Below are 262641 nucleotides of genomic sequence, written 5' to 3'. Positions count from 1 at the left end.
TAAAGATTTTGGCCAAAGAAAACAGATGGTTTGAAAGAGGAGTAAAGGAAGCTATTTTTGTCAAACAACAGAACCCATCATTGAATCGGAATGGTGGTTTGAGGTTTAATTTGGACCCTGTGTTCAGCAGGTTACTGAGACCAAAACCCACAGCTCTTAGTCTTGCAAATGAGGTGAAGGCAGGGCCGAGCCAGAACAATAGATGCTAACAAGCCAGTATCAGAGTCGTTCATACCCAATTCAGGGAGCGACACTTCCCTTTTATCGTAGGTGTGAATAACAGGATAGGATTATACCACTGCTCCGCCCAGGCTTAGTGTAACGAACCAATTCCGCCCACTCTTACTGTATTTAAGGCCTAAGCTACCAGCACTTATTAGTTTGCTGGCGAAGCTCTTCGGATGAGGAGCGAAACGTCCGACACCTTCTACACAGAAGTACAGATGACGTCTCAAGAAGCCTTTTCCTCGATGGACAACTCCTGTACGACTGAGAGCCTACACAGACTAATGGGTCACATGACACTGGGGAAAGAAAATGGCTAATTGGGCCCAATTTGGACATTTTCACTTTGGGGTATATTCACTTTTGTTGCCTGCAGTTTAGACATTAAGGTCTGTGTATTGAGTTATTTTGAGGGGACAGTAAATTTACACTGTTATACAAGCTGTACACTGACTACTTTACATTGTAGCAAAGTTTCATTTCTTCAGTGGTGTCCCATGAAAAGATATAATAAAATATTTGCAGAAATGTGAGGGGTGTACTCACTTTTGTGACATACTGTATATATACAGTATGTAGGGGTGTACTCACTTTTGTGACATACTGTATATATACAGTATATGCATGTGTATATATACGTATATATATATATGCGTATATATGCGTATATGCATATATATATGTATATATATGCATATATGTGTATATATGTACATATATATACACACACACATACAAGATTCAAGAGATTCAAGAGAGTTTTATTGTCATGTGCATGGTAAAACAGCAGTAATACCATGCAATGAAAGTCTTATTCTGTTCATTCTCCCAAGAAAAGAAAGAAAACACAAGAAAGAATAAGAACATAAGAAACATAAACATATATACAGTTACAATAAATGAAGCAGCAACAAAAAGAAGAGACATTCATACAAATAAATATACAAATAAATAACTAATAAATAAATAAAGTGCTATGAGTGTGTGTTGCGTGCGGCGTGTGCGAGTGCTTCGTTGAGAAGCCTGATGGCCTGTGGGTAAAAGTTGTTCGCCAGTCTTGTGGTCCTGGACTTCAAACTCCTGTAGCGTCTGCCTGACGGTAGGAGTGTGAATAATGAGTGTTGTGGATGTGTGCTGTCCTTGATGAGGTTGTGTGCTCTGCGTAGGACTCTGGTTTTATAAATGTCTTGCAGTGAGGGGAGGGCTGCCCCAACAATGTTCTGTGAGGTCTTGATCACCCGCTGGAGTGCCTTCCTATCACGTGTTGTACAGTTACCGTACCAAACAGTGATGGAGGCGGTAAGGACACTTTCGATAGTGCATCTGTAGAAGCAACTCAGGATTGCGGTGGGCATGCCAAATTTCCTCAGTCTTCTCAGGAAGTACAGTCTCCTTTGGGACTTCTTCAGAATTTGTTGGGTGTTGTGAGACCAGGTGAGGTCCTCGCTGATGTGTGTGCCAAGGAACTTGAAGGTTTTCACCCTCTCCACCTCTGTGTCATCAATAAACAGGGGTCTATGCGGCTCCTTTTCCCTTGTTCTTGGGTCGATGATCATCTCTTTAGTCTTATCTGTATTGAGAAGGAGATTGTTATCACGACACCAAGCTATGAGGTCCGCCACCTCTCTTCTGTATGATGTTTCAACACCACCAGTGATCAGTCCGATGACTGTAGTGTCATCCGCAAATTTAATGATGCTGGTGTTGTTCTGGGAGGCCACGCAATCGTAGGTGAAGAGCGTGTAGAGGAACGGACTCAGCACACACCCCTGTGGGGTCCCAGTGCTCACAATTCTTGAGCTGGATGTGCGGTTGTGGACTCTGACTGACTGGGGCCTGCCTGTTAGAAAGTTAAACACCCAGTTACAGAGGGAGGGAGACAGGCCAAGTGTGAGGAGCTTATCTGTGAGTTTGTGGGGGCTGACTGTATTAAAAGCAGAGCTATAGTCTATAAGTAGCATTCTGACATATGTGTCCTGGCCCTGTAGGTGAGAAAGGGCTGTGTGGATGGCAGTGTTGACTGCATCATCCGTGGACCGGTTCTGGCGATATGCAAACTGTAGAGGGTCCACAGTTGCCGCCGGGATGCTCTTTTTGATGTGGGTCATGACTATTCTTTCAAAGCACTTCATAACAATAGGAGTGAGTGCTATAGGGCGATAGTCATTCAAGCAGGTCACGTTGCTCTTCTTGGGTACGGGCACTATGGTGGTGGACTTAAAGCAGGTCGGTACATATGCTTGTGCAAGTGACAGGTTAAATATGTCAGCAAGCACATCAGCTAGCTCTGATGAGCAAACCCGAAGTGCACGTCCTGAGATGTTGTCTGGGCCTGCTGCTTTTCGTGGGTTTGTCTTGTTTAGAACCCTGCGCACATCAGCTGATGTCACCATGAGAAGTGCGTCCTGTGTGCTCCCCAGGTTCAGCCACCCTCTCTGCTCATCAGAAGTTTGGGTGTCAAAGCGGGCATAGAACTCGTTCAGCTCATCTGGAAGTGTGGTTTGGCTGGACGTGGCTACGCTACTCTGCTGTCGATAGTCTGTGATGTGCTGGAGCCCCGCCCACATGCGCCGAGGGTCTGAGGTGGAATAGTAGCCCTCCAGCTTCTGTCTGTACTGTCTTTTGGCCTCCCGTATGGACCTCCTCAGGTCATATCTGGCCTTTTTGTAGTCATCAGCGGTGCCCATGACAAATGCAGTCGAACGAGCACGTAGCTTAGCTATGTATGCAATGCAACTGCAGTATAAACGGTAAGGTAAGGTCGCATACATCCGACCAACACAATATCGAAAGGCACGTATTGCCGTGCTTACCGAGACTTTCAAGGTACTCACAGATGTAGGCAGTCATGGAAAGGCCTGGTTTATCATGCAAAACTTGGATAAAGGTAATCACCGATGGAGGCAAAAGTTTTTCTTCTTTCTTCATGACACATTAGGTGTATTTGCACATGGTATCGGATCGGTATCAGCGATACCAGCCTGAATTTTACCCAGTATCGGATCGGAAATTAACTCAATGGTACCGCACATCACTAGTGCACACACTGAGGAGTCTTAGTTCCGTAAACACATGGAAAGGCGAGTGTCGGGCTTTTGCACATGCACGCCACTTTCCAAACACTTTGCGTTCACATTATCAAGATGCATTTGTTTGGTAATGTGAACGACCACACAAAGAATCACATTTAAACAAAAAATCTGAATTGGGCATCAAACCCTGCAGTGTGAACATAGCCGAGGTCACGTGGTTGAAACCCGGCAATTAATACCAGGGTTCCTATGCAAAAAAAAGGGAATTTGATTTTTCAAGCAAATACCGAAAACCAATAACTTTTTATATATGTTATTTTCAAAATTTGGATTTAACAATAGTTTCTGCACACCTGGAGGTAAGAAGGACTCGAAAAAAGTTGGATGTGTCCAACTGTAGCTGTAGGTTTGTCCTTAACAAAATATAACATAGATTAATTGCACACACGATACAACAAAACTTGGTTCTCTAGCTCCACTTCCATTACTAAATATGATGACATCACTACAGTTTACAAAACATAAAAAACACCAGCGACCCAGAATTACAAACCTTGGCTGGGAGTGGTTTGCTGGCCGAAGCGGGTCGGTGTGTTCGGGAACGGTGCAAGACACCGCGGCACGTCTTTACAGGCTTTCAGGGAAACACAGTGGTGATGCAACACACGTTAACAGCACATAGGAGAAAAGGAGTGCTTGATTTGCTCACACTAACCCACCTACAGTACAGTCTTGCCTCATTGGAGCTTTTTGTTAATTATTGGAGCTCATTGTGAATATTATTGGATTTATCGGTATGATGTGATAATTCCTTATATTGGCCTGGTAATTATTGGCCTGATATTTATCATGCACCCCTAATGGAAAGTATGGAAAAATGTTTCCAATGCCCGAGCCATCACAAATTATTTTCTTAGTTGATTAATCTGGAGCGTGTTGTTTAGCTTAATCAAGTAATCAGTTAGGTCCTAGACCAGGGGTCACCAACCTGGTGCCCGCGGGCACGACCACATGAGGTACCCGCAAGCCTGCTTTTCATTCAGGTTTTCAGTTAATAATGAAAGAACAGTAGAAAGAAATGCATTTTGAAATACAAAATGTGAGTTGTGGACGCCAGCATTTTGTTAATGTTCTGGTAAAACAAGCATATTCGCTTTGTTTGGGTTTAAAATAAGCTCTGAAAATAAATGTTATCAAAATGAGTAGCTCTTGGCCATTTTCATTTTGTAAAAGTAGCTCTCACAAGGAAAAACGTTGGTGGCCCCTGTCCTAGACGGACCAAATCAATATGAACCGAACACAAAGACTTAGTGGTTTGGTCCGCAGCGTATCACAAAAGAGGCAAGAATGTCCATCACTGTTTTCCAAAGCTGATGTGTGTGACTATCTTGTTTTTAAACCTGGACTAGAATGATATGAGGGAACATTCATTTACAGCTGCTGGGCAGTGAATGAATGGTCAGGATTTGGGTGGATCGTTCATAGAGGTAGCAGAGATGAAGATGCTGAGGTTCTCTCTGGGAGTGACCAGGAAGGATAGGATCAGGAATGAGTACATCAGAGGGACAGCACATGTTGGAGGTTTTGGAGATAAAATCAGAGAGGCCAGACTGAGATGGTTTGGACATGTCCAGAGGAGAGAGAGGGAATATATAGGTAGAAGGATGCTGAGTTTTGAACTGCCAGGCAGGAGGCCTAGAGGAACACCAAAGAGGAGGTTTATGGATGTAGTGAAAGAGGACATGAAGGTAGTTGGTGTGAGAGAAGAGGATGCAGAAGACAGGGTTAGATGGAGGCAATTGATTCGCTGTGGCGACCCCTGAAGGGAAAAGCCGAAAGGAAAAGAAGAAGTTCATATTGGGATCTGAGAGTGCTTATTTTTTGTCACCTCAGTTGAGACTTGAGTGGGTATGTGTGGTTAAAAACATTGTGTGTTGTCTTTGAGCCACGGTTTCTGAGCATATGAACTGGTTTTCTCTTTCCTGAGGGAAGAATCAATGTTTCTGTCCGTTCTGGGTTGAAAGCTCTATTTTCGCCGTCCACTTTTCCCTTCTTAGAGGGAGCCATGCCTATTTATTTTTCTCTTGTTTTCGGCTCGTTCGTCTCTGTCCTCTTTTTGCGTATCTCCCACTCCATTCTCGCCTTTTTAGTGTTTTGCGCAGATTTGATTGGCTGAGTATCATGTGGGATGGCTTATAACTCGCATGCAATTCCTGATCAGAAAAACTTGTACCATTAAGTGTGTCAACACTTAAAATATTTCATTTCTTGACCATGGGTCCAGACTCGGACCTCGGTCTGCTAGTTAGCCCTGTGCTCTAGCCATTAGCCTGGTCATCAGGGCATTCTTCTGTCCGCTGTGGTGCCACCTCCATCTCCTTATGAAGTGGTGGTATGTGACTATGCTGCTCTCCAGGCCTCTGGGTCGTCCCGGCTGGCTGTCGGAGAAAACGTTTTTTCCAAACGCCATCTACGCTGCTTGCCTGTGGGGACTGCAGTAACGACTTACCATCATAAGTTAACTAACGTTAACTAAAGTTGACTGTAGAAGCTGGTGCTGTGGGAGCCACACAGGAATCAGGAAAATGCAGGGATCCACTGTAAAGTAGAAGAAATTGCTACGCAGTCTATTAGGTGGTAACTAACTACAATACTCCATAGTGTTGCTTTCTATGCAACACGTACAACAGCAAACCCTCTGCCAAGAAATTGTGCTTCTGCTTTACAACCAATGAAGTAGTTGAATGGGTTTTAGTATGATTACAAAGGACTCTACTGTAGGAACGTTTTGGATCCCAACCTGAAGTTTGGGAAACATGGTCTCTCATATAGTTACGTGTCTTTTTGAAAGAGTCACCACAAAAGCTATAGCTAACAAGCACTACTAGTCTTGTATGTCTATGTATTTTTTTGCGTCACTTATTGAATGCAGGGGGTTTTCCCCACAGTCAATGAGAACCTAAGAGCAGCGTGTTAGGGTTGCTCATCATCTCATCTCGTAATGACGATAGAGGTACTGCAGATGAGGTCACAGCTCTTAAATCTGTAAGCAACTTTCATGTTTCCATTCATTTAGAGTTAGTTTCACGTTTGGTCATCACCACTACGACCATTAGTCGGAAAGTCATTTAAGGGCATTTGGCATCCCACTGTGTAGGAAAAATCTCTTTTGGCCATCATTGATTTTAGGGCTGCAACCTACAGTTATTTTCTTAGTCGATTAACGTGAAGCTTGTTGTTTTGTTCAACCGAGTACCAACCCGCCCAAATCAGTATGAACCAAACATGTTCATACAAGTGTGCCGATATCTTTTTTTGCCTACAGCACAAAGATAGTAGGTCATGGACGACTAAGGAAATTAAAAAATATTCGCATTTGAGAGCCTGAAATTAGAGGATGTTTACATTTTTAAATACAAATAAAAAAGATGAATGAAATACCAAAACAGCTGTGGATTAATTGCTTAATCGATTATTGTTGCAGCTCTAATGGAAGTACTTATATGATAGACGTGGAAATCCAAACTTGTCCAATTGTTTTTATGTTAAGAATTGGGAAGACAAGACAAGTCCACCCACAGAGGCCGCATCCCCCGTCCAAATCCCAACTTCCTCAACCCCCAGCGATCACAGAGTTGATTTGACATTGATTTGGGCATGAAAACAAAAAACCCCAGTAATTTCTTTAATATAGTATGTAATGAACAATGACTTTATCAGTACAATCGTTCCTCGCAATATCGCGGTTTGAATATTGTTCCCTGGCTAAATGAAAACATACTGTATTGAAATACAAGTGATATATAGTATTCCGCTCGCTAGACAGCAGTAATGACACAAAACATTGATGAGACATTAGCTTACATTACATTACCTTAACACTGCATGAAGCCAGCCATGGCATGTCCCACATGATAGAATGGAAAAGTTCTCCCATTCAATGTGGGAGTGGTACGTAGTCAAGAAATAAATTCAAGGCTAAACTAGCTGTTAACTTGCTAGCTAGCGGCTGTCTTGAGTCCCTGCAGCATAAGAGTGTTGCACAGTGGCGTAAACAAGGAATAAATGGAGTGTAAAGGTGACTGTAGGGTGTTATTTCATGTCTACACGGCTCTAAAAATGTTAAACACCATATTTAGAAAGTCATAAGCAGGTTTTCTATGCTCTAACTATGAAAATATTCAATTTATTAACATTGAATCCTATATCCTATGCAGCAAATTAATAAGCTGTCAACGAGGGACGACTGTAATGACATGGCACATACCAGCAATCATTCGACAAGTGTTGGAAAAAAATCTATCAATTATGCAATCATAACAAAGATTACTGGTGTTAATTTTCTCGATAGCCGATGAAGAAAATGTAGTTAATTTAGTACTTTAAATCTGGTGTTTTTTCCAAACCCAGCACAGCCAAACTACAATGTACTAAGTTCAAGTGCACACTCTACAAAGAATAGTTAAAACACCCATTGGTCTTGTTCATTTTCTTTCTCCTGGTAAATGGTTTTGTTTCAAGAATTTGTGTTCCAGACAGTCTGGTTATGTAGAACACACTTCCAAGCTGCAGTCTGGGTCACGTACACCTGTCACGGTGTGGTTTCAGCGGTGACCATGGTATTTCCACCCCGTAAAGGTTTTTCTGAGGTCCTTTAACCTTCCCTCCCTTACATCTTCAACCTGCACGGACATTTCGGTCCTGGTTTGAATGTCAAACAAACCTCGGTAAAATATGGGGAGTGTTGTTGTAATCCCCCCCCCCCCCAACCCCCTTCCAGCTATGTAGACACGTGTGTGGTGGTGATAACACCTGCTTGGTAACATTTATGCAGCTGAACCATCTATGGGTTTTTATATGGTCTTGTTGGTATATTTTACTTTTTAAAGTGTTTTCTTTGTTTAATGGTCTGTGCACCTCTTATTTCATATATTTAATAGTTTATGACAGAGATATTTGCCTTAATTGTTGTCAGGGTCACATTTTCAGAAAGCTAAGGACCGGAGGGTTGGACTTCTCGCTTCAGTGTTCTTCTTAGTCATAAATTCTTAGTCCTTAATGAAACACTGTACAACAGGAACACTATGCGGTTTTTTAGGACCTGCCACTATAAGGCAAGTTAAACATCCTCTGCATGATAGGAGCACTCTGCTGGTTTTAAGAACCTACTGCAAAAGGCTAGTCGAACCCACATTTTCCAATGGCAGTTTCGTCACGACCCACTTATTTAAATCATTTTTCTTAGAATGGTTTTGGAAATTAAAGACAGTTCATGCTTGCCTCCAACCATGAACTCAGCTACAATCAGTCTCCTGCTGAAACCGGATAAGGACCCAACACTACCTTCCAGTTATCGTCCAATTTCACTGATTAATGCAGATCTTAAAATAATATGCAAAGCGTTAGCTATAAGGCTGGAAAAAGTTACCCCTCATATAATACACCCTGATCAATCAGGATTTATTAAGGGGAGAAACTCAACTAGCAATGTACGCCGTCTAATCAATCTGATTGATTACTCTATCATCCATAATTTAGAAACCACAATTGTCTCATTGGATGCTGAAAAAGCATTTGACAGAGTAAACTGGAAATTTCTCTTTGCAACACTACATAAATTTGGCTTTGGAGACTCATTCAGAACATGGATTAAAATACTATACAACACCCCGAAGGCCTCTGTTCGGACCAACAATCACATCTCTCCAGAATTTACTTTACAAAGAGGTACTAGGCAAGGGTGTCCACTCTCTCCCTCACTATTTGCTATCTTTATCGAACCTCTTGCAGCTGCAATTCGACAACATATAAATATTAAAGGGATCCACACCACAAATGTTCATCATAAGATAAGCCTTTATGCTGATGATGTATTACTCTTCCTGGATAATTCACATTCTTCACTTCACGAATCTATCTCACTCATTAACAATTATAGCACCTTCTCAGATTACTCCATTAACTGGTCTAAATCCACAGTACTGCCCATTAACTTTGGTTTCCAGAGCACCCCCTCTATACCACTGTGTTCAGGGAACATTAAGTATTTGGGTATTAACATTTCCTCCAACCTGTCAGACCTGATCCGCTTGAATTATACTCCACTATTGAAGTCAATAGAAGATGATCTTGCACGTTGGAGAACCTTGCCCATCTCACTTACAGGCAGAGTATCCACCGTGAAAATGATGATTTTACCCAAGGTTAATTATCTATTTTCCATGATCCCCACTAAACCATCTATAATTTGGTTCAAGTCATTAGACTCATATATAAATAAATTTCTTTGGAAAAATAAGCCAGCACGAATAAGTCTCAAAACATTACAAAAATCTAAAGAATATGGGGGCTTAGAACTCCCAAACTTCTCCAACTACTTCCTTGCAAACAGGTTACAGTATATCTTAAAATGGATCAACCCTAACCCATTGGATTATTTATGGCTAGACATAGAACAATCACTTAGCCACGAAATCCCAATTTGTAACCTGCCCTTCATTAGCCAAATCCTCCGAAAAAATAATTGTTTTAAAAGTATAAATATAAGCAACACTCTGACAGCTTGGTGGGAATTTTTAAAAATAACAAAATTCTCGCTCACTCCTTGCCAATACACTCCCGTTTGGAATAATCCTGACATCTTGCTTAAAAAGAAACCATTAAATTTCCCAACATGGCACGAAAAAGGAATAAGTTGTATGAAAAATATAATTATAGGAAACAACTTTATCTCATTTAACGACCTTGTTACACAGTATGGAATAAATCATAACAAATTTATTGAATACATACAAATTAAATCCATAATTAAAGCAAGTTTCAGGACCATATCATGGGAAAGCAATACCACTATTGACCAATTTTTAAAAATATCTGCCCCTAAAACATTATCTAAATTATATATTCTACTTTCAAAAAATGACAACACAATTGGAGTACCAATCTCCAAATGGAGCTCAGATTTATCTACAAGCTGTGACCCTGAATTTTGGAAGCAAATATGTCTTAATGCTTCCCGGTTAATCAATAATCCCAACCTACAGCTGATTCAGTTTAAAATCCTTCATAGAGTACACTACACAGGACATAGAATGTTTAGAATGGGCTTAACTGACTCTAACATCTGTACACACTGCTCAGACCATAGAATAGATGACTACTTACACTCCATGTGGACCTGTGCTCCCATTAAAAATTTTTGGCACGGAGTGTGTGAGTACCTATCTTTGGCACTTGGGTTCTCCATTCCTACCTCTCCTTTACTATGCCTGCTGGGCGATCTCTCCACAATTGATGTAGAAACAAATCAAACACAGCTTCTCATCACTGCATTAAGCATCGCCAAGAAAACCATTCTCATCAATTGGAAATCAAGGAAGAAACTGAACATAGCTCTTTACAAAAATCTTTTGTTAGATCATATAGCTATGGAGAGAATGTCTGCTGAATCTAAAGAACAAATGTCAGAATTTCAGTCTATATGGGCACCAATAATTAATTCCCTGACCTGACTCTCAGGGGGGTGAGGGCATCTGTCTCTGCCCCTGGGGGTCTCGTTCATCTGGCGTGGGGTGTGGTCCTGGTCGCTGGGTGGGCCTGGTACCTCGGGGGCGGGCGGTGGCGGGCTTGGTGTCCCGGGTCTTCTTTGCTGGGCTGCCTGCCTGGGGGGGCTGGTGGGTGGGGGTGGGGAGGGGTCCGGGTTGGGTGATGGGGCGGGGGCGGGGTCGGGGGGGTCGCCCAGGGGGCGGCGTTGGTTGGCCTCCGGGGTGGTGGGTGGATGGGGTGCTGCATCCTGCTGGTGCCGGGCGCCTACTGCTGCTGGGGGGGCCCGTGTGCGGCTGGTGGCGCTGGCTCTCCCTCGCCTCCTCTGCCTCTGGGGGTGGGGCGGGGACTGCCCTGGGCCCTCCTGCTCGGCTGCCGCGTGGGGCCGTCCGGTGTGGGGTGTGGGGGCCGGCCTCTCCCCCTGGTGGGGGCGCGGGTGCCTGAGCCCGGCTGCCCCCGCGGAGCCATCTCCCCTGGGTGGGAGGGTGGTTTGGGTTGCCCCTTTTTATTTATTTATTTTTATTTTATTTTTTTTTTAAATTATTTTATTTTATTTTATTTCGCTGATTTATGTGTGTGGTGTATGTGTGATAGGTGGGAGCTGCCTGTTATCCTCCGGCGCCTGTGGCTGTCCCCCGGGTGACGGGGGGCGCGGAGGTGGGGGTCGCGGATGTGCGGTTTGGGCTCGGGGTGGGGGGTGCGTGGTGCTGGGGTGGGGGGGATCCCTTGCTTTCTCCCCTCAGGGACGGGGCCGCTGTGGCTCGGTGGGTGGGGCGTGTGGGGGCCGTGGGCGGGTTGCGCGGTGGGGCGGGCGGCGTGGTGTCCATCTGCGTGGTGCTTCCCGGGATCGGCGGGAGGATGCTTGCTCCGGGGTGGGGCGGTCGGGGGGTGGCTTTGGCCGGGGGCTTGGGGGTCGGGCTGGCGGGGGGCTGGCGGGCGGTCCCTGCTGCCTGCTGGTGTCGGGCTGGTCCTTGCTTCCGGGCCGGCGGTTGTCTCCCTCCCTCCGGGGTTTCCCCCTTGGCGTGTTGGTGGATGGGCGGGGGGTGGGGCGGTGGCCGGTCTGTGGCGTGGCGGTGGGCGGGGCGGGCGGGGGCATCTGCTTGGGCGCCGGGCGGGGGCCGCTCCTCTCGCGGGCCCGGTCGTGCGGTGCTTGCTTCTCTGTCCCTCCCTGGCGCCTCTGGCCTGCGTGCTTCGTGGGTGCGGCCGTGCTCCGCTCTATGTGGGGTCCGGTGCTCTTGTGGTCGTCGTGGTGTTGCTCCCTTGCCGGCCGTGGTGGTATGCGGGGGGCGCGTGGGCGCGGCTCCCGCTGTCCTGGTGGCGGTCGGATCTGCCTTGGGGGCGTGTGGCTTGTCCGTGGTGTTTGGCGGTTTGGGGGTGGCGCTGTGAACGCTACCTCCGGTGGGGCTCCGGTGTTGGGGGGCACTGGGGGTATCGCCTCTGGGGGGTTGGGTGGGCCGGACTGGGCATCCTGGCGGGCCGGGTAGGGCCTGTGGTGTGTCCTGCGGCACGCCCGAGCCTGGGCTGTGGTGGGCGGCCGGTCGGTCATGTGTCCTTGGTCCCCCCCCTGCTCGGTTTGGGCGGCGTTGGGGTGTGGGGCCCCCGTCCTTCCTGTGCCACTGCACCACCTCACATATATATAGGACATTGGGGGGTGGCCTACGGTCGGGCGTGATTGGGGAGGGGAGCTGCCTTGCGGGGCTCCTTTGCTCCTGCTGTGCCACTGACCTGTTGCCCCCCAATTTTAATCGCAGAGTAGACACTTAGGGTTTGGGGGGGCTGGCCAGGTGAGGGGCCCTCCGAGCGGCAGCTGTCCCCCGATTTTAATTGCATCATTAGCTATCATCCACATACACTCCATATACATGCACACAGATACACCATCCTCTTTTATTTTATTTTATTTATTTATTTATTTTTTTTAATTGCATCATAGACACTATCACACCTTATCACATACACGGGTGGGGCGGGCTGGATTGGGGTGCCTCGTGCACCTCGGCGTCTGCCCGCCAGGGTCGGCGGTGTGGCCGGGGGCCTGGCCGTCGCGGTGGCTCGCCCGGGGCGGCCTGGCCTGTGGGGTGCCCTTGTCTGGTTCGCCTGCCCTTCCCTGGGGTGGCCCTCTGGGGCCTGTTGATGCCGGGGCTTGCGCCGGGGGGGGCGGCTTGCGGTGCCCCCCCTGGACTGACACGTGCCGCGGGCGCCTCTGCGCTCTTGGGGCGGGTTCGGCGGTCTCCGGGGGGCGGTGCTGGTGCTTCGGGTGGCCCGTGTGCTGTCGCGGCGGCCGGTGGTTGCTGCGCTGTGGCGGCTGCTGGGGCGCCGGGCCAGCTGGTGGGTTGGGGCTTGGTCATGCTTGCGGGTACTGTGGGCCTGGGTGGCGGGGTGGGGGTGGGGGGGCGGGTGCCCTGGGGCCGGGCTCGCTGGGGGGGGTCGTGCTCTGCCGGGCGCTTGGGCGTCTGTCGCCGTTGCGCTTTGTGCGCTGCCGGGCCGCTGTCTGTGTCCTCGCCTCCCCCGGTCTGTCTGTGGGCTTGTCGGGGGTGGGGCTCCGGTGCGCGGGTGGTGCGCTGTCGGCTCTGGTGGCATGTGGCTGGTCTGGCTTCTGGTGGTATGTGGGGGCCGTCGGCTGGTCGGCTGCTGGTCTCGCCTTCTCGGCGCTGGTGCTTGGCCTCCCTGCGGCTTGGGGTGTGGTGCTCCCGCTCTCTCTTCGGGGTTTGCTGGCCCGCGGGTCTCGGTTGGCGCTGTGTGGTGGTTCGCCTGGCTGCTCGCCCGTTTTCCCGCCTGCCTGCTCGGTTTCCCGCTCTCCTCCTCGCTGACTCCCCTGTCTGCCTCGCTGGCGGCGTCCTACCGCTGGGGGGGTGTGGCCGGGTGTCTTCCTGCTCCCCGGCAGTCTGCGCTCTCCGCTCCTGGGTTCTGAATCGTATGTCTGGGACCCCGGGGTCCCCGGCTCCGCTGCTCCTTGGGTTACCAACGGGGGATAGGGTGGGGCTTCCGGGTGTCGGGCAGTCGACCACTGTGTGTGTGTGTGTGTGTGTGTGTGTGTGTGTGTGTGTGTGTGTGTGTGCGCGCTTGAGTAAGTAAGAGTGTGTATGAGCGTGCGCATAGGGGTGTGTTTGTGCGTAGGAGCGTTTATGTGCGTGTGTGTGGGTGCGTAGGAGTGTGTATGTGCGTGCGTGTGTGTATTTTTATTTATTTATTTATTTTAGTTATTTATTTGGGGGGGGGCATACAGGGGTTTGCTCCGTGGGGTCAGGTGCTGGGCGATACATCTCTGCCGCCCGTGCCTCCGCCGGGTGGGTGGAGGGTGTGCCTCCTGCATCCCTTGGCGGGGCGGCCCTGTGTCGGGGGTCGGGCGGGGGTTGGCCCGGGGCGGGCCGGGCTCCGCTCCCTGGGGGTGGGGGTGGCGGTGGGGGAGAATTGGCGCTTCCGGCGCGGGCGGGCTTCTTTCCAGCTGTGGAGGCGTCTCTGGGCCTGCCGGTTTGTGGCCCCCGGTACCCGTCTGCCTTTGTGGGGTGTGATCTCTCGCTGGTCTCGGGGGTTGGCAGTCCTCCGGCCCGCTGGCGCCCTGTCCTTGGCTGGGATTACCTCTCTTCGGCCCCTTACTGGTCTTCCCGGGGGGGGGGGGGCTCTCTGGGCTGGCTCTTGGGGCACTGTTCTTTGTGCTGCCTGCCCCTATGGGCCTGGTGGCCTTCTGGCGGCCGGGGCCCGGCCTTGCTATTTGGGGCGGGGCTCTCTGGGAGGTGGAAGGCGGCCCCTTTCCTTTCATGCACTCTCAGTGACAATCACACGCCCACACATTCCTGCACCTTTATATATATATGAAGTCTTCCTTACATACAGAGATACCTGTACATATGCACACTCACAGTACATACGTACTTCCCCACATTACTCACTGAGTTATCCAGGGTGTTATTATGTTGTTGGTTTTATTACAGCGACGGTGATTTCAGCAGTATGACTATATATATATATGTGTGTATGTGCGGTATATATGTGTATATATATATATATATATATATATATATATATATGTATATATGTATTTATGTATGTGTATGTATGTATATATGTGTGTATATGTATTTTTTTTTTTTTACAATGATGTGCATTACAGTAACTTTGATTCTATTCACTATCATGGATAATCATTTCATTACTACAGTTATGTGTGACTGTTTCAATGCGGTATTATCATGGTGATCACTATCATAATTCATCATTTCATGACTGCTATTGTGTGCGACTGTTTCAATGCAGTATTGTCATTGTGATCACTGTCATAGGTCATCATTTCATGACTGCTATTATGTCTGATTGTCATTGACAGCTTTGTCATTGTGGTTGTTGATATTGATTTGTCCTTTATCCTTGTTCGTCTTTATAGTTGTCACGGACATTTATTTGCTGATGTCGTTCGGTATGTTTCTGTTGTTCTGTCACAATTGTTGTTGTTGCTGCTGTTGTCCTTGTCTCTTGTCTCTCTTTTTTTTGTTTTTGTCCCCTCTCGCCCCCCCCCCCCCCCCCCCCTCCCGTTTCCTTTTCTCTTCTTCTCTGTCCCCTCCTGCTCCGGTCCGGGCGCTCCAAATTTGCTTTATAACAAGCATCAAGGTCGAATAAATTTTGTATGACAGGGGAAGTGTATATCACACTTCTCTCTGGCAGAGTAAATCTGTTGAGCACTTGACGGCATTTAGGTATACAATTCTATCTGCTTTAAAGGCTGGACAGGACAGGGGGAAAAAAAAAAAAAAAAAAAAAAAAAAAAAAATAAATAAATAAATAAATCATTTTTATTTTTAATGATTTTTGACTAGGTCTGTCTATCCATTAAAATATTTAATCGTGATTAATCACATTTGTCAATACTTAACTGTATCACACCTAACCGCAGATAGAAATAAATTTTTTTGATCTATAATAAGTAGGGATGTAAATCTCTATGTAGTAAACGATTCCACACGCAATTACGACGCTAACTACATCAAATTTTATGAAAAGGGATATATGTACGATTATGGAAATATGGACCATTATTTCATTAAAAAAATATACAGTTAATCCCACAGTTTTTGCATGTTAAATGCGAGCGACATTTTGTCCCACTTTGACTGCCCTTGAAAGCCCGTTCTGACTTAGTCCCACGCTGCACAGATAGACAACTATACTACATGGTATGCTGGAACCTATCCCAGCTGACTTTGGGCGAGAGGCAGGGTTTTATGTAAGTCCTTCTTGTTTATATGTATTTTTTTTTACACTTTGAAGCAGTTTTTATTTAATTATTTTTACACCTGTATTCAAGTCACTTTTAAAAAATTATTTTTTAGTTATTTTGATTTCTTAATTATTTTGTACACTTTTATTTTGGTCGTTTTAATTTTTTTTCTTTTATGTCTTTATTTATACATTTATTTAAGTCAAACCAAGCAAGTTTTTAAAAAATTGCCAATGTTATCTTTTGAAACATTAATACACATAATTGCATGTCCAAAGTGCATTGTAGAGGAATTTATTAAGGCAGTTTGGCAAGAAAAAGAGGAAGACCATAACTGCATGCATACTAATAATGCATGAATTAAATTCAATATAAAAATTGCACTAAATAAGACCACAAAATCACATATTTCACTTATAACTTGAATATTTACTATACAGGGAGATGACTATAAAATATTGCTCAGAGGTCAGACATCTCAAACATTGGTTGTACATTACATATTTTAATGTCATTTTTGACTCTGTCTGTGCCCCATTTTTGGGTCCCGACCCACCAGTTGAGAACCTGTCTTATATTGTGTTTTTAAGTTTATATTTCACTTGTTTAAGGAGTGTCACACACACAAATAGCACTATCTATCCATCCATCCATTTTCTATGCCGCTTCTCCTTATTAGGGTCGCGGGGGTGTGCTCAAGGGACTCTACTGGAGCCTATAACAAAATCCTGTTCAAAGTAGGCAAACTTGCCATTCTCATGGAAATGGATGTTATTTAGATTATAGTGACATCTACAGGCCAAATTGTTGATAGCCCCAAACTCTCCTGAGTTTTTTTTTTTTTTGCTGTCTTTTTAGTTTCCTGAAATTTCTCAAAAAGGAATCCATCCATGCTTGTCCTCATTTGGGTCAAAAGTGATGTGGAGTGTGTCCCAGCTGACCTAGTACACCCTGGTTCTGGTCATGCATCAATCAAAGGGACACATTTATACAAACAAGCATTCACGCCTATGCACAATCGCTAAAGGGTGATGGTGGGGCCTGCAGGCAAACCAGTTGAGAAGCGCTGGTTTAAACTAACCAGTTAACATAACAGGCATGTTTTTGGAATGTGGGAGGAAGAAAACCCACAAGGGGAGAACATCGTCTGGTCAGGGAGGACTTTCAATATTAGTGCAGACCTGCCAACATGTACAACCCCTGGCAAAAATTATGGAATCGTCAATCTCGGAGGATGTTCATTCAGTTGTTTCACTTTATGGAAAAAAAGCAGATCACAGACATGACACAAAACTAATGTCATTTCAAATGGCAACTTTCTGGCTTTAACAAACACAAAGAATTAAGAAAAAAAAGTGGTGGCCAGTAACAGTTACTTTTTTAGACCAAGCAGAGGGAAAGAAATATGGAATCACTCAATTCTGAGAAAAAAAATCATGTGATCACCCTTTGAATGTTCATGCCCAAAACTAACACATCAGATAAGATGTGCTGGTTCGTGATCACACCTTGGGAGCTGTGGAACCAAGTGTCACTTGAAACAAAGGAGAGGATTATCAAACTTGTTAAAAAGGTCAATCATCACGCAATGCTGCAAAAGATGTAGGTGGTTCTCAGTCAACTGTGTCTAAAATCTGGACCAAGTACAAACATGAGAGGGGTGTTTAAGGCAGGCATACTGGTAAACCAAGGAAGACATAAAAGCATCGAGACAAAACAAATGTCTTGAAAACAAAAAATGCACAGCAAAATACATGAACAAATGTGAGGAACATCTGTGACCGAACTGTAAGAAAGCACCTAAAGGAAATCATACATCATACATCCAGAAAAGCTAAACCAAAGCCATCATTAACAGCTAAACGAAAAAAAGCAAGATTCAAGAGTTTTATTGTCATATGCACAGTAGAACAGGTAGTTCTGCTATGCAATGAAATTCTTGTTCTGTTCATTCTCCCAAAGAAAGAAAAACACAAGAAAATGAATAAAATGAATAAGAACAGAAGAAACATTAATACCAATAAATGAAGCAACAACAACAGAAGAGACATTATCTTTTCCAAAATGGGGACTTGGAACAGCCTTCAAAGCACCTTTCATGTTGCTGTAGACTTGGTACAGGATGCTATTTGCCCTCGTGGGAAAGCCTACTTTCTGGTAACATTCGGGGAGAACAGTCCCGAGGCTCTGTGTCCACAAGACGCTGAAGTCCGATCTCCCCAGCAAGCGGCAAATGTCCCCAACCGGACTGCCGAGTCCAGTATATCCTCCGTCCAGCCAGGCCTCCGCGAGCACACAGCACTCTCCGATCTCAGGTAGAATCCTTGCTCGCAGCTCGTCCATCCTGTCTTCGAGAGAGCGGACGCTGGCCAGCAGCAGGCCCGGTAGCGGTGGTCCAGTCGCTCCAGCTTTTAGCCTAGCACACAGGTCGCCCCTCCTGCCTCGCCTCCGCCCCGGACGCTTCACTCGCCGGGCATTCAGCTCACCAGGCCCACAGGCTGCTGCGTCCTCCCGACGCAGAAGAAAGCCAGTCCGAGAGGCTGAACGAAAGCTCATGGTGAACCCCGCCGATGTTCAAAAGTTGTCTCTATGTTGCAATGCAACACAGCAAGGTTACAATGGGCTAAGGAAAAGCAATGGATGAAAGTCATATTAAGTGATGAATTGCAAATCAGCATTGGGCAAGCTGATGAGGCTGGAACCTTTGTTTGGTGCTGTTCCATGAGATCTGAAGACGACTGCCAGAAGAAAACGTGCACATTCCCGCAGTCATTGATGATATGGGGCTGCATGTCAGATAAAGGCACATCTTCAATAAATGCACAAGTTTACCATCACATTTTGGACGCTTTTCTTATCCCATTAATTGAAAGGATGTTTGGGGATGAGGAAATCATTTTTCAAGCTGATAATGCATCTTGCCGTAGAGCAAAAAAAGACACATATGGTCAACGTCATGTCCTCTAATTCAAAAGCTATGGTGGAAGTTGAAGAAACTGGTCCATGAGAAGCCTCCAACCTGCAAAGCTGATGTGGCAATCAGAGAACGATGGAGCCAGATTGATGAAGAGTGCTGTTTGTCACTCATTGAAGTCCATGCCTCAGAGACTGCAAGCTGTTATAAAAGCCAGAGGTGGTGCACCAAAGTACTAGTGGTGTGTTCAGGGTTCCATAATTTTTTCCTCGGAATTGAGTGATTCCATCATGTTTTTCCCCTCTGCTTGGTCTAAAAAATAACTGTTACTGACCACCAATTTTTTTTTCTTTGTGTTTCTTACAGCCAGAAAGTTGCCATTTCAAATGACTTTAGTTTTGTGCCATGTCTACGATCTGCTTTTTTTCCACAAAATTAATCAACTGAATGAACCTCCTCCAAGACTGGTGATTCCATCATTTTTGCCAGGGGTTGTATGAATTTGTCGCACTCAGCATGCAATGACTCTCACATTGCACCTTTTTAAAACTGAATAGATTTTATTTTTTAAATAGCTACAGGAATGTCAACAAAAGTCATCAAGGTGATGTTATACATAGTATAAAAATCTCCCATTTAAATGTTAAACTTTTGCAGCTGTTCCTCAGAAACCATAAATAAATAAATAAATTAGAATGCTTGGCGGCGCCTCAGCATAGTGTCTTCTTGGGTTTTTCTTGGAACTTTTTCTCTCTGCTCAGTTCAGGCTCAGTCTGCTGATGGCCTAAACGGACACGAATGAGATCATACATCATTTAATACGTAATATAATATAATTCGTATATGTTGTCTGTGTGCTTGTCACTTACCCTCTGAATAAGAGACTTCAGCCTGTTGACAAATTCCCGAGCGTTTTCCTTGGGATGTGAATCACAGGTTTTGCAGTCTGGCTGAAAGAAAGCATTCAACTTCATCAACATGGATCGTTCAGTGGAATCATAATTAGGGGTACAATGATTACTGGAACAATTCGAGTACCTTGTTTAAAAAAAACTAATTGAGGATTTTTTCCTGCCTCGAGGAATCTCTTACACGCAGAGGACAAAGAAGGAAGCAGAGGTTTGAAGGCGCGGGATAAAACGCCAAGGCACCGAAAGAGACAGACAGAAAATGTGGCTAAACGTCAAGATCAACACCGTGACGTGTATCTGTTGTAACACGGCACTTACATACGTTACACGTGCAACTGAGCGCCGCGGCCGTCTTGTTTACGTGTGTGTTCCACTGAGGAAGAAGATGTGAGCGTCTTTGTCACATACACAAGAATGGCGAGGCGACAGTGCACAGGGATACGGCGGGAGACAAATATAACGCAGAGCGATTTGTGAGGTCTGATGTTTTTTCGAGGAGTATTACTCTTTCAAACATATATTGTTTTGAGAAGCCGAACTCCTTACTCCTTACGAACACCAGCGACTACCTGGAACTACGTTCATCACCGAAATCTGACCAGAACTGGACTTAAGGCACCAAGTTGGGGGGTAGGTCACAGTTGAGGTACTACGCTGCTGATGGGGTTGTCATACAACTTCATATCAAAAAATCCAAACTCTCCCTTTAACCAAGAAAAAATGTTTTTTCCAATTACTCGCTTCATTGCAAACATTTTCAGTAGAATACTCCATGACTAAAATATCCGACAGCTGCAGCCCTAATCACAATCACACAAGGAACTGGTTTCCTTACCATAGCATTTCCCGACCTACAGAAGTCCAGGCCTCGCTCCTGAAAAGCACCAAACAAGTGTCGTTTGTCATGAATCAAAACAGCACTACTTTGTGACACCGTGCGGCCCTGGACTTACAGTGATGGGATGCTTGAGGCTCCTGTAGAACTTCTCCTCTTTTCTTTCCGTCACGTTGAATTGCACCTGCAAGTTGGCTCGGAAGCATCGTAGCGCAGACAGACAGCAGCAGTCCTGCGGTAACACGAGATGGGACTGATCAGATCATGTCTTTACACATCAGTAAGCATTAAAGTTTGTCGACTCTCAAGTAGGGATGGCTGATATTGGCAAAAAAATGACATTTTTTTCCCCTGCCGGTTACTGATATTGGTGTGCAAGTGATGACGTGCTCCATGCAGCAACAAGCTTGCTTAAGTGGTACACATTTCAAGAAATAAGTGTGTGCTACAGGTGAAAAAACATTAGTATCAATTTTATTTTTTTCTCAAAATATTTAGATTTTATTCTTTTTTATTTTTACTGTTTTTTTTTTTTTGTTAAATAATTAACATTTTTAGAATGTGTCGTAGACCAATTAAAAAATAAAATAAAAAAAAAAAAACAGTGGGCAGCAAAGTGGCCCCCGGGCCACACTTTGTACACCCTTGTTTATGCTACTAAGATGTTATTTTTGTAAAATTTTTATTTCTCTTGTTGCATTACTTTTCTCTCTTAATAATTTGTTTATTCTTGTAATATTACTTCTGTTCCATTTATTATTATTATTTTTTAGTTAAATAATTTTTATTTATTTATTTTTTTAAACAGCTGTGGGCTGCAAATGGCCCCGGCCTACACTTTGCACACGCCTGTTTTCATACTTGTGATAAGTTTCCTTCATGCGTGATCCGCTGAATGAGCCCAGTTTCTAATTTCACTTACGTTTCATACTTTACTTTACGTTATTCTTATACGGATGTTTGTGGCACATTCAAATTGGAAGGCTGCACATTTCTATTGCTACCATTCTTTTTTGTGAATTTATAAAGACTAACCTGTCTTACTTGTTGTTGATGGCAGGAGAACCTGTTATTTTAGTTGACGAAATATGGCACTTGCAATTATAAAGCATCACTTGTATTTCGGCCTGTCACGATAATCAATAAATCGATTAATAACGGTTAATAAAAAAAAAAGTCTAATATTGACGCCCTCCATAAATTGTTGACATGTGCATGTATGGGTGTGTGTTTCATCTGCTCGTCTCTCTGTGGATGACAAGACGGTTCTCTCTGCATCTGTCGGTTCTGTAGTGGAATGAATGAGAGTGAGCCCTCATCTCATTCAGCCTCTTTGAGTGAGTGGATACAGAGGCGTTTTGAATGCATTTTACAAAATATATACATGACTGACTCAGTTTTGATTGTTTTTCCCTCATTTTGTTTACTTTCTGGTTTCCTTGCATGGACCATCTAGTATGAGGGTGCACACGGGGGAGGAGGAAGCGTTACGCGCTGCTTGATTACTCATCACGTTTCTCTCCAGCGAGAGGTTAGCGGAAGCTGTTGAAAACACAGAAACGAAACAAAAAACCATAACAGGAAGCTGCCTCTCGATTTTGATTGACGCAGACGCCTGGCAAGAGAGAACAAGCATGACAAGCAATGTTTTGCATCTTTTAATGTGGTTGTCAAGTGCACCGTATGTCGTATTTTATCATTATGATATACTTTCATAGATTATCTGATCTTGTTGGAAAAAGTGGTACTGACTGAGGCTGATGCATGCCTCTGTCGATGTTTTACCAGAACGCGTTTTATTTTTTTACTTATTGAGTTACTGGAATTTGTACCCTGGTTTACCCCTGGAAATATTTTTAATTCTCCGTATTTTTTTGGTGGTTACATTAAATAATAGTAATAATATTAAATAATAAAAAAATACATACAAATATCTAAATAATAATAAACCAATGAAATACATGTTGCATTGTGCCTATTAATTGTATCCTTTATTTAATTCCCAAAAGGAAAAGTTTCATACACCTATTCGTTGAATAATTTTTTTAATCCGCATATTTGTTTTCTGATTAAATAAAATAATAATGAATAAAATGTAATTTAATAATACAAAAAATGATTTACAAATCAAAATTATACAAATTACATGAATATTGTAATAATAATAATAAAATCAAATAAATGTTGTCCTGTGACCATAAGTTTTTATCCATTTAATCCCCAAAATGAAAGGTTTCTTACACGTTCTAACAGTTGAATACATTTCTTTTCGGATTAAATGAAAAAATAATAATAAAATAAAAACTAAAATTAAATACATAAAAAAATACATAAAATAGAAAAATGCATAAACATAATAACAATAAAACAAATCAAATACAAGTTGTATTGTGACTATTAGTTTTATACAATTAAATCCCCAACAGGAAAGGTTTCTTACACCTAACAGTTGGAAATTTTATATATTTTTATATTGATTTACATTTTATTAGGTTATTAGGTCTTTTATTTTTGCGCGCCCTGTCATTTGATGCTCTCCTACGCACTAAAGTGTGAGCGAAACGATGACTAATCAGCCGCAGATAATAAATGCGGCCATCGCTAGCGGCGTAATAGTAGTGATAATAGTAGCACTTACCTCGATGTTCTGTGGCGGCGTGTTCACCAGCAGCTGTCTGTGCTGCAAGACACACAGTTAAGATGTCATCGCTGTCACTTTTTCCACATTAAACCCAACAGAATGTCCACTAAACGGGTGCGCTTACCTGCAGGGATTCTTGGACTTCGTTGAGTTGCTCCAAGACTTCTACGAGTTTTCTCCTCTCCAGTGTCATGCCGGTCCCGTCGGCCAAAGAAGAGCAGCAGCAGAGCACTAGAAGACACCAAAGTAGTTTCATGTTGTCAGCGGCGGGCTAGCGGATCAGCCAAAGTTTAGCTTTCATTCATGCAATGTTTTTCTGGAAGGTGCCAACCGTCTTGACGCTGGCCTTTTTTATACTCATCCCAGAGGACGCAGGAAAACCACCCGGTGAGAGTTGGAACGCTGCAGAAACTTGTATGACTAATGACTTTTTCTTTTCCACTGGCAGTCACCACTGTGTGGTGTCAAGATGTGTGTGTGTGTGTGTGTGTGTGTGTGTGTGTGTGTACGCACGCGCGGCACACCGTAGGTGCGAGCGTGACGACGTTGTTTGAGCGCGGGGCGGCAGGAAGAGGCCACTTCCCATTCTCGCTGTGAACCTGTGACAGTCGCGGTCATAGAGTATCTGGGTTGAGGTGGTCGTTATTGGTGCGTTGTTGCCTGCACGTACCCTCAGCTTCTTGTCCCACCTGCACAGTAACAGGAAACTCATAGTAGTTGTAATGTCGGCAGTAGTATTGTTTATTAGGAGCATTGGATCATTTTTGCTCGTGTGTATGTCACATTTTACTAAGAATTCTTTTCTAAAAACACCACAAATGACTGTGAACAAACACTACAAATCTGTCATTGCATGTATATGGTACATGCAATGTGGACTAGTCCGGAATATCCAGGTCCAAACGAGGACAACAGTGGGTGAAATAATAATAAACGGGGTGGCCCAACCAGTTATGAGGTTTGGGGGCAATCACTTTTTCACACAGGGATGTGTAGGTTTGGATTTTTTTGCTCCCTTAATAATACGAAGTTTCATTTAAAAACTGATGTTTTTTTTGTTTAGCTGTGTTGTCATTGACTAATATTTAAATTTGTTTGATGATCTGAAACATTTAAGTGTGACAAACATGCAAAAAAATAAAAAATAAATCAGGAAGGTGGCAAACACTTAAACACAAGAAATAACTGCATCTCAGCTTTGTCATGTAGCTGAAAAAGCCCATTAGTACCACATAACTTTTTCTCCGATGTAATTTTCCCAAAATTACAACTTTGTTTTGTTAGTTTCTCATATTACGACTTTTTTAAAGCATTTTTTTCCTTTAATATTTCAACTCTTTGCTACTAAAATTACATTTTTCATCTCAATATTAAGAATTTTTTTTCCATATTTTGACTTAATTACCATAATATAATTCAATAATATATATATTTTATAACACAACTTTATTTTGTTTTGTTTCTCATTCTTGTGACCTTAAACATTTTTGGTTTTAATATTTCAGTTCTACGCTACTAAAATGACATTCTTTTCCACATATTACAAATGTATTCCCATCATGTTTGGACTTTATTCACATAATATTGTAACTTTTTCCTCCAACATAATTTCCCAAAAAAATACAGTTTTATTTAGCATTTTCTTTCTTATATTATCACTTAAAAACTAAAAAGGCATTTTTTCCTCATTATTACAAATTATGACTGTATTCCCAAAATATTTTGACTTCTGTTAACTACTGTGACTATTCTTGTAACATTGTAACTTTTTCTGCAATGTAATTTTCCAAAAATTAAATTTAGTTTGGTTTGTTATGACTTTTTTTTTAAAGTCTTTAATACTTCAACTTTGTAACTAAAATGACTAGAATTTTTCGGCAATGTGACGTCAATTCATGAAAAATTACCACATTCCTCATTTGATTACAACTTCTTTCTTTTAATATATAGACTTTATTCTTGCAGAATTAATGCTGATCTGTTTTTGCTATTTATTTTTGTAGTTTTCTTTTTAAATTCTATTTTTAGAATGTGCTGTGGGCCCCTTTTAAAAAAAAAAAAAAAAGGCACGGGCCACAAATGGCCCCCGGGCTGCACTTTAGATGTCCCTGCTGTAAATATTTGATCCCCTACCAACCAGAAAGCAGACTGATCCATGAAGTACACACAGTCGTCCTGTCCCTGTGGATAAAGCTCAAGATAGGAGACAAACAAGCACAAGTCTGGAATGGACTCCAAGAGCATCAGGTGCGCAAGAGAAGACTGTTGGTGCAATCATCCCTCGCTCTGGAGCTCCTTGCAAGATTAGATTAGAGTAAGGATGATTATTGTGAGAATGGTGAGGGCAGCAGCCCAGAACAACAAGGGTGGAGCAGGTTGATGATGCCAAGGGAGTTGGGAGCACAGTCAACAAGAAAAGCACAAGTCCGACTTTTTGCTGTCATGGATTGAGGTCCCCTGCTCAAGAAGACACATGTACAGACCCATCTGAATGTTTGACATGAAAACACCTCGACGACTCAGACAGGGCTCGATGTGGTCACAGGACACCAACATGGCGCTGTTTGGCATCAAGTGGACTGGACGTGACTCGTTCAGTTTAAAACGAAGGTGGAAACATTGTTTTGGGTACAGGGAAGATCCAGGAAGACCTGCGTTGAGCTGATGAACGGGACCGTGTACCCTACAATTTTAGATGAGACCCTCCTGGCAGATGGGTCGTAGATGGATCATCATTCCCAAAACATACGACCAAGGCAACAAAGGAGTGGCTCAGAAGAGGCACGGTAAGATGCTGGAGTTGCCTAGCCATTCTCTGGACCTCCATTCCATTGAAAGTCTGGAGGGAGCTGAAATTTTTTTGAGTTGCCAAGCGACCGCCTCAAAGCCGACAGGATTTGGAGGTTAAATTTTCAAGGAAACCTCACAGAAGCACATTTCAATAACAATTTTAATAACATTAATACTAACATCCTCATGGCACAACTGTTTATTAGCTAATATGTATCTCATTTTTTCACCTTATGTTTATGTTTTCACAGTTTGACCTTTGGTTATGGTCGACTGCCGCGTCCATCCTTCAAACGTCATATTGATTTTGGAAATTCAAGAGGTGCTGCCTCGGCCACGAGCCCCGCGTCAGCGTCACACAGTCGCGGACGGAAGTGAGAGTGAGACTGAGAAATGAGAAAAACCCTTTGTGTGTCTCGTGTGTTGTCTTCGTCAGCGTAAGTGGAAAAAGAAGGTGGGAGTTCCTCTCACTCTCCCGTCTTCTCTGGAGTCCCTCTCCCTCTTGTGCATCACAGAAAAAAAAAACAAACAATCAGAAGAATTTTCCCCTGCCGCCGTGCATCCTGACCCAAATTCATACACCGTCATTGTTTTTTGTTTTTTTACTAATAAGAAGACATTTGTGTGGCATAACATAAGTACCTACCTTTTCATTATTCATCGAAGCGTACAAAAACCGAGGCAGTTTTCCCATGGGAAATACTGTAAATCCAATGAAGCCATTCCAGAAACCCAAATATATGAACAAAATGTACATTTTCAAATGTGCAGCAATCCCTCGTTTATCGCGGTTAATTGTTTGCAGACCCGACCGGAATAAGAGAATTTCCGCCAGGTAGGGTTCCTTATAAATGGAACATATTCGTAGCTGGAGCGTAGAAAACCTGTTTACAACCTTGTAAATACGGCTTTTTAACACAGAGAGAGCCCTCTAGACATGAAATAACACCCCATACTCACCTTTACACTCCTATGACCCAACATACAGTGGTGTGAAAACGTGTTTGCCCCTTCCTGATTGCTTTTCTTTTTTTTTTTTTTGCATGTTTGTCACACTTAAATGTTTCAGATCATTAAACAAATGTAATTATTAGTCAATGACAAAATGTGAAAAAGTGATTGCCCCCTAAAGCTAATAAGTGGTTGGGCCCCCCTTAGCAGCAACAACTGCAATCAAGCGTTTGTGATAACTTGCAATGAGTCTCTTACAGCGCTGGGGAGGAACTTTGTCCCACTCATCTTTGCAGAATTGTTGTCATTCAGCCACATTGGAGGCTTTTCCAGCATGAAGCACCTTTTTAAGGTCATGCTCTAGGATTCAGGTCAGGACTTGGACTAGGCCACTCCAAAGTCTTCATTGTGTTTTTCTTCAGCCATTCAGAGGTGGACTTGCTGGTGTGTTTTGGATCATTGTCCTGCTGCACAACCCAAGTTGGTTTCAGCTTGAGGTCACCAACAGATGGCCGGACATTCTCCTTCAGGATTTTTTGCTAGACAGCAGAATTCATTTGATAATTTTTTAATTTATCGCAGCAAGTCTTCCAGGTCCTGAAGCAGCAAAACAGCCCCAGACCTTCACACTACCACCACCACATTTTACTGTTCTGAAATGTGGCGTTACTTTTACGCCAGATGTAATGAGACACATATCTTCCAAAAAGTTCAACTTTTGTCTTGTCAGACCAGTATTTTCCCAAAGGTCTTGGGGATCATCAAGATGTTTTCTGGCAAAATTGAGACAACCCTTAATGTTCATGAACACTGACCTTAACTGAGGCAAGTGAGGCCTGCAGTTCTTTTGATGTTGCCGTGGGGTCTTTTGTGACCTCTTGGATGAGTAGTCGCTGCGCTCTTGCCGTATATTTGTATTTTACTTCATTTAGTCAGTTTTATTGCTTGAAATGTTTCATTTAGGCAAAAAAATATGTAAAATTTGCTTAAACAGGCATATTTTTTGTGCAATATTGTCTGAAAGCTGAGGCAAAAACTGAATCATACAAAAACTAGGGCGTACGAAAACCGAGGTTTGACTGGACAGTACACTCCCCTACAACATAATCTGTTCCGAGAACGTTTACGTTATAGGGTTTTTATGTTATACGAAGCGTAAAATACATGTAAATAGCCTAATCCGTTCCAAGATCTTCCCAAACTCACCCTTTTGGGCCTTCAAAATATTCAAAGTCCACCAAATATGGTGGGAAAATATAAGAAAACATTAGCATAAACAGTAGAGTAACATTCCAGTATAAAATAAGGTAATGAATAAGATTACTGTAAATGAATAAAACTGAAAAACAAAAACAATCAACTAGTTTAAGGGCGACTACGATGAGGAAGGGCGGTTGAAGGGAGAAGCCTGTCTCTCACACAAACTCACGTACGCGCTGCAGCCAATGAGATGAGAGCATAGGCGGTGCCCCGATAATCAGCCAATGAGATGAGAGTGTAGGCGGTGCCCCGATAATCAGCCAATGAGATGAGAGCGTAGGCGGTGCCCCGATAATCAGCCAATGAGAGCGTGAAGCGTCAGAAGGCGTCACCAAGTGTACTCTTAGTCATGGAAAATGTTTCCCTGTCCCTGTCCCGCAAGCTATTCAAATCGAATTTCTGAACTTGCACTGACTTGACGCTTTACGTTACATGGAATTTCTTACGTAATACGATGCAAAAACTTTACATAAATTCTTTACGTTCAGTGGAATTTACGTAAAAGGAGGTTTGCGTTATGCAACTTCCTGTTGGCACTTTATCAACATGGATTGTTTCTATTGTCAGATTCTGGTGGTGATCCACACCTTGGTGTCCTATCAGATTTAGAAACACTTTAAAGCTGTAAACCTACAGTAAGTGAAACACTGTCACTATCAACACTATCAAAGCTGCATTATGTTTTTCATTACATTTAACAGCAGTCTTATTTTTGATATTTTTGAAACATTTTTATTTAAGATGACCTATGCCAAAACTCAACCTACAAGTGTGACATTTTGTTGCATGAAAATGTCCAAACGTGTGTTTTTCAAGCGTGGAAACTTATGTTTCTTCACGTGATCGAAAAACTTGAGGTACACACACACACACACACACACATCGGGAGTCGCTTGTGGTCAGAGTGTTACACACAATACAGAACTTCAACACTTTCCCACTTGTGCAGCGATGACACAAACATGACACAAAGGTCAACGGGTTGATGATGAAAGTATTTTTTTTTCTTTTTTCTTTTTTTTTTGGAGTATGAAAAAAAAATGGATTTGGGCCTGCCAACTTTTTTTTTTCTTTAATTATTGGACCAAAGGTTGTCCAGTACAAATATCCTGAAGAAAAACCCCTAACCTGATTTAGTGATGTGCAGATGCATACTGAAATATGGATAGTGCTCCCTCACGACATCGCAGATTTTTTAAAGTGCAATTAATCCTTATTGGGTACGGGAGAACCTGCCTGTTGTGTTCTGCGTCTTGATTGGATGTATACCATTGTCAGTCTCCTTCATGCTGTTTCCTGTTGTGGTCAATAGGAAACTCGCCAACTGTGAAGAAAAATAAGCTAACCGGCTAAATGAATCTTTGGTTCGAGGAGTAGGACGAGGAGGATGGCGGCAGGAGCGGCAGGCAATATTTTAATGCCTGGTACAACGAAAGGTACATTTGTTTGGACAAATATAATGATAACAAGAGTTTCATTTAGGAGTTGATATCTGGCAACTTCCATGCTTTTCCTGATAATAACCCAAATCACTTAAGTTCCTACATGAATGGCTAAAGCATTGTACTGCCAAAAAATGTAACTCTTATGAGCTACTTTTTGTTGTCATTGTTATATTTGTCCAAACAAAGGTACCTTTAGTTGTATCAGGCATTAACATGAACAAGAAACTGAAGAAACAAGGCTGGTGTCATCATCTTTTCCATGACTGTATTTAATAATTGCAAATAAAGTTGGCTACTTCGCAGATTTCACTTATTGCGGGCTGTTTTGGGAACCTATCCCCCGCGATAAAGAAGGGAACACTGTACTTCCGTTAGCAGCTCTTCATTAAAATTTCCCAACAATGCGCAACCTGCACGCTCCTCCATGCTCTTCCACATCTTCCTTGCTGTCGAGTGTGTTTCTTCCATTCACATTCACATGCCGAGCTCTTATCAAATGGACTTCTGCCACCCTGTGGCCGTTTTTATGCCTCAAAACTGCTCTAAAAGTGACACCCACGAGTGTGCTTTTTGCCTCTCGCGAAAAAAAACGTAAAAGATGTAAAGATGCGTCTGTGGGATTTACGGTTTTATTATTTTACTCCTTAAAATACCACATCCTCTGTTGTGTATTAGCCTGTTGGTATTGCCGATACCAGCCTGAATTTTACTCTGTTTCGGACAGGAAAACAAAATCAGTGGTATCGCGTATCAGTACTCATTATATTCTAGTTATTGTGCCCATGGTAACATAGGGGGTTTGTTTGAACGAACAACTCTCAACAACAGTTTGTCACAAAGAGCTTCTCAAATTGTAACATTTACGAAAGCGCGCACACACACACACACACACACACACACACACACACACAAACACACACAACTCAATAGTGTTTGTCCTCGTTAGGGTCATGGTGAGCTGGAGCCTATCCCAGCTGACTTTGGCTGAGAGGCGGGGTACGCCCTGGGCTGCTCACCAGCCAATCACAGGACACATAACATAACCTACCAGCAACCATTCACATTCACATGCACGCCTATGGACAATTTACACGACACAACCGTCCCGTTTTCCCTGGGACGCTCCCGTATTTTGCCCATCTTTCCCACCACCACGTAGGATGAACATAACGTTCGCATCTAACGTTCTGGAATGTGGGGAAGAGAAAACTTGCGCAAGCGTGAGGAAAACATGAGTAGAACACACAGAGGCGTTCCTATGGAGATTCAAACCCTCCGTCTACGACTGTAAGGGCCCACATCCTAACCACTAGTCCACTGTGCTGCCTCAATTGATATCATTTTCCTCACAGTAACACTTTTACCCCTGCACGTTGCAATGCACGCATCATGTAAAAACATTTGGAATGTGTAATAATGAATAATGGATTTTTAAAATAGATTACAAATAATGCATCTGAACATCCATCCAAGTCGACATAGCAAGCTTGGAAGACAAAGTGATTTTCAGTGAAAAGCAAAGGTGAGCGCTATGATTGTAAACGCACAGGAAGCGGGCCGGCGGGGGTGGGGGATGGCCACCTCCGCGGCCCTTTAGAGGCGCCACGACAGGAATAACAAAACATATTTACACCGTACATCAATGCAGTCACAACTTCCTAGAATATCAACAACTGAATGCTTAGCTGGGAAAATCCTGAAAAACAAAACAGCCTGGATTCATGACAGGTAGATACTGTACATAGATACGTATATACATAAATAAAACCCGGGGGGCACATTCTAAAAATCAAATTTAACAAGAAAATTAAAAGGAAGAACAGCAGCAAAAATGGAAAAATCTGCAGTAATTTTACAACAACAAAGTGAAAATATTAAGAAAAAAAGTTGCAACCTAACGTGAAAAGAATTGTAATTTTACAAAAATAACAGCATAAAATTTAAATGTTAAAGCCGTGATATTTTGAGAATCTACGACGGGTATTAGCACCACATTGGGGGGAAAAAAAAATCACATTTCAAGAATAAACTCGCAAATTTATGACAAAAAAATTCTTAAATTTACGAGAATAAAGTGGTAAATCTACAACAACAAAAAGTCTTAAGTTTATGGCAGTAGAGTCACATATTTCCGACAAAAAGTCTTACATTTCAGAGAATAAAGTCGTACATTTATGGAAAAAAAGACAAGAATAAAGTCATAAGTTTACCTGAAAAAAGCCCTAAATTTATGACAATAAAGTCATAAATTTCCTAGAATAAAGTTGTAAATTTATGCCAAAAAAAGTCTTACATTTCCATGAATAAAGCCGTAAATTTACGGGAAAAAAGCCGTAAATTTACGTGAATAAAGTCATAAATTTACGAGAATAAAGTCAGAAATTTATGAGAAAAAAGTCATGGTGTCACACGTGTCAGAGGGAAAGTAGAGCATAGGTCTTCAGGAAGGAAGGAAACTTGCTTCAGGCAAGCTTATATTTATAACGCAGCATCAAAATTGAGCAGTTGAGCACAAACAGATTAGCACGTCTAGCCCTTCTCACGTCCGCCTTCCTTACCCCGCCCCTCCACATGCCCAAGGCCAAAGGTCATGTAAGTCCCCCCTTTTTATAGCTGTCTCAGGCAATGCGGTAACATAAAGTTATGACTTTATTATCGAAATCTCAGATTATTTTAATACCCCGTCGTAATAGACATTGGCTGAGACAGCTATGAAAAGGTGGGACCTACGTGACCTTTGGCCTTGGGCAAAAGTAATGTTATGACATTTTTTCTCGGAAATTTACAACTTTATTCTCGAATTGATCTTTTTTTTCATACATTTAGGAAAATTAGGTTACAGAAAAAGTTTGAATGTTACAAAATAAAGTCAAAATATTAGGGGAATAAAATCTTAATTCTAAGAAAAAAAATTACAAGAAGAAAGTTTAAACAGCCAAAATGAAAAAAAAATAATTTAGTAAAGAATAAAGTCAGAATATTAGGGAAAAAAGTCGGATTCTAACAACCAAAAAAAGGCACAAAAGAATAAAGTTTTTGTTTTTTTAAGTGGTAATATTATGAGAAACAAAATAAAGTTCTCATTTTTGGAAATTTGGCTTGGGGGAAAAAGTTATAAGAAAAAAATAATTACAAAATGAAAAAAACAATATTGGAATAAATCATGACATACAGGCAAAATAAAATGTGTTGTGAAAAAGTTATATTACAGTGGTAAAGTCGAGATATCATGGGAACAACGTCATAATATTACAAGAAGGAAGTTCAAATAGCTGAAAATTAAAAACAAAAAACAAATGGAAAAAAATTGCTGTAAGTTTATGAGAATACTAAGAAAAAAATCATATGAGAAAAAAGTTGCCACTTTATGAAAATGAACTCATAATATGAGGAAAAATAATGTTTTAGTATCATGAAGTTGAAGTATTAAAGAAAAAAAGATTTTATTTTCTTAAAATTGTAATATTATGAGGAACAAACCGAAGTTAATAAAGTAATTTTTGTATTTTTTTGTATTTTTTTAAAGGTCATAAATTTATGAGAAACCAACAAAAAAGTTGTTTTTTTAAAATGGGGTTGGGGGAAAATTTTGAATATTATGTGAATGAAGTCATAATATTGCAAGACGAACATTTCCTATTATTTAAAGTTTCAGGGTAAACAGGTTTTCTATGTCTTATTTTCTCTTATGTTTACTATATTGGGTAATACGGGTGTAAAGGTGACCATAGGGATGTTATTTCATGTCTAGAGGGCTCTAATGTTCAAAAACATATTTAGAGGGTCACAAACTGTTTTTCTATGTCTTATTTTCTCTTATGTCTGCTACATTGGCTAATAGTTGTGTAAAGGTGACTATAGGGTTGTTGTTTCATGTCTAGAGGGCTCTAATAATGTTAAAGTGTATTTGTGTCGTCAACAGGTTTCCTTTGCTTTAACTACTAAAATATTCCATTTATAAATAATGAATCCTACTTGGCGGCAATTCACTTATCACGGTCGGGTCTGGAACTGATTAACTGCGATAAATGAAGGATTACTGTAAAAAAAAAAAAAAAAGATGACAAGCTGTCACTGTCTTTCATATGAGCAGATCCTTTTTCAAACTTGTGATCTTTATCCTAGGAATTTGCCTTTCTCAGCGTTTTTGCGAAGTCCGGTTTTCCTTCCATGGTGGTGGCGTTCCTTTTCTTTGGCGCAGCGCCACCGGGAGAGTCCGCCTTGTACTTGGGTGGCATGATGGGGGGGCAATGTTGGTGAGGGTGGCAACGACATTCTTCCTCAGTGTACTTACACACAATTAAGTATTCTTCCGCCTCATCGGTGTAACTAATTCTCCAGCAACTCTCGTATTTACCAACCAAACCGCCGAGGCCGAAACTTAGTTCGAAGTCATTTATGGGAGTATGCCGTCAGAAACATAAACACAGGTCCACTCGTATTCAGTTTGGGGCGGAGGACTCCGCTGCCCCACACAGCAGAGAAAAGGACAGGGAAAATTGGCAGAGAGAGGAAGTGAGAAAAAAGTTTAAGCATGACTAAAAATGACTCGGGAACATTTGTTTATTTTAGACACTAGGCCATAGTATTAGGTCTTTGTCAATCAAACAATGAGCATTATCATCTTTGGAAAGGCTCAAAATTGTGATAGACGTTTTGTAATAATGACATGCCTGTTCGTGGAGGAAATCATAAATGAGATATGCTTATTCATATCCATAAAAATGTACAATCCAAGAGGCCTGTCCTCAAGATAGATTGATAGATAGATACCCCAACTTCATCATCTTGACTGGAAGCCTTGGGATTGTTGGCATTTAACAGGATTTCACTCAACTCCCATCTTGTTTTTAAGGAAAAATATTTAAATTTAGAATCAAATAAGTGATGATAAAGCCGAAGATGATATTAGCCTGTTTACATGAATTGAGAAAAGGAAAAGTAAATAAGCATAAACATACCGTACGGCAGTGACTCTCTGCGTCGTCGAGGCTTACTGAGACTTAATTACTGTAGTTTTCCTCACTGAAGGGGGGCTCGCTTAGCCTGAAAAAGAGGTTGTCTACTTTTCATATGACACATCTTTGACCTTTTCTCTGAAGGGTTAATAATAATCAATCAGTCTGTTTTGGAAATTGGCGGCTCAACGGGAGCACAGCCGTGGGAGGAATAAGCGAAGATGCAAAACCACAGCTGGAGGGGGAATAACAAGCGAAGCGACGGGACGGTGGAAGTGATAAAGGCCACGCACGCACGCACGCTTGACATAAACATCCAACTTTCACTGGAAAAAGTTGATCAGTTCGTACGTCTGCTGTGATTGCTAATGATAAAACAACGCGGTTACTTTTTCACTTTTTCAAAGGAATTCCGTCACTTTCTTGTCACAAAACATCCTTAAAGAAATCATAGGAGGCTTCTCTACTTACCATATTTTTATACTGTATATACAGTATATAAAAAAATTTAATACATATTTTACCATTTTTTTTAAATATTTTTGTGTTTTTTGTGCTTGCTCGGGACGCAGATTAGTTTGTGAATCCAGTGGGAAAAAAAAAGCAACTAAAAATAAATAATAATTTAATATACACAGTAAAATAATTGTGAAAAAAAACATAAAATGTATATATATATGTGTGTGTGTGTGTTAATATTGCTGAGTATTAGCAATGCAAAGGAACCTTGTACGTACTTCTGTTTTTCCAATAAACAGTACCAATTTTGATGGTGGATAATTGTGCTACAAATTGTTGTCGATAATCGATGTCATCGACATTTTCTGAGACCATTTTTTTCATTAATTGTCATAAGGTGTAATTCACATTTGAACCACTAAATGGTACTCAAGTATAGTGTACGGTGTACCTGTGTGAGACATTAGCTTGACACAGAAGTTGCCTGTATGTTTGTTTTTGCAATGTAGCCAGCAACACTGTGACTGTGCACCATCTTGCACTGTTTTGTTTATATTTGCCGACCAAACGCCTCAGTATGTGTTGCACGTCAGGGATGAAGGCTCTGCTGCCCGAGGCATCTCCATCTGTATTTTTTTTTCCCCCCAGTTGAGAAAACTGTCCGTGTCGGTCGTCGGTGTTCATGCGCTCACGTTGCTCATTCTGTTTTACACTGTTTTACACAGAAACCATTGCTTCTGTGCCTTCATTTAGGTTTGCGTATGCTGCCTCACGAAGCTAACTGCTAAATCCTCTGTATCCACTCACTAGCAGCCCCGCCTCTACAAAGAGGCTGAATGAGATGAGGGCCCACTCGCTCCATTCATAACACTACAGTATATAACCAATGCGCACAGACAGATGCAGAGAGAACCCTCGTCATCCAGCCTGTGTGGCAGATGAAACACACACGCATACATCACGTCAGTTTATCGAGGGCGTCATAATCATCGACCTTTTGTTTTTTTAATCGTTGGATTCATCTTTTATCGTGACAGGCCTACTTACTGTATGAAGAGAAACTACCTCCTCTCTTGACCTTTTTGACCATTCCCTGGACTTCACCGTGTCGCAAAGACACCATTGACCGTCTATAAGGAGCTGAGTATGGCAGGCGTTTGAAATCTGCTGGATTGTTGCTTGTTATGGTTCTGTCCACATCTACGGGTGTGTTCAACACCTGATTGGAACCTCGGTTCTTATGAGTGGTCATCTTTAAGGGGTTGAATAATTTTACTTGCATTTAGCTAATTGACAAGTCCTTGTAAGATTTCATCATAAACATGATTCAATTTGTTTTTTTCATTTCCTAAAACCCTTTCCGCCAGTGGGGGTTGAATATTTTGAACACAACTGTATTTTAAGTGTTTTGTGCCATTTTTATTTCACCTACAAAAAAATCGTCATATTTTCCGCCTCAAACTTCTATTTTGCAACTTTCACAACAACAGTGGAAGAAATCCTAAATAAAAAAATAAAAATACAATGTGAAACGTACGCCTCGGAAAACCACGTCACGACGATATCCTGTGTGATACGACAACGTTTGGGCCCAAAGCAGACTTCCGCTGATGGATGCTAAATTGTCATCGGTGTTGTATTTCTCATAAGGAGACATAATCGCCATCTTTTTCTCTGCATGATGGCTTCAGGCGTGAAGTGAGAGTGACATTCGGAATTAGTCAGCTTTCATCATGACTACTCTGCACTTCTGCTGACGTGACATTTTTGCAGTATATTATAGCCAAAAGTCTTGCATTTTGCACGTCTCATCTTAGAAGGTAAAACCCAAATCCCTTCATTTGTGTTTAAGACGTGAACCTGCTACATTTAAGTTCAAAAAAACTTTTATTTTACTGTAGAAAAACATGTCAAGGTAACAGAACATTGTAGAAGTATCTATTTACAAAGCAAACTAAGTGTTTTTTTAAAAAGGAAAAAAAAAAGAGGGGGGCAGAAGGCACAGAATCAGACGGTGTCGAGTTCAGTAAAGGTTGGTTTTCTTCATTATCCTCAAAAACTCCTGCTCGTTGACTTCGCCGTCTCCGTCTCGGTCCGCCTCGTCGATCATCTCCTGCAGGAGCAAAGCAACATTTGCAGTGGAACTTCCATTTCAATTGCCGTGATTCCCCACCTCGTTGTGCATCCAAAACACGTACTTTGGCCAAACTCCGACAAAATGTTACACCGCGGTAAACGTAAATGACGTAGAATTGTCCGACAAAAAGGGAATCTACTGTTAAACGCGGAATCTCGTGGAAACTGACTGTGAATGAAATGCTGTCTGTCATCGTGAGGAGAATGAGCGTTTGTGTGGGGAAATATTTCCCTGGCGGACCGCTCCATCGTGGCGGAATCTCATCACAAGCACTAGCATGCAGCCTCCCGAACTAAACATGTCGAAACGCTGACCTGAAGCACTGGCAAAAGTTGGCGGAAAAACTCAAACCCCTCTCGCGTGGATGGAAGCTAGCGAGGCCTAGCCTCATTTTAGCAGAGCATGCTAGTGCAGCTTTGTGTGCGCGACTCAGGCTGTATGAGCGCGTTTACACCATGGTGTGTTTTACCGCTTGTCAATGAATACGAGTTCTACAATGCCCGCTGATGTTGTAGTAAAAAGTCAAGTAAGCACATAAAAGTAGACACTCTATGCTGGTAAAATAAGTGTAAAATGTAAAAAAAAAAATTGAAGTAAAAAAATTAAAAAGGATTTCATTGGGCCCTGGAAGTGTATATGCAAATAAGCTGACGTCCGCATGGACACAGTGTCAACTTCAGAGTATTTCCGGGTTATTTTTTCTCCGTTATTTTTTTGGTCAATATTCAGACAATAACAAAAGTGACACTGACTCAAAATCAGAAATATTGTGATTGTGATTTTTATTTAAGTGCCATTTTTGCTAAGAGTCCATTTAATTTTCATTGGGGTGTTTATTTTATTATGTTGTTTGTTGGCTTCATTCATTTGGTTTGTTTAAAAGCTCTTGACATTCCAATTACAATGTTAAATACTCCCGAGAAAATAAAGTTTATTGCCTTTGGTATGGTGTACTCGCATTACTATGCTGTATTTTTTATTACATTCATGAAAAATGGTCTCAAAATAATGACAAGAATATAATACAATAAAAATACAATAAAATATCGGCAATCATTCGTAGGACAATTATCGTCCAGCACAATTTGCTATCATGGCAGGTCTAGCGTAGAACCGCCTTAAGACACAAAAGTGCAAAGTGTACATTCTTGCATTTTTTTCAACTGGTCTTAAAATGTTGATCAGCTGTACGGTGGTGTGAAAAAGTGTTTGCCCGCTTACTGATTTTTTTTTGCATGTTTGTCCCACTTAAATGTTTCAAATCAAACTAATTTAAATATTAATCAATGACAACACAACTGAACACAAAAACACATTTTTTAATGAATCTTATTATTATTAAGGGAGAAAAAAAATCTAATACATGGCCCTGTGTGGAAAAAGTGAAAGCTTTGGGACTCCAGCGAACCACAGTGAGAGCCATTATCCACAAGTGTTGCTGCTAAGGGTGGCCCGACCAGTTATTAGGTTTAGGGGGCAATCATTTCATCAAACCCGCCCTGTTTCGCACCGGGGCTCGAACACAGGACCTTCACATTGGGAGATGAGAGCGCTGACCACACGGCCAAAAGCTCGGACTGTCGACCGCGTGTTCAGCGCAGCTCTTAAGGTAGAGGGAGTGAGGTTTACCAACGTACACTTGCACAGCCTCACTGGCTGGCATCTGTTACATTAGCCTGATTAACATCATTGGAAGTAGAAAGTGAAAACATAATAAGGCACTTTTGCACACTTTGTATCATATTGCCAAGTGTTATTATTATTATTACTTTGATATCTTCATGGATTTGTAAGGTTCTATTGTACCGGTTGTGCGTTCGACAATAATAGTGTACCTGCAGCTCTTCGTCTGTGAGGTTCTCTCCCAGCTCCTTGGCGACTCTCTTCAGATTTTTGAAAGAGATTTTCCCTGTGCAGTCGTCGTCAAACAGTCGGAAGGCCTTCAGGATCTCTTCCTTGGAGTCCTTTTCACTCTGGAGAAATGAAAACATTGCCTCATTGCCTGCGTGCCGATCACACTAACCTGGTGTAACGTATTAAGGTGCTGTGCTGATGTTATGTTTGGAGCTACACCACCCGTATAGGGCCCGCTGCGACTGGTGGAGCGTGAATGCACCCTCAAACGTGTTGTTACTGAGTTTACCATTTTCAGAGTCATCATGCAGAGGAAGTCGTTGTAGTCGATTGTTCCAGAACCTTCTCTGTCAATGTCTGCAATCATCTTCTTGATTTCTTCCTTCTTGGGTTCGAAGCCAAGCGCTCTCATAGCAACCTGGGACAACAAAAACACACCTGAGGTCCAAGTTTTGTTGTCTTTTTTTTTATATAAAAAAGTCACCTTGAGCTCTTTGACGTCAATCTTGCCAGTGCCATCGGTGTCGAAGAGGTCGAAAGCCTCCTTGATCTCCTGCTTCTGTTCCTCGCTCAGCTCAATCTTACAAGCGGGTTTCTTCTTATGGCTGGTCGACGGGGCTGCCTTTCGGTAAGATGACGCCTGGGAACACACAAGCGAAGCAGCAGACGAACGCTAATGTTACTTTAGCAGACACAAACAAGACAGTTTGGACTTTACCGTCATGCTAGCTGGTGTTAGCTTCCACCCCAGTCTCAAAGCAACACACATTCATGCATCTACTGAGTAAATACGACTCTTGCACATACACGCAAGGGAAAAACATACCATTTAAAGTTGTTTCCCGGGATAACTTGAGTGGATGCAAAGCTGCCAACAAACAGTGCAACTTTCCAGCTACACACCGGAAGTTAGCGAAAAAGATGCGTTCACGAGTGACGATCACGATCTCGAACCCTCTTCTTCAATCGACCACAAATGCAATATTATCGATCGTCTTCGTGGCGTCTGTCGAGGACTATCGCGGATGGCGTAACGTCCTGTGTTTGTTGAGCCTTTATTCAGTCGTCAAGGTAAGGCGATCGTTGTTTTGTGGACGTCCACAACAAACTATTCAACAAGTGGTAGTTTCTCCCAGCAGAGACAAGACAACCAATGAGGATCCAGAAATGGCCGTGACGTAACCACATGAGCCAATCGTATAAGGAGGTAGGCGGGTAATAGGTTGGTCCGCCAATCGTTGTGGAGCTCCGCCGTCTCCGTGGCAACCACATAAACGACGCATGCGTAGTGAGTGATCGCTGGAGCTGGGGAAACGGTCAATGGATGTGTAACATAAATAAGGTAGTATCTTTTATATTTAAGAAGACTATTTGTTAATATTCGGAGCACGTCATGTGCAGGGTTTTAATTCCCACCCGGTTAAGTGTGGAAATATTTTTTTTGGTTTGTTTGTTTTTTGTTACTCCGAAACACTAAGTACTGTATGTTAGCTTAGCTTAGTTTTCCATTTGGTACAATGACGCTCTCGTTACCTATTTGTCATAACTAAACAATCATAGCATCTATGATTGTGAAATATAAATATATTAAGACAATACAAATGTTTATTCGTAAGACTGAAATCTATTCTAGTCTTGTGTATTGATGCGACATATTCAGAAACTGACATCAAAGGTACTGGAAGTAAAACAAATCAGCAATCAGATGTTATGTAACACATGAATGCATATCCTGGTAATACAATATATCGTTACATTTTTTTAGGCAATGACTGGAAGTACAATAATAAACCAGCGGCAGCATGTTGGATTGCAGAAGCTGTTGGCACTGGCGGCTACTGCACATTCCTCATTGGGACCCAGCAAGAAGCTCAAGTTCATCCAGGACGACGTGAGCGGTGAGTCCATCCTTGTCGGCTCATGTTTGCGCATCTTGGAAAACCTGGAGCCCACCTGTGCCATCGGCCAGCTGGTTTATGAGACCGTCGAAGCCCACCACAAGGTTTATGGCACGGGGTCAGGATGCCTGCTGTTCCTGGCGGGAGCGTGGGGTCGTGCAGCCCTGGTGTGCCTGCAGAGAGGGGTTTCGCTGCCTCACATCGTTGCAGCTTTGACGGAGGGCATGGATGTGTGTGTCGATGTTTGCAAAAAGAGCAGCATTTCATTTGAGGATCTTTGCATGTCACCGTCAAGCCAGCCACCGCAGAAACGCATCACAAAGGCACCGTCCAACTCACACATGACCCCCAAAGGACAAACAGCAAGGAAAATGAAGCTAAGTCGCCATTTTTGCGAGACGGATCCTGACAGTGTTTCAGTTCTGGAGCCTCACCTTCCTGACACTGCACACCTTGCAGAAGGACTGAGGCATGGCTGCGACAATGCCATGGATCTAGTTATCCAAGCCAGTTGTATGCAGCTGAAAAATACCCCAAAGGACACGCATTTTGCCTTTGACGTTAGCAAAGTGCTGACTTGTGTGCTGCCGGGCTTCTCAGAAGACCATGCTCATGTTTCTCCAGGCTGCGTTGTTCTTCTCAACGCTGACCAGTCTTTGGTTGCACACCAGCTACAGGACACGCTGCTGAATGCGGCTCTTATATGCGGAGATCTATCATACGCTTACCGCCATCTTGGCTTTAACAGGCCTACAGGTCTGCAATGTGTCGCAGACCAGCCACGTTTGTCCAGTGTAAGCAAAGAGGAAGAGTGGATGGAAAAGGTTCTGGCACTTCTGTTGCACCTGAAAGTGGACCTGGTGCTGGTTAGTGGGCTTGTCAGCGAGGTCATTATTCAGCGCTGCTGTAAGAATCGTATACTTACAGTGGGAAAGGTTAGGGCGTCCATTATAAAGGAGATGGCGAAGGCTACCGGAGCTGTTCCCGTCACATACGCCACACAGCTAAGCAAGCACTGCATCGGCACCGGGGTCAAGGTTGGCACATGGAGGGAAATTCAGAGAGACCAGAGGACATCTGTCAATATTTACACCGGCGGGAACACTCAGTTGGTCACGGCCGTCATCACCAGCTTCGTACACGGGAAGCTGCAGGTGTTGGAGGACCGCTTTTGGGCTTGTGCATATCGGCTCAACCACGCCCTCAAGGACAAAGCCGTGTTGCCCGGCTCTGGAGTCACTGAGATGCTTTGTGTTTGTCACCTGCAAAAGCAAGCCAATGTTGAGCAAAAAACAAACTCCTTCCGTGGCGTTGTGCTGCACCTCATGGCAGACGGTTTCATCGACTATCTGTCCACCGTAATGGCGAACTCTTCCGGGATCTCGCAAGTCCAAGCCAGGACTGCAGTCAACCAACAGCTGCAAGACTTTAACGGAGATCGTAGTGTTTCCGCAGAATTGTCCCGACTTGTCCTGGATTCTCGGCCCTCAGCTGGGAGGTCGGTCAAACCTGCGCAAGTCTACGACAACCTGAGCGTGAAGCAGGAAGCATGGAGGAGAGCCTTGGACTTGGTTTTGCTGGTCTTGCAGACGGACGCCGAGGTCATTACTGGGGTGGATGAAAGCAGCCACGGCGCACAAGCAGATCTAATGTTTTTATGATTTGGGGATCACAGTCTGATGGACAAACACTTTACATACTGTGGTCCGAGATAGGGTTAACCTTGTACGCAATATACCTAATGCTAAAAACGATAAATACATTATTTACATTTTCAAACGGGAATCTAGTCGAGTCTATCATGGTTTATCGATACAGTCGTCCTTTGCAATATCGCGGTTTGATTATCGCTCCCTCGCTGGATCGTGTTTTTTCAGAAATTAATTCATTAATGGTGGCTGTTTCTTGGTAGACTTTGATCTATGATTAGCCAAAACATATGTAAATACAAGTGGTATGTAGTATTGTGGTCACTAGGCGGCAGTAGTGACACAAAACATTGAGACATTAGCTTACATTACATTACATTAGCTTAACACTACATGACGTCAGCCATGGCATGTCTCACATGATAGAGTGGGGAAAAAAAGTTCTCTCTCCGATCTCGTGTGGAAGTGGTAAGTTCTTAAGTTTAGAAGAAATGAGCTTGAGGCTAACTGGTTAGCTCGCCAGCTAGCGGCCGTCTCGAGTCCCTGCAGTAGTGTTGCAATGTGGTGAAAAAAATGAATAATAGGGGTGTAAAGGTAACTATAGGGTTGTTATTTCATGTCTACATGGCTCTAGTAATGTTAAAAACTGTATTTAGAAAATCAAACAGTTTTTTTTCTATGCTCTAAACTAGGAAAATATTCAATGTATTAACTATCACAGTTCATTTATCACAGTTGGAACCAATTAACCGCTTTAATCAAGGGATGACTGTATATTACATATTTGAATATCATATATCAATGAAAAACCACAATAGACTCAAATGTACACGCAAGTCAGGGGTGCATGTGAGTTATGGCCATTTATTTTGCTATAACGAAACCGAGGACTACGTTCAACGTTCCTACAAACAATACATTATTCACCACCGTGCTAAGTTCCGTCAGAGCAGTCATGCTATGAAATATGTTGATACCTTTTACGACTCTTGTTCTAGAATGAGATCTTCATAGGGCTGTCAGAAATAAAGTGTTATCGGCGGCAACTAATTTATTTAATTGATTACTTTAAATGTTGTAGTGTAATTAACGCATGCGCACCAGTGCAAGCACGCCTCTGTTATGATGGCAAACGGAAGCACAGTCACACAGAGTCTGCTGCTCTTTTCTAACTTCATTCTGACCTGAACGCATCAACAGCAGTACAATTCCAACACCACATACTGTATGTATCTCCTACTCGCACACGTCTCTCGTACGTTCATCCTGGGAACGACACTTCCTCATTGTCATTACAAGAAGGCGAGATGCATTCAGGAGCAGTCCGAACATCACAAAAAAGTCCTTATAATGCGTGTTTGTGTGTGTGTGTGTGTGTGTGTGTGTGTGTAAGAAACGGTAAGATAAAGAAAACCATGAAGTTGATATCCTCATCACTCAGTTCGCAACTCTTAATTCGATTGCACAATTTGCTACATTTAAATATTTGAACATGCTGGAAAATACAATCAATACAAGTATTTACCTTAAATTACGTGATGTCTTTGAACACAACCTCCCATTGCTCATACTAAAGACTTAAATTATGATTGAAATGTTCTGCTACTATTAAAGAGCATAGGGTTTGTTTTTTTTGTGATTTTTACATTTGTATGGTATTTATTAGCTTGATTGACATATTCTGTCCATCTGGAGCTGTTAATACATACAAATATATATAATCTTGTCATTTATCTTTATGTTCATTAAATACAGTAAAAAAAAATGGGCATATTTCAGACCTAGCTGCTAATGGTGATTAATCATGATTAATTAAAAAACTGTGACTCTGATTAAAGTTTTTAATCATTTGACAGCCCTAGTTTTTTATAATGTTGACTGGAAAGCAGGGAAAGTGGATGGTCTTTCTGATCGGGTCCAAAACCATGACTACCAATGTTTACCACATGGGGGAGACAAGCGCCAGTTGATCTTCCAACACCGTCACTGGGAATGTTTGTTGAGAAAGCATACTGTACATCCAGAGTCCAAATCCTACTCGTAGAAGTCCTTGACATTGAAAGGCAAAGAGGCAGTATCACTTAGTACCAATTAACATAACTTGTGCTGCAAGGTTTTGGTCAAGCTGTGTGTTCCTTGGTTTTTAAATGTTGTAAAGGTTACAAGCAGGAGGCCCTCGTCACATTTGCAGAGTGGGAACAGGTGACACCCAAGGAGAGCGCGCTGAGGTTATATGCTGAACCTGATACACAGCGTAAATCTTTACTGACTTGACGCCACCATGGTCTACAGTGGAAGAAATGTCTTGATAATCCTTCTTACTCTTGAATAATTGGTCACCTTGCTGGTGCTGCGTGCGCAGCTGTGCAAACGGCCAGCTCAGGGATACTAGAAGGCCTGAAAGAGGTGGCATCAGGCCAAGGGTCACCAGGGTACTTATTCAATTCACACACGCTCGTGTGGCATGCGACACGTCAGTGCTGGTCCATCTCTAATTGAAGAGTTGAAAATGGAATTCTCAAGTCTGTTTTTAGAACTCTTTATGTTTGCCTTTTAAAGGACAAGTACACTTTTTTTGGAATTTTGCCCATCATTCACAACCCTTATGTGAGACATCTCTTTTCTGTGCATTCTAAAGATATAAAAAGAGACAGCTCATTACTGCATGTCATGGGATACACTTATGACCGCTATTAGAACACCTCCAAAAAGGTTTTATGGTTTTATATCCATGTTGTAACCATGTGCTAACAGGTTCATTCATGATGACGTGTCATACTTGCAGTATTTTGCCGTCTTTTGGTCCTTTTTAAGCATTACTGGAACTTCTTTCCCGGGCGCGTTGATTTCACATTGCAAAACAGAAACGAAGACTACACCTTGCGCTAACTTTTCCTTCAAAACACAGCAGCAGTAGCAGTAGCAGCGGCCCCGATACGAAGCATTACCTTTCGCTAGTGGCCTGAGGCATTGTGAGCGTGTGTGTGGTGACGCTAGAAGCCAGGCGCTAGTCGGCTAGTAGCTAGCCGGTGTGGTGTGGTGTGGGCTAACTGTGTTAATAACAATAATAACAATGTCGCTGTAGCTTGGTTAATATGCACGTTCGTTTTTTTCAGAAGGCTTTGTAGGCGGAATAGGTGTGTCCCATGGTGAAAAGAGAGACATGTGTTCATGTCTCACATAAGGATTGTGGATGACAGGCAGTTTTCCTATTAAGGGGGAGACGACTTGCTCTAATAGTCAAATAGCCAAAGTTGTCGGCCAGGAAAGTGAAGTTCAGCTTCCTGAGTCTGCGTTGGCACTGTGTATTGACTCAAACCTAAAGGAACCGTGACCTAGTGCTCTAGAGTTGATTATGTTACAGTAACTGTGGACACTGAAGCGTTTCCATCTAGACTGGAGGACGGTCGATGCATAAGGACATTTCCTCCTGAAATAACTCCACATTAAGTTGGGAAAGCTGTGCTGTGAATTGCCTCTTGAGCAGCCCGTATGAATGAACACACTGGTTCTGTTTGCATGCTTGCCACTGCTCTTGGCGTGCTGAAGGGTCACAGCATAAGCTGCACCCCGCCCCGCTTTCCTGACGTCTTCTGGGCCGGTTGGTCGAATCGGAGAGCACTGGTGGGCGTGAGCTTACTATGAGAGCGCGTTGGTGCTCCCAGGGCGCATGCGAACTGAGGCCCAAATGGGGAAAGCCTTGCGCACAGATCTAAGCCAGCTGCTTTGATTAAACCACTACGCAGCAAGACTGCAAGACCATCCATCCCCCAACCATTAGAGCAGCTCTGCAAACAGCAGGCGAGCACATGCAAACTTTAGCTTTGTGGACATTTTTTTTAATCTGCCGGGAGCTCACCAAGGAGACCTTCTGTTTGCAATTCTCCCTCCATAAAGGGCACTAGAGGCCCTGCGACCCCCGAGTGAGTGTGAAGCTCTGCGGAGGAGGGGAGGAGGGACGTTAGTGGGAGGTGGGAGGCCTACGGTGGGGCTGCTTCCAGAAAGGAGACAGACGAAGAAGTCGCCAGGAAGCGAGGAGAAGATGGCCACAGGAGAGATCACAACGCTTCCCACCACGCCTGAAGACGGCGGCAGTGGCGGCTTCCCCCCCGGAACCTTCAAGGAGCCCAAGAGGTTGTACTGCAAAAACGGGGGCTTCTTCTTGAGGATAAAGGCAGACGGAGGCGTGGACGGAATCCGGGAGAAGAGCGATCCCCACAGTAAGTCCCTCCACTCCGGATTTCTCGTCCTTAATGGCTTAGCTCATGCAAACTTGTTATGATGAGAAAATGATGGAAATTACAGAGGGGCATTGTGGGTTTTGGAAAGTGTTTTGGGAATGTCGAGTTTTCGTCATCAATGGAACTGTTGTTTTTTTTTTTAAGTAAATAGGGCTCAGCGTGCTGAGTCACACTCTTGCTTTACGTCACACAAGACAACGCAACACAGCGCAACAACAGTCCGTAGACGCGACTTCCTGATTACGAGAACGTTCTGTCACGATCTTTCATGCGCGTCGACTTAAAGGTGCAATGACGCACAAGAATGACGGGACCTTACATAATATCCCAACAGGTACACAAACCCACAGGAACCTCACGTGTCCTACTTTTAGTTGTCCCAAATACAAAATACAGATCAATCAAAGTGTGTCAAATTGCCGAAACATACATTTAGACAGCATGACTGAGAATCATATGTTCATCATGAAGGTTTTTACCAAAGCCAAACTTCATTCTCCGTTAGTCACAGGTGCATCCAGCATTGTTTGGTGTGTATGACAAACAGTGAATTCTTTTAAGGAGCATCATAGGTCGCAGCAGGGGAGGGATGGAGGGAGGCGGCCATGAACATTCCTGAGGAAAACGAATGTTTGGGAAATGTTTTGTTCGGGGAGCCAGTGTGACATTTGGAAAGAGCTGCACCTAAACAAATACCTGATTTGAATTCAAGGAGCTACAGTATTTTAAGGTAATTGAGTTAAGCTTCAATAACAATGAGTCAGAGCTATCAGTGATACAAACCAGAGTGTGCAGTCGTTTGGACGAAAGGCACACTTCGCTTGGGAAGTGCATGTGTTGTTTATTCAATGAACTTTTTCACATGATGGTTTTATTCTGGTAGCGGCATCTCAGCAGAGCTCCGTCAATGCTACTTTTGTTGAAAAGGCAAGTGTAGTTGCCAAAATGTTGGGATTACATCACATTTCATTTATTAGTATAAGTACTACTTTCTTCTCTTCGACTTCGTTCCAGATTAAAGTTGTACCAAAGTTTTTTGAGGGATTGTTCCCCAAATGGACCTTTTGATCACGGGGGCGCTGTGCTTTGGCGGCATGGGATTGGTTGAATGCTTTTCACCTCGAAACCGAACTGCTCCAGTGATTTAGACCGCTAAGCCGTGGTTAGACTTGACAACAACCCCGGAAAACGCACTAAGTGGGTTCAAAGGCACCACAGCTATAAAAAGACTGGTGTGAATCAATGTGTAGTCGATCCACCCATTTGTAACCCGTCTCGTACGGCCAGCCCCACGCACTGAAGTGTGCGGCGTGAGAGTTGAGAGCGCTGCCCATCGAGCTAAAAGGCGGGGCTCTCAACTCGATGTCCAGCTCGCAAGCTGTCAGGCAGTGAGGTTTAGCAATGTACGTACGCTGGCATCCATTAATTACTTCAGGTGTTCAGGGCTGATCGGAGAAACTTTCTAGTGGTTCCCATGGTTCCGGGAGCACCATAGTAACCAAATAACCACATAAAAGTAAACTGTAAGAGTACAGTCATCTCATTCGCTATCATTTGGTAATCATTTAAAAATATGTGACAATACAGGTCAAATGTACAGCATGCGCGGGTACCACTGGAGGAGCAGAACAGAACCCCTACGAAAAGCGGCATCTACTATGTATCGGTGTGATATCTATTCCACCAACTCTTCTACTACTTTGTCCCCTCCCAGTAACACTCCAGCTGCAGGCGACCTCAGTGGGGGAGGTGGTCATCAAAGGGGTTTGTGCCAACCGCTACCTGGCCATGAACAGAGACGGACGACTGTTTGGAGCGGTGAGCGACCACACATCGTTAACACAGGAGCCATCTTTTCCACCAAGTGGCCCGGTGCTGTTCGGTTTGTGGCAGTATGGTTCGGATCATTAAGTGCTGACTGAGTAGGTGTGGCGTCAATACAGTGCCAAATTTCACACATAAAAACCATGATTGGGGCGCTTAAAGACCACGGTTTTTAATAACCAAGAGTGCCAAAACTCCGAGTGTGCCGAGTGTGTTAAAGGCACAGAGAGGGACCATGTGCGTAGAGAGTGCTGTGGATTTTACGTGTGCGAATTCTGACGCTGCTTTGACGCCACAAGTAGGTTTGCGTTTTCACCACTGGGTGCATCGTTGGGATAGTGATAGCGTCAAGTCATAGCTTGACATCATCACTGGGATAACTCAATGCTAGGAATGTCCGATAATATCGTCCCCATATTGGCATAAGGATGTAATATCGGTATCAGGTTTGTTCGCTATAACAAAAACCGATACACTAGATCCCCAACTTACGAACATCCGACTTGCGAACATTACGAACACAAGCCTACTGGTCTATATTTTATTTTAATTTGCCTTGTAGTCGCTCTATCAGTATTTATACTGCTACATGCTTGACCAGTAGAGGGCACTGTGACTCTGCAAATGGGACCAACAGACGCTGCAGAGAGAAAGCTAAATGGAAAGCTAAATTGTAGTTGTATGATGCAACCCGGACAGAGCGTGTGATTAAAGTTTATGAAGAGTTAATAGGCCTGCTTAATTCTACACCACCCACAGAACACTTCCTCTTTTAGAAGAGTCTAACCACGACGACCATTTGTCCTTTTTTTCAATAACTCCCCCTCCTCCTCCACCACGACGACGTATGCTCGACCACTCCTCTTCAAAGGTAAATAACATTTATCATTATGTATTATTATATCACTTTTATTATTGTTTTTTTCATTAATTATCCTGGTTTAATATTACTACTGCATCCAAACTCATATTTACATACATACACATATACTGTATATGTATACACGTACATGTAGTACCTATATCATTGGTAATATTACCTTTTCCCCTACTTAAGAACAATTCGACATAAGAACGGTCATCTGGAACCAATTGTGTTCGTAAGTTGGGGACCTAGTGGGCCGTCGCAAAAATTGCAATAAGTAACATTGCGGACTGTTAGTTGAACCTCGGCTACAGGAAGTGCAATGTGGTTTTCGTCCCGGTCGTGGAACACTGGATCAGCTCTACACTCTCGCAAGGGTACTGGAGGGTACATGGGGGTTTGCCCAACCGGTCTTCGTGTGCTTTGTGGACTTGGAAAAGGCATTTGACCGTGTCCCTCATGGTGTCCTGTGGGGGGTGCTCCAGGAGTACGGAATTGGTGGCTCGCTACTACGTGCCATTCGGTCCTTGCACAATCGGAACAGGAGCCTGGTTCGCATTGCCAGCAGAAAGTCAAGCCTGTTTCAGGTGAACGTTGGCCTCCGCCAAGGCTGCCCTTTGTCACCGATTCTGTTTTATGGACAGAATTTCTCGGGGCAGCCAAAGCGTCAAGGCAGTCCAGTTCGGGGGCCTAAGGATCTCGCCTGGCTTAATTGGGCTGTGACCTTCAACCTTTACTGGGGCGGTTTGCAGCTGAGTGTGAAACTTCAGCACCTTAGACTTGGCACCTCCAAATCTGAGGCCATGGTTCTCAGTCGGAATAAGGAGGATTGCACCCTCCGTGTTGGGAATGAGGTCCTGCCCCAGCTGGAGGAGTTCAAGTATCTCAGGGTCTTGTTAATGAGTGAGGGAAGGTTGGAGCGTGAGGTCGACAGGCGGATTGGCGCAGCGTCTGCAGTAATGCGGTCGCTGTACCGGACCACTGTGGTGAAGAGAGAGCTGAGCCGGAAGGCAAAGCTCTCAATTTACCGGTTGATCTGCGTTCCCACCCTCACCTATGGTCATGAACTTTGGGTCATGGCCAAAAGAATGAGATCGCGGATACAAGCAGACGAAATTAGTTTCCTTCGTAGGTTGGCTGGACTCACCAAGAGATGGGGTGAGGAGCTCGGTCATCCAGGAGGAGCTCAGAGTAGAGCCGCTGCTCATTCACATCGAGAGGAGCCAGTTGAGGTGGCTCGGGCATGTAGTTCAGATGCCTCCCGGACGCTTTCCTGGTGAGCTGTTCCGGGCATGCCCAGCCGGGAGGAGGCCCCGGGGCAGACCTCAGACATACTGGCGGGATTATGTCTCACAGCTGACATGGGAACGCCTAGGTGTCGACCCGGTGGAGCTGGAGGAGGTGGCCGGGGCCCGGGAAATCTGAACTTCCCTACTGAGACTGCTGCCCCTGCGATCCAGGCCCGGATAAGCCGAAGAAAATGGATGGATGGATGGATGGAACATTGCTGAATTTGCTGCTAATATGTAGTTAATACTTTACACAGGATATGGTGGACATCTGTAACATCAATTTGAGCAACATTTGTGGGCGTGTTTCTACACAAAGTTTAGGAGTTGCTAAAGTAGTCCGTGTGCGTGCGGCAGAGAGTCCGCTCGCCATAACAGTCCACACGCCGATGCAGGTGGCAGGACGTGATGGGTTGTTAAAACACCGCTAATGGTGAGGGGAGTAGCGGGAATGTAAAAAAACACGGGAATAGCGGCAGGCAGATGCGGTACTAACTTGTGGAGTTCCTCGAGCCACGCTCTGCCGTGCCCAATCACAAGTATTTCTCAGATGCTTGCTTGCTTACACGAGTTGTACAGTGTTATTTACAGCCATGTTGAGAAGCTAATTGCTGATGCTTTATCCATTTGCTTCACAACAGACGTGTTAATTCCATGACAGGAGATACAGTTTGTGAAGTTACACATATCGGTATCTATATCGGTTGATATCGGAATCGGAAATTGAGAGTTGGACAATATCGGCATATCGGATATCGGCAAAAAAGCCAATACCAAAAAAAACTGCACTGCTTGGTGGAAACGAGGCAGATTTCCCGATACTTTTTGACACCTTGTCTAATTCCATCTGGTCTTCGCCCTCAGAGACGCGCAACGGAGGAATGCTACTTCTTGGAGCGTCTGGAGAGCAACAACTACAACACTTACCGCTCCAGGAAATACCCCACCATGTACGTGGCGCTGAAGCGGACAGGCCAGTACAAGTCGGGAAGCAAAACCGGACCGGGTCAGAAGGCGATACTCTTTCTCCCGATGTCCAGCAAATGCTAACCAGGGATGAGGTTGGCTAAACGTAAACGTCTTAGGTGTGATGGCAGTGAAGGAAGGTACTGTATGCCGCCACTGCCTGGCATAGCTGTGATCTTTTACGACTCATTTATTCCCCACACACCTGCTCGCGTTTTTTTTAAACAATCGCGACTTGGCTTTTTACTGCAGAGTGAAAAGAATGCTGCAGACAACTTCAGCTTCTGACCTTTTAAAGAAGGGCATTGACACACCTTTTGAACTTAAAACACTTAAGAGGACTTGCATCTTCCCGAGGTGTCTTGCAGTCTTTGCACCGCACTGGAGCAGAACACAAACACCAAATCCAAGGCAAGTGAAGTTCAGTCCAGTGACTGGCAGCTTCCTGCAATGAAAGAAGATGACGAAGCTAGCTTAGACATTAGCTTAGATGGTTTCTGCTTCCCAACTCATCAAACACGACCATGCCCCTAAAGCAGGTTTCAGTCTTGGGAGGGAAGTCACCAACTGATAAAATCAAATCGACTGCTACCTTGGTTTTTGTATGTCTGCGCTTTCGAAGGATACGTTTTTTGACAAATTATTGCCAAACCGAGACTTACTTTAACAAGTCAATTTGCTGCCTATCGTTCTGCGGAATCGAGTGCCCAAACGAAGCATCTCGGCATTGGTGTCTCGGGTTCTGTGAAGAATGGAAGTGTTTTTTGTTTTTTTTTTAGAGTTGGGACGCATTCATCATTATTCTGCGTGTGCGGGTGTTTTTTTTTTTTTGTTTGCTCATAATTTTATTTGTTCATAATTTGCACGCAGACCAATTGACAACTCTGTACAGTAATCCCTCACCACTTTGTGCTTCAAATTTTACGGCTCCAATCTATCATGGTTGTTGAAAAATATTTTAATTCATAAATCATCCCTGTTTTGTGGTTGAATACGACCTATTAGTAGTACAAAAAAAGCATTTAAGCATCAAAATGGGTCAATGAAATAAAACAGACATGTTGTAATATATAGTATTCTACACTGGTCCCTAGGTGTCAGTAATGTTAGCAGGAAGTACAAAAAGAACAAGGAACTCTCCCAATGCTAATGCGCGTGAGTTTTTATTATGTCTTATTTATGTCTTATTATGTCTACTATATTGGGTAATAGGAGTGTAAAAGTGACTATAGGGGTGTTATGTATATATGTGTTATGTCAAGTCGAGAGGGCTCTAATGGTAAAAAATGTATTTAGAAAGTTGTGATCTAACAATGAAAAGATTCCATTTGTAAAGAAGGAATCCTACTTTGTGGAAATTCACTTGTTACGGTTCGGTCTGGAACCAATGAATCACGGTAAGCGGGGGATCACTGTATGAGCCGTTCAAGTGCACTGCGTATTTCGTAGTGTTCAGATGATTTTTCAAGTTTTGTGCATCTGCAACTGGACTTGAGGTCTGCCAATGAGCCAGTAACGGTATCTCCTCCTCCAATTTTCACAGAAACATGCATTAACCTAATGTCATTGAAAAGACATTTCATTTGGAACATGCTTGATTCATTTGAAACACTTTTTTTTTAGCTTTTAAGTGTTAAAAAGTGAAGGCGAACAAAGGCCAACCCCTAACCCGCCACGGTCCGGCAGCGAAATGACACACCCAACTCCAACTGGGACTTAAAATCGCATACTTTTTATACTGGGTTCAGGTCTTCAAAGTGTAGGGGCACTGCCCCCAGTGGTTTGTTGGTGTTTGCTGAGTTGGGATGACAGGACATCTTTTTGTCAAATGCACTGTTGCTGTCTGAAATGCGGATCTTAAAACATAACCAGCTTTCCCCACATGGCCTGAGTGGGCTCAACGGCGTTGAAGTCCGTCAGTAGGCAGTAGTGTTGATTTGTGTGAACGCACAGCACGCAAGTCCAAAGAAAACCAGGTCCGGTCCTGACCCCGCGACTAAGATGGAGGAATCTGTCGGTGGTACAGCTGGTAGAACATCCCAGAATAGACCGCCGGCAGCTCCTCCATGGTGAGGTCGATGTGCTGGAAGCCGCGCTCCAGGCCGTGGAGCAGCAGCTTGGCCACGCGCGACGTGATGGGCGTGGTCTCGGCGGTCCGGGCCAGCTCGGCCAGGCCGAGCCACTCGCAGCGCAGACACTCGTGGGTGCAGAAGTTGATGCGGTAGCTGAGCGGGCTGAGGCGGCAGATGATGTACATGTCGGACACGCCGAAAGCGCCCGGGTGCCGGTGCTGCTGCCGGATGCTCAGCAGGGATCGGAACTCGGAGCGAACGCCCGTTTCCTCAAAGACTTCCCGCACCGCCGTCACTCCTGTATGGTGAAAAAGAGTGGCGTTCATGTCTATTTTTCTAACAACTACGATACTAAAGCTGCTTTAAACGTGTATGAATGGACGGTAACTCTTTCTTTGCATGCATCGTATGCACTTCCAATGAATGTACTCCATAATCCAGCAAGCTGGGTTAGCCGGTACTGTATTAGCTGCTTGCTAAGAGACTCACCGATATTCTCTCCTGGATCTGACAAACCGCCGGGAAACTTCCAAGCATTCAGACTCTGACAAAAAACAAAGTTGGAGATAATTATTGATAAATTTGTAGTGGCTAAAGGCTTCGTTGCGCTACCCTGTTAGAGCTCTTTGGCTTAAAATTCTCTGCCAAAACGCTAGGGGGCAGAGTTTTTCTAGCTGACTAGCTGTTTAGTTTCCTGTGTAATAGTCATCGTGAGCAGTGGCAGTTTTATGGTGGGAAAACTGTTGAATCGCCATTGAGTTTTTTTGGAGGTGAGCGTCAAGCTCCGCCCGCCAGAGGGTTTGAAGGTCGACGCAATAGCATCGTGAAGCCTTCACGCTACATGGGACGTGTCAAAACAAGAGCACTATGGATTTTGAATCCTATTAAGACCCGATTGAGTCAAGTGTCAAACCTTTCAGGGACTACTGCTCTATGACCAATCAAGAATTCTATTTATTGTTACGGATTCTCAAGCTGTTATCTGTGAGGTCACATGATGCATGCATGCAGTTTTGGCCTCAATTTTGATCAGACTTTCAGGGATGAAGGGGCCGTATTGGTTTTTCGCAAGGCATTCAACAAGGTCAAGGGTTAAATCAACACAACCTGTGCCGCTGTTCTGCCAATTACAGTCTTGCAAAAAAGTGTTTGCACCCTCCCTTGACTTCTTTTTTTTTTTTGCATGTTTTGCAACTTAAACGTTTCAGATCATCAAAGAAATGTAAGTATTATTTAATGACAACGCAACTGGACACAAAATGCAGTTTTTAAATGAAACTTTTTATTATTAAGGGAGAAAAAAAATCCAAAGCTACATGGCCCTGTGTGAAAAAGCGATTGCCCCCTAAAGCTAATAAGTGGTTGGGCCCCCCCTTAGCAGCAACAACTGCAATCAAGCGTTTGTGATAACTTGCAATGAGTCTCTTACAGCGCTGGGGAGGAACTTTGTAGAATTGTTGTCATTCAGCCACATTGGAGGCTTTTCCAGCATGAAGCGCCTTTTTAAGGTCATGCCACAGCATCTCAATAGGCCACTCCAAAGTCTTCAGCCAATCAGAGGTGGACTTGCTGGTGTGTTTTGGATCATTGTCCTGCTGCACAACCCAAGTTGCTTTCAGCTTGAGGTCACCAACAGATGGCCGGACATTCTCCTTCAGCAGAATTCATGGTTCAATTTATCACAGCAAGTCTTCCAGGTCCTGAAGCAGCAAAACAGCCCCAGACCATCACACTACCACCACCATATTTTACTTTTGGTATGATGTTCTTTTTCTGAAATGTGGCGTTACTTTTACGCCAGATGGGACACACCTTCCACTGTGATTCGCTGGAGTCCCAAAGCTTTAAAAATAGCTTTAACCTTTTCCACACTTTCCATACATCTCAATTCATCTCAGTTATGTTTTAACATTTTCTCCCTTAATAATAAGTTTCATTTAAAAACTGCATTTTGTGTTCAGCTGTGTTGTCATTGACTCATATTTAAGCTTGTTTTCACACTTTTTCACACCATTGTAGGTACAGCTTGTTAGCATGTCTACATGTGTTGCTTTACTAAATATCAAAGCGGCAAAGTTGCATCCTTTGATTTTTCACTATGTGGCCCTCACTGGAAGAAGTTTGGACACTCCCGCTTTAAGACCATTGTTTTAGCTTCACTATTGTTCCGCATCAAAGCAAGAAGCCTTCTCGTTTTGAAAGCTATCCAACAGAAGACGGTCAAGCGGTCAGGCAGAATTTTCCACCATTTGCTATTTAGTAGCGTCCTTCTTAAAATGAATGAAGAGTTCATAGAAAGTGAATATCAAAGTCTCCTGTTGCAGCTTCTAGATATTTAGTGGCTTGAATGCACGTGTTCAGTGGGTGGCTGGAGATGGACGTATGTGGGAAGATGTGAGGAGTGTCTCTTCCCTCCGAAAACACGTTTCACCACTTACCCCCGATATTTAATACCACAAAATGCTGCTGGTTCAATGATACTGTCGGTGTGTGCGTGAGAGTATAGATATTATTTTTGTATACAGCGCAGAAATGTAAACGACATGGTAGATTTGTACAAGGAACACAAATGCACCATTTTTATTTTTGATGTGTCTTCAACTGAAAAGGCTTTGTTACTGCTGGAGATGTTCCACGTGTGCCAGAAAGGAAGAACAATAAAAAACATACTTTGTGACACTGAAAGCACAGCGTTTTTGTTCTTCTTGGGGATTTGGATGAAAGGATGGATGAGTGTTGCAGTTTTGTCTTTTTACTTTACTTTTTACTGTTTTGTCTTTTTACTTTACTTTTTACTTTCACTTTTTAGCATGGCGTGAGTTGCTTCATGTATTTTTGTTCTTTATTCATGTACTAATATTTTCCTTCATTTTGCAGCCAATAATGCACGGACATTAAGTACAAAATGGTAGCTTATCCAAGACTACATATACTATGTATACAATATATATATATATTTGTATTAGATTTATTAAGTTAAAATGTATTTGTTATTAATGATTAATTTTGCATGAATATTGACAAATCCAATCCATCCAAGATGTTTTTGTGGCTCAGCTGATGAAGTGAAAAGGAACGATGGACGGACCTACACCCCGATCAAAAAGGTATGAATCCTGGAGGTTTTTTTGTTTCGATTGAATTTTAACATAACACACCTCATTTCATGTATTAGCTAACATTTTGTTTAAAGTTATGTAGAATTGTATTTTTTTGTCCTTTTTATTTATTTGCATGAATATTAGTGACAATAAGTCATTGTATTCATGAAAACTACTTTGTATAATTAGATTTTCACATATTTTCAATAATTTCCCTTCATTTCTCAGTGAATAAGGCATCAAGACTGAGGAGAAAATGGAGGCTTCTTCAAGAAGTGAGGCCCTGTGAAGGTGGAGTATGTAGTCTGGTCGGTGAAGCGTGAGTTCCGTTCTCGTTTAAAATCACGTGCAAATGTCTGAGCAGAGTCACTGATACCAAGTGGGGTCGTTACTTCCTTTTTAAACGGGCTGAGTTGTTATTTTGTCCCTGTGGGAAAGCAAAAGAGTGTTCTCATTAGAACATTTGCTACAGTGGAGCTGTGTGGTGCTGCTGGTGCAATCTGCAGTGCATTCATGCTTTGGGTAAACAACATGTTTGCTTGGGGGTCAACTAACTTGCGGCTTCGCTCTTAGTTTGGCTTACGGCGACAGACGCTTCATTAGGGACCGATGTGCTAAGGATTCTACGCTCTTGTTCACACCTGGGAGGGGAAATACGCCTTGAAGAGGCACAAAACTTTGAGGAAAGAGGAAACAAAAACTTACTAGTCAAAATAGTCAAAATATGAAGAGAAAAAAGTTGCAATCTAATGTGAAAAAAAATCTTAATATTAATTAATAAAATGTAATATGAGAAAAAATATTTTATTCATCTTAGTAGCATAACATTTAAATATTAAAGACATTATTTTTTGTTACAGTAACATAAGACACAAACAAAACAACAACAAAAAAGTTGTCATTTTTGGAAAATGAGGTTCTGCGACAAAATACTCTGAGAATAAAATCATAATTTCTAGAAAAAAATTTACAAGAAGTTTAAAAAGTTGAAAAATGAATAAAAGGAATGGAACAAAAACAGCTGTCATTTTAAAAGAATACAGTCAAAATATTACGAGAAAAAAGTCTTTTTCTAACAAGAAAAAAATCTTTTTAACAACAAAATTAAATATTAAAAGAGACTGTTTTCCCCAGGATATATTATACGAAGCAAAGTAATGAAAAAAAGTTGTCATTTTTTGAAAATTAGGTTGTGGAAAAAATGACAATGTTACTAGAATAAAGTCAGAATATGAGGGGAATAAAATCAGAATTCCAAGAAGAAATTTTACAAGAAACAACAGTTGATAGAAATAGTTGAAATAGTTGGGGGGGAGGGAAAACACAATTTTACAAGAATAAAGCCAAAATAGTAAGAGCAAAAACTTTTATTGTAACAGAAAAAAAAAAAAATAGGACAGTAAATTTGTCATATTATGAAGAAAAATAATGTCATCCTAGTAGTGTAGTTGAAGTATTAAAGAAATGTTTTAATTTTTTTTCAAGTTGTAATGTTTTATATGTCATATATAAACTATTAACAAAATAAAGTCAGTTTTGGAAAATTAGGTTGGTATTAGGTTGGTATCATGGTGATGAAATCGTAATATTAGAGTGAAGTATATATTAATAATGGGCTTTTTTTCCACCTATATGACAAAGTTGAGATGCAGTTTTTTTCTTGAAATATATTTACTTCTTAGTAGGGATGTCCCGATCCTATCTTCAGGATTGGGATCGGCTGCCGATAATATCAGCTTCCGCCAGAGATCTTGCCGATCCGGTTGTCGTATGACGTCCGTAACTCCAGGCCACACTCCCAACACCGGAGTTGCGGTAACACGCCTCTAAGCTGGCTGCCACTGGACTCCCGCCAACCACAAGAAGAAGAAAAGGCAACACCGCCATGCAGACATGTCCGCGGTGTACTGTGGTGAACTTGCTTTCACGTTGGACGTTGGGTATTGGGTATTGGGCTCCGTAGGTACAGAGGTAGTTCCCCTCACTGTGCCCAGACTGCTGTGTCACAGTGCGGGGAGCTCACACGGGAAGTGCTGCTGTAACCGCTGGTTCTTTATACTAAGGGGCCGTCAATAAATTACTACTGCGTTGAAGAGTTTGTTAAAAAAAATCATATTGTAAATCACACTACAAATTGATCTATAACCATGTGAAATGATTAGTCCTACCCTAAAACTATTTAACGCCAATTTTTTCAAATTTGATCTTTTACTAGATGGATGTCTATTGACGTCTTTTGCTTTTTTTTCGCGGGAGCTGCAGATCAAAGTCTTATTCATCTTGTGTGTCAATCTCTGACTTGTAGGCAATGTATTTCAGTCCCAGTAGGGGGCAACAGTTCTCTTTTCCTCCGCCCGGCAGTGACAGATTGTCTATGAAGATGACGGGAGAGGAAAATGGCGAAACACAAGCAGAAATGGAGCGGAGACAAAAAATGCAGGCGGCTAACGCTGTCACAGAGCTTGTCTGGCGGTGACGCCATCGCGAAAGATAAAGGTGACGTGGGTGACGTGGGTGATGGAGGTGACGTAGACACAAATGCAGTTGACAATGGCGGCCGCATCAACAAGCTAGTGGTTAGCGTTGCTGAGCCATGTGGCGAGACACCGGAAGCAGTTCAGAGTCGGGTGACTCACAACCCCACCCTGATTCTTCTGACAAGTGGCTGCCGGCTGGATCGGTCAGCGGCAGGAATGCATCCCCACGTCCAGCAGACCCCACCGTCACTCTGCTTGAATTTTCTTCTCTGCAGGAAACGCTCCTTTTCTCTGTTTTTTGAGGTGTTTTTGCTGAAACTACCCCATGCTCTACCGCCAATATCTAAAAACCCCAAAAGGCTAGAAACAAACCTTTTTTTCCTGATGAAAGAAGAGAGTCTAAAGTTTCTTTAGATAGTTTCAATGTTTATGTAGTCCTAAAACTCAATATTCTGTGGGTCTTGAAAATTCAGCAAAACTGCCCAAAAACTCGGAGCTCTCTGCTGTGAACATGGGTGGCAGACAATGGGTTCATCTCCAGTCATGAGAAGGAAAAAAAGACTCTCGCATCAAATTAGAGTTACAAAATGTACTGAAGAATAAGTCTGACGTAATAATCGAAAAATAGGTCAAACAGGATATCTTTCCGCAGTCTTACAGAGCCCTGGACCCCATCTCATTCCCCTGTTCCCATCTTCCGGCCGAATGAAAGAGTCCCGATCGATCGTCAGAATCTGTTTTATACTTGTTTTGCTCAGACCATTTGCGTCAGTCTCTCCAAAGATAACCTTCTCATGGGTTCCTCGACGAAGCTTGTGACGCCAGCAGATGAGAGCCGCCTCCTAATTATTTCATAAAGCATTATTTCTGCAAACTAATTGTAATCATTCACTAAGTTATTAGATTCAATGATTAAACACTTGTCTCTATGCTACACTTATTTGAAGGCACTCGACAATCAATAGACATCAATGCAAACAGTTATTTCACGTGTAATAATGATTTACCCACTCAGTAAGTAGTTTTTTCCCCTACAACACCCCTGGTTTACTGTTTTGCTCATTCATAGTGCAGCAAATACCTTGTTTCTGTCTTGCACCACAAGCACCTTCCCATTGGACTCGTCCACAACTGCGCCTTGACAAAAGAGAATAAAAATGCATATTACGTGGGTTGAACTTTTTTTTACCCCCAAAACCACACATTGAACTCACACAGTCACCGTGAATATATATTATTATATTTATTTATGTCTTTACAGTGTATTTAGACAAGAGTGTAAACAGAGTAAGTGTGACTCAACTGGATTTTGTGAATGAACTGGACATTTTATTTTTTTCACTTTTATTGTTTGTTTTACAACGTGGTGAGTAGGAACGGGCAACTTTTCCTCCTGCCGCAGCTTCCTCCTTAAATGCACTTCACACAAGCGTGAAAGAGCGGTGTGTTTAAGGCCCGACTTGGACTCCCTCTGTGGAAATTGATGTCATTTGCCGTCCCGGCAGAGCCAAAATACAAGGTGCTCTGCTGCTACGCAACGCCGTCGTGGTGTCGCTTTCAGGACAGTACATACTGCACCAAACTCAAGTGGGGGAACACTACTTTAAAACTCTTTTCACTTTAAAGCAACAGTTGTGAATAGTTTCGGTTTATTATGGTAAAAATGAAAAAAACAAAACAAAGAGCAATACTTCCAAATAGTTGGTAGGTAAGCATGCAAAGTATTTCTCTTGACAGGAAACACCACATTTGGGGGACTTTTAACAGAAGCTGCAGACATGCCGTGACATGCTTCCACCGCATCCCAGCTTCACGTCATACTTTTCTGCCCTCTGCTGGACAACCGACGTAATGACACGTTTGACGGCGGCTGCAAGGTCCAAGCCAATGCTCTGTGACCATTAAAATCTTTAGGACATTTTTATTGATCAAGAAGCCCAGCATATACCCTAACCCTGGAAACGATCTAAGAGTATAAACTAACTAGCCAAGAATAGATGTTATGCTAGCCCAGAATATACCCTACCTTCTAGATACACACTGGACATGTTAAGAATATATCATAACTCTCAGGTAAAAACTGAAGTACCCAAGATATACCCTTACCTGGATTTACCCAGAATATACCCTAGCTCCTAGGGTAGCCAATAATATATATACTCTACACCAGGGGTGTCAAACATACGGCCCGCGGGCCGGATCCGGCCCGTCTGGTGGTTTGGTACGGCCCGGGGAAGAAAGCTGCATTGTATAAAAAAATATGAATTTTCTTTAAAATTTGTAGTTCTTGTATTATCCGCTAGGGGGCGCAGTGTTTTAGTACGTGCAGACAACATGAAAGCAACACTGCGGTGGAACTAGGACCACCTTGACCTGGTAAAATTGAACGTCTGTACAGCGTCTATTGGCGACAATTGCATTATCTACTTTTCCGTTTGCCTCGCACCCTCATCAGCAAAATGTCTTTGTCAAAAAGGAGAAAAGTAGACACAGAGTGTCGGACTTTTCAAGAAAAATGGACATGTTCTTATATGTTCACGGAGGTGAATGGGAAACCCGTGTGCCTGGTGTGCCAGCAGCAAGTTTCGGTGCTTAAAGAATACAATATTCGGCGCCATTACGAAACTCAGCATGGTGAAAAATACAACAGTTTGCATGGAGAATTGAGAAAACAGAAGGTAAATGAAATGATGGCGCGTCTGAAGAAACAGCAATCTGTTTTCACCCGGAGCCGAGAAGCCAGTGATGCTGCGGTGAAAGCCAGCTACCTAATTGCGAGCCAAATAGCAATGGCATCAAAGCCGTACAGTGATGGAGAGTTCATCAAAAACTGCTTGCTGACGGCTGCTGAAATTGTGTGTCCTGAGAAGCGACATGCTTTCGCCAATATAAGCTTGACAAGAAATACCGTGGCAGACAGGATTTCGGAACTCTCTGCAGATTTGGACCACCAACTAAAACGCAAAGTGGGGTCATTTGTGGCATTTTCTGTTGCGATTGATGAGAGTACTGATATCACGGACGTCGCTCAACTGGCCATATTCATTCGTGGAGTTGACAAGACTTTGAATGTCACAGAGGAGTTTCTCGAGCTGGTGCCGATGATCGACACCACAACAGCTGAGGACATTTTCAGCTCCGTCGTTGGAGCGCTGGACAGAGTCGGAGCGGACTGGTCACGCGCCGTAAGCCTGGCTACTGATGGTGCGCCGTCAATGATCGGTAAAAAGGCAGGTGTTGTGACAAAGTTCAGAGATAAAGTACAAGCCGCAAATGGGGGAGGTAATTTTTGGACATTTCATTGCATTTTGCATCAGGAGGCATTATGCAGCAAATCGCTAAGAATGGATCACGTCATGGAGGTGGTTGTCCGAACTGTTAATTTCATCCGAGCCAGAGGTCTCAATCATCGTCAATTTGACAGCTTTCTCAGTGACTGTAACATTATCCATGGTGTGCCTTATCACACGAACGTACGATGGTTAAGCAGAGGTGCTGTGCTAAAGCGCTTCTTTGATTTACGTGATGAAATCGGACAATTCATGGAGAAAAAAGGTAAACCTGTTAAGGAATTACAGTGCCATCTGTGGCTGCAGGACCTTGCGTTTATGGTTGACATCACTGAGCACTTGAATATTCTTAACAAAATGTTGCAGGGACGCAAAAAAATCGTAACACAGTATTATGACAGCATACGTGCATTCAAGTTAAAGCTCGGGTTATGGGAGACGCAGGTGGCAAGCGGTGACCCTGCTCATTTTCCCTGTTTAAAAGTATGTGCGCAGCAAGCGTTAATTCTGACGTGAAACGGTACAAAGAGAAGATTTCAGGGCTGTTGATGGAGTTTGAGAAAAGATTTCAGGTTTTTAGCGAACTCGAAACAGATTTTGCAGTTTTTCGCTCACCATTCACAGTCAAAGCTTCTGATTTGCCCGTTGCCATGCAACTTGAAATCATTGATTTGCAGTGTGATGTAGAACTGAAGGACAGATTTGCCTCTGTAAGCTTGGACACATTTTACAAGTACCTCCTACCAGGCTATCCCACATTGACAGCACTAGCTGCTAAAACATTGTCCATGTTTGGGACAACCTACCTTTGTGAGCAAGTTTTCTCACTAATGAACATTAATAAAACAAAGCTGCGCTCAAAGCTCACACATAAGCATTTGAAGGAGATTCTGAAATTGGCTGCTTCTCAGGACATGATGCCTCATATTGATGCACTTGTGCAGGATAAACCATGTCAAGTTTCAGGGGCAAATTCCAAGCAAGACGAATAATTGTTGTGAAAGTTATTCATTTGTTCAAATTGCTTTCCAGATGTTGAAAAACAGTGTTTTTAAGTTCCACAAGGCTGGTACTAAATGTTTTTGGAACATTGTTACTATTTCTGTGATCAGTTTTATGTACAACACACTTAAATATATGTTTAACTGTGTAAAAGTGTTGTTAAAATTGCACATACTTTATTTATGTTCTTATGTTATTCTCTTGTTCATAATATATTGTTCATAATGTAAAAGGAAAATTCTGTTAATAAACATTTTGATAATTTACTCATTCTTTGCACTAATTATTAGTATTAGTGACTAATACAAAGGAAAAAAGTGGGCTTATTGTTAGTTCTATGTAATTTTGCAATGAGTTTACTGGTCCGGCCCGCTTGATCTCAAATTAAGCTGTATTCGGCCCGCAGACCAAAGGGAGTTTGACACCCCTGCTCTACACAAACCATGGAGGAAACTGAACTAGCCAAAGTTGTGGAGGAATGGGACTAGCCTAGAATATACCCTGATCCCAATCACGTTTAAAAACTGGACTAACCAGGTATACTTGTATACCCCAACTCCACGGCATCAACTGGACGAGTCAAGAATATACCCAAGCTTGGGGCAGAGCTAGCTCAGAATATAACCTAACTTCTAGATACGAACTGAACAAGTGAAGAATACACCACAACTCTATGGTACCTTTGACTAATCCAGAATGTACCCTAATCCTTGCCAAGGGACTATGCTGGTATATTCTGCACAACGCTGGACCGAAAGGTCAAAGGTCTCTCGAGTCTTACCTGCAACACCGACTTGGTGCGTAGCAAAGCGAGGTAGCCTGCTCTGACCCGCCCCCAGCCAGAGGGCCAGGACGGAGTAGTGATCTTGGGCGTGATGGAAGATGAAGCCGTGGGCGGCGGCGGAGGCGGCACAGCGGCTCAGTGCGATGGGGACTCGGAGCCACACGGCCACCTTGCCCTCCTCCTTCCACCGGGCCAGAGACTCTACAGCACACATGGCACAGGTCCAAGATGAATCATGACCTTGATCGTGATCTTGCATCTCTCGTGCAGGATTACAGTAAAGTGTTTGCAAAGATAATAAAGTGGGTCAGTGGATTTTGTGGCACTATTGTATAATGTATGTACAACGCAACGAACCTTTCAGGACCGCACTAAAACAACTTTCACTGATGTCCTCCGGCAGACCGACGCATGCCAGGTCCACTGTCACTCCGCCGAATCGATCCACTCTCCCGGTCAGAGCCACGGGGGCGGTGCCCTCCTCTCGGTGCAACTGACTGACAGCTGTCGTGGACGAGAACGCGCGGCAAGGGCACTTCCGGCGAAGCTCAGCGCGAAACCGAGGTAGAAGTTTGTAAAGAAGCAAGGAAGCTGCCATGTTTGTTACGTTATGTTTAAATGCCACCCGGTGGGTATCACCATGAATGTTATGTCCACTTCCGCCTTTGACGTTGCGTAAATACCGTAAAACTTCATAGGAGGAACAGGAGCGGAACCCTATCAAAAAATACGACGTACTTTATCAACGTTAATAACTCAAAGCTTAGTCGAATTTACATTTTAAATTATTAAAATACAATTACTTCCTCAAATATGAACATAAGAAAGCACTGAAAAACTACGAGCCCTTACCTTTGCTGCATTACGGTAAAAAGGGGCGAAGCCTCAGCTTTGACCCGGAAGCGTTCGTGACGTGACGCTGCCGCCGGTGTTTACACATGTTTGTGCTTCCACATGCGGCACATTTTTCAAACTTGCCAACATGTCTAGTAAGAAAAGCAAAAACAAATCAAAGCGCTTAAATGAAGGAGAAGACTCGACCAATTCAGAGACGAGGAGCAGAAACTCCTTCAACGTCATCGATTTCATTGAGAACGGTACGAATATTGTCACTTGTTTGGGTCGCTAGCTAGTCAAACGTTTAGACACACCTTGACATTTAATAGCACTAACAAGCGTTTCATTGAAGACGTTTCTAGTACAGAATTATTCCCCTACAGGTGGAATTATATCCAGCTCGTCACATGTCTCATATTAACACAGTTCTTATTAATTGCACAGGGTTACTCTTGTAAAAGTAATGCAACAGACCACAGCCGCATTCATGAGCGTTATGATACAGCAGCTTGAGAAAAATGAAGAAAAACATATTTCCATGTCCAGAAAACGTGTGATTCGTTGTTGTCCTTCGCAGCTGACGACAAAACACCCAAAAGCTGCAGGTCATCGTTAGCCCAACTGAGCCTCAACTCCTTAAAGTCAGCAGGAGTCAGCATCGGCAGGCCCGTCCTCCTGACGAGTCCAGCAAGCGGACGACAGGAGGTATCTTCATCCTCTACTCATCTTTCTCACTTGTGTTTACCGTTCATTTAGTGGCTGTACCTATTTAATCCGTGCTACAGGTGTGTCTGGGCTGGCCTGCTGCCACCTTCCCCGCCGGGAAAGTGGGCCTTCACACGTGTGTCCAGAACAACCTGAAAGTGAAATGCGGGGATGAAGTGATGCTTCATCCTCTGACAGGTCCTGTGCTTCCAGCTGAGGAAGTCATTCTCTCTCCCAGGTAATCTCAAATGTCATCCTTTTCATTATGCATCACACCTGGGAACATGTTTAGCCAAATAAACGTGGCTTATCGTCTGAGCTAAACCAAGAAAGTTGGATTTTGACTTCAATTTTCCAGGATAAAATATGGCTTTTCATATTTCATTTAATAGTATAATGAATGTTAAATTTTTTAATTTAATAGTACAATCATAATAATTATTATTATTATTACATAATAATGATAATGATAGCTCATGATAATTATTATGCTCCTATATCATTTTATTTTTTATTGGCATATATTTCATGATTTCATCTAATTATTAAACTATGAAATTAAATTGGCCTTAAACTCTTACACTTAAAGACATAAATAATAATGTCGGTAATTTGACCTCAGTTTTCCAGGATAAATTATGCCTTTAAATGTCTTTTTAATGCAATGCTAGATTAAATCATAACTAATATAATTTTATGTACTAATTACATAATAAAAATAATTTTAAATATATATTTAAATGTTACTTAGTAATAATAATAATAAAAATAATAATAATTTGCTTTTAATACGACTACTAATACTACTACTAAGAATAACTATTAATAATAACAAAATAATATCACTAGTATTATTATTATTGCTACTTTTTCTACCAATTGATATTACATTTATTTTTTTTGAACATTTATTTATATTTTGTGATTTAAAGGCATATTTTATTCTGGAAAACTGTGATTGATTTGTATTGTTTTTCTTGTCGTTTTAATACCACAATGGAACTTCCAAAACATTTCCTTGCGCTTTACGTTCCTGTGATTCTTAGTGAAACACTGCCATCTGCTGGCGTTTTGTTGCAACTGCAGCGCCAACTTACATAGCGCGTGTTTTGTTTCTTCCAGGTCCAAAGATGAAAAACTGGACACGGGCCAATTCAGGAGCTTCCTGCTCAATTCCTTAGGTAATTTTGTGAGGAAAGGTGTTGTAATGACGTTTGTGTCTCTTTGATAATGAATCTTGCGTATATATTTTTTCCAGTTGGCAACATCATTCTTCCAGGAAACGTCCTATCTCTAACCTACTTTGGACGCCCCTGCAACCTTTTTGTTGAAACTGTAAGAGGCGAGGATGGCAGCGCCCTCCAGAGGCCGCCTCATCCTCTGTCTGGCTCGGTCCCAGACACAGAGTCGGCGTCCACCATGAACTCCGTGCTGGACTCCACCCCTGCAGACCTCTCCTTGCACCTCAGCCTGCTCACTGTAGATGACAGCAGGGGGTCAGGCACCACCCCCACGGCCAGCACCCCGCTCAAACCCACCTGCCCGCCTTCCTTGTCCTCGCCCACGTCGCCCACGTCTCCCGTTTGTAATGCACGTCATGCCCCTGCAGACTCTGAGGAGACTACCACCAGTCTGGAGGGTTTCTTCAGCGCTGAGCAGGCTGAGAAAACCGCCGCAACTCCCTCTGCTGGCTGGTCAAGCACCGACACCTTCTACCGCCTGTGCAGCGCCACCAAAGTCACCTTGAGAGGGACGACTCAGAAGCAGGATGCACACACTAAAGAAGCTAAAAGGCCAAAAGTTACGTACAGCATGATTGGCGGCCTTAGCAGCCAGCTGGATGTCATCAGAGAAACGATAGAACTTCCTCTCAAACACCCTCAACTCTTCTCCAACTATGGTAGGTTGATGGCCATTAAAAGCTGTTGGCAAATAATAATATGAATGCATTTTGTTTCTAAAAATACTTTATACTATAATACTTAATACTTTATAAAAAAAAGATCATGTTATCAGGGGTGGAAAAGATAAAAAAGTAAAATTAAATAATACAAATTCTAAAATAATACAAAATAATGAAATGTTTCTGTTATGAGAATAACCAATAATTTTTCACACTTGGAAAAAAAAAAGAGTAAAATAAAAAAAATCATATTAAAATAAATTGTGGACGAAAAAGGAAAAGAAAACAAAACGGTATGCTTATTAGCACCCATAGAGTCAATAAAAAAAGTCAAATCATAATAATGTTAAACCATAATATAATGATAACAAAAAATGTCTATCAATTTATAAAATACTTTTTTAATATTACAGTATAACATTACAAGAAAAAAATGCTATAATCTCAATAATACAAAGTTTATTATTAAGAGAAAAATGTTATACTAAAATGAAGAAAGAGTCAATGAGTAAAGCAATAAATGTATCAAAATAAATAGTGTTTTACTATGAGGATAAAAATAAGGTTTTATTGATGGCATCTTTCAAAATACCAACTGGAGGAGGAAAAAAAATCAAGAAAAATAAATAATAAGGCTTAATTAAGTGGGACCGTAATACTCTCTGTAAAACAGCATAAATGTCGAAAACTCCGTTTTACATTTTGCCTTCCTATTTTAAATGTAACACTCTCTAACCAGGCATCCCCCCACCCAGGGGAGTCCTCCTGTACGGCCCCCCTGGCACGGGAAAGACGATGATCGGGCGAGCCATCGCCAACGAGGTGGGCGCTCACATGACGGTGATCAACGGGCCAGAAATCATGAGCAAGTGAGATCCTCTCGTCCGTGCTGAACGTCAGCCGCCACGGTAGCATCTAAACGTTACATCACATCTTGCGTGTGTGCAGGTTCTACGGGGAAACCGAAGAAACACTCAGGCGAATATTCACTGAGGCATCTCAGAGGTAAACTTTCAACTTATCGCACCGATTAACTCATTCAATACCACAGACGTATTTATACGTTTTTATAAAGCTCAACGCCCGAGCCCAAAGACTTGTTTATACACGAGAGGCAAAAAGAGGCGATGACGCAAATGCACACTAAAAGACGTCAGTGTTAGAGCAGTTTTAATCCATAAAAAACGTCCACAAGGTGGCAGAAGTGCATTTGAAAAGAGCTCGACATGGGTCTTTCGCATGCACAGTAAAAACACACTCCACAGCAAGGAGGAAGTGAGAGGGTGTGGCGGAGGTCAGCGTGCAGAAGGTTAGGTATTGCAGGGAAATTTGAATGCGCGTGCACACGTGTGCACCTACACGGTTTCGCTCCAAATGTGAAATGCATAAAATCTTGCAGATCAAGGACTTATATACTGTATGCACTCCCAGTCAAAAGTTTGGAGACGCTTTCTCATGTCAATGTATGAGAAAGTGTCTCTAAACTTTTGACTCATTGCGGCCACTTTGGGGCAATGACCCACTGCATCCAGCAGATGGCGCTGCTGCGGATAATAAAAAGGCACCTGCTTTGTGATGTGAACTACCGCCACCTACAGGACTGGAGTGGAACTAAAACAAACCATCAGACATGCACATTTATAATTATAATTATTGAGTTTTTTTTTGACAGGACACCTTCAATCATCTTTATTGACGAGTTGGACGCTTTGTGTCCCAAGCGAGAGGGGGCCCAGAACGAAGTGGAGAAACGAGTCGTGGCGTCCCTCCTGACTCTCATGGATGGCATCGGTTCCGTGAGTATCCTTTTCAGCATTCCGTCCTCCTGAAAGCAGGCCCGGAGTGTAACGCTGTCAGGTTGTCCTCCCGTCCGTCCGCCCACGTGATGCTTTCAGGCCATTTGGCAGCAAGTGGAACTGGGAATGTGGAGCATCATTTATCCCCCCCCCTCCAAGCCTGGCAAACAAATCACCTGAGGTCACCATGACCTGACAAAAACGACATCAGCAAAGACATGTTGTTTTTGTAGTAGTACTGGTAGTCATTAGTACTCATTTCCTGTACGAGGAGCCAAGGTTATCATCCTGGATTAGTCTGCTGTCCTCCTCCGCAGCATTCCTGCTTGTCTTTAGACCATTCCAAGAAACACACTGACTTTTTCTTTTTTTAATCAGGCTTTTAAAATGTCAAACTTCTCTGGCTCATGAATCACAAAAATCATCAGTTGGTTGCAATTCTGTTTTTCTGGGGTGCTGAAAAGTGGATTTTCATGGGCAATTTATCGCACACAGTATATATAATATACTGTATATTCACTACACTATTGATATATTCCAGCGGCACACGTTCTTATTCATACTGTATCCGCATTGACTGGATCCATAAAACAAGTAGGAAAGTGCAGACTCAGCCGAGACTCGATACCGTCACACAAATTAAATGGCTTATTTTTGTGCAGAAAGTAATAATTTAAGAATGCAGTAATCCCCATTTATGGCAGTTAATTGGCTCCAGACCCGACCGTGACAAGTGAATTTCCGCCAAGTAGGCTTTCTTATTGTTAAATTAAAATGTTTTCAGTTAAGGCATAGAAAACCTGTTTATCACCTTCTAAATATGCCTTTTAACAGTGTTAGAGCCCTCGAGACATCAAATAACAGCCCCACAGTCACCTTTACACTCCTGGTACCCAATATAGCAGACATAATAAGAAAAAATAAGACATAATATAGGCTCGCACATGTTAGCATTGGGAGAGTTCCTTGTTTTTTTGTGTACAGTACTTCCTGCTGTGGCTATTGTCTCATCAGTGTAACATTACTGACACCTAGTGACCAGTGTAGAATACTGCATATCATCTTGAATGCATCTTCTGAATGCCTGTTATTTGTATTTTACTTCATTTATCCACTTTTATGCTTGAAAATGCTTAATTTAGGCCATAAATGCATACAATCTTTTTTTTCCAACCATGAAACACCATGATTATTTATTTATTATTATTATTATTATTATTATTATTAATGAATGACTATATTTTTGAGAAACCGTGGTAGAGAGAAGACGCAACACTTGAAGCACAAACTGGCGAGGGATTACTTTACTGCATTGTGAAATAAATTAAATAATTGCAATTTTAATTATAAAAAAGCGAAATTTGAAGCGCAAAGTGGCAAAGAATTATTGTAACATAATATAAAATCAATTAAATAAATGTTTTATTATATTATATGCCATAATCCCTTGCAAACAATTAAAATTACAATCAATTAATATGAAGTAAATGAAATGAAGTTCAATTTAATTATTTTAAAAAATATGCAAAATATTTATTTATCGCTGACTTCAGGAGACAGGCGGGGTACACCCTGGACTGGTGGCCAGCCAATGGCAGGGCACATACAGACAAACAACCATTCACACTCACATTCATACCTATGGACAATTTAGAGTCGCCAATTAACCTAACATGCATGTTTTTGGAATGTGGGAGGAAACTGAAAAAAACTCACGCACGCACGCACGGGGACCACATGCAAACTCTACACAGAAAATACCCAACGGAGATTGGAACCCTAATCTTCCCCATCCCCTGACTGTGTGGCCAACATGCTAACCACTCGGCCGCAGTGCGGCTTATTGCATATCACTTCATTGCAATTTTAATAAGTTAAAACAAAGAAAAATGCAAAATTGGAAGGGTTAGTGGTGAGGGATTCCTTTTTTATTTTTTTAAAGAATTAAAATTGCAATGAATTAATATGAAATAAATAAAATATTGCAATTTTCATTATTAAAAAAAACATATTTAATGACTTGTGTGGAAATGTGAAATAATATAATTCGAAATATTTGTATTGACACTATGAATTTATCAATTTGTTAAACAATTCTTTCACGAGCACGGTTGACTGTCGTTGCCGTTCAGATCCCGCCTTCATTGCCTTCATGTTTATTGAATGGCTCCTTAAAATAGCTGCAACAACGAGAAGATAATCTGATGCTGAACATTGTCCATATCGTCTGTGCAGGAGGGTCACTCAGGACGGCTTCTGGTCCTGGGGGCCACAAACCGGCCCCACGCCATCGACCCCGCCTTGAGGCGACCGGGCCGCTTTGACAAGGAGCTGGAGGTGTGTTCGTTTCCTTACATTGTCCCCAGCTAGAAATGCAATGTTTTGTTTGGAGTTCCCCAAGGCTCACTTCTAGGACCCCGCCCAAAATATGCTCATCTAATCACGGGTCACGTCTCCTAATAGGTGGGAGTTCCCGGCCCTGCCGAACGCGCCGACATTTTGCGGAAGCAGCTGGCTTCGGTTCCGTGCGGCGCCACCGCAGAGGAGCTGACGCGCCTCGCTGACGCCGCCCACGGCTACGTCGGAGCGGACCTGGCGGCTGTTTGCAAGGAGGCGGGTAAGAAATTGATTCAAATAACGCAAAAAGCACGATCCATGCTGGGTTTTAGCTGCTTTATTAGGAAACTTCTGCCTTTTACAAAGCTAATAATGATGCGTTTTTTTGACCATGTAGCGACATGAGAGGGTCAAAATAATAGTAAGCTCCACCCACTCTAAGAACTGTCAATCAAACCCGAGTCTTGACTATCCCCTTGGAGTGAATGAGCAGGTGTGCCTAATGTTGTGGCCGGTGAGCCACATCTCGAAGCCCGCCTCCTCCTCTGCGTCCGACCGCAATGGCCGCTGACTTACTGCTTCCAAAACGAGCGCTGTGTTAAATTCCTGCAGTCAATTGTCGTGTTTTATTAACCTAAAAGGAAGTCGGGGGTTTCTGTGGTATTCAAATCCCAAAGACAGAAACCACTGAAACCACCTCCTCCCCTTCCTCCTCCTCTTCCTCCTCTTCACTCACAAACCCATCCACCTCTTGCAAATCACACACACACACACACACACACACTTTCTATGTGTGTGATTGGATGTGCGCACACCCCCTTTATTTCCCCGTGCGTGTGTGCTGTCAAGCACTCCCTGGGTGGTCCGAGCACCGTATTGCATTTCCAGCTGAGGTGGGAGTCGGAAAGTGTGGCGAAAAGAGCTTTGCCGTGCTCGTGGAGGCGCGCAGACGTGACTTTGCTGGGAGAACGCCACAAGAAAGAATCACGGAAAAGGACCCGATTCAGTCTCACGTGCGTCGTAAAACGGTAAATATTGAATACAGTTTCACCTAAATGAGCACCTGAGTCACTCACATTGATCGCAGAACACATGAAGGACATGTAAAGTACTGCGGTGCCTCGGTTTTCGCTATTCATTTGTTCCAAAAGGCTGGGCAAAAAATTAAATGTACAAAATTTGAATTTGAAGGCAATTTCTTCCATAGGAAATAATGTCCCATGAATCCAATTAATCCATTCCAGACACCCAAAAATATTCCCCCAAAAATCTATTTAATAGAGAAGAATTACGTAAAATTTAGCTGAAAATTTTTGTTGAAAAGCTAGGTTTGACTGTACAGTGATAATAAGATTGAAAACAAAAATGAAGTGAACACCTTTCACACAGGAAGGGGCGTTGCAAGGGAGGGAGAGACAGGCTTATCGGGAGGAGGTCCCCCCCCCTTGCATTTATGAGGGCCTTAACATGTAATTGCGCCAGGTTTGTCGAAACATTTTATATTTCAGGGGTCTTCAACACGGACCCCCAAAAACCCCCCTTAAACTGATCCCCTGCCACCAGTTTCTCAGAATGTCGCGGAATTTGTTGTTCAATCATGACAGGATGCGCAAAAAGTCTTAGGAACTCGTGCTCAAAAACAAACAGGTCATTTTGTTTTCCGGCTGCAGTTTTGGGCGAAAACCAGGAGTTGTATTTTAACAAACTAGTCCTAGGCGCTTTGACCAAATGAGCACAAATTAAAATCACAGATATTTGACAGACGGGCAATGTTATATTGTGAAGGATTTTAGGCTGCTCCATAAGATGTGGGCGGGGCATGGCAGCAGACTTTGATGACCAATCAGAAAATTCGCCACTAAAGTGTCAACATTAATAACTCAGTTCCAGAAGGTCAGATCTTCATCATAATTGGTACATATAATGAAGACGACACCTTGAAGCTACACACAGGTCACTTCCTGCACTTGTCTCAGCGCCACCCAGTGGCGACAGGATATTGGTTCAGAAATTAATGGATTCTGTCACCATAAACAAATCCTGTAGATGAGGAGACTGTGTTCAATTTAGAAGTTTCCACTGTGCACGACAATGAAAAAACTCATGAAAAGTCAGTCGCTGAGCGAGGATGCAAAAAAAAAAAATCTGGGAGTTTTTCCCATGTACAAGACTAAAATGTCAGCGAGCGTGAAATTTGCGGTCACAGCACTTGTGAAACTGGACCTCGCACACTTTCAGTCAACGCGGCCACGGCTGTCATTTCAATGTTTTTACAGTCTCGATTTGACATGCTGCTCCCGCTCTTAAATGTCATCTAACTCACTTTTTCACCCCCCCGCCTTGTTTCGGCCAAAAGGTTACTCAAACATCGCATAAGGCCATCAAGTATTGAAATAAACTCACACAAACATACGTTATATTTTTTTTTCAGTTGTGTTTTTTCCTCCTTTGCATTCATGGTAGGGAACAAACATGACGTAGGAAGTGCAGTTGTTTCCTGGTGCTGTCCAGGTAACAATGAGGGACGAACGCACTGACACGCTTGGCACGCACAAAGCCAGATGAAGCTCACACAGCTGCACACGCATACGCCGCAGATACTTGGGTGCTGACTTCCTGCCTGAACACAACACCTGCTCAAAGATGCACGAGGAAGGTGAAGGAGAGTTTGTCCGTGTTTGCGCAAGAAAGCTTGATGTCATCACGGGAAGTTTTTGTTTGTCCAGCAGAAGCGGCGTCTTGACAACAGATGGATCGACACCCCTTTGCCAATAAATAGCTTCATTTCCTGCGAAACTAAACACGCTAATCTGGCTGGACGATATTTCTCTGTTTTGCAGTTATTTTTTTTTTTTGTGGGCTTAGCGTTTATCTGCACTGTCTACTCACTTGTTGGAATCTTGAAGGTCTCCCTCTAGTGGACAAACATTATATTGTAGCTACCGTATTTTCACATAAGGTGCACTTAAAAGTCTTACATTTTGTCCAAAATAGGCGTGGCGCCTTATAATGCGGAGCGCCGTATGTGCGTACCGAGTTCCAAAATCTGTAAGTGTTGCTGTGTGACTTTTATGAGCGCGCCGCTCGACTGACTGGGAGCCTGCCGACACGCTGCTTATATAGAGGAAAGGAAAGGTGGACGTGACTGAGGACGCTAAACGCACGCCCCAGTAGTTATATAAGTATATTTAATAAAATGGCGCCATCTATCCATCCGGGCAAGGACTACCGTGGCGCAGAAACATCCAGCGGATTACAAGGAAAGCTGGCCATCTTCCGCTCCTACTGCAGTAGAAACATTGCAGACAAGTACTACCCAACTACATCACCAACATGGACGACGTGGCACAAGAAGTCGGCTTTTACTGTTGTGCTTGGTTGCCATGGTAATGGACAGAAACTGCTACCTGTGGTGGTTTTTAAGAGGAAGAAACGTTTCCACCCGGACCAATCAAAGGGGCTGGAAGAACGACGAGAAAATGGCGAGTGACGTGTACGGAAAGAGACCGGATGTTTTTTTCACACGCGTCACAAGCGCAGCAAATTAACTTGGAGCTTAACATCATTCCAGGAGGCTTGACGAAGGAACTCCAACCGCTGGACATCGGTGTAAACACGGCGTTTAAATTGAAGTTGCGAGCGGCGTGGGAGCGATAGATGACAGCTAGCGAACACAGCTTCACAAACACTGGGAGGCAGCGCCGTGCGAGTTTCGCCACTATTTGTGAATGGATGTAAACACGGCATTTAAAGTTAAGTTGCGAGCGGCGTGGGAGCGAAAAATGACAGCTAGCGAACACAGCTTCACTAATGGATTATGAATGCTTGGGCAAACATGTCTGATGCACTGTTCGAGCTTTCACAAAAGCCAGCATCATTTCTGAAGCGCCGCACGGCAACGAGACTGACTGACAATGACGACAGGTGTTTGATGGAGAACTTGCCCCGCTGTTCAGAGGACTTTGATGGATTTGTGGATGAGGATTTATCAAAAATAACGTGAGTACATTGTTAAATACTTCAATAGTATAGTAGAACCGAACTCAGTTTTGCTCTCGCTGGCTTTTTAAAAACATACAATAGCATGCATGCTAGCATATTGTAGCGTCGCTGGGAGCACTTCCTATTCCCCAGCGTGCTTTGTGGTAGTGTTTTGGTGCAAATGCTCTCAAAGTTAAATGTTTGAGCTACATAGTTGTTAGTTATTGTTCTGCAAAAGTAGCGGTAGTGTGTTGTCTGTTTTTGCGTTGCTGTGTGATGTTTTTAGTTGTGCACCATGACTGAGACTGTTGTGTTGAGTGATGACCATCCTGATTTCAAGTTGGTTTGATAAACTGAATGAGAGTTCTGCTCTTAATTTATGTAAAGAAAGCAAGCGTTGTCGCTTCCTCACTGACTTCTGAGCGACACGATACCGTGTATACCTGCGCCCTATAATACGGTGCGCCTTGTGTATGTCTTAAATACAAAAATAGCACCTGGAACTGAAACTGCGCCTTTTAATACGGTGCGCTTTATGGTCGTGAAAATACGATATGTTGCGTTCAAACACAGATCTTCTTACACCAGGGGTGTCCAAACTTTTTCCAGCGAGGGCCACATAGTGAAAAATGAAAGGATGCAACTTTGCCACTTTGATATTTAGTAAAGCAACACATGTAGATATGCTAACAAGCTATATACTGTATTTCAAGAAAAAACTGCCGCTCAGCTTTGTCGGATATACAGTAGTGTGAGAAAGTGTTTGCCTCCTTCCTGAGTTCTTATTTTTTTGCATGTTTGTCACACTTAAATGTTTCAGATCATCAAACAAATGCAAATATTAGTCAATAACAGCACAACTGAACACAAAATGCAGTTTTTAAATGAAACTTTTTATTATTAAGGGAGAAAAAAAAATCCAAAGCTACATGGCCCTGTGTGAAAAAGTGATTGCCCCCTAAAGCTAATAAGTGGTTGGGCCCCCCTTAGCAGCAACAACTGCAATCAAGCGTTTGTGATAACTTGCAATGAGTCTCTTACAGCGCTGGGGAGGAACTTTGTCCCACTCATCTTTGCAGAATTGTTGTCATTCATGTTGTCATTTCCAGCATGAAGCACCTTTTTAAGGTCATGCCACAGCATCTCAATAGGATTCAGGTCAGGACTTGGACTAGGCCACTCCAAAGTCTTGAGCCAATCAGAGGTGGACTTGCTGGTGTGTTTTAGATCATTGTCCTGCTGGAGAACCCAAGTTGGTTTCATCTTGAGGTCACCAACAGATGGCCGGACATTCTCCTTCAGCAGAATTCATGCTTCCATTCATTACAGCAAGTCTTCCAGGTCCTGAAGCTGCAAAACAGCCCCAGACCATCACACTACCACCACCATATTTTACTGCTGGTATGATCTTTTTCTGAAATGCTGCGTTACTTTTACGCCAAATGTAATGGGACACACACCTTCCACCTTCTTGGGGATCATCAAGATGTTTTCTGGCAAAATTGAGACGAGCCTTAATGTTCTTTTTGTTCATGAGTGGTTTTGGTCTTGGAACTCTGCCAAGCCGGCCGTTTTTGCCCAGTGTCTTTCTTATGGTGGAGTCATGAACTCTGACCTTAACTGAGGCAAGTGAGGCCTGCATTCTTTGGATGTTGTTGTGGGGTCTTTTGGGACCTCTTGGATGAGTTGTCGCTGCGCTGTTGGGGTTATTTTGGTTGGCCGGCCACTCCTGGGAAGGTTCACCACTGTTCCATGTTTTCATCATTTGTGGATAATGGCTCTCACTGTGGTTCGCTGGAGTCCCAAAGCTTTAGAAATGACTTTATAACATTTAATAACCTATAATAAGGAGTCGATCAAATGGTTGCTATATGTCACACATCACAGGAAAACAAGCACATTTAGTCAAGACACTGCATGATATGCTGCTTCTGGCAATGCACCATTCACTTGGGGAGAGGGGGCAATAAAGACATTTTTCCAGCAGAAAGGAGTAACTAAAATGCTTGCTATATATCACACATAACAGGGAAATAAACATCTGTAGTCAAGACACGGCATGATATGCTGATTGCTGCCATGCATCATTCACTAGCGTAGAGGGGGGACGGCAATTTGACATCGCGGCAGGAAGGAGTAGATAAAATGCTAGCGATATGTCACCCATAACAGTGAAACGGGCTTCTTTAGTCAAGACACTGCATGATACGCTGTGGAAGAGCTGATCTGTGCTTACTGATCACAGTTGGCTTATTTTTAAAAAAGAGTGTCGGCTGATTGAGCCGAATCATCACTTAGTCTGCACTGTAACCTCAAAGACTTTACCTGTGATCCCTGTAAAGTTTTCCCCTTGAGGCTCATTCCCTCATTCCCTCATTCCCTCATGTCATCACCCTCGCATAGTAACCCTTGTTCCCAGCGCACAAAAACACTGTTTCACTATTGGAAGCTGTCATGTGGTCTGCTGGAGCCTCGTAGACTCTCAGGGCGTCTTGCAAGCAGATGACTCACTTCCGCAGTCCAAACACTGCAAAGTGTGCGTGTGTGTGTGTGTGTGTGTGTGTGCGCGTGCTTGTGTGCATGTGCATGCTTGTTTGGTTGCTGCCGCATCCGGGCCCCACTGTTTACAAGCCTCTCTAAACACGGGAAAGCCCACCAGAACAAAAAAAAGGAGGCCAGTAAAATTGATTATGAGCAATAATAAACACACAACTCCGCTGAAAGCTTCGGCTTGTAACTTGACGGCACAAAGAAGTCAACCCATCTGCTTCACCGAGTAACTATCCCACTGTAAACTAAAACCACATTTGAAAGGCCTCGAATGTGCTTTTTGACCGTGTCCCAACAATAACACGTGATGTACATCTTTCAGCTCTCTCACTCGTTTGCTTTACTTTTGAGACAAGACACTTGCTTTCGACGTTCATGAAGGAAAAACCTCATGGATGTGATGCCGCCTCGGACCCTCCCCCAGCTGGATGAGCCTGCCCCGTGTAAACGCCCACCACTTTGTCAAAAAGCAGACTTTGCTACACATCCTAAAAGAATGCGCTAACTATCTGTCAGTCAGCTACAGAGCTCTAAGAGCTCTAAGTTTGATGGTTACGTTTTTCTTCACCGAATATGCCAACCTAGCATGATGTTGCCATTCAAATACGAGTGTAATATTAGCGCTTTAGCATCACGTAGTTATGATCGTGTTGCTAACTTGATTTGTGACAAGGTTATGAAGCCACGATAGACCTTTGAAGGCGTATATTTCCCAAAATGTTCTTTGAATTCAAAAGTGTACACTTGTGTTTTTTGACAAGCTGCAAAATTTTGTCTCCTCGAAGCTTACAGTACTAAAGACGTGGAACTTGTGAAACCTGAAAGGCTTATTTAACAATAATGTATACAATCATGCAAATCAGGCTTTGCTACACATCTTAAAATAAAGCACTAGCTATCCGTCAGTCAGTTCCAGACGTGGGAGCTGTAAGTTCCATCGTTGAGTTTTCCTCCAACGAATGTGATAACCTAGCGTGATGCTTGATGTTAACACTTTAGCATCACACACCTATGCTGGTGTCGCTAACATTTGTGTCCTTCTGTGCCACTCCTTACAGGATGTGTAATGTTGGAGTTGCGGTACATGAGTGTGCATGTGCATGTGTAAAAAGTGGCTAAAGTACGCAATAGCGCTACGTGGAGACACACACGGCTCCTTAGCATTAAAGCGACAGACAAATTCTAGCATCAAGGCTAACACACTTCCAGTACACGTATATAAAATGTTTCAAAATACTATAACATGGTGTCGTGAGGGTAGGAAAGTGTGCAGGAAGGAGTTTTGGTGTGTGTGGCATAAATCGTGCGCCGGAGGGCCGGCGGGGCCAAACAGTGGGGAAAAGGACACCCGGACGTTTACGGCCGCCGCCTGGCCTTATAAAGCGCTTCTCCTACCTCGTGTGTCCTTTTAAAGACACTTGTGGAATTTCAGGCTGCATAAATATCAGCCAGATCAGCATGTTAAGTTTATTTGAGGCTGTGTTTATAAAATCCGGAAATGTGCTGCTTGTACTCCTTAACCCCGCCACTTAGCTTGTGCTCACTGACAGCTGTGTGTGTGTGTGTGTGTGTGTGTGTGGTACACGTGCCCGTCCTTGTCATCCTTGTGTACATATAATGTGTGTGTGTGTGTTTAAGAGCACATATTATTGCGGTGTTTCAGCTCCGGGAACAGATGTTGGCTATTGTAAATACAGGTGCAGAGAGTGTTCCGGAAGCCCCGGCGAGTAATGAAAACGTTCCTGTGGTTGTGTAATGGTGTAATGCAAAAAGTATTTTCATGCGCGGACAGCGTCGCTGGAGAGCTGTCCACAGACTCTTTGCAGATGGACTGACGGCTTTTTCACGTCGTCTTCTTTTTCTTTGTCTTTTCGTACCTCCACATGCTCACACACACTCTGCATGTTGTACGTGACCGAATGAGGTCCAGTAAAAGAGCTGTAGCAAAAACTCAGTCAAAAGTTTTGAGACAATTGTGTCCCTAAACTTTTGATTGCTACTGTATTTCACTGGAAATGCTCTGATTATAGCGTTTATTTACCTAAACCAGGGGTGTCCAAACTTTTTCCAGCGAGGGCTGCATAGTGAAAAATGAAAGGATGCATGCAAAGCAACACATGTAGATATGCTAACAAATTCTATATATTTTATCTCAGCTTTGGAATATACGTACGTGAAAAAGCATGTTATTACTATCAACATCACTCTTTCCTGTTTTTTCACATTTTTTTTTTTTTTTACATTTTCCTAATATTTCAACTTCCTTCTAAAACTTAAATAAATAAATACATTTTCTTTTACAAAAATTGCACCTTTATTCTCATAATATTTGGACTGTATTGTTTTGTTTGGTTCTCATAACTTTAAAGAAAAACAAATTCTTTAGTATTTCAACTCTCTGCTACTAAAATGACGTTATTTTTCCTCATAATATTCCGACTTTATTCTCGTAACATTGCGACTTTTTTCAAGGAATATTTTGACTTTATTGCATTATAACATTTTCTGCAACCACATTTTCCAAAAATTCCATCTTTATTTGTTGTTTGTTACGATTAAAAAAAAAATCCTCCTTTCTTTAATATTTCAACTTTTGCCACTAAAATGATGTTTTTTTTCCCCACATATGACAACGTTATTGTCGTAAAATTACCACTTTTTTCTCTTTAGGTGTCCACTTTTTTCTCTTAATTTTTAACTTTACTCCTGCAAAATTACTGCAATTTTTTCCATTTTTGCTGTTGTGTTTTTTAACATTTTCTTGTTACATTATATTTTTAGAATGTGCCGTGAGACAATTAAAAAACAGCTGCGGGCCGCAAATGACCTCCGGGCCGCACTTTGGACACCCCCTCATCATATGCAACAACTTTTTTTCCTTTAGTAATGATTTGGAGTGCATGAGAAAGTGGAAAGGAAAATGTTGTTATTTTTGACCACATGGTCATTTACATACCAAAGACGTATTTATTTATTTATTTTTTTAACCCCCAAACGCTTGCTCCCAAAGACATATTTATACGTCTTTTATGTTTTTTTTGCGCGAGAGGCAAAAAGAGGTGATGACACAACTACACACTAATAGAAGTCAATGTCACTGCAGTTTTAAGCCATAAAAACGGCCACAAGGTGGCAGAAGTGCATTTGATAAGAGCTCAGCATGGATCTTTTGCATGTAAAAACACACTCGACAGCAAGGAGGGAGTGGAAGAGCATGGAGGAGTGTAGCGTGCAGAAGGTTACGCATTGTAGGGAAACTTTTAACGCATGCACACACGTGCACATGCACAGTTTAGTTCTAAATGTGAAAACTGTAAATAGTTCATGGTGTTATATTTGCAGATAAATTGTTATTTTGATGTAAAACAACCATTTTTTGTCTTGTTTATGTTATGGTATAGTTGTTTAGATATTTGATCTGTCCCAAAAGCAAAAAATATTTGTGTCAAAGTGAAAGTTATGCTTGAAATGTATCTTTTCACAAAAAGACGGTTGTCTCCCTGTTTTAGTTGGGAACTGATATTTTCCCGAAACTTACCTATGTTCTACTGCTGATTACTAAAAACTTTTTTTTTCTGATGAACGACGAGAGTCTAATCTTTCTTCTGGTAGATTGCATGTTTGCATTATATAGCCTTAGAACACAATATTCTGTGTGCCTTGAAAATCCGTCAAACTCATCTAAAACGGCCGTTGTACACCGTTTCAGTTGTCATGCGATATTGCATTTAGCAAACTCATCAGTTTGCCCCAGACTGTATCATTTGACAAAATTGAGTGCCTGAAACTATCATTATTCTCTAAGAAATATGTTTTTTGTTCATATTTTAGGGTGCCTACAACGGATTTATTGGATTTATTTGACTTCCTAAGTGGTTTTTGTACATTTTGGTTTTCATTTCACCCTTTGGAACTAATTAGAAAACGTAAACCGAGGCACCAGTGTATATTGCGCAGCGCAACGGCAACAGAACCAATGTTGTAATGGCGGTAAGGAGCAATCTGCCGAGTCAGCGTTAATGTCTTTGATGAGTTGTTTGCAAAGAACACAGAACCCAGCGAGCACAAAGCCAAAGTCATTTGCCATCTTCTCACTGGTCTTTGCCTTTTAGTTGAGATTTTCTTGTACTTCGCTTTGCTGTGATGCACCACAAATGTTTCAGCTTCGGGATTTTTCAGCGTACGTTCTTTCACAGTCAGACCATGCGAATGATCTTTTGCACGGCATGCACTTCCAGTATCTTCACCTTTCTATTTCCACCAGATCTCCTGCAAATGTGGAACACTGTGGAACAAAAAAATGGAGCGCACATAAGGTTCAAATTAAACTGTGTTATGTCCCCCACCCCACCACGCCACCCCCACCCCTCCTCCTGTCTTCCTTCCCATCGGATGTTTTCATAACCAAACCAAGTGTGTGCTGCGAGTCAGCCAAGAAAAGTCCGGACAGACTAAAGAGCGAGAGCGAGAGAGGGCGAATCCCTGAAGCAGAAATGTTAAAAGTTGCATTGTTGAATTGAGTTTCCGCTGCCCTTCAGGCCTCCAGGTTGGAGCTCTGTGGCTCGTGAAGCTCATTTCCCTTTCTCGTAAGGGTGAGCCTCGTCATCAGCGCTGGCAGAGTGTGGATTTCACCGCACGCTGATTGGGGGAAAGGTAGCAGGGATCATGCATGCTATTGATTTTATGGCTGCTGTCAGAGGGCAACCTTGGATGTCCACTTTGTGACCCTTATGAAATGTTTTTGTGGTACAAGCCCATTATAACGGGACTTTATATGCAACTCTGCTGGTTAACACGCCTCATACGCACCTATTCAGTGAAACAAAAATTTGTTTTCTAAAAATTCAGTACAAAAAAAAAGCGATGTTTTGAAACTCGCCGACACACTTGCGGGAAATTAAGACTGACGCAGTTGATCCTGTCATGTGATACGGATCTTACAAAAACAGGAAGTGCATCTGAGTGTTTTGAAACTTCAAATTTATTTGCACTGATTTTTTTTTTCCCACTGAATTTTTATAAACTGATTTTTATTTTACGCTGAATTTTGATGGACTGACTCTTTTTAATATCCACATTTTTTATTTTTACAATAGTTATTAAGTGAATTTTAATTAACTGATTTTTTTATGAGCTGAATATTATTGATGGACTTATTTTTTTTTATGAACTCAATTTTTTCAACTGAAATAAAAAAAAAATGAATTAGCTGAATTTTTACCAGCCAAATTTTTATTGATGGAATTCTTCACAGACTGATTTTTTTTTATAAACTGAATTTATTTTACACTGAATTTTTAGAAACTTTATTCTTATGAATCGATTTTTTTTAAAAATTTTTTTTAATGGACTGAATTTTTTATAAACTGAATTTTCAGAAGTTGAATTTTTATAAACTTAATTTTTTGGACTTTTTTGAATTGAATCAACTGAATAAACAAGCATTCTGCTTTAGATTTTTTTTCCAATTACATTTTCAGCATAATTTGATGGAAAAAAAACAGATCACAAAACAAAACATTCATTTAGATAAACTGCTTTGGTAAGAAAGAAACTAATTAACCTTCATAGTGGTGCGTTCAAGGACCAAAATCTTCAGTCTTGTCGCAAAAATATTATCAATGAAACACAAAAGTAAACACTGTGGGCTTTCGAGCTGAAACTCTAACATGAAAGCACGTATCGCTCTTCTCAACGAGCAGCGGGTCCCGCTGCAGCCCTTCCCTCTTCCCTCCATCTTGTTTATGACTTTGAAATTTGGTGCACACCTTCAGGGGACGGACAGGCACGTGTGTGTCAAAATTGAGACCGGTTGATAGCAAAATATGGCCGCCATCCAGCAAAACGTTGTTGTCTTAGCAACTAATTGTCCATAAGTCAAAAGGGACGCCATGGATGTCATTTTTATGATTGACATCAGACGGCAACCGTGTTCCCTTCAGGTGAGATGGACACCCAAGTTCAAGGAGATGAAAAGAGTTTGTGGAAAGTTCTTGGGTTTTATTACCCATCCCAGCATCCTGCCCGCACTGGAGGGGCGGAGGCCGCCCTCGTCACGGGGGCAGGCAGCTGATGCTTTGGGGTTAGTGCACATGGTGTTGCGGCCGATGCTCCACATCTCAGCGCTCACCCCAACTTCCTTCCACATCCTGCCTTGCCAGCTCCCTTCCACTCGGGCCAGATGTTTTTGTGCAAGCTAAGCAGCGCCGACCCCTGAAGCCGTGCTGCAGTTGAGGAGTTTGCATCGGGTGGTTATAGGATGACGTGTGTGTGTGTGTGTGTGTGTGTGTGTGTGTGTGTGGGGGGGGGGGGGGGTCAGACTGATGGCAGGTGTAAAGTGGGGAGCACAGTGACCCTGCCTTGACATGCATTCATTGTGTCCCTCTCCTCGTCCTGGAACATCTAAACAGGATGCAGTCTGTTTCATGGTAAACCCCCTCCTGGCTCCACTTCCATGGTACCTCAACATTTGCCACGCTCAGCCAGAACCCCCACCCCCCATCCGTGCGCTGAAGAGGAGATGACTGTAAACACTCACGCTTGTTTGTAATATACGCTTACCAACGCTGGGGTTGGAAACGTGGTTGCGGGATGGCTTCGTGACTACTAATCATTGCCCGCATGCGCCGTTTACGTTGGAAAACCGACCCCCTGCCTTCAGGGGTTAAATCTGCACAGTTTGGGACACGCTCACAAGTCGCCAACATTTTTTTTGTTCTGCGACCAGACCAACCTTTGCGGCCCACTTTACGCCCAAAGACTCAAAATAATCCAAAAGTCATAACTGACCTGCGACTGCATTCATGTACGTAATAAAGACGTGTCATTCGCTTCATGCAACTGCTGCTCTGGCGGCCTCCTTGCACAAAATGAACAATCAGAATGTCTCCGACCCCATTTCCACTGTAGTGAACTTTGGCGTTGGTGCTGGATTAAGCTTGAGGCCGGGGTGGAACCGTGTTGACTGCGAACTGACTCTGACACCGGTTTCATTCTCCATTGTCCTGGGGAGCCGTGTCATTATATCACAGGGGCTACGCCTCCGATCAGGGAATAACAGGAAGCTTCAAGTGTTTTAACCAAAACGCACAACCCGCTACAGATGAAAATAGCTCTTTTAACATGTTTATCTGCGTTCTGCTGCACAGTTATTCCATGAGGGGGGGGCTAGCGTATGAGCATTAATTTGTTGGAAACAAGGCAGAGGCGATGCTTAATCAAGCAGCTTGTCTCGCGCTGCCTAGAAATATTTGTTTGACGATGTGCGGCCTCCTAGTCTAGTGGTTGATGATCCACCAACGGGACAAGAAAATATGATTTTCCAAAAATTCTTTTTGCTTATGTTAAGAAGTCATCTCAGATTTGAGTGCATATTACTTAAGTTAAGCAAAGTGGTTGAACGTTTACCTTCATTTCAGCCCTTTAATCCGCTCAAATGTTGTTTTTTACAGCAAACTTGCTCATTTATGTACTTTGCCTTTCTACTTGTGGATCGCGTTGACCCCAAATGGACGTGATTGATAGAATATTTGTGCCTGCAAAGTGTTTCTGTGTAAAATTGGCTCTTTTCAACGGCACAGCCGTCTGGCACATCAGGTTTACAGCCAGCACAGAATATCCTGACTGATATACGGCTTTGGGCCGGGCAGTAAATAAGCGTCCGACCAAGACTTTCAGCCTCAAAGCAAGCAGCGTGAAAAGAACACAACATTCCTTTTGTCCACGCTGGATGTTTGAAATAACTTCTCCCGGCTTTTATGCCACGATAAAGGAGGAGCACGCGCGTTAAGCTTTTTTTCCCCCCTTTGTGCTAATAAACACTCTCTTCCTGCGAATAAATATGTGCTTTCTTCCTGACTTCCTCCTTGATGCGTCTGTACTCGCTATTTTTCTCCTGTAAGTACTTTCCTGTGACTTCTTTTGTGAGGCAAACAAAAGCGCAGGTTTGATAGTGACACATGATGTTCTCCTGGTTTTCATGCTGACGCCTCTCCAAGCCAAGGTTATTCAAACCCTGTGCTCCCCCGCCCCGTCGAAAGGGGAATTAGCGTTCATTTGGTTTGCCTGGCGTGTATGGTCGCATCGCGCACAAGCCCCGATGCTTTGACTTCAAACTGGATTAAAAGTCAGATAAACCCTCAAGTCACAACATCCTGGCCTTGCTTGTTTGGGTAAAAAACTTTTACTCCTACACCGCTCCCTTGCAGGGTTTTCTTTTAGATTTGGCGCTACCTGCTCACTCTTCTCGCTCATGAACACATTATAACGAACCTGGTATGCCAGAGAATAAGAAGGCGTAGCAGGGGGGATCGATGTTGCCAAATTTCCCACAGCTCTGGAGTTCATGTGTGTGTTGTGGCGAAGGCAAGCTAATGACATCATCAGTTCATTTGCATAATTAGCGTATTAGGGGTACTTACCCGCATAGCATCTATCTTATCTGTTACGTGTTGTGCTGTGTATTTTTCGGCGTGTCACATTGTACACATTTTAAATAGATATACCGCTAAATCAAACGAAGAAATCTGTATTTGTGAGCAAGGGTGAACAGATAGCGTCAAATCTAAAAAATAAACAATTAAAAAGGTAGCAAGGGCTAACAGATAGTGTCAAATCTAAAAAATAAACAATTAAAAAGGTAGCAAGGGCTAACAGATAGTGTCAAATCTGAAAAAAATTTTAAAAAGGTAGCAAGGGCTAACAGATAGCGTCAAATCTGAAAAAAACAATAAAAAGGTAGCAAGGGCTAACAGTGTCAAATCTAAAAAAAAAAAAAAAAAAAAAAAGAATTAAAAAGGTAGCAAGGACAGTCAAGCAGACAGCGTTTTTAAAAAAATAAAATAAATGAATAAATAAATAATTAAAAAAAACATATATATATATATATATATATATATATATATATATATATATATATATGTAGTAGGGATGTCCGATAATATCAGCCAACAGATATTATCGGCCTGATATTGGCATAAAACTGCTTTTACCCACAGGCCATCAGGCTTCTCAACGAAGCAGTCACACACGCCGCACGCAACACATGCACACACTCATAGCACTTTATTTATTTATTTATTTGTATGAATGTCTCTTCTGTTGTTGTTGCTTAATTTATTGGTATATATGTTTATGTTTCTTATGTTCTTATTCTTTCTTGTGTTTTCTTTCTATTCTTGGGCGAATGAACAGAATAAGATTTTCATTGCATAGTAGAACTGCTGTTTTACCATGCACATGACAATAAAACTCTCTTGAATCTTGAATCTTGAATCTCTTGAATGTAAAAATGTAATATCTGTAATGGGATGTTTCCCTATAATGAAAGCCGATATTAAATATAATGCTTTATATACGCCAGTGGGTTCCTGTATTTGCCGACGCACAAAAGATGATGTCATCAAACAGTTTCTCTAGCGTGTAAACAAACGTGGGTGGCTAGTAAGTAGCAAGCTAGCTCGCTCCTTCCATCCGTCTTTTCCATCCATCCCGGCTGACTTTGGGTGAGAGGCGGGGTACACCCTGGACCAAGGGTGAACAGAGTGTGCTAAATAAAAAGCGTGGGAGCGTGGGCGAGCAGATAATAGCACCAAATTTTTCTGTGGCGGTACAAATTGAATTGTGGTGGGCCGTCACCAATTAATGAATGTATGTCGCTGTAAATGGCAAGTAATCAGACCCTTCTAGATACTCTTCATTTGGTGATTCTGACATGAACGCACATATCGCTCTTCTGGACGAGCAGCGGGTGCTGCTGTGTGCCCTCCCCAACCCCAAAAGCACTCACAGGCAGCTCCATCTTGTTTGTGAAGTAAAAAAAAAAAAAAAAGACATAAGCGAGAGGAGAAAGTTAATTTGTAGTTTTAAACATAGTTAATTATGTCAATTTGACAATTACGTCAGCCCCTCACACACCAGCGCCACAAATAGATGGGACACTGCCCTGATTTTACTTGGATGTTAAGCTTTGCCATTGCACCTACCTAATTTTGTCCAACATTCTTTTCAACAGGTTTGCACGCACTGAGGCGCGCAATCGGATCGTCCAACCAGCCGACGGACCAGCAGCTGATGGGGAAGGTGACCGTCACTCTGGCCGACCTCCGGTGGGCCATGACGCTGGTGAAGCCCAGTGCCATGAGGGAGGTCGCTATCGATGTGCCCAAGGTAGAGCTACCACCCTGTTGACATACAGTACTTTCAACGATGACGTCACCGTGCTCGTGTAGTCGATCTCCTCTCACGGCCAACTGCAAAGCATTTCAGTCAAATGAATATAAGCTACTTTTGTTGTGTTTTGAGACAATTTCACTCAATATATCTGCTTAATAAGATGCATTTTGGCCCAACAGGGAGACAAAAGTGACTTTTGGAGATTCTAACATGAAAGCATGTATTGCTCTTCTCAACGAGCAGCAGGGTCCCCCCATCAGGTGACTCGGTCTTGCTTGTGACATTATAAAAACACAAAAAGAAGAGACAGAAGAAAAATCATATTTGTCATGCTTTTTATCGTTTTTTTTTTACTCACTTTTTGTCGGCCACAACATCCATTAAAAAGTACACGCACACGCACGTCATGTAATTTTATGAGAATTAAAGTAAAAATATTACGCGAAAAAAGTCGCGATCTAACGAGACAAAAGTTGCAATTTTACAAGAATAAACTCAAAATATTATGAGGAAAAATAAAGTCATTTTAGTAGCATAGCGTTAAAATAGTAACTCATTCATTCAGATGAAGTTTTTTCTTGAAAAATATATAACTTCTTAGCATATCTTTACAAAATATCACGGTGGCAAAGTTGCATCCTTCCATTTTTCACCATGTGGCCGTCGCTGAACCCCCCTCCCCCCTGTTATAAAGAGATGGATTTGTCCTCTAGTTGATTTATTGCATCATCTTGCAGCCTTATTTTGTTAATGGAAGAAGACTTGACAGCACAGGATGAGTTAAAAGTGTGTTGAGAGTGGCCGGGCCTCCCTTGTTGCTCTTAAGTTGTCTTTTGGAAGTGAGGAAAAAAGTGGAAATAACTCCAAATGAATGACGACGGAACGGGCGAGAGGGGGAGGGCGGTGGCGAGAGACCCAGGATGTTTTGCATGTAGGACATAACGGACAGGAAGAAGCTTAACATCATCCTCCTCTTGTAATTAAAAGCAGATGTGGTTGCAGAGGGTTGATACATGCGTCTTATCTGCTCACCGCCGCTGCCGCCACGCTCTGCATGCACTTCCAGAGATGTTCAGTGCTTGCGGCGGCTTCCTGGAACTGGAAAACGAGAGTTTTTTTTCTTTTCTTACCCCCCTTTTGGCAGCTGAGCTGAATGAAAGGCTAGCCACAGAGCCCCGGACTTGATTATATCCACATGAGTGCAAACATTTGTTTCTAATCCCTTTTATATAAGAAACTTCCAGCGGGGCAGGATGAAAAAGCTCTCCAATCACCAATGCAGAGACTTTGTGCAAATGACACCTCTCACTTTGCACGTAAATACATTTAAACTTACCACCTCTTCTTCATATCCTGACTTTTCTACTGTCTGACTTTTAATACCCATTACTTTTAAATCTATTTCTCGCTCGCCTGTGCCTTCCAAGCCCTTCAAAGCCCTAAATCCTGAGAGGCCGCTTGTAAAAGTTCAGAAAGAACAACAGTAAAACATAATAAGTGGGTCTGGGAAACAAAAATTAAAAAAAGAAAGAAAGAGCAAGGCCAAACAACAATCAGCAGAGCGAGGTGTGAGTCAAAGCATCGCCTTCTGAGTCCCTCGCGTGAGCACCTCGCAATTAATCTGACCGCCGAAATCTGCAGAGCAAAAATGCGATGCAAAGAGGAGCATTTTAGAGTGCTTCCCGTTTAGTGATTTGCATTTTGCTGAGCAACAAAGCAAACACGCCAACTTGGCATTGAAGGAGACCATGCGGCGTTCTGCACCTGCGTGACAGGAGGGACCACTCTGCGCCAGCAGGTGGCAGTCTCAGAGCTCCCACAATCGTAGCTTTGGTGCTGGAATTGCAACAGTTTCAAAGTGCGACCTGACTGCGGATAATTGGAGGAAGATGGATGGATGGATGGATGGATAAAAGTGCTTTCGTAAGCCCTACTGTGTGTGTGCGTGTGTGTGTGTGTGTGTGTGTGTGTGTGTGTGTAGCTTTAATGCTAATGAGCTGCGTTTATCTGCGACAGTGTGTGTCCCTCCAAGAAGTGCTGTTGTGTACTTTATCCACTTTACATACACAGTAAATCCCCAGGATTTTGTTCCTAGCCACCCGCGAACGTCAAAAAAATAAGACTATTTGAGACGACCATAAGAATGTCTATTTTTGGCACTCTGATCTCACCTGCTGCGTCCAGGCGCTACTGTACACAAATTTGTCAAATAGGTTCATTTTGTCTTCTTATTGATTATATGTTCACTTTCTTAGTGTTTTAGCTATACCGCTTACACAGGATTTTATACTAATGTATAACCCGCAGGGCATGCTGGGTAACTTCCTGTTAGAGAAGTGTGCATGTGGGCTTACTCTGGATGCCTTGCAGGCTGTAAATTAGCATAACATAATATTGTTTTGCATGTACTTCTTATTCGAAGACTCGCATTGTTGTGTTTGGTTGCACCGTGAGAGAGGTAGGCGTTTGGTTTGATGAACTTGTCGTTTGTTGTTGCGCGAGTCAGCGTGTAAATGTGATTTTTCTGCGACATAAACAGCCTCGTTATGGAGGGTAGCAGCAGAAAAGGGGGCGGGGTTTCCCACAAATTTAAAAAAAGTCAAAGCTTTGATCAAAATCCCGTGGGGTCGCAAATGTGCAGGGATCCACTTCACTTGTCATATGTCACATGCAACAACATAACATTCATGAGCGGGGGTTAGCGACGCTAGCATAGCCATGTGATGCCAAAGTGCTAACATTGCACTCACACTGTAACAACATGTGAGGTATTTGCTGAAGAAAAACTAGACGATCAAACTTACAGCTCCCACGTTTGTCACTGACTGACAGGAAGTTGGCAGCTCTATATTTTAAGATGTGTTGCGAAGCCTACTTTTTTGTTTTTTACCACATAATGGGCGTGTACACAGGGTGGGCTCGTCTAGCTAGCTAAGGGCGGGTCAGAGGTGGTCTCCCCTCGTTTGGTTTAATATCAGATACTGTAGCTTGTGGATTATTATCACATGACAGGCAAACACTAACTTCATGTGCAGACTGATTTATTCCACCTTTTATCTTTTATCTCCCCCGCGCAGCCTCCCATTCTTACTCTCAAGTCATCACTTTGCTCCTTATAATTTCTGCTTTGAATTCCCCCCCTTCCTTTTCTCATATCCACACCCCGTCCCCTCTCCTCCCTCCGAGCAGAGGTAACACATCCCAGGCCACCGGCGCCGTCTCCGGGGAACCCAGCACCTAATGGAAAGCTGGCGTCTGGCCACATACTGTAAATACCGAACAATTTATGGCCGGGGGGGGGGGAAGAGGAGGAGGAGGTGTTGCAGGGAGGAAGAGAGAGGCCGCAAAGAAAAGTAGTGACCCCGAACGAAGACAAATAGACGTAAAAGCAGCAGTGAGAGGATGTGATGATACATTTATCTCGTATATGCAGCCTAAAGGGTGTCCTGTCCTGACTGATTGATGAACTGCGTCTCAATAGGTGGACCCACCTGGATTATTAGCGTATTAGATGATGTAATAAATGCATGCATACAGGAAATATACATACCGTGAGGACCAGGCAGCTCTTTGTTTGACAGGAGCTGGTAATTCGCTATGAAAAAACTCACAACGAGCTTGTCAATCCGTTGGAAACTGTAGGTCATTACTCAATATAACGCAATAGAACTAAGTCTGACTCACGGTGTCATCTTACAACGACCGCTAAACTCATCACACAGCAACTCAACACTCAAAAGGTATAACTAGGAAAAATACAAACCTTTACCAATATGAGTTTAAAATTACAAAAACACAGTTTTTAAGTTTTCCCATCATGCTCGCTGCCTCTGTCCATCAGGGGGCGCCAGAGGAGCCCACAGCCCAGAGGGAGGTTGACGTCATTGCAGCGCCTCAATGAATGCCTTCCTCAGACACAATGCATAATGGGAAAAATTAAAAAAGAGTTGTTTGTGGAATAATAATCTCACATGTTAACATTGGAAGAGGTCCTTGTTGTTCTTTTTTTACTTCCTATTCTGTACAATACCTCCTAGGGTGGCTATTGTAACATTATCATTGTAACATTACCGTCACTTAGTGACCAGTGTAGAATACTACATATTACAGCGTCTTTAAATGCGTCTTCTGGATGCCTTGTACTTATATTTTACTTCATTTAGCCACTTCTATGCTTGAAAATGCTTCCTTAGGCAAAAAGTACATAAAATGTACTTACATATGCATGTTTTGGACTAATAATAGGCCATATTCAGCCATGAAACAGCATGATCTATTCATATGTTTTTGTATAACGTGTCCTTCATGCCTTTATGAGCATCAAACGTGATAAAAGTCAAACATCTCCCCTCACTTGTTAGCTGCGCTGTGTATTAACGTACACGATAGGATGTGGAATTACGGTCTTTGTGGGGGCAAACTTGTCTTTACGTTCTGCGTAAACAAAATATTTTATGTCTGCTCATTTATGTCTTTTATGTTCTTGTTTTTTTAATGACATTGGAAACAGATAAAGTTCCTGTATTTTCCATCTGTCCAACAGGTGGAAAATATTAAAAAGCAGTTTTGCCAGGAGCATTTTTCTAATGTTTTTTTTTCCATGAGTGGAAAAGTGGTTTTGGCAGGTGAATACAGAGCACACCACCGTGCCATGTTCAAGGTTTTTTTTTAAGGACCTGTTTCTCAAAAGCAATTTAGTGGCTTCAAGATGGTGAATGTAGAGATTTGTTGTGATGGAGCGTTGTGGAAGAAGATGTTGGCCGACTCCCTCATCTCTGACACGCTCTCATAATTCAAGCGGAATTTGCAGTTCCTCGTGTCCTTCCAAATATTCTTTTCATATTCCAAACGCCTGGATCAATGTGGAACAACTTAACGTTCTTTCATGTTTTTCTTTTTCTGTCATTCCCTGATCTGATGTTTTATGAGAACTTTGCTGACCTCAGCATGCAGTTATCTTTTTTGTGTGGTCTGTTGTGTGTGTGTGTGTGTTTTATTCATGTTATGTCTGCAAGCCTGCTTTTCTAATTCTTTTACTTTGAAACATTTCTGATGTGCCTTTAGGTTTAGTGTTTTTCTCTAACCTGAATTTTGTATTTTAAAAGCTGTTTCAAGTCAGGTTTGACACATTTTTTTTAAATGATAGTTTTATATTTTGTATTTTTATATCTATAATATGTATAATAAATATACAAAATATATACAATATATTATGCAATATATATATGATATAATATTATAAACATAATTTAAATGTAATAATTTGTAGTTTATTCTACATTTTTATTATATTATTATATAATATATATATATATATATATATAACAATAATAAAAATAACAATTACAAACTAGTGGACATGTCGTGTGAAATGTGAAATATTTACTATATTATTACTATAACCAATATTGTGGTATCTACAACAATAATAAAGTAATAACAATAATAATCATTTACTAAATATAGTACAGTATTTTATTATTAATATAATTTCTATTGATACTTTTTAAATGCAATTGTTGGGTTTTGTCTAGTGGACATGACGAGTGAAAGGGTCTCAAAACGAAACATAAACAGGGTTCTCATCGCACTCATCCGCCATGTTTTGCACGTTTTCATTCCTACTTTCTGAGGCACTCCAAATCATGACTGAATGATACACAAGAAACAAATTGTTCAATAAATTATTTTTAGTGCAAAATAACAAATAAACATAATTCATTAGAAAGGCAGCAGCTGTACCATTACATTACTGTGTGCTGGCAATCAACGACGTCTGTGTGAAATTACACGTCTAAGCCACCTCCCTCCCCACTTTTCCGCCTCGGGCTGACTCAATACAGCGATGCGCATTCTTTGCGCATTTGCAGAGAATGCACCCCCTTTCACAAAGGTCATGAGCTTGTTTTGTGCCACTGATGCCATGCATAGTTTCCCAATCCAAACAAATGCCCGCTTCACCCGTGTGCAGGTGCGCTGGGCAGACGTGGGCGGGATGGAGGAAGTGAAGCTGAAACTGAAGCAGGCGGTGGAGTGGCCCCTGAGGCACCCCGAGGCCTTCACCCGCATGGGCATCCAGCCACCCAAGGGGGTCCTGCTGTACGGACCGCCGGGCTGCTCCAAGACCATGATCGCCAAGGCTCTGGCCAACGAAAGCGGACTCAACTTCCTGGCTGTCAAAGTACGTTTATGACTTTTTTATGTCATCAATGCATGGATGAAGGGTTGCTATCGCACTCCTACGCTGCCTGACATGTCCGTCATCAGCTGCCCTGATGACCCTGAGGGAAGTCTCAGTGCCCCACTTCCTCTGCCAAGAGCTTCCTTGTTTGACCTTTAACCCCGAGTTTGTCCATTCTCATTCATCACCCCCCGCCACTTTCAGGCAACCCCCCCCCCCCCCCGCCACGGCAGCCTCGATGCATTCAGGCGTGACAGAGACTGATGGGCCACATTGTGGATGATTTCTCAAAGGAGCGGAAATGCTAATGCTAATGCTAATGCTACAGCTTGACTGACTGACATCGTTCTTGCTTATTCGGGATTTTGTTAATATTAGAAAAGGAGGGAAAGAACAGCAATACTATTTTATGACCCATAATGGGGACAGTTTGACCCTGGAACAGACTATTTCTATTGCTGTTATTTATTGAGGGAAAAGGTCTTATTGGTGAAAAGCTCATCAATTATTGTTTCCTCCCTTAGAAAACACACTCATAGGTACTCGCTGCATACGTGTGTATTCACACGCCCACACACGCGCGCACACACACACACACACACACACACACACACACACACGCTGTCGGTGTCAGCAGCAGGGATGAGTGAGTCAGCCTGCACACTTACTGCCGTAGACAAGGAGGCTGCGACTTAAGTGTCCTCTCCTCTCCTTCAGCTCAGAGGTGTTGAAAGGTGGACTTCACAGGGAGGAAGTCCCCCCCCAACCCCATGGGGGCTAAGTGGAGGTTTATCTGCAAGCAAGAGGTGGAAAAGTCCAAGAGGCTTTAAGAGCTGGGGTGGGGGTTTGGTCTCCATCGGAATGAAATGAAATGATGGCAGAAAGATGAATAACAAACAAGAAGAGGACGTCTCGTACCGAGAAGAGAAAACGACAAGCTTTTAGCGGAGTTCAATTTAATAAGACTAACAGCGATTCACCTCAAGAAATGTCCCGAAGGACTCAATTATGGCTAAAGCTTGAGGTTTTAACGCTCATAAAATGTCATCATAGCCCAGAAATGACAACCGAGAAGTCCCGTGGCCTTAAAGGAAAGAACATTGTGATGAAAACCTGAAAGACATGCCTATTTATGCTTTTAATTAGGATTTTACTAGGGCTTACATCTGTGTTTTTCCTCGTCATGATGTATTTTAGACCGGGAAATGTTGTATACGGTGTGTGGGTGAGCAGATGGCGCCAAATCTTAGTACCGCCTAATATTTCTGTGGTGGTCCAAATTGAATCGTGGCGGGCCGCCACAAGAAATCCGCGTCTGCAAGAATACATCCATCTGAAAAATAACATGGGCACTCGAGCCCAGAGCAAAGGAGACTGTGACGTCCCTTTTAAGAAAAAGCAGTTTTGGGCAGCTGTCGCTGGCTACTGGGTAATCAAATATGCACACATAACTCCATTCAGTGTTTTATCAACGTTTAATGAACGTTTGTCTCTGTGCTCAATCTATGACTGTTTTCAGTACCATATTTTGCAAAAGTATTTTTTAATTGCTGTTTTTTTTGTGTCTTATGTGCTTATATGTTATGCTGTCATGCTTTTACATCAACCTGTCATTGGACTGCAGATGAAAATGGCCGTAAATTCCGGCGTATAAGCCGCTACTTTTTTTCTTAAACTCTGCGGTTTATGTAGCGGTGCGGCTAATTTATGGTTAAATTCTAATCTCGTGACATCGCCTTTACTTCAGAACTACTGCTAATCGTTGAAGTACTGTGCCGCTCGCGAGTCAGTAGGAAACGGTAGCGCTTTCTTTGGCAGGAGTCAATCACTAGCTGTCAGTGCACTCACAACAAGCTTGTCAACCCATTGGAAATCACAGGTCATTAACAGTATAGCAATATAACAGTGTGACTCACGGTGTCATCTTACTAAAAACACTTTACTAACAATACTAAATTCATCACACAACAACTTAACACTCCAAAGGTGTACCTGACAATTATACAAACATATACCAATATGAGTTTGCAATGAAACAAACAAGTTATCCCATAAGGCATTGCGTCTTAGCAACACGGTCGCTAGGAAGCTGTGATGACATCAGCCACCCTCTGGGCTCTGGGCTTAGGATCCCCTGGTTCCCTCTGGTGGGCAGAGGCAGCATTGCAACGCCATCCACCATTTTCTATGCTGCTTGTCCTCCAATGAAATGGTTTTCTGAAACGAAATGCATTATGGGAAAATTTTAAATGTTTTTTAAACTTTAAACTCATATTGGTGCCTGTTTGTGTATTTATAAGTGTAGCTTTTGAGTGTTAAGTTGCTGTGTGATGAGTTTGATGTTGTTTGTAGCTCGTTGTGAGCTTTTTCATAGCTCATGATTGGCTCCTGTCAAATAAAGACCTGGTCCTCACGGACTCGTGCGCGCCACAATGTGCCATTTTATGACGTGGACACGTGCGGTTTATACACTGGTATAATATATACACTTATATATGTACAAACCAGTTTTTTCCTCTAAATTTTGTGGGTGCGGCTGAAACACCGGAACTTTGTGGCTAAATCCGGCATATTTACACGTTGAACTTTAAGGTGCTCATGTCAATGAACATGCATTGTCCCGTTTGAAATGAATAAATACACAAATGAATGTATGGGAAACCCTGTATTCTGTGAAAAGACCATTTAGCTGATTACTGTTTCACCTTTGCAGGGTCCAGAATTACTGAGCAAGTACGTTGGTGAGTCGGAAAGAGCCGTCAGAGAAGTAAGTCCTTATTTCTATATATTGTATCTATTAGGGAAGTCCCAGTCCCTTTTTTTATAGGCTTTCTGATCCGGTACCAACTTTCTTCTTATAAATGTTCTTCTCAAAATATTTTGACTTTATTCCCCAACATTATAACTTTTTCTTGCAACCTAATTTCCTCAAACTTTATTTGTTGTTTTGTTTGTTTCTCAAACCAACATATTTTTTCTTTAACTCTTTCAATACCGAAGACGTATTTATACATTTTTATACGTCTATTATGTTTTTTTGCGTGAGAGGCCAAAGAAGGTGATGATGCAACTACAGACTAAAAGAAGTCGCTTCTCAAGCAGTTTTAAGCCATAAAAATGGCCACAAGGTGGCAGAAATGCATTTGATAAGAGCTCGACGTGGATCTTTTGCATGTATTAAGACGCTCGACAGCAAGGAGGACGTGGAAGAGCGTGGAGGAGTGTAGCGTGCAGAAGGTTATGCAGTCTAGGGAAGTTTTAACAAATGCACGTGTGCACACGCGTGCACACACGTGCACACATACAGTTTAGTTCCAAATGTGAAAACTGTGAAAGTTATGCTAGGAAAGTATCTTTTTACAAAAAGCTGTTTTGCTCCCTTTTTTGGTGAGAACTGATATTTTCCTGAAACTTACCAACGTTGTACTGCTGATTACTAAAGAACGGGAAAAGGCAGAAACAAACTTTATTTTTCTGATGAAAGACGAGAGTGTAATCTTTCTTTTGGTAGGTTCCATGTTCATATAGCCATAGAACACAATATTCTGTGTGCCTTGAAAAAACAGTCAAAATCATCTAAACCGAAGGGGTTGAATTTTTAACTCTTTTTTTTTTCTCCTAATATTTTGAATTTATTCTTGTAAAATTACTGCAGATTTTTCCATTTTTGCTGCTGTTTTTAAAATTTTTCTTATAAAATTTGATTTTTAAAATGTGCCACAGGGCAATAAAGAAAACAGTTGCGGGCGGCAAATGTCCCCGGGCCACACTTTGGACACCCTTGGTTTCTTGCGAACTACTTGTCCCCATTGACCTTCTTATTGTTCCCGTGTTATTTTTAGTGCTTTTTTCATCACCATTTGAGCTAATACGCACTTTATGACGTCCTCAAGCGCCGCATTTCCTGTTTATGCTTGCTGGCAGCTGAGGACGACACTTACGAGCTATTTTAAAGGTCTGTCCTGTTTCCCTCTCCCTCATTGTTGCCGCCGCCACGGCTGCTGCCGCTCGCAGGTGTTTCGGAAGGCGAGAGTCGTCGCTCCGTCTGTCGTCTTCTTCGACGAGATCGACGCCCTGGCCAGCGAGAGAGGAAGGTACGCATCGGGATGAAGACGTAGTCCACCTCTGAGTCAGCTACTGTTCTTTGTCCGGCGATGACAAACGCACGGTTCACTCATGAATGCACAAACATCCCGAAACGACACTGCGGTCGCTACGGTGACGGCTGTGGCCTTTAGCTTCCCTTTGCACACAGAGGACGGGCTTGTCCGGAGGCGCTTTAATGGGATGGCACGGGGGAACATCTGTGGCTTAAAGGAAGTAGGATGGCGAGTGGGGGGGAGGCTTGAGTGGACAGAGGACACGGACCGGAGGCGCACAAACACTTCATTGTGTCCTTCCCCGGCAGATGGGGGAGGACAAATATGCAGCATGCTGAAGGAAGCTGTTTGAGTATGTTGCCATCATAGCACTTGTATTCACTGTGCTCATCATACAAGTGTAAAAATAAGTTCACCGCTCTTAATAATAAAACATAACAACAATAAAACACGAGCCATTAGCTTTGAAGTGATGTGAAGGCCTCATGGATGTCATCCTTTCGCATCCTAAGTGTAAAAAGAAGTTCATGGTGAATGCAAAAGCACGCTACTACTCTACTCTGATGTCATCTACGTCTAGTTGCATTACGTTTGCGTGTGGACGGGAGCTTTTTGCTTAATGTCATCAGGAATGTCTTGTCGTATTGTAGTGTCGAAAGGAGTTGCCGCTGGAGTACCCAGCATGCTTTGCGGGCACTTTGAAAGTAAGTTGAAAGAAAGTTATAGTTTAGTGTTACCCACACAGAATGGTAGTTCATTGTTGCGCGTGTGTGTGTTGTACTGTTTGTAACGTGGGTTTGTTTGCCTGACGTGACGCCCTAACCAAAGTTCACCCAGAGTTCAAATTTTGTGCGACTTCAGAGACGTATTTTAGAGAATTCCCGAAATTTGCCTTTGACTTTGCATATTTACCTGCGTTGTTAACGTCAGCTTTCTTCACACTCACTGAAGTATTTTGAAGATATTCTTGATAAGAACCGGCTGAGTTGCTGCAAATCAGAGCCGTAACAGTAGATCGGGGGTGTCCAATGTGCGGCCCTCAGCTCACCTGTAATTGGCCTGTGGCATATTTAAGTAATATTTAAAAAAATTGTAACGTTACATGAAATGTGTAAATGTCGAATGGTAGAAGATATCACACTTGTTTCCATATTTAGTCATTATTATTATTATTATTATTATTATTATTATTATTATGGTGATGATATGTCTGAATGCATAATTACTATTCTTAGCACTAATAATTAATAATAAGAAATAAATAATTATAATAAGTAATTAATAATATTTGTAGAATGAATAATACATATAAATAATAATTCATTGTTATAAATAATTGTACATGACAAATAATAATAATTGGTATATTAATACATTTTTTAATAATGATATCATTCTTCATAATATACAGTATATAATATATAATAGTAATTAATACATAATAAAAATTATCATTTAAAATTGAATAATAATAATAATAATAATAATAATTTTATATTTGTTGTATTACGCTAATGATCACGATGTGGTGTGACGTACAAATAAAGTGGTATTATTTGACATAACTGATTATGTCGACAGCCGCTTATGTTGATGTGAGTCAGCCAGTCGGAGGGCTGTCGACTTAAACGGGATCCACTGTGCAGAACATCAACTGGACGTGCACTTCGCTCCTCCACAGGGATTATTTATTAGCGTGCCCTTCCTGCCACGTTTAATCAATGAAGTGGCTCATGCAGTATCGACCCCCCCACCACCACCACCTCCTTCCTCCCGAGTATTCCAAACTGTTGACACAAGCGGACCACCTCCGCTTGGCGGCGTGTGCGTCGATTCCCCGGAGACGTCCAAGATGAGAAGCAGGTGTAAATCTGTCATCCCGACCGCGCACGAGTCCAGACGAGTGCTTGGATGCAACAAGGAAGGCGGTGGGTTGGGGGTGTACAAAAACAAAGAACATGAAGGTGAGGGCGTGCTTTTGGAACAGTTTAAAAGTCAAAAACTACACAATAATACACATGGAAAACAAAGGTCTTTTATACTCATATAGTATAACCCGCAAAGCATGCTGGGTAGTTTTCTGTTTGGGGATTTGTGTGCGTGGGCTTCCCAGCATGCCTTGCGGATAATACATGTGTATATAATAGCATCGTTTTGCGTGTATATTAGTGTGTAAGTTTGGAAATAGGTTTGGATCCATCCAAGCGTGAAATATTGCAGTGTTGTGCAGTTGGTAAAAGATGCGTGTTTTACTTGGACCATCCATGCTTTGTCATTGGAGTCGTTATTTTCCTCGCTCAAAAGCCCTCCATCACGTCCGCGCACCGTCCATCTTGAGCCAGTCACTTCATTTATTTTGCCCACGGAGTCACCCATCAGCCGTTCCAACGTTGTCCATCACTCTCCGGCAGCTCCTCGGCGTCGGGCGGCGTGGGCGACAGGGTGCTGGCCCAGCTCCTGACAGAGATGGACGGCATCGAGCAGCTCCGCAACGTCACCGTGCTCGCCGCCACCAACCGGCCGGACATGATCGATAAGGTAAACAGATGCCAGCTCTCCTTCTCATCCGCTTCCTGTCGTCCTTTGGTCCATGATTGATCAGGCTGAGGAGGGGAGGGGGCGTCGTCTTCTCGCCCGGCCTGTTATTTGTGATTGATGAGGTTAAAGGTGACTCTCCTCCGTCTTTTCTTCTTGCACTCTCCCCTCCGACGCTGTCACTGCTTTGTTTGCTGCGGGTAAATACGACAACACATTTATTCTCTTCACACATCCTCCTCATTGGCCTTCCAGGGGACCAAAAGAGTGCTAAATAAATTAAATCACACTGTGACATAATAGACTAGCTTAGAATGGAATCATAAATAGAGAACAGAAATATTCATTTTAGTCAAATGAGAAATTTAGAAGGTCATGTATTCTCACAAAGTTTTTTTTCATTATTGATCAATTTATTGATTATTTCCTTAGACGACGTTTTTTTTTTTTTTATATTACTTCATACGATTTCAGAAAATGGTAAAATGTGCCAAAAACAACCCCAAAATTATACCCTTGTGTTCAGCACAAATTCTATTTGTTTGTTTCTTTCTTTTTTTTATATATTATTAATTTTGTGTGCTTTGCGTCAATAAAAGAAAGCCAGGATGCGTTATGAAATAAACCTTGACCTTTATAAAAGTGTGTGAAAAGTGAAGACGTTTCAAAAATATAAATGATTCACATTTTTAAAAAGTGATATGATCGTTTATACATAAAAATAATCAATAAATAAAATAAAAATTATCTTGATTTGTGTATTTTGCAGCTGACCACATGTAAAACCTTTATCAAACGCTAAAATACTCAAAAATGTAAAAATGTAAAAATACATTTTTTTTTATACTTATATTATGTAACTTATATCATATTTTATTTTTAAAACAGTATAGCTGTAAGTTAATATGTGATATTGATATATTTATATACATATTAATGATTATAAATGAGAATAATATACGTGATTAATTATATTCACTTCCAGGTTTATGTGTATTAAAATCACCTTTCTTAGTTCATTGGCTGGAAGAGGTCACATGCTTACTGAGAGGTGCGGCCTCGATGATAACTAAAAAGGCGACTGAGTATTAGAAAATGTGATTTTAGCAAATGATGCACTCACGGGTTGTAGTTAAAAAAAATTCGTATTAAAAAAGTGAAAAGTGAAGAAAAAGCTTTTTAACTCATTCAATCCCATCCATTTTTCAAAATTCAAACCTTTCAGTAGCGGCCATTTTAGAAGATTTTGACTGATTGTTCAAGGCACACAGAGTATTGTGTTCTATGGCTATATGAACATAGTACCGAGATTAGACTCTCACCCGAAAAAAAGGTTTGTTTCTACCTTTTTCCGTACTTTAGTAATCAGCAGTAGAACATGAGTACGTTTCAGGAAAATATCAGTTCCCCACTAAAAAAGGGGGAAACCAACTTTTTGTGAAAAGACACATTTCAAGCATAACTTTCATAACGCACATTACTTGCTATTGTGACAGCTTAAATATCCCAACAACGATACCACAACATAAACAATAGAAAAAAGGGGTTGTTTTACATCAAAATAACAATTAATTTACAAATATAACACCATGAACTATTTACAGTTTTCACATTTAGAACTGAACTCTATGTGTGCACGAGCGCACACGCGTGTATGTGTTAAAATTTCCCTACAATGCTTAACCTTCTTCACACTACCTTGCTGAGTGTGTTTTTGCATGCAAAAGATCCATGACGAGCTCTTATCAAATGCACTTCTGCCACCTTGTGGCCGTTTTTATGGCCTTAACTGCTGTAAGAGTGACATCTTTCATTGTGCATTTGCGTCATCACCTATTTTTGCCTCTCGCGCAAAAAAAACAAAAACATAAAGGACGTATAAATATGCCTTTGGGATCGGGCGTCCGGGTTTATAAAAACGTCTAAATACGTCTTTGGTATTGAGTGAGTTAATATGCAGTTTCATGTGTTGAGATATGATGCCGTTGATGCAGCTTTGCTGGAAGTCCTCTAACAATTTGCATCACGTTTAACACGCTGTGCAGTGTGCTGGTGTCAAACATCTCCTTCCTCCCTGCTGCTACACACCTACAGTGTCACCTTCACATCTCATTGACTTCATCATGGAGATAATCAATGACCAGCATCTTGATTGAGTTGCTCTAAGATGATTAGTGGACTTCCTCTTGTCACTGGTGACCTTTTCAAGAGGGACATCTTTACCTCTCAGCCCCATCCAACTTCTATTTCCTCCCCTTTTATCTCTTCCTGCCTCCCGGCTACAAATAAAGCTTTCTTGCTCCCTTATCCGAGCATCTTCTGCCTAATGACGCTTCCTGAGTGCTGATCAAAGGAGGAGTCTGGACCTTCTCAGAAGGACGCAGGAAGGAGAATGTGCTGCTGCTCCTCCAGTCTTTGGCTACAAGCCTTTGCAAATGCATCAATGATGATGGGAAACAGAGTCAACACAGTCTAAATATCTGCCAACACGAGTGGATAGCAATGGTCATGGCCTGGGGCTGCATGAGTGCTGCCAGGACTGGGGTGCTGCGGTTCATTGAGTAGAAAATTGAATTTCAACATGTACTGTGACATTGGGAAGCAAGACAACATCCCCTGCCTTTCTCTTCTAGAGAGTCATGAGTCATGAGGCATAACAGCATGCAGCATGTCATGCATTGTCTTCCTTATTGGGACATTAAAGTATCCGCAGCATCAAGCATGCTTTCTTTGTAGATATTGTCAATTGCATTCTTAAATAATTGTGTCTTGCTTACAGCCAAGCATGGTGGTGGTAGCGTGCACGAGTGCTGCCGGCACTGAGAGTTTCCGTTCATTGAGGGGAAAGAATTCCAACATGTACCGTGACATTGTGTAGCAGAAACTGGGTTGCAGTCAAGCATGGTAGTGGTAGTGTGCACGAGTGCTGCCAACATGGCAAGAAATGTGTTTCATTGAGCAGAAAGAAGAATTCCAATGTGTATCATGACATTTTGTAGGAGAAACTGGGTTGCAGTCAAGCACGGTGGTAATAGCGTGCAAGAGTGCTGCCGGCACAGGCAGCTGCTTTTGTTGAGAGGACAGAAGAATTCTAACATGTATCGTGACATTGTGTAGAAAAACTGGGTTGTAGTCAAGCTTCTTGGTGGTATCGTGCATGAGTGCTGCCACCACGGCGAAAGCACCGTGTACCGTGACATTGTGTAGCAGAAACTGGGCCGCATGCCAGTTTCCCAACATGGTAAGGATCCCAAACACACCTCCAAGATGACAGGTGTCTTGCTGGTGATGGATGGGCAGAATCCTGCCTCCCCACATCATCACCACCAAGGGAGCAGATCCTCAGAGCATCTATACTGCTATACAAGCTGTACATTGACTCCTCTAAAGCAGATCCAAGTTCTGTAGCATTGTCTCTTAGCAGTGGTTGCTGAAACTCCCATGTCCCTCACGCTTCATCTTTGCGGCGTGGAACTGGAGTAACACTTTCCACGTGTAAGAAGCACCGTGATTCGCTATGTCGAGGATGGGTGTGTGTGTGTGTGTGTGTGTGTGTGTGTGTGTGTGTGGTGGTGGGGGGGGGGGGACGGTTCAAGCCTTACCCTGCCTGGCTTGGACAGATGGGAAGCCTCCCTCCCCCATGCATCCCTCCACAAGTGGGCCTCTCTCAGGAAGTGGTCTCCCGGGCAGCTGAGAAATCACATTACCCCCCCACTGAGTGTGAGTGTATTTCTTATGTTGGGGGGGGGGTCTCTCAGTCACGCTGTTGGAGTGGAAAACGGTCTAGAGTAAAGACTTGTCAGGAAAGATCTTTATAAAATGTGAAGTGATGGACTGTCAAGTCACAACACCCCACCCCCCCACCCCTACCTTGACCAAACCGGACCAGGGGGGTCATGATGGACCAAATGAAGATGAATTAATGCTCGGGGTGTCAATGCGCTCTTTGTTAGCTGTCGGTGTGGCGAGAGGAAGACTCCTGGGGGCCTCAGCTGGCCGACGCTCTAAGTGGGGAGGGGGGCAATCGGAAAAGGAAAGGAAGTGGGGAGAGTGCATTTGCTTTTACGTCACTCAGCCATCCCTGCAGGAGGTGGAGGCGCTTTAGTGGATTATTTTCATGATGATTTACTCTAACATGACAGCAAAATAACAGTCGCTTCAAGTTGGAATATTTGGACATTAACGCGACTTTTAGCATCTATTGTACGCATACACAGGCTCGAAAGAAGGATACTGTCATTTGCAATTATTATTTTTTTCCTTGGAAATAATGGAAATAGAAATCATCAGTTCCAACTGTCACCATCATAATAAAAACAAATTAATAAATGTGTAAAAAGGAGTGAGCCAAAGGCTAAAATGTCAAATACATAATAAATAGTACAATAAATACGACAGTAGTGGTGTAATGATTCGTTTTAATAACGATTCGTGGTTGCGATTCAAGGACGATATCGGTTCATTTAAAACTATATGATCCGAAACGATTCAGTAACTTTAAGTCGATTCGGTAAATTTTCAGCCAAAAATTCAACCAGTGTGACTGTGAAATACAGACCTGGATACGGGACGGTGCAGGTGAACTTTCCTAGATTCCCTTAGTTTTTTTTTGTCAGGGAATCGGGTATAAATTAATTATGGATATAAACAAACACGTTAACAACAATTCATGACAAATGCATTCACATTTTATTTGAATAAATGCAACCAACACTTCAGGTTGGATTATCAATGAATGAATTAACAGGTTAAATTAAGTGAAGTCTGTGATCAATTCTATCTGATAAAACATGACTTGAACTTTAATTTGATACCCCATTCACTTCTCCACCCCAAGTATTAAAGAAGTTGGAGCAAATTTCATAGCGGGAAATAGCGCCTTTGGTCCCCATTGCTGTAACATTGAGTCAAGACAAAAGCTGTGATCGACCCACGGACCTTGGCAAGTACAACCGTACTACAAAATAGTGACATTTGTTTGAAAAGTAGCCACTTACATTTTTTTGATCATCAAAAAGTTCAGGGAAGAAAACCAAGTGTCATTTCATGAAGGCCTCACTACACACGCCACGATACAAATTGCATGTGCACAGTAATTCCGGGGCAAAATGAACATATTTTGCATCAGATTTGAACCAAATTCATCTGCAGATAGATATTAAAATTAAAATTAGAATTTATATCCTACATACATTTTATCTTGTCCTGAAGCTCCCATCCATGAGTTTGAAAGGCTTAAAGTTGGACTGAACTTTCGATGTGGTCCAACACGATATAAATATAAAATATGTATAAATCCAGCATAAAGCGTGGTGATGACATCACAGGTCGCCTTTACATAACATTGTCCGTGCACCCCACTCCACAGGCATGAATAATCAAGTTACACGAGTTTAACGTCTTCATCATTAAAAGTGCAAAAAAAAAAGCACAAATCCATTTAAATCCTGCCGCCCTTAATTCCAATTCTTTATTTCCTAGTATCGATTCGTTCGATTGATTACCGCGTAATCCTGCATGGCGGTGGCTCAAACTGTGTTTTAGTGCAACCTCAGAGGCGTATTTTCCATAAAATGTGGGGTTTTATAGTACTTTTTTACCACCGCAATACCACATAACACAGTGCATCCCTGCACATGTGATTCAGTGTTTGTGGCCCACAGATTTGATTTTTAAGCAGTCTTGATGTATAAATTACGAGGTAAAATGTACAACTGTTAAAAAAAAAAGGCCGCACGGTGGCCTACTGGTTAGCATGTTTGGGAAGATCTGGCTTCGAATCTCCGTTTGGGCATCTCTTTGAGGAGTTTGCGTATTCTCCCCATGCGTGCGTGGATTTTCTCCGGGCACTCCGATTTCCACCCACGTTCCAAAAACAACGTGCATGTTAGGTTCATTGGCGACTCTAAATTGTCCAGGAGGTATGTCACGACCCTGGTGAGGTTAAGCAGCGTAGAAGATGGATGGATGGATGTCTTTATGCTTCACCGGTAATGTTTTTTGACTAGAGCTGAGATTTTGCACATTTTTTTCCGCGGTCCTTGAACGTGCCGTAGTTGTCGGCTGTTGGTCCCGGGATGTAACGCTCGTGAAAAGATTGGCTTTGTTGTGTATATGCAGTATTGTCTGATTTCCCTGGCTTCCTCCTCACCCTCGTGACGAACTGTGGGGGAAAAGTTGAGCGTCATCCACGGACGCTGTGACTAACTCAGCTGAATCACATCCCAGCAAGAGCATCACGTTCCTTCTGAGAGATATAAAACACAGCTCTGCACTTTCTGTTGCTCTTTTATGCGGACGATGATGTTGTTGGCTCGACGTGTGCTGAGAATGAGGCGCGTTGAAGCCTTGCCGCTGTTGTGTGAAGTGACTTATGTGGCGTGGAAAGCAACGCCACTTTCACCAGCGGGCTGGCCTTAATGCAAAACAGGGCTGCCACTTTGTCGTTTTGTCACTTCATTGCTTTCTCGCTGGAATCGTGTGGTCAACGCGGCTGCTTTGCTGCCATTGGAAGTGGAAAGTGGTAGCTCTCTCTTTTTGGCAGGAGCCAATCACGAGCTATTGGTACACACACCCACAACGAGCCTGGAAATCACAGGAGGCATACAGTATACAGTATATATAATAATATATAACAGTATAACAACATAACAGTCTGACTCATGCTGTCATCTCTCAAAGAACACTTCACTAACAGCACTAAATTCATCACACAGCAACCTTACACTCAAAAGGTGTATATACAAATATACAAACATGTCACAAAATGAGTTAAAAAAAAAAACGCCCATTTGCTTACCCCACTGTGTGTGTGTGTGTGTGTGCCTGTTTAGCATTGCTTAAATGACTTGAAGCTATATTTACTCAATAATTTGTGTCAGCCATTTGTTAGGACTTAATAACCAGTTGGAATTATTAGATAAGACCTCCAGCTTTTCGAGTCTCAATGTGGGACAAACGTAAAGTGTCCACACTTTTAGAAATGATCATAGCAATAAATCAGCCATAATTACAAAAAATGCCATAAAATTAGACATGGCATTCGTATAACTGCATTGAGCACAAACTGCAGGCACAGAAAATGTGTGCAAAGGCACCACATGCCACACGTTGACCTTTCTGTCCACTTTTATCAGAATGCACATTGTATATGTCAAGATTTTCAAAATAAGCCCCCCCCCAAAATTGAGAACCACTGCTCAATAGTCCCCCGGAATGAACTTCTTTGCCCCCTTTAATGGTTCAAAATGCTCATTATTATTTCTTTTATTTCAACAAAACCGCAAAAAGTGAGCCAAAATGATCTAGAAAGGTCGTAGAAGTCATTTGTTCTTGTTTGTTTCTGAAGACGTGCTGAACCATGTAAGAAGCTCTCCTAATTTGTAAGGCAGTATTTCTCCCTATGCTAGCCAACTTGTTGCGCTACAGTGCTGATTCTGACCAGCAGAGGGTGCCAAAGCGGATTTGGATCACTTCGGCTGTATTTGACTTCCATGTCACGTTAAATCCTTCGTGGTCATCTAAAATCCATGCTTAACTAGCATCTATTATTATTTAAAACTCTTATTTTATTATAAACTTTGATCTCTTGGATCAAACCTACTTTTTCCTTTTGAATTTTCTTTTTTTTTTTTTTTGCATTGATGCAAAGCATGTGGCCACAATTCAACTTGAGCACATGTAGACTTTCAAACAGGAGGAGTCAATAAAGGTGCATTCATGCCAAGTGCTTCATTGCGACTTATTTACATCTGCTGGTAACCCCCCCACGCCCAGCCTCAGCCAGCCGGCCGGCTGGCGTGGATGTTGCTAATTGCAATCACCGTCAAATTCCGCCGAGTGTAATTAGTGGGCAGCTCAGTAAATATGCAATCATTAGCAAAGTGGGGCTTTTCCTCCCTTTTTGCATTCAAAGCACACTTCAGTGATTGCTTGCTTGTGGTGTGTGTGAGGGGGTGTACCCTCCAGCTTCATGATTGGTCATTTGTAAGTCACTACAAAGTTTCCTACCCTGCAGCCATTGAGAGACTCGGCCAAAGTGCAAATATTCCGATAATCGGGATTAACTTTTAAGAAGGTAATGCATGTATGATGCTCCTTGCAAGCCTAATTTTATGTCATTCGCTTTCGAGTTGATTTCAAGTCGAGCGTCATTAAACGCTCGAGGATGGGTCGGATGCGCTGTTAGCACAAATAGTAAGGACACCACCTGCTAAATGATGTTTTTTTTCCTCCACATTTGTGTGCTTCAATTCTGAATGAGCACACGACACAACACAGAATGGCAGTACTACTGTAAGTACTACTGACAATATGCCGCCATTTTTGCTTGGCAGTGTTTCCAACAGGACTGCAGTCTATTTGTGGCGGCGGCAGAGATGACGTAATCGTCATCTTTTTATAATTGGCCATCATGCCGCATCAGCAAAAAGTAAAACTCATGAGAACCAAAACAAAAATGTTTACTTTTTTCTGTCGCCTTCTTTGTTATTGTCGTTTTTCTTTTTTTTCTTTTTCCAACAAGACGGAGCCGCCTCTGAGTGCTTTTAGATGATCTCATAGCAGCACCCGCTGCTCGAGTCAGAGTCGCCAAAAGTCTCCTCGTTAAATTTGTCTCCAGTGGCTTTTTTTTGAAAAAGAGGCGCTAAGTTGGCAACACGAGTGAACATTTGCCATTTAGCTGTTTGTGATCACGGAAATTTGCAGTTTGTCAAACAAATTAATTTTTTGAAATCTCCAAAAATGGGCTTTTTTCCCCACACCTCATTCACCCTAAGTCAGTATTAATTTATAAATATGTAATATATAAATATATAAAATAATAATCATTTATTTTTGGTAATGAGAATAATTATTATGAATTTATTGTTTTAATAATAAATAATTTGTTGTGGCCATTATTTTTTAATATATACAATTCTAATAATTTATAGAATAGGCTATATATGCATTATTACTGTAATATTATTTTTATTTATGTATATCATTTATTACTGACTTAGGGTAGTAATAAGAATTCATTTGTAGTGGTTGTGGTTGTTATGATTCTTTTTAATTCTTTGTATTATTTTATGCATTATTATAAGAGATGTAAACACAAACAGACGTCAAACAGATCATATGATCAATTGTGAAAGCCTTTATGTCCAGTCAGTCAAGTATTCCAGGGAACATCTTGAGAATAATCCCGTCTGACACCCAAGTTAAATATCCCGGAGCGAAACATATGGCCGCGTCATGCTTCCCCCTTTGAACGCCTCTTAATTGCTAACTTCATCAAAGAATGTGCGGGAAGGCCTTAAAGAGAAGCCGTTTGCTGGCTGAATACCTTTTTTGTTTATGCAGAAATGTCCACCTGCGCCACGTCTACACTCCGCCAGTCAAAACAGGCCGGGTTCTATTTTGCATTGGACTGACGTTATCACGTCCCGGCCTTGGAATCTCTAATGGTGCTGTCGCAAAGGATTAGATCTCATGTTTTTCCCCAGTGGTGGCGGAACATGCGGGAGCAGGGACGAGCTGTCAGTACCTCCTGCAGGTTTTAGCCTTGCCCCAAAGTATTCCCTGCTTGTACTGTCAGAATGCAGTGAGGACTAGAAAGTGTTGGCGTTTAGTTAAGCTACAAAAAAAAGCAAGTAATGGGATACCAACCAAGGGATGGGTGATCTCTGGGAAGGTGTGTGTCTGCGTGGCTCCCCAGGCTAGTATCAAACTTCAAGAGCTGTATTAGCATCAGTTTACACGTGTGTGCGCACACATCCAAGAATACCACCGCATTTGAGAATCTCGGATCTGGGAAAACATGCACTCAAACACACCGTGGACACACTTTACCTACACGAGCTGGTGAATATTCTCATTCATCCACACCGTTGTACTCTCACGACATCCAATCCATCGCAAATGCAATGTTTTTACTTACATTGGCTAACTTATTTTTACACTTGTGTGACTGTACACTCAGAACTTGATCATGGAGACGGTTTGGCTAGACCAGGGGTGTCCAAAGTGTGGCACGTGGGCGGCTGTTTTTGTATTGGTCTGCAGTGCTAAAAATGTAATTTAACAGGAAAACTAAAAAGAAAAAAAAACAGCAAAAATGGAAAACTCTGCAGTAATTTTACAAAAATAAATTCAAAATATTAAGAGTAAAAAGTTGTAATTTAAGAGAATAACGTTGTAATTTTATGCCAAAAAATATGCCATTTTAGGAGCACAAAGTTGGAATATTTCAAGAAAAACAGACATCATTTTTTAAAAGTCATATTATCAGAAACACACAAAACAACAAATAAAGTTGTAACTTTTAAAAATAATAATAGATTCGATTTTTATAGCACTTTTCAAGGCACCAAAAGCGCTTCACAATGAAGTGAACCCATTATTCAATCACACACTGGGGGTGGTAATCTACATCTGTAGTCACAATTTTTACGACAATAAACATAATAGTAGTATAGAGTTGAAATATTAAAGAAAAAATGTACAGGCTCAGGGCCTGGATGTTGGAGTTTAACCCAGTGAACAAGAGAGCAGTTTCCCTTTGCCTTTGGGTGTGGGGAGGGGTGTGCAGTCTCCTTAAATCATTCAACCTCAACCCCTCCTGTACGTCCATTTTAGACGATTTTGATTGATATTTTAAGGCACACAGAATATTGTGTTCTATGGCTGCCAAAAGAAAGGTTAGACTCTCTTCTTTCTTTACAAAGTAAAGTTTGCTTCTACCTTTTTCCGTTCTTTAGTAATCAGCAGTAGAAGTTTCAGGAAAATATCAGTTTCCGACTAAAAAAACAGCGTTTTGTGAAAAGATACATTTCAAGCATAACTTTCATTTTGACACAAATATAAAAAAAATAATTTAATTAAAAAAAAAAAAAGTAATGACCTAGTTTTTGGGCCCCTGGCAGTCAAGGGACCTTGGAATTGTCCTGACTTTTTCCCTTGATATGGCCCCCCTGGCCAAAAGCAAATTTTAAAATGTATAATTAATCCGTGTGATTGGTATCGGTGTCAGACTCAAGATTCAAGATTCAAGAGAGTTTTATTGTCATGTGCATGGTAAAACAGCAGTTATACCATGCAATGAAAATCTTATTCTGTTCATTCTCCCACGAAAAGAAAGAAAACAGGATGATTTCCATCCTGGAAGATTAGTACCAGAATTGGATGCAGTTTTTTCTTGAAGTAAATATATAACTTGTTAGCATATCTTCATGTGTTGCCTTACAAAATATCAAAGTGGCAAAGTTGCATCCTTTCATTTTTCACTATGTGGCCCTCGCTGGAAAAAGTTTGGACAGCACTGGACCAGACATTTAAAACTGCTCATAAAGATTTTTCCATACACAAGTCAAACCATGCACCACACTGTGTTTTTGGTGTGTGTGTGTGTGTGTGTGTGTGTGTGTTTAAAAGGAAAGGAAATGAGAGCTCTTTGTGCCGGGCTACCTGGCAGACAATCTCCAGCATGTGTCGTCTTGTCTCTTGGCAAGCCGAGACCACCGGCGTCCTTGGAATGCGCTCCATTCAGGAAATCTCGTTTATTCTCATAAAGGCTCGCTCCTGACTCCCCTCCTGCAATAATGCTGCAGAGCTGCTGCCCCCCCCCCCCCCCCCCCCCCAACCCCCCTCCAAAAGAATTCCTCCTTGCTTTTTAACCCTTGTGACACATCAGATGGTGGAAGCATCTTGCAGCGCTTTGAAAAACATCTAAACGTCACATGTGCAAAAGCACAGGAAAGAGGAGCCATCCTTGCCCCCCCCCCTCCAAACCAACAAACAGAATAGAAGGCGGTCGGGGAGCAACAAATAATACCCTCTTTGTACGCTCTACATATTCCCTGCCGAAGCCCCTCAAGCTGGTCTGTCTGCTCCAGGCTTCCCAGCGCCACATTAAGGGCTGCTTACAAGTGTAAAAACTGGAGGTCTTGGGGGGGGGATTTGAAATGGGAGTACGCCTACCGGGGGGGTGTAACGGGAATGTTTCTACATTGTGTCTCCTTTTTCCTCCCCAGTGATAAGAGGCAGGTTTGTAGACTTCAACAAGGTCCACCAAACAAGCGGGCTATTATTTGCTGTAATCATTTCAGAGGCATGGTTGGGGGTGGGGTGGGGGTGGGGGGGTTAACAGTACCCTGACACAAGTCCTTCTGCCAGTTTCGGTTTTCTTCAGCTACATTTAAGGTACTTATTGTACATGAAAGTCAACACAACACGCATTATATCTTACTTCCACACAGTGCTGTCATGGTGCATATCTTCCCACAGCAGGCCATCTTGGATGTACTTTAGAGTAGTCAGTGCACAGCTTGTATAACAGCATAGATGCACTAGCCACTGAAAATGAGTCAACACACAGTCATTTTTGTCTAAATATTTGGCAACACAGGTGAGTCGCGATATCATTGTGTCTCGCCTACACTCGAGCATGGTGGTGGTAGCGTGCATGAGTGCTGCCAGCACTGGGGAGCTGCGGTTCATTGCAGGAAAGAAGAATTCCAACCTGTGCTGTGACAATGTGAAGCAAAGCATCATCCCCTCCCTTTTCCTTCTTTAATGAGTTTAATTAATAATAACGGCATGCAGCATATCATGCATTGTCTTCCTAATCGGGACGTCAAAGTATTTGCACTTTCTTCATAGATCTTGGCCTGGGACTGTCATCGTGACAAAATTAGCAACCTTTTCTGGTCTTTTTGAGTCTTTTGGTAGTATAATTGTACCTTGTCTACAGTCAAGCATGATGCACGAGTGCTGCCAGCACAGGGAGAACTACAGTTCATTGTGATGAAAGGTGAATTCCATCATGTACTGTGACATTGTGCAGAAAAACTGGGCTGCAGTCAAGCCTCGTGGTGGTAGCATGCACGAATGCTGCCAACATTGTGGAGGCGCGGATCATTGCGGAGAAAAATGGATGCCAACAAGTACAATGACAACGTGAAACAAAAAACACTTTGCATGTTGGAAAACTGACATGCAATCCATTTTCTGCTCCACAGTGTCACAGTACATGTTGGAATTTATCTTTCCCAAAAATGAACCGCTGTTCCCCCAGTGTTGGCAGCACTCGTGCCCCCGTAGATCACCACCACCATGCTTGACTGTAGTCAAGACAGTTATCCTGCTTCTCACTTGTGTTGCCAGATATTTGTGCAGTAATGGCTGTGTGTTGATAGTACTCAAAAGTATATTCAAGTTTACTTTCTGTAGTGTCGTCCCCTGACACGTTCTGGTAAAGTGCTGAAATGTCAAACCTCCCGTTTTTTGTCGAAAGCCTCGTATTTTGCCCATCTTTCCCGGCACTCTCCTGTTTTCATAGTTTCCCGTATTTTCCCACATTTTTGCGTAAAAATAATACAATTGCACCACGGTACCCCGCCTCTTGCACAAAGTCAGCTGGGATAGGCTCCAGCATGCCCCCGCGACGCTAATGAGGACAAGTGGCATAGAAAATGGATGGGATGGATGGGATGGATGGGATGGATGGGTCCATGAGGCTGTATTGTTCACGTGACCCTTGGCACCATGCGCGGACAACACCAGAGTGGGCCAGGGACACGTCCGAGGTCTTTGAGGGCCGATGCTCCCCCAGCCCCCCGCCCCCGCCCCCCACTGTGTCTTGGCAGCCGCGTGTGAAAGGAGGATGACAGTGCTGCGTCACTCCACTTCCTCTTTCACAAGCTCCGCTTGATGAATGACCGTGTGAAAGGAGATGGGGGTGAGCAAGGTGGTGGTGGGGGGGGGGGGTAGCTTTAGTCGATATTTGTGTGCAGATTTTATGTGGAGTAATTTATGGTAGTCAGGAAGTTCCCCACCACATGACTTGAAGGATGGGAGGGGTGGTGATGGTGGTTGCGTCACACCCACAATGCTCTCATGTCAAATGGCCCTGGGGCTGGGGGGAAGGGGGGTCCTATCCTAAATCCTCATCCCTGAGAGCCTGCCTGGTGCACTGTCCTCCAGGCTACATCCTTCAACTAATCTTTTTTTGCTTTTGAGTGGGGCTGGGGAGGGGGTGGTGGGGGGGCGGTATCCTCTACCAATGGAGGTGATGGCCTGAGGGAGATGCGGCTAAGCCCTTCCTCTCATGTCGCCCTTCCCTCCTCTGAGCCCCCCTCCCCTCCTCTCCTCTCCCTGGGCCTCGGAGCTGGACGGCCTTCCCTTTTGGCGCTCCCCGCTTCCTTCCTTCCTCGGTTCCTCCACTAATAGCTCCCTTGTTCCCGGCGAGTCGGGGCTGCCAGTTGAGCGGTCATTCGTGGAAGATTCATTCTCGGCATGCTAATTGTAAACAGACAGAGAGGGGAGCGCAGTCAGCCAACTGCTTACAGACAGAAAGCAGAACGGAGGAGCGCTCAAACGGCCTCCATTTCCTCTCCCCTTGCATATCTCCACCATCTCTTTGACTTGCTCCTTTCTAGCCTGCCTCCCTCATTCTCTACCTTCAGTAAAGCACTTCTGCTCACTCACATGCTTGCAGTGGAACCCAGCAGTGTACCCTCAGTGTGGCTCCACCATTATGCTGCAGTTTGGTGCCTTTTTGGGTCGGTTTGTTGTGAAGTGCGACGTCCCAACGCTTATACTTGAAGAAACCTGTGGATTTGCATACTTCTGCTCCTAAACATGCAACATTTTTAGCCACAAACGACTCTTTTCCGCTGCATGGTACTTACTAGGTTTGCCACAACTTTACTTGACGTGCGGTGAGGCTCATGGCTAGTGAGTTACTACAGTTTGCTCAGAGAATAACAAGAACAAGAAGACAATACAGTAATCTCTCGTTTGTCACGGTTAAGCGATTCCAGACCCGACCGCTATAAGTGAATTTCCTTATTTAGAAATGGACTATTTTGGTACTTAGAGCACAGAAAACCTGTTTGCGGCCTTCTAAATACTTTTTTTTTTTTTACCATTATTAGAGCCCTCTAGACAACACACCTATAGTCACCTTTACACTCCTATTACCAATATAGTATAAATAATAAAAGAAAATAAGACATACAAGACATAAATAAGACATAAGTTAATTGTTATTTTTCTTCCTGTGGTGGCTACTGTGGCTACTCATTAATGTATCATTAATGACACCTTGTGACCACTGTGGAATGCTACATATCATCGAAAAATCTTTTAATGCATCTTTTGAATGCCTTATATTTGTATTTCACTTCATTTAGCCATTTTTATCCTAAGTTCGGCAAAAAGAAATTGCATAAATACTCATATTTTTGACTAAAAATAGGTCGTATTCAACCACAAAACTGATGATTTATCAGTTAAGTGAAGCTGCTGATTTTGAACTCTCCCAATGCTAACATGTGAGTCTATATTATGTCTTAGTTATGTCTTATTTTCTCTTATGTTTACTGTACTGGGTGATAGAAGTGCCAAGGTTACTATAGGGGTGTTATTTTATGTCTAGAGGGCTCTAATAATGTTTAAAAAAAACTTATTTAGAAGGAGGTAAACAGGTTTTCTATGCTCTAATTATGAAAATACTCCTTTTACACGAAGGAATCCTACTTCGCAGAAATTCACTTATCACAGTCGGGTCTGTAACCAATTAACCCCCATAAACGAGGCATTACAGTATCCAAACGATTGATTATAGGTTGTCTGCAGCTTTTCCAAGCATGCCTTATGGGTATCGCTGTTACTGATGCGTTCAATGGGGTACGGGTTTTATATAGTAGTTCCTGCTGCACTGAAAAACGGCATAAACAAGGTAGAAAAATGTCATACAAACGCCTTTTTCAAACTGTATGAGGTCTAGCATGTGATGAAGAGGGTACAGTCACCCTTCTTGTTACCTGCATATCATCGCTACGTACACGTTGTGTAAGTATCTGCTGCAACAGACCACACACCTCGCTATAAACACAGCTTTGTCATCTCCTGTGTCTGCTCACACTTAGCATCTGTTGCGCAATAAGCATGACTCACAAGTCAACGTTTGCGTTCCAAATTAATAAAAAAGAAAAAAGAAGCACTTTCGCGGTTTTAAAATCGTCAGTATCATGGACGTAAACACCCGCGCTGGCGAAGTCAAGACGTGTTGGCAAAAGGGCAAAAAAGATGGCAGATGGCGTAGCAAATCAGTGCTGTTTATTCAGAGCTCCGCGCGCTCGTCTTGTTTGTTGTTGTAGGAGCACATGTCGGGATCACTTTGAGCATGTAGTGAACATGTGTTTGCGGGCCGTAAAGGGATTTAATGACACGTTTGCAGGCGGAGATGATGACATTTGTTTAAATACAATGGTCGAATGTGTATGTAAACATAAAACACTACATTCTGAAATTTCGGATTGGTTCATTCGCAATGTTGACAATGTTAGTTCCCTTTTAAACGATGCCACATTTGGCGAGAACATGCATTAGTGCAGGGGCGCCCAAACTTTTTCCACCAAGGACCACATGCTGAAAAATAAAAGGATGCAACACATGTAGATATACTAAGAACTTATATATTATACTTGCGGTATATATATATATATGTGTATATATATATATATATATATATATATATATATATATATATATATATATATATATATATATATATATATATATATAGTAATTTTTGCAAACATTACTACTTTATTTTGTTTTCTTTGTTTCTCGTAATGTTCCGACTTTTAAAACTAACATTTTGTCTTGAATACATCGACTCTATGCTACTAAAATGTTCCTCATAATATTTCGAGTTTAAAATTGCAACTTTTTTCTCGTGAGAATACGACTTTTTTCCTTAATATTTTTACTTTATTCTCGTTAAATTACAATTGTTTCTTCCATTTCTACAGTTTTTTCCCCAACTATTTAATCTTTCTTCTTGTAAATGTCCTTCTTGTACTGTAACATTAATTTTTTCTTCATAATATTCTAAACCTTTTCCACAACCTCATTTTCCATCAATTACTTCAATTATGTTATTTTTCCTGATCACATTGCAACCTTATTCTGGTCAAATTAATTGTTTTTGTTAGTTTTTGGTTTCTCTTAATATTATAATATAATATATTCCCTCTTCACGTATTTGTGTGAAATTGCTGCTGATGTTTCCATTTTTGCTCTTGTTTTTTAGTTTCCTTGTTAAATTATATTTTTAGAATATGCCGTGAGCCATTTAAAAAAAGAAAGAAAAAAAAACGGCCACTGCCCACAAACGCCCCACGGGCTGCACTTTGGACACCCCCTGGCATTGTCAATGGAAAATAATGCAAAAAGATTTTTGGTGAATCTGGCAACGTCGCTCCACACTGTTGTGTGGAAATGTGTGCAGTAGTTTCGGTGCAATAAAAACATCCTTATTCGAAATGAAGTGTCAGAATGGGTCCTTTATAACGTCTTTTTTTTTTACGCCCACCAGCAGAATTCCATGCATTTACGACAAGAACATTAAAAGCAAATCTTTTTAGAACCAACTTGAGACGTTTTAAAGCTGGCCATTAAGAAAAAGCAGCCTGTCCCTGCAGCGTGTACACCATGTACCCTAACATATAGTTATCCTACAGGCTTTTCCTGTGGTTAATCCCTGCGCCAATGCACATTTATTCCCCAAAAGAACTAAAAAAAGGACAGGCTTGACTATTCTTTGCATGGACTCGCAGTGGAAAGCCTCCACTTTGTGCCTTGATTATGGTGTATGCTTTCTCTCAAGATAAACAAAGCGTGCTAAATGCGGCGTGGCCGATTGGTCCAATCCTGAATGGACGCTTAGGGGGGAACGCGGAGAAACCAATTAGGAGACGGAAGCCACTAATTAAAAGCTGCGTGCCCAAGCCGACTGCATCAATTTTATTTTCATCGGCAATCGCCATAATTGAAGAGCTGCCTTTTGTGTGCCAGGACACATTCCAGGACAGCTGACAGAGGCTGCACTGTTGGCCCTTCTGCCCTCCTTGCCTGTTTGCAATGAGCAGGACAAAAAAAAAGCACGTGGACAAACGCTTCCAAAGCTTTCATTTCATGTTTTCAGCAAGTTTGCACAAATGATTCTGCTTTCCGGGTGAGGTTTTATGCGTGGATTGCTGCCAGGGCATTGTTGTGTATCTGCTGGGAACACCCGAGGAAAACTTCATGAGAGCGTACAAGTGGTCCTCGGGTTACCACAAGTACTGGAATTCATCTTTCCCCTCAATTAACCCGCAGCACTCGTGCACTGTACCACCAACATGCTTGACAACATCCCATTTTCTGCTTCACAATGTCACAGTACATGTTGGAATTTATCTTTCTCTCTATGAACAGCAACTGCTCAGTGCCGGCAGCACTCATGTCTCAACTCTGGACCACCACCGTGCTTGACTTGTAGGCCAGACACCATTATCTTACTACTCACATTGTGTTGGAACTCAAGTTGACCCCGCAATGAACCACAGCTTCCCAGTGTTGGCAGCACTCGTGCCTCAATCACAGACCACCACCATGCTAAACTGTAGGCAAGATACCATTATCTTGCTATTCACTTTGTCTTGGAATTCATGTTTACCCCTCAATAAACCATGGCTCCCCAGTGTTGGCAGCACTCGTGCACGCTACCACCCCATGCTTGACTGCAGCCCAGTTTCTGTTGACTCATTTTCAGAGGATACTACATCGATACTGCACATGAAGATATGCTGTATCCTAGTCCTGTTCCTTGACAAGATAGAATAAAATGCTTGCTGCCGTGTTGTTATTTTGTACAGTGAAGCTATGCAAGGCCTTGTTGACGAGCTGGAGCCGTGTTAACGCCGTTAGCGGCAAAGAAAGATGAAAGATGTGTTAGCATTTGGAAACGTCGATGAAGCAGTGAGGAGTCAAACGTGGTCACGTTGGAGTTGGGGGTGCTATCATGCAAGCTCAGCACCTGAAACCAAGCGTCTCTGCCTGGAATCAGATCATGGTGACTTCATAAAGTCCCCCCCGCCCCTGAGTGGTTACAGTCGGGTCCAAACTGTACATAAACCCCGCAGGAAATGCAGCTGGGCGACAGACTATCCAAAAATACTGGCAAAGAGTACGGGTGTGTACGTGTGGCGAGAGAAGGGAAAATAAAACACATGTGAGGCGACGCAGAAAGGGGGCGGGGCGTGATTAACGACGCCGCCACTTTGAAGACAGGAAGACACCTGGTGACCATCTTGTCTCAATGAGCCACGGACAGACGGTAACGCTTTGGCGTGTAGGAATTGGGCGCATTGCATCCCCCGCCTTCCGAGCCAGATGGGGGGCTAAGCTGGCTGGATTGCCGAGGACTCCAGGAATGAGACGGAAGAATGATGGATGCTTGACAAGCGATTGGGCTAAATCCTCCTCACACGGGGCGGCGTGCTCCGCAAGACTGACTAAATGACGGGGACGTGTGTGTTTTCAACTTCCTGCCTTCAAGCCACAAACAGCCATTGTTCCATGGCGCCCTGCAAACGGTAAACAGCAGACACCTAATCCCTCGCGTATACTCGCCAGACCACTTTCTGCCGTGCCGTGGCATGCGCGCTAACATGACGCTGGTGGTTAAGAATCATATTGATGGGGCGAAAACATGAAAAGGATGTTTAAGCGTCATTAAGAAAACCATTTCCCTGCTGTGAGCTTCAGTGCAGGACGCATTCTTCCCCTTGTTTCCCGCCATAAAGCATTCAAACCACCACTTGGCCCGCGTCTTCACCGCTAAACAAATAGCAAACTAGAATTTCCGGCCAGGAGGATTGCTGCTACGCATCGCAGAAACAATGAGCGACGTGAAGCAGAAGTGTTTTGGGTGCAGATATCAAACGTGTCAGACGAGGTAAACGGGAGATTCCTGGTAGCTAGTCAGCTAGCAGTCATTACCAGGCGGCTTAATGATGGCCGTCATTACGGCCCGTTTCACACAGACATCCCAAAAAATCAGCACATCAGATCTGGCATTTATCCGCCCTTGCCTTTTATATAGAAGCCAGCAAAGCACCATATTACCCCAACAGGGGATCCCGCAATCCAAATCAGAGGCGTCCAAAGTGCGGCCCGCGGCACATTCTAAACATTAAATTTAGCAAGAAAACGTTAAAAAAAAAACCCCAGCAAAAATGGAAAAATCAGCAGTAACTTTACAAGAATAAAGTCAAAATATTAATAGAAAAATGTTGTAATCTAACGAGAAAAAGCCTTAATTTTACGAGAGTCACGCAATATCATGAGGAAAAATAACTACTTTAGTAGTAGAAAGAAAGAAAAAAGATGTTTTTTTTAGTCATAATTTTTTGGGACGCAAACAATAAATACATTTGTAATTTTTGGAAAATTAGGTTTAGGATTAGGTTTGAGAATAAAGTGAAAATATTATGGAAATAAAGTCATAATTCCAAGAAGAAAATGTACACAATTTTTTTTTTGAAGTCAGAATATTATGAGAAACAAAGAAAACACTTATTAAAGTTGGAATTTTGGGGAAATTAGGTTACAGAAAAAGTTATGATACCAGAATAAAGTCATAATTATGCCAAGAAAATTTTCAAGAAGAACGCTGAAATAGTTGGGAAAAAAACGGAAAACAAACAGCTGTAATTTTACAAAAAGTCAAAAAATATTATAAGAAAAATGTTTAATTCCAACAAGACAAAAAAAAAATCACAATTTTACGAGAATAATTTTATGAGAGTTAACAAAATTTTTGTAGCGTAGAGTGAAATAGTCAAGAAAAAGACTTTTTTTTTTTTTTTTTACAAGTCGTAATATTATGAGAAATAAACAAAGCAATTAATAAATTTTACATTTTTGGAACATTTGGTTGTGGACAAAAGCTATGTTATGAGAATAAAGTCAAAATATTGTGGAAATAATGTCATCATTCTAAGAAGAAAATGTACATACAAGAAGAAAGTTTAAAAAAAAAGGAAAATTAAAAAAAAAACAGCAGAAATGGGGAAAAAAACAGCTGGAATTTTACAAGATTAAGGTGAAAATATTACGAGAAAAAAGTCATATTTTAGGCTCTTTATGAGAATAAAATTGTAATATTCCGAGGAAAAATAATGCCATTTTGGTAGCATCGACTTGAAATATTAAAGAAACAAAACATAACTTTTTACAAGCTGTAATTTTATGAGAAGCAAAGAAAACAATTAATAAAATTGGGTCGTGGAAAATGGTACGATGTTGCGGCACATGTTATGTTATGAGAATAAAATCAAAATATTGTGGAAATAAAGTCATCATTCTGAGAGGAAAATGTACATACAAGAACAAAATTTTAAAAAACAGCAGAAATGGGAAAAAAACAGCTGGAATTTTACAAGAATAAAGTGAAAATATTATGAGAAAAAAGTCGTATACTAATGAGACAAAAAGTCACAATTTGCGTGAATAAAAAAAAAAAAACTTTTAGTACCATGGAGTTTAAATATTAAATAAAAAAAGAAGTTCTTTTTTTAAAGTTGTAATATTATGAATAACAAAACAAAATAAAGTTGGATTTTTTGGAACTAGGATGGGGAAAATGTTGTAAGAAAATAAAATAATATGGTATGGCAATAGTATGTGTGGGTTTTCTCCGGGTACTCCGGTTTCCTCCCACATTCCAAAAACATGCATGTTAGCTTCATTGGCGACTCTAAATTGTCCATAGGTATGAATGTGAGTGTGAATGGTTGTTTGTCTATATGTGCCCTGCCATTGGCTGGCCACCAGTCCAGGGTGTACCCCGCCTGTCGCCTGAAGTTAGCTGGGATAGGCTCCAGCATGCCCCCGCGACCCTAAAGAGGAGAAGCGGCATAGAAAATGGATGGATGGATGGAAGTATGGCAATAAAGTCATAATATTCAGAAAAGAAAATTTACCAAGATTATTTAAGAAGAAATGTAAAATATTTGGAAAATGTGTTTTCGCACTTTGTTTGGCGGCCTTTGAACGCACCATAGTTGCTGGGAGACGCGAATGCATATGACAATAAAACTCTTGAATCTTGAATCTTGAATCTTGAAAATTTGTTGGTCTCCGAAAGCATTAGCTTCCACATCCAGTCCATCAAGATGAATTATTTTTCATTACTGCTGAGTACCCATGCGTTTTACACTTTAGTCACTTTTTTCGGTCGCTGAAATTGTCGGAGAACGTCAGCGTCAAGCTAGCAGGAGGGTTTGCAGAAGGAGGAGTGAGCCGTGGGCGCATCGATTCTCTCTTTTTACACAGAACGAGGCTGGAAAATGTTGGCTTTTTCAGCCGGCGTGAAAGGGCTGTGATGTGCATGAGCGCGACACAAATTTGTCGGCGTCAAACTGCGCAGGAATGCTACACGCAAAGCATCTGTTGTTGGGAATGCTTGGGAGCAAAGGAGCTGACGTCCCAAAGAAAGAACAAGCAGTCAATGTACATGCGTGTCATGACCCGCCGTCTTTAAATACACACATGGTGGGCCCAAAAGCCACACGACACGCCACAAGAAAGAATGGCTCCTTGCAAGCGGGCACAGGACAAGAAGGTAGCGGCCGTGAGGCTCCGCTTTGAGCAGCTCTCAAATCAGCGCAAAACACATGTTAGCCGTGTTTTGGTTAGAATTAGCAAGCCCGGCTTCTCGGCGGATGTGGACTTGATCCCTCTTGGCCTCGGGGCTCAATCAAGTCCATCTAAAATTAGTAGGCCGCCGCTCTTTTTCCGGAAGACAGATAATTCCGCCTTGATTGTGGAGAAGGAAAAACATTGGGAAAAGCAAACACGGCTGGCCGGCGACACGTGGGGGGGGCCGCGGGGGTCTGCCGCTAGCGACAGGTGCATGCATACATACTATGGTTCACATCAATATGGATATGTTTCCATGCCTTTTAGCCTCTCGTTCACACGCAAATGTAACTTTTTCTCCTTAAAAACAGCAAAGTTGCAACTTTTTATGAAATTTGTTGACACATTTTTTTTTTTCCCTTTTTTGAAAACAACCATTCGACACAGAAATTTCCATGGTTGACAAGCGATTGGGCCATCCGTGGTTTTCGTCCTGGTCGTGGAACTGTGGACCAACTCTACACTCGCTGCAGGGTCCGTGAGGGTGCATGGGATGTTGCCCAACCAGTCTACATGTGTTTTGTGCACTTGGAGAAGGCATTTGACGTGTTCCTCGAGGAATTCTGTAGGGAGTACTCTGGGTGTATGGGGTATGGGACCAGCTAATTCAGGTGGTTTGTTCCCTGTATGACCGGTGTCAGTTTGGTTGACATTGGCGGCAATAAGTGGGACGCGTTTCCAGTGAGGTTTGGTGACCGATTCTGTTCATTACTTTCATGGACAGAAATTCTAGGTGCAGCCAGGACGTGGATGGGTTCCAGTTTGGTGGCTGCACAACTGGGTCTCTGCTTTTTGCAGACGATTTGGTCCCGCTGGCTTCATCGAGCTGTGATCTTCAACTCTCACTGGATCGGTTCGCAGCCGAGCTGAGAATCAGCATGTCCAAGTCTGAGTCCGTGGTTCTCGCCGGGAAAAGGGTGGATTGCCATCCCCGGGTCGGGGATGAGATCCTGCCCCAAGTGGAGGAGTTTAGGTACCTCGGGTTCTCGTTCGGGAGTGAGGGAAGGATGGAACACAAGATCGACAGGCGAATTGGTGCGACGTCTGCAGTGATGCTCTGCATCGATCCGTTGTGGTGAAGAGGGAGCTGAGCCGAATGGCAAAGCTCTCAATTTACTGGTCAATCTACGTTCCTACCCTCACCTATGGTCATGAACTTTGGGTAGTGACCAAAAGGACGAATTACGGATATAAGCGGCCGAAATTAGTTTTCTCCACAGGGTGGCTGGGCTCTCCGTGAGAGATAAGGTGAAAAGAACTGCCGTCCGGGAGTGACTCGGAGTAGAACCACTGCTCCTCTGCATCAAGAGGAGCCAAATGAGGTGGCTCAGGCATCTGGTCAGGATGCGTGTCAGACGCCTCGCTGGGGAGGTGTTCAGGACACGTCTGACCAGTAGGAGGCCTCGGTGAAGACTCAGGAACACATTGTAGAGACTACGTCTCTCAACTGGCCTTAGGATCTGCCAGGAGGAGCTGGATGAAGTGGCCGGGGAGAGGGACGTCTGGGCTTCCCTGCTTAGGCTGCTTCCCCCGCGAGCCGACCCGGATAAGCTGTAGAAGATGGACGGACGGACGGACGGACGGATGGATGGATGGATGAAGTGGATCTTCTTATCTCTCACTTTGTAACTTTGAATTTGAAAACTTTGAATTAAAACGTTTTTTGTCTTTTTTTTTAAAAGTCATAATATTATGAGAGACAAACAAAACTAAATGAAGTTGTAATTTTTGGAAAATTAGGTTGGGGGAAAAGTTATAATATTATGGGAATAAAGCCAAAATATTACGAAAAGAAAGTTCACAAGAAGAAAGTTGAAATAGCTTGAAAATTTAAAAATAAATTAAAACACAAACAAAAACAGCTGAAATTTTACTGGAAAATTATTAAAAGAAAAAAGTTGTATTCTTGCAAGAAAAAAGTCCAAATTTGTGGAGAATAAACTCCGAAATATTATGAGGAATAATAATGCCATGAGGAGTAATACTGTAGCAGCATGGAGCTGAAATATGAAACAAAAAGCTGTTTTTTAAAAGTCGTAATATGATGACAAAGCTACAAACATTGTAGCCAAAAAGTTATAATATGATGGGAATAAAACCAAAATATATGGCAATAAGGTCATATTATTACGAGAAGAAAATATCTGAATTTCATTGAAGAAGTTGAAACATTTTGAAAGTAAAAAAAAACATGGCAAAAATAGGGAAAAAGGAGCAAAGTTGTTATGCACATGCATTAATAATAGGCTTTTGGACCTACATGACAAAACTGAGATGAAAATACAACAAACTTCCTAGCATATCTACATGTGCTGCTTTACAAAATATCAAAGTAGCAAAGTTGCAGCCTTTCATTTTTCGCTATGTGGCCCTCGCTGGAAAAGGTTTGGACACCCCTCACGTACGCAGAGAGCGTTATTCGTAGCGTATGATTTTGGATAAGCAGATTGTACGGTATGTAAACGCGTCGTCTGGATGCGGAACTTGACATTTTTGCTAGATGGTGTAAACAGGCCCTAAGAATAAAGTGAAAAAGAACACAGTAACCTCTGTGTGTGTACTTGTGTGTGTATGTGTGTGCCCTGAGCCTGAGCACTGTGGCAAAGTCCTTCCACCAGCCAGGAAGGCAAGCGAGGCCTCCTGCCCATTAATTACAGAGCGGCGTGGGGAGCCGTTGGCCTGTTTGGAGCGTTTCAACATGCAAATCACGACGAGAGGGAACAGTTGGTTCCTCCGGCCAAAACGGTGGCAACACAAAGCCTGTTTGCTGGCTTTTTCCCACTTTTGTTTGCCCTGAAAATTGGGGCATTGTCAGTGGAAGTGAACAACATGACGACGCGGCGATACTCTGCAGACGAGACCTCATGACAACACAGCATCCTTGCCTGATGATGTCACTGGGTCCTCTCTGTCTCCTGACCCAAGACATATGTCGTGCTGTCCTGTTTTGTACATTTCCTGACATCCAAGGTGTAGGCTGCAGGGAACATTGCCTTAGAGAGGAAGGTCAGCCCCCTCAACAAGCATTTTGGAGGTCTGGAAAAAGCATTAATGGGACGGGAGGGAAGGTCTGAGCTCTTTCCTCTTCTGTTTTTTCTCCCCGTCATCCAAGAGAGGAAAAAAAAAGGGATTTGTTGTGTTTTTCAAGCCTCCTTGGAGTGTCGCAGCCTTTGTGGCGGGAAGGAGGCAATGACAGGAAGATGGAGGCGGGGCTTGTGTATTGCAACACGACAACTGCTGTCCCGTTCATGTTGTGTCACACGGTGCGTTCATTTGCTTCATATCCAAACACATACACTCAGGCTTTCATCACTTGTGTGTGGGTGTGTGTGTGTGCTTTCATTAAAGTTACACAACAGCATGAGGAGGAGACCAGCCAGGAGGTGTTAGATCATAACCTGCAGAACAATGAGCACAAAATAGAACCAGGAAGTTCAGGCTTGATGATGAAGATGAATGCATCATGAAACCTTTCAAGGTTTTGTTCCATTCTATTCTGTCAAGCGACAATACTGTAGAAAGTAGAGTTTGATATACTTTACGGTAGTCACTGATCAGCTTGTTGTGATAGCGACACAGTCTGGGGCTGCACGAGTGCTGTCAGCACTGAGGAACTGTGGCTCATTGAGGGGAAAACATGAATTTTGACAAGTGAATGCAAAGATGATTGTCTTGCCTACAGTCAAGCATGGTGGTTGGAGCGTCATGGTCTGGGGTTGAGGCATGAGAGCTGCCAACACTGGGCTGTAGTCAAGCACAATGGTGGTAGTGACACAGTCTGTCAGCACTGGGGAGCAGCGGTTCATTGAGGGGAAAACATTAATTCCAACACAAGTGACTTGGAAGATAATTGTCTCGTGCCTACAGTCAAGCTTGGTGGTTATAGAATCACAGTCTGAGGCTGCACGAGTGCTGTCAGCACGCCGGCGCTGCGGTTCATTGAGAGAGAACCATGAAATCCAGCACAAAGTGAGCAGCAAGATAATTTTGTCATGCTGGTAATGGCGTCAGAGTCTGGGGTTGTGGTTGTGGCATGAGTGCTGCCAGCATGGACGAGTTGTGCTTTCATTGAGGGGAAAGATGAATTCCAACATGTACTGTGAAATTGTGAAGTAGAAGGTGGGCTGCAGTCAGTGGTGGTGGTAGTGTGCACAAGTACTGCCAATAATGGGGAACTGCGGTTCATTGAGGGGAATGTATGAATTCCAACACAACTAGCAAAATAATTGTGTTCTGCCTACAGTCAAGCATGTTGGTGGTAGAAACATGTTTTTTAAGATGCAGGAGTGCTGTAAGCACCGGGGAGCTGTGGTTCATTGAGGGGAAAACATGAAATTCAGCACAAAGTGAGTACCGAGATAACTGTCTTTCCCCCAGTCAAGCATGGTGGATGTAGCTTAGTTGTGCCATGAGTGCTGCAGCACTGAGGAGTTGCGGTTTCATTGAGGGAAAATATGAAATCCAGCATGTACATGTGTCATTGTCATGCATGCAGGCGGTAACGTGTACGAGTGCTCCCAGCAGTGGGGTGCTACAAAGTTCATTGAGGGAAAAGCGTGAATTTCATCACAAGTGAGTAGCAAGATAATCATGTCTTACCTACAGTCAAGTATGGTGGCGGTAGTACCATCTTGGTCTGGGTCTGCACGAGTGCTGTCAGCACTGAGGAGTTGCGGTTCATTGAGGGGAAAGATGAATTCCAACATGTACTGTGACATCGTGAAGTACAAACTGGGCCGCATGCCAGTTTTCCAACACGGTGAGTCCAAACACACCTCCCAGGTTGACACCTATATCGGTATCGGTTGATATCAGTATCAGTAATGAGGTGCTGGACCATAAGGAGTATGGGTAAGAAAGCCAATATTGAGCTGTCTGTCAATAGAAAGGTGAGGGGTGTTTTGTGAGCTACTTTAAACGCCTTTGAAAGCAAGGCCAACTACAGCACGTGTCCTTTCCAAGCCCAGCAAACAGGAAGTGGTGAGGACGCCGTAAGACCATAAAAGAAGTACTTTGTGTGCCCTTGCACACATTGTGACGCAGATAAAAGTCAGCCAACATCAGATTATTCAAATGTCACACATACGCTCGCTGGTGAATCTTTGCCTCTTCCTCTTGATTTGGCGTCCTGTGGTTCATTTTTATGCTCGCTGACGCAAAACCCAGATTTGAAAAAACCCTCTTTCCTTTTACAAAAGCACCAGGGGGGCTGTTTGTGTTGATTTGAATTGTTGGGGGGGGTTGTTTCACATGCCAGGTAAGTAATGCGTTCCTCGGGGCTGAGAGCCGGCTTAACTTCGGGCTGCAGCGCTTCGGGACAGGAAGTTCTGATTGTGGGGAGTTGCAAACATCCTGGCTAGTGCCACTAGCGGGGGCCAGGGCTGCCACACACCACCTGCAGACTGCATGATCACCTTTCATAATAGACACGCCCCTTTCCACTCGCAGGTCAAACATCTCCTGCAGCTTCTCTTTTCATCAGCTGATGCAACGCACATTCAAATCCCTCAGAGCTAAAGATATTTTTTATTATTTAAACACGCCATTCCATTCCTGCTTTACACAAAACATAGAACAAATTTGCACAGTTTGGACGATCATATGCCTCCAACGTGCTTAAAAATGCACCCAATGTCAAGTTTATGCCTTCTTTTATTATTTAGCAGCATTGCTAAAATGATTTTTATGTTCCTGTCACGGTTAATACACCAGTATGTAAAAGTCTTTTAATCAAAATTATATTTGTATTTTATGCATTAATTTTCTAATTTGTTATACTCTCTCAAAAAATCTTGATTGTGTTTGATTAAGGCCTCAAATTATGTTATTTACTTCCTTTTCTGAGCAGAAAAAAGTGTATTTGTGGTCGATTTAAATATGAAGTGAAATAAATGAAGTGTTGAATTAGGAAAAAATGGTCATATGTGAGAAAACAGGGTATCCGCAGGGTCTAAAATTCTAAAATCCAATTCAGTAATCCCTTATTGTGGTTAATAGGTTCCGAACCGTGATAAGTGAATTTCCGCAAAGCAGGATTCCTTATTTAGAAATGGAATATTTCTGGAGTTACAGCGTAGAAAAGCTATTCACGACCATCTAAATACATTTTTTTGAAATATTTTTAGAGCCCTCTAGACATGAAATAACACCCCTATAGTCACCTTTATACTCCTATTACCCAATATAGTAGACATAATAGGGTTAAATAACATCTAAGATATAAATAAGCCTTGTGCTCGTGTGTGTTGCTATAAACGTGTTCCCTATGGGAGCAGAGTGAATGGTGGACAGGAAGTGTTGTCGTGGGTTCAGAGTTGAGTTTCAGCTTGCTGTGGGTTACAGCCGCATCAGTAGCCCGTGTTTTTATTCGGGATTATTGTGGCTGTGGTTCCGACAATCAAGCCTGATGCTTGTGTTTCTCACCAAACGTTACAGTTGCATGACTGACACCTAGTGACCAGTGTAGAATACTACGTCAATGTCTTTGAATGCTTCTTTTCAATGGCTTATATTTCGTATTTTAGTTAATTTAGCCATTTTTATGCTTGAAAAGCTTCATTTTGGCAAAGAATATAAAACATTAGCTTAAATATGCATTTTTTTTACTAACGTACGTTTTTATAAACCCAAACACCCGATCCAATTTGTGAGGTCTGATTTATTTCGGGGGGGGTGTAAGTCACTGCTGATGCCGATGTCACACAATTTCGTGTCAAAAAATCCCAGCTATGCCTTTAATGTGCCGTCCGTCGGACACTCAGCAGCAGATATCTGCTGGAGGAGAGAGACAGCATCTTCAAACAGTCACTTTATAAGTATCAGATATTTGAAAACTCTGACTTGAAAAATTTCCACCATTTCCACCATCCGCTTGTCGTGAAAGGATAAAAAAATAAAAATAAAATAATTTGAAAAAATGTTGAATAAACGAATAACTTCAAATAAAAAGGGGGTGTTGCTGGTGTCCCAGTTGAGAGCCACTGGTCCACATTTAGCATGTTTGCTCAGAGCTTTGTTTGTATTACCACTTGAATACGAGTGGAAAGCTTGGAAAGCCGCCCTCCTTGTACATAACAACCCTCACCCAATACAGTACAGTTACCTGCACGTTTTCCAGTGGCCTTTTATTGTGGCCAGCCTAAGGCACACCTGTGCAATAACCATGCTGTCTTGACGTGCCGCACGTGTGAAGTGGATGAATCGTGAACAATATTTGAGAGAAATAGGCCTTTTTTTTTGTTCATAGACGTTTTTGCGTTCATATTTTTGTTGAAAATGGGAAATGGACTTTCACTTGCGTAGCGCTTTTTGACCTTCAAGCTACTTAAAGCGCTCTGTTGGCTGATGACGCAGCAACGGGAGCTACTGGCGGGTCAGTGTCTTGCCCGAGGGAGCTTGCCCGACATGGTCACGGGGGGGGATCGAACCAGCAACCCGAGGTTGAGAGACATCTGCCTTCAAGTAACCAAAAGATGACATCATAGCACTCGCAAGTAACACATCATTCCTGATTGTGATGTGAGAGGATGTGCGATGCCATGCTTACTCTGCCATGACGCATGTCCCAACTGGACCACGCGGGACACTAAAAGGCGGTAAAAGAACAAAGATTGTCATTGGACTGTCCTAATATGATCATTCACGTCACACGATTGTCCTCACCAGCGCCATGTATGACCAGCAGCCCCCCAGACTCTCATGGGCCTCCCCCCTCGGGAGCTAATAGGGCAGGAAGTCCTTTGCTGGTGCTGCTATTTAGGACAACAGGAAATAGCTTGTGTCTGCCTCGCTGCACCCCCACCCCATCCACCCCATCCACCCCATCCACCCCAGCCCCTTTCTTGTCCTTGCTCGCTTTGCCGGCCGTTGTTCATTCCCAGTTGGCATTGCAAATGCTCAACATCCTTTTGTCTTTTTCGCCTCATTTTCCCACTCTAGTGACACGTTCATCCTAGCTGTAAAGCCACTACGTGGGGGTGCGGGTGGGGGCGGGGGGGTTCTAGAGGCCGTACAGGCGACTTGCAAGGGTCATCGCATCAAACGACGCATTGATGGTCAGCAAGGATAAAGCCGAGCGTGACCCCCTCCTTGAGTGACTTATATATGCACTTTATCTCCATTAGGACCAGTCGTCTCCTTGGGGGAGGGGGGGTGAATCTACACAAATATGAGCAGTTATGTCATCCACAAAGATAAAGAAACCATGTGTCTATTCACGTTATTCCATTTTTGCGCTGATATCTGCCCCCCCTCCCTGTTCCCGTTCCCATCGCAGCCCCCCCACCCCCCAACCCTGACGCTAGCTTGTCTGAGTGGCCCTCTGCCATGCATTCCTCCCTTCCCTGTTTGGCCTCCATCTCAGGAAGTGGCCCAATTAGTGGATAAACACCATGGAGGGGCCGGCGGGGGGAGGGGTCGGGCTTGTCGTAGCAATTAGGACTCGTACGGGCTTACCAACGTGTCGTCTCGCCTCGATCTGCGTCCAATTGGATCCGGTACAGCAGGGAAGTGGTTGCATGTGTGCTTTGTGCGGACAAATGGAAGCTGATATTGCAAATGCAAATAAGTTTGCACACATTGTTGGGGACGTCACGGCCCTGGTGGACTCTTTTGCAGTTTTTCCATTGCGTGCTTTTGTCCTCAAGTGATGCTGGTCGACTTTGTCGCCTCTGGATAGGAAATCTTAATTGGAAACATTTATTCATTAAACATTTAACCAAAGAAAAGAAGTACCAGAGGTGCCACAGTGGTGTATTGGAAGTGTGGTGTCAAACTCGACCTCGGGGGGTGTCTGAACTTTTTCCACTGAGGGCCACATAGTGAAAAATGAATTGTTTCGTGTGAAACATGAACACATATTTCTTTCCCTTTTCTGTGCGTTCTAACGAGAGAAAACGAGTTAGTATGAGTCGGCTAACATTGCACGTCATGACCACCATGGAGCCCTCTAAAAAAACCTCTTTTATGGTTTCACATGCATGCTGTGATCATGCGTTAACAAGTACATTGATGAACATGAACATGTAACACTTACAGCATCTTGCCCTATTTTGACAATCTAAAACATTACCAAAACTTGTGGCCGAGTGGTTAGCATGTTGGCCACACAGTCAAGAGGTCGGGAAGATCCGGGTTCGGTTCTTCGTTGGGCATCTCCGTGTGGGGTTTGCGTGTTCTCCCCGTGCGTGTTTGCGGTTTCTCCGTTTTCTTCCCACACTCCAAAAACATGCATAGGTTAGCTGGCGACTGAATAGTTTTACACTTACAAAATGACATTATTTTTCCTCATAATATTACGAGTTTATTCTCGTAAAATTGCTACTTTTTTCTCGTTGGAATGCGACTTTCTCATTTAGACTTTACTGTCGTGACATTACCGCTGTTTTGTCCATTTCTGCTGCTGTTTTTCAATTATTTTATCTTTCGTCTTGTGAACATGCTTCTCATATTATTATTCCCATAGTATTTTGACTTTATTCCTGTAATATTATAACTTTTTCCCCAAGCTAATTTTCCAAAAATTACATTTTTATTTTGCTTTGTTTGTTACTCATAATATGACGACTTAAAAAAATAACAGAATTTTTGTTTAACACTTAAACTTTATGCTACTAAAATGATAGGATTTTTTTTCCTCATAATATTATGAATTTATTCTCGTAAAATTACAACTTTTTGTCATTAGATTGCAACATTTTTCTCTTAATTACTGCTGATTTTTCCATTTTTGCATTTAAACAAATGTGCCTGTTAAATTCTATTTTTGAAATCACCTGTACACTGTAACTCTGCATTTGTCCGAGATAATAGATGCCATATGTCACATACGACAAGGTAGCATGAAGGAGTGGGACAGGAGGACACAGGCATTAGCAACACTAGCATAGCTGTGTGACGCTAAAGCGCTCAGGTTACACTCACATTTTAAGAGCAACATCATGCTAGGTTGGCCTATTCAAAAAACGACATGATCAAGCGTACAGCTCTCATGTCTGTAACATCGTTGGAAGGGCTTGATTTTAAGATGTGTAGCAAAGCCTTTTTTTTTTGCTTTTTGCTGCTTTTTTTTTCTTCAAAAGGCGAGCGTTTGAAAGTGGAGCAAACATGTTTGGTGGTCATAAACACATTTTACTGTAACATTAAAAAGTCCCTTTTGCATCGTAGAGGACCTTTAACTTTCATCTTGTCAAGCCCATGCAAACCCCCCCCCAAAAAGCCTGTATTGGTTTGTCATATTTGACGTGTGTGACGTGCGTCGGGATCACCGCCATGATTGAAATGGACCAAAACGCTGGGTCATCTGGTTTGTTTTTGCTCCTCCCCTCATTCGACGCTGCAGAAATGCATAGTGGCATGTGCCGTGGGTAACGCTAACTTAGCGCAGCACATGGCCAACCTCAGGAAGCACTTAGCTTGACGTATGACACCGCCGCGACCCCGGGGTGAAAAACATTGAATTCCTTTTAGCATGTGAAAGCTTAACGAATAGCAGAGCCCCGCTGGAAAAATGCCTCGGACTTCCAGGTTAAAAGTAAACGTGCAGGAATCAATCAGTGGCGCTTTCCGCTGAGTAATAATACTCCCCATCACTCAGAAAAAAGATGGAGAAGCCGTGTTTTGGTTTTTTTTGTAATTTTTTATTATTTTTACATTTTTTAAATTTCCCAATATTTCAGCTTTCTTATTAAATAATAGACGTGAATATTCTTCTTGTAATTATGACTTTATTCCCATAATATTATAATTTTTTTCCGCAACCTAATTTTCCAAAACGTACAACTTTATTCGTAGTTTGTTTGTTTCTCACAATATTACAACTTAACATATTTTAAATATAAATAACATTTTTTGTCCTTAATAGTTCAACTCTATGCTGCTAAAATGACGTTATTTTTCCTGATAATTTTACGAGTTTATTCTCATAAAATTGTGATTTTTTTTTTCTCATGAGAATACGACTTTTTTTTCTTTTGATATTTTGACTTTATGCTTGTAAAATTACTGCAATTTTTTTTCCATTTCGGCTGTTTTTTTATTTATATTTTCTAACCATTTCAACTTTCTTCTTGCCAATGTTCTTCCGTAACATTATGACTTTATGCCCAGAATGTTGTAACTTTTTCCCAAACTAATGCTGCTAACATTACAACTTTATTTTGTTTTGTTTGTTTCTCATAATAGTATGACTTAACATAATGAAAGAAATATGAATAACACATTTTTTTGTGCTACGGGACTACGGGATTGGTGGCGCGGTACTACGTGCCATTCGGTCCTTGTACAACCGGAGCAGGAGTCTGGTTCACATTGCCAGCAGTAAGTCTAGCCCGTTTCCGGTGAACATGGACCTCCTCCAAGGCTGCCCTTGGCAGCCTTGCCCTGTCACCGATTCTGTTCATAATTTTCATGGACAAAATTTTGAGGCGCAGTCAAGGCATCAAGGGAGTCCAGTTCGGTGGCCTTAGGATCTCATCTCTGGTATTTGCAGACGATGTGGTCCTGATGGCCTAATCGGGCTGTGACCTTCAGCGTTTACTGGGGGGGGTTTGCATCTGTGTGTGAAGCTTCAGCACCTCAGACGATTGCTCCCTCTGGGTTGGGAATGAGGTCCTGCCCCAGGTGGAGGAGTTCAAGTATTCAAGTATTCAAGGGTTTTGTTCACGAGTGAAGGAAGGTTGGAGCGTGAGGTCGACAGGCGGATTGGCGCAGCGTCTGCAGTAATGCGGTCGCTGTACCGGACCGTCGTGGTGAGGAGAGCTGTGACGGAAGGCAAAGCTCTCAATTTACCGATTGATCTATATTCCCACCCTCACCTATGGGCATGAGCTTTGGTTCGTGACCGAAAGAACGAGATTGCGGATACAAGTGGACGAAATGAGTTTCCTCCGTAGGCTAGCTGGACTCACCCTAAGAGACGGGGTGAGGAGCTCGGTCCTCCGGGAGGAGCTCAGAGTAGAGCCGCTGATCCTTCACATGGAGAGGAGCCGGTTGAGGTGGCTCGGGCATCTAGTCCGGATGCATCCCGGACACCTCCCTGGTGAGATGTTCCGGGCATGCCCAGCCGGGAGAAGGCCCCGGGGCAGACCAAGGACACGCTGGAGGGAGTATGTCTCTGGTGTCTGTTGGTGTCCTCCTGGTGCAGCTGGAGGAGGTGGCCGGGGACCGGGAAGTCTGGGCTTCCCTCCTGAGACTGCTGCCCCCGCAACCCGGACCCGGATAAGCAGAGGAAAATGGATGGTCATTTTTTTCTTTAATATTGCAACTTGATGCTACTAAAATGTTATTTTTCCGAGTTCATTCTTGCAGCTTGCAGCTTTTTTCTTGTTAGAATACGACTTTTCTCCCTTAATATTTTGACTTTATTCTTGTAAAATTACTGCTGATTTTTATTTTTTTTGCTCTCTTTAGTTTTAAAAAAAAATCTTTTTGGTAAAATGATATAATTTTAGAATGTGCCACAGGCTGCAGTTTGGACACCCCTGGATTACAGTTTCTCTTGTTATTCTTTCCTCTTTCCTTTTATGTCAAATGTTATTATTATTGCACTTAACGTCAACCTGCCCTCAGGGACTTTTTTTTAGGACTAAATTATAGAGAGAACTCTCTGCCGTGAGGAGAAGAGGAATCATTAATGTGAATAAGTCCACGGCAGAAATACAAGCCCAGAGGGAAATGTGGTTATCTCCGCACACGCTGTCCAAAACCATATCGTCTCATTTGGGCCTGCCAAGCGCACTCCAACAGCACGCTATCCCTCTTCAGTGAAAGCAGCACTACTTCTGTACCGCGTCCATCCTCAGTCATCTGATTGAACAACCACCCCACCCCCCAAACACCACCCACCACCACCTTGCACCCCAGCCACCATATTACAGTCCTGTCTATTGGCAAATATGCACTCTGCATTCCGAGCCCACGCCACTCAAGCAGCAGCGCAATTACAGCCTCCATGGAGAAATGTTACCGGGTAGGTACAAATTAAACATGTAGCTCAAAGTTTAGACGCACGGGCCACTTCCAAGGGACCTCTGGAAGTATTTGCAGTCTTATCGACGAAACGCAGTAAAGAGCAGGATGTGCCTTTTTCTTTGCCGGTCTTTCCATTTGGCGGGACTTGAGAGCAGGGTTTGCGGCGCAGAGCAGTATTCCATATGCCTGTCAGCGCCCATGAATTACTGTAAGCGGGCCCTCCGAGAAGCACCGCAGAAAGCGTTTCATCGTCTGTTTTCTTTTTTACGCAATCATCAACAAATTAGACCCGGGAGAACAAACAGGAAGTAAACACAGTCGACGCTCTTCAGGTTCGATGCAGTCCCTTCAGTAGAATTTCTCGAAAAACTCCCATATTTTCCATAATTCAACATTTGCTGTAACATTTTTCCTTTTGAAAATGAACTGAAAATTTCAATGCCGCCCCCTGTTGGTGGAAATTCATTTGACATTTAGCATGACATGTAACATTCTCCCCAACCTGATGGCTGCTGGTTCGATCCTCAGTCCGTGAATAGATTTAACACATTTCCAGGGTACTTCAGAAGTCATTCTCCTTTTCAATTCAGCTTCAGTGTTCACACACCATTTTTACCGAAATTGCTTCATCTAGCTCAGGGGTGTCCAAAAAAACAGCAGCAAAAAATGGAGAAATCAGCAGGAATATTTTAGAGGAAAAAGGTGTAATCTGATGAGAAAAAGTCGTAATTTTACGAGAATAACCTTGCAACATTAATAGGAAAAATAATGTCATTTTAGCAGCATAAAGTTGAAATATGATTTTTTTTAAGTTAACAAATTATGACAATTAAAAAAAAACAATGAATGAAGTTCTAATTTTAGTAAAATTTGGTTGCGGAAAAAGTTACATCACAAGAATAAAGTCAAAGTAGGATGGGAATAAAGTTCTAATTACGAGAAGAAAATTTACAAGAAGAAAATAGTTATGGTAATAAAGTCAAAATATTAAGAGAAAAAAGTTGTATTCCATTCATCCATCTTCTACCGCTTATCCAAGGTCGGGTCGCGGAGCAGCAGCCTAAGCAGTGAGGCCCAGACCTCCCTCTCCCCGGCCACTTCGTCCAGCTCCTCCCGGCGGATCCCAAAGCATTCCCAGGCCAGTTCGGAGACATAGTCTCTACAATGTGTCCTGGATCTTCCCCGAGGCCTTCTACCGGTCGGGCTTGCCCTGAACTCTTCCCCAGGGAGGGGTGCGGGAGGCATCCTGACCAGATGCCCAAGCCACCTTATCTCTAATGGAGAGCCCAGCCATGCTACAGAGAAAACTCATTTCGGCCACTTGTACCCGCGATCTTGTCCTTTCGGTCACTACCCACAGCTCATGACCATAGGTGAGGGTAAGAACGTAGATTGTCCGGTAAATTGAGAGCTTTGCCTTTCTGCTCAGCTTTCTCTTCACCACAACGGACCTATGTAGAGTCCGCATCACTGCAGACGTCGCACCAATTCGTCTGTTGATCTTGCGTTCCATCCTTCCCTCACTCGTGAACAAGACCCCAAGGTATCTAAACTCCTCCACTTGGGGCAGGATCTCATCCCCGATGGCATGCCACCCTTTTCCAGGCGAGAACTATGGACTTGGACTTGGAGGCGCTTATTGTCATCCCGGCCGAGATTCAACTATCCGGATCCGGCGGATCCTCCTCTTCAGAACCACTGAATAAACCCTACCAAGGAGGCTGAGGAGTGTGATTCCACGATAGTTGGAACACACCCACCCTCTGCTCTCCCTTCTTTAAAAAGGGGGACCACCACCCCGGTCTGCCAACCCAATGGTACTGACCTGGATGTCCACGCGATGCTTCACAGTTGTGCCAACCAAGACACACCTACAGCATCCAGGGCCTTAAGGAACTTTGGGCGGATCTCATCCACCCCCGGGGCCCTGCCACCGAGGAGCTTTTTGACAACCTCAGCAACCTCAGCCCCAGAGATAGGAGAGCCCACCGTGGAGTCACCAGGCACTGCTTCCTCATAGGAAGACGTGTCGGTGGGATTGAGGAGGTCTTAGAAGTATTCTTTTCACCGATCCACAACATCCCAAGTCGAGGTCAGCAGCACACCATCCCCACCATACATGTTGCCTGTGCACTGCTTCATCATGGCTTCTCCGAGCTCCTCCCATGTCCAAGTTTTTGCCTTAGCGACTGCCAGAGCCACAGACCGCTTGGCCTGCCAATACCTGTCAGCTGCTTCCAGAGTCCCATGAGCCATTCTGGGATTACCGCCATGACAGGCACTGACCACCTTACGGTCACATTTCCTATCAGCTGCGTCGACAATGGAAGCACGGACCATTCAGACTCAAAGTCCGCCACCTTCCTCGGAATATGGTCGAAGCTCTCCCGGAGGTGGGAGTTGACTCCTTCTGACAGGGGACTCTGCCACTCGTTCCCAGCAGACCCTCACAATACATTTGGGCCTGCCTGGTCCGACCGGCATCCTCCCCCACCATCGGAGCCAACTTACCACCAGGTGGTGATCAGTTGACAGCTCCGCCCCTCTCTTCAGTCGAGTGTCCAAAACATATGGCCGCAAGTCTGATGATACAACCACAAATTCAATCATTGAAGTGCGACATAGGGTGTCCTGGTGCCAAGTGCGCATGTGGACACCCTTATGCTTGAACATAGTGTTTGTTGTCGACAATCTGTGACGAGCACAGACGTCCAATAACAAAGCACCGCTTGGGTTCAGATCAGGGGGGCTGTCCCTCCCAATCACGCCTCTCCAGGTCTCACTGTCGCTGCCAACATGAGCGTTGACGTCCCCCAGCAGTGCAAGGGAATCACCTGAGGGAGCACTCTCCAATACTCCCTCTAGAGCAGGGGTCTCAAACTCAATTTCACTGTGGGCCAGTGGAGGTAGATCCTGGGTGGGGCTGGGACGCATCAAGTATTGAGAGTAGGGCTTGGAATCTCAGGGTACCTCACGATACGATACAATTCACAATACATCCATGTGATAACACTGTGGCTGTTAGTTCAGTGTTGGTGTTTACTTGCCCCTGTTAAGTATGTAAGTAACACTGAGCTTGCCCGGATGTTGTGGGCTGCAGTTACACTACTCTTTGATGTCCAGTCGCGGGCCGCAAGATACAATTTGGTGGTCCGCAAATGGCCCGTGGGCCGCGAGTTTGGGACCCCTGCTCTAGAGACTCCAAGCACAAAAAAGCACAAATCAACTGGCCTGTTTTACAGTTTGTTCATCAATGACGTGGCCACAGTTACGCAAAATATTCAATAAATAGAAATACTACACTACTTACATGTGTTGGAGTTCTTTGCACACTTTATCCTGCATTAGTTGTGATGGAATAAGATATAGCTATAAATAATTAGTATGAGGAATAGTAATATGGGCTGGTCCGCTTTGCTTGCAGGCCCATAAATATCAAGTATGAGGACTAACAATAGAATGGGCTGCTGCATTTTGCTTGCAGGCCCATTATTAAGTATGAGGAATAATACTATGCGCTGCTTTGCTTTATATATATATATATATATATATATATATATACATACATACATACATACATACAAGTATATGGCAGGTGTGGTAATATCGTTCCATTGATAATATGCACAGACAATGGCGCTTGTACTACGAGGAAGCTCAAGTAGTAAAGAGAGTGCATGAAATCCTGTATGCGCCCGTGATTGGTTGACCCTGAAGGCCCCGTGTGGCCTTCTAGGGAGAGACAGGAGGGTTAACCAGAAAGCGCTTCTGTGTTTTGAAGGTGTCAGTGGGCAGCATGGCGGTCGAGGGCTACAACGCTTTGAAGTATTGTATTATCACACGTCGTGGGGGCAAATTACACACGGTGGTGTTTTCTGCGTAAATAGTCATTTCCGCCAAAGGGCCAGAAAAAGGAAAATGGGATTCCTCGCTGCGAAAATGGAGCTATTTGCGGTATGCGCCACTTTCCACCCCCTGAAATATCCATTCCTGCTTTTTCCTTTTTCTTTCTTCCGCTCCTCCTTGACAGACAGTAAAAGCCACCTCCAGCCCGACTATGAGCAGAGATTAACTTTGACAGACAAATAGCCACTCTGGCTCGTCTGTTGTCATAGCGCATACACACACACACACACACACACACACACTGCAGTCATCCCATGGAGAGATTTACGGGTCTGAAATGCAGGGGAGTTACAGTACTGAGGGGGCCCTCAGACAGAGCTGAGGGGCTCTAAAAAGGTTATAAATACTTGATGGCGTAGTATAGCTGTCACAGGCTTTCCTGAAGGCAGCATCTTTCCAAGCAGCACTGGCTTCATGCGTCAACAGGAAGTTACTTGGCATAGAGGATGTCTGGTGGGCTTGAAGCGTTTTTTTGTTGTTGTTGTCATGGTGGTGGTGTGTGCATTCCACAGATAAGACCCTTTCACATTCACTGAAAAGTGGAGTCCAACTTTTGATGCTTTAAAGTTACTCTTAAAAGTTGCCATATTGTAGTATTACTGTAGTACAGGGCTGTCCAAACTTTTTCTAGTCAGGGCCACATAAAAGATGAAAGGATGCAACTTTGATATTTTGTAAAGGAGCACATGCAGATATGCTAAGAAGTTATATATATTTCAAGAAAAAACGGCATCTCAGCTTTGTCATACGTAGTCTTCTTGCTTTATAACTTTGCTCCCATAATATTATGACTTTATTCCCATAATATCTTCACTTTATTTTTGTAGCATTATGACTTTTTTCCACAACCTGATTTTCCAAAAATTACAACTTTATTTTGTTTTGTGTGTTTCTCATAACATTTACAACTTTTTTTTCTCGTAATGTTTGGACTTTATTCTTCTAAAATTACAGCTATTACTTTTTTTTTATTCCAACTATTTGAACTTTGTTCTAGTAAATTTTCTCCTCTAAATATTATGACTTTATTCTTCCATTATTGCAGGTGTTTTTATTAAATTATATTTTTTGATGCCGCTGATTAAATGAAGAATTGTTGCGTTGTTGGTGTTTATATCCTCACAAGTGTTCGTGTAGACGTCTTGCCAAGGCTGCTTTTTGTGAATAATGCAGCGAGGCCCCCCAGAGTTTTTCCAAATGCCCTGGATGTGACATAAATGTACGTTTATAAATGTAAGCTGCAGCACGCCGTGTTGTTGTAACAGGAGTGGCATTTCCCAGGTCTCCGAGGTGGCCAGGGAAAAGTCAACAGCAGAGTGATTATTCTCATGATGTGTACGCAGACAAAGTAGGGATCTTCTGGACGTGCAGTCGAGCTGCACTCAGGACGCCAACTGCCAAAAAGCTCCAGAAGCCATTCTGAATTTCCACATTTTAGCTAAAAGACTTCATTGGACATCATTTTAGCTTTATTGTTCCCACATTTACCTGCAGTGGGAACGTTTTAGTAGTAACTCGGGATGTCCCGATCTGATCACCGGAATCTGCTGCCGATCTGTATTTTGAAGATTGGATAATATCGGCTTCCGCCACGAGATCGGGCTGATCAGGTTGTCGTATAATGTTTGTAACTCTGGGCCACACTCCAACACTGTAGGTGCGGTAATGCTCCTCAAAGCTGGTCGCCACTCGACTCCCGCCACCCGCAGGAAGAAGAAACGGCAACACCACCATGCAGACATGACCGTGGTGTACCGTGGTGAAGTTAGTTTCACGTTGGACGTTGGATATTGGGCTCCGTAGCTACAGCGGTAGTTCCCCCTCACTGTGCCCGGCCTGCTGTGTCACGGTGTGGGGAGCTTGCTTGGAAAGTGCCGCTGTAACCACTGGTTGTGTATACTAGGGACCGTCAATACATTACTACTGCGTTGGGGAGAGTTTGTGAATAAAAATGTCATATATTGTCAATCACGCCACAAACTTATCTATAACCATGTCAAATGATTAGTACTCAAAAAGTATTTTGCACGTCCATTTTTTCCACTTGTATCTTTTATTGGATTTATTGGATTTTTAATTGGTATGTCTGCCCTGTGATTGACTGGCGACCACTCCAGGGTATACATCGCCTCTCACCCAAAGTCAGCTGGGATAGGCTCCAGCATACCTCCGCAACCCTAGTGAGGATAAGCGGCATAGAAAATGGATGGTTGGATAGGACATCTCTTGTAGTAACAGTCATTTTAGGAGTAACATTGATAACTGATTTTCTCGAAGGCACCATTAAATGTCAACATTTCACTTTTTATTCATCCTTTCAGTCCAGTTAGTGTGCAAAAGTCATCTTTTTCTTACCTTTTTTGTCATTTTGTCATAAAACACTTAATAGTAGCATTCTTATTAGAGTATAGGGGCCATTGCACTGAATCTGTGCTATTTGTGTCCCCAGGAAATCCATCCATCCATTTTCTATACCACTTCTCCTCTTTAGGGTCACGGGGGTATGCTGGAGCCTATCCCAGCTGACTTTGGGCGACGGGGGATTCACCGCGGACTGGCTGCCAGCCAATCGCAGGGCCGTCCCCAGGAAATAAAATGTATAAATAGTAGGGATGCTCCGATAAGGGTTTTATGCTGCCAATACCGATACCGATCATCCATGAGTGAAATCGACCGATACCGATCACATAGATTAAGTGTAAATTTTTAAATGTACGATTGACCATAGAGTATCATCATCAACTTTATTTCAGACACATATACAGTATATATATATGGTCCATAGAACATTAAAAAACACACACATAATAAAAGATGGCTATCTCTTGCTATATCAGTTAAGGCGCCAGTGTTTCCACAAACTAGAAAAGAACGTGACCGAGCTTTGTCCAGGGTTGGTCAGCACATCTACTTGTATGATGCTGTTTGCAGAGCCTGTTAACCTACACATACATCTGTACATGAGGTTCCGCATCACAGCAGCACAAGTTGGTACAGCAGCCTGAACAAACATGTGACTGGCACTAGTCCAGCGGGGCGCCTTAAGCAGCATCCTCATGCCATCATTGTATGCCACCTGAAGCTTATGTATACTGCTTTTTTATAATGCTGCCACAAGTGGGCAGTATACATAGGAGTACAATATGCTTTAAAAAGTGCCGTTTTAACAGATACTGAGCACATAGGAAACTTACCAACAAGCATATTAGCTTGTGCATATTGCATACAACATTGTCTATAAATGTCTCTATCATCTGTCAGGTCAGCAGATACATAACGGCCCAAATAATTCACCTCATCATAGATTTGAGGATGTTGTCTGCCAGTAAGAAGTTAAGGAAAGTTGGTTTCTTGTCCTCTTTACTCCTGACAATCATGATGTTGCTCTTTTCTGAATTATATTTAATATCAAAGTCCAGGCCATACCGTGAACAGACCCTTAACCACTGCTGTAGACCAGCACTGTATGGACAGAAGATCACTAGATGGCCAGAATACATCAGGTGGTTTATGGTAATATCACCAACCCGGCAGCCAGTCCTGCATTCATTCAGCAGCTTAGATAGATCATCCACATACGTGTTAAAAAGACAGGGAGACAAAATGCTGCCTTGTCGCACGCCGTTACCAACATGCAAGGGAGATGATGCAGAGGTTCCCCATTTAACAGACATAGACTGCTGAGCTTGCCAAAACACAAATTCTTATTAAATATTTTATGACACCTCAATTATACAATTTGTGAAATAACTTTTGATGATTTATTTGTTCAAAAGCCTTTGAGGCGTCAATATAGCAAACAAAAATGCTATGTATTGTATGTACAGATCCATCATCTCCTTTAAGGGCAAAAATGCACATGTCTGTGCCAAGCTTGGATTTGAAGCCAAAGTGATGTCACAATAAAGTCTCCATTCTATTCAAGCTAAAGGACGGTAATTGTCTTTTCTATTTATTTTGCCAGCTTTATTTTCACAATGGGCACTAAAATAACAGACAGTATAGACTTTGGTAAAGTACCCTGAATTAAAAGGATCAACGCCAAGAACTACTCATTCTTGCAACATGTATTTCACGCCAAACAAAGCGGGTATGCGTGTTTCACCAAAACATCCACCAAATGCTGGTGTCCACAACTCACATTTTTTATTTCACAATGCATTTCTTTCTAGTGTTCTCACATTGTTAACTGAAAACCTGAATGAAAAGCAGGCTTGCAGGCGCCTCATGTGGTAACAAAATAAATAAAAAGTCATTTTGGAAAAAAAAGCTATTTTATTGTATTTGATTTAATTATTTCTGAACAAGAAAGCTTGTCTCGTTAGCACAAATTAATGATGGTACTTTGAATGTACTTTGGGTGTACTTTGAATGGACGCGTTTGTGGGGAAAAGTGCTTTGTCAACCCCTCAGGCGTGCTGAACACGTGCGCTGCATGGTGTTTGTGCACGTAAAGAGAAGTGAGGTGTGTGTGTGCTGCAGAGGAACATGTACGTGCAGCTCCTGCTGTCAATTGCACTTCCTGCCGTGTGAAAGGAGACTTTTGGTTGAGGGGCGTGGCTGGGGTGGGGGGGCGAAGGCATGGGGGTGCACCTCCTTCTTTGCAAGGACCGCATCCGTGTTTGCCAGGTGTTCCTTTTGTCATCCTCACCTTGCAGTCAGCCGTGGCGGCTGCAGCAGTGGGAGATAGCGGCATTTATGTGTGTGTGTGTGTGTGTGTAAAAAAAAAAAAAAAAAAAGCATGCAGAGGGCGGAGAACATTTCTAAGATCAGGCAAAGTCTGCAATCTGTGCAAAAGTATTAGCCCACAGAGAGATTTTTGCAGCAAAACAGCAAACCCACTCCTGTTGTCTAGCGGATCTTTCACTACCTTTAACATAGATGCCACATTTTTTAACTGTTCAGGCAAAAATGTGAAGACGATAAAGTGCTCGGTCTAAACTTTGTCAAATACTAAAGGCGTAAGGCAAAGGAATGGTGCCAGTCAAAAGTTTTGAGACAGTCGCTCATGGTGTTGAATAACAAAGTGTCTCCAAACGTTTGTCTGGTACTGTATGTTTAGCGTCTTCTTTTCAGACGAGTCGTGTAAGCAAACAGTACCGGTCAAAAGTTTGGAAACGCTTGGTCATGCTATTGAATATGAGAGTGTCTCCAAACTTTTGTCCAGTACCGCATGTGTAGCTTCTTGTTTTCAGACACGTATTTATTATAAGCACACAGTTCTGGTCAAAAATGTTGAGACACTCGCTAATGCTATTGAATGAGAAAGTGTCTACAAACTTTCGTTTCTATTCTCATTTTCAGACAAGTATTGTCAGCAGACAGTACCGGTCAAAAGTTTGGAGACACTTCCTCATGCTATGGAATGACAACGTGACTCCAAACTTTTGTCCAGTACCGCATGTTTAGCTTCTCCTTTTCAGACAAGTATTGTAAGCAAACAGGACCGGTCAAAAGTTTGGAAACGCTTGCCCATGTTATGGAATGAGAAAGCATCTCCAAACTTTTGTCTAGTACCACGTTTCCCGGTTTTCAAGCAAATTTTTGTAAGCAAGCAGAGTAGGTGTCTCCAAACTTTTGACGAGTGCTGTCTGTTACGCCGCAGCTCACTAATGTTCTTAATCGTAACTTCCTGTGTAGGTATATTCAGTGTTTCCCACAGGCTGCATTGCAAGTGTGACGTTCTTCCAACTATACCACACCTCAGGACGACTGTACGTGCGCTACTATGACAGCAACAAAGTGTGTGTGTGCTTGTGTGTGTGTGAGTGTGTGTCCGCTATTGTTGCTGCCTTCATATTTATCCAGCGCCAGCTTTCATGCAGGCTTTTACGCTCCAGTGATAAAGCACTTTTTTTTCCACAGCACATCAGCAATGGCGTTATCAAAAGTCCTAATCACAACCGCCAGATACCACCACTGAACACACACACACACACACACACACACACACACACACACACACACATATGGGTGTAAAAGCTGCACATTCGCTCCTGTTGAACATGTATTACAGTAAATGCCATTAGCAAAGCTATTTTTCCTTTCTTGTGGCCCCCCTCACAAACTGCGTAAGTGCTCTACACAGGACGCAGATCCAGATAACAGAGGACAATTAGAGCAGGGACCCTCATCTGAGAAAGTTTTGCCCCCAAAAAGATGCTTATCTCGAAAGAGTCCTAAATTGCAAGCAGATGGGCGCCTGCAAAGACTCTCGTTGGTGACGAGGCACTGCTGGGGCGCCTTAGGGATAAAAAAGGGAACGTCATGCTTTGTCCTGATTAGGACAATATATTAGTTCATAAATGACCAGGTGGTCAAAGAGGGCTATGTTTTCCTTTCTGCTTTCTCATTCACTCCAAGTCATGATTAGAGTTGACTTTTCTCTCACGAAACAGCAGCAGCTTCCATTTGACGTCCCGTCTTCTTTGCGGTTTACGTACATTTGAAGTTTGACGCGGCTCCTTTTACAGTACATTGCTTGTAAATGCTGGCACTTTTTCACCTTTCCCCCCTTCTTTCTGTCCTTTGACGCTAACTGTAGCTGGCAATTTTCCTCCTTCTGTGGGAAAGGATCTTTTGCACATCGAACATCACGTTTTTCCTGCTCTGTTGTTTATTAGATTTTTTTTATTTTATTACATACAAAAAATAACAATAATAATAATAATAAATAATAATTTAAAAATGTAATTAAAACCATTTGAGCATATTATAATTAAGTATATAATTAGATTTAAAAATATATAATTAAGCTATAATAATATTAAAATAATACATAATATGAATCTAAATATTTTGCTATTTAACAGCATTTAAGCATATTTTTAAAAATAAAAAAAAATTCGGAAAAAAGGCAGTTTTTTTTATTTTATTTTTAAAATGTTTATCTATAAATATAAGTTAAAAATTAAATTTTAAGCACTTTTGAGCATATTAAAAATATTTATTTTTTAATATATTAAAAATATTTATTTTTTAATTGAGTTATAATAATATTAAAATAAAACATAATATGAATCTAAATATATTACAATACAACATTTAAACATGGTTTTAAAAAATATTTTTAAAAACAATATATTTTTCAAATTTGATTTTATTTTTAAAATTATCTATAGATATTAATTAAAAATTAAAGTACAAAAATAAAAAAAATAATTCAGCAATAATAATATACAAATAATAAATATGGCTCAAAATAGTTTACATGTTAAAAATATTTTAAAATATTGTTTTAATAAAGACTATTTAGGAAAAAGGCAGTTTTTTTATTTGATTTGATTTTATCATTTTATTCTCAGTAAAAATTAATACAAATAATGAAAATAATAAATTAAATTTACTTCCTTAAAAAAATGTAAATATGTCATATTAATATTGAAACAATAAATAATAATATGATTATATATTGTACAATTTAAAAACATAAATAAATAATAATAATAATTTTGAAAAATGACACTTTATATATATATATATATATATTACCCATTAGATTAGTTTTAAAAAATTATTAAAAACATTTTTAACTGTGAAAATGTATTTTGTTAATTAGTAAGTTCTGGGCAAGGAGTTAAGGTGGTTTTGAAGCATTTCCGTGTTCAAAATCTTTCCCATTTTTGTGCGGCTTTACGAAAAAACCCCAAACAAAAGTCCCTTCATTGTCATGTACTGTCTCATTATATTCCGAGTGCACGAAACAGGCCAGCATTCAAGTTCACTTCCATGCTTGACACTCTTTTGACAGCACGGTCGGAGGAGTAGAGGCTTGTTGTGGGAGAAGCCAGCAACCTTTCAGTTTGCGGTTTGTTAGTATTTGAGATTAGGCAGTCGACAGCATGTGAATAGACCAGTTTATCTATCTTTAGAAGCGCTGCCTTGTTGTTTCCTCGCCAAAGGGAATCACCTTTGCCGGAGATCCGGAGTCGTTACACAACCAGAGGCGCGGCCCTTTTTTGGCGGGTCTCTCTCAGGGCTGACACGATACACAAGGCTCGCTTTGTACGGCCTCTGTGGCGCTGATAAAGAGGATTTAATTGCACTCCTTTCTTGGGGGGGACAATTAGTTTAGCCGAAATGTCTGCAGGAAGTTAACGTCTCGTGAACGCCTGATGCCACTGTCAAAGAACTTGCAAAGCAACAGCAAGCTTTTAAAGCCCAGCAGCCACAAGATGATGATGGTTGTCATGATTAAGAAGCTTGTTCTTAACCGCTGTGACCGTGCAGGCAGGACCTGCGTCTCCACGGAGCGTGATTCGATTACTGGCGGCTTACTGTAAGACAAATACAGAAATAGCCTGGTGGCCAGTGTTGTGTTTCACAAGGTCAGGAGACTGTAAAGTAATATGCTGGCATAAAACAAAAAATTGGAGGACGTACGTCTCTGCAAACGAGGCGGCGCTGCCTTGACGAAGATAGGATTGCACATCGTGCCGTTATTGCATCCAGGACTTTCTTCGCTTATTATTTTATCATGCCGTGACATAATGTGCTCATTGTATTACATGACATTATTACAGCTTGGACTTGGTTTAGAATCAAATGGAGCTCTCACTGTGCCGTGCCCGCATGAGTCCGCACAACGTGCTTCATGAAAATATGCTCATATATTATTTATATGACAGCATTGGATGCATTTTCAGTACCAGGCAAAAGTTTGGAGACACTTTCTCATGCTAGTGAATGAGAAAGTGTCTCCAAACTTTTGACTGACACTGTGTGTTTAGATTAGGGGTGTCCAAAGTGCGTCCCACACAATTTGACAAGAAAAACAAAGAAATAAAACAACAAAGCTGGAAAAATCAGCATTAATTCTACAAGAATTGCATCATGATTGTATATCATTTGCTGGCAGTAGCTCAGGAGGTAGAGTGGGTTGTTGAGGGCAGCTGTGACTACAGATATAGATTACCACCACCAGTGTGTGAATGAGGAGTGAATGACTAACGGGTTCACTTCATTGTGAAGCGCTTTGGGTACCTTGAAAAGTGCTATAAAATCAAATCCATTTTTATTCAGAATCAAGTCAAAATATTAAGAGAAAAAAATTATAATCTAACGAGAAAAAGTGGTAATTTTGTGAGAATAACAAGAGAAAAAATAATTTTAGTAGCATAAATGTATAGTTTGTATAAATGAAAAAAATGTATAGTCATAATTAAGGATGCCCGATAATATCAGCCCTCCGATATTATTGGGCCGATATTGGCATAAATTGGCATCAATATCGGTATCAGGTTTTTTCCCTATAATGAAAACCGATATAGCACTTTAAGTGACAAAGTTGCAAAACTGCGACATATGATGCCTCATGTAGTTCATACTTTACACCAACAGATGGCGGACATCTGTAACTTCAGTATGAGCAACATTTGTGGGCGTGTGTCTATGCAAAGTTTCGGGGTGGCAGGACGTGGAGGGTTGTCAAAACGCCGCCAATTTTGAGGGGCTAGCCGGAATGTAAAAAAAAAAAAAAAAGCGGAAATAGCGGCAGGCAGACGCGGGAGACGACTCGGGAAATGCACTGCTGCCGGATTCACCAAACTTGTGGAGTTTCTCGAGCCACGCTGTGCCACGCCCATTCGTAAGTATTTCTCAGATGTTTGCTTACGCCAGAAGTGCAGTGTTGTTTACAGCCACGTCAAGAAGCTAATTGCTAATGCTGCATCCGTTAGCTTCACAACGGAATCGGAAATTGAGAGTTGGACAATATCGACATATTGGATATCGACAAAAAAGCCAATATCGGACATGCCTAGTTATAATATTATGACAAACAACAAAAACAATTAATAAAATTGTAATTTTTGGAAAATTTAGGTTGCAGAAAAAATTATAGTTTATGAGAATAAAGTGAAAATATTATGGGAAGGAAGTCATAATTACCAGAAAAAAAAATATAGAAGAACAGAAAAAAAATATTATAAGAAAGTTGAAGTTGGAAAATTAAAAAAGACATCAGAAATTGAAAAACAGCTGTAATTTTACAAAAATAAGGTCAAACTCTTATAAAAATAAAAAAGTCTTGCAATCTAATGAGAAAAAAGTTGCAATTTTAGCAGAATAAACTTGTAATATTCAGAAAAAAATCATGTCATTTTAGTCGCATGGAGTTGACATTTTAAAGAAAAATAAATCATTTTATGTAATCATGACAAACAAACAAAAACAAAGTTTCCGAAAATTAGGTTCCAAAACAACGTATAATGTTACGAGAATGAAGTCAAAATGTTATGGCAATAAAGTCACAATTACAAGAAGAAAATTCACAAAAAGAAAGTTGGAAAAAAAACAGCTGTAATTTTTACGAGAGTAAAGTCATAATTTTATGAGAAAAAAGTGTTCTAACAAGAAAAGTCACCATTTCACAAACTGGTAAGAATCATTTTCATTTTAGTAGCACAGATGAAATATGAAAGAGGAAACAGGTTATTTTGGAAGAGTCGTAATATTATGAGAAACAAGCAAAACAGAATAAAGTTACCCTCTTTAGAATATTAACGTGGGTAAAAAGTTATGATATTACGGCAATAAAGTCATAAAGTTACGAAAAGAACATTTACAAACATTATTTAAAAAGAAAGTTGAAATATTTGCAAAATTTAAAAAAGCAAAGTTGATATTAATAATAGGATTTTCCACTGATATCACCAAGCTGAGATGCATCCTTTCATTTGCCAGAACGTGGCCCTCGCTGGAAAAAGTTTGGACACCCCTGGTTTAGATTCTTATGTCCAGATTACTGTAAATAAGCAGCACCAGTCAAAAGTATGGAGACGCTTGCTCATGCTATCCAATGAGAAAGTGTCTCCAAACTTTTTTTTTGACCCCCCCAGAAAGAGGGTGGTCTTAAATCCGAATTGTTCGACCTTGTTCGGCATTCCGCTGTGTCTTCATCCGGGCTACCTAAATGATCCCATTCCAGCCTTTTTGTGACGTGGACATGTCACTGCACACTAATCACCAGCATCCACGCATATTCACACTGCTGCGCTTCTCAGGGCATTGAATGCATCGCAACTGGACTTTTTAGGTTGTCCTTTCACCTCTCAAACTTTATCAGTTCATGCTGAAAGACCAGGTAGGACTGCTGTAGTTCTGGACTAGGTAGGACCCCCCACCCCAACCCCAGGCATTCGGAACTCAAGAGGACACCAATTTGACCGGATTCCACTTTCTCAAATTGCAGGAAAACACACTTAACTGATGGCCCCTGCCGACATGAGGGGAGCCATTGTTGTGTGCCTTCAACCACCCCACCCCCACCAGCACCCCCTCTCCCTACCTTGCCCGCAGTCCTCCCCCTCACCTTCCTGTAGCCTCCCCACCGTGTCACATAACAAGCTAAGAGCACACCTTTTTTTTTTTTTCTTTTTTTCCATGCGGCCACAGCCGACCTTCAACAGGCGATCCTTTGACGAGTCCGGGGCCTCTTCTGGGCATCTGAAGGACCTTTCTCCAAGGTCGGGGGGGCGGTGGAGGTGTTGGTAAATGATACCTGATGGCCTGTAGAAAGTACAAGGATCATTTGATAGACATGACAAGCTTGTTACCAAACATGAGCGGGTACAGGGCGGGACTTGACACGTGGACATGCCTACTTTGTCGTTGTTCATGACGTGAGAATGCTCACGACAGTGCATGATATGCTGCTTGGCCTCCGAAACACTCCCTGCTCCAAGGGCTGACGTGAAAACGACAACTCAACAAAATGATGCATCGTTACTTTGTTGTTTAGTTGCCTCAAAAGCGCCGTTGAATGTGTCAGTCCTGCCTCTTGTTGAGCCTCGTGTGCTTATTCTATATCAGCTGCTTGCGTGGTGTGATCTATATCGTTGGAATTTTCATATTTGGAATATGATAATATTGTCCAACTCTCAATTTCCGATTCCGATATGAACCGATACCGATATGTGTAACATCGCATATCTCCTGTCGTGGAATTAACACATATCGGTTGTGAAGCTAATGGATACAGCATCAAAAAATAGCTTGTCAACGTGGCTGCAAACAACATTGTACAACATTGCAAAACATCAGAGAAATACTTGCGATTGGGCATAGCGATGCACTCCATGATTTCCCGATTGAAAACTTCACCGTTTATTTCCTGGTGTGCACTGGTCAATACTGTAATGCCGCTTGCTGTGGGGAAGGAGAGACTCACGTCGCCGATGCACTTTAATGGCTTTATTAACAGCGGAGAACACTGCAGGACTTTACATCCACGCCAACATAAACACACTTCCCAACTCTCTCCAAACTCACAGCTAGCACTGAGCCTAGCTCTCCTGCTCGGGACGCCCACCGTCACTTCCCGTCACTTCCTGATGAACTAAAGCTGTAATGACACTCTGGCGTATAAAAAGTAAAATATTAAAAACAAGCGTAAGACATTACTAGCACAGCTTTGTTCTGTGGGTGGTGGATATATTCTATCAGTTATTATTAAGCCTCTAGCTTCCTTTTAGGAAGTAAAAACCTTGGCTATGATTGCACTACATTGTCATGTAGACCTACAAAGTACACTTGGAAGAACAAGAGGTGAATAAATGTATTGCAACTGATGTGAAACTGATGAGGGGTAGGATTAAATAAGCTTTGCTTCTTCCTACTCCTTTTTGGACATGCAAAATTGTGAATTGTACTATGATGTGCTACTGTTTGACTCATGCATGTTCAGGATTAAAACCATGAACCATGATAATAACAAGCCTAGTAGTGTTGTACAACTTTTATCAGCAGTCCGCAGTGCCCTCTACTGGTCAACATTATTATTATTTTTTCCCTTTTTTTTCCTCTACTGGTCAACATTCAAACTGGACGCCAACCTGTCTATAGAGGCCACCTGTCTATAGCGGCCACTTTTGCAGATTCCCTCTAGTGGCCGCTATAGACAAGTTTGACTGTATGTGGCTAAAATAAATGTAGGACTAATATTTATGGTCATCACAAAATGGGGGGGAATTATGGCGCTTGGTGAGTGCTTTTGTAGTTTGCAACTGTTTCAAACTTTCTTCTTGTAAATTTTCTTCTTGTTATTATGGCTTTATACCCACAATATTGTGACTTTATTCCCATAACATTGTAAGTTTTTCCGCAACCTAATTTTCCAAAAAATACAGCTATTTGTTGTTTTGTTTCTCACAATATTACGACGTTAAAAAAGTAACGTCTTTTTTCTTCAAGGTTTCGACTTTATGCTGCTAAAATGACGTTATGCTTCATCATAAAATCACATTATTCTACTTAGATTACTGTTTTCTCTTAATATTTTGACTTTATTCTTGTAAATTTATTGCTGATTTTTCCATATTTGTTGTTGTTTTTTGGGTGTTTTTTTAGTGTTCTTTTTAGAATGCACCGCCGGCCAATAGAAAACATGCCGTGGGCCACAATTGCCCCGGGCCGCACTTTGGACACCCCTGTTTCAGCCTCTGTTGCTGATGCATGTAATGATTTCATTATGGGATGCTGCGTGAAAGGCACCGGCTGTCATCGGTCAAGTCACGCTCATCAACGGACCACCGACACTGCGAAGTGATATTTTGACCGTGCCGTGCCAAAGTACACCAAGCTGCGCTTTATCGGTTTTCCGACGACGCGCAAGGCCAGCCGTGTTTACCTGCGGCGGTGAACGCGTGCCAGCAAGGTCCAGAAGCGTACGTGCAGCTACAGATCGCTTTGGTTTCCCCATCCCTCCATCATCGCTGCGAGACATTCCTCCAGCCACCGACGAGGAAGCGCACTGTGTAATTTACGCTGTCTGAAAGAATTATGCAGCCGGGATCTGCCGCTCCAAATTTGGTGGGACGTTCCCTTGAGGGAGAGAGAGAAAAAAAAATCTGTGCGATTTGGAGGGAAAAGAGGTCAGCCATCAGGTCCGTAAATCAAGTCAGCGCGGGCGAAGGAGGAGAACACCAGGAGCAGATGTGTGATTGGTGCTGAGGAACAGAAAGGTGCTCCCTCGTTCTCTCTGTTGCAATGCATCCTTCTCTCCACTTCCTTCCTGCCTCACCCACTGGATTTTAATACCTGCCTGTCATGTTTTCTTCTCTCTTTCTCTGCCTGTGCATCCCGTCATTACCGCGGCTTTGAGAAAAGCCTTTCATTCACGCCATCGGCAATTATCTCCACCCAGCACAATAAAACGAAGGAAAGGGGAAGTTTGGGTTGAGCCTCCACCGTCACTCCCGGTCAAAACCTCGGATGGAGTGTTGCGGCTTTTAGGATGTACTCACACGGGTCCGTTTTTACCCTGACGGGCTTGGCTTCCTCTCTCCTGGCCCCCGCTGGCCTGCGTTCACGCTGACCATTCACCGTACGACACGTTTACTTCGCACATCATTTCTATTCTGATGTTTACTGCACTTTATGTGACTTTGTGGATTATTTCTAGTCTTATTTGGAGCCACACTGATTATTTCTTTTGTGAAAGGTGGCGGCTGTTGTTGATTGGCTGCGAGCGGCGTCACGTGAATTAAATGACAGCCTGTGACTTTTGTGTGTGACTTTTGGATCATTTTGGTTCTTTGTTTGACTTATAATTGGCAATCACGTGATTCATTCAATCACTCGGCTATGTTGCACGCATGCATGTGCGTGGCATGGTGCCCGTGCCTTGGCCCGTCTTTGCCAAAGGATGCAAGGCGTGTCGTGCTGGGGCGTGTATCAGTGCGCTCGTAGGTGCCGTACTTTAGCTGTGAAGTGGACCCAGGCAGGTGTAATGGTCTCAAACTCTTTTTTTGTTTTGATTTTTATTGTTATTTTTCATTCAAATTTCTTTATTTTATTTTTTGTTTTATATTGGTTAGTATTTTACTTAAAATGTTCGTTTTTATTTTTACATTTATTTTTTTAATTTTAAATGTGTCTTGTTTTTTTATTTATATATATTTTTTATTTGTTTACGTTTTACATTTTTTAAATTTTATTTTTTAAGTAATTTTAAATTTGACATTTTATTTGTTTTTATTTAAATTTTTTATTAATTTTATTGTATTTAAAATGTTTTATTTTATTCCGTTTACATTAATTTTTAATATTACATTTTAAATATGCCTTTAATTTTAATTATTTTTTAAAATTATTTTAAATGTAATTATTAAGAATAATAATTACATTTTATTGTCTGAAACTCCACTTATGTGGGGGCCACTACAGGTAGAGTCTGGAGATGAAGAAGATCAACCGCCTGAAGGTGATCTTTGTTGTGACTGATAATTGATACCATAATTGATAAGTGAGACGATCACGTTGAGCAACATTTGGTTGACTGATGGCCAGGTGTTAAGTTCCTCATCTGTGTTGTTGTTTTTTGTGTCGGTGATCACATCACCCCCACTGGTCGTCCTCGAGGCGCGAGGCAAAGTTTGGGGCGGCACGGCCGGTCACCTTGGCGACACTTTGCGCCACCTCCGCGGCGGAGGGCCTGGAACAGGAAGTGTCCTGTTCCTGTGGGTCTGCAGGCAGCATCCGGGGGCCGTGCCTCGTGTTAACAGATGATCTGATTTCCATTCAGACCGCTCGGGTATCGGCCCCGCGCTCTGGAAAAGCGAGCTCTGTCTCAAAGCCTCCAGAGTCCTCCTCTCTTCTCCCGTTTCCTGTCTTAATTACGCGTTCCTTTGTGCTGCTTTTTGCCTTTCTTCCCTTCCTCCCCTTGACCCCCTCGTCCCTTCCCTGCTCACTGGCTGTCGTTTGAGGAAGATGGCCGCGACGTGTAAAAGCTGTCGACGTTCAGCATCCGTCCCACTCAAAACAAAGTCAGAAGCTCAGCTGGGGGTTTTTGGGTGGCGAGGAAGAGGCAGGCGAGTGCGTGAGGCAGCTGGGAGGGATTACTCTGCACAATCCCAAACATTCCGAGTGTTCGCTCGGCTGTGCAGCTCCAACTATCCAATCTTGTTTTTATGCAAACACGCAACTCTCAGGTAAGGAGGAATAACAGCAACACAAAGTCGCCACTTCTGCGGCTTTCTTTCACCGTCCTGCGGCAGATTGGGTTACGGCGTGGAGCCATTGAGGCGACACCAGGAGAGGGTGACCTTGTCTGTGAGGAAATCTGACACAGGTTTTCACATGCTGGGTGGGGATTTTTTATTTTTTTCCCCCAAACCCCCCCCGCCACCACCACCCCACCCCCCTCGCTTTCTATATCTCAACCTGGGGGTCGCTAATTGCTCTGGTGTCGCAGGTTCCATCTTGTTATGTCACAGGAGTAACCTGTTTTTTAAACATCCGTCCATGCAACCCGTATTCACGCCGCTGTTTTGTTTTGCTGGACGCGCGTGTGGCGTTAGCCCAGGATGTGCGGACATGGCGGCAGGTGCACTCAATAAAACCCGCTCGCTCAGAACCAAACAGGGTACAAAAAGGCAAAGTACCAACATATGGAAGAGCGTTAAAAGGCAATGCTAACATGAAAACTCACCGTGGGAGGTGGAAACGGGAATATGTGCCCAGAGCAAGAATAAATCCAGAAAAAGAGGAGTGGAGATGCAAAGGTCAGCGTCCAACACTCAAGAGTCCATAAGAAAGCAAAGAGAAAACATAGCAAGGAACAGGAAATGAACATGAAGCTCCCAACTAATTAAGATGCAAAGTACAAATGAAATGCTCCCAGCTCTTGTGAACAAAAGTAAAAGTACTAAATACGGTACCAAACTTAACATAATGAAAGCACCAAACAGAAAATCATGGTGGGAGATAGAAAATACCACGACAAGAGCCGCAAACTCGTCTTTGTTAGTCCTTTTGCTACTCGTTTCCAGATGGTATTGCGCAATTATTTCTAGAAGATGCACTTGAAAACATGAAATGTTTTCATTAATGATGGTTATAAAGATGTAGCATCCCAACCAATATGCCCAGTGCAGTAGTCCATTTGATTTTTATTTAATTTTATTGTAATTTTATTGTATTTTTTATTACATTTGTATTCATTTTTATTATTTATTTTTTTTATTTTAATTGCAGTAAAACTGCAGCATTTTTTAAAATATTTGTATTTATTTTTATTTTTTAGCAAAGGAAACCCAACGCTTGGGTAACGAGTCCATGAGAAAGCACAGCAAAAACATAGCAAGGAACAGGAAATGAACAATAGCAACCAGCTGAAGCCGCCGACTCAAGTGGGGCGCGAATTACAAATGAAATCCTTCCGGCTCTCTCGTACCAAAGTAAAAGTGCTAAATATGATGCCAAACAGGAAATCATGGTGGAAGATAGAAAATACCACCACAAGAGCTGCCAAGCTCCTCGTTGTTTTCAGATGGTATCGCGCTGTTATTCCTAGAAGACGCACTTTAAAACATGAAATGTTTTCATTTATAATGGTTATCAAGATGAAACTTCCCCATCCATTGGCCTAATGCAGAGGTCTCAAGGTCAATTTATTTTATTTTTTATTTTAATTTAATATTTAAAAAAATATCTTATTTTAAATTTGATTAAAATAAAAAAATATGTTTTTAATTTTCTAAAATTTGATTTAATTTTATAAAATGTTTTGTATTTTTACAACAAAAGCCGCCATGCTACTCGTCTGTTCGTCTTTTTTGCTCCTTGTCATTTCCAGACGGCCTCGCACGGTTATTCCGAGGAAATGCCCCTGAAAGCATGAAATGTTTTCATTAACGATGGTTATGGTGATGCAACATCCCAACCAGAACTCCCCGCTCTTTGAAAATATGGCAAAATGTGTTTTTTTTTATCCTTGAGTACTGCATTTTCAGTGCAGCATGTTCAGTACCACCTGCCATGTTTGTACAGTGGTTGCAAGAAAAGACCTTACTTCATTTTTGTTTTTTGATTATTAATGGTTGCACTTTGGTTCAATTTCTTTTATTAAAAAAAAAAAATCTATGTATATATTGTATAGAGCCTTATTTTAAGATGTGTAGCGAAGCCTGCTTTTTTCCCTCATGACTTTATGAAAAGTGAGCGATCTTAAAAGTAAAGCCAACAAGGGAGGGAGATGATTGATTTTACGATTACAGCTGTCTTGTCCTTTCTTCTTTATCTGACACACACACACACACACACACACACACTTGCAGAGCGACACACTCACCTTCCCCTCTCTGTCTCCCAGCACACCGGGCCTGGTCCCAGCTCAGGATGAGGGTAAACAAACGAATGTTTAGATTTCACGGAAGTGGAAACGGATCCGGCCGAGTCCGCTGTGTCACTCAACAACATTCCTGCTTATTTTGCTCTCTTTGGCTAGGTGCGTGCGTGCGTGCGTGTGTGCGTGCGTGCGTGTGTGTAAAAATGAGAGAGGGGGATGCACCCATCAGTAAAGTATGTTTTCAGTTGATTACTGCTGGTTACCATGGAGACAGGAGCAGGATGGATAGCAGTATTATTGGTGATGCAGGCTTGAATCTTAGAATGGGCTTGGATGAAAGCTGCGGTTCTTCGATGTAAAACAAACAGTCTCCTGCTACAAAGCCTGTCAGGGAGGGAGGGGGCGGGGTTGAACACTATAGGCTCAGCACGGTCCCGCCGCCACATGACGACGAGGCCTGTCAGAGCAACACAAAGCACTCGGGGTTCCGTGTGAGGGGCCGCCTGAGTGGCACCAGGCCTAACGAAAACCCGGCAGGGACCCCAAGGCGGGTCCGGCACCTGCAGTCTGGCCGGGGGCGGGGTGCGGGGGGTGGGGAGCGCTGTGTATGAGTGTGTCACAACTGCACAGGACATATGAGCGGAGGAAGTTACTGAGGCAACGCCAGACATGAAGCGGTCATCAATGCGTTCTATGCAGTTTACGTCTGTATTTGACAGTAATGACAGCAGAGCAAACATTCGTTCATGGCAAGGTTACAAGGAATAAGGAAGCGCCGAGTTATCTAGAAGGATACAACCCAGGTTTCGTTTCAGAACACGGCGCCGTGACCGTTAACGTAACAGTGATCAGTGCACGATTACGTCACAACCAAAACTACAACGGTGGACGACTCATTTGAAATAAAAGATGTACATTTCCGTCATATTCTAGCCCCACATTTAAACAGACAAAAGGTGTTTTGGATTATATTTAGCATGCGTCTATTTTTCACAAAGTGACATTGCCAACTACTGCAAGCATATTGCCGCATTTTAAACTACGCTGTTTACATTTAAATGTACTTCAGTGGGCACTTTTTTACAGGTTAAAGTTGTCGGAAAGCGCAGAAGAGGTGTGCCTGCCCCGACCACGCCCGACTTGAACTTGACTCCAAATAATCCACAAAGTCAAAGCCTCACGTACTGTCGGCTCTTTGTGCCAAAATCAATGTAAATGTAAACCAAAAAAAAGAGAAAGAAATCAGTAATGAATGTGAAATCTCAAACAATGAATTGAAGCGTGAGATCATTTATTAATTACTGTATTAGTTAATTAACTCATTCAATCCCAGCCATTTTTCAAAAGGCAACCCGTTCACTACTGGCCATTTTAGACACAAGGCGCACAGAATATTGTGTTCTATGGCTTTATAAACATGGAACCTACCAACCTACAGATTAGACTCTCATCTAAAAAACAAAACAAAAGTTTGTTTCTACCTTTTTCCGTTCTTTAGTAATCAGCAGCAGAACATAAGTAAGTTTCAGGAAAATATCAGTTCCCAACAAAAAAAAGGTAAATTTCAAGCATAATTTCACTTTGACACAAATTGTTTTCTTTTGTGACAGCTCAGATATCTAAACAATTATACCGCAACATAAACAACACAAAAAATGGGTTGTTTTACATCAAAATAACAATTTATTTAGAAATATAACACCATCAACTATTTACAGTTTTCACAATTGGACCTAAACCATGCATGTGCATGTATTAAAATTTCCCTACAATGTGTAACGTTCTGCACGCTACACTCCTCAAGGCTCTTCCACTTCCTCCTTGCTGTCGAGTGTGTTTTTGCATGTATAAGATCCGTACTGAGCTCTTATCAAATGCTCTTGTGCCACCTTGTGGCCGTTTTCATGGCTTAAAACTGCTTTAAACATGACATCTTTTAGTGTGCAGTTGTGTCAAACTCGAGGCCCGGCTGGATTCGGCCATATCATTTTATGTGGCCTGCGAAAGCTGTAGTCATAATGCGCTTCAAAAGGACACTTCCATCCATCCATTTTCTATACAGCTTCATCCTCATTAGGGTCGCGGGGGTATGCTGGAGCCTATCCCAGCTGACTTCGGGCGACAGGCGGGGTACACCCTGGACTGGTGGCCAGCCAATGGCAGGGCACATATAGACAAACAACCATTCACACTCACATTCATACCTATGGACAATTTAGAGTCTCCAATTAACCTAACAAGCACCACAGTCCCCCGCCATATTGTGATTTACACCATAAATATTAGTCCCACATTTCTTTTATCTACATATTTACATTCCTTGACCATGCAAACATAGCATTAGCAACTGGATTCATCATGACATCAATATTAGTTCAGTAGTTATTCACAAATATGAATTTTTCCGTAATGGTGGATTTCTTTTGGATGTATCTCCATAGCTTTTGAAGGTTCAACAAATCTGTTGGCACGCTCCAGATTCCACAGTGTCTTGGCTGTACAGTATATAACGGTGTTTGTTGCATCTTTGTAGCTTCATTTGTTGTCTTCCTGTGATGAAAATTCCAAAGGTTCCCTATTTTTTCATATTCTGGATCATAGTATCTGGAGTTATTCCATTATCTGGATCAGTCTTTATATATTTATATATAATATTTTCTACAACCTGTTGGAAACTTGTCCTGTATTTTTTTTCCAAGTGCTCTGGCCATTTTTTGCTGAGTTATATGCACAAATGCCGAAAATGGTCCTATCTCGCAATGTTAAAGAATCCTTTGAAGAAATTCCTGGATCCAGGCGGTGGTCCGGATCACCCCCAACATTTAATCCATTATTGTATATCCCATTTCCGACAATTCCTGAAAATTTCATTCAAATCTATGCAGAACTTTTCAAGTTATTTTGAACACAAACAAACAAAGAGAAACACCGGCAAAAACATAACCTCCTTGGTGGAGGTAAAAAACAAAGTGTGCACTTGCGACACAGAGGTGTCATAAGTGATGCGCTCGCTCCACCCGCCAGTTAATAATGCTGACCGCCGCCTTGCATGGCAGAAATAAACAGACTGACTGGAAATAATCCACAAAGTCAGTCAAGTGTTGTGTTATGAAGTGATGGCACACTCGTGTAAATGAGTCTCGGTCCTCAGCGTAGCTTGTTATCATTGGATGACGCTCGTTAAACAAACATTTTGAACGCGTGAAGGAGAATGCGCGTACTGTACGGCGCGGCGAGACAGTCGCTGGGTTGTTTCCGCCGTTGCAGCGTGAGGAATGCGGGGGGGGGGGTGCCCGCAGCGTGTCACAGGAACCAAACCCCCGGCCAGTTTACACTTGAAGGCGAGATTCCTTAAAATGAAGCCGCCAACTGCGGACAGCTCTCAGGAAAGAGCTCTTTGTAAAGCAAACATACATGTAGTTTATGGCAGCCGCTTGACTGCCTTTTTATGACCCCCGCCAGTGAGAGCACATTTCAGCGTAGCCTCGCTCAAATTTCCTCTGCTTTTCTTCACCCCGACCACCCATTCCTATCATAATAATTACAATACTCGGAATAAATATAATACTCATCATTTTTACTTTATTGTGCCGGCTTCATGGGGTGTGGGGTGCCCATTCACGTCATCTTCTTCCAGCGCTGTAGCAGCTGCTTCTTAGCCCCGCCCTTTCACCTGGTCTCCATATGATCATGACCCTCACACACACACACGCACACGCACACACACACCATAAAAGGTAAAAGAGGTGTGAGATATACAGTAGTTGTGTAATGGCGTCCACGCACAGACACACCACATGTGCACACACCTCCTGCCAGGACTCCTGCTGGGCAACAGAAAAAAAAAAATCAAATATGTACATTCCCAACAATGAAAAAGCCACAAACTTTACGACCAAGAGCCTTTTTTAGTCTGGCCTCGCTCTGTGTAAGAAGAAAATAAAAATGTTTTTTTTTTTTTTTCTTGCTGAGGAACACGGTGATGGGACAGCAGTGCAAGTCCACACAAGCCCTCACTTTGCTTGATTATATTTGTGGGGGAAAGAAACCATAAAAGGATTATGAAGCCTGGGGGTGGGGGGGGGGCATCTTTTAATACATGCGTGATTAGCTCCGCCTGTCAAAGTCACTTTTGGCAGGACACGACTTCACTTCTGTTTGACTTACTTATTTTAATAATTCCATTCAAGAAATAAATAAAAAAGCCAATGAAGTCAATATAAATGTCATGAAATAATAAAAAAAAGCAAATTTACATATTGATCAGGAATATATGAAGGAAAAATGATTAATGGAGAATTTATGATATAAATTTTTTCATTAAAAAAATACTGATGTAATTTTGGCACCAAAACCCCTCCATACACATGAAGGAGTCATAATGTATGTGATCGCCCGTTATTAACTCCTTCAATCCCAGCCGTTTTTCGAAAGACAACCCCTTCAGTCGCGGCCATTTTGGACAATTTGGGCTGATCTTTCAAGGCACACAGAATATTGTGTTCCATGGCTATATAAACATGGAACCCACCAAAAGAAAGACGAGACTGCCGTCTTTCATCAGAAAAAAAAAAGTTTGTTTCCACTGTTTTCCGTTCTTTAGTAATCAGCAGTAGAACATAGTAGGTTTCAGGAAAATATCAGCTCCCGACTAAAAAAGGGAAACCAGCTTTTTGTGAAAAGATTTCAAGCATAACTTTCACTTTGACACAAATATTTTTTGCTTTTGTGACAGCTCAAGTATCTGAACAACTATACCACAACATAAGCAACACAAACAAGGGGTTGTTTTACATCAATTTATTTACATATATAACACCATGAAGTATGCCAAAAATGTGCATGCGTGCGCGTGTGTGCGTGCACATGTGTGCGTGCACATGCGTTAAAATGTCCCTGCAGTTCGTAACCTTCTGCATGCTACACTGCTCCATGCTCTCTCACTTCCTCCTTCCTGTCATGTGTGATTTTTTTTGTTCACCTGCCGAGCTCTAATCAAATGCGCTACTGCCATCTTGTGGCCGTTTTTATGGCTTAAAATTGCTCTGAAGTGAAGTGCGTTAGTGGGAAGTTGCATCATCACCTTTTTTTGCCTCTCGCACAAAAAAACGTAAAAACAGGATCGGGCGTTGGGGTTTTTAAAAACGTATAACTACTGTACATCTTTGGTATTGAATGAGTTAACGATAACCACCACCTTGCATAATAGAAATAATCCACAAAGTGTCGCATCATTCATGAGTAAACGGCACACATGTTCGTCTAAATCCATGGTCTGTGCCACGGGGGCAGCAAAAAGCTGCTTTCCAGAGCGTAAGAAGGCGCAAAAGTGATATTTTGGAAGGTGTATGGGCGCAGGCGTGTGCGCGGGGCAGCAGGGGGTTAACTGCAGCAGAGTTATTTGCTCGCTGGACACGGTGGCCTCGCCTGCCGGATGCCAGTTTGACTCAAGGGCAAAATCCAGAGTGAAAGCCTCTCATGCTTTTGACTGCTTGCCAACTCTGCTCTCTCTCTCTCTCTCTCTCTCGCTCTCTCACTCTCTCTCTCGCTCTCTCACTCTCTCACTCTCTCTCTCTCTCTCTCTCTCTCTCTCTCTCGCTCTCTCGCTCTCTCACTCTCTCTCGCTCTGCTGCTCGCTTGCTCTTTGCATTTTCTCTTTCTCATTCTCTTTCTCGTCGTTGTCGCTCTTTGTCATCATTCACTCTCTTTCTTGTCTTTCTCTCTTTCTCATTATTTTTCTCATCATTCCTTCTTTGTCATTCTTCTCTCTTTCTCATTGTTCTCTCATCATTTTCTTTGTATCATTGGCCATTTCTTGTCATTCTACACCTTTCTCATCATTCACTCTCTTTCTCATTATTACCTTTCTCATCATTCCTTCTTTGTCATTATTCTCTTTTCTTATCATACTCTCTTTCTTATTCTTATCTCTCATCATTTCTTCTTTGTTATTGATCTTTCTCTTTCTTGCCATTCTCTCTTTCTCATTATTTTTCTCATCATTCCTTCTTTGTCATGGTTCTCTCTTTCTTGTCATTCTCTTTCTTATTGTTCTGGTGAAAAGTCTTGAAAAGATATCGTAAACAGGATTTTTTCTTCTTCTTTTAATGCAACAAAAGTGTTAAAATTAGTTGTTTTTTTTAAAATATAATCATTCAATAGAAGGGCTTTGCAAATAAGCTAATAAAGGAGTAGGTTCTTATGGGTACTGAAAATGTTCATTTAAAGGTTCTGCGGCCGTGATGGGGTGCAAAAATAGTGTGCAAAAATGTATGCACTATAATATAATAAATATTTGTAGTATTTCAAATTATTTTAGGATTAATTTATTTCATTTGTATTGTATATTGTAACATTAAATGAATACATTGAATGAAAAAACAAACATGCAGATGTGAGATAACAGCAAAATATTTCCAAACTTTTTATGGGGAAATGTGGCGCTTTTAGCACCGCAGGGAGCTCGAGGAGTTGGGTTCAAATCCTTCAGCAAGGAAGGTCAACTCGTGCTATATATGTCTGTATAATCTATTTTTGTTTATGATATAATTGTATTGTTACTTTTATTTGCTGGAGTGTCCATGTAGGATGAATGTACCAAATATGGTTCCCTAAATTATAAGACAACAACATTTACAGTAGCAACCCTGCTTGGTTCCCATTGCTCGTCACACTTATTGTTTGGCACCAGTTCAGCAGTGACGATCCAGGGTGGCCCTTTTTTCCAGTCGGCATGACTCACTGAGGCCTCTGAGGATTGTGGACCGACGGGTTAGGAAACCACGTAGGTGAATTCCCTTCAGGCAAGCCTCCGGTCTCATCTGCTGTAAAAGCTTCTTCATCAAAACACCTGATGACCCTTCACGTGTAACTGGGCCACCATAGCACAGGTGAACGATCACAGGTATTCACCAAGCTTCCATGCAGGAGGACGACACTTGACGAGCAGCTGTCAGTAAACACGTCGTTGCTCAGAGCGGGTCAGACTGGAGAAGAACACTTGAGGGTTCCTTGCATTCCTCGTTGTTCAAGGAGAGGCGTAGGTCTTCCTACACAGGAAGTCATCTGTCATTAGAAGGCTAGTTAAAGTCATGTGAATGAGCTACTTTCAGATGATTTTAAATGTCATGTTGACAATGCTTTGTACGACACGCCGGCGTACGTGGATTACACATATCCTTAGACAAATGTTCAGTGAAATCTGGACAATCAGGTGTCCCCGCAAATACGTTTTGCTTGATGGCCGCCACGTTCTTCAACCAATCCTGCTCACATTTGAAACACGTGCTTCTCAGTCCCCTGAAGGTGTGTACCAAATGTCATGATTCCACTCAAAACCCTAAAGTTGCAGCGGCTGTTTTTGTACAGCTGTGCGAGCAATTTCATGTCAATCCGACTTTTTAATGACAGCGTCGCCATGTGATGTATTTGTCCGAAAATGAACAGCACAAGCAAAACGGTAGGGGTGCGTGTTTTGACAAATTTTCACCCATTTGTGTGCGGTGCGTCAGGAGTAGAAGAGTTAGCTTACCCAAATACAGTTGTGAAAAAGTTACGACGACCCCATGGTGTCCCTCTCGCGCTACAAAACAGCCACTGTAACTTTGGGGGGTTTAGCCAAAGCAGCACGAACTGTGGGACTGAGAAACGTGTGTGTTTCAAATTCGAGCAGGATTGGTTGAAGAACATGGCCGCCATCAAGCAAGACATCTTGGCAACTTTGCAACCAATCGTCCATAGGTAATTAGGAATTTGTCTTATGATCAAACGTTGAGGATATGTGTATTACATGTATGCTAGCGTGTCTTACAAAGCATTTTCAACGCAACACATAGAGGGCGCCACCAGTGTCATTTCCATTGGCATTCATGGTTGCACATTGACGTTAAAGCACACTTCCTAGCCAGAGGCCTGTCGAAAGACTAATGGTTCGTGTGTCGTGATGCCTATCATGTCAGATGTGCAACAAGGTGGATGGAATCCTTCCTGCAGTCTCATGCTGGAACAGTGAAAAAGTCACCGTCTGCATTTTTCCATGTTGAGCGTCTCCCACGCCACTTATTGCTTTTTTATCCTCGACCTGTAAAGCGGTCCATCTGGGAGACCTCTTAGTCGGTCTGATTCCGAGACTTCAGGTGGAACGGTGCTGTTTTGAAGCTCGCCTGGCATTCCCACGTGACTATTTGTCTTTTCGTGTACCCCCACCTCGGTCTGTGGGTGTACGGCAGGGGCACTTGGAAAGCAGTCAGATGAGTTTAGCAGTCTTAGCTTTTTGGAATCCTTGGAGGTGGAGCGTCTGGAAGCGACCACACGTTTTCTGTGATGTTTTTGTAGCAGTAGCAGCTAGATAGATGACTACCTAGACGACTAACCAAGAGTGCATTCGTGGAGTTTGTCTGGGAGCTTCTGCCGATGCGTGATGTTCAGCCAAGGAATGGTTAGCACGTTTGTCACGCTGCCTACCGGCCAATGACAACCACTATGATCCGATATCTTATTTTTATGCCAATATCAGCCTCTATCGGTCAGATATATTGGCTGATGATCTTGACCGACTGATATTATCTAACGTCTCTAGCAATGACCAATTACTTGATTTATTGTCGCTTCTGCTAGCTTTTACTTAAAAACTAGCTTGGCTAGTTTTCAGTTGTGGAGAATGGGCAAAGGACAGTTCCCTGGTAAACATCACCATTTACTTTAATTGCTCAATAAATAATGCAATAACCATGGAACGCGCTGGTGAAGAGGGAGCTGAGCCGAAAGGCACAGCTCTCAATTTACTGCTCCGTCTACATTGTTACCCTCACCTATGGTCATGATCAAGAAATTGCAAGATCGTGGGTACAAGCGACCGAAATGAGTTTTCCCCGTAGGGTGGCTGGGCTTTCTCCCTTAGAGGTAAGGTGAGAAGCACTGTCACCCAGGAGAAACACGGAGTAGAACCGGACATCTGGTCAGGATGCCTCCCGGACGCCTCCCTGGGAAGGTGTTCAGGGCACGTCCGACAAGTAGGAGGCCTCGGAGAAGACCCAGGACATGTTGGAGAGACTATGTCTCTCAACTGGTTTGGGATCCGCTGAGAGGACAACGTAGCTGAGGAGAGGGAAGTCTGGGCTTCTCTGCATAGTTTGCGGATAAGTGGAAGAAGATGGATGGATGGATCATGCAGCAATCTTAATCAAAGTCCTACTTTGTTGTTACTCCACCACATGACTGTGCTTTCTTTTTGACGTTCATTGGTATGGCGCTCGCATAATTCCAAAAATGCCCAAATATAAGATGTTAATTCTTACCTACAGAATAAGTCAGAGGAGGACGGGTGTCTAACGTTTGGCGTGTAGAGATGCAGTACATTCATGCAAAACCAACAAGTGGTTTCAAAAGAATAGGAGTCCGAGCTTTTCTTCCTGTCAGTCACACACGCAGTGACTTGGACAGCTGTGACCCGCTTGATTTTTTCCTAAAAGTAATTATTTTTTCAAAGATGGGTCCTGAAAAAGTCATCATCTTACGTTCCAAAGCAAAAACTAGTTTATTTTTTGTGGCAATTCCCAATTGTCTTCTTCAGTTGTTAGCCTGTTCGCTTTTTTGTAAGCATTTAGTAATGAGCATTAGCGCCACCTACGGGACTGGGGTGGAAAATGATCGCCCAAACCCGTTTCCCGTTTCGGTTGTCTTACTTCCAGTGTTGCCGTATAGTCTGTATTATTGTTGCCTTGCTGGCGTTCTCTTACTGGACTCATGTTTTGTGAGCGTTTAGCCGCATGTGCTTCCCCAATTCTTCACTCCCCAAAACCACCACCTTCCATGACTTGTTGTACGTCTCTCACAATCAGACCCCCTCCTTCTCAGACCAGTGGAAGAATCCCGAGACCTGAAAAACAAGAACATTTCCTCTCGTGATCCACTGCGCCTTTTGTCAGGCCGGGCCCGGCGCTGTGGTTACCTGAGGCTAACTGCTACTAATGTTCCACCCTCTCGTGTTCCACATGCAAACACAGGAACAGCAGCAGATAAAAGCGCTGGAAAAGTGTCCATCACGCCTTGAAATGGAAATTGCTTATCCAGAGGGGAAATAAGGAAGGGAAACCACAAACAAAAGCCTCGGCATGGCATCCTACAGGCTTTGCACGCTACCATGCTGCAGTATTTTGTAACCATTTCAAATAAGTGTCAGAGGTGCCACTACAGTGTATTGGAAGTATGGTAGCCTTGATGCTGGAATTTGCAATTTAAAAGCTTTTGGTAAACTCTACTGTGTGTGTGTGTGTGTGTGTGTGTGTGTGTGTGTGTGTGTGTGTGTGTGTGTGTGTGTGTGTAGCTTTAATGCTGAAGTGCTAATATTACGGTCACATTTTAACAGCAACATCATGCTAGGTTAGTATATTCACATTAAAAAAAACAGGATGATCAAACTTACAGCTCCCACGTCTGTACGGACTGGCAGATAGTTGGTAACTTTATTTTAAGATGTGTAGCGAAGCCTGCTTTTTTGTGGTGGTGGTGGGCTTACACGTGGGACAAGCTCATATAACTGGGGCAGGTCAGAGGTGCTATGTCCATGAGGAAGGACCTTTTTTCTTTAGGATGTCATGAAAACACAAAACGTCTGTCAAAAGTAAAGCCGACAAGTGAGGGAGATGATACATTTTTAGCATGTTTGGTCCTAAAATATCATTAATAGTCACTTTTCCATAATAGGGAACCTCTTAGATGGTCGCTGTCTTTTTTTTACGTATTCGTTTACCTTTTTCACTTCATTTTCCCATGTGAAATGTCCATTAGTGGTTATAGAGACTATGCATTGACTTTGCCAACATGCTAAGTTGCTAACAGCTAGCTTGGACGGAGTTGTTAATCTAAGGAACATTGTGTGGCCTTGTGTCGTGTGACAGCCAAAGGACAAAACGTTCCTGTTCCAGTCTCCCCAAGTCCTCCCTGATCACTCCTGACGCGACCTCCTGCACGGCTCGCGTCTCGCCCAAGTCCGAGGTCTGGACGGCGGCTAGCGGCTCCACTCGTGAGCCAAAGCACAACAATGAAACTGCCAGTGCTAATTGGTTTGTTTTTTCATGTCGTTTCCTGTTTAGCACCTGACAAAAGGGGATTCACGAGGTCCTCGAAGTCCAATCTGAACGGGGCGGTACATCACACGGCGTCACGTTGCGGCTGAGTGGAGCGCGCGGAGACAGACGCACTTGTCCGTCCGTCTGCTTGTCTGCCGTTTGAGAGGCGCCTGCCACTTAATGACGTCTGACAAGCGAGACAGCCGCGGCTTTGGGTACTTAGCCACTGTTTTGGGGTCACAGAGATGTGATCTGGAGGAAGTGGAGCGTCTATCAGATAACGCCGACATGGCGCTGCGCTCCAGTGGGGGGAACTGTTTGTCTTGTTTTTCATCTAAGGAGTGTTTTACATGCTTCAAATATGGACTCAGCCAATAAGCACATCTTGGAGGCCATTGTTTTATTCTTACGTTACTCTTACCATGACTGCCATTGACAACATTGTTTTATGTCAGTAGTTCTCAGGTATTTTCTGTTGTACCTCCCCTCGGGGACAGAATATTTTTTTAGTCGACAGCCACTCGGCGGATACTTTTTTGGTGTTGATTGACCTTTACCTGATGGAGGTAGCCAATGTCAAAGTTCACATGTAACAAGGTCAAAAGTGTAATTGTAGAAAAGTACATCATGTCGTACGTTAAATTGAAGGTCTTTGTGTGGGCCTTACAGATCTGTAGTAACTACTTCCCATATGTTCTCGTATGATGTTGTAATGACCCAAAACGTGTTTGGTCATCAGTCGTCAACGTGAAGAAGCCACATCGACTCATTCTGGATCTCCGCTGTCCTCCATCCCGCAGGCTCTGATGCGTCCGGGTCGCCTGGACCGTATCGTCTACGTGCCTCTCCCAGATGCTCCGACCCGAAGAGAAATATTTCGCCTCCAGTTTCGGAACATGCCCGTGGCCGAAGATGTATCTGTGGACCACCTGGTGACTCGCACAGAAAAGTACTCAGGAGCCGAGGTCAGTTTCTCTACTCATTTTTGACAACATCTCAAACACTGAAAAGAGCGGTTCGGAAGACTCTGTTTGTTCTTGAACGTCATATTTCTACCAGCCAGAGACCCGCAACCCACTTTTGGGTCACAGACCCTCCGGTTGAGAGCACTCTGCTGTGCCCTGCTAAGAAACTATTACAGAAACGCTAGTCAAAAATCCTCAAAAGTAGGACTCCGCTTTTCACGTTCCGGGGCCACCAGCAAATGGCGAAAATCCACAAGTAAAATAATACGCTCGCTCCTCCCCCTCCAAACACTCCTGCTAGCTTGACGATCCGGTTTGCATTGCAGTGCCTGTGGCTTCGGGTGAATGGCTACTTTGGGGGGAAAAAAACTAAAAATTCCCCCCAAAAATTCTGAAAATTGGTGTGGCCTTGAATCCTGAGTCGCGAATGTGCGGGGATGCGCTGTTTATGACGGGAGATCTCTGGTGTTTTTAGGTGTTTTAATCTGCGGCAAAAATGTCGCTGCCACGTTTTGAAGCACCAGTTGGATCGTCCTCAGCTACTGCAAAAATACTGATATGAAATCTCGGTCGTCATCCATTTCCAAATGAATGATCCGTGCAGTTTATCCAGACAATGAGCGCGTCTACGTTTCTACATCCACCGTGTCTGCAGACTGCACTCGTGATCTTGCAGCTGGCTGTCGGCGATTGTCGCACAAACGCTTCATTGTGCGACAGGCGTGCGTCTCCTTGCATTCGCCTGCCTTGTGACTCCCTTTTAGGAGGAATGATGAGGAAACTGTGAGGAAAAATGCATAGAAGTGCTCGGTCAGGCCTCATGTAGCAAGAGGAGCGCTTATCAGTGAGGTCTGCTCGTACACTGTTAGCCTCGGCCCATACAGCAGCACCAGAACACCTGCTGGGTGTACGCTACCAATCCCCTCCCTCGCCCTTCCTTCCTAATGGGGGTTGGCTTTGACCTTGGGGTTTCACTCTGCCATCGTGTCTCATCTTTTTCACTCACTCACTCGACTTACACATAAAGTAACATCATGCTAGGTTAGCGTATTTGCCAAAGCGCACAGCTCCCATGTCTGTAGATGACTGACGGTTGGCCAAATATTTTAAGATGTGTAGTGAAGCCTGCTTTCACAAAGCATCTCAGGTTTGCTCTTTTCTACCCCATTTTTGCTGTTTTTTAAAAAAATAAATGTTCTAAATATTTGAAGTTTCCTCTTAAATAATCTTTTTTTCTTGTAATTATATGACTTTATTCCCATAATATTTATTATTATTATTTATTATTCTCATAAAATGTTTCAGATCATCAAACAAATTTAAATATTAGTCAATGACAACACATCTGAAAACAAAATTAATTTTTTAATGAAACCTTTTATTATTAAGGGAGAAAAAAATGCAACCCTACATGGCTCTGTGTGAAGAAGTGATTGCCCCCCCGTTAAAACAAAACTTAACTGAGATTGAGATCTATCAGTGTGGAAAAGGTTAAAAAGACATTTCTAAAACTTTGGTACTCCAGTGAACCACAGTGAGAGCCATTATCCACAAATGATGAAAACATGGACCAGTGGTGAACCTTCCCAGGAGTGGCCGGCCAACCAAAAGGACCCCAAGAGCGCAGGGACGACTCATCCAAGAGGTCACAAAAGACCCCACAACAACATCCAAAGAACTGCAGGCCTCACTTGCCTCAGTTAAGGTCAGAGTTCATGACTCCACCATAAGAAAGACACTGGGCAAAAACGGCCTGCATGGCAGAGTTCCAAGACCAAAACCACTGCTGAACAAAAACAACATTAAGGCTCGTCTCAATTGCCAGAAAACATCTTGATGATCCCCAAGACCTTTGGGAAAATACTCTGTGGTCTGACGAGACAAAAGTTGAACTTTTTGGAAGGTGTGTGTCCCATTACATCTGGCGTAAAAGTAACGCCGCATTTCAGAAAAAGAACATCATACCAGCAGTAAAATATGGTGGTGGTAGTGTGATGGTCTGGGGCTGTTTTGCTGCTTCAGAACCTGGAAGACTTGCTGTGATGAATGGAAGCATGAATTCTGCTGAAGGAGAATGTTCGGCCATCTGTTGGTGACCTCAAGCTGAAACCAACTTGGGTTGTGCAGCAGGACAATGATCCAAAACACACCAGCAAGTCCACCTCTGATTGGCTCAAGACTTTGGAGTGGCCTAGTCCAAGTCCTGACCTGAGATGAGATGACCTATTGAGATGCTGTGGCATGACCTTAAGAAGACGCTTCATGCTGGAAAAGCCTCCAATGTGGCTGAATGACAACAATTCTGCAAAGATGAGTGGGACAAAGTTCCTCCCCAGCGCTGTAAGAGACTCATTGCAAGTTATCACAAACGCTTGATTGCAGTTGTTGCTGCTAAGGGGGGCCCAACCACTTATTAGCTTTAGGGGGCAATCACTTTTTCACACAGGGACATGTAGCTTTGGATTTTTTTCTCCCTTAATAACAAAAAGTTTAATTTAAAAACTGCATTTTGTGTTCAGTTGTGTTGTCATTGACTAATATTTACATTTGTTTGTTGATCTGAAACATTTAAGTTTTCCTCATAATATTATTCATATTACTCGTAAAACTGCAACTTTTTTTGGCAGTAGAAAACAGCTTTTTTTTCTTAAATTTTTGACTTTGTTCTCATAAAATTATAGCTGTTTTTTCAACTTCTGCTGTTTTTCTTTATTTCCAAATATTTCAACTTTCTTGCTGTAAATTGTCTTCTTGTAATTATGACTTTATTCCCGTAATATTTTGACTTTATTCTTGTAACATAACTTTTCCAAAAATTATAACTTTGTTGTTTTGTTTCTTTTCATAATATTACGACTTTAAAAAGATGGTCTTTCTAACCAAGCGCTCCCTTATTGGAGAGGACATTCGGGCGCTTGAAGGAGATCCGCTTCTCAATATCTTTGTGATCAGACCCCACAGATGTCTTCTGACCGGCTCCCTCTTCGTAGCGGTGGGTCTTTTTCCCTGTTTGGTCCGAGCTCCAGGTGTCTGCAACGCTTGGCTGGCTCGGCCATTCATGCTCACTGGCGCAATTGTTTGTCTTAACTCTGCTGTTAACTCTTGGCAGGAGCCATCGCGCTCCAATGGGGGGCACGGAAATCATCCACGTTGTTCACTTTTAAGCAAATTAGGGAAGCAGAAAACCCAAGAAGGTTTTAAAGTGTGTAAAGGAAGAAAGACTATGAAATGCATGTGTTGTAGATTATGAGATCACAGTATGACCCTTTAGAGCGGGGGTTCTCAAACGGTCTCAGCCTGTGGCCCACATTTTCCAATGGTTCCAATAAGTTGCGACCCAATTTTTTGAATTTTATTTTTTCATGTTTTTATTTCAGTCATTTTATGTTGTACACTTTTATTGAAATCATTTTTATTTTTATTGTTACACTTTGATGAATTTAGTGTTATTTTGTTACATTTATTGAAGTCATTGTTTAATTTTTATTTATTTTTCTTATTTTTTTTATGTTTTTATTTGAGTCATTTTATTTTTATTTTTAACACTTTTATTGAAGTCGGTTTTATTTATATTTTTTTTTTACCCTTTTATTAAATAATTTTTATTCTTGTATACTTTATTTTTATATTTTACACTTTTGTTTAAGTAATTTTTCATTGTCATGGTTTTGTTTGTTTTTATTTGAGTCATTTTTATTTTTTACACTTTTTCTGAAGTGAATTTTAATTTGTTTTTTTTTAACTTAGTCATTTTTATTTTATTTTTTAATTTTTTTATGTTTTTATTTGAGTCATTTTTATTTTTATTTACAACATTTTTATTGAAGTCTTTTTTTTACCCTTGTATTAAATTGTTTTTATTCTAATTTAGTTTTATTTCTTACACTTTTTTGTACATCATTTTTTTTTGTTGTTTTTAATTGAGTCATTTTTTATTTTTAACACTTTTATTAAATCGTTTTTATTTAAATTTTGTTTTATTTTTTCCACTTTTTTAAACTTTGTATTTGTCATTTTTATTTTTATATTGATTTTTTTATAATTGTTTTTATTTTTACATTTATTTAAGTCATTTCTTATTTTAAATTTTTTTTAATGTTTTGAAGTCATTTTCATTTTTATTTATTACGCTTTCCTTAAATCCTTTTTATTCTAATTTAGTTTTGCTATTTTTTACACTTTTGTAAACTTTGTATTTGTCATTTTTATTTTTATATTTATTTTTTCTAATTGTAACAATGGGGGGTGGGGGGGGTTAGATTTCTATGTTCTTATTTCTCCTATCTTGCCTTGTTTGTTTTATTTATAAGTGATGACGTTCACGAGGACATTTTTGCAGAGCTGCTGAAATGTGAATTTGTCTTGGAGATGATCAATAATGTTCAAGATGAAATTCGATGGTGCATCAAATTGGAGGAAAATGTAAAGAAATTGCTGCACGTTTTGTCCAAATGTCACTGGAGCTTCCCGGGTACGCGTCGTAAATCATTTATGTCGTTTTTGCGGCATTTTTGTGGCAAACAAACCAACCGGCGTCGATCAAAGTAACAAAAGGACCTCCGTGGCTTATTAAAAAGCACGTAGTGTGAGCGAGACGTTGCCTCATGCAAGTCGGCGTTTCACTTTGCATGGAAAGAAAAGAAAAAGGGCACTTCAGTGGGGCACATCACACAGGTGGACTTTTACACACCTTGACACACACACACACACGCACACACACACACACACACACGCAGTTGAGTGTGTGGGTCACATCAGTGTGGGCGTGTTTGGTAAATATGCCATCCCTGAATTCCCAGCTTCCAGGGAGAATGTGGAGCTTTCATTCGTCTGATTAAGGGGCGAGGACAAATATGCCCTTAAAGGCGAGCCCCCCCCACCAACACACACACACACACACACACACACACACACACACACACACACACACACATACTTAACTTTGTGTAACCCCAACACAGGTGCTACCCCACACGGGTCTTTCCAAAACATACAATAACAGCCAATCACATGGCCAATTTATAGTAAATACAGAGAAAGAGCCACCTTTTCATGCCTTTTTTTTAGCCTCCTCGGCATGTTGTAAAGAAAAAAAACTCCATTCAGTCAGGCGTTCACTTCTTCTTGCGCTTTTACGCCGTTAAGAACGTTCAGGAGGCACGAGGTGCATGACATCCACATGTGTGCGCGTCATCATGAAGTTGAGTTTGGATTTGCTCTCGTTGGATGGATTATTGGTGCACTTCTTTTTACACTTGTATGACAGTTTAGAACGCTTGAAAATGTCTGACGCATGACGCATGCTTCCCTAGCTCACTCGATTCCAGCCATTTTTCAAAAGACAACCCCTCCAGTCGCGGCCATTTCAGACAATTTTGACGGATTTTTCAAGGCACACAGAATACTGTGTCGTATGGCTACGTAAACATGGAACCTACCAAAAGAAAGATTACAATCCCGTCTTGCATCAGGAAAAAAAAAGTTTGTTTCTACCATTTTCCGTTCTTAGGTAATCAGCAATAGAACATAGGTAAGTTTCAGGAAAATATCAGCTCCCAACTACAAAAGATACATTTCAAGCATAACTTTCACTTTGACACAAACATTGTTTGCTTTTGTGACAGCTCAAATATCTAAACAACTATACCACAACATCATGCATCTTCTGAATGTCTTATATTTGTGTTTCACTTCATTTGCTTTCAGAATTTTGTAAATGCTTCATTTAGACAAAAAAATACATACAATTTGCTTGAATATGCGGGATTTTGCTATTAATAGGCCGTATTCAACCACGAAACAGCAGTGGTTTTGGTCTTGGAACTCTGCCATGCAGGCCGTTTTTGCCGAGCGTCTTTCTTATGGTGGAGTCATGAACACTGACCTTAAGTGAGGCAAGTGAGGCCTGCAGTTCTTTGGATGTTGTTGTGGGGTCTTTTGTGACCTCTCAGATGAGTCGTCGCCGAGGTCCTGGGGTCATTTTTGGTTGACCGGCCGCTCCCGGGAAGGTTCACCACTATTAATAATGGCTCTCACTGTGGTTTGCTGGAGTCCCAAAGTTTTAGAAATGGCTTTATAACCTTTTCCGCACTGATAGACCTCAATTGCTTTCTTTCTCATTTGTTTCTGAATTTCTTCAGATCTCGGCATGATGTCTGGCTTTTGAGGAACTTTTGGTCTACTTCACTTTGTCAGGCAGGTCCTATTTAAGTGATTTCTTGACTGAGCCAGGTGCGGCGGTAATCAGGCCTGAATGTGGCTCGATAAGTTGAACTCAGGTGTTTTAAACCACAGTTAAGTTATGTTTTAACGGGGGGCAATCACTTTCTCCCACACAGGGACATGTATTGTCCCTTAATAATAAAAAGCTTCATTTAAAAGCTGCATTTTGTTCAGTTGTGTTGTCATTGACTAATATTTACATTTGTTTGATGATCCGAAGCCTTGAAGTGTGACAAACATGCAAAAAACTAAGAACTCAGGAAAGGAAGTTCCTTTCACAATGTGGCCCTAGCTGGGAAAATGTTTGGACACCCCTGACGTACAGTATGAAGTTTATGAAGTGTAACGTGCATGTTGGAAGTAATTGCAAGTAGAAGCAATGTGTCATTTTTCATCTTGCACTTTCTATGCTTCCTTTCTTCTTCTTTTCACACGACTTAAAGGGAACTTTCATCATCATGCTGACTTTTCTCGGCCGTCTAAATTCCAAACACACACACTTCATGACGGTGTGTCATGTTTCCGTCCTCTTCTTCAGCCCACCCTCGTCCTCCTCCTCCTCCTGGTGGCTGCATGGCGCTGCGGTCGAGCCGTGTTTCTCTTGGCGAGGCCGCGCCGCTGCAGATGCTTCCTTTTTGGCTTTTTTGGAGGATCAAAGATTTTATTTCTGGTGGAGTCTCTGGCCTCTCCGAGAGTCCGTGTTCCTTGGTCTGATTTGGATATTTCATTTCCTCCAACCCCCCCATGGAAAGGGATTCAGCCTCTTAAAGGATTAGGGTAGAGGATGCCATACTGTCAGTTTCTGACTTTTTGCTTAAGTGCTCCTCTTGGAGACGACGGCTGCTGTTTGGATGCTTGTGCTCATGTTTGGCTGCACTTGCACACCATCAACATATTACTGCATCCATGCCTCCCTTTACCAAGAGCATATTGTAGCATACTGACGGCCAAAAAGAAAAAGATTTGTGTGTATTTATAATGCATTTCCCCCCCATAAGAAATGATGGAAAATGAGTCAGTCTGTTCCAGGGCCAAACTGTGATATCATGTGAAATATTTTAACATTGTAAATGTTCAAAATGTAAAAAAACCCGGTACATTAAACGTGTCATGTATGTACCGCATGACAGGGTGGGCCTTTTGCGTTTCTGTGTTCACCTTTATTTCCTGTTTTGTGCTTTCGCTTGCTTTACCTCGTTGTCTACTTCTGTGGTTAGGCGGCGCGCTCCTGCGCCTCATCATGGGTTTGCTTTGAAGCACAGAAAACTCCCACTTTGTTCACGTTTTTGTTTCCACCTCCCATGGTGAGTTCACCAAGATGTACCTACTCTCCTCCTTGGCTTTTTTTGTTGTACTTTGTGTTTTTGCACATCGATTGGCTCTGTGAGCTTAATTAAAGGCTGTTTGTCCGCACGTCACCTCAGTCGCAGCATGCCGGGGATCTGCTCAGATTTGATTTGATTTGTAAAAGCAAATGTTTATTGTATTGCGTAGTGGAATTTGTTTTAAAGTATTTTTGTATCAAATAATATATAAATAAATAATGTATAAAGCATACAAATAATGAATAGTATATAATAGAAATAAGTTAGGTAAGTTATTTTATTCATTATAAAAATATCAAAACTTAACTAAGATTTTTCTTATTCTATTTATTTTTATTTTATTTTGTAATTTTTTTAAACAATTTTTTTTGTATTGCATAATAGAAAGATTTTAAAAGAAGCCTTTTTTTAATGAAATAATATACAAATAAGTAAATAAATGTAAAACATTTGAACAATTACGAATATATATAATAAATAAATACTTTATTCATTATAAAAATGATAACCATTAAAGTAATTATTATTTTTTTGTATTTATTTTTATTTTATTTTATGTTTTCATTTTTAAAAACACATTTTATTGTATTGGATAATGAAAATGTTAAAACTTTTTTGTATAAAACATATTAATAAATCAATGTATAAAACAAATAAAAGTCATGATATATATCGTAAATCATAACTTATTGTATTCATAATCAAATTTGAATTATTTAATTTTATTTGTATTGCAAAATAAATTTAAAAAATAATATTTTTATAAAATAATCTTAATATTATAATAATATTTATGAGTTGTATAAAAATAATCTAAATCACAAATAAATTATTTTATTCATTATAAAAAAAAATTAAAAAATTGAATAAGTAATTTTTTTAAATTGTATTTATTTTGTATTTTTACTTATAATTTTTACTTATTTAGCCATGTTGTACTGAGCATCCAGGACGAAATGCATTCAAGTCCCAGGTTCTATGGTTATCGTTGCACTTTTTCCTTGCTTGGTGATCACTGCTCGACCGGAGGTATGGACTTTGGGTTTTGTGCGACTTTGAAGGCGCCTTTGTCACATCTGTAAACAGAATTGATGTATAAAGGTAATTCGTCAGTTCCGGGGTCAAACTGTGGCCCTTGTATTGCTTTATGAAGTGTACAGGCGCTGTTTTTAAGCCACATTGTAACATTCTCAACCGTCACACAAGCGTAAAATAAGTGAAGCAACATTAAAGCAATAAATGGTGTCATTGTCTTAAGGTTCTATGGTTATCATCACACTTTTTCATCTTCATCGCTGGCCACCCTTCTTTGGTAGTCACAACAAAAGCCAAAGACAAAGCAAACCCCGCTCCTACGTTTTTTCACAGGCAGGCCGAGTGTTTTCCTGCACAGTGGGAGTCAAGTGCAGCGTGTTCCTGGCGTGCACTGGAGCGTACGTGCACGGCTTGTGGAGAGTAGCGGTGCACGGGGGGGGGAAGGGCTGGGTCGGGCTGCTGTAAATGTGGCTGATTGTGCGTGCAGGGGTGAGGCAGCAGGGGAGGACTGGATGTCGCCGGCTGTAGACACAAGGGCGGATTGATAGCAAACACACACACACACACACACACACGCACACACACACACACACACCAGAGGATCTGCTGCCGCTCGGCCGCCTAACAAGCCCTTCATTAAGGCCGTCTGATACACTCACTGAGCGCCTTTGTTCCAGGAGGAAGCCCAAAAGTACACCAGACAGATTTGACCCCAGAATGTGGGAATGTGCCGCCTGTGTTAGCGAGCTCCCGCTTACTTTTTTTTGTTTTTACTCTCTTGGAAAGGGGTTTATTTTGGTCATGCTTGAGCAGGTTGTCTTCATGGCTCACACCTTCTCGGGGGAAATAATGGCGATTGCCAGCCTGACTTTTGGCGGCACTCGTGCACAAGTTGTGCGTTTGTGCGTTGGAGCTCGTGTCGGCCCGTCCTGCACTTCCTGTTTCATCCTGTAGAGGCAGCAGTGAGTTTTTATACAGTATCTGACAACAGTAAATGGCACCCTCACATTTTAGCGACAATTCTTCTCAATGAGGACAATGCATTGGAGTAGTCAGTGTCCAGCTTGCATAGTAGTATTCATTTACTAGACACTGACAACCACTCAACACACTTGTGTAAGTATGTGGCAACACAAGTAGCAAGATAATTGTGTCAACAAGGGTGGCGGTCCATCATGTTCGGGGGCTGCACGAGTGCTGCCTGTATTGGGGAGGAGAACATTATTGTGTAAATAACTGGCAACACAAGTGACTAGCAAGTTAACCGTGTTTTGACTACAGTCAGAAATGGTGGCATAGCATCACGATCTAGGGCTGCACGAGTGCTGCGATTTCACGAGGAAAACACTAATGTGTAAATATCTGGCAACACAAGTGAGTAGCAAGGTAATTGTGTCGGCGGTAGCATCACGGTCTAGGGCTGCACGAGTGCTGCCTGTATTGGGGAACTGTGATTCAATGAGGAGAACATTATTGTGTAAATAACTGGCAACACAAGTAAGTAACAAGATAATTGTGGCTTGATGACGGTCAGAAATGGTGGCGTAGCATCCCGATCTAGGGCTGCATGAGTGCTGCCCTTACTGGGTGAGCTGCAATTTCATGAGGAAAACACTACTGTCTAAATATCTGGCAACACAATTGAGCAGCAAGATAATTGTGTCTGGCATACGGTCAAAAATGGTGGCAGCAGCATCACGGTCTGGGGCTGCATGAGTGCTACCTGTACTGAAGGAGCTGCGGTTCAACGTTATTGTTTCAAGACCTGGAAACGCAAATGAATAGCAAAATATTTGTGTGTTGCATACGGTCAAGCATGGTGGTAGCATCATGATCTGGGGCTGCACGAGTGCTGCCTGTACTGGTTCACTGTGGTTTACGGAAGAAAGCGGTATTGTCTAAATAACTACTGCGTTTACCCATGACATTTCTATGTTGAATTGTGTGTACATACATGCAGTATATGAAATACATCGTATGTATACTTGTATCATTATGTGTGTACATACACTGTACATGCAGTATATGAAATACATCGTATGTATACTTGTATCATTATGTGTGTACATACATGCAGTATATGAAATACATCGTATGTATACTTGTATCATTATGTGTGTACATACATGCAGTACAGTATATGAAATACATCGTATGTATACTTGTATCATAGTAAAAGGCGTATACAGCAAGCGCGTTGTGGCTGGCGTGCGTTCATGCGCGGTGATGTAGCTGAGAGCGGAATGTGCATCCCATTGAGCAGTAGAGCATAAAGGCTGCCGCTGTATTTGATGCTGCGGCACCCTGACGTCCGCGAGGCGCACGAGCGTCTGCGGTGGCCCCGACAAGCGCACGTGCACGCCTGCCAGACACCCCCCCTCCCGCCCCGCCTGCCTTAACCCGATTACATTAAAATGTCTTCCTCTGTGTCACAACACCGGAACGTTAGCTTGACTGCAGACAATGATCTTGCTGTTTCACTTGTGTTGCCAGATAGCTACACTGGAACGGCTGTGTGTCGGCTCCATGTGTACTAGATAGGACGTCTATCCTGCCATACACGTTGGACACTGACTACCGTAACGCACTCTGACTGTAGTACGCTCCCTGAAGTGTACAGGCTGTCCAGGAAGTTGGACACACTATTATTAAAAAAAAAAAGTAAATCTTTTTAAAATATTATATAATATAAATAATGTGATACAAATAAATATGTTCTTTTATTATAGTTTTATTCCATTGTTTATTTATATCAAACATTTTATTACTTATTTTTATTATTTATTTATTATTATAATACCATTTATTATTATTTTATTTATTATTAAATGCATGATTTGTTTTTATTTAAAAAATATTGCACGTATTATACAATTAGAAACAATTGTATTTAACAACATGGTTGTTATATATATCTTGTAAATAAACAATTTAAGACAAATTTATGTTGTATTCTTTTTAATTACATTCATGAATAGTCATATATGTGTGTTCATTTTATTTGTATTACATTTTTTTATGATTTCAACTGTAGATTTTATAATGTACTCTGACTTACCTGAATTGTTATGAATTATTGATGTAATTAAACTTACACATGCAATACATGCTATACAATAGTCTTGAGCTATTTTATTGTAGCATATACATTGTAAATAATGTAAAACAAATGAACTTTTTTAAATGATATGTATGAATAGTCATTTATTTGTATTCATTTTATTTTTTATTAAAATTTTGAATTTTTTAATATATTTTTAATGTATTATGATTTATCTTTTATTCATGAATTACCCATTTAATTAAACTTCCATATATTTTACGATAATAAATGAAAATTCAACATTTTTATGTAATATAGTTATCATAAATAAGTAATGCAATTCAATAGTTTCATTTTTTATTTTATATTTATATTTATCTGTTTTTTTCCCATTTTTAAATTATTTAACCTAATTAATGTTTTAATAATGTAATATATTATTATGCTACCGTATTTTATGTGAATTGATTAATTAATTAATTGATTAAACTAAACTTTTATATATTGTACATTTATTTAAAAAAATATATCATTATAAATTAAAAAAAAATACAAATAAATACAAATATCTTCTATAAATAAAATAATTTCATTAATGAATTGGGTTAGATTTTTAAATTATTGAAATTGTTTTAAATCATTTCATTTTTTTATTTTCATTTTTTATTTTTGTATGAATTCAATAAATGATTAATGAAATGAGCCTTGTTTGGTAGCTTAGGATTCAGTGACCGTGGCGGACGGACGCGTCCATCGCTGGCGTTCATTAACCCGAGGCGGCACAGAGGCGCCAACTGTTCACACGGACGCGTTTTTGCTGACTCGCCATCGGGCCAACTTTTGGGTCGCGTCTTGAGTCAGCAGACTGAGAGACTTTTGATGAGTGCTTCTTTTTTTTCTCATTCGCTTTGCGCTGCCAGGAAGCGGAGTGAAGTCGCCGCAGTGAATCAAGAGATGGAAGTGACCGCCGACGGATTTTATAGAGCGGGAAAATCAATCAGCGTTGCAATATTTTTGTGTTAAAATGCGACATTGTTGTTTATTTGTGCAAGTCAGCACTGTTAGCCTCTGTGGTCAAGCGCATGCTTTTGCATTTCCACTGTTTACAAACAACTTTGATCGTTATGCAACTTCCTGTTTTGTCTCATTGATGACCGTCTTTATCACTGACAAAAAAAATAACATTGGAATGATGGGGAGCGGGCCTCGTGTGGTTACTTTCCTGTGAAACGCAAGCTGAAGTCGGGGAGAGAGGAAGGAAACGGGCCTCACGTTCTGACATCTGCAAAGCACCTGTCCCGAGCTGCACGCGCCTGGCAAGGTTTTATTTGCGTCGTATTCCAATTCGGTGTGTTGGGAACGCCGCTTGAGGTGTCAACGTGGACCAAAAACGGCGTCTCTTTGTTGAATTTTGGTGACGTTATGACCGATGTAGTTGTGTCTGGGGCGTGTCTCCATGACAGTAAGCAACATTTGTGCGGGTTATGTTTTGTAAAACGCGCCAGCGTACGTGTAATCCGCATATGCTCTCAGTTTTATCATCGTGTTTAATGACGTATGGGACAATTAGTTGCCAGGTCACGCCCGCGTTTTGCTTGATGGCGGCCACGTTTTTCAACCAATCTCGCTCAAATTTGACACACAGGTGCTCGTCCATCCCCTGAAGGCGTGTACCAAATTTTGTGACGAAAAGCTTCAGTGGCTGATTTGTAGAGATGTGTGAGAAATTTCAAAGTAGTCAGACTTTTTTGGGATTAAAACCATCGCCAACACAGGAGGGAGGGGGCATTTTTTGACATGAGTAGAAGCGTTAGCGTACGCAATCAAGTACATATTGTCACTGAACTGTGAGTCGACGACCCGTGAATCATTTTGGGCCCTGACCCGCAGTTTTGGAACACCTTTAACATGGTTGTACCGTCTTTTTCATCGTGTTCCGTTTAGCTGGTGAACCAAAAAAGCAGCCATGACAGCACGATAAACAGCATCAAGCTTATTACAACTTTAGTGCCATTAAACAATGTTTATACAGTCATGGGTAGGGGTGGGGGAAATGATGGATTCTTTGCCGATCATTAATGGATTGATAAATGTCAATAATCCATGCTGACGGAACCAAAACAACAGAACAAAAAGACAGAAAGTGGAAGTCCCGCCCGAAAAGTTTATGGTGGGCCACCTAAATGTACCAAAATGGCTGAGCGTAGACTCCGACTGACAAACTATTGGCGACAAAAAATGATGCATCGATAATCGTTTTGTCGTCGCATGTCAGGCCTCTGAATCGTAATCTCATCCAATCGTGAGGTGGCCAGAGATTCCATCCCTAGTCGTGGGGCGGACATTAAGGACCCCGTTTTAACGCCAACCTATCAGGTTTGGCGTTGAAATGTTTCAGATAAACATTGCCGATGCCAGGTGGGATACATTGTGGTGTTTCTAGTGGTGGGAAATGTCTAACTTTGCCACACTTTGTCACTTTTGTGTGTTTTGAGTGGATATAAATATTTATTTCGTTTTATTTGACATGATAAGTTTCATTTATTGTGTTGCATTGCATCAGTGTGTCACTAAATAGGCCTCGTGTGTGTGTGTTTGTGTGTGCGTGCGTGCGTGCGCATGCTTCCTGTCCCAGATCACAGCCGTGTGCAGAGAGGCGGCCCTGCTGGCCCTGCAGGAGGACATGAAAGCTCAGCACGTGGACGTCAGACATTTTGCGAGCGCCCTCGGCGTGGTCAGGCCGCGCGTCCCCGAGTCTCTGCTGCGCTCGTACGCCGCCTACCAGCAGAGGAACGCCGCCATGGACCCCGCCCCCCCCTTCCCGATGCAGTCTTAGAGGCACATCGCGTCGTAACTCATCATCATCATCATCGTCATGATCAATTTCGAAGAAGAAGAAGAATCATTTATTTCAATGATCATGTACATTAGTCTCACGTGCGCACACTTTTTTTTTTTAAATGAATACGTTTTAAATATATTGGCAATGTAATAATGTATTTGTGTTTTTAGCAGCTTATCTTGTCATTTTTAACACAAGCAATAAACTATATTATGGAAAAGTGAGCCCGTTTACTGCATCTGAACACACACAAATGATCTTTTTATTATTATTATTGTAATTACTACGATTAAAAGGATGACTCCCCTCAACCTTTTTTACACAATCTCCAATTTTATTAATTTTTTGTTATTACAAATGCTTATTACAAATTATTCTTACTTTATTATTTATAGTACTTGTTAATGAATGTGTTATGCAGTAATGTTGAAACATATATGATATATGTATATTATTTTTAATTAATTACATGTTTTACATGATTTAACTTCTCAATAAAATCTTACAGCTGGTTATGTTTTTTTTAAAACATTTTTTATATTATTTTTTGTTATTTTTGCTTACGGTACCTACAATTTTATTTGTTTTTTGTTATTACAAATGTTTATTACAAATTATTAATAGTTTATTATTTTAAATGCTTTTTTAATTAATTCATGATACAATATTATTGAAATATAGATTATGTAACTATTTTATTAATTATGTTTTTTACATTATTTAATTTCTGAATAAAATCTTGATTCAGATTTTTTAAAAATATATTTTTAGTTTTTAAAAATCTGTTTGTTTTTTTTTTATTTCTGTCTTACATTTTGGAGGTGATCCAGAATTTATTTCTAAACGTTATTTTTTACTTATTCAAAAATAAAGATTTTTTTTTACATGATTATTATTATTTTCCATGTTTAGTAGATGTGTGGCTCATAAAGCAAGTTGGGCATATCCACATTAACTATAAAGTTTTTTCAGTGTAAAAGTTTTAATGTTTGACTAATTGACGCCCAAAAAAAGACATTGTTATGAATGCATTTTAATTTGCCATCATTTTGAAATGCTGTAGTGTTAACATCTTAACATTTATGTATTCTTCAGTGTGTCTTCTTCATGGATTAGCTGTTGTGAGGCAGTGTGAGTGCGGTGGCGTTGATGCATGACACTGAAAAACATTGACTCTGTGTTCTACTTTCTCTTTTCTCGTCTTGTTTCATCTCGTCATGCATCCGGATGTGGAACATCCGAGACAGAGGAGCACACTGCACACGGGGGGAGGGGCCGGCAGTGGGCGGGGCAAGAAAATGAGTTGGTTATTTTTAAGGTGGACTGGAAATGATCGCTGGAACAGTCAGCGTATTACTAATACCACCACTACTAGTACTACTACTCCTACTTGTACGACTCACCACGATGACATGATTGCACCGTGAGACATCCACTAATGCTTTCATAATAACATCCATATGTCACAAAATACTAATGCGAGCTAATATGCATTAGCTTGTTGCTGTTTCAATGTACAGCAGGTTTTCACTTACTTACTTTATTGTGACATACATACGTAATCATGATGAAAATATATCTTATTTTCATAAATGAATCCATAGATTTATACTTGTTTTCACCATTACTACTTCGACTGTCGGAAACCTGTACAGGAAATGTTGTATTTAGCTACGCCTCTTGTTGTTAGCTATTCAGCTAGCTCGGTCGCTCACGTGCTAGTATAGTAAATATACCGTATGCACTAAAATACACCACAACATTTACATTTACCTATTAAGTCAACATTTAATAGCATGTTTACATCATGTCTTCAATGTAGTGTAGTACAAACGCAAAGTATTATAGTATTTAGGTGTACTGTAAATGTACTGTAACTGTATAGTATAAATGTGTGGTATAAAAGTGTAGTAAAAATGTGTATTATTAAATATATAGTATAAATAAGATATGCCTTTATTAGTCCCACAAGGGGAAATTTGTAGTATAAATGTGTAATATAAATGTTAAGTATAAAGGTGTAGTATAAAAGTATGTAATGAAGATGTAGTGTAAATGTGCAGTATAAATATATATAGTATGTTATAAATGTGCAGTATAAATATATATATATTATAAATGTGCAGTATAAATAAAAGTATGTTATAAATGTGCAGTATAAATATATATATATATATATATTATAAATGTGCAGTATAAATAAAAGTATGTTATAAATGTGCAGTATAAATATATATAGTACGTTATAAATGTGCAGTATAAATATATATATTGTGTTACAAATGTGCAGTATAAATATATATATATATGTTATAAATGTGCAGTATAAATAAAAGTATGTTATAAATGTGCAATATAAATATATATAGTACGTTATAAATGTGCAGTATAAATATATATAGCATGTTATAAATGTGCAGTATAAATATATATACAGTCAAACCTGTCTTAGCGGCCACCTTTATAGAACAGCCACCTGCCTATAGCAGCCACTGAAAAATCCCCCCCAGCAAATTTACATGTTATAGACCCTGTGTATAGCAGTCACCTGTCCAACGCAGCCAGCAGCCACCCATTTTGTCTCCCTTGGTCAATATCTGACCGCATATAGCGGCCAAATTACCGACTCAAGTAGAAGCTTCATGCACGAAAAAGTTTTGTTTTTCAATCAATGAAGGCGTCGTGTGTAGACTTTAATTACTGAGTCCTAGCTCAGTCACAATCATTCACAAGATCCACACAAACTGTCAGTTGTTCCACATAAAAAAGCCGTCTTCTTTTGAGCTTGCTATTTCCTGGTCAAACATGTAACTTTAAGAGCATTTGCACCAAAACATTACCGCAAAGTAGGCTGGGAACAGGACGTGCTCCCAGCGACCCTACAATAAAAAAAAAAAAAACATATGCTAGCATGCATGCGGCAGCGGGAGCAAAACTGAGTTCGGTTGTACTTAACTGAAGTATTTTATCAGTTATCAGTTATTATTAAGCCTCTAGCTTCCTTTTAGTAAGTAAAAACCTTGGCTATGATTGCACTACATTGTCATGTAGACCTACAAAGTACACTTGGAAGAACAAGAGGTGAATAAATGTATTGCAACTGATGTGAAACTGATGAGGGGTAGGATTAAATAAGCTTTGCTTCTTCCTACTCCTTTTTGGACATGCAAAATTGTGAATTGTACTATGTGATGTGCTACTGTTTGACTCATGCATGTTCAGGATTAAAACCATGAACCATGATAATAACAAGCCTCGTAGTGCTGTACAACTTTTATCCGCAGTCCGCAGTGCCCTCTACTGGTCAACATTATTATTATTATTATTATTTTCCCTTTTTTTCCTTTTTTTTCCTTTCCTGGTCAACATTCAAACTGGACGCCAACCTGTCTATAGAGGCCACCTGTCTATAGCAGCCACTTTTGCAGACTCCTTCTAGTGGCCGCTATAGACAAGTTTGACTGTAGTATGTTATAAATGTGCATTATAAATATATATATATGTTATAAATGTGCAGTATAAATATATATATATGTTATAAATGTGTAGTATAAACATATATATGTTTTTTGAATGTGCAGTATAAATATATATATATATATGTTATAAATGTGCAGTATCAATATGTATATGTTATAAATGTGCAGTATAAATTTATATATGTTATAAATGTGCAGTATAAATATATATAGTATGTTATAAATGTGCAGTATCAATATATATGTTATAAATGTTCAGTATAAATATATATATGTTATAAATGTGCAGTATAAACATATATATGTTATAAATGTTCAGTATAAATATATATGTTATAAATGTGCAGTATAAATATATATAGTATGTTATAAATGTGCAGTATAAATATATATGTTATAAATGTGCAGTATAAATTTATATATGTTATAAATGTGCAGTATAAATATATATATATATATGTTATAAATGTGCAGTATCAATATGTATATGTTATAAATGTGCAGTATAAATATATATAGTATGTTATAAATGTGCAGTATCAATATATATGTTATAAATGTTCAGTATAAATATATATATGTTATAAATGTGCAGTATAAATTTATATATGTTATAAATGTGCAGTATAAACATATATATGTTATAAATGTTCAGTATAAATATATATGTTATAAATGTTCAGTATAAATATATATAGTATGTTATAAATGTGCAGTATAAATATATATGTTATAAATGTGCAGTATAAATTTATATATGTTATAAATGTGCAGTATAAATATATATGTTATAAATGTGCAGTATAAATATATATAGTATGTTATAAATGTGCAGTATCAATATGTATATGTTATAAATGTGCAGTATAAATTTATATATGTTATAAATGTGCAGTATAAATATATATGTTATAAATGTGCAGTATAAATATATATAGTATGTTATAAATGTGCAGTATCAATATGTATATGTTATAAATGTGCAGTATAAATTTATATATGTTATAAATGTGCAGTATAAATTTATATATGTTATAAATGTTCAGTATAAATATATATATGTTATAAATGTGCAGTATAAATATATATGTTATAAATGTGCAGTATAAATATATATATGTTATAAATGTGCAGTATAAATATATATATATGTTATAAATGTGCAGTATAAATATATATATGTTATAAATGTGCAGTATAAATATATATGTTATAAATGTGCAGTATAAATTTATATATGTTATAAATGTGCAGTATAAATATATATGTTATAAATGTGCAGTATAAATATATATAGTATGTTATAAATGTGCAGTATAAATTTATATATGTTATAAATGTGCAGTATAAATATATATATATGTTATAAATGTGCAGTATAAATATATATAGTATGTTATAAATGTGCAGTATAAATTTATATATGTTATAAATGTGCAGTATAAATATATATATATGTTATAAATGTGCAGTATAAATATATATATGTTATAAATGTGCAGTATAAATATATATGTTATAAATGTGCAGTATAAATATATATATATGTTATAAATGTGCAGTATAAATATATATATGTTATAAATGTGCAGTATAAATATATATATGTTATAAATGTGCAGTATAAATATATATATGTTATAAATGTGTAGTGTAAACATGTCTTGTAAAATGTACAAGTTTAATGTTTGAGTAAAGTTGAGTGTCTTTTACCAAAAATGACCAAAAACATCCCGAACGTTCCTGAAAAAAACATATGTGACGTCACGTTGCGTCACGCCATTATTCACCAAGCCACAAGAGCGGAAGTGCGCGCACGTTCTCTCGCGCCACCTTAAAGACGCGCACGGCGGCGCGCACGCAGGCCCGCTCGCATGTGTCCAATGAATGACGAGCGGATGTAATGTATCCTTTGCGAGGGGGCGTGGCCTAAGCAGCAAACACTGCTGCCACCCCCTCATCATTCATTCACACCCCGCAGCCCCGCCGAGCAGGATCCATCCTGACGAGCTCACAGACATTGGACCGAACCTCCGCGAGCTTTCAGCCTCTTTCACCTTCACTCACACTTTGCAGACTCCTCCACTCCGGACTCGTATCAAGCTACGTCCTGGTCGGAGTTCGGCCTCCTTCTCGCTTGTCTTCTTCCACGCTAAAAAAAAAAAAAAGTGCGTGTTTTTGGGGTTCTTTTTGCGCAGTTACACTATGGATTTACTGGCTTTTTCCCGCCGGGAGCAATGAACTTTGCAAGCAGGAAAAGAAGAGAATAAAAGTCGGAATACTGCAAGGAAAAGGATATTCGTACTTTGGATTAGCAGGCAGTGTTCGGCTGCAGCGTTTCCCTTTTGGATGGACTTTTCCTGAACTGCCTGCTTGATGGATTGGAGCCTATGGACGCTTGCTTATAGGTAAATAACACCTTTTTCAACCTTATCCACGCGTTTTTTTACACATTGGTGACAACCTAACTCACTTTCGGACACTTTCACGCACATTTAAAGCTCCCGTGTCCGACTTGTGTGCGTTTAAAAGCGCTTTCAAGTGTCTTTAAATGTCGCTTTTGGAGATAAAGTTCCACGCGTGCATGTGTCTTCCGTGCCCCTCCCCCACCGAGTTTGTTTTCATTCATAACTTTCTATTTGCATGCGAGACTTTACTGCACAAAATGGTGTGCATTTGACCGCCACGGCGCGGGGGAATTGTTTGGAATTGACAGCAAAGCAGCAAAAAAAGCGTTTATTTGCCAGTCAAACGCTTCAAATGGACGCATTTGCTCCTTTTTAAAGTTAGGAAATGTAGTGAAATAATGCACAGAAACGCTCCAAGCGACGTTTTAAACGTCATGTGCGCTCACTTTCTTCATCAAGTCGGGATTGTTTTTGCTCCTCGTCCCTGAAAAGCGTCTTTTCGGGGGGTGTAAGTCATAGAATACTAAGTGAGGCCGCTCATTTAGTCGTGTCCTCATTTCGTGGCGGGGCTGCATTTAAATGTTAACTAGTCATAGAAATGCAAATGAGGAGGGGAAGTGTTTGCTGGTAGGCCTCGGTGGAGTTGACGTGCGTATTGGGAGAGGAAAAAAAAAAGTACTTTCAAGATGCGATCAAAAGTGAGGCTGACAGGAAGGAAGTCTTTGCTATGACGAATGTTGGAAACGTGTACTTGACTTCTTCTTGGTCTGCGCCCCCCACCCCCACCCCCCGGCAGGTTTTCCGATGCATGCCAAGTCCACGGTGAATGTCGGAAGTGGTGATCCCCCCAGATGGAGCTCCAAAGTCAACATGGCCCCGGCGGTTCATTAGTGGTGATCCAGCAGCCTTCCCTGGAGAGCCGCCGGAGGTCGGATTACGAGCGGGAGTTCCAGCATGCCGCCATCCTCTCCCTGGACCAAATCAAGGCCATCCGCTCCAGCAACGAGTACACGGAGGGGCCCTCGGTGGTGCGGCGGCCCCCGGTGCCCCGCATGCCCTCCAGGCCCCACGAGAAGCAGGAGAGGACTCACGAGGTCATCCTGGTCAATGTGAACAACAACTATGAGCACCGGGCACCTGGGCACCACCACCATGTCGGGGTGGTGGGGGGACAGCATAACGGCGGGTCCCGGGTGCCGGGCCTCAGCCGCTCCACAAGCACGGGAAGCGCTGCCAGTTCAGGGAGCAACAGCAGCGCCTCCTCCGAGCAGGGACTCTTGGCACGCTCGCCACCCACCAGACTGAGCTCGGAGCGGCCCGTGCGGACTCAACCCAAGCCCAAGGGGCTCGCCCAGCCCCAGCTAGGCCCCAATTTCCCCCAGGCTCCTGTCAAAGGGAAACCGGACTTGTCCAGCCCCGCCAAGGGAGCCCCGGTGTCGCCTGCCTCCGGGCACCAGTTCATCTGCGAGCGCTGCGCCAAGTGCAAGTGCGGAGAGTGCACGGCGCCCAGGACCCTGCCATCGTGCCTGGCGTGCAACGGCCAGTGCCTTTGCTCGGCGGAGAGCGCGCTGGAGCACGGCACCTGCATGTGCCTGGTCAAGGGCATCTTCTACCACTGCTCCAACGACGACGAGGGGGACTCGTGCGCCGACCACCCCTGCTCGCTGTCGCACTCGCACTGCTGCTCGCGCTTCCTGTGCATGGGATTAATGTCGGTACTCTTCCCCTGCCTGCTGTGCTACCCGCCCGTCAAGGGCTGCCTGAAGGCATGCCAGGGCTGCTACGACCGGGTCAACCGGCCCGGGTGCCGCTGCAAGAACTCCAACACTGTGTATTGCAAACTGGAGAGCTGGGCCCCGCAGAACCAGGAGAAGCCCTCCTGATGGTCTACCCCCGAGAAAAAACCCATCCTCCCTTCTTGTGTGGATTTTACGCTGACGATAATGACGATACTAAGAATGTTTATCGAGCATTCCAAGCACCTCCCGCCCGTCTTCCCTCTTCAAAGCCCCCGAGGAGCCAAGCAAAGGAGTAACCACTCGATTCTTTTCTTCTTCTGGATCAGGACCGTGTTTTTACACACCAGTGTTTGCCTTAACCCCCCACCCCCATCCATCCTCGCTTCTCAACTGCCATTTCTCCTCTAGATGTCTTCTAATCTGTGAAGGACCACCTTTGAGGGCGCTGATGTAGCTGTTACCTGGCGTTCATAGCCAGCAGGTGTATTTTTTTATGCTGATGTTGCATTAACAAAAGCACATCCATCTCATTTAGTCTCCATCTGTTCCCGTGTCTTGGTGTCATTTCTTGTGTGTGTACATTGTAAGCTCAAACACAAAACCCATCAAAGGAATTCTGGCTTTTTTTTTCTTTAAAGGAAAAAATGTCTGTTAAAACATTTTTTGTTGTTTTGTTGTAAAAAAATATATTTATTATGTGAAGCTCTATTATTTTATGATATTTATTGCAAGAGACAGTCTTAAATTTACTCATGTCTGAATATAACAAAAAATATCAAATACTTAGTGAAAAAAATGAAAGGTGGCACAAAGGAAAAGTATGTTAACTTTAATGCAGAAAATATATGAATGAATGGAAAAAAAGCGCTGTGTGGTGTCTTAATTGTGGGGGGAAACGCTTTGCTTTTCTTTGCAGCTGAGCAGTGCTAGCCAACGAGCTAAAAGCCCGAGCTGTCAACTGCAAAGTCCAACGTTGCTCTTAAGGCATCGGGGAGTGATATTTACCGGCGCACCGGCTGGCATCCGTGACAATGAAGGTCATTGGCGTCTTTGCAAGCAGCGAGCCGCCATGTTTGTGACAGGAAGTAGCTCCGCTGCTTTTACGTTGTCCAGCACAATCAGATCGGGATGCTCCCAAACTCCCTGGGCGCTCCCGACCATTACGAGGCTGCGGGGGCCACCTGTTCAAAGATAATAAAACGCCGGCTGTCAATGCTGGGCTTTTATGGTGTATTCTCTACCCCCCCACCCCCCCTTCTTCCTTTTTTCCAGCCACACTCACCCATTTGTCCGCCTCTTTTTGTCAGGGAATTTATCACTTGGGTCTGTTGACCCCCAAACTGACACCCATCCCCCGACCGGCCCCCAGGGGATGAGGTCATCACTTTGAAAGTTGGTTGGTCAGCTAGAAATACCAACACAAATCAGGAAGTCCTCAAAACAAAAGCCTTGTAGAAACCAGGTTTGTCTTTTGGAAGGAACGCTAAAAGGTGCTTTTATTCGTTTTTATTGCCTTTTTATAGATTTTTTAAAAAAGTTGGTTACAGTTTGCAGATGAGAAGGTAAACAAGGAAGCATCGCATTACTTTTGCTGTATTTTTGCTTCGTCAGCACTTCGTATTAAATGGACCATTGAGACCAAATGGGCCTCCTGTACTTAAATGCGCTAACCACCCCCCCCCCCACATACACACACACACACACACACACATACCCCCACCCTTTTTTTGTGGGGGGTGGTATGTACCGTTTGTTGACCTCGATGGTTAAGAGTGGATTAGTGATTTGTCAATTTCCTGTCGTCTTTCAGAGAGATGCAACTCGAGCCGCCTTTGACTCCTGGATGACAGGGTTAACAATAACACTTTTTTTTCACTCTCACTTTCTTATTTAATTTTCAATTTTGTACACAATCTTGTACATTGCTATAACAGTTCTTTCAATGTTGTCATTTATACAAGGAGTGATTATTGAAAATTAAGAATCTTTTTTTATTCTTTTTCACTTTCACTTTCCTATTTCACTTTCGAACGAATGCAATATAATATCCACATTCGTATAGGAGTTCCTTCAAAGTTGTCATTTATACAAGGACTACTTACTGAACGTTAAACATCATTTTTTTTTTTACTTTCACTCTCACTTTCAAACTAATACGATGTGACCAGGCCAGGGTGCACCCCGCCTCTCACCCGAAGTCAGCTGGGATAGGCTCCAGCTTCCCCGTGACCCTAGTAAGGATAAGCGGCATAGAAGATGGATATCAACATTCGTTCCTTCAAAGTTGTCATTAAAACAAGGACTACTTAGTGAAAATTAAAAATCCTTTTTTTTCCTTTTCACTTTCATTTTCCTATTCCACTTTCAAACTGTTGTTTTATCAACGTTTGTAGAACAGTTCTTTCAAAGTTGTCTTTTATCTAAGCAGTACTTGGTGAAAATTAAAAAAAAAACGACCAGAATAAAGTCATAAACAGAATGTTGTGTATTTTGGGTCGCATCAAACATTTTGGAGATTTTATTATACATTTTTAATTAGTTTTTTTCAACAATCAAAAATGTTAGAAAAAAAGTATTTTTTTCGGGAGCAGAAGTCATAAACTTACAGGAATTTGTTCGAGAGATTTTTTTCAACAGGATGCATTCTTTGTTCTTGTTTTATTTGACTTTTGTAATATCCAAATTTTCTTGAAAAGATGCAACTTTATTCAGAAGACATTTACTTTTCTTTTCAGTGTGGCCGCAGCATGGGTTTGATTCCTGGCCTGACCTTGCTCATGGTGACCCCCTGCCGGGGAAAAGTCGAAAGTGAAAAGTAAAAAAAAAACCCAGAAAACTCAAGTTTCCTGATATGGAATGTTGTCATTAATGGAAGCTAAAATAGCATTTGATCGCTTTATGCTAGCATCATACTGAACCATTTCAACCATGCCCCTCACCTTAGTGTGCCATCACTTCATAACACAACTGAAAAGTAATGCAATTTTGCGTATTTTCTGCATTTGCTTGTTGAATAAGCACTTTTTACATGTCAGGCACGTGAGGGATTGCCTGGTGTGAGTCGTCACGTCGTGACTGACGCGACTCTGTAAAGTGAAACGTGACTCACACTTATTATGAAGTCCTGTGCTGGTGTAAATACGCAACATCCTCCCCCTCCTTTGCAGCTTGTTTCAGGTTAAATTTAGCAGCTCCGCACACCCACGTCATGCTATTTGGAGTTTTGGCGCACACATGACTACCATGTGAGTCACGGAGGAACCTCCAACCCGCACGTCCTTGCTGGGGCAGTCCTTTTTCCGAGCCGGGGCACAGTGGAGCAGAATGTTCTCTCCCGCTCGTCCTCCACTGTGCTGCTTCAGCTTTCCTCCAACTCCTCATATGGTTCCCATTAGGCCCCCACCGCTCCCCCGCACTCAGGGCTTATAAATAGAAAGAAGCAATCAGAGGAAGTGGAGGGATTTTGGAAAGGAACACTGCCTGTTCTGGACTCCCAACACGATGAGCAAAAGCTCAAAAAGAAGTGATCTCTCGAGACGTTAGGGTTTTGGAAAACCTGCTGCAGGAACGTTTGATGTGTTTGGAAAAACTTCCAACATCCACTCCACCGCCGCAGCCTTGAAACGACTTGAAAATAATCACAAATCAGCACGGCTTTGGATGCTGTCAATGCTATAGAAAAAACAAACCCAAAAATATAGATAGAAAAGATATGCTATATATATATATACATATATATATATATATGTATATGTGTGTATATATACACTGCTCCAAAAAATTGAGGAACACTTGGAAAACACATCAGATCTAAACTGGGGGAAAAATGACGTTGAATATGTTTCCTGATAATAAGTGGGTGATGTATTAGTAACAAAATGATGCCACATCATTTGATAGAAATGAAAATGATCACCCTATAGAGGGGGGAAATCAAAGACACCCCAAAAATGAAAGTGAAAAAATGACGCAGCACACTGGTCCATTTTGCTAAAATGTCATTGTAGCAACTCAAAATGATTCTCAGTAGTTTGTGTGGCCCCCACGTGCTTGTACGCATGCCTGACAACGTCGGGGCATGCTCCTAATGAGACTACGGATGGTGTCCTGGGGGATCTCCTCCCAGATCTGGACCAGGGCATCACTGCGGTACCTGGACGCATGGAGGAGATTCCAGGAGACAGGTAGTTACTCCAGGAGAGCTGGACAGGGCCGTAGAAGGTCCTTCAACCCTCAGCAGGATCGGTATCTGCTCCTTTGTGCAAGGAGGAACAGGATGAGCACTGCCAGAGCCCTACAAAATGACCTCCAGCAGGCCACTGGTGTGAATGTTTCTGACCAAACAATCAGAAACAGGCTCCATGAGGGTGGCCTGAGGGCCCGACGTCCTGTAGTGGGCCCTGTGCTCATTGCCCAGCACCGTAGAGCTCGATTGGCATTTGCCATAGACCACCAGAATTGGCAACTACACCACTGGTGCCCTGTGCTCTTCCCTGATGAGAGCAAGTTCAACCTGAGCACATGCGACAGACATGAAAGGGTCTGGAGATGCCGTGGAGAACGTTATGCTGCCTGCAACATCATTCAGCATGACCTGTTTGGTGGTGGGTCAGTGATGGTCTGGGGAGGCATATCCCTGGAAGGACGCACAGACCTCTACAGGTTAGATAACGGCACCCTGACTGCTATTAGGTACCGGGATGAAATCCTTGGACCCATTGTCAGAACCTACGCTGGTGCAGTGGGACCTGGGTTCCTCCTGGTCCACGACAATGCCCGACCTCATGTGGCTAGTGTATGCAGGTAGTTCCTGGAGGATGAAGGAATTGATACCATTGACTGGCCCCCACGTTCACCTGACCTAAACCCAATAGAACACCTCTGGGACATTATGTTTAGGTCCATCCGGCGCCGCCAGGTTGCTCCTCAGACTGTCCAGGAGCTCATGGATGCCCTGATGTGTTTTCAAAGTGTTCCTTTAATTTTTTTTAAGCAGTATATATATATATATATATATATATATATATATATATATATATGCTATATCAAAGCAAATAAAAAATTCTATTTGCTTTTACAGTACAAATGCTATTCATAAAGAAATACAAAAAAAAATATAGAAATGGTATTGAAAACAAATACAATAAATATATAAATGCTATAGAAAAACAAATACAAAATATATGTAATATAGCATATATATATATATTATATAAAAACAAATACAAAAACTATACAGTATATAGAAATACTACAGAAAAACAAATACAAAAAAATATATATAAGCTGTAGAAATGATATATTAAAAACAAATACAAAATATATGTATAAAAGCTGTAGACATATTAAACATATTAAAAACAAATAACAAAAAAATACATTATATATAGATGCTATATAAAACAAATACAAAAATACAACAATAGATAAATGCTATATAAAAACAAATGCAAAAATTAAAAAATGCCTTATATATAAATGCTTTAAAAATGCTATATAAAACAAATACAAAAAATGATCATATATACACACACACACAAGCACGTGTGTATGTGTATATCTATACGGTATGTGTGTGTGTGTGTGTGTGTGTATATTGATTGATTCATGGATGTATATTGATATATTGATACAAAAAGTCCGACGCCCACGTTAGTGTTAAACGTCTTACACTTTCCTAAACGCGTCTTTGGTCATTAATTAGTTCATCATAATCATATCCGTTATCAATGACAAAATATCAAGTTTTCTGCTTTTTGTTAAGTACACCAAAATGTAGTAGTCTTCTGTACGAAGTAAGCCACTGTTATTAGTGGAAAACTTACTTACCGTATTTTGTTTTTACATGCCCATGTTCATTCATTTGGATGGAAAATTGGAGCATTTTTAGTGTTTTTGGACTTTAGTAGGATTCTGCACCAAATGTAAGGCATTGCAAACAGTAAATTATTTTATGAAAACAATGAAACCCTTTGAAATTGTAGCAAAAAAGGGTTGCCAAGTCACACCATTTAGTAGGGCTGCGGCACATACTGTACAGCTACAATTTAGTAGGATTCTGGACAAAGTCTTATAAACTTCTTTGTTAATTAAAGAAGGACTTCAAACACATAAGAAAGCGGTTTTATTTTTACCGTGGGTGCTTACTAAAGATTCTGGGCAAGTGAACATACAGTTTGTAGTATTTCCCACTGAGGATGTCTTAGGATGATTTATAATGTTATCCTCAGCGATATTTAGTCCTTCTTATGTTTGTACACTTTTATCAGACTTCGGCGTGGTTTGGCCTTGGTGGTGGTCTCCTGTGGTACTGGTGGTAGTTGTATAAAACTGGTAGTCGTCATATAAACTGTGAGGCCACAACGGTCTGCTTCCTGTTTGGATTGTCACTGAGCTCCCTGGTTTGTCCTGGGGAGCCATAAAGGACCAGGCTGTGTTTTATCAGGTGTTGGGGTCTATTCAAGATGGAGGTGTTTCATTGAAGTCCTTTTTTGTAGTGTCAAAACTCTAAAGTCGCCATGTGTCTCTGCAGACCTCATAGCACATTCTTTTCTAACTTCCTTGGATAAAGGCCATCACTGGATAATGATGATGATGAGCTGGGGGGGGGGGTCTGTGGATCAATACAATACACGACCTTTTTCAATCATCACAAAAAGCCCTTTTGCTCGTTATTCGGGAGATTTGCTCTTGACTGATCAAAGACTCCTGTTTCATCGATGCCATGACCTCATCAATATGTGACGCCTCAAGTCAAAGCCTCTATCTATCTATCTATCTATCTATCTATCTATCTATCTATCTATCTATCTATCTATCTATCTATCTATCTATCTATCTATCTATCTATCTATCTATCTAGTTATCTAGCTATCTAGCTATCTAGCCACCCAATTTCCGTCCGTCCAACCGTCCAGACCAAGCTATTTATCTGTACGTCTGTTCGTCCATCTGCCTAATTATCTATCTATCTATCTCTTCTATCGATCTATCTTTCTGTTCCCCGACCGTCCATCCATGAGCCTATCTAGCTGTCTATCTGTCCATCTATCGATCTATCTATCCACCCACCATTCGTCTGTCCAACAGTCAAGACCAAGCTATCTCTCTGTCCCTCCGTTCGTCCATCCGCCCATTATCTATGTGTCAATCTACAGTCTCTACCTGTTCGCCTGTCCATGCATCTGTACATCCGTCTGCCTAATGCATCTGTCTATCCGTCCATCTATCGATTTATCTATCCATCCGTCCAACTGTCCAGACCAAGCTATCAATCTATGTGCCCGCCTGTCCATCTGCCTTTCTATCTATCCCTCCACCATCCGTCGAGCCGTCCACAAGGAGACAAGTTGAAGCTAGACGTTTGAATGACATCAAGACGTCGACCTGGGGTTTCTTTGCACGCCAGATTTTAGTTGAAATGCGTGTGAAAAGTAAAGTCATTTGTGCAAAACTTACAAACTTACTGCTTACAAAAAAACATATCTGTTCATGAATTTAATGACAATGTTACTTGAAAACGCTTTGAAATTGGGTCAGGCTTTTTTTTAGGATTTAGCGAGATTTTATACAAATCATTGATGTCAAAACCAGTGAAGCTTGCAAAAGGCATATGATGTAATCCAAGTAAGTGGGTGTGTGATTAATAATAATCTGCATTTGTAACAAAAAAACAGGATATACATTAGAAACAACAGGATATACATTTAAGTGACGTCCTCAAAAGCGTCGAGTGGTTCATGAAAATAATGCTCAGGGTGAAGATCGTGTGTGAGTTTTTCGTGTGGTACTTTCCCTGAAGTACACGCGTTTGCCGCATTTCGCAGGAAAAGTAAGGCATTGTAAGGCAAGTACCCTTCAGGGCCTAACTGACAAGATCATGTCCTTGTTCCTGTTTCCACGGCCCCTGGGGGGTGGGGTTAGGGGGTGGATGGTGTGTGTGTGTGTGTGTGTGTGTGTGTGTGCATTCCAGGCCCCCTGCAACCACTTTTGTTCCGCTTTTCCCTTTGATATCGTCGAGCAATGGAAAACAAACACACACACACACACACACACACACACGCACACACACACACAGGTAGGGACGACATTTAGGATGGATTTATTTGTGAGGAAGAAGAAGAAGGATTTTATTCCCAAACTTCCCCCCTCCCTCTCTTTTGTCCCCCCTCCCTCTTTGCTGCTTTTTTCCCTGAGATTAGACTTTGCATCCAGACAGATGGTTCCCGTCTGCTGGCTTTTTTCAATTCACTTCCTCCCCTCACAGACAGCCCCCACCACTACCACCACCCCCCACCCTCCATTCCTTCCTCTCCTCCCCTTACCCCCCACCCCCCCAGCCAACGGCTCCTCTGTTGTGAGGCTGGAAATAATCTTTTATTGCCCAGTTGTTCGGAAGTGACCTCCTGCCCTTGATTAGATAGGGCCAAGTCCTATCACACCATTTGTTTGAGCGGGCGGGATGACCCCCCCCTTACCCCCTCCCATACACACCAAACCAGACCCCCTCCCCCCCACATCACCATCTTTCTCCCCTCTTTACATCCCTCTCCCACTGCCGGGTCTGGTGATCCTGTATGAGGGGACAACAATGGGGGGCTTTAGTTCCGTCCAGCTCTTCTCGGCTGGGGGGCAATGGGGCGGGGTGGCGTGTGGGGCGGAGGGGGGGTCATATGGGACTTTCTTTTTTCACCAGTCGCTGGGTGGAAGCTGCAAACCCTCCCTTGCCAAAATGATGGTTAACCTCACAGTTAGCGGTTTGCTCGCCCTTCGACCCTCCAAAGAAGTCTACTGATGGACCCCCCCCCACACACACACACACATAGCTCCCCCCTGATTGTCTTTAATCTGTCACCTTATCAGCAGACCTTTGAATCTGCTGTGTGGTCGCCTGAAAGCTGTGCGAAAGGGGCTACAGTCTAAAGGCGAACCTGGGCTCTAAATCCGCCTCTAAACATTTCTGAGTCAACTTCCTCCCGCAGTTGCACATTGATGTCCTTGAAACAGGACAGTGACATTGGGGAACAAGCCGGGAAAGCACCAGGTTTGACAAGCTGTTTGAAAGGGGCGACAGTCTAAAGGCAAAGCCTATGCCACAGCTTTAAAACTGCCTCCGAAAATTGCAGGAATATTCCTGGGTTGATTTCTTACCCTGGTGCTGCTGAAACAGGGTTGCCACTCGTGGAAAAACCTGGGAAAATTGCAGCTTTGACAGGCTGTGTGAAAAGGGCTATAGTCTAAAGGTGAGCCCCTGTTATACATCCCTAAAACTACCACTGAATTATTGCCAAACAATTGATGGGTTGACTTCTTCCCTCCCGTTCCAAAATCGGGGCTGTAGGAACAAGACGATGAAAAAAGCTGTGAAAATGCCAGCTTTTTTAGCCTGTGTGAAAAGGGCTACTGTCTAAAGGCAAGCCTCTGTTAGACAGCACACACGGAAATTGGTAGAACATTGCCCCGTTGACTTGTTCCCTACAGTTCCATATCGGGACTGATGAGAGAGAACAGCAGGGGAAAAAGCTGTAAAAATGCCAGCTTTTGCAGGCTGTGTGAAAGGAGCTACCGTCTAAAGCGCACACAGAAAAGGAAATATTTGCAGAGCTCGACATAGAAGCAGAGATGACCCGCATGGCCCTGCTAAATATCATAACAAGCTGCTGCTGCTTCAAAGAGATTTACGACCGCTTCTGCCAAACGACTTTGTGGAATCTCCGCGCAGAATGTTTGTATTCCGACATTGCTACGTAAACACTTTTTCTAACTTTGATTCCCATCCTCCTCCGTCCTGTGCTGCTGTCTAGTTCGTTTGTGTCGTTGCCTTGTGGAGCTTTAAAGGCGGAACAAAACCCCCGGTGTCCTGTTGCACGTTGGGAGTGGGTTGTGTGAAAAGGGGAAAATAGACAGGAAGGACACTCTGATTACCTCCATAAAGGAGGTGACCTCATGTCACTGCGACTTCTGTTACCCTGCATGCATTGATCCACTCGATTTGGACCAGGAAGGAGTGCACGCACACTCACTCATACTTTTCATCATCCGTAACAGATCAGCTTTGTGGATCTTTACAGAAACTGGTTTGGCGGGGGAGGGGGGGCGGGTTGAGGGTGCATCTGCTTAGTTCTCCCTCCAGGGTTTCCAAATCCAGAGCAGGGGTGGGGGGGGGGGGGTCGAGAACAGGAAGCTTACACCCCCCCCCCCCCCCACCACCACCACCACCACCACCTCCCTTCCCCACGACCAGCACCTCCACACCCTCCAGATGAAAGCAAAGGGACACAGAGGAGCTTATCTGTTGTTGGTTTTAGGCTTACGCTCAAGCACAGGCTTCTAGAAATGTGTCAAGGAATTACAGGATTGGAACAGTGGATTGCCCCCAACACCCTCGCCCCCCACAACTCATCTTCTTGGAGATCTTTGATGTTGTATCATGAAGCAGATAGGAAAATGAGTGCACTCGAAAAAAAAACCCCATCAGCTTTTCATCATTCCTAATCCATCTATATTTGGAATGTCATTTTCCAACACAATCCAACGTGCAACGTGGCAAGGGAAGCGCCCATGGGGGGTACATTGGACCTTCCAGGCCTCCTCACTCCCTGCGAGAGTAGTGTTATTAAAGAACGCCTTTCCAAAACACAACGCAGCTTGACTCTATTGACCACATCCCCTCCCTGCAAAACCAACCCGTCCATCACACATGTCCTTCCCTTCCCTTCCCTGCTACTTCCTATTTGTAGAATTTCATCACTTCTCTTGATCATCTCCCTTATTTTGCCACACAGGAGATGCATTGGTGTTATATGTCTAGCTCTAGGCCAGACTGAGATGGTTTGGACATGTCCAGAGGAGAGAGAGGGAATATATAGGTAGAAGGATGCTGGGTTTGGAACTGCCAGGCAGGAGGCCTAGAGGAAGACCAAAGAGGAGGTTTACGGATGTAGTGAAAGAGGACATGAAGGTAGTTGGTGTGAGAGAAGAGGATGCAGAAGACAGGGTTAGATGGAGGCAATTGATTCGCTGTGGCGACCCCTGAAGGGAAAAGCCGAAAGGAAAAGAAGAAGAGATGCATTGGTGTTACCTGAGCACTTGTCCATCCTTTCATCCTAAAGGATTCAACTGAAAAAGCCACGAAATACTGCATGTCAATTCAATCAAATTCAATATTTCAATATGATTAATCCGTATAGTTCAATATAATGATTAACTCATCCAGTTAATCCATAAATAAAATAAAGGATTGATTTATTGTATTTACTTTAATTAACTGTATTTAATTACTTTATAATGAATATGAATAATATAAATTTAGATTGAAATTTTTCACAAAAACCCATAACAGTACATATAGTAGAAATAATAATAATAATAATAATAATAATAATAATAATAATAATAATAATAATAATAACATCATCATGCAACACAATTATTTAACATTAGTTAACAAAATTAAACAAAAAATATTTTGTTTCAATTACATCATATTTTATAAATTTTATCAATTTTTTTACATATGAAATAATTCATTAGCATGTATTATTACATTATTGCATCATTATTGCATTCGTTATGATTATATTTCATAATTGTGCTTAATTCATGGAGAATTGAATCAATTATTTTACACTTCAATGAACATTTCAGCACATTTCCACCGCTGATACTAACAAAAATGTTAATGAGAAATAATAATATAATAATCAAGACTCATCATTATCTTTGTAATGGCAGTTTTTGGATACAGCTACTGTATCGGAAGTCATACATTGTGCAGTTATATTCCATGTATGTGTGGTGTGCTTACTTTTTCTCCATTCATTCTTTTACACGGCAGACAGCAGCAGTAGTCCAGGAAGTGGAGGTGTTGACGTAATGTGCACAGCTGGATTAAACCACACGCCGCCTCAATGCAATCAGCTGTTTAAGCACACTCATGATGAGTTATGTATGCATGCGGATACGAAATAGGAAGGTGGATGTTGCTGATGCTACACGTGTTCCAGGCATCGTCCATCTGCGGAGGCCCGTGTGAAGAAGTTGAAAGGAACGCGTTGACTTTCCCCCAGCAAATCTCACGCCATTACTCAGGATGCATCAAAAGAGGAACACTTTGTTCTAACAAAGGAAAGTGCGAGCGCGCCAGCCAGCAAAGCACCAAAAAAAGTGAAAGCAGCTGTCTGCGAGCGAGCGCCTCGTCTTTACGAGGAAAGGCCAGGGACGCTTGCGCATCAGCGTGTTCGTGTTTGGCCGCAATCAAACGCTCAATTGGCCTTTACAGGAACATCAGACACGTTGCGCCAAGGTCATTGTGTCTTCTTTAGAAGTCTTTCGAATGAATATGAAGTGTAGCCACAGTAGACAACAAAGTCCCCCTAATTCTTTCCTTTCCCGGGGAGGGGGGTGCAGCACCATCGCCCACATCAAGCTTCCACACTTCCTCCCTGCGTGCGATACAGGTGCAGCTTTAAAAGAAACATTCAAGCTTGACTGCATGCCTGCAGTGAAAAAAAAATCCCCTCTGTGACCCCCCACCTCCAACCCCGCCCATTAAAAAAAACCTTTTGTGGTAGTGGTAGTTTACTGTAGTAGTTTACTTATATGTGTGTAAGGCAGGAGAAGGACGGTAGCCATGTTTTTCTCGTCAACATCCCCTAATACAGTATCACAATAAACACGGTTGAACAGCTCTTCTGCTGTATTGTATTGGAAATGCAGGCGTGCCTCGCGCACCCAGGGGGGCGCTCATGAGCCAATGAAGTGGACGGCAAACGAAGAAGTGCAACAACCCAGTGGAGGCAGCTGGTGTGCGTGCCGGAGCGAAATTGAAATTGTTTTGCTGTTGAAGGCTGAAAATGAACAGTTGGCTTGTGAAAGGGTTAGCTTTATTAAGGACTGCGTATGTATATAATGCCATTCATTTATGTCAATCAGTCGTCAATATGGCCCCCGCTCCCCAGTCTGACTATTATCATCGTTATGCTAACGCTTTGTACCTCTATTATTGGAAAGATACAAGAGCAAATGTCAATGTAGTTTTTTGTGACGTTAAGACTGAGATGGTCATTTGCCTCCCCCTCACTAGACTGGTGATGTCAACTCGTCTTTGGACTCCGTGATGTCATAGTTCCACAATCCGGCTGCAGTAAAAAAATGGCCACCTGGTCAGGTGAGTTGTTGCTCTTCCGTTGACCTAATTACCTCCATAAAAGTGATAAAAGAGTAGCTTGTATTCCTCAGGAAGTGAGCCCGTCTCACATTGTGACAGTTTACAGCCCCCTAAAAGCTGAATGGCAGGTCATGGAATGTGCCACATCAGGGGTCTCCAACAGGCGGCCCGCGGGTTGCTGGGTAGAATTTTGCACCTGACATACTTGGGTACTTTCAGATGGAATGATGCAAATTGCAGGTCACGCCCCCCCTATTAGAAAATGGTAGGGTTGTGAACGATAAACCGATGCGGTCGGATATAAACAACTCTCCTGTATCGTGCCATGGAGAGCCAAGACACTGCGGGTCTTCTTTCCAGCCGGTCACAGGTGATTTCAATGATCAACACCTTCTTCAATATGAGGGAAGGAGCTCATCAGTTAAATCACCTGCTGGAGAAACTGGTTGGAGAGAATACCTGCAGTGTTCCGGCCCGCCATTGGCACATGTGCTGCAGATGGATGGGTTGTGGAGACATGCCGGGTGCACCACAGAAGCAATCGGTTGACAGCGTCTTTTCAACAAGGCAAGAGGCTGCCGGCCAAAGGATTGTCCATAGCTAGCCATGGCTGAAGACGAGAATGGGCGTCAATAGTAGCAGGCGCTGCTAGCGAGTCACCGCAGAAGATTTTTAACACATCAGCAAAAACAAAAAAAACCCCTAAAGTTTGGAACGTCTTTGTAGGGTGGAAAACTTGAGTAATAATAGTAATACTGTATATAATCATAGTATTATTCTGTATTATATAAATACATGGGTAAAATATAATACAATTAATAAGTCAGGCAATAAAATAAAAAAATAATTTTAATTACATTATCATGCTATTTCATTTGAATTAATTAATGGACAATTTAATCCATTATTTTACATTTAATTAAATTAACATTTTATTAACTTATTTTGTATTTAGTTGGGAAGAAAAAAAAATAATTCAGCACGTTTCCACTGCTGATAATAATAGTAATATATACTAGTCTTGTATTATATAGATATATGGGTTAAAATATACAATATACAATTAATACAAATAATAAAGTCAGGCAATAAAATATAAAAATAATTGTAATTACGTTATATTTCATAATTTATACTGTTATCTGTTATTATTATTATTATTATTATTATTAGTAGTAGTAGTAGTAGTAGTAGTAGCAGTAGTAGTAGCAGTAGTAGTACTAGTAGTAGTAGTAGTAGTAGCAGTAGTAGTAGTAGTAGTAGTAGTAGCAGTAATAGTACTAGTAGTAGTAGTAGTAGTAGCAGTAGTAGTAGTAGTAGTAAGAGCAGTAGTAGTAGTAATAGTAGCAGTAGTAGTACTAGTAGTAGTAGTAGTAGTAGCAGTAGTAGTAGTAGTAGTAAGAGCAGTAGTAGTAGTAATAGTAGCAGTAGTAGTACTAGTAGTAGTAGTAGTAGTAGCAGTAGTAGTAGTAGTAGTAGCAGTAGTAGTAGTAATAGTGGCAGTAGTAGTAGTAGTAGTAAGAGCAGTAGTAGCAGTAGTAGTAGCAGTAGTAGTACTAGTAGTAGTAGTAGTAGTAGCAGTAGTAGTAGTAGTAGTAGCAGTAGTAGTAGTAATAGTGGCAGTAGTAGTAGTAGTAGTAAGAGCAGTAGTAGCAGTAGTAGTAGCAGTAGTAGTACTAGTAGTAGTAGTAGTAGTAGTAGCAGTAGTAGTAGTAGTAGTAGTAGCAGTAGTAGTAGTAGCAGTAGTAGTAGTAGTAGTAGTAGCAGTAGTAGTAGTAATAGTGGCAGTAGTAGTAGTAGTAATAACAATAATATAGTCAAGCCATAAAATAATGTAACACTAGTTTAAATGACGTTATTTATGCTGTTTTATCATTTAATGGAAGAATGGACAATGTATTCCATTATTTTTCATTACGTTATTAACTTGTTTAGTATTTATTTCATTGGGCAGAAAAAAACTCCTGCTGCTGCGGCTAATAATAGTCATGACATTTAAATGACATTGTTACTATTTGTGATGCTGTTTCATAACAACTGAATGATGAATTCACTCACATTGCATACATTAGTGTCCCATGTACTGTTGCATGTGGGATAGCCTTAAGCACGTCCCAAATGAAGTAAACCATTAGCGTATTTTTGCTGACATTGTAATTCCACATTTCACCATGGAAGGCCACATAACGAGCACTCGCCTTGAATGGTAATGACTCAGGCTAATCAACGGTCAGCCATTCTTCCAGCAAAGGTCGCGCTCCCTGAGGAGGAAGTGCAGCGCTATCATCAATCTGCTCACAAGGGCCCGCATGAGAAAGGACTGGAGGTCGTGGGCGGGGTTAAAAGTTTAGTGCACTGTAGGTGCCAAACAGAACATTCACAACCTTCAGGCCCACCTCCACCACCACCCATCGGCGCCATCTACATGTCAAAAGGCCCCGCTTGTTGACTCGGTGTGTTCCACTTCCACACTGGAATCATGTAGCTTTGTAGTCATTTATCATTTCTCCTTTTGTCCTCTTCCCTTCCTCTCCTCGCTGTCGGATTGAAGAGGGGAGAGAGGTCTGAATGGGAGTGTGTGCGTGTGTGTGCGTGCGTGTGTGTGTGTGTGTGTGTGTGAGTGGAGGGTGGGTGGTGGGGTGCAAGCATTGAGTTTGCCAAGTCAGGCAGAACGATGGACAGGAAGCGAGGCAGGAAGGAAGACGAGCCTCTCCCCATGAAGTGCCATTGTTTACGTGACGGGACTTGAAGCGGGCTAAAAGTGGCCGCCAGGCTCCTCGGGCTTTGCTGACCCATTTCTCAGACTGCAGTGCTTCATGTCTACACGCGCACGCTACAATGTCTCAACGCCTTTGGTGGCACGTCCGCTCCTGAATGGTGATCGATAGCAACTTGATACAAATGATTGATCTCTTTTGCAGTACTTTGAAGTATGCATGGCAGCATACTGGCTGGCCAGCCCATAACCATGCCATGCTTTCTTTCTTCAAGTCCAAAATATTATCATTACTGTTAACAATTATTATTTATTTATGTTAGGGTTGGGCCATATGTATCTTAATGATATTTTTGGGCTGTATCGCGATACGACGATATCATTAAATTCAGCGGAGTCTTGTATGAAAAGCTACAAACCGTAACCCTTATAAGTAAATACACGTGTCTCAAATTGTAAAGCACATTTATTGATTTCTTGGTAACAAACTGCAGCACAGCAAGTGCATTTAGTGTCTACCAAGCTAAGCGTTTAGTATTTTTGACTGGGTAAATGTAGATGTGCTCGCTGACGCTGTCTCATGACACAGCACTTGTGTTTGCGCTTGAGATGGTAGAACAAATTTGTCGTGTTCCCACCTTGTTATGGTCTCTTGCTCCACATCTGCTCATTTTAGACTTACAGTATTTTACCAACAATCACCATGGAAATCCTTATATTTATTGACTCAATACATCAATGGACAGTTTGCCCAGTAATTGAGAAATGGACATAGCCTGGCTAACTTTGCTAACAGGATGTCATTGCTACAAAATCTGTAATGCGTATGCCAGATATTTTTTATGACACTCTTATTTTGTTTACAGTTAGTTAGATGACATGAGCAAACGACGCTCTTATTTTGAAGGCTGGAAGTGTGTCCTGTGTGTGTTGAGAATGTCTGTAAGACGAGCTGCGTGCAAGAATGAACGTGCTTCTCGTCCTTTTTTCACTCAGAACCTGCACGTCGTCATCGGGCATTGTAAAACTGTCCTTACATTAAAGCGGTAAAGCACAACGTGGTGAAAATACACTCATCCGGCCGGAGTCGCTCACACTCACACCCACAACCGCACTAGCATGCTAAACTAAGCTACGCCCGCTAGCTTCCATTCACGCTCCGTAAGCGGAGGTTATGACAGCTTTCGCAGGTGTTTGTTGCCATTTCAACCTGTTTAGTTCAGGAGGAGGCGGTTTAGTGTTTGTGACGATTGTGCCACGTGCAGTTTCAATGTTGGCAGTGCTCTCAGCAACTTTGCCATTAAATTAACAGTTTTGCAATGTTCTCGTTTCATGTTCTGCTAGTTGTTGAAAACAGTTAAATAAGTTAATAAATAAATAAGTCCAAAAAAACAACTATTTTATTTATTTTTATTTTTTTTAAGGCACAGCAGTGGCACACCCCTCCATGCAGCCCACCACTACAGCTTCAAAAAAGCCTAGGGGAAACCTTGGGATAGTTGGGATTTTTTGACATGAAGTTGTATGACATCCCATTAACATTAACAAGTACATTGATGATAACATTTACAGCATCTTGCCATATTTTGATGACTTAAAACATTACAGAAACTTCTTTCCAAGGCGCATTGATTTGACATAGCCCACAGGAGCTAACGCTACTTCCGTCAACAACAGCAGCATAGAAACAACAGCGACACTTTCAGTGTCCGCTGTCATTGGGATGGCTGCGTCTTCCAGCACAACTCTTGTACTCCAGTCCTCAGGTAACAAATGCTGACAGCAAACAAGCATCTTGTTGAGTATTCATAGCGAAATTGAGAGCCAGTAGTATCCACTCTTGCGTCTGTCCCGTTGCAGCGTTGTGAGTGACGGTGAGACCCAGCGGCTCGCGAGGCTTTGTGTTACTCCAGCAGATAAATATATTTTTTTGTGTTAGCTGCTACAATAACATTGTAGCTGTAGCTTGGTTAATATACAGGTCAGTTATGGAAATGGAACACTGTTGGCGTTTTTTGGGTTTTTTTTGTTAAGGGTTTAGTATCAAAATAGGTACCTCCCATACTAACTTGCTTTCTCTCGCTAGCACACACAGAAAAGGGAAAGAAATGTGTTCATGTTTCACGTAAGGACTGAATGATGGGCAAAATTCCAAAAACAGTGCAGTTTTCCTTTAAGTCAAGGGTTTGGCTTCTCAAAACAACATGCATTCAAAAGAGTAATAGATTTGCATGACAAAATGACTCCTGGAAAAAGTCAGACCTCACAGATCGCTGGGCTTTACTTTTGCTGTGTATGTGATGAAAATGGCTGCGACCCTCGCATCTTCATCCGCTGTGTAGCACACATTGAAACAAGATGGCTGCGACGCTCGTGGCGGATGCATCTTCATCACACAGCAATGAGACAGAAGTCACTCTCTGCGTTCATTTGGTGGCAAAGAGAGCAGAGGAAAACAAACACGCATGCATGTACATGTCAATTTATCAGGTCCGGCAAAATTATCGACTTCATTAAAAAAAAAAAAATCATACGAATAATCGATTAATCGATTTATCGATTATCGTGACAGACCTAGCGATAAAGTTGATAAATTGCTAACGCTATTCCTCCTGCAAAGTCGTCTTATTCTCTGGTGTACTAGGTGCATATGAGGTGTGTTAAAAACAGTCACAATGCCATCTACTCCATTTTAAAAATGCCTTTTTACGTTTGTATTTGTGTGGACATGTTCTTAGTCATATTGAATACCAGCAAATTGTTATTGTTTTATACCTGCATGTACAGTGGTGTGAAAAAGGGTTTCCCCCATTCAGATTTCTTATTTTTTTGCATGTTTGTCACACTTAAACGTTTCAGATCATCAAACAAATGTAAATATTAGTCAATGACAACACAACGGAACACAAAATACAGTTTTTAAATTAAACTTTTTGTTATTAAGGGAGAAAAAAATCCAAAGCTACATGTCCCTTTTGTGAAAAAGTGATTGCCCCCTAAAGCTAATAAGTGGTTGGGCCCCCCTTAGCAGCAACAACTGCAATCAAGCGTTTGTGATAACTTGCAATGAGTCTCTTACAGCGCTGGGGAGGAACTTTGTCCCACTCATCTTTGCAGAATTGTTGTCATTCAGCCACATTGGAGGCTTTTCCAGCATGAAGCACCTTTTTAAGGTCATGCCACAGCATCTCAATAGGTCATCTCATCTCAGGTCAGGACTTGGACTAGGCCACTCCAAAGTCTTGAGCCAATCAGAGGTGGACTTGCTGGTGTGTTTTGGATCATTGTCCTGCTGCACAACCCAAGTTGGTTTCAGCTTGAGGTCACCAACAGATGGCCGAACATTCTCCTTCAGCAGAATTCATGGTTCCATTTATCACAGCAAGTCTTCCAGGTCCTGAAGCAGCAAAACAGCTGCAGACCATCACACTACCACCACCATATTTTACTGTTGGTATGATGTTCTTTTTCTGAAATGCGGCGTTACTTTTACACCAGATGTAATGGGACACACGCCTTCCAAAAAGTTCAACTTTTGTCTCGTCAGACTAAAGAGTATTTTCCCAAAGGTCGTGGGGATCATCAAGATGTTTTCTGGCAAAATTTAGATGAGCCTTAATGTTGTTTTGTTCAGCAGTGGTTTTGGTCTTGGAACTCTGCCATGCGGGCCGCTTTTGCCATGGTGGAGTCATGAACTCTGACCTTAACTGAGGCAAGTGAGGCCTGCAGTTCTTTGGATGTTGTTGTGGGGTCTTTTGTGACCTCTTGGATGAGTCGTCCCTGCGCTCTTGGGGTCCTTTTGGTTGGCCGGCCACTCCTGGGAAGGTTCACCACGGTTCCATGTTTTCATCATTTGTGGATAATGGCTCTCACTGTGGTTCACTGGAGTACCAAAGTTTTCCAAATGGCTTTATAACCTTTTCCACTTGAACTCAGGTGTGATAAACCACAGTTAAGTTATATTTGAACACAGGGCCATGTAGGTTTTTTTTCTCCCTTTTAATAATAAAAAGTTTCATTTAAAAACTGCCTTTTGTGTTGAGTTGTGTTGTCATTGACTAATATTTACATTTATTTCATGATCTGAAACAAAGATGCAAAAGAATAAGAAATTGGGAAGGGGGCAAACCATTTTTCACACCACTGAAGTCCATGAGTGACCACCAGTAAAATAAAGAATGTACTTTCCTTGACGTGATAAAGCATCTTTTGGAGGTAAAAGGGGCCAAAGAAGAACCCTCCTGCTCTGCAGCTGCTGGCTGGAACGCTTATTTGGCCCCGCAGAGCTCCCTTCGACTGGTCGTGGCTGACTGAAGAGCAGCCAGATAACATTATCTCCTGACCAACTGGCGCGCCTGCATCCCCTACCTCATCCCAAAGGTAGGCTTTAAAACACGCACAGCCTCTTGCTTTTATTCAAGGCCAACCAATAGCAGCGTGGACGCTATCCAGCACTCTAATGGGACCAACCTGTGCTTTGTTGAGTGCATTGAGGTAATGCCGAGGGTGGGGCTCACGCGCAGCTGCTGGGTTTACGGTTGTGCATTTAGTGTATGCAGATGCGGGTGTGCATCAGTATAAGGGTGCAGTGTGTGTTCTTTTAAAGTTAAGTCAAGGTTGAAGGGTTCACCAAGGACCAACACAGGGGGTCTTTTTGTCTTACGTGGCGTGAAATGCAAATTTGTCGATGTGGAAACCTGAGGGGCGCCTCGTATCACGGTATCGTACGCTGAAATTATTGAAAACTTTAACCTTGCTAGCCTGAACTTTCCTTCACAGCCGGTGTTGGCCGGCTCAGTGCACCTCCTTCCCCCAAATCTGGCAACTCAGCAGTGTATAACACATCATTAAAAGTCTTTTCTAATATTATCTGCCCCGGGTCAGTCTTGCTTGCGAAACAACCCTCGCAGTTTGGTGTTAAATATTGGACTCGGCTCTTAGAAGGAGAATTCCAACCCTCCCTTCCCCGACCCTGCACCACCTTCCCTCCCCGGGACCAAACAAGCAGCCTGTGTTTGTTTCCCCTCTGGTCTTTCCTGATTGCACGGCCAGGCAGATTCCGGTCTGCTCTAATCTAGCCGAGCGAATTAACGAGAAAACCCATTTGGCACACATGCTTCTACTTTTCTGTTTGTTGGCTCCCCCCGCAGTCTGCTTTAATTCATACAATTTCGCCTTCATTAGGCAGCGTTTCAAGCTGTGGGGCACAGGTAATGCGAAGCATTTCCCCCCTTTCAAATTGTAGGCCTGGGCCTGGGTTGCTAGGAAGTGGAAGAGCCTCAATTGCAGCCATTTCCTCGCCAGTGTACCGAGAGGTCCGATTACAGCGTTTAGGTCAGCGCAATTGGTGTCATTACAGGCGGCCAACTTCCCTCCACCAAACGTAATGAATTAGCCCCAGCTGTTCGTCCGCTGTGATTGGAGTTGCCAGGGGAGATGGGTATGAAGTGGGGGGGTAATTATGCTGTGTATCCCATGGCGGATGTGTGTCGGTGTGGGGCGGCCACGAGGGCAGTTTGCACGCGGGTCTAATGGCTTAATGTGGCTGCTGACAGGCGGCTGGGCAGCATGCAAAGGTGCTACTGTGCTCTGCTGGCAGACTGTGACTGACAGGCCAAAACCACGCCAGCCCCGAGTGACTCAACCCAGCGTCCAAGAGTCCAGACCAAGAGGAAAAAAAATTAAATCACTTAATTATGCTTGTCCATTTTGTTAAAAGCTGAGGCACCCGTTGAGAAGAACGATACATGCTTTCACATCGGAGTCTCCAAAAGTCTCCTCGCTAGGTTTGTCGTGAGTCGATATTTTTTGAGTGTCTAAAGGGGTCTGATTACTCGCTAAATATGGCGACAAAGTAGGCGTCGCCAATCGCCCCTGCTCCATCTTTTATTCTGTGGTGCGTGATAATGTGTTTATGAGTAAGGGAGAACGGGGAGCACTAAATGTGTTTGTATATGTACGAGATGAATGGAAACACGGTGTACAAGTGTTCTGTAAGAAATCCTCAAATGACTTGTGTTGAGCTCTGCGCTATGCACAAATGTTGATGGGGGCACAGGAACTTTTATATTTGTTCCCGTGACTGTGTCTGAGTTCAAAGTGCATTTTCCAGTCATTTCATTGAACTATTTGGTGTCTATGACAGGCACAGTCCAATCGTCGTTGATCGTCTATTTTTTCTTAATTTTTTTTTAACAAGTCTTGTCTGACAGAAAAATGAGGCTGAACCTCATAAAAACCATGTGGAACTACTTTTTGCTTAATTTCTGACTCTGGACTGTCCCGTCCAGTTTTCCTTATCCTCCTTGTCGATGGTATCTCAGCTAGAGGAGAAAGAAAGGGGAACAAAATGAAGGCCTATTATTTGTCAGTGCAAACATGTCTGCTCCGTCCACACATCCGCCACATGTCTCATGTGCGTGGTATAATTTGGATGACGACAGTCTCAGACCAAAGTTAGCTTTTATTGGAATAATCTCATGTCATCTTTTGTCACATGGATTGAATTGATCTTTCCCTGGCTTGCAGAAAAAACATCCACCAAAATGTGTGACACGTCCGACATCTATCAGTAGCCCGCAGTGGTTTTGATCAGCAGATGAAAGATGTTTGTCGGAGCGTGGAAAACGAAAGCTGCCGGCTCACGCTGTTGCATGGTTACGCCACGTTCCCTGCGATGCCTATCTGGCCAGTCATGGCTGCAAAGCACGACTTTCATCCCATCTTTTTGGCGAGGCCGCTGGAAGTGGTGCGCTGCCAAATGGCACTGAAAGCCGGGAGGGGTTTGCTTGGCGCCGCCTGGTGGCTGAGGCCTGCATTGACTCACGCTGTTGGTCCAACACTTCCATGTTTGGACATCACTTAGCTTTTTCTCCTACTTGTATGGAGTCAGAGCCGTGAAGCGACGTATAATAAAGTAACCTTCCAGCCATCCATCTTCTTCTGCTTATCCAAGGTCGGGTTGCAGGGGCAGCAGCCTAAGCAGGGAAGCCCAGACTTCCCTCTCCCCGTTTACTTGGTCCAGCTCCTCCCGGCGGATCCTGAGGCGTTCCCGGGTCAGCCTGAGAGACATAGTCTCTCCAACGTGTCCTGGGTCTTCTTCGAGGCCTCCTGCCTGTCGGCCGTGCCCTGAACTGTTCTGGAGGCTTCCTGACCAAATGCCCGAGCCACCTCATCTGGCTCCTCTCAATGCGGAGGAGCAGTGGTTCTACTTCGGTTTTCCAACATTTTTCCCATTTTTCGTATTACTTGGTTTTTGATGGAAATTTCCACTGACATTTCCACTGTTGTAGTTTACCCTTCGGCACATTGCATCTTGTGGTATTAATAAAGATGTAGACAGACGATACTCACGTCAGCCATCAAGGTCACACACCAACTCTGGTGATGCTTAGTTGACACGGTATCCTGTGAGGCACAACTCAAATGAGGATGTTGGACAAACTAGTCCGTTTGCCGCATCAACAATAAGTTCCATCCTGGCCAAGAAAGAAGAAATCAAGGAAGGGAATGCTGGGGAAAAGATCAAGGTGTTCACGATCACAAACGATGGAGGATGGGGATGGGGAGGTAAAAGAGGTCATTTTAAATGTTAATTTGTTCGTGTCATTCATCATTTATCATTATTTCATATTGTTTCCTGTTTTCCATAAAATGTATTTTTGGGCGTCTCGGATGGATGAATTGGATTTGCCTTAGTTCTTATGTAACGGATGCCAGCCTGTGAGGCTGTGCGAGTGTACGTTGGTAAACCTCACTCCCTCTGCCTCAAGAGCTGCGCTGAACACGCAGCCAACAGTCTGGGCTTTTAGTCGCGTGGTCAGCGCCCTCGCCTCCCATTACGAAGGTCCTGTGTTCGAGCCCCGGTGCGGGCAGTGCGAAACAGGGCGGGTTACACTTATATGAAAATTGCTTGCACGTTCCGGTTTTCATCAGACTATCCAGGAAGTCCATCAAGTCCATAGATTATTCAGGGTTTATTTTGTTGTTGTCGTGTTTTAAATTCTAATTCTTTTGGTTTGCATGAAGTGGACCACTTAGATGAGAACCATGCGCTCAAAGGAATTCCAACTCCAGCTGTTTTCCGATTACGTGTGTATTATTTTTCCTACAGGTTTGATGTATAGTGCCACATGGTATGGCTGGTAAATATTAAGCATGTCATCACAGAACATATTTGAAGGCAAAATTAACGGCAAACTTTTCCGAAATGGAGGCAGCGAGCGTCTCCTGAGCTGTGGTCTATGGATGACAAGTGAAGTCATACGCCTCTTACCTCTTTAAGAGAGTCAGACAGTTTGATGGATGGTCTTCTTCAGCTTTTGATGTGCAAAAAGATGATATAATGTGGTCGTCTTGAGGTTTTGCTATTCTTGACGCTTTGGAAGGACTGTGGCAATTAGCGTCGTCGCCCATCACGCTGACTGTACGATTAGGGCCTCCGTGTGTCTCGATAAATGCTCTCTATAGAAATGAGACGTGTTTTAAAGCTATACGTTTTTGAAGGCCTGATTTGGCGGGTGGAAAAGGCATTCCACCATCGTAAAGGATTTCAAACTTGGCTGGAAGAAGTCATGAATGAGCATGTATGGCAGATTGAAGCATTTTGTTTTTGTAAGCATTTTGCAGTACCAAACAAATTTGAAGCAACCCTCAAGATTGTATTGTCATGCACGGAGGTATTTTGAGCCTGATGTCCTATTTCTAATTTCTAAAGCAGTATAACAGTGGGGGAGTTGATGCTAGACTCTTGTAATTACGAAGTTTGCAACGACTGTGTGACTCTCCATCGTCCCCGGTCTCCTTGGACGCCTGTTCTCTATGCACCTATCCTCCAGTTATTTGACACCGCAGGAGACGCCAAGCATTCAGGGCATTCTTTGTCCCTGGAGAAAGGAGATGGGAGATGCAGGGGGTGAGGCAGGGAGAAGGGGAGCTTGATGTGGGAGGCGAGACAATGCAAAAAGTCCCCACTCTGTTGGGTTTCAATGAGAGTTCCTCTTTATACACACTTCCAGCTCACGGAGGAAGGGGCGGAGCAGGGGGCAGCGAGGCAGCCTCCACGCTCCCCCGCACCACAACCAAAGCCCCCTCCTTTTTTTGTGTGTTTTGTTGGATGCCCGCATCTTTACTTTTTTCCCACAGCAAGAAAGCGCAGGAAAAAGTCCTCTTTCCTGATTCCCCTCCCTCCTCCGTGTCCCAGTCACTAACTTTGGGATCGGGAGCTTTTTACACACTTTAGAGTATTTCTGCTCAGCTAAGCTAAAACTTTTCTTCTGCCACACTTTGCGGTTTCACTTACTCTGTCATGGTGACAAACATTTGCATTTTTTGATACATTTTTGATAGATTTTGATAGATATGCCGAAGTTTCAGTTTCACTTATGTGGGCCGCGGTCGGTGGCTTCATCTCATTCGACTGGCCGACTTGGTTTTTTTTGGTGTTTAAATTTTTTTTTTATAGTTGTCATCTGTCTATTTCAAGATGCCTGCGTGCGTGCGTGCGTGCGTGCGTGCGTGCGTGCATGCGTGTGTGTGTGTGTGTGAAGGAGGCCGAGATGAACTGACCGAGATCCCACAAGACTTAAGATAATAATAATGTTACAGGAGGATTTTGGTCTGGAACAGTTTATTAGCGGGAAGTCTGCAATTACATATTTTTTTTCTGGGTAAACATTAACTAGCCGTGCATTGAAAGCCTCTGGAATGACAGCAGTTTGTGCTGAAACATGCAGCGTTAAACAACGATAGTCTAGTTTGTTTAGGCCAATTATTCAGTCAATATTGGCAGTTTGAGGTGTGGCATGTGTGTGTGGCATAGATTGTGTAGTCTGTAGTGTCTGTGCCTTTCAAGTACATTTTTACTATGAACCAAATATTACAAATGCATATTAATGGAATGTGCACTGAAGACATCTCGATGATGGCATTTTCTTTCTTACCAACATCCGATATGTCGATACTGTCCAGCGCTTCATTTCCAATTAGAGCTGCAACGGTTCCTTGAATAATTCGAGTACCTTGATTACAAATTTATTTCCTGCCTCGAGGAATCGCTTACGTCACCAATGAGCTTAAGTCACCCACGCAAGGATGAAGAAGGAAGCGAATGTTTGAAGGCGTGAGAAGATTGAAGAGGTGAGAGCGAGACAGCCAAAGAGAAGGAAAACAAAAAAAAAAGCAGACATAAAGCGTGGCTAACCAGCAAGTTGAACACCGCGGCGTGCATCCTTTGTAACGCGCCGCTTACATACAACAGCACATCGTGTGTGTTGCGTCATCTCCTCCCGAACGGAGCAGAAGATCCGTGACAAGGTAAACGTACCGCAAATCAGTGAGAGATCCGTGCCAGTCACATGACCACACATACCGAGCGTTATCAATTCCTTTGGCTGAAATCTAGGCAATGCCTTATTTGACATTTCTATCGGCAGAAAAACCAATACCGATGTGTTCCGAAGCAGACATCAAAAACATATTCAGCGTTACACAGCGCTGTAGATAACATAGATACATACCATAGATGCATTTTCATACCGTGAGGGAAATTGAAAGGCGGGCAACAAGGGACCACATTTCCCAGTGGCCATTAAGTCTCACTATGTGATCTTTTTGAACATCCATAAGCATAATTACATGTGCAAAGTGCATTTTATTAAGGAAGTGATTAGAAACATGCATACAAACTGCATGCATACATACACCAATTAAAATTAAATATGAAAATTGCAGTAAGTAAAACTGATAAAGCACATATTTCACTTATATGTGTGCAGTGATTGTATACCAAGGACGAAGACGACTAAAATATTGCTCGATTGGGCTTAAAAATGATACACAAACCAAGTCAGCCATGGGCTGTATGTTACATACGTTAAGCTGTCTACAACCCACCCAGAATGGCTCCGCCACCCACTTTTGTGTCCCGACCCACCAGTTGAGAATCACTGCTCTAAGGTGTTGTTTTGCCTTTGTGACGCACCCAAAACAAATCAACATTTAGTCAACAGCTTTGGGTTCTGCTGAACGCAGTTCTACACAGCATCCAAAGCTGGGTTATGGGAAAAGAAACTTGTAAATCCTATTCCATATGAGAGAAATGATGGAATTGGACCTAAGTGGTAATAGCGGTAATGGGAGATAATTAGCTAACTGAAGTCATGGTGGAGACAAAAGTGCAGTAAGATGTATTCTTCACGTAAGAAATATTACTTTGTCTATGAGTTTGTCAATTGACTTTATCAAGCTATCAAACTGCTGGTTGATCATCTCTCAGGCATTGCTAACTAGCTAGCTGCCCTGGGTTGCCATGGAGATGTGCTGTGCTCTTTCCAGCGGGTCAGTGTGGGCCTCGGGACAAAGTTAAAAAAACAACATGCTGCTAACGAATTAACCCCCTCTAGTCCCGGGTCTCCTTTTCATCCAGGACTGATCTTATTGTACAAGGAGAGGAAATTGGCTGTGATGATTTCCATAACGGGGAAGAAAAAACATTTCAAATCCTCCATTTGACCTCCCCACAACCTACAACCTTCCTGTGAACCATCGTCTTGTGTGTGTATACAGTATGCATGTATGCATATACATCTATATCTATATCTATATCTATATCTATATCTATATCTATATCTACAGGGTCAGGCAAAATGATCTGACACATTTGTAGGTTAAATAAAAGGCAAATAAAAAACAAAAAAACAAAAAAGTGTTTTAGTACATATAATGCCATTTTTTTCATATAATGCCATTTTGCTTTGTTTCTTTATGATGCCATTGTTTTCGGTTTCTTTTTCAGTTGCTGCCATGAATTGGACTGGTGAGCATCGCGCTTTCATTGTGGAAACGTTGATCAAAACAAACGAATCTGTAACTGCAACACAACGAGCGTTCCGTTTGCACTTCAATCCTGGTAGACATGATCCCGTACCAGCGCCAAACACCATCTTGTTATGGTTACCAACTTCACAGCTACTGGATCTGCATTTTTAAAACATAATGAAACAGAATGGCATTATATGTACTTTTCCAAAATAAAAACACTTTCTTGTTTCTTGACTCTATTTGCCTTTTTCTTTAACCTACAAATGCGTCAGATCCTTTTGCCTGACCCTGTATATATCTCAGGAGTCAGGTCTATGGAATAAGCACCTGGATTTTTCTTCCAAACTTATTCCTTTTAGGCAAGTTTATTGTTGAAAATCACGAAACAAAGATGGTAAATTGGGTTTGTCCACATGTATTCGTTATTTCCTCCCACCACCCATCAGAGGGGTCACCAATAGACAAAAATCATTCCATTGATAAGCCACCTTGGTGTTATTTAAGCCAAGCTCTGGATTTAAGACTTCCTCTTTTGCTGTGTGGAATTCGCCGAGCCTTTCAGACCTACCTTTGTGTGATTTATGTGCCTCCGGTGGATTAGGAGTACTCAAAAGCCATTTAAATCACAATCCTTTGCGTTCCAAGGCAATGCTGGAGGGACAATGTGCTGCAATGGAAAAAAAGAAGAGTAGTCGGCTGATGGTTATAATAAAGCAGTGATATTCCAAAGAAGGGCCCATGAATAAAAGTGCAAACCCCTCCATTAGGGGATGTGCCTGAACTTGACCTGAAAGGAATGTTTCCTGTGTGTGGTTGTATTTGACTGTGTGGGCTAAGTGCAAGGCTGATGATGTGCGTGTGCGGCATTAATCTTCTATAAAAGAAGTGTACTTAGATGCTCTTACCTCACCTGGAATGGATTGTCTGTTGTTTTCAGATCCCCGGTTGTAGCTTTTTGGTTAGCTATCAACATATCATCGTTTTTAATCTCATGATCAGTGGATCATGATATTATTGCCAATTTATTGCAACGTTGTAGCATATCATTACTCAGCTGTTCCAGACCTGCCAACATCCACGCATTTTTCGTACTTGGCACGCATTTTGACTCTGACATTTTTTCACTTACGATCCGATCCAGATACCTCAATTTGGATATTTGCCGCAACCACGCCCAAAGAACATCAGCAAAGATAGCTAGAGGAATATCAGCGAGCGTAGCTGTCTTCACACGTGCAGCGCCGCACATGCGTTCATGGCTTCACAGACAGCTGGATAACACAGGACTCTGAACGTCGCACATAACTTCCAGGTGGCACAAAAATGCAACTGTTTGTGTTGTTGAACTACTTGAGAGGACCCCGCTGCTGGCATTCTGCTTTTCTCATCCAGATGCAGGTTCTCCCAAAGGTATACTATAGACTAAAATGTTGCATATAGTATACGGAAGTGTCAGTGTGAAAGCTAAAGTCAAGCTGTACGGCATCATCAGCTTAAACTACAGTATATCTATAATGGTCATGTAAGATGACTGGCGTGTGTGCAGGACATGTGCGTTTGAAATCATACAGCGCTATGGATATATAGCCTCCACCCTTTCTGTTTTTATCATGAGAGGCCGCGTACAAGACTGTGTTTGTGCATCTGAAAAAGAGCGAGTCTGTTTTCTTTCTTAAAAAATGCAGGGAACGGGGACATTAATCTTCACGACTCCCGGCGGGATGTCACGGAAAACTGAGACCTTTAAAGGCACGCACAAACAACAAGCGCCTGTTCTGGGTCCTGTCGGATGCTTAAACCCAGGTCCCGAAAGTGCGTATGGGCTTGATCACCCTTGATTTTTCTCTGAGTTGATATGTTTTGGGGGGTAGATTTGTATGCGCAAGGATGCGTGTTCAGTCACCACTAAAGACTACTCCTTTCCCTTTCCAGGCTCCCCACTTGTGGGATGGAAACAGGGCAATAAATAGCAGGGTATCTCCTGGCGGACATCCATCAACCAAGGCCCTGGCAAGGAAGTGACTCATTTCGGCGGAGAGAAAAGAGGATTTTTGTGTCTCTTATTATCAGTCAGCCAAGACAAACCACATTGGGGAAGAGAAGAAATCAGGGAGGAAGTGGGGGGGAGAAGGAGGAGGCAATGCTAGTTTGATAGGGCCTCTCATTTTCCTGATCTTCCCCGCAGTCGATGCCAAGACGCATGCTGAGAATGTTTGCTAACACCTGAGCAACGAATGCTGACCTTGCATATTCTGGGAGCTTTTTGCTGTAGTACTGGTTGAGTAAAGTGTCTTTCAGGTTTGAGTTTTCAACTGGAAAAACGTCTCTGACTGAGCCCCCCCCTGTAATCCAGGCCAGAGTGTCTCAGGTATTGTATGTACAGCAGCTGAGTATACGGGAAAGTCCGTGTGTTTGTGGGAATGCATGTGTATAACATATGCGGCTGGAGCTCCAGCTGGAGGGGGGAAAGTAGATCTGGACATTGAAATGTAGACGCCTGCAGTAGAACCTCTCGGGACGTCGGTGCCTGACTTGAGGGCCATTCGACTTCAGAGGTTCACCTGCAACAACCTGACTCTGCAGCCGGCATCAAGCAGTAAAGATATTACAAGAACGAGAATCTTGTAAATTTCTCCATAAAGCCGTAGAGCTGCCACGCTCGTATCCACAGCAGCAGCAGAATGAGCCTCCCGTCTCCTATCATCATTGTTACACATCCGGTCTGTGGGGACCTTTCAACTGCGTAATCATAAGTCACACAATGAAAAGCCACCGCTGTTGAGCAATGATCACCACCTCTGCTTCGGTCAGCCCATCACAGTTGCCTGGTGGGTGTGCAGTATGGCAGACCTTTGTTCCGTGTGTGTGCGTGTGTATGTGTGTGCGTGCGTGCGTGTGTGTGTGTGTGTGTGGAAAAGCACACAGTCAACACGGGGAGAGAAAAGCTAATATTTACCACGTATGGCCTCTGCTTTAATATTAGCTCGAGGTGCTAGGCGAGGGAGAGCAGAGGTCTCACTCTGCCCTCACTTCCTGCCCAACAGAAGTATCCAAAGATGTATTTGTTCCTGCTTTATTTGACCATGATATCAAGTGGAAAAGTGGTAAATGTTTTGAAGGGGTTGGATAGTTAAAATGATGAAATTATGTTGGCGTTAGCAGACTGCAGCTGTACTTGCCAGTGCAGTCAGATCTAACTGTTAACTCTTTCCCTGCTAGTCGTTCATTAATGTTCAACAAAGAATTCAGATCCTCTCGTTACCAATTATAGAATGGGCAGAAACCATACATTGTATGACTTCAGAGCCGACGGCACCTAACCAAAACCCACGTAAAGATCAGTCAGTGGTAGGGGTAATTGTTTGAATCTGTCACTTTGTCCAGGACGCACAACCCAAATAGACTCCAATATGATCTTCTCTGATCCATGCAGTTAATAGTTCTTGCGCATGTCCTGTTTCCTCTCCTCATCCAGGAGGCAAATCCCAAACAGGAAATGATCTTTGAGCCTGGTCTTTCCTTATGGATCAGCAGTATGTATTTTTAGGCTACGGTGGCTGCACCTCGTCTCCTGGAAAAGGACTCCTGCCGAGTTCTCGTAAGAGAATTTTTGCTAAATACAGCACGAAGATTTCAGATGTGTCAAGCTGTGGAGTTCTGGCGCCGCACCAACATCAGCGTCCTTCTCATGCCGGTGGCCAGGTGTCACAGGGGAAGTTCTGGAATACTGTATCCAACTTTCAGGGAGGTGCATCTCTGGTGGGTATTTGTTTCCCGGGCCCGTCTCCTTTCCTTCCGTCTTGTTCTTGGCATTCCTCTAATCCGGGCCGAGCGCGGTCCACTGTGGCTCCCGCTGCACACCTGCTATGAAGAAACAGCTGTGGTCCACCACAACATCATTAGTGCAGCTGAAAGAGAAGAAAAGGCCTGCATAGCCACCCCCCACTGTTTACTCTCCCAGAGAGTTCAGCACTGGGGCATCTGTACGATGGACGAACATTTTACGATAAAGACGTGCAAAAGCTGCTCGAAACCCCCTTCTGTGTAACATGATCGGGATGGAGCATGTGGGAGATCCAAGGTGCTGAAAGAACATTTTATACCTCAAGATGAACGTGTTCTTATCGGGTATCCGCTCCACTGCGGGTACACTGGGGTCAGCTTTACGCGCATTTGTGTGCTATGAGTGGGCGCTTTGTCAAAGCATGACAAAGGAACACCCTTTTCGATGAAGTATGCACCCTCGCAGGCATGACCAGAAATCACTCATCTAAGCTGCGTATTTACAAGCGGCCAAGAAAAGCGGGAATGTACGGTTGCAATCGATGGGTTCTCAGTGCATGCGGAGCACAGATTTGACCCCTGTGGGTACCGGGAGCTGCTCCGGACAGCTGATGCCGTAATCTGGGTAAACCACAAACCCTTGCCTGGAATCATACAGCTACTGCCGAGTTACTTAGCTTGAAAATAAAAATGAAAGCAGACTCGTGTCATGAAGGTACTGCATCAGTATTCGTGATAATTGATTCGTTTGATGATTCGTGATTCGGTATAAATGATAACCAAGATGATCGCTAGTAGTCCATTTACAACTTCAGCAATGACGTAACAAACCCGAAGAGCATCTCCAAATATGGTGAGCGTGGCAGTTGTTGTAGTGCTCCCTCGCTGGTTTTAATTCCCATTAAAACAAAACAAAAAACCCACTTCCAGCTTTATCTTAACGGTTGTGCAATTTCCTGCTTGGAGGCACACATGACTTCATTCTGCCGTCCCAGCGCCACTTCATTCATGTGCTAATAAACTCTGAGCCATGCCCATAAACTCCATCAAGTTATTTTAGGGTGATGACACTTGGCTTCAAAAGCTTTCTGGAAATAAACTCATAAAAAATGAAATACTTTTTGTTGGCTGTTTTTGTCTCTCTTTGAGCCAGAAAAAACGAAGTCAAAACTCAACACCAGATGAAATAACCGGTTTAGCTGATTATATATTTCTTTTTGCAGTGGATCCCTACCGGAGAAAATCAATCCGTCACCATGCGTACAGGAAGGAAGCCCGGGCTGGGGAGAGATACTGCTCTTAATGACATGTCTGTGTGTGCCTGCACCAGAGGGGGAAGTAACCGGATATTTAAACAGAGATAAGAGTGTGTGCCAAAGGGGCTGGGATTGGATATGACTGAAACCCCATGGCAACCGGCCGGTGCTATTGGATATGGAAAGGTAAATAGTAATTTAATTGTAGCATGTTTTAATGCTGTAAATTAAAAGCTCATGTAACACTCATGCGAGGGCAATAAATGGGAGAGTTCACCTCTGCCAAGTTTTCATTAGCGGCTTCCTCCACGCTTTGCGCAAAAACGCTTGTTTTAAATCAAAATTTGGAGTGCAGGTTTTGGCTCATCAGGGTCCGTAAGCAGTAATCATATATGTTTCCTGCATTCCAGCGTCCACTGCCATAAGTTCATGGAGTAGATGGAAGCAACCTCTAAAGAGACCATGATGCTTTGTGTCCACTAGGGGGGTTGCGTGAGGCCATTCAAGCTTTCTTTTTGACTCCTTTAATGTTCCCCGATCTAAGAGAGTTGTGACAGAGAGAACCAGTCTGAGCTTGTTGCATCCAGCTGTGGCTTACACAAGCTACTCGGGTCAGATGCCCTTGAGCAGGGCATTAACCCGTCTTGCCTGTGGGCTGCCCCCAGAAATATGAGAGTCACAATAAGAAGAGGTGTCATTGCTATTCACCTCCGAACTACTTTTTTCCCCTTCATTGATCTCTGTATCTGGTTGAGATCAGGTTCCCTTTAGCAACCGGAGCAGCTAGGTGTTGTACATTTTACAATCCAAATATCTTTAGCAATGCTAGCTGCTTGCCTGCTGCTTCCACAAAATGATCAAGGGAAAAACCACACATACCACAGACATCAGGTATCATTAAAATGAATAGGATATTTGCTTTGATGTCTGTAAACTAGATTAAGTCTTGATTGTCTCTACTGTATACAGTCCTAATCTGGATTAGCCCCTTCGTAGAGACCAGTCTCCTGTATAGACCTACATTTTCTGTGTTTTGTGTATTATCACTTAGAAATTGAGGATCTTTTATTCAAATAAGCACTGTAAGTTCTGTGAAAATTGTTTGGTCTTTGCGAAAACTTGTTAGCTAACTTGACAAAGGTGTCTTTTCACAGTGGTTACCACCAGTCAGTGGTGATGAACAGATGAAATCGGAGTCACGGTGGAGCCTTTCGCTTGGCCGTCAGGCTCATGCTAGAGGCTAGCAGGCTAGCAGGCTAGAGAAGGCGTCTCTCCAAGCCACGTCTACATATTCCACACTGCTTGCCCGTGTAACTCCAGTAACGATTTACCATCACTGGTGTTCACTTCACTGCAAGTTTTGAGGCTGGATTGACTGTTGAAGCTGGTGTTAATGTAGCCAAACAAACGTTTGCGTCACAGCGAGTTGTCAGTTTTTTAAAAGCTCATTTATTCAGACTGGCTTATGACACATGATGGTTATATGGGATTTTGTGCCTGTATTTCTATGTTTTAGTTGTTTTTATTCTATCTTATTAGATCTCATCCTGTTCTTATTTGCGATGGCCTGTTTTTACTCTTGTGAAGCACCTTGGGCACCATTGGGATGTTGTAAGGTGCATATTTATACAAATAAACTTTGATTTGATTTGACAGCATTCAAGGACCGCCATCCAAAGTGGGAAATCTAAACGCGTAAAGATTGTGGGCTCTAACAGTGCTTCATGTATTTTACCTGTACTATCAGGTGTTGTTATTATCCACTTATGTGGAATGAGATGTGTTTCCTGCAGAAAAAAAATATTTTTGGAGGGGGGAACAAGTCACAAAAATCTGTGAATTTACGATCAACTGTATCGACTGTACACAGTAACGAGATACGATGCATTTACGCGGACTGTTATGTACAATGTTATCACATATGGTCGTACCAGCGAGCATCAAGGCCATCTTGGATTCATCAAATAGCAGTGTGTTGACGTACTTACTAAGCAGATGGCTTCCAAACCGGTCGGGCTCAAATCTCCGCTTGGGCATCTCTGTGTGGAGTTTGCATGTTCTCCCCATGGGTTTTCTCCGGGTACTCCGGTTTCCTCCCACATTCCAAAAACATGCATGTTAGCTTCATTGGCGACTTCAAATTGCCCATAGGTATGAATGTGAGTGTGAATGATCGTTGTCTACGTGTGGCCTGCGATTGGCTGGTGACCACTCCAGGGTGTACCCTACCTCTCGCCCAAAGTTAGCTGGGATTGGCTCCAGCATACTCCAGCGACCGCTAACTAAGATAAGCGGCATAGAAAATGCATGGATGGATGGCTTCCCAACGTCTAACTGTCACGAACCTCACGTTCATTCCGACCCCTCCACCCCCAATATTCCGGGCCAATCTGTGGTGGCCTCTCCGCAATCTGAGCCTCCGCTGTCCCCCGATCAGGTGATGCTCCCCCAAAAGGATTATAGGCAACTGTATCCTGTTGGCATTGGCACTGGAATTTTCATTACAATGATCCTGGGTGTGGTGCGCCAGGAATGCATCCTCAATGGGAAGGAGAAGGTGAAGTGCAAAGGGGTCAGCAAGGAGGTAATACAAGGAGTTTTGGCTCAAGTCCGCCCCCGTGGTCTGGGGGCTCATTGCCACCAACGTGTTTCTATAGGTGGAAATGTATTCTTGGGTGAAATTGGATAGGTGATGATAAGCCAACTGGCATGTTATGTTCCTCCAGTGCGGCCTTGACATGTTCATTTCATATTTGAATGAACCGGCAGGTGTCCAGTAACCCCACTAAGCTTTTGGTTCAGGGACATGATGTTATCAGTGGGTGCTGGTGCCCCCGCAGCCTTGGCTGAAAAAAGCCTTTCAGATTGCAGGGCACGATTTTGGTGGGGGGCACACTCACGGGGCACAGCTCTGAAATTACCTCCACAATTGGGAAGTGAAAGCCGTGCGAGAGGGTCAGGGGGGCAACAAAGAGCCCTCTGTCTGTGCAATACATTCTGGCTGGGGGGGAAATACTATCTGATGCCATCGACCCCTCTGTCTCCCCCGTTTTTTCCCTGCCTCTTGGACTGACCATGACAGCAGGCCGTGTTGGGCAGTGTGCCACATTGGAGCTCAAACCCTCAGCGCCATTGACAACTGCTACCACTGCTAGCAGCATTTACATATCCAATATAAGAGGGAAACCACACTATTAGCTGTTACACAATCCCCGGAGTCCTTGCATGAGCCCCATGACAACTAAACACACCTCTTTTCAATCAAGTAGGGCAGGAAATGTGTCTAATTTTGAAAAGCCCTGTGCCACATAACGCTTAATGGCAAGACTTTCATGCCACTATTACGACTGTCAAGGGCCTCTTTTTGGTTCCAACATTATTCGACCCTTTTTTCCATCCTTCCAAAGTTGTATTTAAAGGCATAGCTCGGATTTTTTGACATGAAGTTGTATGACATCCCCATCAGCAGTGTAGTGCATCAACAGTTTTTTTCCCCTTGCTTACAATTTATTTTGTATTTATTTATTTATTTTGCAGTCTGCAGCTCTCTTAACTCTACGCTAACCTGCAAAACAGGCATGTGCTACACAACTTGCCGTTAATGAATCGATTGGCTGCATTAGTAAACATGTGCAAACAGGATCTTATCATTGGCCGGACAGTGTCGTGTTTTATGTTGTTACCACCTGTTGTCGCCTGTCGTTGCAGAGTTGCATTGCAAAATGGTACAGAGTAAATTGTGTGTTTATCTCATTTACAGTTCATGTTGGATTTTATTTTGTGCGCTGCATAGATTTGCTGCGCACGCGCGATCGCGCACTGCTCGAGCGTTTTCAGCGCGCAGCAAATCTATGCAGCGCACAAAATAAAATCCAACATGAACTGTAAATGAGATAAACACATGCAGCTCGGAGGGAACACCGAGTACAGCCCCGCCCCATGTACAGGTAGCCACAACGGCTTGTTTTGAGTGTGATGATGTGCAACAACTGGAAAAATATTTCAGTTTTTGAAGTACAAAGTGACTTGCAGCCCAAGACTGAAAACAACACACCTAAATATTGAAATAACGTGTTGTGTAACATACTGTACAGTACACTGTCTTGCTTATGATTACAATTTAATCCAAGCTAATCAGGAATTAGCTTGCTCGTGGAGCTTCTGTAAAACAGTTTCATATTAAAGCTAATTCTCTCTCGCTGAAATATACAAAAAAAAATGAAGGAAATTGTTTCATTCAGTCATGTGTTTTGGGTAGAAAACATTATGTCAGGGAAAAGCTGAGAGGAATAAAAACAAGACAACACCAGTGAACCCCTCTGCCCGAATCCCCTCCAGATCTAATACATCCACGGTCTAGGGCTCGGCCAACTTCCACAGCTGTCACACATTTTCAACAGATTCCTCCGGCCCCGGACGAAGCCGCGGAGAGAGCGAGAGAGAGAGAAGACATTCTTGCGCCATTACATATGGCCAAAAATGAATTAACGTTAACATCTGATATTGTGGAAGTGGGAAATTTGCCACCTCGACCTTGCCCAAAGCACTCCGGAACTCAGGGTCACGGATTTATTATCTCAGATGGCCCTCTGAGGTCACCAGGGGCTGTTCCTCCCCCCACTCACTGTTCCGGCAAAAAAAAAACAAAAAAACCCTGTGGCCTTAAGTGTGCTATTCATTAAGTACACTGCACAGTGTGCTGGGGGGGGGTGGTTTGGACTTGTAGGGTTGGGAGACACATGTTACTGTTGCTCTACGGGTATTTGTCATAGGAACGGCATGTCTCGTCCGACTGAGAGGCCATTCCCAGCTGTTGATCCGCAGCTCGGCCGTGCAGCCTTCATCCCCTCCGGAGCAGTCACAGACACATAAACAGGATGCCTCCCCATGTACAACTGCACAAGTGTGGAAAAGAATCCTAGCCCAATGCCAAGCTTTTTTTTCCCCCTTTCTAAAATGAGTGCTAGGTTTCACGTCCATCAGAATAGCCCATCACAATTCTCGTGTCTATATTAGATCGTTTCTATACCTTTTAGGCATATACTTGTAGGGAAGTAGAATTCATGCAGTGCAATTAGCTGGAATGGAATAGTGCACATATGCATGGTATTTACAGTACCATGCAAACATGCTGTGTCACTTTCTTTACGGGATTTTGGTCCACTATCATCAGTATCTTTCTACCGTACAGTTTCATTTGGTTTGATGCTACAAAAAGGGGGGGATGTTGTGTTTGGCTGATGTTTGGACCTCCTGGTGACGCGAGAAGGAAAGTCACAGGATGCCATTTGGAAACATTGATGGAGTGGAGTCCTCAGCAAACACTCGTCGCCATAATTCCATTGGCACCTTGATTGCCTCGCCGTCTACAGTCAGTATTTGGTGATCACCTAGTTGTTCATCGTAGTGGAAGCCTTCCATTACCACATCAATCGAAGACCTGGTCAGCTGTAAAACCATCCATCCATTTTCTTCCGCCTATCCAGGTCCGGGGTTGCGGGGGCAGCAGGGTCAGTAGGGAGGTCCAGACTTTCCGGTGTCGAGCCACCTCTCCCAGTTCCACCAGAAGGACGCCACGGTGTTTCCAGGCCAGCTGTGAGACATAATCCCTCCAGCGTGTCGTAGGTCTGCACCGGGGCCTTCTCCCGCCTGGGCATGCAAGACCTCATTCCCAACCCGGAGGGAGCAATCCACCCTTTTCTGACTGCGAACCATGGCCTCAGATTTGAAGGGGCTGAGTCTCATCCCAGAAGTTTCACTCTGAGCTGCAAACCGCCCCAGTAAACGCTGAAGGTCACAGCCCGATGAGGCCACCAGGACCACATCGTCTGCAATTATCAGAGATGAGATCCTAAGGCCCCCAAACTGGACTCCCTCAACACCTTGGCTGCACCTAGAAATTCTGTCCATGAAAATTATGAACAAATTTGGTGACAAAGGGCAACCTTGGCGGAGGCCAACGTTCACCGGAAACGGGCTCGACTTACTGCTGGCGATGCCAACCAGACTCCTGCTGCGGTTGCACTGATGGTACAACCAGCTGTAAAATGACAAAAGAAGGGGATAGCTGAACACGTAACGCTGTTACACTCGCCATCATGTAGGTTGAGTGATAAGACTTGAAGATTAAAAAAGATACACTTGCAGTAATCCCCTCGTTTTCCCTTGAATACGCATACGTTTGGACTACTTAATAGGTCGTGGTCAACCGCAAAACAGAACAACATGTGAAGTAATATATTTTGGAAAAACGGCGATCGAGTGAGCTGAAGTTATGTACTGACAGGGAGGACGGAATAATCGGTCGTGTGAAGGGCAAACCTTTGGGTAGAGGATTTGCCCTTGGCATGGGGTATCGCCAGATCTTTCCCCTCTTTTATCTCATGCATGTACTTGGACACCGTCCTGCAAAAAAGGCACGATATGCGCTGCCTGCGGAAGTTAGATTCATCCAAACAACAGTTAGAGCAGCTACCTGTGCAGTATGTATGACATCAGCAATGTCAGGAATTTATTTCATCAGCAAAATAAACAAAAACTTGTCGTGCATTGATCACCTGACCCCCCCTCCTGCAAAATGTCTGTGATGGACAGAGCCTCAAAGGGAAAAGTTCCTCCTCGACCAGGGCTTCTGTGGTGTTGACCTCGGCTGTCCTGAAATTGGCCATGCCTCTTTTGGAGAGGACGACATTTGCATAACTTTTGCCAAATGTGAAGTTGGTGAAAAAGGAACTCCTCCCCACTTCAACTTGTTTGGCCTGATATTGAGACAGCATGATTTTCATATATCATTTGGGGACAGGGGGGTAAGGTGAGCCACTTTTCACTTATGTTGTCCTGGAGGTAAATAAAGGAATCCCTTTAGTTCAGGATGTCTGCTACCAAATGAAATGATCAGACTGCATCTCTGACAAAGCTACCCAAAATAGTGAACATGAGTGAAAGCCCAAGAAGGACAAAATGGTAGTTTTAAAGGTGGTAGTTTTTCTAATTATGTTCAATAAAAGGAGGCTCAAGCTAACAACGCATCACATGTGCAAACTTTTGACAAGTGTTTAAAAATGAGTTCTAAATTGTCAGAGAAGTACTCCCTCCCAGAGCAAACAAAAATTCCCGCTGTTGGACATCCAATATGAACGAACGACAACTCATTAGAATTACACATACGATTGTATCAATCACTCTACAAAGTGAGGCTTAGCATCTGTTGACTTAATTGTATGTGGAATTTGAAATGGGTCCATTAGTTAAAAGAAATGTAAAGTTGAAATTACTGATGTTGTTATGTGCTGGTAAAGCATGCATGCATTGTGTGTGTGTTGGAATGTAACTGTTATTACATGTTGCTCGTTGGGTAAATTTGGTGTTTTGAGGACCTTGCAGTGCAACAGTTTGCGTTTTACTTCTACTTTCCTAAAAAATCCCCCCCATTCTCCTCCGCCAAAATGTTTCCAGTAAGCTTTCTTCCGACTGAAAATCAAAAGTCATAGTGACACACACTCGGGTCCAGATGTTTCATTTTTGGACGTCAGCTAGGAGTCATCGTGTGCTTTTCAAAGTTTCCGTGACTTAGCGAGTCGTGCTATGGCCTCCGTCTCGATGGTTTCAAGGCAGCTACTTGCGCTGGACTTCCAGGAAGTAAGCACAAGTATGCCGGCAGCCTGCGTCATTCAGTGAGTCAAGCAAACAGTCTGCAGGGATATCTGTGAGGGAGTCCAGACGCACTCCATTCCTCTTTCCTCTCGCTTCCATGACTGTTCAGCATCCGCACTGCGTCACTAGTGTGCTCCACCGGTGAGGTAGTACAGCGGAATGTGAAAGTAGCAGGTCCATTTCATCTTATATGCAAAAGAACAACCCTACGAGGGTTCATACATTTAATGACTAAAAGGCCCCAGTGTGGTTTTCATATATATTATATATATATAATATTTGGAAGTGTAAACAAGTAGATGGCTTGCTCTGTGCATTTACCGTCCATATTGGAAAATATCCTGAAATGTTCAAATGGGGTGCAGTGTTCCCAAAATAGGTAGGTTCCCAAAATACCCTGCAATAAGCGAAATCTGCAAAGTAGCTCACATTGTTTACAATTATTAAATATGTTTTAAGTCTGTAAAACCTCTCACCATACACTTCATACACTTCTCTCAGACAGGCTTACATACGTGTAAACGTATGTAAGTCAGGTGTGTCCAAGTATTTCAACGTTCTTCTCGAATAATCTTTGTACATTTTCTTCTCGTAATAAGATGACTTCGTTGCCATAAGATTTTGATTCCCATAATGTTTTTCCTCAACCTAATTTTCCAAAAACATTTGTATTATATATATTATTATATATTTGTATTGTGTTTGGCCTGCTTCACATACTATGACTTAGGAAAAAAAAGACAAAAGCCTTCTTGAATATTTTAACTCCATGCTCCTAAAATGGCAGCACATTTCATCGTGATGTCGCGATGTTATTCGGATGAAATTATGACTTTCTCCTTAGATTACAACTTTTTTTGTTGTTTGTTTTTTCAGACCGCAAATGGCCCCTGGGCCACACTTTGGACACCCCTGTTCTACATCCTTGAAGTTACTAATCGTAACCTCCGAGGCAGAAAAATCAAGTATCTTTATCGCTGTAGCACTGGAGGACGAGGAGCAGCTAAGCATGCGACACACCGAGCAAGAGGGAGCAGGAGGAAACCGAGAAGCGATGCCAACCGCTAAGCTGGCTTAAATGTAAAGTAGCAAAACAACAGAAGAATAAGAATAAATAAGACAAGTCCAGCTGGAACCATGCGACAGTGGAGACTAACCAGCTATGAACAGGAAATGAGGAAATTATTAGAGTCTGGAGAGAGAATAATACGAAAACTATGTGGAGAAAGTACACTGTCAGCGCATACGACATCAGTCAAAGGAGCAAACCTGTTTTGAAATGGTTCTGTTCTAATTTATATGCCAAATAGGATGTGATGTACATTGTTTTCGCAAGAAGCTGCAGCGTATATCGCAATATGGATTTTCATGGGGAAGACAGCACCGTATCACGGTCCCGTTTGCAATCCAACCTTTTCACAATACAAACAAACGCTCCAGGTCCACAAATGAATTTGACAGCTGCCAATGGAACACGTCCGTGTAAATATTGCACCACCAATTGTGAACTCAGCCTGGCTTTTATCAGTACCCCATCGCTGCAGGTCCTGATAAAAAACAAAACAAAACAAAACAAAAACTTGTCAAGTGTCTGGCTGCTGTGGCCCCAGGGCCCCCCCTGGTCTTGGCTTTCCTTTTGTCTGACGTGAACAAGTCTGTCATCTGAGCGTCTCCCTCTGCTGTGTACACTTCAGATCGGGCCTGACAGACTATGAATCACCTGCGAGGAAACTAGGTTGCAGCACAATGGGCTCTTCATAAGGCGAGGCACGGCCGAGCGCTAAAGTAGGCAAACGTACGCCCGGCGACCATACGGGAATCTGAGACGGAGGAAGTGATGGATAAGGGGGTGAAGTTGCCCTGTGCTCTCGTCTTTTTAACTCCTTTGCAGTCGGACACCTCAGGGTGCAATCAAATCACTGCAGTCAGGTTCTAAACATACTGCGTTTAGACAAGTATTGACTACACTGAGTATATATTGGGACGAGTATTGAGTACATGGAGTGTATATATTGTCACATTTACACTTGCTATCATGCTAACGAACGTCCTCCTTTTTCCCAAAACTATGCCTGGCCAGCAATGTGTTTATCCTGCCTTACTTTAGGCGGTAAAATCTTTTTGAGTGTGTAATTGCGTGACCGAGGTGACTGTTTTCCGACTTTTTTTAAGGTACCGTAATTTGCGGTGTATAAGCTGCTCCTTTTTCTCAAACTTTGAACCCTGGTTAGGCCTGTCACAATAACAAATTTTGGTGGTTGATAAGTGACTTACAAATTATTGACGATAAACGATATTATTGACATTTTTGAGACAAATGTTTCATTAATTATATGGCATAATGATGACAGTACATTCTATCAAAAGCAATAAACTTTAACTTTATTTAACTTTATATATATATATATATATATATATATATATACATATATATATATATAATGATATGTAATTGTAATATGACTTTGTTCCTTTCATATTTTGACATTATTCCAATAACTTTTCCCCAACCAAATGTTTCTCATAATATTACGACTTCAAAAACAAATGTCTCCTTTTTTATATTGCAATTTTATGCTACTAAAATGAAAATGTTCCTCATATTAAGTTAGTCTCATAAAATGATGACTTTCTGGCAAGATTCCAACTTTTTTCTCTCTTTGCTTTAGTCATGTAAAATTACTGGGTAGCACTTTGGTGACCCTTGGGCTAAATTACCATAAACCAGCGAGTCCGACAAGAAAGTTACCTGTAAGCAAGTTCACCGAGCTCCCCATCTCATTCCACATCACTGAATCCATTGAATTCTTCTGAAGGGTGACCTTCTGAAAGACTGTGAAGTCACTTTGGGTCGCAGAACATGCCAAATACTTTCACTAGTTCCGTTTGTGGCTTTTGTTATGGACGTCTCTAAATTGATAATAACATTGGTCCAAGGAGGCAGGGAATAGGAGCTAAGTGTTTAAGCAACGTCTCCTCCGTTAATATCTGGTTACGCCCTGACTCCTCGCCTCTGTGTTTCAGCCCCATTGTAATATACTCCGCGTCCGCTCTACCTTACAGCGAGGAAATTAAATGTTAAATATTTACCATTCCCTCGGTATGTGAGCGAGCAGATTCCAGCCGTGGCGGATAGCAGCCAAATTCCTCCCACAGGAAGTTTATTCTTACTCATTTTCTGTCTGTCCCCGACAGCGCTTTCTCCTGACATGGCCAAGTAGCGAGAGCGTCGTCCTGAAACACACGAGCGCGTCACATGTGTGTCTGGGCAGGCGAGACTTCCCAGGACTTTGAATGGCCGTCACAGACGAGGAATCCTTCCAGTACTGTTGGACATTTCAGACCTGCCTGATTTACATTTTGCTGTAATGAAATCGTAAACTCCCAGCTTCATGCGTAGTTTCAAGCCTGTGGGAGGTGCACCCTCGCTAGCCATCATGTTGCTATGTAAGGCAATGATGCAGGTTGATGCTTTCGGATGGTAGAGTTCTGGAAGGTCGGCGGCCTTGTTGATTTGGAGAAAGATCCAATAGTTGGCCAAGACTCTTGAGGTGATTTTCAGGCTTTCAGAGAATATTTATATTCAGTTCGTGCAAGTATCCTACTAATCAGAACCAGTTGGTGTTCTGGTTTGCCTCCAGCAAGATCGAAAACTAGAGATGGGCCAGTAGAGCCAATTTCTTACCGATAGCTGATACGTATACTGATATTGTCGTATACTGATATTGTCCAGCACCCTGTTGTCAATACGGATATCAAAGTTTGACGCCTTAGACGCCTTACTTTAGCCGTTTTAATGGCTTAAAACTGTTTGAAAAGTGACATTTTTATTGTGCACTTGCGTCACCGCCTCTTTTTGTCTCTTTTGCATATCAAATCCAGAGCTGCAAATATTAATCAATAATTAATCGATTATCCAATGAATTGACAACTATTTTGTTGTGTGATTAATCGTTTGATTTTAAAATGTAAATATCCTCTGATTTAGCCTCTCAAATGTAATTAAAAAAAAAAATGTCCTTAGTCATCCATGAAATCAGACCTATTATCTTTGTGTTTTAAACAAAACAAGATATGCACACACATCATCTTTGACTTTGGTCAGTGATGGACATTTTTGCCTTTTTTGATGCGTTACGGACCAAACCACTAACTTTTGGTGTTTGCTTCATCCTGATTTGGTCCATCTAGGCAGGGGTGTCCAAAGTGGGTGTCATTTGAGGCCCGTGGCTCTTGTTTCCTTGTCCTGTGTCTAAAAATAGAATTTAACAAAGCAAAAAAAAAAAAAAAACAGCAAAAAATAGAAAAAGAATAAAGTCAAAATATTAAGAGAAAAAACAAATTAGAAAGTTATTTTAAGAGAATAACTCAACATGAGGAAAATAACGTTTTCATAGCATTAAGTTGAAATATTAAAGACAAAATAAGCTTTTTTCCCCCCCAAAAAGTCATAATATGAGAAACAAACCAAACAATTTTTGGGAAAATTAGGTTGGGAGAAAAAAATTATAATATGGGAATAATGTCACAAAATTATATGAATAAAGTCATAACATTACAGGAAATGAAGAAAAGAAAAAAACTGTAATTTTGCACAAATAAAGTCATAAAAAGAGAAAATAGTCGTATTTTTACGAGAAAAGTTGCAGTTTTACAAAAATTAACTTGTAATATTATGAGGAAAAATAATATCATTTTAGTAGCATAGAGCTGAAATATTAAAGAAAAAATGTTTATATTATAAGAAGAAAGTTGAAGTATTTGGAGAATTAAAAAAAACCCACAAATATGGGGAAAAAAAGAGTGAAGCTGATACTGATAGGATTTTTCACTGATATCGTAAAGCTGAGATGCATTTTCTTGAAATATATAAAGTACAAACATAACGTAATCAGAACATATGGGTATCAGTTCCCTTTATAAAAACAATCACAATCTTTTATTTCAATAAGAATGAGATACTTGAAATCAGTGGAGAAATATTTTATGTCCAGGGGTGTTTTTTTTTTTATTTTATTTAATTCTTACAGCCAAAACCAACTGATCCATTAAACTTGCATTTGCCGACTAATCCTTCAATGGGAAAAGCGCACTTTTGTCACGGCGAAGAATGCAACCAAATTTCGAACATAGCTCTGGTGAAAAGGAATGGGAGTCGTCCCATTTCACAATATCCCCAGCACAAAGCATCCCTTTAGCCCTAAGACCCCGGGCTGCCCACCCCCTCCCATGTCGCCTTTTGTTGCGTGCATGTGACTGTCCAAATGGCTCGGTAGGAAATGCCAGAGTCCCACAAAAAAAAAAGGTAGCTGTGAGAGCCAACCTCTACATGAATTCAGCCGCAACAAGAAGCATTTTACAGCGGCTTTATTGTTATTCCTGGGCTGTTTAAGCTGTCTTTCATGTCAAAAGTCTTTTCCTGCTTACAAATCACCGGGAAGCAATCCCTTTGGCCGCACTGCTGTGCCCTAAGCCCCTTCCTAGGGTTCAGCGCTTTGATCACCTGTTACGTTGGCCATCAAGTAACCGGCTGCTGGGATAATCTTGTGTTCTTGTCTGGAAAGGAGGAACCCCCCTCGCCTTTTCAGCAATTCCTTTTTTTTTCCTTGTTTCTGCTCACTCTGCGAGCCTGGGAACAGAAGCCCTGCAAAGGAGGGCGGGCGCGCGGCGGCAGTCTACGAAATTTCAGTCGTTTGGTTCACGAAACCGCAGGCCGGCTTACAAATGCAAATTTCAGAATAGACACATCACTATTTCCGACCTCTCACCCTCCATTTTGGGCGAGAGGTTAAATGTGATCGGGTGTCCTCCGTGTGAACGCTGCGGTTTCATTGCGGCCCCCGAGCTGGAGGCCCAGACCAGTTGTCACCGCTCCTGAGTTTTTAAGATGTGCTTAATTGGCTTCCCTGAGTGCCAGAGGAGGAGAAAGAGAGAGCTAGCTTGTTACGAGGAGGGGCCGGGAGGCGGGGGTCCCTTATCAGCCATCGTTGGACACCTCCGGTGGCTATTAATCAGAGCCAGAGTCCAGCTGGAGCCAGGAGAGGATCCGACGGGGGGGCGGGAAGCAGCCTGGAGCCTTCCTTGGGCCTCACTGACAAGCTCAACTCCCCAAGTCCGAGGCTACTTGCTGGTCACCCCCCGCAATCCCATGTCCACTTCCCCAACCTTTCTCCCTCCAATTGATTTAGGTCCCGTTTGCCCCCGCCTCACCGCCCACCCCCACACCAGCCAGGAGCCATCCATTCCAGGCGGAGCGACAGCTTTATGTTGCCCCCCCTCGCCGCTTTATTGTATTGCTGCTGCGCGGCCAGTTGCTATTGTGCTAATGAAAAGTTAGCAGCAGACATAATAATCTTTTTCACAGGATGTGCGCTCAGCATGTGGAATATTTCCCTGTGCATTTACAGGATTGCAAGCGCTCATTATTTTTTATGGACAGGAAAACAAGGATGAGGTCGTTGATCTTTTGGGGTTTGGCCACTCGCCTTCTTCGCTTTCCTTCTCCTGTCTACCGCCGGACTTCTCCGTACGTTGCTTCCTCTGCCTTTCTACCCCAGTCTTTCCCCAACTTTCCAAACTCGACATTGTTTAAGGGTGGAACGGTACGCCATAATCACGGTTTGGTGCGTACCTCGGTTTTAAGGTGCATTCAGGTGCATAAGGTACAGTCAGCGAACAAAATGAAAAAAACAGGAAAAGAAAAATCTAGGATGCGGGGGCCACCTTGAAACATTTTGTCTATTTCTGCATTTATTTTGCTGCATCAGACTATCGTTTTTACACCGGATGCCCTTCCTGACACGACCCTGGCTATGAACGCCTTTTGCCTTGAGCCAGAAGCATGTACCGTTGATACTTTAAAGAGCTGCAATGACTCAAATGGTTAATCCATGATCTCATTACTTCAGACTTGAACTATTTTGGTATTACTTAATCATTTTCATTCAAAAATTTAAATATCCTGATTCAGCCTTTCAAATATGAGTATTTTTTAAATTTCCGTCGTCCTCCGTAAAAACATGCCTATATCTTTGCTGTCCTACCTCGTCAGGCTGCTGTTTGTCCCACCTAGTCATTGAGCATGAAGCGAAACGTCAAAGACAACCTGAACAGTCCGATTACGAGTCCGTGGTTCTCGCACGGAAAAGGGTGGCGTGCCACCTCCGGCTCGGGGATGAGATCCTCCCTCAAGTGGAGGAGTTTACGTACCCCCCGGTCTTGTTCACGAGAACCCTGAACAGTAAGGGGGGCCCAACCAACCAATTCTTGGGTTTAGGGGGCAATCACTTTTTCACACAGGGCCATGTAGCTTTGGATTGTTTTCATCCCTTAATCATAAAAAGTTTCATTTAAAAACTGCATTTCGTGTTGAGTTGTGTTGTCATTGACTAATATTTACATTTATTTGATGATCTGAAACATTGAAGTGTGACAAAAAAAGAAATCTTTTTCACACTACTGTATATGACATATTGCATATAGTTTTGGACTGCGGCCCACCCAGAATGTATCCGCAACCCACCAGTTGAGAATCACTGATCTAGAGCACCGGCTGGTCCAAGACGCCTTTTGTGGGTATTCAGCGGAGGCGGCACCTGGTTGATGTCCAAACTGATAGGTCAGTTTCATGGTTCTGCATTCAAATTTGTTTACAATGTCACAAAAGATGGCAACAGTGTAATAGCTCTGAAGAATGTCATGGAAAATTCCGACCTTCTGAGATAAAAAGTATCGCTTTTCCATGCAGGAGTTGCTCCTGGACAAAACTACTGTTATGCTATGCTCTGCTGGCCTGGCGTCGGTTAATCAAACACAGCAAACGTGTGCCGCCGGAGGTCCTAATCTGTTGCAAAGTGTATGAACGCTGCTGCATTTCCTTTGAAATATCACGCACATTGAACACATTTGCAGATTTGGGGTTCTGCAGGCCCAGAATATGTGTTATTAACGCAAAATGCCCCACATCCTCACCACGAGCAATGCGGAATTCACTCGTCGGGCAACTTTCTCATCAAATTCAGGCACTAAATGGAAAGCTTCTGTGAGCGAACACTACAAAGCGCCATGTGTAAATATTGAAGAAAAGGGGCTCGCTTTCAAGTCATCCTTCTTTGTGTGTGAAATGAGGGGAAAAAATGTCATTAATGACAGCTTTTGCTGTGGTTTTGACATCACACAAGCTCATAAAAAGCCCGCCGTGGCCGCAGATACATTTGTTAGCTCTGAAGGCATTTTTAGCCGCCGTGCATTTGCTGGCAAGATGTGCTGATCTCTGGGACACATGCGACATGTATTAATGAGACGCTCATTTGTAGCGCAGCGCATCACGCTCTGGCACATCGTCATCATTTGGCGCGCTAACAACAACAACAACACGCAGTGCACAGTGGAAACCCGGCTGATGTTTATGGGAACAAGCAGCGAGTGTGTTGACAATCATCTCAAGTTTGCACTTCGGGCGCGAAGCAGAGCAACCATATGCTGTCATTGTGATATCACGCCAACAGTGGTGATAATAGGCAGACAACTACACCACACGATATCTACACGAAAACATGTACGAATGTTTTCTTGACACATTAACTCATTCAATGCCAAAGACGTATTTATACGTTTTTTTAAACCCGAGCGCTCGCTCCCAAACGCGTATTTATACGTCTTTTACGTTTTTTTGCGCGAGAGGCAAAGAGAGGTGATGACGCAAGTGCACGATAAAAGAGGTGACTTTTAGCAGTTTTAAGTAGGGATGTCCGATATTGGCGTTTTTTCTTTTAACCAATATGCCCGTATTGTCCAATTGCAATTTCCCGATTCCGATATCAACCGATGTAGATTTGTGTAACATCACACATCTTTTTCTTGAGCAAAATTGTTGTAAAGTAACAATACTCTTCAATGAGTACAGTTGTGTTGTTGGCTACTCCACCCATGTCTGAGGAGAGCATTCATGTATTACATATTTTATATAAGAATACATTTGTGTGTCTTGTGCCTGGATTTATGTTATTTTTGGAAAGATTTAATTTATTTTTAGTTAAAGGGTTATTGTTTTTAAATACATACATTTTTGATGGAGCACTACTTTGCGCTCTGTAGCTGATGTAATGTGAATTCCTCGAGTGTGGCTTCTTATCTTAGCCAAGACATTGTTTTTGGTGCCTAACTGTTCCCCAATACAGTACAGTACAGTACAGTACAGTACAGTAAAGTAAAGTAAGTACAGTACAGTACAGTAAGTACAGTACAGTACAGTACAGTGCAGTACAGTACAGTACAGTACAGTACAGTAAGTACAGTAAGTACAGTACAGTAAGTACAGTACAGTAAAGTAAGTACAGTACAGTACAGTACAGTAAGTACAGTGCAGTACAGTAAGTACAGTACAGTACAGTACAGTAAGTACAGTACAGTACAGTAAGTACAGTGCAGTACAGTAAGTACAGTACAGTCAGTACAGTAAGTACAGTAAGTACAGTACAGTAAGTACAGTACAGTACAGTAAGTACAGTACAGTAAGTACAGTAAGTACAGTAAGTACAGTACAGTCAGTACAGTAAATAATTGAGAAGCACTGTATTTTGGGAATGAAGGGAATCCTAATATTACAAGAAGAACATTTGCAAATATCAAGAAGAAAGCTGAAATATTCGGGGAATTAAAAAAACAGCAAAAATGGGGAAAAAAGAGCAAAGAGTGAAGTTGATATGAATAAAAGGCTTTTTCACCTCTATGACAAAGCTGAGATTTAAAAAAACAAACTTCTTAGCGTATCTGCATGTGTTGACTTATGGGTGATTTTAAAATGAACGTTCATGACGTGTCCTGTGTTGTTATATTGTGGAGTACCTAGCATGCCTTGCGGGCGCTGTGGGAAAAAACAGTCTTTGTTGTATGTAATACTGGTGTGGAGAGATGCATGCAATACATGGCGATACTGCAGTTTTGCTGAAGCTGAAGTGTGTGCACAAAGTCATGCTTGCGGCCAAATAAGTTGACACATTCTTCCTCCCCTCTCTCGCCCGGGCCTAATCAATGGAGATGTCAGTAAGTCGTGAACCCGCCGCCGCCGCCGTACACTTTGGACGTGTGAGCAACACAAACACGGTCGACCTCCTTCTGGCTCAATGGGGCCGTTCTCAGATACCAGCGGCCGCTTGCCAACTCAAACGCAATATGAGCGCGGTCAGGGTTGCCGCTTCATTAAGTTTTCAACGCGCTGAGTCAGCTCAAAGTGACCTGCACACAGGAGAAATTTTAACACATTTTTTGTGTGTGTTCATATGCTTTAGCTGCCCTGCAGTGCTTAAGCTACACTACCTTACTTTCATTCCACACTCTGCTCGCACTCTTAGCTCACCCACCGCCAGAGTAGAGAAGATTTGACTAGCGCTGGAAAATGATTGGCAGGTTTAACCTGCAGTAATGAACACTTGACTTTTTCTAAGAAGACCTGAAGTACATTTTTGTCAAGCTTTTTTAAGTTTTACATTCAGTGAATGCTGTAACTACAGCAAAGGCATTTATTTGCCTCAAAGTGGACGAAGCTGACGATTCCCAAAATGCCAAAACTCTTTTCATATATCAGCTCTCATTTTCTAACTGCAATCGTGCTTTGGAGTGACTGCATGAGGAAGTGGAAAGGTGGTCCTTCATGAAGTACATTGCACAACACAGAAGTTTTGTTTGCAGTTTCAAAAGTTGTGTTTGCATTTTTGGAAGTGTACGTTTCTGTCAGTTTTGTTTGCATTTCTGGAAGAATTTTTTTTGCATTTCCTGAAGTTTTGTTTGCATTTCCGAAAATTTTGTTTGTGTTACTGGACATTTTGTTGCATTTTCTCAAGTTTTGTGTGCACTTTTTGCATTTTCGAAAGTGTAGTTTGCATTTCCGGAAATTTTATTTACATTTTCGTACGTTTTTTTCTCCGGACATTTTGTTGGGTATCAGTAAGTTATGTTTGTGTTTCTGGAAGATTAAATTTTTATTTTTTTTTTTGCATTTTCTGGAGATGTTATTTTGCATTTTCATAAGTTTTGCTTGGGTTTCTAGAAATTTAGTTTGCATTTCTGGAGGATTTTTTTTGCATTTTTGTAAGTTTTGTTTGCGTTTCCAAACATTTTCTTTGTGTTAGGCTAAGCTTTGTTTGCATTTTCTGAAGTTTTGTTAGCATTTTTTTTTCATTTTTGGAAATTTGCATTTTTTAAAGTTTTGTTTCCTGATGTTTTGTTGGGTTTCCGGAAATTTTGTTTGCTTTTATGGAATTGTTTATTTTTTTTAATTGTATTATTATTATTTTTTTCATTTTCTGAAGTTTTGCTTGCATTTCGGCAAGTTTTGTTTCTGTAAGTTTCGTTTGCTGTTAACTGGAGTATTTCTGTTCTAAAAAAAGCAGTCATAAGCAGCACGGCCTTCTGGGATGTGTTGTTTTTGAGCCACACACACACACACACACACACACACACACACACACACACACACACACACACACACACACACGCACACACACACACACACGCACACACACACACACACACACACGTGGGCATGCTGTCACACTGAAGAATGGGACATCAGTCACCTTTTGACATAAGAAACTATTCCGATTATAACGCTTGATTTCAAGTCTCCTGGGTTGCTGCCGCGCTTCACTTGCACTCCTGGCAAACTCAAACACACAACGTTTAGCAAGCTAAAAGTGTACTTCTCTCTCTCACACACACACACGCACACACACACACACACACACATCGCCCCACATCTCCCAGTGAGCGTGCTCGGTGTTGATGATTAACGCGGCCAAAGGGCCCTGGTGGAAAGGTGTGGTCTGTTTGCTTTGATAGCGTTGGCGGCCAGCGACGTATGGCGGGCTGCACAATGCACCTGTTACCACGGTGACACGGCTTATCAAAATATGACAGGCAGCTATTCGGGAGTTATTTAGGGAGTACGGCACTTAGCCACGTTAGCATCTAGCGTGCCTGTCATACGTGCCCAAACAAGGCGCTGGGGGCTATTTCAGTCCTCGGAGGTGCACTCACACCTTTTCAAAAGCTATCCAGTTTCACAAACAGGCCTCTGCTTCTTGACAGGATCCCTGCAGCTCGTGCTGATTCCAAGAAAAAAAAAAAGAGGAAGTGGCTATCAACTTTGGCCACGATACAGCGATAACTGCGGGGCAGCAGTTACACAATCGTCCCCTCCGTCATTGTGTTAGCAAGTTCGGAAGTAGACTCCGAAAGCAAACAACAGGAAGGAAATAATCGATTTGCTGCCTTTTAATGAACAACTCTGCATCTGACCTCCTTTGCAGGAGCATGATTGGCACACGCTGGTTAAACATTACGTCGTAGCCATCTAGTCAGCACACTGGAACATAAATGGATTTCATACTTCCATACTGGCTTTGCTCATTTTTATCCACTCGCTAACATGGCACATTTTATGGCTACATGGCAAACTATCTCAGTGTTTCCCATACATGGAGGGACATTTGGGTCTTTTTATTCAATCAAACAAAAAAAGGATTTGCAAACAAATATTTTACCAAAATTATAAAAATGCTGCTTTTGTTTACAAATCAAAAAAATTGCATTTGCCGAAGTTTTGTTGCCGCTTTCAAAACTTTCATTTGTGTTTTCTGAAGTTTTGTTGGCGTTTCCAGAAGTTTTGTTTGTGTTTCTGGAATTTTTGTTTGAGGTTTGTTTGCGTTTCTGTACGTTTTGTTTGCATTTCCGTAATATTGTTTGATTTTTTGAAAGTTTTGTTTGCATTACAAAAAATGGCATTCCTTATTCCAGTGCATGAAACCATAACTTCACTACAACATCAGCTAGTATTTCTAATATTACAATAACTTTACATCAATTTACTTAAAGCTTACCTGTCTTGATTCATCCCTATCAGTTGGTCTCTTTTTTTTTTAATCATTTTTTTCATATCTTTAGAACGCACAGAAAAGAGAAAGATGTGTGTTCATGTCTCATGTAAGGCTTGTAGATGATGGGCAAAGTTCCCCCCAAAAAGTGCACTTTTCCTTTAAGTTTAGAAGAAATAAATTTGAGGCTAACTGGTTAGCTGGCTAGCTTGCTAGCTAGCAGCTGTCTGAAGTCCCTGCAGCATAAGAGCTGCACAATGTGTTGTAAACAATAATAGTGTAAAGGTGACTAACTATAGGGGTGTCATTTCATATCGACAGGCCTCTGATAATCTTAAAAACTCTACTTAACAAGTCATAGATAGGTTGTCTAAGCTCTGACTACGAAAATGTTCAATTTATTAACATTGAATCCTATATGGCGGAAATTCATTTATCACGCTCGGGTCGGGAACCAATTAACGGATAATAATATAAACGAGGGACGATTGTATGTGTTTATCACTGTGCCATTTTGGTTTTAGATTTATTTCTGCCTTCTCTAGCAGTCTACTCCATAGAACTTGCTGTATTTCTTTTCAGGTAAGTTGAAATTGAAACGAATCAATAAAGAACTTTTCACTGTGGGCCGGAGCAACAATCGAGCCAGGAAGTGTGCAGAAACTTGTTTTTTTTTTTTTTGTAACAACAAAAGTGCAAACCTTCTGACTCTGTGGACCATTTGAAGTCGCCTCATTACCGCCCGGGTTCGCACATGGGTGGGGGGGGTCTCTTTCTCCCAGACGCACTTTAATGGCAGTAAAACAGGAAAAAAGGCTGGAAGGTTACGAGATGCTGAATGGCTTTGGAGGAGACGGCCCGCTCTCCCTTTTGTCCCGTGTCCCACGTCAGTGGAGCCAGCCGAGTCATAAATGGCTGCTAACACTAACACTAAACGGGTATAAAAAGACCACCGCTTTCCTTTTTGTGACCCGCTCCCCGCTGCTCGGGTGGCGGGGTTCACAGACGGCGAGTTGAGGGGCTCAAGTGTGGAAGCAAGAAGAACCGTGGACTTGATGAACTGCCATAAACTCAGTGGGATAGCTGGTCCTAAATATTTGTCTTTATTCATTGTCTGCTTTTAAGCAGCGTAAGGAGAGCAGTGAAGATGATGTCAAGCATTGTTGCGAGCTAAATCAGGCTTACGCAAATTAAGGCTTGCTTGGATAAATGAACTCATTCAATCTCAGCTGTTCCAAAGACAACCCCTTCAGTGGCGGCCATTTTAGACGACTTTGACAGATTTTTCAAGGCGCACAGAATATAAACATGGTTATACAAACATGGAACCTACCAAAAGAAAGATTAGACTCTTTCATCAGGAAAAAAGTTAGTTTCTCCCTTTTTCCGTTCTTTAGTAATCAGCAGTAGAACACAAGTAAGTTTCGGGAAAATATCAGTTCCCAACAAAAAAAGGAGAAAACCAGCTTTTGGTGGAAAGATACATTTTAAGCTTAACTTTCACTTTGACACAATTTTTTACGCTTTTGTGACGGCTCAAATGTCTAAACAAATACTGTATACCACAACATAAACAACACAAAAATGGTTGTTTTACACCAAAATAACAATTTGTTTACAAAGGTAACACCGTGAACTATTTACAACTTTCACATTTGGAACTGAACTGCTTGTGTGCACGCTGGCGAGCGTGTTTTTACATGCACATGTATAAATACGCCTTTGGGAGCGAGCGTCCGGGTTTATAAAAACGTAGAAATGCATCTTTGGTATTGAATGAGTTAATTTGAGTTCATCTAATAGAAGATGCTAGAACAGAGTTGTGTGGAAGTTTGGGAATTCCTCTAAACTATAAAAGCAAGTCAGAGAAGCAGATCCTTTCAGCATGCTCAAGGATATGCAGCAAAAGTACCGTCACTATTGGTGGGTGGCTTGTTTTGATGCTCGTTTTCGCTTCCATGGTGATAGCTTTCCTTTTCCTTGGAGCATTTCCACCTGAAGAAGAGCCTGCCTTCATGCTTAGCAGTGAAATGCAAAAAGTGATTTAATAAGCCATGTTTTTAATTTTGTTTCCAGAGCAAAATTACATTTTTCATTCATTTATGGAAGTGTTTTCCTAACCATGACATCTTGACCCGAGGACCACCTGTATTTAAATGTGCAAATTTGACAAATTTTACTTAAGAAAAGTAAAAAAAAAAAAAAAAAAAAAAAAAAAAATCTAGGAAAAAAAAGTGTGGCTCAAGGGGCACGTTGCTCGCGACTGTTTTTATTTTTCTTGTTCTGCAGCACAATGTAAAAACACAGTAATTTTACAAGAATAAATTACACATTTTCTGGGCCAAAAGGTTTAAGTTTACAAGAATAAAGTCATGAGCCGAATACTCGTTTTAGACGAGTATTTGGTTGCGGGAAACGTTGTAATTTTACAAAAATAAAGTCAAAATATGAAGGGAAAAACATTTTAATATTTTACGAGACTATCGTAATATTATAGGACAAAAAAAACGTAATTAGTAATTATTATTGGTAAACGTAATTTAGTGTTAGAAAGGTTAAAAGAGCTGCATGGTGGCCGAGTGCTGAGCATGTTGGCCACACAGGAGACAACTCTTATTCTGCAGGGACTCGAGACGGGCGCTAGCTAGCAGCTAGCCTCGAATTTATTTCTTCTAAACTTAAGATGGCAAAAACTTACCACTTCCACACGGAATGGGAGGAGAACTGTTTTTGTGGGAAGTGCCGTGGCTGACTTCATGACTTCATGCACTTAATGTCATGTAATAATGTAAGTGATTGCAGGGGCTACGTGGAAACATTTCATAAATAATTTACATATAAAGTACATATTCTCAGTCATTTCATATTAAGCCAGACAATAAAGTGGAATGTGTGCACTACTACTAGTTCCTCCAGGGAGACGATAGCCTGTGATCAGTTGTCTTAGATTCTACTCTCAGTCATACTTATGTATGACTGAGAGCGTACTCATAATATGGAAAAAAAGGCTCTGGGGTAGAATAAAGACAAAAAGACAAAAAAGATCAGGAAAGACTGATGTAAGGTAAGGTTTCGTGTCATGACTGCCACCTAGTGAGCAGAATACTGCATATCACTTGCCATTCAACATGTTTTGACTAATAATAGACCATAGTCTACCACCAAGCAGCCGTCATTTATTCATTCATTTCTACAAAAACACGATATAGCGAGGGAGCAGTAATCTAACTGCGATATTGCGAGGGATGCATCCTTTCATTGTTCACTAAGTTTGGACTCCTCTGATCTAGAAAATACATTGATAGCGCAGATCAGCAGACGTATATTCATATTTATTCTGCCATATTTCATCTGCCTCACCTGCTCCCGGACCCCCCATCACTGCACTATAATATTGCAAAGTTAGCAATATTTTACTTTATTAGCGAAGAGCCCCGCCATACTTTCTTTAAAAAGTCATTCGGACCCCCCTTCGTTTAGTGTCATATGATGACAAACCCTCGTTGTCTTTGAGTCCAGAACCTAAAGCTCATGTTCCGTGTCCCAGCACCGAAGATTAGCTTGCCTTTAGGAGGTACTTAGCGGGAGCCCTGAAAATTGATACGCATCAGCGCAATCATTTCGAGGTAGTTTTCAGTGCTGCGTCTCCACCAGCAGCAACAGTAATGACCATAATGCCTTGTTAACCCCTCTGCCAGAGGTCACATACCTCTATGACGTTGGCCTTAAGTCATCCAAATGGTCGCCGCCGCCAAGAGGTTCTGGGCCGCACGTTTTATGCTCAACACAAAGCGTCTCCTTTGGGATGACGTATCTTCTATGGAAAGAAGACAAATGTACCGTACTGTCCATGAGTGCATTACATGTTTGGTTGAAACTCCAGATAACAAATGTTTTGAAGTCCAAGGAGCCTCTCCGGGTTTGATTAGTCCCCGTGTACAGATCCAAATGCACCCTCCAACCAAGATAAATTCTCACCATCTCCTTCTTCTGTGAACTTTGGGTGCACTTCACTCTCAGGCCCCCCGGCCCCACCTCAGCAGCCAGCTCATTTCTGAGGCCCCGGGCCTGCTGCTTGAACTCTGACCTTCATGCAGTTGGAAAGGGAAAGGCTTATACGAGCTAGCGCAACCCGACAGGGAAACCCAACACCAGCATCTTGTCCACGCAATTGTCAGGCTTTGCATTCCCGCCATAACAAAACAAAACAAGAAACGCCCCCTTCCTTCCCCTGATTGCCTAGCAGTGCTCTGACCCCCAAAGCACGTAATTAAGACTACGTCGGCGTTATCTCCGTCCAGTTCCAGTTAAACGTGGAATGGGATGGAATGCATCCGAAACACGGCACAAACCACGATTATGTGTTTTTGTCTAATGGTAATACTGACATGCTGCAGTCCAAATAGTTGGTGAGGGAAGACGCACATCGCCGTCCAATGGCAACTTCGTAACTCCGTTCTATGAGTACTTTTTAACATAACAATCTTATCTGGTGTTCCCACGCATGCACTGTTAAGCGTGTAGCTAAACAAGTCAGATTGCCGTATTTTGGATCTTAAGCCTTTTGAGAAGATGATTCAAGGTATGCTGTCACTAAACGATGAAACAAAAAGGACGGTAGTGAGACCAGCCCTGGTGTTTGGTCTGGAGACCAACACACAGCAGGCAGAGCTGAAGATACTTAGATTTTCCTTGGGAGTGACGAGGATGGAAGCGATCAGAGGAACATCCCCTGGGAGATGAGGACAGAGAAGCCAGACTGAGATGTTTTGGTCTTGTGAGAAGGAAGGATTGTGATGATATTGAAGAAGGATGCTGGAGATGAGTTTGCCAGGGAGGAGATCAAAGAGTAGGTTTCCAGATGTGGTTCGAGAGCACATGCAGGTGGTAGTGGTGGCGTTTGACCAGGAGAGGTTGCCAGACAAGACGGTCTTGAAGAACTTGAAGGACTACACTATCTCAGAGCTGGAGCTGGGTTAGAGTCTCCTGAAGTCCAAAACCATCTACTTGGTTTTACTCGTGTTCAGACACAGGTTATTGTCTGAACACCAGGCTGAAAGTCCGTGGACCTCGTCCCGGTATGCTGTTTCATCCTCATCGGAGATGAGTCAAATCACCGAATTTAACAAAGGTGAAGATGATGGTGACGTTCAAAGGTCACTGTGAACAGCTGCACTAGTTCATGCTAAGCAAGGTACGCCACCTCCCTTCCCCCCGACTGAGGCCATTATGCATTTTTCATGATGATAAAAAGAAAGCTTAAAAGAATTGTTAGAAGTTCAAACCGGTCCATAAAAGATGAAGCAGCATCTAATTGATGCAAGAATAGAGGCTCTGTGCGCCGCAGCGCTTCAAGTGTTTGCGGGCTGACCGCGCCGCGGCGTCGGTACCTGTGCTAACCGCACACATGCTGCTGCCACCCCTACGAGGCCTCGCCATCGCTTGTTCGCCGACACATGGCACACACGCACACCCCCCAGACGTCAATCAGCTTGTCTGTTTTTGAGGCACGTGGGTGGAGTGGGGGTGTTTCATTTATGGCACTTTTTCATGCTTTGCCACACATGCACTGAGGTTTGACAGACTTTATGGGCCATATTTTTCCAGCGCAATTTGTCTCTAGAGCAAAAGTGACACAGTCGTAACATTTAGAGGCTGAAAGCCCCATAAAGCACTCTCCTATTTCAAACCATAACCGGGCCCTGGGCGCCCCCCACGACACACACACACACACACCTCTGTGTCCAGTTAGCCCAGATTCCTCCTTGTTGGCAATGACAGCCTTAACCTTTGACATTGTTCTTGCGGAGGATGTTGTATGCTGCTGGAAAATGTCTTCATTCCTTCATCAGCATAACATAATAAGCGACGGGTGCACCCGGATAGCACATGGCCCGTGTACTATTCCCTTAGCAAGTCATGGAAAGGTAGGGAGTTGTTTTTAAGAAGTGAGCGGGGAAGAGATGGATTACCAGTAGAGCTGGAATGTCAGAGGAGAGTCCTGTCATCGTCAGGATGTGGGAGTCTGAGCTCGGAATGGAAGAGCAAGGGGAGTGGAGGAAGATGGCGCTGATTCAAAATGACTTCCTTTCTGAATTCCGCCACCTTGCGCTTTGAAAAACATGACCTTAAGAGACTAAAATGATCACTCGTGTTTCTATCACAACAAAAAACATCTAATAGAAATGTACAGTCTGGTGATTTTAGGACTTTGTGCTACCCAAAGTAAAGAAATGCTTTATTTTGAAACTCTGTAATGATCGTACATACAAACGGGAACCGTCTCAGTTTCATGACCATCAATAACGCAAGCATTTTCACCACAAGAAATCATGGAAATAGAAAGAAGGTACGCTTAAAGTTTTGTGCTACTTTAGAGCAGGGGTCCCCAACCACCGGGCCGCTGGCAGGGCCGAACCGGGCCACGGAAAACTTACAGGCGCAATAAAAAATATATATATTTTAAAAAAACATTTGTAAGTAAGTACTTTGAATTTGATGTAAATGCATATACAATTTGGAAATATGGGCCATTATTTTATGCAAAAAATAATTCAAAACCTTTTGCATGTTTATGCGTTTTGTGGCAAGCGGCGACTTCAACACAACATTGTGCATCTGCTAACAATGTCGCACGCTGCCCATATAGACTACTATGCTGTATTTTTACCCTTTTCCTTTCACTTCAGATTTGGTGCCAAATGCTGATACTGTGGGAATGATGACGTTATTGAGTGCTAATGTGCATATTTGTTCTGTGCACAAGTTAATTCATGCTAGCACACTGCCTGTTATCACACACATAATCTCTCTGAAAAACAAACTCCAGGCTCGTACTGGTGGATGGTGGGTCTGTATTCATTTTGTGCTTTTAATTTGATATTGTTCCTGTCTTCGTTTTACACAATACATAAGAAATAAGGTAAATTAGATTGCTATAATGTACGAACACCCCCACCGCCACCCCCGGCCTGCCAGAGATTTGTAGGGAACACGAGCCGGTCTGTGGGTCCAAAAAGGTTGGTGACTATTGCTTAAGAGACAAAGTATTGGTTGAAATCCCAACTGTATGCTTTGTACAGTCATGGCCGATAGTTTTGAGAATGACACAAATGTTAATTTTGACCAAGTTTGCTGCCTCACTTTTTGCAATTGCAATTTGCATATACTCCAGAATGTTATGAAGAGTGATAAGATGAATGTCAACGTTCCTCTTTGTCATGAAAATGAAGTTATCCCTCAAAAAACATTTCCACTACATTTCAGCCCTGCCACAAAAGGAGCAGCTGACATGTTTTAGTGATTCATAGGTGAGAGTGTTGACAAGGATAAAGGTTGGAGATGACGCTGTCATCCTGCGTGAGTGAGAATAACAGACTGGAGGCTTTAAAAAATGAGGGTAGTTGATAGTATGGCAATGGACACGGGACACAGTGAATGGACAGACTACGAAATGGAGAACTGTACAGACAACTTTATATCCAGCTCAGATTATCACATTGCTACAGACATGGGACACACAATGCATGATGAAGATTCTGACTTGCAAACACTTACAGTGGTGTGAAAAAGTGTTTGCCCCCTTCTTAACCTAATAACTGGTTGGGCCAAATTTCGTAGCAAAAACTGCAATCAACTTGCAATGAGTCTCTTACAGCGCTGGGGAGGAACTTTGTCCCACTCATCTTTGCAGAATTGTTGTTATTCAGCCACATTGGAGGCTTTTCCAGCATGAAGCACCTTTTTAAGGTCATGCCACAGCATCTCAATAGGATTCAGGTCAGGACTTGGACTAGGTCACTCCAAAGTCTTGAGCCAATCAGAGGTGGACTTGCTGGTGTGTTTTGGATCATTGTCCTGCTGCAGAACCCAAGTTGGTTTCATCTTGAGGTCACCAACAGATGGCCGGACATTCTCCTTCAGGATTTTTTGGGAGACAGCAGAATTCATGGTTCCATTTATCACAGCAAGTCTTTCAGGTCCTGAAGCAGCACAACAGCCCCAGACCATCACACTACCACCACCATATTTTACTGCTGGTATGATGTTCTTTTTCTGAAATGCAGCGTTACTTTTACGCCAAATGTAATGGGACACACACCTTCCAAAAAGTTAAACTTTTGTCTCGTCAGACCACAGAGTATTTTCCCAAAGGTCTTGGGGATCATCAAGATGTTTTCTGGCAAAATTGAGACAAGCCTTAATGTTGTTTTTGTTCAGCAGTGGTTTTGGTCTTGGAACTCTGGCATGCGGGCCGTTTTTGGCCAGTGTCTTTCTTATGGTGGAGTCATGAACTCTGACCTTAACTGAGGCAAGTGAGGCCTGCAGTTCTTTGGATGTTATTGTGGGGTCTTTTGTGACCTCTTGGATGAGTCGTCGCTGCGCTCTTGGGGTCATTTTGGTTGGCCGGCCCCTCCTGGGAAGGTTCACCACTGTTCCATGTTTTCGCCATTTGTGGATAATGGCTCTCACTGTGGTTCGCTGGAGTCCCAAAGCTTTAGAAATGGCTTTATAACCTTTTCCACACTGAGATCTCAATGTCAGTTCTGTTTTAATGGGGGGGAGGAGGGGGGGCAATCACTTTTTCACACAGAGCCAAGTAAGTTTGGATTATTTTTCTCCCTTAATAATAAAAAAGTTTAATTTAAAAACTACATTTTTTGTTCAGTTTTGTATTTAAATTTGTTTGATGATCTGAAACATTTAAGCGTGACAAACATACAAAAAAGTCACAATCGCACACTTTTTCACACCACTGTATATACGCTCCTTCAAACAGGTGTATGTCAACTTGACAAACAGTCCATTATTTGTGGCATGGGTAAACGTAAATATGGAGGACGTTAACCATATGTGTCAAGGCATGTCTGTTCAAACTTGAGCCATACTTTTACTCAGATTTCAGTCTGCAGAGAGGAGCTTCCTGGTACAGAGAAATACCAGTATACCAATATATCAGTAGTGCTTGAAATCTTTGTTTTTACTCTGTTAACCATGATGACCTGCAAGGAAACGGTCATCACTTTCAGCACAAAAAGGGCTTCACAGGCAAGCATATTGCTGCGAGCAGGATTGCACCTAAACGAACCATTTATGAGCGGAGAGGTTCTGTTGTTGTGAAGAAGTCCACAGTCCGCATAGAAGCCACTTCTCTCCAGGGACAGACTGGGGCAAAACCATTTTCTCTTCTGAATCCTCTTTCTGCTTGTTTGAGGCATCCAGAAGAAAGTTTGCCCAGAGAAGAAAAGGTGAGCGCTACCATCAGTGCTGTGTCATGCCAGCAGCAAAGTATCCTGAAATCATTCATGTGTGGAGTTGCTCCTCAGCCAAAGAAGTGGTCTCGCTCATCATTTTGCCAAAGAACACAGCCATGAATGAAGAATGGTACCAAAACAACCTCCAAAAGCAGCTCCTCCCACCCACCACCAACAGTTTGGTGATGAACAATGCCTTTTTCAAAGCCAAAAGTGATAACTAAGTGGCCTGGGGAACAACATCTGACAAAAAGATCTAAAAACACTAAAGCGGCAAACTTTATGGGGGAAAAAAAACAACCCAAAAAAACCCCACTTGTGTCATTCTCAGAACTTTTGGCTATGACTGTAGGCAGGTGTTCAGTTTTTCAACTGCGACTTTAATTTTTAAACTGCAGAATGCTCAGTTACGGCAGCTTGCTTTTGTTTAAATTAAAATCAGAGGCACCAGGTAAAATGTTTTGCCTCAAATTACTTTAGAAAGTTTGTGTGGGCACGGCTTGCTGCGGTTTGGCCATCAGAGACCACCGGTCAACCAGAAAAGGTGTGTGAGGGTTGAAAAGGAGTATTAAAGCGAGAGTGACAGGTGTCGTGCCTTTTATGTTACATTCATATTTCGCATGGTGAGTATCAGGTAGTTCAACGCCAGCCTGGACAACACGAACAGAAGGCAAAGACTCTATACTTCAGTTTCACAAGAGACTTGTTGCTTTTTAACACAAAACATCTGGCTTGCGTTGAAAGGACTTGGGTTTTTTTTCCTGTGTGGATGTTCACGTGTGCGCACATACATGGAAAATGGTGGAAGATGGTGCTTGTAAAAGTGAGGGATTAAGTGTGTAAAGATGTGTGCTGAGGACCTTGGAATCAGGAAGCTAGGAGCACTTCTGGAAGGCTTCCTTCTCACTCTGTCAAGAGAAAGCTAAAGCTAATTTTGCTTCTTGTCTTCATGGCAAATGGCTTCCAGATGACCGCAACAAGGAATCAACAATTGCCCACCCGCATTGTCACTTGGACATATACACGAAGTGGTGTGAAACTATGCAGCATCTTCCGGAAGTAATGTGCCTGTGGTAGCTAGATAGTTTGGAACACTTTTTTTTTTTTTTTTTAACCATCTCTCAAAGTCTAAAATGTCCCTTTAAGAAGATGCATCCAAACTGTTGCAAGCACAAATTAGCTTGCTAGCAGACAAAAACTACCTGAGAAAAACTGCCAAAGACAGGTGCTTTCCCCCAACACAACACGCCAAAATACATTTCCTGTGAGGTCACGACCCGCTGAGGGTCAGAGCAGTGTTTTTCTGGCCCAAATGGAGCGGGGCCTGGGCTGGCCTGGGCATTCCCAGTTGCAGCCCACCCCCGTCTGCTCAGCAGCTGTTTGGGATCAGATGCAGCAATACCCACCGATTAGTTCCAGTACAACCAAGACTGCCGGTGCATTCCGGCAATTTGATCTCATGCGATTTCATCACCAGCGGGGCACATGAACCTCTGGGGAGGGGGGGTCTCATCTGGAGTAATATAATTGTTCTATCCTCCTTTGCTGCAGTTGGAACCACTTTTAGTCCAGCTAGATTGTTGGTCATTGGTGAGACCTTAGAAACAAGAAGCTGAGATTATACTTAAATCAGCTGAGACATTCTGGACACTTTAACTGTCCGTCATTGAGAATCCTACAGGACAGTAAATGCAACCTGAGGTTTAAAAATGTTACTGACTTCTTGTTTATCAAGCAACTGGAGTAAATAACCTGGAGTGAATAACTTGACTGCGACAAAAGATTTATGGCGGCAAACATTTGGAGCAGGTGGTGCCTTGACCCCACTTCACTTCCACTCTTCCCCCCCTCGCTCCCCTACGTGTCTCCCTCTCCCACTTGTCCTCCCATTTAATGACTTGCTTGCCGTCCAACTTGACCAGAAGTTATAGGCGGATGAGACAGTTGTCCTGAGAAAAGCTGAAGCTTAGGTCGTAAATGCAAACACCAAAAGAACCAATTTTGAAGTGCAGGTGACAGATTGTGACGTGTTTACGACCGTAAGAAATCACCGGTTGTCGGTTTAGAGTGAGAGAGCCGGTTTGAGGTGGAAAGAAAGGGCAGTTGTGATCTTCTGCTAGATGCAAGACGAGGAAGTTCACGTCAAACCACAATCCTCCCAACCATGACATTACCAGAACCAAGTTCCTCCATGGAAGAACAACAGGACAGACCTTTAGGGATTTGTCATTGCAACAAAACTGATGGTTTGGAATTACAACACATTACAACACAGGTTGCTGAGAAGAGCAGAGAAGGAGCACATCCATTCCAGGAAAGGACAGAGCAGAGGGAAAGGGAACCCAAAAAGCACTTGAATGCTCAGTGCAGCTGCACAGCGGTATTTCCATGGGATCTTTTAGCTCAACTCTGATTGGCCTGACACTGTTAATCCCTCCAGATGTTTGGCATTAACTGATGAGTGCATGACTGTCGCACGAGGGGGAAAAATGAGCCGGGGGTCCGAGGCTTCCACCCACGGCTGGGGTCCAGGGTAAACAGGGCCTCTCGGGGACCACTGTCCGTAGGATTTGGGGAGATTTGGAGGACAGGATGAGCCGACATCCGGGAATTAGGTGGCACAGAGCGCAGATTGTGTCAACAAATTTGGGATAGGGGCTGTGCACGTGACTTCCCATTGCCCCAACCACCCACCCCCCCCCCCCCCCACCCCCCCACCACCACCACCACCGTATGCATTGTCCAAATGTTTGTGCATGTAAAAAAAAATGTCCGGCAGTGGTTTCTCCAACAATGGGCCACACAGGAATGCATGTGAGCGTTCTTTCTGTTCCGAGTTGTATAAATACACGTACCTTTGCAGACCAAAATGTTTTTTTTGGTAGCTTTGACAGTGGAGCTAGCGAGATGCACCCTCAGGAGTGGAACAGCTTGTCACTCGGGTGGGACTAATTTTGTACCTCCTGAAGCACCTTGACTTGAGCTTGGGAACCTTTTTGTCGCTGGAAGGTACAAATATTATCCTCGGGGTATAATAATACCTACCTTGAGTCCGCCCTATTTCTGCCAACGTTCTTGGGCTTTCTTCAACATGAACATGTCATATGAAGTCAAGTCATCCTCCTCATAGAACTGGCAACCTTAGGACCCTTCCTTCTTGTGAAGCAACAGGCTTCACATGGCCGCCATGACAGGCTGTCTCCTCGGCCCCCGAAAACAGACGAGCAGAATGGAAGCAGCTGCACTCGAGGGGGGCCCCTGTGGGAGTCGTAGCGAAATGAAACTATCAAATGCCTCCAGACCGAGGACAGATTTCTTAATGTGTGAAAGCCTGACGGTGTTCAAAGATGTGTTTTGTCTGCTCTTTTGGATTTTGTTGATGCGAAAGGCTTTTCTTTCACAGCTCCCAAGGAGGGGGTCTGTCGGTTGGCAAGGGACCGGTTGAAATAACCGTCCAAGTCTTTGGCCAAGTTGGAGGGTTGGATTGTGAAGGGTTAGAAGGTGGCTGTTTGTGTGTGCGTGTGTGTGCGTGTGTGTGTTGAGTTGGGGCCTACGGTTTTTTGTGTCTGTAGGGGGGAGTGGGGGCTTCCGGCTCCAGTCTGAAATCCCAGCACAATTACTCTATTAGCATGCTCAGCTGTGCCTCCGCTTTTCTTTATTCATGCAACTCATCACCAGCGACAAGGCGCATGAGGCCGTCAGAAAAGCAGCCTGTCAGAGCTCCATTGAATCTTCTGCCCTTGGCCTCTCCTCACCCGGCTGTCCACCCTCGGTGATGGACGGCGGCCAGGACAGAGATGAGGAGGCGATCGCGAGCTCTGCGAGTCCCTTTGTGCCTTGGAAGAGTGAAGTTTTATTGTTTGCAAAGCCTAAGACAGGAAGTTGTGGTTTGACAAAGGGGGTGGTGACTAAAGGTCCTGCTTTCCAAGGACATGTCCTGTTCTGGCTGTCCTGTTTTTGTTTTTGAAGTGATGAAAATGTCCTAGTTTTCATTGTTTTTCATTGGGACATTAAACTCAGTGGCAATAGGGCACTCAAAAAGCCAAAGAAAAAGCAAAACAGACTTCATCTCCCCGAGTTGAAGTCTCGTTAATTTGGGACGTCATGCACAATGGGCACTTAATAAAAAATATAGATGCTGTACATATTGGTTACCAAAACTGACTTCAGGTTGCTGTGTAAACTTCCAGTATTGTTTGAGGATCTCGTTGCCGGGCCGAGTGTTGCCTGGTTTTTGGAAAATCAAAAACGCACGGGCCTGAAGGCCATTTGCGGCCCGCGGCTGTTGTTTTGTTAGCCCGCAGTCCATTCTAAAAATATAATTTGAGGAGACAACTTAAAGAAAAAAACTGTAAAAATGGAAAAATCAACAGTAATTTTACAAGAATAAAGTCAAAATATTGTACAATGAGGGAAAATAACTCCTTTAGTAGCATGAAGTTGAAATATTAAATAAAAAGACTATTTTTTAAAAGTCTTAATGTGAGAAACAAACAATACAACTTTTTAACGTCTATCCAGAGACAACAGATGAAAAATAGCCTGTTGGCTAATTCTGGTGCATTTGCAGCAATGCTAATTAATGTACACTGTCCCTGTCAAGTAAAAAAGGTTATTATTTTTGGAAAATTAGGTTGGGAAAAAGGTTGTATTATGGGAAATGTCAAAATATTATGGGAAAAATATTAGGATAAAAATTTACAGCAAGAAAGTAGCTGGGGAAAAAAAGAGCTGTAATTTTATGAATAAAATCGAACTACAAGAAAAAAGTAATGTTCTCTTGAGAAAACTATTATTTTATGAGAATAAACTCATTATATTAAGTCTTTGTAGTCACATAGAGTTGACATTTTTAAGAAAAAAATATTTATATTTAAAGTATGTTATGTTATGTTGTTTTTTATGATAATAAACTTATTATATTATGAGGAAAATAATGTAATTTTAGTAGCATAGAGAGCAAATAGATTTATTAAATTTGTTATTTACAGTGTAGGCACATTTAAAATATGTGCAGTTGTTACAAGAAACAAAAAAGTTGTAATTTGGAGAAAAATAGCATGGGGGAAAAAGTTATATGATTATGGGAATAAAGTCAAAATATTACAAGCCGAAAATGTATGAAGATTACTGGAGAAGAAAATTGAAATATTTGGAGAAAACCCCCCAGCAAAAATGGGAAAAAAAGAGTGAAGTTGAGATGTCTTTTTTTCATGACAAACTACATGACAAAGCTGAGATGCAGTTTTCCTTTAAATATATACAGTATATGTATATATATATACTGCCTATTGTGCTGTCTGTGCAGCTAAGGAGTTATTGCTGTATTGAGCTGATTGCTCAATTCAGCTTAGAATGAGATTTGTGTGATAACATCTTGTCACAGTGTGATCCCATGCCACTGCTTATATTTAGGCGTTGAAGTCTGTGCCTTAAGGTGTGCACACGTGTATTTCTATCAGTCATTGCTGTTTTCTCTGTTTAAAAAAAAGCCTCTGCACGGTAGGAAATGCCTTCGACCGCAGCGAAGCCCTCGAGGAACGAGCGGCACAAGCGAGTAAATCAACACAGGCGATAGGTGTCTTTATTTGGGAGTAATAATGGCTCACGCGGCGTGACACGACTTGTTACCGTTGAGTGCAAAGCGAGAAGGCAGCCAGATAACTGCAGGCTCTAGTTTGGAACAAACATTACAGGTCATTGCAGGGAAAAGAAAGGACAGATTGTGCACAGCTGCACTCATTCTTTTGTCTTTCAAAGTTTGCTCATAGCCCAACATGATATTTATGCAGTTGTCTGTTTTTCAGCTGCAAGTCTCGTTTTACCAACAACAGTTGGTCGAGTGCTTCCTAAACCACAATAACAGTCACTTCAGTCCAAACCACGATCTCTCAATCCCCGAGTTTAAGCCACCTTCTTTGTGTCCAAACTAAACAATAGCACTGACACTTTTCTTTGTCCATCCATCCATTTTCTATGCCGCTTCTCCTCATTAGGGTCACGGGGGCATGCTGGAGCCTATCCCAGCTGACGTCGTGCGACAGGCGGGGTACACCCTTGACTGGTCGCCAGCCAATCACAGGGCACATATAGACAAACAACCATTCACACTCGCCACACGTAGCCAATTAACCGAACATGCATGTGTTTGGAATGTGGGAGGAAACCGGAGTACCCGGAGAAAACCCCCCACACCCTACGGAGACTCGAACCCAAGTCTTCCCGATCTCCTGACTGTGTGGCCAACATGCTAACCACGAGACCACATAACGAACACAGAATTTGACAAACTGAGTGTAGTTTGCGGTGACAATATGTATTTTTTGTCTAATAGTAGTCAACGAAACAGCGATCATTTTAGTTGTTTTTGTTTTTTTAAACTATGATAGAGTGAAGCCCCAAAATTTGAACCGTGAAGTGGCGAGGGACGACTGTACACAACATCAGAATCATCAACAATAACATCAACAATAACTTCTATCCATGCATCATTTATAATTATTTAAAACTACATTTTCAATCAAATGTATTTTTACCTCCGCCAAGCACAGCCAGAGGTTATGTTTATCTGTCTGTTTTCAAAATAACTTCAAAAGTTCTTAATGGATTTGAATGACATTTTCAGAAATTGTCGCAAATGGGATTTGGAAGAACTGATTAAATTTTGGGGGCGATCCAAAATTGCAAATTTTCCCCAAATTCACCCTTTTCCCTACAACAAATTATTAACCGAACTAATTATCAACCGATTGGAGCCATTCCATCATCAACCTGTTGAACACATTCAGCGTACTTATATTTATACAACTG

General features: G+C 42.4%; 7 protein-coding genes across 8 annotated transcripts; 4 read left to right on the top strand and 3 right to left on the bottom strand.

Moving 5' to 3' along the window:
* Positions 1-19560: 19560 nt before the first annotated feature.
* On the bottom strand, positions 19561-23568 carry il21 (interleukin 21). The gene is made up of 6 exons (XM_054792521.1): positions 23437-23568; positions 23310-23351; positions 20790-20903; positions 20672-20710; positions 19795-19875; positions 19561-19709 (listed from the first exon to the last, which is right to left on the bottom strand). The coding sequence occupies exons 1-6, from the start codon at positions 23566-23568 to the stop codon at positions 19683-19685; spliced, it is 435 nt and encodes a 144-aa protein (XP_054648496.1). The 3' UTR covers positions 19561-19682.
* Positions 23569-37076: 13508 nt separating this feature from the next.
* Positions 37077-40310, bottom strand: cetn4 (centrin 4). The gene is made up of 5 exons (XM_054791697.1): positions 39993-40310; positions 39651-39806; positions 39456-39584; positions 39148-39285; positions 37077-37288 (listed from the first exon to the last, which is right to left on the bottom strand). The coding sequence occupies exons 1-5, from the start codon at positions 39993-39995 to the stop codon at positions 37199-37201; spliced, it is 516 nt and encodes a 171-aa protein (XP_054647672.1). The 5' UTR covers positions 39996-40310; the 3' UTR covers positions 37077-37198.
* On the top strand, positions 39937-45407 carry bbs12 (Bardet-Biedl syndrome 12). The gene is made up of 2 exons (XM_054791694.1): positions 39937-40508; positions 40932-45407. Exons 1-2 carry the CDS (start codon positions 40491-40493, stop codon positions 42723-42725), a joined length of 1812 nt encoding a protein of 603 aa, XP_054647669.1. The 5' UTR covers positions 39937-40490; the 3' UTR covers positions 42726-45407.
* Positions 45408-46410: 1003 nt separating this feature from the next.
* On the top strand, positions 46411-56914 carry fgf2 (fibroblast growth factor 2). Its single transcript, XM_054791698.1, has 3 exons — positions 46411-46933; positions 48669-48772; positions 51797-56914. The coding sequence occupies exons 1-3, from the start codon at positions 46756-46758 to the stop codon at positions 51980-51982; spliced, it is 468 nt and encodes a 155-aa protein (XP_054647673.1). The 5' UTR covers positions 46411-46755; the 3' UTR covers positions 51983-56914.
* Positions 47286-65281, bottom strand: nudt6 (nudix (nucleoside diphosphate linked moiety X)-type motif 6). Of its 2 annotated transcripts, none has more exons than XM_054791695.1 (5): positions 64982-65281; positions 64622-64825; positions 60630-60685; positions 54460-54514; positions 47286-54268 (listed from the first exon to the last, which is right to left on the bottom strand). In XM_054791695.1, the coding sequence occupies exons 1-5, from the start codon at positions 65220-65222 to the stop codon at positions 53895-53897; spliced, it is 930 nt and encodes a 309-aa protein (XP_054647670.1). In that variant the 5' UTR covers positions 65223-65281; the 3' UTR covers positions 47286-53894. The 2 variants fall into 2 exon arrangements, with proteins under 2 accessions (XP_054647670.1, XP_054647671.1); XM_054791696.1 differs by having other exon boundaries at positions 60630-60679.
* A 276-nt stretch (positions 65282-65557) lies between these two features.
* On the top strand, positions 65558-185893 carry spata5 (spermatogenesis associated 5). The gene is made up of 17 exons (XM_054791891.1): positions 65558-65721; positions 66039-66166; positions 66247-66404; positions 67289-67347; positions 67425-68066; positions 68809-68938; positions 69018-69074; positions 69742-69865; positions 72101-72202; positions 72329-72482; positions 88746-88900; positions 94878-95087; positions 97801-97854; positions 99102-99181; positions 101599-101725; positions 171052-171216; positions 185477-185893. Exons 1-17 carry the CDS (start codon positions 65607-65609, stop codon positions 185675-185677), a joined length of 2661 nt encoding a protein of 886 aa, XP_054647866.1. The 5' UTR covers positions 65558-65606; the 3' UTR covers positions 185678-185893.
* A 5255-nt stretch (positions 185894-191148) lies between these two features.
* Positions 191149-194958, top strand: spry1 (sprouty homolog 1, antagonist of FGF signaling (Drosophila)). The gene is made up of 2 exons (XM_054792032.1): positions 191149-191570; positions 192367-194958. Exon 2 carries the CDS (start codon positions 192422-192424, stop codon positions 193451-193453), a length of 1032 nt encoding a protein of 343 aa, XP_054648007.1. The 5' UTR covers positions 191149-191570; positions 192367-192421; the 3' UTR covers positions 193454-194958.
* The last annotated feature ends 67683 nt before the right edge of the window (positions 194959-262641 follow it).

The sequence above is a fragment of the Dunckerocampus dactyliophorus genome, chromosome 11 (assembly GCF_027744805.1).
Source record: "Dunckerocampus dactyliophorus isolate RoL2022-P2 chromosome 11, RoL_Ddac_1.1, whole genome shotgun sequence".
NCBI lineage: Eukaryota > Metazoa > Chordata > Actinopteri > Syngnathiformes > Syngnathidae > Dunckerocampus > Dunckerocampus dactyliophorus.
Note: the sequence above shows the minus strand (reverse complement) of the source record. Positions and strands in the feature narration are given on the sequence as shown.

Bases quoted from the DNA above. Each gene is read 5' to 3' on its own strand.
- spata5 (XM_054791891.1), top strand. From the start codon at position 65,607: ATGTCTAGTAAGAAAAGCAAAAACAAATCAAAGCGCTTAAATGAAGGA. The intron at 72,203-72,328 runs GTGTGTTCGTTT...GTCTCCTAATAG, and splicing joins GCTTTGACAAGGAGCTGGAG to GTGGGAGTTCCCGGCCCTGC. The intron at 95,088-97,800 runs GTACGTTTATGA...TCACCTTTGCAG, and splicing joins TCAACTTCCTGGCTGTCAAA to GGTCCAGAATTACTGAGCAA.
- nudt6 (XM_054791695.1), bottom strand. From the start codon at position 65,222: ATGGCAGCTTCCTTGCTTCTTTACAAACTTCTACCTCGGTTTCGCGCT. The intron at 60,686-64,621 runs GTAAGACTCGAG...TCTTTTGTCAAG, and splicing joins GCACCAAGTCGGTGTTGCAG to GCGCAGTTGTGGACGAGTCC. The intron at 54,269-54,459 runs GTGAGTCTCTTA...TTCACCATACAG, and splicing joins AGATCCAGGAGAGAATATCG to GAGTGACGGCGGTGCGGGAA.
- fgf2 (XM_054791698.1), top strand. From the start codon at position 46,756: ATGGCCACAGGAGAGATCACAACGCTTCCCACCACGCCTGAAGACGGC. The intron at 46,934-48,668 runs GTAAGTCCCTCC...GTCCCCTCCCAG, and splicing joins GGAGAAGAGCGATCCCCACA to TAACACTCCAGCTGCAGGCG. The intron at 48,773-51,796 runs GTGAGCGACCAC...CTTCGCCCTCAG, and splicing joins ACGGACGACTGTTTGGAGCG to AGACGCGCAACGGAGGAATG.
- il21 (XM_054792521.1), bottom strand. From the start codon at position 23,568: ATGAAACTACTTTGGTGTCTTCTAGTGCTCTGCTGCTGCTCTTCTTTG. The intron at 20,904-23,309 runs GTAAGTGCTACT...GTGTTACCGCAG, and splicing joins CGCCGCCACAGAACATCGAG to GACTGCTGCTGTCTGTCTGC. The intron at 19,710-19,794 runs GTAAGTGACAAG...GTGTCCGTTTAG, and splicing joins TGAAGTCTCTTATTCAGAGG to GCCATCAGCAGACTGAGCCT.
- spry1 (XM_054792032.1), top strand. From the start codon at position 192,422: ATGGAGCTCCAAAGTCAACATGGCCCCGGCGGTTCATTAGTGGTGATC.
- cetn4 (XM_054791697.1), bottom strand. The intron at 39,585-39,650 runs GTGACTTTTTTA...TTGTTGTCCCAG, and splicing joins TTGACGTCAAAGAGCTCAAG to GTTGCTATGAGAGCGCTTGG. The intron at 37,289-39,147 runs GTACACTATTAT...TTGCTCCTGCAG, and splicing joins TCACAGACGAAGAGCTGCAG to GAGATGATCGACGAGGCGGA.